This window comes from Diorhabda sublineata, chromosome 4 (genome assembly GCF_026230105.1).
Source record: "Diorhabda sublineata isolate icDioSubl1.1 chromosome 4, icDioSubl1.1, whole genome shotgun sequence".
Classification (NCBI taxonomy): domain Eukaryota; kingdom Metazoa; phylum Arthropoda; class Insecta; order Coleoptera; family Chrysomelidae; genus Diorhabda; species Diorhabda sublineata.
In genome coordinates this window covers 9,247,888-9,536,245 of record NC_079477.1, presented here as the reverse complement: position 1 = coordinate 9,536,245, position 288,358 = coordinate 9,247,888, and the positions used below count along the sequence as shown (strand labels likewise).

General features: G+C 31.8%; 4 protein-coding genes across 6 annotated transcripts; 2 read left to right on the top strand and 2 right to left on the bottom strand.

Annotated features, from left to right (window-relative positions):
• The first annotated feature begins 87,214 nt into the window (after positions 1 to 87,214).
• On the top strand, positions 87,215 to 234,567 carry LOC130443263 (sestrin homolog). 3 transcript variants are annotated; one of them, XM_056777807.1, is made up of 9 exons: positions 87,611 to 87,634; positions 153,811 to 153,857; positions 180,252 to 180,272; positions 221,248 to 221,418; positions 225,475 to 225,657; positions 226,390 to 226,615; positions 226,703 to 227,027; positions 230,568 to 230,862; positions 232,473 to 234,567. In XM_056777807.1, the coding sequence occupies exons 4-9, from the start codon at positions 221,311 to 221,313 to the stop codon at positions 232,560 to 232,562; spliced, it is 1,227 nt and encodes a 408-aa protein (XP_056633785.1). In that variant the 5' UTR covers positions 87,611 to 87,634; positions 153,811 to 153,857; positions 180,252 to 180,272; positions 221,248 to 221,310; the 3' UTR covers positions 232,563 to 234,567. The 3 variants fall into 3 exon arrangements, with proteins under 3 accessions (XP_056633784.1, XP_056633783.1, XP_056633785.1); XM_056777806.1 differs by lacking the exon at positions 153,811 to 153,857 and having other exon boundaries at positions 87,215 to 87,634; XM_056777805.1 differs by lacking the exons at positions 153,811 to 153,857; positions 180,252 to 180,272 and having other exon boundaries at positions 87,216 to 87,634.
• A 5,645-nt stretch (positions 234,568 to 240,212) lies between these two features.
• On the bottom strand, positions 240,213 to 251,699 carry LOC130442662 (zinc finger protein ZFP2-like). The gene is made up of 8 exons (XM_056776976.1): positions 251,373 to 251,699; positions 250,708 to 251,208; positions 248,518 to 248,973; positions 248,013 to 248,219; positions 247,699 to 247,852; positions 246,122 to 246,340; positions 245,706 to 246,012; positions 240,213 to 240,446 (listed from the first exon to the last, which is right to left on the bottom strand). The coding sequence occupies exons 1-8, from the start codon at positions 251,517 to 251,519 to the stop codon at positions 240,293 to 240,295; spliced, it is 2,145 nt and encodes a 714-aa protein (XP_056632954.1). The 5' UTR covers positions 251,520 to 251,699; the 3' UTR covers positions 240,213 to 240,292.
• A 38-nt stretch (positions 251,700 to 251,737) lies between these two features.
• LOC130442661 (hypoxia-inducible factor 1-alpha inhibitor-like) lies at positions 251,738 to 256,341 on the top strand. The gene is made up of 6 exons (XM_056776975.1): positions 251,738 to 252,230; positions 252,376 to 252,638; positions 252,694 to 252,988; positions 254,907 to 255,077; positions 255,136 to 255,323; positions 256,201 to 256,341. Exons 1-5 carry the CDS (start codon positions 252,111 to 252,113, stop codon positions 255,289 to 255,291), a joined length of 1,005 nt encoding a protein of 334 aa, XP_056632953.1. The 5' UTR covers positions 251,738 to 252,110; the 3' UTR covers positions 255,292 to 255,323; positions 256,201 to 256,341.
• A 1,649-nt stretch (positions 256,342 to 257,990) lies between these two features.
• Positions 257,991 to 287,978, bottom strand: LOC130442699 (intraflagellar transport protein 88 homolog). The gene is made up of 13 exons (XM_056777029.1): positions 287,758 to 287,978; positions 272,042 to 272,319; positions 270,765 to 270,957; positions 270,205 to 270,422; positions 267,704 to 267,935; positions 265,888 to 266,035; positions 265,586 to 265,779; positions 265,352 to 265,538; positions 264,865 to 265,124; positions 262,635 to 262,846; positions 259,313 to 259,461; positions 258,983 to 259,165; positions 257,991 to 258,192 (listed from the first exon to the last, which is right to left on the bottom strand). The coding sequence occupies exons 1-13, from the start codon at positions 287,899 to 287,901 to the stop codon at positions 258,071 to 258,073; spliced, it is 2,520 nt and encodes an 839-aa protein (XP_056633007.1). The 5' UTR covers positions 287,902 to 287,978; the 3' UTR covers positions 257,991 to 258,070.
• Positions 287,979 to 288,358: the final 380 nt, after the last annotated feature.

Below are 288,358 nucleotides of genomic sequence, written 5' to 3'. Positions count from 1 at the left end.
GACTTCAAATAAAATTTTACTGGAAGGATTATTGTAGTAGAAAGAAAATTCACTATATACAGAACAGTTCAAGGCATTTTTACAAATTAAATGTTATGTTCAACATTCAACACGTTGACAGACAACTAGCACTAGAGCCGTCAGTTCAATCGAACTTCACTAAATAGCATGCCTTTAATAGGTGTCCAAAATAAAACAATCGTTTTTCGACATTATGGTTAAACCAACAACAATGTGCATTTACCAAATGCAAGTAGAAGCCTAGTGTCCAGTTTTGAACACAATTTTTTAGACTTAAGTATACATGTGGTTGTGAACGGAGTAATTGGATCGTAAATTTATAGTTGTTATCTAATGATATTTAATGTTTATAGGTAATGGTAAGTATTTGTTATTATTGAATTCATACTTTAAATAGAAATAGAAAAAAATTAAATCTAGGATTTTCTTATATACTAGCTTATATTTATGACTCTATTTTTTATGATTTTACATTTAAAATATAATTAAATAATGATAATGTGAACAGTAACTATGATGAATAAATAAATATTTTAAGGAAATGAGTAGCAACCATGAAAATGAAATTGATACTGAAAATGCTAAAAATAACACTTTAGTTAGTGAAGATAACGAATCACCTAATTAAGATGATAATGAGAACCAGAAAATGAGACACATGGCATACCAATATAATAACTGCAAGAATTTTCTCTTGAAGAAGATGCCGCTGGAATAAAGACTCAAATGCTTCTCCAATTCAGGTTTTCGAAAAGATATGGGATGACCAAGTAATGAATATGATTATACAATTTGCCAAAAAAAATTTGGAATAAAACCTGGCCACAGACTATATGAAAAAGTTTTTAAATTTGTTTCCTTCAGTCCCAGCTAAAATTCTCCAGAATTAAAACCTGTTTTACATTATCACATTGCCACCTAGCATTTTCTTCACAAATACCTGGTTTGAGCACATATTGAGATGCTTTCTTAGGTAACAGAAAAAAATCCAAATGACTTGAGAAAAATGTTTTGCTTATACAAAAGTTTGCGAATGCATATGCACCAAATGAAGCATTATAATTATATAAATCTTTGTTGTTTTCTCGAAGAAAGCTTTATTTTCGAAGAAGGTAAAAAGGCAAAATGCAGAATTAGGTACGACTAATATTGTTCAGCACAAAGTTATGTTTTTTGAACATAGAAATATCCAAAGGCCATCGAGAAAACAATAAAAGCATGACAATTATTGATAGTCTTGTGATACGATTTATGCAGTCGTATTTAAACAAAGTCCATAATTTGTTCAAAAATAACTATAACAAAAGTCTACTATCATCTAACAATAACACGTCATAAGCTTAGAAGAAGAGAACATGTATGACGACACCTAAACGAGATATATGTGTCCAAATAAAAGATAAACGGGATAAGCTATGTCTAACAATGGCTGAGTACCCGTAATTATTTAACTTATGTACAAAATGTACTCAAATTTTGAATACACTTACAAGTTTTTAACCTTAGGCGAGTGTTTAGGACTCTCTAATACAGCTGTTACGCGTTATGCAGGAAAGTTTCCTCGAAGAAAGTTACCAAGTAAAAATAAATTTAGAGCCATTGAACGACGTTGTCGAGAAACTGGGAATGTGAGACCTAAAAAAATAAATTTTAAGAACAACAAGAACCATTAATAAAGAAAATATGATTTTAAATTTAGTTGATCAAGATATAGCAGTTAGCGTAGGGAATATGGAACGGCAAACAAATACGTCTTCTTGAAGTACTTGGAGGATACTTAAAGAGCAACACCTACATCATTTTTATTACAGACAAGTCCGAGAGCTCTTGCCAGACGATCTACCGGTTAGAGTGAATTTTTGTCAAACATTAAAAGATAGAACAGCCCTCAATCCAAATTTTTTAAAATGTATTATTTCTACGGACGAGGTCATTTTCACGCGGTATGTTCAATATGTATGCTCAATTCCCATAATGCACACTACTGGTGTGATGAGAATCCACATTACAAAAGGGTATCACATTACCAACACTCATTTAAAGTTAATATTTGAGCAGCAGCTTTAGTTGACAAATTAATAGCTTAGGTTAGGTTAGGTTCACATTGTACTTGGAAATTTAAATGGTGATATGTACCTAGATTTCTTAAGCAATCACTTATTCGAGATAATAGAAGATTTAACACTAAACGAGCGAAGATCTCTATTTTTTATAGACTTCCGCCGCGCTTTGATAGGTGTTGTAATTGGTTGAGTAATCATTTCCAAGATCGATGGATTGGTAGAAGTGCAGAAACTCCAATTCATTGGGCTCCTCGTTCATGCGATTGTAATCCCTTTATTCGTATCATTTTATGCCACAAAGGTAAATTCACCTCAAGACAGACACAGACACATTGAAATACAGAATTCAACGTCACTTTAATTACCTTATAGCTGACTCACAACCTTTTAGAAGATTAATAGATTCCTTAGAAAAAAGGACATTTTGAACACCTACTCTAATTGAATTCTAATTTATGTTAATAGTCTTTTTCAAATTTTCATTTTATGATTTTTTGTTTAATTAATATATTTATCATTACACCATACCAGCATCAGTTATTACTTCATAATTGTCAAAACAAAATACTTCGAAAATGGTACACAGTATTGAGTTTTACCAAGAGTACCTTTTTGGTGTTAAATTGAATGATGTTTAGGTTGCTCAATATATTTAATATTGAAAAAGTTATGTTCAATAGTACTTGGTAAGCGTAACTAGTGCCCTCTATGAGAGACAGACACAAACACATTCATTGGATGTATCAGCTTCCAAAACAACAATGTTGCCAGTAGTTTCGGTAAAATCGTAAAAAATGTGTATAATTTTTTTTCTTCAACGCCCTCTATCCTGAATACCGATGGTGTTAGGAAAATTTTTTACGGAGCAAATATTTTTTAGTTTTCTTTCTTTCTATCTATCCTAGAAACAGCATTACCTTTTTTGAAACACCCTGTATACTAAGTATAATATAACTTTATATAATTGTGTCTAATTATTAAGTTATTGATCTATAAAAAATTGAAAAAATTCAACCAAAAAAAAGTGAAAAATTTCACTATATTTTATACACACATCGTAGCTTACTCCTAATAAGATAGTCGATTTCCCTCTGAGGTATCTCTTTCCAGGCCATTTGTACCTGATGTCGACGTTATGCTACAGTCTGTAGGATGAAGTAAATTGAGTAATCTTCTTTCCGTAATGTCTCTGTCGTATTTTATGGGTGAAGGAGCGAGAAATCTAAGGAGCCAAGGCAACCAATCAACTTTATTGTCTTCAAAATAAGCGTAAGTCTGTAGTCACTCATTATCTTGTTGGAAAAGTGGGTTGGCGGCGTCTGAATATAAAACAGAATAGAAAAGTTTTTATGTTGAAATGTTTTTTTTATATATATAAAATGATTGATGTTTACAAAATAAATGTGAGACTTAAGTTGGATGGTTCATCGGCTTCGACAAATTGAAGAAATAATCATATTTGACGTTGCTAAGATTCCGCCATTTTAAATTGGGTTTCGATACATTTATGTCATTCATTTGCATTTTAAAAAGTGTTGCCATGGGATCGGTAGCTCACAAAAGTTAACCGCATTATTCAAAATGAACTTAATAGCGTTAAAAATGATTTTCAAGCCAAATCGGAATGCTAATGGCAACAAGTTGTATTTAATGTGGAATAATGCAACCACAAATAATATTTCAAGAGCAACACGTTATACAGTGATTAAAAGGATTGGTTTGAAAACTTGAAAGGCAAGCGATTTCTTCTTTTGTTAGTCTTTTAAATCAGTATTTTATAGTCAGAAGAGAAGAGCAACAATCAGAATAAAAATAAACTAGCATAAGCAAAAAATACCATTGGTGTCAGAAATAATGAACAGCCATTATTTGTATGCGTTGGTAATACGAGTTCTGGTTGTTAAAAAACGAGACTGGTTACAAAAAAGGGCTTTATTATAAACACACACCTTTCGATACGCTTTTTCTTTGGTAAGCGCCTGTATGAGCGCTGCCGTTTTTTGCTTTGTCAGTTCTATCGACTCAAATTGGGTGCCCTTCAAAGCAGATTTTATCAACAAAAAAAGTGCCAAATCTGGTGAGTACGGCGGGTGTTCGAGCACTGGAGTGCGCTTACTGGCCAAATATTGCTTCACAGATAGGGCGTTATTGGCAGGTCCGTTGTCCAGGTGCAAAATTGGGCCGTTTTTTACGAACTCAATCTCGCAGTGTTGCCGAAACTGACAAATAGTAAGTCTAGTTGACTGTCTAACCCTCTGGAACCCATTCAGTCACCACGATATCTTCAATGTCGAAAAAAACGATCAACATTGCCTTGAATATTGATTTGCTCTCTCGGCCCTCACTAAAGCGCTTACACCATTCAAAAACACGCGACTCTTGTAACAATTTATAGCAGTCAGTCGGAGTTTTTTTCAATTTAACGAGAAATGATTGATACTTGCTCCTATTTTTCGTCTTCACTTCACAAATACTATAATAGTGACGGAATCGTGTTTTAGGACGTGCATAAACAAGATATCTAGATACCCAACGCACTACTCGTTTTTTACACCAGCCGTCTGGGGCGCCCTCTAGGTTCGCAGTATCGTTATTTAATAGACAGACCTCGTAATAGGATCTGGCTGCTAAAAATTGAATTTCTATATTATATCTACTAGGTTGTCTATAAAAATTCATTGTGAATTTATTTTCCATTTCATTCTTTGTTTTTCGACAATAAATGAAGACTAATATAATACGGTTGCTATTGCGCACTTGGCTATACCTCTTTGCTACCAGGCATGAACAAGTAGGATTTTGACATATTTATACGTTCATAATGTAAATTTATTGTTTGCATATAGTTGAATTGGTTAGTGGACTGTATTTTATGTTTGTTGCTTTGATTGATATCACGATTGATTGAGTTTGTTATTTTACTTCTGTATATTTTGAACTTCTCTTTACAATTGGTTCCTTATTTTCCGGTATCACCAAAAAAATAATCTTATAAAAAGACAAAAAGGCAGGTATATAGCTGGTGTTGGGGGGTGTTTTAAAACGTTCGCATGCGAGTTATATCACTGCGTTAAGCGAAAAAAATCGATTAAAAATCACCAAACAATCACATGTCTGTAACGCATAGATTAATCGCAAATTAACAATAAGGTTTTGCCAATCAAAGCTTGTGAAACAGTTAAGTTTCTCCCTATCGAGCGGTCGAGAAAGCCATAAAAGTATTTAGCTGCTGCCGCATTTTTGAATTTACTTTTGTTTCTACAACGTACTCGAAGGTTTTCCGGCGCATATTATTACGATCGTTGATTGTTTTGGCATTTTAAGAGGGTAAAATACTTCTTATTTACTTTAATTACAATCGTTTTATTTATGTCAAAAATTATTGAAATAATGATAAAAATAACGATAAAGACGTCTTTTATCTGTGACAAAGAATACAATGTACTTGACTATAAAATGCATCATTCAAAAAGTGCCCGCTAATGTTATTGTTTCGCATGCGTAATTGCCTTGAAGCGTTGTGTAGCTACCAGTCACTATCCTCATCTGACTAGTGATTAGTGACGCGCTAACTTTCTTTCTTCTACCTTATACATTTACCATCTTTAACAACTTGAACCTTTAGAGATGGAAATAAGCAGATATCGTCATCCTAAGGACACCAGGAAAAGTCCTAATTTTCAGCAACTATAGACCGATAAGTTTGCTACCTCCCCTAAGTAAAATCGTGGAGAGAGTGATACTAGCGAACAAGCAAGAATTCTGAATAAAATACCAACATAACAGTTCAGCTTTAGGAGCAACTACAGCACCGAACAGCAAATATTAAGACTAGTAGAATATATTACTCAAAGTTTCAACTAGAAAGAATCCACAGGAGTAATCTTCCTAGACATTAGCAAAGCTTCCGATCGGGTGTGGCACGAGAGTTTGCTTTACAAGATGAAAGAGGTAGCATACACTAAACAGCTCATAAAACTAATGAGCGCGTACCTCAAAGACAGAAAGTTTCAGGTGAAGGTTGCGAACAAGAAATCAGAAGCCGAAGAGCGAAGAGCAGCAGGCGGGAGTACCGCAAGGAGCGGTACTATCACCATGACAGTTCCATATGCAGACGATACCGCAATACCAACTAGGTGCGTGAAGCTATAAAGACTTCCCAAAAAAGGTTAGAAGGGGTTTCGCTGAGGCAGCGAAAACACACACACGTCTAGACAACCAAGAAGACAATCCACCCATCCGTGGATTTATCTGGGGCTGGATGCTTAGTGGAATGTTCTTTTTGACGCGCGCGTGTGTGTGTGCCTGCAACCCTAATTTGCGGTCAGATTTAAATAATCATAATAAACAGAAAATCATAATGTTGTTACGATATCTATTTTTAAAAAACTTAAGTAACAATTACCAAGGTTGCTGATTACTGATTGCTTTTAAAGATGGGTTGTAAGTGAATTGACCATATTTAAGTGTTATTTATTCGAAAAACATTATAGTCTTTTCAAGTTTAATGTCAAACCAACAATGATTCATACAAATTTAGTTCTTCTTTATAAAAAAGATGGACTCTAGTATTGCTATGTTGCTTCATACATCTTCAACGACACACAAGCATATTTGCTGATTTTTGTATATCCATTTAATTCTCATACAAATCGATCAATCTAAATACTCTCCATTTTTGATAATAAACTGTTTGCGTTAAGTTGTTATGCTATAAAAACCGCTTAAAGCTGTATTTATACCTAATTATATTGAATTAAATTAACGAGAATCCAGGAATAAATTATACGGGAATGAGAAAAAATACTTTATATTTAACGGTATGTAAGTATGTTTACTAGTCTCGAGATTATGTGGCAAAAAATTACAAATTTCCAAACCAAACTTGTTAAGCTGCACGTAATATATTCACTATTTAAAAAAGAGGGCTTAGTGGAGTGGAAGATACAGGGTCCATACATAACAGATGTCTGTATCGTTAATTTATTTCAGCATTTTCTTAAAATTTAATCAATATTGCCATCGAGGTGAACTGCTTTCTGTGGCTCTTTCTGTGTCAAGTCGAGAAGTGGTTTTGAAATTCTCAAATTAGTTAACAACACAAACAAATATATTAATCAAACAGAAACATAATATTTCGAACACAAGTATGTACGTTATTGTACCATTCCTTCCGAATAGTTAAACATTAGTTACCAATAACAGAAGTATCTATCACTTCGAAATTCGGATGAATAGATTATTGAATTCAGTTTTTAAGTGTCTGTGATATCTCCAATACGATTCTTTACGTTCTTATTTACTCTTCTTGACAAGTGAGGTTATTCTAATGATATGTCGAAAGCTATTAGTCTCTTCTTGTTGTTTGATTAGAGTGACATTGTATCTATAGACATCCATATAAATTTAAGATCTGGTTGCGTTAGAATACATAACGATTTATATTTGCATACAGGTGTGTGGAGAAAAAAATAGTATTCTTATTTCTGATTCTGTTTCACTTCATTTGCATATTGTTGATACATGAATTGAAAATTTGAACTTGTTAAATTCTCTTTTATAAATATGAGTTAATTTACTTGTATGAACAAATATATTCATTTCCTGGGTTTGGTTTCTTTCCATTCCTAAATCTTCTTCAATATCATATCCACTTCTTGTGTAACATATTTTGTACAAGCATCTGTAATATTGGGTATTCCTAAAGATAAGATATATTTGCTAAACAAATACATATATTTGAATAGGATGAAGACGAGTGCCATCATATACTTTTTTAGCCATAAACGCCATAAAGAGCAATCAGGTCGATGGCATTTCGTGCCAACTTCATCGGATTGTCAAAATCCTTAGAGATGTGAAATGAAAGAAAATATGAAACAAGAAAAACTAAAATTAGACCGAAAACACAAGCTAATAGTAAAAAGTCGACTATTACTTAGAAAATAGCAAAACAAAGAAAAAAATCACAAAAGTGAAAACTGAATGTTAAAGTACTGTTGAAAAAAATTTTCCATTTTTCCTATTGTGTAGCAAAATCAGATTACGACGATTTAAATGTTGATTGCCGAGATTAAAAAGACAAAATAGTAGACGTTGTGGCATATTTGCATGTACATATTGCATATTAATTCATTTTACAAACACTTTATTGGCTAATGACTGTATCGATTGCCGTATGTAAAAATAATAAAACCATTGACTACTTTAACTACAATTTGATTCATTAAATGAAACGAAAATAAAAAGGAATTTTGAAACTGTTTGTATAATAGAAGATGGAATAAATATACAAAAATCTCTGCTGGAATTCCGAAAACGGGAACCCACCAATTGGCTTCAAATTTTTACCAGATATATACGCACTAGATGATTGTACCGAAAAGCGTTTCGCAAGGGAAGGGGGAAAATTTTTTTCAATATTTGTTTTATTTTTGAGCTCACAATATTTATAGGTAATAGAAAATGCAGTACAATAGATATTTTTTTATATATATTTATTGTCGCATCAATTTCAAAGGTTATTAGCAACATATCAGTTGTTCACAATTTATGATACAGTTGAGTGTCTTTTAGATATTTGATTACGTTTGTGGTATTACAATTATTGTTGAGGAGCGAAATGGTGGTGTTTGGAAAGTTGTTAGTTAGTCTTTCGTTATTGTACTTTTGTCTCCTAGCCTTGAACGATCGATTTTTATTTGGTCCGTACGATTTTTAAAACTGTTTTTCCATGGTTGGACGGATGGTTTTATAGATTTTAACATCGCCTGCGATCTGTTTCACTCACACTTAACTTTTGTTTATACTAGTTTGCCATTACTTCGCGTACAATTGTTGCTTAGTTGTTATCTGCTACTTCTTTGGCACATTTGTCTGCTTTTTCGTTTCCTGGGATGCCTGTGTGTGATGGGACACAAATAATTGATACGCTTGCCATGGATTGACAGATAATGTGTAATCGGGTTTCGATAGTTTAAATGTGTGAATTTCGTTCTCTAGTACATACTATTGCAGAAATATAATTTATTTACATTAGAAAATAAGCTCCAAATCTCAAAGTACTCTGCTTTAATGTAAAGAAATCGGATTTTTACTTGAAGAAAGATATTGCAAAAAGCAAAAATTTCGGAGTTTTTTGTGTCATAAAAAATGTAAATATAGGCACAAAATATAAGTAGGTTTTCTAGGTTAGATTAGATTAGGTTAGGAAATTTGTTTGTATCTGATTTCCTTGAAAGACGCTCAAAATCCTTTTAAGTAAAATCATCTAGTGTGTATACTGGTATACATTTGGAGGCGGTTCCTGTTTTCGAAACTCCGGCCAAAAAAACAAGACAAATGACGTAAAAAAGAAGTATAGTAGTGTTGTTTCTATAAGAAAACCTAAATATATATTAACAAGTTGTTTTTTGTGGCCAACAAAAAATTACAATATATTTTACTACCGATATTTTTAACATATCAACACGGAACGTTCGTAAATAACGCGTAATGAATGCTACTTGATAAATATGTAGTTGTGTTCGATATATAAATAATAATTCTGCCAACAAAATTCCAGGTTAAACTCGTCCTGAGTTTGCCCATTTGCCAAGTATTTATTTATAATTTATTAGTTTTAATCAGAGCCGTTTTGACCCGGTGTGTAGCGCGTGTTTTGCGTGATAGGATAAATCAAAATACAAAAATTATTTCCTGTTAATTAAAAACTAAATTTTATCATGATTGCTAAGTCCCTTATGGACAATAGAATAGATAATACAAACAAAAAATATTCGAATAAATAATACGAGGGTGATTGGACAAAAGAGTGACGTTTCAATGAAGAATTTTGTAAAAAGTAAATAATTTTTATATGGGTGAAATGAATGAAATGTCTTGTCTCATCACTTCCATACGTTGAAAACGAAAAATTTCTCACATACTTAAAAATATCAGCAATTATAGTGACGGATTATTTTTCAGTGTTATTATGATAACTCAAATCAATCATGAATGGTTACATGTCAAATTGATAAGGTGTTTTTTCATGTTGACGATTAGCGTGCTATACTCTCTTTAAGCAATGAAAACATTTGCCGGCTTTTCCGTAACAACATGACCAAAATACTGCACAATTATTGTTGCTGTCAAGTTTCAACCCGAAGTTTTATTGTTTTATTTAATAAACAATTTGGATTTGTTGATTATAATACCAAAATTTAGAGTTTGATAATGCACCTCCAAATATTGTTCAAGAAGCATTTCATGTTTGTAGCAATTTGTTATTCAGCCTATCAAGATAAAATGAAAATGCTTATTATTTGAAAAGAAGGATACAAAGTGAATTCTTTTTCTGAAAAAACTTTGGTTGTTTATTTTGAGGAGTTAATAAAAAAATTCAAACCATCAAGATTATGATTCCAGTTCTCTATGCTGATGTGTACCATAATTATTGAAAACTGTATTAATGTATCAAAATACGCAAAATTACGCACAAGAAACGAAAATTGGAAAAATATGTTTCAAATCAAAAAAAACTTCTACACAATCCCAGTATATATATATATATATATATATATATATATATATATATATATATATATATATATATATATATATATATATATATATAGATTCTTAGCAGCTAATTGACCATAAGTTCTTGATATGGTTTGGAAGTATCCCATATTTCTATGTGAATTGTAAAGAAGTCTCAATATTTCTATATATAAAAGTCAATTTGAATATTGAATTTTGATTTCCATGAGATTAAAAATTTTTACATAAAGACAGTAGAAATGTCCAATTTTCATCTGTCTGTGAAAAATTATAAAAAAAATCTAATTTCAAAACAGAAGAGACCTGAAATTAAGATGATTTAGGAACATAAACATGCATAAAAGGTCTAAGAAATATGAAATTGAAGAAAATTATATATAATTTATATATGTATTGTATTTTTCTATTTAAATTCATGCTGCTTTAACTATTGGCCTTAGAAGGACAAGCCGTTGTGATGAACTTAAAATTTATAACATAGAAGCTTTCAATTCAGAAATTGTTTTAAAATTATCTTATACCAAAACTTAAAGTTCCTAGAAACTTCTAAAAAATTTACAAAAAAACCATAAACATACATAAATCAGACACAATTGCAAAAGATATAGGGAAATTATTTCGATTTCTGAACTCGGAAAATTATAAAGGCCATTGTTTAATGCAGGAGCAGATCTTATAACTATAAAACGCCATGGGAAGATGGACATCCAGCTATGATGTTGAAATCTATATCAATAACATGTTTGCTACCAAAATGAAAAATTGATTCAGCTTCTTACAGTACTAGAACCAGAAAACCTACAGTAATGCTCCGGAACCTCAGTACGTACAGAAAATGTGTTGAAGCCAAACCTCCTACCAGGAATTAATTTCTAAAATTGTCCAAAAATAAATGGTAATTTAAATAAGAAGTAAAACCTAGAAATTAGTTAAAGTAACATAAATATCAAGCATTTGAGCCTCCTTTTGAACTTGTGAAAACCGATAGTAGATGAAAGTGCCAAATAATAAAGAACTATGAAAATTGAATACATTTGCACAAGAGATGATGAAGCTTTTTATTGTTTATCATAATTGAAAGTAGAACAATATGAAAAAAATACATAAAAATATGTGAACCTCAGCGAATTCTCTCTGAATACAGAATTTATCTCCATGTAAATATGTTTGATATTTAGATTTAATTTTGATAATTGCACCTATTTATGTTACCTACTTACAGCCCATTACGTTGCATTTGAACCATTTTTAGATCCAGCTTGGGTTAATCTTATTTTTAGGTCATACTGTACTTTCTCGACGATTTAACCGATAATTAAATACAATCCTGGCTATGTAGAATAAATAGTTAGTGAACAAAATTTCCTGGCACTTGTTTTTCTCCCCACTTCCGCATAATTCCAATCAATATTGTGTTGTTTAGAGTAGATTCCTTCAATTTGTAGACATTTTTGACGATGAATAATTGCTATCTACATTCTTTAAATAATGAAATAAGTGACATTATTTTTAATATGTTTATAAATAATTAAGGTTGCCAAATAATGTAAATGCTCATACATCTAAAACTACGAAAATCGTTTAAAAATAAATCCAGCTATTTTTTCTCAAACGGAAGCTTACCTCTAAACGACAAATTAAATTACGCAATTATATATTATCTGTTGTATGCACACTCAACTAAATAAAAAAAATAAATGATACTCTTGAAACATTTGCTTATGGATCATACCTTCTGGATGAAGTATCAAACCAGAAGATATTCTCACGAAAAAAGTGATGAAACCTATTGAGAAGACCTAGCAAATATGAAATTAATCTTAAATTATCTACAGATAAATCGAAAAGGAAGAGTCCATAAAAAACGGAGAAGCATGTGAATTAGGTTTCTATATTAATATAGAAGAAAGAAAATATTGGAATATATAGAGAGAAAACGTTGAATAGAAAACTATTTTGAGACAGATCAGCATAGATTTGAAACTGTTACCTAATTTCTAGATTGTTTAGAAAAAGATGTGAAGGAACGGATGAGGATATTTATATGCTAGTTTTTACCTACGTAGAGGATACAACAAAAAACGCTATACAGTGTGAGCGTTCCACGCATATAATAAATTTGGGAGCGATAGGATAACATTTGAAAGGTCCACACTTTATGGTACATTCTATGTTCATGTAGTCTATTTTTTTTTACACATTCAACCATTTCTTAGTAACTTTAACTTAACATACGTATGTATGTCAACTTTGTCGTCATCATCAAAATTAACATATATTAGTATGCATGACAACCTCAACTTTGTCATCATTATCAGCTTTGATTTGAATCATCCTTAAAAAACAATTCTACCAAGATTCCGTTAATAAATATTTTATCTACGACCATCATCTAAATTAAGCATTAAAAACTCATATAAATACGTGAAATTACTTATTATACATACGTATAAACCCATGCGAAAAGGAACAATGATGCTTTTTAAATGGAAGTTTCATTATAGGTAACACCCAAAAGAGTGCGAAAAAGTACAATGCTTTTCAAATGGCATAATCATTATAAGACTCTTTTCTATTTGTATATTTATCAAATTACCTTAGATAATTCCTAATAATTTTGTAAAACGCCATCGTCATTTTGCAAAATACTTTTCAAATTTTGATTGATAAACTACTGATTGTTAAACTAAATAAACAAGAAAGAAGAATTTGATTGCACTTCTCCTGAAAATGCAGAAATTGCATGCAATTGCATATTTCTCGGAAAAGTCAATCCAACGTCAGAGGAAATCATCAACGTTATGGTCCCCCTATTCAATATTGGAAACCACTCATGCGTGAAGTACTTTTGTGCACGAGTTACAAAAATGAAAGGCACGAGCGAGTATCACTTCACGCACTTGTTTCATAAATAACTATTTTATTATTTAGTGCGTTTAAATAGAGTGTGGTTTTTTAAAACAAAATCTCTTTAGCTTTCTAAATCAAAAATAGGATTCCATAGAACTGTAAGCCACGTTCACGAACCACGAAGCTGTTTCAGAATTAAAGCCTCATACGAAATTGGTAAAATGAATTCAAATCGATAATATTGAAGATTGGCAAAAATATTTTTTTAGAGTTGTGGAAATACTTTTCACGTACAATGTGTGAGACTCACGCCTACCCACTAAAACCCTACCTCCTCCTGCTTCCACCTTCCTAAACAGCGTAAGCATTAATTCAAAAATTCAGTTTGTCTAATTTATTATCTTTTTTTGTTAATGTTGAGTTCTTAGGTATGTATCTTTATTGAAAGTCAACTCTCTTTATTTCAAGACTCTCTACCCATCAATTTGGGTTTTTAAGTAACAAATGCACAAATGTGTATACTGTTTTCTCCCTCCTAAATAGTAAACTCTAGCCTAAATAACCATCACTCCACTGCAACAACTTTTTGTGATTTTTCTAAAGCTTTCGATTGTGTTGATCAACAAATTGCAAATTGCAGTACTACGGTACTAACAGAAGTCAGCTTGTAAGGGTTGAAACAACGATGTCTTGCAAGCCAATAAAATGTGAATTGCCCCAAGGCTCAGTGGGAGATACATATTGCCGCCTTATCTAAAAAAAGTTCCTCCTGTTGTGAGCTGAGATCAGTTTACAAAGAACTAAACTTATCCACCTCCTTAACAGTCTATTAATCCCTTATTGAGTCGCATCTTTGATATGCCCTTCCCTCCTGAGGTACGTGTGGTGCAAATCTTCAAACTACAAAAGAGAGCTGTTAGATATTTACTCGGACTATTCAGCAGGGCTCACTGCAAGGACTTCTTCAAAAGATTAAAAATTCTGACTCTTCCTTCCTTACTCAGCTTTGAATCCGTTTGCCTTATTCGTAAGCACGCTTCTCCAATTTCAGAAAGGACGTTGCACGGCTATCCACTTAAGAACACGTAGCACGACCTTTACCTACCTACTCCACGTTCAGAATTAGTTAAGGGCTCAATATTTTACAATGCAAAAAAATGTACAATCACTTGCCAATTGAAATCAAATCAATATTATCTTTTCCGCAATAATTTGATGGCATATTTAGTAGAAAGTGCTTTTTACTTTGTAAACGATTTCTATTCTAATAATAATATTTAATTCCGGCTGCACATTGGTTTAATTTTTTATATACTAATTATCACCTATTACTATCACCTATAATTTTGTTATAATTTGTGGTTTTCGTCTGTATATTGAAATATATTGTATTTCTGTTTTTATTCAGTTATTTTCATGTTTGTTTTTAAGTTTTTACAAGCTTTTGTCTACAAATTATAACAATTTTTTTGACAATAAAGCATTTCTATCTCTCTTTTTTTTATCGTGGGAAAAGTAGTCCAGTTTTTGTCAGTGAGCAAAGTCCGGTTTTCAACAGTAAGGATGGATTTAATTCTCTCTGGCATATATCGGAAACGATATAGCTAAGTTTAGAAGCATCCATCTCTATATACTGTGTCTAAGATAGAAATTCCTTTTTCCATGTGTCCTATTGACCTACTCAAGCTTTGAATGAGTGTTCCTAACCAGTTGTTTGTGATCTTAGCATGAAGGTAATTTTTTTTCGATTCCCAACTGTAAGTAACACATCTAGGGGCAGGCAGTTGGCGGTGCTCCTACTACGTCAGCGGAGTTCATGCGGTTTGCACTGCAGACTCTAATTGCTATATTTCTGCATATAGATTTCAGTTTTTTGTGGTTTTTTGCCTCCTACATGCTTTCTCTCCAGAGTGGAACTGAGTAACGAATGTTTAAGTCAGCTTAGCACAGTACTCTTTTTCTGCTTGTCTTTAGTTCTGCCACCTTTGCATCACTCTTGGTAATACACCAATAAGCTTTGGTATCTTCTTGATAGATTTCATTGCATGATATGGGAATTTTAAGTTTTGTGTGCAGCCATTGTTCGAGTATATGTACGGGTTTTGGGTTGATCAGCTGCCGCTGGTTGTGTATTTTCTATAAAGATTCAAAAATTCTTGGAACGGAATATAATACACAAAAAAGGGAATTTTTAGAAATGGTTCACATTCAAAGAACGAAAAAGCTATAAATGATAAAAAAGTTCTAAATAATTTAAGTAAAATTTGTAGCTCTATTTTGTAAATTCTAATAAATTTAATTGATTACCGCTATATATTTGAGATATGGGAAATTTTTTTTATTGGAACAAAGTTCTAAGTTAATTTTATCCTTATTTTGATTATTTTGAAAATGGACAAATCAAATGTGAAGAACAATTTTCACAGCAATTTATATTCATATCCGGTTGTGTCTAAACGGGTATAAGAGAATGCAATTCATACAATAGTTTTTTAATCAGTTAATTGTTAATTGTTTAGTAATGATTCATTCTTCAAAACCGTTGTTACTTACAATATTATACTTTTTGCTTCGATTTTAGTGAATAACCTGATATTTTTCTAATTGAATATGCACTTTTAACAATGGATCGAAAAATATTCAGACAACAATGTACAAAATAAGTACAAAGGACAAGTAGGTACAGAAATAATAAGTTAATATGAGAACAATATTTGGTAACGAGAAATCAAAGTAACTTTTGCTTGTATCAGAACGTAGTGATTTATTGTTTGCATTTGATCAGAGGTATCAAAATAAATAGTTCTTCTTCTCTATTTGGGACTGTTACAATAATTTAAATAATTTCTTTGGTGATATTTCCCAATATTGACTATTACCTTTTTGAACAATTATTAGGCAAGCGGCAACCTTGTCAAAATCGAATTTTAAAAAAAATTTCGATAAATATTCACCATCGTCATCAGTTTATGCGTTCAACTCGCGCCAAGTCAGCGGAAAATCAATATTTTTTTATGAAAATTTGATGCAATATAGTTGAACTACTTTGTAAAATATAAAAGCTGTCCGAAATGTCCAAAGCATTTTCCGGTCGAATGGGAAATTTTAGAAAATCTTCGCACATTGAAATAAAAAAGTTGAGTGACAAAGTTCTCAATTATTCTTCACTAGTTATAAAATCTGTAAGTATGTACATAGTTTAAGGAAGTTTTTCAGAAAATTTCAGCCCTTTTTCAAGTTCCATGCAGTACCAAGCGTGTGCGTTTTTCATCTAGTTTCGTTAAGTAAAAATTTCTTTCAATTATTATAAATAACTAGCTGACCTGGCAAACGTTGTTCTGCCATATAAATCATATCTACGAAATATTGTTCTAGTTCAATACAAATAACTAACTTAGTATAAGTGTATAGGGATTTACTTATAATCGAAAGCGTTCCATAGACAATGGAAGTATGCTTTATTTAGTTTAATAAATTATTCTTTAGTAAAGCAACGAATATATTTCAAGTTAAAATTCTTGATAGTTGACTAGACATCAAAAATAGCTATTCATATTTTTACTATCAATTGGGCGAGAATATGCCACATATAGTTATCCAATAACCACTTTGAAATGAGCCTAATATTCTATATTAGGCTGATACTGGAATGCTAGTCGAAGAAATAAATCTGATGTAAATGTTCGAAGAACTTAGCATTGTTGGTCAATTCCTCTAGTCTTGAGTCTGACTGGCATTGCTGAATGTACATATAACCTCTAAATAAATCAAGTTAAAATACTTATTTGTGAAACACAGTGACCTAATATTGTATTCGTTTGCTTATTATTTGACTTACCTTTCACAATAAACGAACACGTATATTTATTAAACACATACACGTTTCTGTTTTGATTTGCCACTATTTGCAAAAAATGTTAAGTACAATATCTACAGATACGTTAATGGCCATTGTTAGCGGGTGCTCACAAAACGTGTTTATTTACATAAGAATAAAAACTTTTCTTTTCAGTTATTAATAAATAATTATTGCATTGGAACATAATGATACATTTACGATGAGAGTAAAATGATACGTATAACATTCACTGCTAGGATCGATACAAAAATAAAATTCAAATTATAATTAAGAATTTATCGTACTATAATTATTATATTTCATTGCCATCTTGCAATCCTATTGCGGATTTGTGGATAAAATAAAACAATAAACAAATCGCACTGAAAAAATAGGGGTTGATCGTAGAGGGGTGAAATATTCAGAGTAATATAATATTTTTTATTCTAAGTCATGACAAAAAAAATTAAACTTACCAAACAAATTACAACCGTGACAAGAGAATTTTATATACTAGATTTAATTATTTAAATCGTTATAAAACTGTATCCCAGTTGACAACGGACAGAAATACCACGAATATGAACAAATTATTAAAAAATTAATAATAAGAAGCAATCTTTACATTTCTCGAAGTTCGAAATTTTTTTCTCATCGCCAAAATTTTTTAATTAATCGCTTCTATCTAGCCTGAAACTCAAAAGAGTATAAAAAACTTGCATACAAGTATGCTCGCAGTCGAAGGAGCCGTACTGCAGTTGTTTGCTTCGGAATTTCCATCTGCTTTGTGAAATATATTGACATTTTTATGAAAAATATTACGCTTGCTTCTTATTATTTATTATTTAATAATTTATTCATAGACGTGATACTTCTGTCCGCTGTTATCATGATTTAAAAAATTAAATTATTTATAATAATTGACAAGAAATTTTTATATAAAAAATATGTTCATAGTCGTAGTTAGCAAGTGCAAATACACAAAAAAAATTTAATTCAATTATCCCGCGAAGTTGAGTAAGCTTGTTTTCTTGTTTCTCTAACTAGATGTCTCGAAATTTTTTTTTCTAATTAAGAGATTAAAGGCTGAATTTCTGAAAAACTTCTTTAGACTATGTACTTACAGATTGTATATGTAGTGATGGATAATTAAAAACTTTGTCACACAAAGTTTATTTTTCAATGTGCGAGGTCATAATACCACGAAAAAAATTTTCCAAAGTTTCCCCCTCGGCCGGAAATTGCTTTGGAAATTTCGAACAGCTTTTGTTACTTCACAGAATAGTTGAAGAATATGCTATTAAATTTTCATAGAATATCAAGAAATATTGATTTTTCGCTGTTTTGTTGCGAATTGAAAGCAAAAAATGATGACTCAATGTTTGTCAAAAAATTTTCTTAAAATTCCATTTTGACAAGATTCCCCCAAATTAAATTCAAAACAAACTTCATATTTGGTTCGGATGGTTTTGTCGAAAGTACACGAAAAATTCGTAGAGCTAATAAAAATAAATTAAGTATATTTTCAGAAAATATTATTGAAGGAATAATTCTTCAGTTCAGATCTTTTCAGATAAATTTAGTACAGCCAAAGACAACAAAAGAGGAAAGGGAATAATAAGATTTATTTGGTGTTGTATTTAACAAACAACTTAACAATATTATCGGGAAAAAAAAGTTCTCAAATAATCTAATTTTTAGTCAAATTAATAATAATTAATTCCGCCAAAAGAAATTGTATATTATTTAAGAAAGCTTATGTACGTCATAAATTTGTGAATCATGTAGTGAATTTTGGCCATTACACAAGTTAAAATACTTTGCTTATCTATGACTAAAATTAACACCAAGATATAAATACAGAGAAAGAACTTTTTCTACAATTGTCCTTAAACTACCAAGAGAAGTAATTACACTTCTCACTCTCCCAATTGAATCAGATTTGATACAATAGTATTATTCAAACGTAATGGCCAGTCAAACTACGTAAATATTAAATCATACTACATTATTATAGTGTAAAGAATGGTGCGAGGCTACTATAGCGAAGATATTTGTTTTCGCAAACTTCGATTGTGCTATTTTGTGAATTTCTATCGTGATTTCTGTCTGTTTCTCATACAAAATGAATACCAAAACTAGTATAAGTGCTTGTGATGAAATCGAAATGCATGGCAGAACCTCTCCTAACATATCGAGTTGCCCGGAATTACCACAGAAATTCTGTTACCTACAAAATCAAAGAAGTATAGTGCCACGTACAAAAAGTCAATAAACCTAATACCAAAACGAATTCATCTGGATGGTTTACCGTGTCAAGTGAACTTTACGGAATTGGTTAAAAATAAATTCCACTGCAACAAACTCATGCATGCCAATTTCTCTCTTTTTAAATTACCAGAATGGTAATTTAAAAAAATGATATAACTGAGGTAATGTTCGTGAAACTGAAAGATACAAGTGTTATTAATTTCCTCGATCTTTGGCAAGAAATTGTGTGAGTGGGTGTGGTAATACAAAAGTTGTGGAAAAACTAGGTGAGTGGAAATTAACGGTAGTTGCCGGGAGCTACATCGACGACAAAATAAATAAAGAGTTAAATTGAGGAAGACAAATTGTGGAAGCAATTATCAAGAACTACAACAATAAAAACAAGAAAATCCACCTGTCACTTTTAATAAGTATAGCTATATTACTATACGAAGGTTGCTACTTAAGTTTTCAGATATGACAACACTTATGTGTATATTTCAAATCTGACATTGCCATCATAAAGTTCGGCTTTTTAATGTTGAACGTACTGTAACGTTTTCACTGCTCACAGCTTGCGTTACTTTTGTTGTTATAAACGTTATACGATATAAACCTACCAACTTCTTCTTGTAAATAATTTTCTTTATAAGATATTTTGTCATATTATATTTCATATCTCTTTTGTAGTTTTGTATGTACTTGTTGGTGACATACTGGGTTCCTGGAATTTAAGTTATTTAGCACAGTTTAGCATTTTGGTGAACTACTTTTATATAAACAAATTGAATGTTTGATTTATTTTCTTTTGAGGTTGAGTCTTTGTCAAAAGGAGGCAAGCATTATTCGAAATTTGCCAGACGTGGTATAACTGGCTTGCAGAATTGTGTTGCTTTTAAAAGCCAAGTTGCTTCCCCTTGAAAGGTTAGAGCCACATCTAGTTAACTGTTCACGAATTAAGTATTTTGTAAATTGTTTTGATATAGATTTTTGGTTGTTTAATCCGTTGAAAGGTTATTTTCAGGAGTGATTTGTTAGCTGGTGTTTTGAAATTGAGCTATTGTTGCACCTGGCTAGTTTGTCGTCATGACGTGTGACCCGATTTTGCTCAAGAAGTCTTCTGCTGCTAACTTCACTCATATTTTCCTTTTGACTGTCAACCGATGTGGAATTTTTCATTACGTATTTGATTATAAATTTTTAAATTTTATATTTACGAAAGTCGTGATATTTCCGACTAAGAATTTAACGATTTGAGATGTAGTTACCTTGTTCTTTTGGTTAGCGACCGTGGTAGCGTTAAGATCAATTTCTCCAGAGATTTTTGAAGAAAGGGGTTTAACCGGCCTAAAGGAGCCTTCCGCCGATTTCAAAAATTCTGGAATATTAAATTTTTAATTGACATCCAAGAAGAAGTAAAAGTAGAAGTTCCATTCGTTAAAAAGGAAGGGACCTAGTTTTGGACATAGAACTTTTATTGGGGTTTAAAACTTGAACGACCTTAATTTGGATTTAACGTCAAACTTTGACTTGTGGAACTACCTAGTCCGAGACGATTGACTGAATGAACTTCTTTGGTTCCTCATTAGTTTTTTTGTAAAATTTATTTCATTATTTACTGTAAACCAAAACTCATGAGTTCTGTGGGTAACTTTTTTTAACCTATTTATAATTTCCAATATAAATCATTTTATTTTATTTTCAACAAGTAGCATTATTCCTAAAGATACCTCAACCTATTTCTATACTTTTCTCAGTTTAGGTTAAAAAACTGAGTGGTGCCCCATTTGGAACATTTGGAAAGCATACCAAATTTCTGTACATATTAAACACAACAAAATCTTGCAACGAACCCTGACAACACACATTAACATGATGAGCTTAGTCGGAGCCCAAAATGTGACCTTTTAGGTTACAGTACTCAGAACGTGTTGTCATACGAGTGCTATTTGAGTGCGAGTGCAATGATTTTCTAAACTTTCAGTGTGCCGATCAACTCGATCCGGCTTTTGGTGACGAAACGTCAACTCGAAATACCGTGTTCAGCTTGTTTACCGTATGAATTTCGTGAAAGTCATCAAAAATCGGATGTTGTGTCAGAAAGCATCGATGCTGTGAGTGAACTGATATTGAAAGATCACCATGTGACATACCGTAAGATTAAAACATACTTCGGAAATGGTGCACTTGCTTACATATTGCATGAACATTCGGCTGTCAAAAAGATTTGTTCGTGTTGGAATTCCCATAATTCGACAATCGCTCAAAAAACGCTTGTATCGATTGGTGCAAAGAAATACTGAAAAAAATCGATCTCACGTCTTCAAAAGACTTATACGAGATCATGAATGTATCCATATTAACCCATAACTAAACAACAATCGATTGTATCCAACATACATTGTTCGAAGCAAATGATCGGCTGTTTCTTTGGAATAACTGGACATGTCGCTATCGTTTCATTAGAGTAACGTAGAACGGTCAATTGTGAATGGTACACCAGCATTTGTTTGCTAGAAGTGTTCGAAAAAATCAGGGAAACCAATCGCGAAACCAATTCGAATCATTCTCCAACACGACAATGCGAGCTCATACATATCAGTTCAAACAAAAACGATTTTTAACAGTCAAAACAACCAATTGATGGGTCATCCGCCGTACTGCTACCCAATGATTTCTTCTTATTCCTGCAGATCATCTCTTGAGTTTTCTAGCGAGCACAAAATACGAATTTTTTTTGAGAAGAATGAAGAAAAGAATAAATTATGTCGAGAGAATACGATTGTTACCTAAATATAGTATATTTGGTGAATTGGAATTACACACATGAGGTGCTAAGATCGCAAAGTAGAGAGATATGAAAATTAGGAATACAGGTAAAAGAGAAATATGTAATATTTGTATTATGACCTAATATTTCATTTTCGCGTAAATACTTGATTATAACAGACAGAAGCTCATCGATAGAAAAATTTCAGTTGTTTTCTATTAAAAACATACATTTCTACGAAGATATTTTGTAGGATTAAATATATGCGTTGGATGAAAAATAAATTTATTATGATTTTTTATTAGGAATAAACATTGCGTCTGCTACTTACGTTATTGGCAATTTGACAATATGATTTGATAAAAAATGAATAAACATATTGGAAATATTTTGTTTTTGCCAAAAATGTTGCAATTAGGCTAAAAATTGCGATTGAGAGAGAACAATTTCGAAAACCATAGATTATCTTCTCTAATATATAAAATTCTCGTGTAGTGGTGTAATTGAACTCCTCCGAAACGGTTTGACCGATTCTCATTTCATCCGAAATTGTGTGTGTATATTGGGTAGGTCTGAGAATCGAACAACATCTATTTTTCATCCCCTCAAATGTTACGGGTAGTCCACCCCAAATTTTTTTATTTTTTAGATAAAATTTTTATTTTCTTTTGATACAGCATTAAAAAATACATACAAACCTAAATTAAAAATAAAATCGCGATTTTTTTTGTTATTTTCAATAATTTCCTTTAATTATGATTTTTTTCTCAGAATTTGATCATACGCCTTAGCGGGTCGATAACCGATCAATTATCAATCGATCAATCCCCGCCAGATGTCTACCGTTGTCACTTCTCATCCAGAAAACATCTCGGAGTAGGAATGACATTTTTCGTCCATTTTTTTTTTGGTTTTATTTGTGAATAGATCATAGTAGTAACTGTTATACGTATTAATTTTTCTGTGCAATTCTCATGTTAATTTCACTCTCATCGTAAATTTCTCTCATATTTATTGGTTCGAATATAAATGACAATAAATTTTATAGGCTAGGTCGTTATAAGTGAAGTTAAAATTTATAGGTTAGGTTAAGTTAGTTGGTTGTTAATGGCCTTGAATTTTTACATGATTTATTTTTTCAAAATCTAAAAGATATGCATAAATTATACTAATGTTATTTAAATCAGTTTTTGGCAATATATGTTGTTTCTAACAATAGAAGTTTTTTATACTTTTTTTCAGTTTAGTAGATTCATAATTCATATTGAGTCCTTCATGATAGAATTATTTATTCACAATTTATTAATAACTAATCAAGACAATTTTAACTCTTAGTTAATTAAGAGACCTCATGTAACTAAACACGTGTTGTGAGCTCCCACATCCATCCGCCAAAGCTTTCTCTAAACAACTGTTAGATATTGGGGATGGGAACGTTGCGGTACATGAAAATACAAGATGCATAAAAAACAGACTGCACAATCATCGACTCGCAAAATACTCTCATCGACAACATAATTCCCGATGTACACACACAATATGAAAACCATAAGTGGCTGACAAAAAGAGTGATTTTGGCAGCAAAAAATGTGTACGTCAATGGGTTAAATTTAAAAATAGCAACAGTTGTTACCTGGGGACTTGGTGTCATACAAATATATCGATACAGTTTGCGATACCAACGAAAGTGTGAATTATCCAATTGAGTTTTTAAATGTATTGGATTTACCAGTCATGAGGCATGCCACCACACCATTTACAGTTGAAGGTTGTATCTTCGATCATTCTGCTTCGTAACTTGAACCCACCACGGGTGTGTAATGGTACACGATTAGACATTACACAATTAATGAAAAACGTTATTGAAGCCATAATTTTGAATGGAAAGTTTCAAGGCGAACAGATGCACTCAATTCCCAATTAGATTGGCATCCGCTATGACAATCAATAAGGCACAAGGCCAAACATTGTCTATATGTGGCTTAGATTTGGAAACACCATGCTTTTCCCACGGACACCTATATGTGGTATGTTCTCGCGTGGGAAAACCATCCAGTTTTTTAGTGTTGGCTAAAGACGGACTAACCAAGAATATTGTACATTTTATTGCGCTGAGAGATCAATCTTTATTCTTTAACTGACACAATTAATAGTAAAAATATGAATAATAATTTTTTTATGTTTAGATAGAGATTGAGAATTGTAATTTAAGATAAATTTGTTACTTTAATAAAGATTAATTCATTAACCTAAATAAAGCATACTTTCATTATCAAAACCATATTATAAATACATCCCTTCACACTTATAGTAAGTTAGTTATTTGTATTGAACTAGAAAATATTTCGTAGATATAACTTCGTATATGGGTCAGCTAGTATACTATAGTAATAAACGGATGTGAATTGGGAGAAATTATTTCTTAGAAAGAAAGTAAAAACATAACAGCTTTCATTAGCTCTCGATTAGATTCTCAATATCAGGAATAATGTCAAAACATTTCACTCTTAGCACATTTGTGTACTTATAGCAATCAAAAACGTGCGCATCAAAATTGGCGTTAGGCACGGTGTCAAGATAAGAGCCGTTCATATTATAATTCTATTTATGGATCGAACCTATCGAGTATACATGTCATAACATTGATCATTTCTAATTTAAAAAATTTTTCGTCCTGGCTTGTTCACAACTAACACAGTTAAGCAGGCCCCTCACGATACTGCGGTATCGTACGATTTGGTCGCATCCAACGGAATTCAACGCAATTTGGCGCATTCGTTTACAAAATTGTTTTAATTCATTATTTATTTTTAAAAAAAGTTCGGAAGGTGTTCCTGATTATAAAAGTGTGAGACGACATTTGATATCTTTTGTCGAAAAACTATATAAATCAGAAAAAATGCATTTTTTGCAAACAAATAATTTTTTTAATATTATTTACAATATTTACAAGTCCGTATCCCCAACTTAAAAAATCGAAATTCTGTAATTTAAAATTTATTATATTTTAACTATATTAAGCAAAATAACCTAAATAGATTTGAAAAAATTTTTTTTGATGGTTTATTCACATTATAACAATAAGCTTCCTTCGCACATACACTTTCGAGAGAAAAGTATTACTATCTCTCTCTCTCTCTCTCTCTCTCTCTCTCTCTCTCTCTCTCTCTCTCATCTCTCATCATAAGATAAGTATGAGAAAGGCCGATGACGCGCTTAAAAAATTATTTGCTGTTTTCCAGCAATAATACGTTAAAAAAAATTATTAATACTGTTTCTAATATCAATCTATTGAATTTTCCAGCTGACAATTTTATGTAATGAGAGTTTTTCATTTTTAAGACACTTTAGAAAACTTTTTCGGTAATTGAAGTTACAGAAATATTTTTTTCTAAATCATTATCAGGATCTATCTAAAAAATAAACTTTTCTGATTCATAATTTTCAATGAGATGAAAGAAGACAAATACGAGGATGTATAGATAGTCTAGACAAGTTCCATGCATAAACAAAATTTTGCGTTACCATAGCAACGAACAATAACTTATTAGAAGTGTCAGTGTAAAGTTCGACGTCAAAAAAGTAAACCAGAGTTACACAATAAATTCAAAGACAAAAGACAACGCCTCTGCAACCAAATCTCATGTTGCCATGCACAAAATTCGTGATTTAGGGTTTGAATTACTAGAACACCCCCCTTATTCACCAGATTTGGCTGCGTCCGACTACCATCTCTTTCCTCAACTAAAAAAAGTCGTAAATTCTCTTCCAATGAGGAGGTAATAAAAGGTGTGGAGGTCTGGTTTGCAGAGCAGGAAGAAACATTTTTTTAAAGGTCTAGAGACGTTGCAGGTTCCCTGTAATAAATATATCCAATCCAAGAGTAGAATATGTTGAGTGATAAGATATTTTGACAGTGAAATTTCATTTGGTTCTATAGTAGGCTAAGAATTTTTCAATATATCTTCGTATATACGATGAATACACCTTTTATTCTATAGCAGAGTACGTAACATTCATTAGTAGTAAATATTTTTAAATGCTTTGTAACTCTTTTTTATGATTATATTTATTTGTCAACTTTTTTACATAAAATAATAGTTTGCACATTTTATTAATTTCTCCATCGATTTTGGCAACATTCACTAGAGCATCCGCATAACGCCATACACGTCAAGTTTAGTTTTTGACACGAGCAAGTTTTCGTTGAATACTTTTTTCTACAATCCACGGTTTTGCTAAGTCTTGAGGTGATGGTGATTTTGTAACAAACAATGGTTTTATTTGGTTATCACAAGAAAAATACCAAAACAAGAGTAATCTAAGGGTTCATATTACAATTGATCTGAATTTCTCCAAATACAAATAATTTTTTAAGCGCGTCATCGGCCTTTCTCATACTCATCTTATACTTAGATATGAGAGTGAGATAGAAATATTTTCTCTCGATGTGAATAAACCATCCAAAAAAAAAATTTTCAAATCTATTTAGGTTATTTTGCTTAATATAGTTGAAATATCCTATAAAAAATTCAAAATTATGGCATTTCGATTTTTTAAGTATATTATTTAATTCAAGAAAATTAGGATTTTCGACGATTTTCAATTTTAAAAAATTAATGGGTAATGGGTAATTAAAGAGACTATATGGACTTCTTTTGTTCGAAATATTGTGAAGGATGTTAAAAAAAATCAAATACTTGCAAAAAATGGATTTTTCCTGGTTTATTTAATTTTTCGTTGTTCAAACAATAACGTTAAGAGATATCAAGTGTCATCCTAGATTTTTATAATCAGGAACACCTCCCAGACTTTTTTAAAAATAAATTACGAATTAAAACCATTTTGCAAACGAATGCCCCACCATGCCCTGCACTAGCAGGTCTGACCGCTGCAGTACATCATCAATTGCATCGATTTTTTATCCGCTAACCGGCTCATTCTTGTTGAAATAACAAATATTACTTTTGGTCATGTGTATAATTATTGTGGGAAATGGCATATACGGAAAATTTTTTGCGGAATTTTTTTCAATTGTACAAGGGTTATGTATATCATAACAGAAACGCCAGAGGAAGGGCTATTGATATTTTAGTTGAAAAACTTCAGGAAGTAAATAAAGAAGCCAATGTGGATTTTGTGACAAAGAAAATGAACAATTTTATCGAGCGTCGTATAAAAGGCAACTAAAATTCAATTAGATCTGGAAAAGGAACTGATGATATTTATAAACCAGTTATAGTATTTTGAATTGCTGTGATTCCTGAATGATCGAGATGTAGGCACAAAGCGAAAGACGCTAATAAATTAACATTTTGGTCTGACACCGGGTGACCACCTCTCATTTTTCTTCGTTTTTCGAATACTACGGCCCTGAAATCTATTCCTAAGCGTTCATTTTTATATATAGACATCACTATATAGACCCGTCATATTTACAGTAAATTTGGCAGTCTACGCTGAATTCAACGCAGCGCATCCGAATTCACGAAGAGAATGGAAGCTCGTTACAGTCCATGTGCTCGTTCATAGCTATTTTCATTTGTTCTGGCGCGAATAATTCAAATATCGATCATATAAGCGATATGTGGCACGGAAATTCATATCCCCTCTATCTAGTGGCAATGGGGCTTAACAGGTTTTGGAATATTATACGTTTTATAAGATTCGACGATGCCAATACTCGCCAACAACTATTGAAAGAGGATAAAGCAGCTCTAATTCTTGATCGCACAATGCTGAACTCAAATTTATCTCAGATGTACAAGCCAACTGAGAATGTAGCAATTGATGAACAACTGTATTCTTTCCATGGTCGCACAAAATTTACGCAGTACATTCCTTCTAAGCCGGCTAAATATGACATCAAGATTTGGTGGATCTGCGACGCTGAAAATGCTTACCCATTGCGTGGTGTCATTTACACTGGGAAATCTGATGAAAAATCAAGGATAACGTGTCGTAAATGAGCTTGCAGCTCCGTACTGAGGCAGTGGTAGAAATATCAGCATAGATATTTTTGTTACAACGTTGCCCCTCGTCAATCACATACTTTTATGGAATTTAACTGTCGTTGGCACTTTGAGACGAAATAAAATGTATATTCCAAGTTTCATGGATCCGCATAAGTCGAGATAAGTATACTCTACTTAGTTTGCTTTCAGTGAAAAGATCACGATGTGCTCATACGTGCCAAAGAAAAACAAAGAATAATTAATTATGTTGTCAACTATGCACTCCGACAGAGCTGTACGTGATGATACTAAAAAACCTCATATTATAACATACTACAATAAATATAAAGCTGACGTTGATACCATGGATCAAATGTGCACTCGATACACTACGCAACATCAGAGATAGCAGGTAGCTCTCTTCTTCAACATGCTGGATATTAGCTCACTCGCGTCCTATTTGATTTATTACGAAAATAACAAGATGTTTCCGAAGAGAACAAACCAACGATAACTATTTATGCGCCAATTGAGTGAGGAGCTCGCAAAACCATCAATTGAGAACCGGTCGCAAAAAGTTAAATAATGCGAAATTATAACACGAAAATCGCCATTGAAAGTGTGATCGGGCGGTCATTGAATCCCGTGGAAATCGCTCCAGGTCCTGCTAATGAACGAGATATGTCAGGGAGGATCTAAATCACTCGCTCCTGTGATATTTGCTACAAAGGAACGATCAAGAAGAGGAGAAAGTCATGCTGCGATTGTAACAAACCCTTCTGTGAAGAACATTCTACAACCATGAATGCAGGGCCCAATTCATTTTCCACATTTATTTTTATTATTTTTATGTATAATGTATAATCACAAAACATTTTCAACGTATAAAAATTGAGTAAAATTATCCCGAACCGATAAACCATTCAAAATGATTTTTTCCAATGTGGGTACCGGGGTCCCACTTTACTATACTATAGGTTTTTTGCCGGAATTTTTATAATTGACCCAGTTATATTCAAACATGTACCGTGGTGGGCACCCGTGCGAACACAAAGGTAAAAGCGCAAATTTTTCATCTCCACATTCAAAACGCACACAATTTTTCTCGACTTGAATAGTAGACACTATTTTGCTAAAACTTCAAAGAGATTGATCAATTTCTTTTTCGTTTGTGCAAATACAAATTACCAAGCAAGAATGATCGAGTTATACCTAAAAATATCGATTTGAGAAACATCAACAAACCAGTAAATACCGGAATCTTCTAGTCTAATTATAAAGTTTACGTAGTTATTCTATTATTTTCACAGTTTATCGAACTTGAATTTGTTTAGTTAATTGCACTAAGTTAAATACAAAGTTTGGTGCAATGTATAAAATATCTCCAAATTAGAACAGATAAGATAATGATGTTTTGTAGGTTGTTCAATTTTACGAACAAAAGATTTTGCTGTGATCACCAGACTAGTTTTAAAATATTGTTGAACCTGTAATATCATAAATTTTATTTGGAAAGTGATAAGACAAATCAATAGAAACACATAATATTTATCATTTACATGTCATATCGCTTCTTAAAATTTATAACAATTTATATAGTATTGTGACTTTATAAATATCTTTATATTTCACAATCCCGAGAAGAAACAAGAAAATCAGTTATTTGGTTGGAAAATATCGCTAAAAACACAATAACTAACATTTGAATACCAAGTTTCATAAATTTTTCGCAGCATATGTGGCAGTATTTCGCCAACATGTTGATATTCAGATATTTACTTGACACTGGTTTATTGACATTACATAACACTCAAGGAAATAATCTTATAGCGTTGAATCACACAACTAATTGGTCCATAAAGTCAAAATATATTTTCATCAAAAGTTTCTTCAATGAATCAATTATAACGCCCACTGTGTAGCACGTGGCTTCGTCCTAGTGGAACCAGATGTCATCAAAATTAAGGCCAGCTAATTAAGGTACGAAAAAATTTCTAATCATCATTATTTAGCGTTCATGATTTTCTTACTATCACTATTTTCGGAGATTTGGGATCCAATGGTTTTGCTAGCTCTCAAACCGCATCAAACAGTCATTTTCTGTGGATTAAATGATTTTTCTACAACAGCGACAATTCTGTTTATTATACACTCAAACAAAAATGAGTCTCGGCGAAAGACAAGATTTTGAGTGAAAATTCAATATCAATATCAATTTGTGCTTCAAGACATTCACTGATTTGGAATATCATGCTATGGTCGTTTAGCTGTAATTTCTGTAGTTGAATCTTGAAAACTTTTAAGTCAAAATCCTTTCGCGGTAAGCTTTTGTGGGCAGACTTATTTGCTTTGTGAAGGTATTTGTTGGTTTTTAGATCTCATTATTCTCAGTTTTATTGCAAAAGGCCTTTTTAAAGATTTGCTACCAGAATAAATGCGAAATTTCTTTCAAGAAACGTGGCTTTGTTGGTTTTTACTTTCGACTATGTAGTATTGTCCTTAATGTTTCAAATTTTCTGGATAATTAGACGCAAAGCGGTCATATTTGCTTAAAGCTCGTCTTTTTAATTTAACCTCCAATGTCTCGAAGACGCTAGACTTTGTCTTGTATCTCAGGTGAGCTGTCTCATATTATACTTTGGAAAATATTGTGAAAAACTTGATTAGAACTAAAAGAAGTTGAAAGACGCGTAATATATATTAATCTAAACAAACAAAATCAATAAATTGGATTTTAAAAACCTTATCTTAACTATAGACTATTGTTGATTCTAATACAAATAATGTTTGATTGATTACAACTAGTTCCTGATACTATAGACATATTTGCTGATGCTTCTATTATAATTACAATAGGTGAAGATCATCATGAGGCGCCAATAAAACTGTAATTCAGTTATTAAAATGAATAAACGGTCAAAGCTATGGAGAATCAAATAAAAGGGGACTAAATCAGTTTTCAGACTTTGTGTTAGACTAACGCCGCGTTAGTGGAAATGCACTAAAATATGCACTCAGAAATATGATTTTCCTAACAAACCCCACAAAAACAAATGCCCGAAAATGCTAATGAGTCACACGCTCAAGACATTCTTGAAAGTTATACACAATAGAATTCATCGAAAACTGGAGGAGGGATGAGTGACCCTCGGAAGTGACTCGGAATGCCCTTTTCAGTTTTAATGTATTAATCCTTGATGTTAATAGAGAAGTGTATACGAGCTTTATAGATTACGTAAAGAATTGATACAGATTTTGAAAGAAAAATAAATAGATTACAGAGACCTTAAAATAATAGAAACATTTTATCATAACCAGACAGCCAAGAAAATATAGAGGGAGAACTACATATAAAACATGGAGTAATGCAGGGTTACATATTATCACCAATACTTTTTAATATATATTCGAAAGTAATTATCCAGGAAGCACTAGCAGAAAAGGAAGGATAGATTCGACTAAATGAATTAATAACATAAGATATGCTGGCGACACTATTTTGATACCGGAAAATATAAGAGATCTTCAAAGAATTACAGAAAAGGTAAGAAGAGTCAGCGAGCAGTATGGGCTACACATAAATTTAAATAAAACTAAATACATGCACTTCTCGAAAATGCACTGTTACAAATTGGAAATAACCACCTTGAAAAGAAAAATAAACACAAATATCTAGGGATGTGGAAAAATTCGAAAAATGACTTGAATAACGAATTGAAAAAGAGAATGATAAAATGTTACATGTATATTTGATCCTTCTGTACGGAATGGAGGTAACTACTTTAAACAAAGCAATAACGAAAAAACTGGAAGCCTTTGAAATGTAGATATTGAGAAGAATATCATGGACAGACAGAATCGCAAATAAAGAAGTTTTACGCAAAATGGTTACACAAAAAGACTTTTATTGACAACCATAAAAGCCCGCAACTTAGAGTACTTTGGTCATGTAATGAGGGGATAAAGATACGAATTCCAGGGATTGAAAGATAGAGGGAAAGAGAAATATTAAGACAACGAAGAATATCATGGCTGCGAAACCTAAGGGGCTGTGAATAAAATACAAATAGGCATGATGGTCGCCAACCTTCGTCCGAAAATGGCACTTTAAGAAGAAAGAAGTGTAAAAGCAGAGTACAGTGTCAGTGTACACAATAACAGTAGTCAATTTATTGGAATTCAAGGACTGTATGTATGTCATTAGAGTATTATGACTCTATAGAATAATCTACAATTTAAATAGCGTTCTACTTGATCGTTATCGACCACCCAACCGAGGTGACCTTGGTTGGGTCGACCTTTGGTTGCTTCGTTCTACACGGTTGAATTGTTGACTCAACTCATCATTCATTCCTCTCCGGAATTCGTAGACGAACGAAGCTTGTCGGGAGGGATGCGTTCATGACCAAAGTTGTTCCTGGTCGTGTACCACCTAACCAAATATTGGTCCTTAAAACTAGTTTCTACTCTATTTATTTAAGTGGTGGATCCCGACCGTGTAGAACGCCTATAACTGTTAATCCCACTCTTTTCCGAAAGGATGTGTTATGGCCCAGCTGCCATTCACCTTCGTCTTCTATTTCATACCAGTTCCCAGTTTTAGTAGCCTGGAACTCTGTAGTCTCTGACAATTTGAAAGAATTGAAATAGAGGTTTCGTACCCTAGTAATTAAAGAGAAAAACTCATGAGTAAAGCTTAAGTTTAAGTTGTTTAGTAGTGAGTCAAATTAATATAACATATCTCACTGATCAAATTGATAAGATTATTATACTGGTTAAATACCTACAATAAAGCATTTAATTTATATTCCAATTTTTTAATCACATCTGTCGATTGTTAAGGTCATAAAAAATATAAGGGAACATTTAGAATCAGAAAACTTTCGCATCTCGAAAATTTTCGATGCATGGTATGCATATTTCCAGTTTGAATAAACAAGATGCGAGTAACATTTCCTGGAGTGTAAATCTTCCGCATTTTTTAATTATGCACTTAACGTAAACAATTTTGGATGTAACTTATTGAAACTGGCGTTCTTGAGATTTACTGAACGTTGTTTACATTTTAATATTATTTTACAATCGATGAAAACGTGTGTAGAATAACAAGTACGAAAATAAGTTTTTGAATTTATTTCATAGCGGTTATCAAAACACATGAAAATGAATATTCGAAGAGGAAATTGTGTATATAAATATAAACAGAAGTAGTGGACAATTTTGCATCGCCTTCAAATGTGATCTCGTCATCCTTATCTTCAAATTCGAACGTAAACAAAGACATTACAGGGAGAAAAAGTTACGTTCATAAATCCCATGGAATGTTATTGTTTTGAAATTGTTAAATAGTGGGATAGAGGCAGACCTCTTTGGACTTACTGACAACGTTGTCAACAGTGTTTATATGATCAACATAGGCGTAGATTTGGAAACTTGACTGTATTGGCCAAAGTTTTATAAGTGACAATAGATTTCTCAAAAAATGTAGCATGACCTATGTACTTAGAATTGAATGGAGATAACATAACTTACATTTTAAGTCAATCCAGTTAAAATAGAGTTGTATTCTATTATTGTATCACTCCATTACTATATGATAATGTTAGTTAGACGTTATCCAAGACAAGTTGATGAGAGTAACAGTGACAGTTCGAAATCAATAGAAATCAACTAAATCGTTCACTTGACATACTTTTACACATTATCTACTCTACCATAAATCATAAATAAATTCATAAAATACTATATTAGAAGTGTTGTATAGAGTATAGAGTATAGGTCTACTTCGAAAGTGAAATGAAATGATGGATGAAAACATGAAAAAGTTCAAATATATCTAACATATACACAGAGTACAAACTCTGAGCAAGCAGTCATCAGTTCTAACAAGAAATGTAGCTTATATTAATTCTTATTCTTTACTAACAATAAGTTAACTTATGATAACACCAACTTTTTGTTCCCTGAAACTTCCGTCTTAATTAAGGAAGACCAGAAATGTTTGAAAATATAATAAAAATCGAAAAAAACCTTTCGTTCTACACATCTAAAAACTGCTTCCATATATTGTTGATAAATACAGGAAGAGAATAGTTGATTATACCAACTAAATTCATAATATTAGGCCAATCATTATGGTATTTTTCTACCAAAATATAACATAAAAAGGGATGAAACTAAAATAAATGAAATAAAAATAGGAAACGCTTATGGAGAGGAATAAATAAGATAGTTAACGAAAACTAGGAATAGTTGTGGACAATATGTATGCCAAGCATGAAAATTTTTGAAAAATACAAAAACACTTCAAATCATTTTATTCCGCGTCTTTTGACATAAGTCTTACCCAAACATTGATTTTTGTGGGTGGGCTGGGTGTGTTTTGTCTCCAATGTTGTCGATTTACTGTACCACTTAAACAAAACATTATCCCGTCTGAAAATTCTTCACTATAAAGAAAATTTGGCTTTTCATTACAATGCCTCATGAAGATTTCACAGAATTTCAAACGTGCGTCCGGATCATCTTCTGAGAGTTGAACTTGGTAGCAAAATATCTAACCTCGTATCATCCTTCAGATTTTGGAGCATCTCTCGCGCTTCCCATTTCATTAAATTTTGCAACAATTTTGCTTACTGTGCTGCTATCCTTTCTGTTTCAGTTAGAAGAGCCATAATAATAAAATAAGTATCACGCTAGCTATAATACTGGCCGTTGTACGTTCTATGAATTTTATGCATTACTTTATCAAAACACTTTACGTATTTGGAAGGCTGCTATAAACTAAAACTCATAAAGAGTATACATAGATCGTAGTACGGCATTTGATACTATAGATAGATAGGAAATATGGAAATAACAGCTCTGGTAAAAGTGAAAAGAATAAAATGTGAAGCTACTTCAAGCCCATTACTATTTTGATCGTGAACAAGATATTAAGAAGACTAATAAAAAACAAATTGATGTGGGACAAATAAAAAAACGGAATGAGGCAAAAGCAGAAACCGATATAAAAGGGAAATGGCAGAGTAAACAATAATATTCAATAAAATTAAAAAAAAAACAGCTGGAAAGAGGTTTGACAAAATAAAGGAAAAACACTTAAAGAAATGGAGCTACTAGCTAGGAAAGTAGAAAAAATAAGTGGATAAGGGTACAGAGTTCAGATACGATGCCTTAAAAAGCTTAAGGATACGACAACAAAAAGAATGATTATTTTCCAAGTAATGTTATTATTATATTGTTGATCGATATTAAATTGCATCACTATGAACATTCTTCTTTAATCTACAGTCGCAGACTACATTTAAATGTAAACATTATAATTCACGTAATAAATAACATAATTATTTATTCAATTATCTAGCTCAACACTATCAACCTAGTTTAAACAACAAATTATTGTGGAGATTAGTATTTAAAAAAATGAAAAAGTTGACTCTAATGTTTTTAACAATTTAATGGTCCAAAACACTGTATAAAACGAAAGGTACAAACAGTTGTAACCTCATTTTTACTCTATATTACGTGTCACTACGCTTACCAAGCCGTATAAATTAAATAGTAAAAACATGTAATTTTCCAAAACATTTGCAAGATAAACTACGCATATAGTGAGATGTAAAAAGTTAAATGAAGCCGTTGCCTAGATATATTTCAGCCTGCTTCTTTCTCTCTTTTCGCTAATATATATTTTTGATTTGATGATACGAAATAAAATGATGATAATATTATAGCTATCGTATATAAAAATAATAAATGAGGGAATCATTATTGGATTTTAGAGGCACATAACGGATTTTGACCACCCATTTGTATATATTTGGACTTGAAACAATTTAAATCTTAAAACAAAGCGATACTAAATGATCACCTTATATAAATAGTTATTTGACTATGAGAAAGTCGACCATAATTTTAAAATATCAACCCAAGCTCTGATCCGAATAGTACTTTATATTGTAAAGCAGGGTTTGTAATCACACCCACCCACATACATTACCAATTTATTAGTTATATACAGGTGTTCCGGGACTTGTTGTCAAAAATTCTGGAGTGGGTAGATGACGGGAAAATGATGCTGTGACGAAAAACATTTTCTCATACGACCCCTCGTTTCTGAGTAATAAGCCTTTAAAGTTGCACACTACTATTAAAGCCAGAGGCCAGTGTTTTAATACATCCTGTAAGTATTATCAATAAATAATTACAATTTGTGATATTATTCTCCAGAATGTTTCTTTATGGCGAACGATTTCCTTGGCATATACAACGATCTGAAAATATACATATCACCTAAACCATAAACAAAAAGTACCTTTTTGTGAAAAAAATCGATAGGAAAATTTATTTTTGCTGTCTTTAGATTGTATAGGTTGTCTCTGTAAAAGTGGTCCTAGCCATCAGATAGTAGTGTTGAATTATTTATTCCGTAAAACACACAAGGCCTTACGTAATCATCCCTTAAAAATTCATAATGTTCCAATGTATAATTTAGAAGTTCTGATTTCGCAAATCCATGACTCAGAAGCGATGAGTCGTATGAGAAATTTTTTTATATCATAGCATTATTTTCACATCATCTACTCACTCACACAATTTTTTGTATCAAGTTCCGGAGCACCCTATATAGAAAACCAGTGATTTTAGTGAAAAAATTGAGTTTAAAAATAAAAAAATTACTTGAGAAAATATTGTGGAAAACTATTGATATTTATCAGAGTAGTGAATAGCTTTTACTAACTTTGAATTTTCTTTGATGCTATAATAAAGCTGATCACAACTTAAATTTACGTTATATTTCAGAAACAGCATACATTTAATTGTTTTCACTTAGCACTTAAGTGATTTGTTTGCAGACCAGAATTTGTCATATGAGCGAAAACTCTCTGGTACATTGAAGCCGGGCAGACAGGGCTACACCTCAGCTAAAACCTTAAGGCTAGCACTCGGTCCTAATTTTATTTCAAAATGTTTGAAACACTGAACCCAAATTTGTTCAATAGCGATCAAACTCTTGTAAAAAATAGCCCCATTATAATTTCCCAATTTTTATTCTTATTCCATAAACATTTTAAAATGATCTTAGCTATATGTAATAAATCATATCAAAATTTGAATCAAACTTATATGACTGGACATTTGACTGTTCCTGTGGGATTGTCCCATCGAAAGCGGGACCTATGGTCACCTTAACTGTGAGTCTGTGAGTCGTTAGTATAATGGGAGACATTAGGTATCCATGGATAAGACGAATATGCCCAATTCTACTATGATATATGATTGTTAAACCCATACAGCTGATACCAAGACTAAATTTGGGTACTATGTTCACTCCCAAGGTGTTGTCGTTTATTAAAAACTTAAAAATGTTTATTATCGTAATGTAATCATAACCTTGAATAAGTAATTTATATATTACACACCCGTTTTTGTAATTGGTGTTTATCGGAGTCAAGCCATGCGAGTTTATGCGGACACACCGATCCGCACAGGCTGATTTTTAGTGGATGTTGAGAGCAAATATCTGTGTGACGGCTTTCCTCATTTAGCAAAAGATAGATTTCAATTACCATTCTATATTCAGATAATATTATAGTTTTTACTTAAGAACAGCCTTCTACATAAAAAAGACGTTAACGGAAAATGAATTCGAAATAACTGCAGCTGAGAAACATGCTGCTTGTTGTTCATACTCGAAAACAAGTCTTTAGAAAATTTACTCTCTTAAATGTTCTGTGTAATTAAAGTACATATGAATCAAAACATTAATTAAAATTCACGATTTAGTTTTAATCACAAACCTCTAATATTCTGTTCACATCATATGCCGTCAATTTGTCGATCTTTGAAGGTATGGCAAGTTTGTGTATTGTCTAATTGTAAATATTTGCAAATATTTTCCAATCAACGTTTATTCACCAATTCATACTTAAACGCAATTTATATTCTGCTCTCTTCCTCATTCAAAACTACCATAACAAGTAGTACAAGGTGTTATTTTATGATAGACTTATGAAGTCCAAAGTAGCCCAGAAATTGAAGCTTAAGCACCAGGGTGGGCAACGCATTTACACTAGTGAACTTACTTTTGGGTTTTAGTGAGACCCAGTGGGTGGTATAACAGGCGAAGGGCCCACTTAAATAGCTCGTCAGGTTGTTTGCCTACATCAGTTCTAGTTTTATAAAAAATAGATTTTCATTCCAAAATATTAGATAACTTGTCAACCAATACCAAAGACCTTGTGCTTTATTTTATCGCCCCGCATGAAATAAAGTAGACCTGTTACATACCACTGCTCTAGCTAGGGTATCTATAATATCTAAAAAAAAACGAGGGCGCAGTTATAGAAGTTATTCACGTCACTGCTTGTACCAGATACTTTTTGGTAGAAGCAAGACATTCAGTACAAAACGCGATTCATTATTATGATTGAGTACTGGGGAAAATGTGGGAACAAATATTAAAGTCTTCTTGTATAACATGTTTTTTCAAATTTATATAATTAGATTGAATTAATTATTATCTTAAATGTCCTTATTGTTACATCAAATGTTTTTTTAAGAATTAATAGCAAACAATTTAATGTTGGCGTAAAATTTCACGTCACACCATAAAGTCTAGGTTCTACGAATCTGTACACATGTACAGTGAGTGAGCCAAAATATTCACGTATATGACCACTTACAGAATATTTTTAACGTGGTGACTATTGCAAATACTAATCCAAAAATAACTTGTTTGCTTTATATTCTTTGTTCTTAAGAGTAACAACTCAACAGGTGTAACAACTGCTCCAAATAATATTACTAAATTTAGATGGAAGTTATAGAGTCAGTTTCCTGACTAACTGGTATTATTAGCGATACAAGGAATGGCAGTGATACAATTCAACAAACAACAGTTGCCAACAGAATTTTGGCATCATTGAGAGAATAGTATGCATTCATATCTGGCCATCTGTGCAGGTGTACTATTAATTTATTTTTGAAGCTGAGTTCAGTATTCTCTAAATATTACATACACTCATACACATTATTTTGGTAAAATATATTATTATTAGTGGATTTATAATCAACAAAAACGTTAAAATTAAAAAAATACACGATACCATGATTTTTTAAAAGAGGTATCGCTCTACCTCCTTACAATTTTAAGGGGAAATGTGTAGTGAAGAGGCGTGATGTTAAATATAAAAGTATTATCAGAAGTCATATCATAACTATTATGTCTAATTACGGAGGGAATCACAATTTTAACTTTGTCATTCCACACACATTTCAGTCATATTTTTTACTTTTGCTCGATGATTGTTAGTAAGAATAAGTAACTAAAAAATTTATGCCCGAAAATTTTATTGATCAATGTAATTTGAATATTTTAACCGTAAGAAATATAAATTCTATTCAAATTCACCATTTATTATTATCTAACAAATTTAGCTCCTGGATGATCCCTTTTCAAGGTCCCACAGTAATTTAACATTCTTGCGTGCCTTTTGCACTAATAGTACTTTTCCATTTGTGAAATGGTCTGATAGAATCTCTCACCGGGCTAATCGTTCACAACTCTTAAATTCCTAGGAAAAAAATCCAAACGCGAGTCTGAAAAATAAATCTTGAATGGCATCTCTCTGATTTGAGAAGTGACGAAAATATCCAATTCCATCTTTTTGTATTTTATTATTTCAGGAAAATTTTCTTTTTTGTACAAAAATCTGCTCCAATTACGATACATCGCCTTAACAAAATGTTTCATTTGCAAACGTGGAAGATATTTGGACAGCTCCACAAGAGGTGAATATTTCACAGAAAACAGCAGAATTTAGTATAACCCAGCTCAAGTCCGAGTAATTGGGCAACAACTTGAAATCACAACTGATTTTAAAAGAATTTTCTCTGTATTTGATTTTGTCATATAATTTTCATTCTTTCATAGAGTCAGGATCATTAATCGTTATATTCAAACTATCTCAGCAATTACAACAATATTAAAGAAATAAATTGAATCTATTAAGAAAACTATTAATTTGACTACTGTTTATAAACACATGGTTGTTTACGTTAATCACCGTAGTACTGGTAGTACGAATCAAGACAATACAAGAATTTTTATACCAAGTGGTGGCATTTGCTTTTGTAATTTCGAATTTCTGTATTTTCATTATGTTCGATTTAAAAACAAAATGTAAAAAGCGCATACAAGAATCAGATAAAAAAAATAAAATAGGAATTGGAATGGCATAATATTAGAAAATGTCTATTGAAGTCTACTAAAAAAAGTATAAAAAAAGATAGTTATAGAATATTGTAATAAAATATGTCGACGATTGGTGAATGCAAAAGAAATGCTAGAATGAAATAAACAGGCAAAAATTACTCGGAATATAGAACAGAATACGAGGAAATAAAAAAATTCCAAAAAGTAATACGAACAGCTGAAAGACTGAAAGAAAGTGGATAAACATAGGCCATAATAGAAGACATAAATAAAAATACAAGAATAGTTTATGAAAAATAAATGAACAAAACAGAAGATACTAGAAAAAACCATATAAATAAATTTGGAAAGTATATTTAGGGAAGCTGCTGGTAAATAAAGTTGATTTGGAAAATGTAACAGAGAAAGGAGATAAAGAAGTGAACAAAGGAAATGTAATGAAGAAATCCAGATAAAACGAGTTAATAGCAATAATCAAAAGATCGGTCAATAGAAACATTTGGAAAGAAGCGATAATGCATGAAGAATAGAAAATTGGACAATATGGCGTAAAAAATAATATCAGCAATATTTAATTTCAAATGAATTAGCTGGGGAAGCTAAAAACATAATAGTTGTATTTACACAGTAAAAGTCAATAATTGATGCCATTTACACTACCAGGCAAATAGTGGAAACAACCTGTTATTAATACAAAATGAACATAAAAAAATTATTTATATACTTCCAACAATTATTTAATATAGTCACAAAAAGGAAAACTGATCACAGAACTGAAAGAGCAAGGGATAGAAACTATTTAAGAATAATTATTGCATTGGTTGTGAATCAGTGAAAGGTATCACAAGTAACGTGAACACAGAAGTCTTGCCACAAATTTTTAAAAATAGATGACGGAATCTCAAATTCTTTTTATTAGTCTTGTTACTTTAAACCTAGCTAACGTAACTGTACCAATGAAAAACTATTTATTAGCAAAAATTATCAAGGGTAACTAAGCTTAATATCTACAACACAATAAAACCTTGATAATATATTTATGTAGCAGAGGCAATTGAGAGGAACTAGAGAGAATTAAAAATAGTGGAAAGAAAAAGAGTAAGAACGAATTTAGAGCTAATAAAAATTTACCACGATTAATACAAGCAGTCTATAAACTAAAAGAGAAATGACATGCAGACTATTTAGGTCCATAGCCTTGTAAAAATTCTCTCCACTTCTTTCGGTCCTTTACTTTTTCTCTCCAGCTTTCTCTAAGGTCTTCTTCCACCGCTTTGGTCTACCTCTTTTTGTCTTCCATGCAACTCTTTTCATGAGCCTGTCTTCGTCCAAGTGACCTAGCCATTGTCTTTATAAACTCGCTGATTGGTGCCTCATTGGAAAGTGTTTAAATTTCATTATTTTATCTTCTCTCCCATCAAACTCTATCTGCTTGCCTTCGAAAATTCTTCTTAATATTTATATATATGCGCAGTGAGAACCAAGTGGTAGATATACCGAGATCTGGAGTGGCTGGAGGAATTAGGGGAAGTTTAGAATGATAGGAATTATTATATGGACAGAACAACTGACGACAGAGCTCTAATAAGAGCAAGATAAGAGAAACTATATATATGATAGATATCGGTCCACTAAAAAGAGGATTTCGAGAAGATTTATGCTGTGTAATCCCTCTGTACATATGTATATTATTTACAAAAAAACTGATTCCTTGAAAGTATTCTTTAATTCATATAAAATATAGTCCTAGTTTAGCTAGGAGAGTGGTACATGAGTTTGATATAATATAGAGGAAAGGGGCTGTAAATTTATATTATCTTTATCTGCGTACTAATTAGTTAAGAGCTCATTATTTTACAGTGCAAAAAAAATGCACAATCACTTGCCAATTGTAATCAAATCGATATAATCTTTTCCCGCATTTTCCAATAATTTGAGGGCATATTTACTGGAAAGTGCCTTCTGCTCTATAAACGACTTCTTATAATAATATTTAATGCCGGGCATGCTGCATACTGGTTTAATTTTAGACTTATATACTAATTATTACCTATTACTATTACCTATAATTTTATAACTCATTGATGGTTTATTCTGTACATTGAAATTTTATTGTATTTGTATCTTTATTTAGTTATTTTTACATTTGTTTCTTAGGTTTTTAGTTTTTACAAGCTTTTGTCTCTAGATTGTAACAATTTTGTGACAATAAAGCATTTCTATCACTCTCTTTGATTGAAAACCATGTAAAATTGAGCAAATGAACAGTATAAAATATATAAATAATATATCAAGATGAAACAAATATATAAGGTATATAGTTAGTCATAAGAATGACTACAAATTTCTATTTCAACAATTAAATTAATACAAATATTTTTGGAATAAAACACTTGATGTCAATGCGATTTGTTATTTCATACTTTTAATTATATGAGATCAAGTCCCAAAATACACTTAATTTTACCTACAAATATATTTTCTAATAACCGTTTGCCAAAAATTATTCAAGATCATAATTGTGAATTATTTCTACTACTGTTTACGAAAGGTTTTAAACAGGAGTACATTTGAAACAGATGCCTGAACATTCGACAACTATACTTGGGTCCATACAACAGTGTATTAATTTGGAACATATTTTCTAATTCGAGTAATAATTCTAATTAAGATTTAAGAACTTTAACCCAGATTCATGTCGATCAACAATCAGTTGATTCCGGATCTTAACCCAGAACCAGATCCACGTCCTGAATTTTCGATTTGATTTTCATTACTTTTTAGTGCTTTAAATTCATCTATAATTCTTATATAATATATAGATTCTATAGATTCTAGATGTTTAATAATTTTTTTTAATATAATATGAATATAATATAAATTTCCTTAATTTCTTATTTCTTAGACCTTTTGATATATTAATGCATCTAAATGTTTTAAAATTAGTTTTTTTATAGTTTTTGAAAGAAATAAAAATTTTGGCGTTTCGACTTTTTTTTAAGTCTTTATCAAAATATGATATTGACACTGACAATTTGCTTATTTATATCTATTTCATAAACATTTAAATGAATTTATATATATATATATATATATATATATATATATATATATATATATATATATATATATAAGCAATAAATAATTCAAATTAATCGTACGATTATGCTCGATTCTAAATTTCCCTGACTGCTTTTTATGCAGCTATATTTTCTTCGTTATCCTACAAATTCGCTGAAAACGCCCTATGTATATAAGAAAAAGTCAATATTAACTCGAACCTTGCAATACATTGCCCTATGTGTTTGCTTTTAATACTGTATGATAAAATAAACATTTAATGTTTGGTCTGCATATTATGGTAATAAATAAAAATAAAAGAGAAATCAATAAAAACATTTTAATATATTTTATGAAGGACCGGCTTAAGTTTTTACCCGATTTCTCTGTGAAGTCTGTGAAGTCCTTGTGGTGACCACTGCTGTTTAGTCCGAGTAAATATATAACAGCTCTCTGTAGTTTGACGATTCCCTCACCTTGAGTCGCACCCCAGAAAGAAAGGGCATATCGGAGATGCGACTCAATAAGGGCATAATAGACTGTTAAGTAGATGGATAAGTTCAGTTCTTTGAAAACTGATCGCAGCGCAAAACATGGGGAACTTAATCTCTTACATGATGCAGCAATATCTAACACCCATTTCAAGGAATTGTCCACAACAAGCCCTAAGAATTTTGGTGGTGTTATTGAGACAGAGAAGATTAGAATCGAACCGTTCCTCGTCCTTAACTATTAATTGAATTTCCTCTTCTAAATTAAAATGAAAAATAACTAATTGATATATCGTTTTAATATAGATAGATATTAAAAATGAAAGTACACACGCAGATTTCACCGTTTAGAAATTATTTCTTCACTTTAAACTATTTTTTTAATGTATCTCCATAAAAAATTGATGGAAATTAAATGGGCGACTTTAGTGGCAACGGGATGTCCCCAAAACTACTAATAAATTTGTGAGGAAAAGCTGCCCAAGCAAATTTATCAAAGCGCTAGCTTTGCATGGGGTCGCATCACCTGATGTTGAAACCATACATGGGATGAGAATGATGGATGAGTTCATAAGTTCGCTACACAGAACATCATAATCATACGACCTAGTTCTCACTATTGATAGTGGTCAAAAAAAAGTCCAATAATCCCAATCGGTATTCCAGTGGAGGGTTACTAATTGTTAAAGACCAGTAACGTCAGTTCTGCTTATTAACGTGGCCGTTTAAATGGAAATGAGCCTTATCGCTTAAAAAAATGGAATTAACAGCACGAAACGCTCCAGCACCGTTTCAACTCTTCGATGATTTGGATTTAATTTTTTTTTATTTTATGGATAATTGACCTTAGATTGAGCCTGCTTTTTTTCTTAATTAAAGTCATGCATTTTCACTGTTCCACCAGTTCTTACATATGGACTAGACTCTGACCGAGGAGTGTCCATAGCCGAACCAGTTGCCTCTGCACTTAGGAACGATTTAAAGTTACACTTGGTGCATCACTGAATCTTCTGATAACGAAGTGAGAGCAAAATTTTTGACGAGTAATCACGAAAGGATCGTCACACTTCAAAAACGCTGATGAAGCCACCTCACATTGTTTATTACTTTTGAAAATAATTGTACTTCAAAAACATAAATCTATCACCAAACCTTGTAAATCACTCAAAACACTTGTAAACAATCTACATTATCACCTTAATAGATTTTATTATTTCATGAGCACTTTTCATTACAAATAGTGCAAACATGATCTCACTAAAGCGGCTGTAATAGTATGAATTAAAACTTTCTGTCTCAATACATGAGTGTATGACACATACTAGTTGAGATAGGTGCAGCGTTAAGTAATTGCTGCTATAAAAATTTATTCACCTCGTATATGTAAATAGAAAAATCACCTGTAATATTAATTTATTGACTCATCATTTAAAAAGTTTGCATTTCACACAGAACGTCAATTAAACCGAACCTGTAGATTGAACGAAAAACAAGGGACATTAGAAACAAACAACTATGCGAAAAGTTTCATACCGTCTCAGCTTCGATATCTTCAACTCTTCTTTTCCATTGTAACTATTTTTTGCCTAATTTCGAAAGTCCCTCACTTTCGTTTCATGCTTTTCATACCATTTCTGCTACTATTATTAACTAATCATTTCTTCGTCTTCTTTTTGGTGACGGTGAATATTCTATTTTTTCCACTTTTTCTATTCTGTAACTAATTTTTTAAAAAGATACGGAGTCCAATTAACGGATTCCACCAGGAGAGCTGATGGGATATGTGGGACTCCCGTAGCCTATCCACTAAACCGCCATCTTATCTCTCTCCGTCCAACCAGGAACTATGGTGATATTACTTCTGCTTGGGGGATCTGTACGTGTATGTCTGTTCCATTGGTTCATTTTCTATTATATCATCATACCAGACAGCCGTCTATATTCTTTTGTTTAAGAATTCTTTCTGTGTGGATAGTAACCAATTGCCAACATTCTATCTTGTACAGAATCACCTGAACGATGCTATCAGTGTTGAGGCTAATAAAAGTCTTTTCTACTTCCTCTCTCGAACCCCTTCAGCGGTTACACATGAAGAACGTGTGTTCAACATCATTTGAGTCGTGTTCACAATACGTAATTTCTCCGTCCGTGTTGATGTTTTCCATTAAGCAGATCAAGGATGCTGTCCTCTCGCCCACCTCTGTAGCTATATATCCAATAAAATTCAAAGAAAGATTTTTTCCTTGTCTCTCTTTGTTTTTTTTTCGTTGATCACTAGGCCATATTCTCTTAACTTCTCTTTCAGTAACTTGATAATATTTTCAAGTTATTTCCTGGATCTTGCCAAGAATACTATATCGTTGGCATATACAAAACATTGATGTTTATTTCTAACAACAATACAACGATAAAATTATTATGTCGAATCGAATGTTCGATTTGTTATAGTTAATTTTTTACCATACCCACATAAAAGTAATCAAAACGCACCCAACAAGATGTATCTGGAAAGACGCATTCAAAATGTTTATTACTGTCCTATCTAAAAAGATAGTGTTAGAGGTGTATTTTTCCGAAAATAATAAGTTCGATATCCTTTTTATAATAAGAATCATCAAGCCCCTCAAAATAATCCTTAAATGCAAGATTACGTTTTCTTTTCTGGAAAATACTTGACCACCGAGTCATTTTTGCAAGTGTGGGAACAAAAAATTATCCATGGGATCCAAATCTGACGATTAAACATTAATTCATTAATTTTGGCCATTGCAATAATGGATGTGTGAGCTGGTACATTGTGTTGATGAAACAACACTTTCTTCTAAGCCAAATACGGCCGTTTTTGCTTGATTTCTTCGCTCAAACGTTACAATAAGTTAGCGTAATATTCGCCGTTGTAATCTTTCCTTTTTTCCAGATATACAATGAAAATTATCCCACGCGCGTCCCAAGAAAACCAACGCCTTGTCCTTGCTTGCAAATGGAACGGTTTTTGCCTCCTTTGATTGTTCTTTTGCTTCGGATGCGAAGTGATGGACCCACGTTTCATCCTTGGTTATGAAACGGCGGAAAACTTCGGCTTTATTTTGTGAAACATTGCCACACTCGATGGAAACAACTTCACGACGCTGTTTTTGTTCTATTGTGAACAAACACGACACCCATCTTGTGCACAGTTTTCCCATTTTCAAATAATATACAATGTACCACAATTTTTGAAATGCCTATGTCTGCTAGGTCGCGCATTTTGAGTCGACGACGACATTATCTTTACTTAATAGCGGATTTTTTAGCTAATTATTAGGAAATAATAGTTCCTATACAACCATTTTTCATTTACAATTCTTTACACGTAAGTTTACAATATACTCCTTCAACTTCATCATCATCTTTATTTGAAATTGGAAAAATATATGAATCAAAGTTAATTAAAAACTACATTCATTTAATTACAACGTAATAAAAAATGGGTGAGCATTATTAATTACAAAATAATAAGTGGAAATGAAAATAATTTTAATTAACACGACCTTTGATGCTGTAAAGATTTTGATATGAAAAATTCACTTTCGAGTAGAGCTGTTCACAAGGATGACTAAAGCCGTATTAATAGTGAATATACTTTGCATTACCAACCAAATTTGGAACTTTTCAAATCGGCAGAATTAATCAAAATTAATGCAAGGTCGGCGCAATTATCATTTCCCGTATTTGAAAGATGAAAAAATAGATTTAAGTTCCTTCAATCCTCTCGTCCACAACCCAGTGTTTCACGTATTAAATTTAAAAAGTTGTTGTATTATTTGTAATAATCACACTAGATCATGATTTTTCTAATATCAAATTATGAATAAATATTCTGGCAAAATCGTTTATATTAAAGAAGATGATACTAGTTACTTTGGTTGAAAATTACTGCTTTTAAAAAAGATCTCGCGAACCTGGGTAGACTCTTTTGTGAACCGAAGCTGGTCAATAGGCCATCTGATGACCATCGTTGATTTAAATCTTTATTAAAGACCAATTGTATCAAAAGTTACGCCAAAAAAATGACTTTCTTTTTTATTTTTAATGGAGTTTTGAAATTTTTCACCTAATTTGAATAGAAATGGGAAACTTGATTAAATTATTTCAATAAATCCGGCTCTGTCCTAATATACGATCGATATATTTCTAAAAGAATAGAATCGACATATTATATTTTAAGGATTGAATACGCATTTTCGGAATGAGTTGATGTATTCCTTTTTTCTATAAAGTCAATGAACTTTATCTGAAAATACTAAAGATAATAGATAATTCCAACCAGCTGCACACAAATATATATTCAACTAATTTGGATAAAAAACAAAATATTTCAAATTATAAAGATAATATCAGTGAATTTCTAAAAAGTTATTTTAATTATGAATTTGAAATTCAAATAATTAACAGTTAAAACTACATTAATATTAGTCATTGTTTTGTATGTTTAATTCCATATATTTTCAAGAGACATTCCTGCGTTGTAACTCGATATTATGATTAATATACAAAAGGTGTCTATCAATACCATGTCTGTTGAAAAATAAATTCAAGATTAAGAAAATAGATTTTTTTCACAAATCGATAACACTTTTGCAAAGAAAGTAGAATTAAAAGTTGTGTCTCATAAAATTGTCTATAAAAAGTGTTCGAATCGCTGTTTCAGACACAACATGATAAAAAAGTATATTCTATATATTGTATTAACGTCTATTACCTAAGTGTTCAAACATCGAAAAGATATGTTGTAAACACTCAGATTGAATATTTAGGGATGCATATTAGCAAAAAACGAACTTTTTTATGCTTTCCAACATTTTATTTTATATTTTCTAATAGAATTATAAACCCAAATACATCTAGATCACAAGAATTCTCCTGATTAATTTAGGTTCATTTCATGTAAACCTGATATAGTAACATTAATTCCTTTAGTCGGGATGTTGACGTGTAATTTAAAACGCCTACATTTAGATTTTCCGCTTGTTTATTTTTCTTAAACGCGTAAAAACACAATTTAGGACGATCAGCAGCACAAAGCAGATGTTAGTATAACAAATGTGATGAAGAAAATATCGGATGGCTTTGAAGAAAAATGATTAAGGAATACAATGCGTTCAAAAATAATCTCATTAATATATACAACGTTTCTATACAAGCTGGAATCATTTGGAAAACATTGGTTCTTAGATAAAATAAACAAATCAGAATCAAAAACGAATGTTATGGTGATTAAATCCTCTAAGCTGCTCAAACTTCTTAGTATTTCACATTATTTTCTAAATTTTTATGTGTCTTTTCAAAAATATCAGATTTATCCAATTAAGATACGAAGGTGATCCGATTAGTTCTAAGCAGAAAAGCGAAAATTTTGGAAAGAGGCGATTTTGTTTTCAATAGTTTTCGTTGAGTTCACCCGGGAAGGTATACTACTTTGTTTTGCCGCCATTTTGGTATACATTAGTGTTGACAGTTCATATTTGGCAGTCTTGAAGTAGAGACGTGGCAAATTTATTATGGAAAAATATTCGGTTACACAACGTGTTTTAATAGTTAAAACATTTTATCAAAATTAATCATCGATTACTATGACGATGAGAAAGTTACGTGATATTTTATTTATCGTATAGTGAATGATTTCGAAAAAAGAGGGACAGTAGCTGATAGGCCCAAGCATGGACCACAACGTACTGCAAGATCGGCTGAAAACATCAGTGTTGCTCAAGAAAGTGTTCAAAACAATCCATCAACCTCAATCCGACACCGTGCTCAGCAGCTTGGTCTTCAAAGAACAACTTTGACCACAATTTTGCATAAGGATTTGCATCTGTTTCCATTTAAGATTCAGTTAACACAAGAGCTTCTTCCAGAAGACCATTTACGTCGCCGTACATATACCAAAAGGATGTTACAGCTCCCCCTTGACAACCCTGAATAAACAGAATAGTCCGTTCTGGGCAATGGAAAACCCTCAAATTATTCATCAGTCATTTCTGCATCCATTAAAAGTGATTAAAAGTCTGGTGTGCAATTTGGTCAGGAGGAATCATTGGACCTTACTTCTTTGAAATTTAAACGGCGTAACGCTAACTGTTAATGAGGAGCGATATCGTGATATGATTGGAAAGTTTTTAACGCCACGAGTGCATGCTTTACTGCGAGACCTCTTTCCCCAATCAAGAAATGATGATGGTGATTGGACTCTACGGTTGCCTGATTTGGCTACTCCGGACTTCTTTTTGTGGGGATATCTGAAAAGTAAAGTTTATGCAAACAAAACAGAATGCTGGAGTAACTAAAGCAACATATTCGTGATGAAATTAATGAAATAACGCGTGAAATGTGTGAGAATGTAATGAAAAATGTGCTCAAAAGAATTCGCATTTGTGAGGCTAGCAGAGGCAGATATTTATCTGATATTAAATTCCATACATAACTGCCGAAATTAAATAAAACGTTTATCAATATAAGATCCTTTCCCTTTCATTTAATCAAAAATTATAAACAAACAAAGTAGTATACCTCCTCGGCGGACACCCTATACTTGTCTCTTACTTCTATACCTCATATAAACAGTAGCTTCTGTCGATGTTTGGGAAGTAGGACGCCGAGGCGGCGATGACCTCATCATTCAAATCAAATTTCTATACGCGAATGAATTTTTCAAGTTTGAAAACAAGAAGAAGTCACACGGACAAATCTGGAGAATACGGTGAATGAGGTGAATAAGAGTTCTTAGCCCAATTTTGCCGTGGCTTATGTTGGTAAAAGAGTACTTTTTTATTCACCAAATGGAGCCTTTTGATTAAATTAGGCCTCGAATCAAATAATTCGTCGTAGTACTTGCATTTCTCCAGGAGTCGATGTAGATCAGAACTTGTGAATTCCAAAAAACCGTAACTTAAACAAGCGTAAGATTCGACAGGTGACGTGCATTTTAACCAGACAAAATCATCTAAGACGTCATCTTCTTACTATAGGTATCACAGACGACTCTGAATGCAGCCAGTGCGTGGAGTAGAATGAAACTGCAGACCACGTCATCGATGAATGCCCAAGACTTACTCAAGACTCCGAATGAAGAAAATATTAAATATTGAGATAGGAGGGAACTTCATGAAGTTCTTTGATAATGTAGTTAGACTAACGAAGACTTTCCATAGAAAGAAGAATATATAAGTCCAAAACCATGATCAAAAATCGGGAATCATGACGGATATACTACATGAAATCACAATCAGTTTATGATATCATGTTTGTCGAACATTATATACATTATCAACAATGGGGAATCAAGAATTTGATTTGAAAAGTTTAAGCATCAATCATGACAAAAGTTAAAAAAGTTCAATAATGATGTTATCATGTAATGATTTATTGTTTTGAATACTAAAATTGAAATTTCAATTCATGCAATAACACACAATAGAAAACCAGATAATGTTAGCATTGATTCATCCGACCAAGTTGGAATCATGACGACTTTTTGTCTACTTAAAAAAATATCTATTAGTCATGCAGATAATACAGATAAGAAAACATTGTTTAGAAAACAAACTGTTTGAAATTATGTTGTTTCTATGTAGATATAGTGTTGAACGATTGCAGTTATTATAGGAAGTTTTATGTCTATTTATTGGTGAGTAGTTTTATATAATTTAATTTTCATCACAAAAATAATTTCGCATACTAATGACCAAAAATATATGAGGTTAATTATAAAGTAATCATTTTAATTAATCATTCTTCACACAACTACCACGAGTACGGTGGTACTAAAATATTATTCCTCTATTTCGGTGAACAATATGTTGATAAATACTGTTATATGGTGGTTTAGTTTGCTAATACTATATAAAACGGTTCGTATATCAATTCAGGCTCTTAGGAATCTTAACCATACGAGGAAATAAACTGTATGAGTGAGCAAATTAAAGTCAATTTTGTACTAAATTCTGCTGAGGACATTTGGTTATGTTATATGCTATTTCTTGAATCAGTGGAATCAATTTCATATATTTAATAAAAGTCTAAACATTTTAAACGAAGTTCGTAACTTCAAGGTTGGTATTGCGAATTATTCATATCAGATTCTGATGAAAGAAGTTGTAAGATTGCCTTAATTATCTTGAAATATTTCATCGACACTAAAGATGATGGCAATTGGTTTTAGCTGTACAGCTCTGGATTTGCAACATATTTTTGGATGAAATTTTGATTGTATTTCCGAAAAGATTTTTGCCTAAACCTGTCCTTAATTGGAGAAGATTCTAGCCGACATAGCTGGGTTCAAACTTCAGGACCCTTCAAAGTTATAACAATTTTAAACAATATCACCGAAAATATAGATTTTAGAGAAAAAAACACTAAAAAAAAGTTCGTAAACTTATTATTTCAGCTGTTACGATCCAAAATATCTTGGCAGGAGTCAAATTGACTATTTAACTCACTACCGCTTGCTTAAACACGTGGAGGAGGTTAGGATAGGTTAGGTTAGGTTGATCAATTTGACACCTACTGAGATATCTTGTGTCAAGACAGCCAAAAGAATAGCTCTCCATAAAAAACGAATATAACGTTTTAACAATGCATGTTTTTATTGTTTATTTTATCCATATAATCAACATTTTCGAAGATATTTAGTAAAATTCCTTTTAATTGGGACCAGGGACTAGGGAACAATGACGTTCTTTGGGTGAATATCCCTTCAGGAATTATCTTCTCTAATCAAAGATAAGTTTTGGAACCAATTTCAGCACAATCGAGGGGTACATATTTTGAGAACTTTTTTCTAAATTTCTACATCAACAAATAGTTGAATGGCTTAAGAATCGAAGACTTTAATACTTACAAAATATATAATCGATGTACGGGGTTTTCACTTACTTAGTTTTACATTTGATGTAACAGCAACAATGAGACATAAGCATACGCCCTCTATTTTCAAGAGGTGTTGGTTGCACTCATTTTAATTATAGTTTTTTCTTCAAAGATGGTGTAGATATTGAACAAAATCATGTCCAATATTTTTTTTGTACTCCTTTTAAATACCTTCCTAATGATTTGCTATAAATGATACATTCCTTATCTAAAAATAAGGGTTTCAAGAGAGAGGCTTTGATAAAAGACAGATGACTCTACCGTAAAACTGTGTCCTCCTTAGGCCTATAGCCAAATACATAGATATATTTTGTTATAACAATCCTCAAGAAACTTTCTTTGTCTTCGATAGTATTTTCCAAGTATTTCTATTTTTTAATATTTCTATAGTGAGAAACAATGCTCCATTCGTCCTCATTATAAAATTGAACATATTAATCATTTACTTTAGTCTTTGCAGCATCTGATTACCGAATTCTAAGAGTTTCTGCTTTTGGTATTTTGTAGGTGCTGGTAGTTTGTATGGTTCTGGTTCTTTTCCAATAACCTTCAAATATTACAACCAGTTATTTCAAGTTCACGTAATCTTTCTTTTAAATCATTATTTGGATTTTCTAAATCAATTTGTATCAAGTTGATTGGGTCTAGTCAAATGAAATAACTTACTATTCAATTATAATACCATCATCTTCAAAATAAATATTGTTGAATTTTATTCCATACACGACACGCTCCTTTGTCTTGAAATTTTTAGTGATCCTCACACGGTTGTGAACACTGTATTTTCATTTAGAGTTGGATATATTCTCTCCTTACTCTCCTCTTTGTTTTCATTATCCTCACATGAAGTGAAAATATTTCAAATCTTCTAATATAATAACATCGTTGGTAAATAATTTCATTCAAATGATAAACGAGTGTCTCATAATCACCAATGCAAAATGTTGATTTTTGACAATGTACCAGATGTGGACAACATTTTGGCTACGTGATTTATATTTGTAGTATTCACCACGGTTCGAATCTGTCGAAATTTCACAGAAATCTGATAGATAAATTAGTTTTAATATTCATACAAAATAAGTTTCGTTCTTAGGTAAATGAGGAAAAAATAATTTCAAGGGTTAATTAGACATTTAGACAATTAGATAATTAAATGTATTTGACATGATTAATTCTGAAGGGACCTGATTGAATACTTTTTTGGTATTGAACATGATGGAATTTTTTACCAGATCATAGGTGGGTATTATTAAGTGAATGTTTCTTCATGTAGGGTAACTATGAATGGGTCTCTCAGTTGAGTTGTGAAAGTTTTTGCGAACCAAACAAAATGATTCTAAAATTTTGTATTTTTAAAAATAGAAATCGCAATGCGTTCTACTACTTAAACCATAAATGTAACGAATAGCTCTTTTTGTAATTTGAGGATAGATTCGAAGAGGTGCAAACTACAATACCTCCAGAAAGAAAAACCATAGCTAAGATGAGATTCGAACAACGTGAGGTAAGTTAAGTAAGTAAGAACAAGCAGAGGATAATTTTTTAGCCAATGTATCTACATATATAAAGAGTGATTTTTTGCTGGTATCTTTTTGGCAACACAGTTTTTAACAGATCACGCGTGAATCGTGTCTTGAGTCATTGTCAAACTTGTTCAGTTTGGTCTATAATTTAATCATGAATCGACTTATGAACGAAAAAAACGCTTGCAAATTATTGAATTTTACTATCAAAGTTCGTGCTCGGTTGAGAGAGTGCATCGCGCACTTCTTCCAATTTATGGGCAGTTTGGTCGGCCTACTGAGGGCACTATTCGGAAGCTTGTAACTAAATTTCCAACCCAGTTTACACTATTGGACATTAAACCATTAACAGGTAGACGTACACTGAGGACCGGCTGTATCCGCCGGTGTTACTGATGACCGTGAAATGTCGATTCGCCGCCGTTCGCAGCAATTGGGCCTCTGTTACTCCACAAAGACGAAAATGTTGCGAAAGAATTTGGGTGAAAACCTTATATGATACGGCTGGTGCAACAATTGAAGCCACACGATCTTCTACAACGTCTAACATTTGATGAATAGGCGCTGGCAAAGTTGGAGGGAGATCCACTTTTTTATCGAAAAATTATTTTCAGCGACGAAGCTCATTTATCATTGAATGGATACGTCAACAAGCAAAACTGCTGTATCTGGAGTGAAGACCAGCCAGAAGCATCGCAAGAGCTACCAATACATCCCGAAAAAGTCACTGTTTGGTGTGGATTATGGGCCGGTAGCATTATCGGGCCGTACTTCTTCTAAAGCGACAATGGCCGCAACGTTACTGTGAATGGCGACCGCTACCGTGTGATGATTGACGATTTTTTTGTCCAAAATGGAAGAATTGGACACACCTGACATGTGGTTTCAACAAACGGAGCCACATGCCACACAGCACGCGAAACATTTCTTGTGGGGCCATGTTAATTCTAATGTCTACAGGGATAAACCAGCAACGATTAACGCACTAGAAGCTAATATTGAAGCATTTATTAGTGAAATACCTACCGATATGTTGGAGAGTCTGCCAAAATTGGACCTTGCGCATGGACTATCTAAAGCAGAGCCGCGGCCAACATTTGCATGAAATCATCTTCAAATATTAAATTATATTGATCGTTCTATAGATTTCATAAATTTTTCCAATTTTTTTTTTCAAAATCAAATCTTACACCTCTTAAAAATCACTTGTTATATACCATTGAAGAGCATCCTCAATATGTAGACCAAGAAACTTGATCGAATTTGAAGATCGTATTAAGTCATTATTGAGTTTTAGATGTAAAACTTCAGCGTTAGATCAGGACTGAACAGTGTAATGTTTTTCTTATTTATTTATACGATTTCTATCGGTGGGGTCACTTCATTTTTTGAACACTTACACTAGACTTGACAAACTGATACTATAATTAATTATACACTAATACTTAACTAACCTATATAATTTATTTAAATTCACCGGTTGGTTTTCCATTTCGTTCTGTTCACTATGACTTTTTATTATAATCTCACTAACTCCATTAAATAAACTCGTTTTTATATCCAAAAAGATTTTCTCAAAAACTCTAGATAGTAAAAAAACAAAACCAATAAATAAAAATACTTCGCAGAAATTAGTTTTGAAAAATGATATAAACAACTCGCTGTTTATAAAAGAAGGCATTTCAAAGACGCCGACAAATATCAAACGATTCGGCGTACTCGCTACATTTTAGAGTTCCATTATAACCGGACAGCATCGGGCTTCAACGGCCATGTCGTGGACGAGCCTGTAACAATAAAAATGAGATCTTTGCCCACGGCAGAATGTAAAACTTGTATATCTGGACCACTTTCCAGGTTTCACTGTTGGTTACAATAGTTTCATGACAAACGATTTCAGACAAATGAATAAGTGATAGCAGAGATGAATGTATATTCTGTGAACTTAGAAACATTGTTTTGTATTAGCTATATAATTACGGTGCAGAAGGGCGTTTAAATTGTAGTGAAAAAGCTGTATAAAGCAAGTGGAAATGTGCTATACGGAAATCTTTTTATCGAAATCATTAGTTTATATGACAACAAAAAACACTGCCTCTTTTTATGAACAAAACAATCACATGATAATTTCCACCAATTGTCACGTCAAATGAAACAACCGATGAAACAAAGAGTAATCAAACGATATTAAACTATCCATAACAAGTTTTATCAAAAACAAAGTACTGGTGACCTAGAAAATGTATAACTAGTTGCTATATTATCAGTAAACGAGTCATCACTCATGAGAATGTTCATTATTTTAATGCAATCGGAAGTAGATACGTGTTGAGTTTTGTTTTACTAAGCAATGTTCAGGTAATTCTCACGAATTTCAGTTGGAAATGAAAAGTAGTACAACAAATTACTTCAAGTTTAAACAATCGTTTATGGCTAAAGTACCTTACAATTAAACAACGACAATTAGTTTATCGAATATTAGTAGTAGGATTACCACAAATAAAAAGCTATTTCAATTTTAACTCGATTGTCTATGTACAAAATGGTCTTCATGGGGAAGCTTGTTTCTTGTAAAAATGCATAGTGTCTAATATGATTCATAGTTTTCACAAATTATCTGATAGAAAGTTGAAAATATTTTTTTGTTCTAAAATAGAACTCATTGATTTCAAACATCATTATTAGTTTCTTATCACATATCACACACAAGAAACATCTTGTTTTAGGATTAGCAGCACAGAACAGTGTTAATTGGAATGAATTTTTAAATATTCGTTTTGTCCAATCCGACAGTTAAACATATTAAATGGTTAAAAAATTTTTTGTCGATTCTTCATTATAAAAATTGACCGAATTTTCATTAATTTTCACTAATCCACTTTGATAATCAACTCGTTAATTAAACTTTAAACTGAATGTTATATAAACTTGTGATAACTATCTAAGCTGATTGTGAGTTTTTTCACTTTGTGTTTAAATGTATTTAATCAAAATTCTAGGAAAAAATCTGGAATGTTTTCATTGATTTGACTAATGGTATGATTGTTTGTAATGGAAAATTTTTCAGAAAATAATTCAATGAATGTTGTAAAAAGAAAGGTACATATTCATTCTAAAATTATTTCTAAACGTATGATATATTCATATATCAAATGTAAAAGGTTTAACATGGAGCCTCCCAAGTATGTATGTAATGAGACTTCTTAATAAAAAATTGCTGATTCACTCATAAACAAACAATGAACCAAAGTGAAGGAGAGAATGTAATAAAACTATTGACATTGAATGCAGAGAAGAGCCAGGCTGCTGTTTTTATAAAGAAGGCTGACAAAGCAGCTCAGGACTTGGTCTTGCCTCGACATAAAATGTCACCATCCACGCGAATTCGCCTGTTGAGTGTTGAGGTTAAGAGCATAGTTGGCATAGTCACGTGGTCAAATTACTTGGAGCAGTTGCTAATCCTCTACAACGCTATATTGTCCATATTTGGGGATATTGCTCGCACATTTGGAACTCGGCTCCTAAGCATACCATGCTCTACAGAAGAGGGCAATTCGACTTATAGAAGTTCAAAATCAATATCTCCTCACAGCCTGCACCACTCAAACCACTTGAGTGTAACATAGTTTAAGATCCCACCGCTTGATCTTGCAGGTATCGGTTTTTTTTGATGAAATTAATTTTAAAGGAATTTTGAGGATGTATGGAATGGATCACAGATAGGTTGCCTTGTAAAAATTAGCCGCAATTACATGTAATTAATTTTTGGACATAATAAAATGAAACTACAAAATGCATCTTCTATCTTGCGCTTCCACTTACTTGGAGCGATAGTCGTTCACAAAAATCATGGCAACCTCTGATTACGGCCATTGTGCAACTGGCAACCATGGATTTTCATGTTCAATGTCTATAAATTTTATTATTAATTTTGCATAAAATTTGTTATATAAACCGGTGAATACAGTTAATTAACAATAATACACCTGGCAACCCTAATGCTGCGGCCGACTGAGAGCTGGCAACCATTTTTATTTTGATTTGTGACATCTTTTTCTTTCAAATGCTATAAGATTGACTGAAAAAATATATAGCTGCAAGTCATATTAGTATATTAATGACATTAAAATCAATTACAGGTAATTGCGGCTAATTTTTACAAGGCAAACTATTCTTAATACATTCCGTACATCCTCAAGATTCCTTTAAAATTAATTTCATCAAAAAACAGATACTTGCAAGATCAAGCGGTGTGATCTTAGACTAATAGGACTTACCCTCTTGTACTTGCTTGTTACATAAAAAAATTATTCTGAAATACAATGCAATACAGAAGCTTGAAAAGCATTATCGAAAATTTTACGATGTAATATACGATTTAAATTCCACGAAAGCTTGGGTAATAACTCAAACTATTATAAAAAAGTTATTTCTTTCATAATCTAACAAATTTTAGATCCCATGGTGGCCAAAGAAGTTTCTTACTATAATGAACCCAATTTTCAATTCGTTCTCATCTCCTTTTACCTAATTCTGTTCTTCTACGGCTTCCATTAATTTTAGGACAAATAATAAGAATAAATATGATAGATACTAAGTATAAAAAATGTGTTCCAATTTGATTCAATTGAATTATAGGAAAAAGGAGCGGAAAGAAAAAAATTATATTATTATAACAATTGCGAAGAAATTAATCGACATATATGCAGCAATAATTCGTTTTGACAGGGCTAACCCGCTAAATTATAAATGTTCGGTAAGTAATCGTTGTTATTTGGAAACTGAACGAAGTATTCAGGTCATATTCATAGTCTAGTTCACAGTGGATCACCTGACGGGTTGTTTGGTTTATTTTTGTTTTCTTTACGGATCCTTAAAAGTTATTTATTCCCACTAGATAAATATTTTTGATTAATTCTTGAGTAGAGTTATTGACAGTTTACTGAGACTTGCTGTTGTTGTACTTTTTTGGATTCCCGGCACAAAAAACAGTTTATTTGTTATTAGTTTGAAATTTGTTATTATATACATGTGCGTTGGCAAATCCTAGTAACTGCTCAATTATAATATTAGCCTAACCGTTTTTTGTTACAAATATCAAACTATTATTTATATAATGTTAATACCTTGTACCAAATGATAGAAAAAAAAATAATTCATGAGCCCTAGGACATACCACTTTTCAAATATATATATATATATATATATATATATATATATATATATATATATATATATATATGTAAATTTTATAGAGTGGCTTATTTATTCTCTTATAAAGTTTACATTTGAGTTTTAGAGTCAATCCTTCTGTGTAGTTAAGAAAATTCCTTCAAAGAGAAAAATATTAAGTCATACGCACAACTATTGCAAAATTTATTCTGAAAAGTTTTGTTACATTTATGGAGAATAAACGAGCCATACCATTTTCTGAAAATGTGGAGAAGACATTTCATGTAGTTTGGTGTAACCTAAAGACAAGACAAACATTTAGCCCTCCAGCAGTAGCGGTTCATTTGTTCAGTGAATGAAAAAAAAGAAAGAAATATGTCTTTTGCATTCCAAAGATCGAATATCCGACATGCAATATACTTTACGACCTATTTTCAAAAATGTGAATTTTTGACGAGCTGCAGCTTTTATCTACCAATTTTCGTGTAAAGATAGATTCATTCTACTGTAGTATACAATTCAAATATTATGTTACAGCAAGATTTTTTTGTCTACCAATGTAATTATTGAAACACTTTAAATCTACTATGTAATTGAATTAACTTCTCTAAATAGAGAAAAGTTTTTGTTCCGAGTTAGGATATATAGGGATGCGCAATAGAACGTGCATTTATTAAGTATAGGCTAAAAAAATAAACACATAAGGTATTGTTAAAATAAAAGATATGATGATTAGGTAATTAGATGAGTTTTATTTTTTAAAAATAACATCATCTAAAAACATAGACGGGAGAAGATTTGTGGAAACTCTTGCCAATAAATCTGAGATGATAGCTGAAATTTCTTGGAGGATATTTTCCTTTAGCTGACTGATGTCCCTCGGATTGTTTATGTAGGCTTATGTTTGAGGAGTCCCCACAAAAAAAATCAAGAGGTGGCAAGTCAGGGCTGCGTAGGAGCCAAAGAATATCACCTCTTTTGGAAATTAGGAAACATCTGTCTCACAGTCATTTAATGTGCGACAGGTCGCTTCGTCTTGTTTGAAAACCAAGTTCTCGTTACTTTCGGACTATGCAGTGATTTTTGATGCTTCAATTTGGGATTTTTTCGGTCCAATATCGATAATTTTGTCGGTTTACGAACCCATTTGAATGAAAATGAACCTCATCTGAAAAAAGGATGTTGTCAAAAGTGGAAAATCGACTAATCATTTCTTCAGCAAATGCCAACCTTACTCCTAAGTCGGTATCTTTTAATTCCTGTGTTAACTGGAGCTTATAAGGATGCAATTTAAGATCCAAATTCAAAATTCGCAGTAAACTTCGTCGCGACAAGTTTAAAGCCGCCGATCGCTTCCGAGTAGACACATGCGGATTATCTCGTACTGACTCCTTCACCCTATCAATATTGTCTGTGGTCCTAGACGTTCTTGGATCTTTCGCTGGTGGATTAAACGTTGAACCGGACTTTTCAAAATACTTAACCCATATTTTAATTAAATTTGCACTTGGAACTGTGTCTTAATCCATATTCTGAACGATACAGTCGCCTCAAGACTTATGAACGACCGTTCTCGTAAAACTTGCGAACACAAAAAAAGCGACACTTTCCGTGTAAGTGACTCATGGCTACTAAAATTCCACGAGTGCAACTATCCAACCACGCTAGGCTCCCCCGCCCACGCACCGTTTACCTCGCGAAAAAGGAGGATGCAATATGCACGTTCTATTGCGTCACCCTGTATAATTTGTTATTTTTGAATAATTACACTGTAATTAAATGAATAACAGTGTGTTGAATAATTTTTTTTCATCATTTACCAATAGGGGCAGTTTTTGCGAAATAAAGCTAAAACAATAGTAAACTTGACAAAATTGATGTTAAACTGGGTACAATCATCTGACAACAAATTAGTTTTATTATTTGCACAATAAAATTTATTTCTATTTTAGCTTCGGTATCATGAATCCATCAATGGTACTAGCATTGATAGCACCGATAATATTAGAATTATTCATGGACGTACTTAGGGTTTTTGTAAGGGAGAAACAGAAATTTAGTTTGATTTTTTGTTTTATGTCCCTGTTACATAATGAAGTTGAATTTAAGTAAGGTTTTTGATGTGCGGGTGATGTGAGTACGTAGCGGAGCAATTCCGGAATTGTATAAGTGTTATTGATATGGTTTTTACATATTTCCTTGGTCACCCTCTAGCTTTCTTTACATTCTTAACCATGTTTACTCATATGTCTTCTGTTATTTTTCCTATATGCCCCAACCATCTCGCTATACTTGGGTACTTATACAATTCTAATACAGGGTGCGGCAGCATAACTTCCTTTTTTCAAAAGTTAATAAAACTTATTGTATGAATCAGAAAATTTTTATTCGTTTTTTATAATACAGGCACATACATAAAGTTTTGTTTTACTGAGTTTTGAAGATCAAATCAGTTAGGTGACGTCCCCCATTCTCCATACACTGAGTAAACCGATTTCTGGCGTTTGTCATGACTCTTGCCAGCATAGCAGGCGTTATGTTGGCAATTTCTTCCTGGATGTTCGTCTTCAAATCTTGTAGGGTCCTTGGACGGTTCACATACACACGGGATTTCAAAAAACCCCATAGGAAATAATCACAAGGGGTCAAATCGGGAGAGCGGGCTGGCCACTCCAAATCGCCCCTAATTGAGATAAGGCGCTCTGGGAAGTGTTCCCTCAAAACAGCCATCGATGTTCTTGAAGTGTGTGCCGTTGCTCCGTCTTGTTGGAACCAAGTGTCCCCTAAGTCCAACTCATCTAGCCGTGGGAAAAAAATTCCTGTAACATGTTTACATACCGGTGCGAATTCACTGTCACTGTGACTTCATTTTCCTCAAAGAACCAGGGACCAATAATTCCACGTGAGTAAATTGCACACCACACTGTGACTTTAGGTGAATGCAAAGGCCGTTGATGCAATTGTCGAGGATTGGTATCAGCCCAGTAGCGCATGTTTTGTTTGTTTACGGATCCACACAAATGAAAATGGGCTTCATCACTAAAAAAAACAATAGCGTCCTCAGGAACGACTTCCAGAAAAACCTCACACGCGTTCCTCCGAGAATTGAAGTCACGTTCAGAAAGTTCCTGCACAATTGCCATCTTGTATGGATGAAAATGAAGATCATCATGAAGTATTCTCCTCACAGAACGATCGGAAAGTCCAAGGGCAGACGCATGTTTGCGCGCAGAACGCCGTGGTGATCGCAACACTGAAGTTCTAACTAACTCAATGTTCTCCGGTGATCTAATGGGCCGAGGGACTCCAGTTCTTCGTCTTGTCACACTTGCAGTTTGTTGTAAATTAAAGCGATTCCGAAAGGCGCGCTGGGTTGCGATCACAGAACATCCGCTCGAAAAGTAAACCTCAACGGCAAACGCACGCTCCTCACTGTTCCAACGCATGATGGCGACTGAACTGTGCCGGGACAAAACTTTATAGTCCCCCCTCTCGAACGAGACCACTAGCACTCCGTTACGACATCTACCGACTAAATGGCGAACTTTTTAAAAAAGGAAGTTATGCTGCCGCACCCTGTAGTTCTGTGTTTGTTCTTCTTTAGTACACTCCACCTTTTTAAAGCCACTGTAAATATATCTGAGCCTTTTACGCTCCGATATTTTATTTATTCGCCTGCTCATTGTTCAAGGTTCACACGCATAAGTAATTGACAGCCTTGCCATTGTTCGGTACATTCATATTTTTGTTTATTTCCCATTCTTTATCTACTCTATTTGTAATATATTTTGTTATTACCGATTTATGCTACTTTTCTAAGTTTATTCAAATTACGATTTATAATAATATCGGTTACCATGTATCTTGTCATTTTATCTTTCTCGTTAATCACTAAACCGTATTACTTTGCTTTTCATTCCAACAGTTTAAATATGCTTTGAAGTACTCTCGTGAATCTTGCCATGAGTACTATGTTGTCCGTATATGCTAGACATTGATGGTTTTGTTAATAAATTAAGCTTGAGGTTAGATTAGGTTTAAAATATCTTTCTCTTCATATGATTTCGTGAACAAAATTGGAGAGGGCTGTGGATAATGGGTCTCATTGTCTCAGAAACTTTTCTTATCTTATATTCGTTAGAAGTACTACTCTCCAAGGTGACTTTGCTCTCGGTTGTTCGCATCGTCATTTCTATTAGTCTCCTCAATTAAGTTCATCAAATATCAAATTCTGTTTATTGATTTGAATGTTAATTCCACGGTTATGTTCTGCTTAGTAATGCAGTAAGCAATTATTTGAGGATGTATAATATAACAAGGATATTCGGCGTAAACTGATACTTTTTAATATCTATTGAAATAACAAAGAGGGGAGAATATTTACAAAAGCTTCTGAATATCAAATTTACTTACAATTTCAAAATGAGTAAACACGGTTTTCTCTTTTATAATTAAAGTAAATAATACAGTATTGATCCACAAAGCAATTAAACGTTTTAAGAATTTATGATGATAAAAAACAGTTCGAATTCGAAGTGTAATTCAAAATAATATATCTAAGATTGAGTATATCTTCAAGAGAAATGCTAAATATATTATATTAACAAAAATTATTCCGACATAGTTTGACCGTTGAAAAATTGATTGGAAAAATGTATAATATCTAAATATCTAAGCATTTTTAAAGATATGAGTAAATGAGCAGCACATAAAGATGACGGATGACAACAACACCTGATGTTACAAAAAGAAAGCTCGGGAGATTTGTCGGAAATCACTTCAGACGAGGGAAATAATTCGAAAAAATATTCAAGAAAGAAGTAACTCCTATCGTATTGGAAGCTAAAAACGATAACGTGTATCCCAATAGTTTTGGCACAATACATTTAATAAAATATTTTTGTAATAAGTATCCTTAATGAAACTTTATATATTTGCCATGATTAACGGCTTAGTACTGAACACACTGTATACACCAACACTCACAATTACACTGTATGACGCGCGTTTCGATAACCAAGTTATCGTCTTCAGAGACTGAAGTTTACCTCCTTAACGGCTTAGTAAAAAACAAAGTTCATAACTTAACTAAATGTAGGGGTTTGTGCTCCTCAACTAGGTGTACAAACATCTCTCAATAGATCGATAAAATTGCCAAAAATCTTCAATTGAACGGGCCTGTGGTAAATTAGAGGGGTTATCTTGATTTGGTACGAAAAGTATGCTTTAGATGTAGCCAATTTTGAGTTGCCCTTACATAATGGCAGGACGCCAAGTCCGGCCAAAACATTATATCATTTCCAACGTGATGTTGACGTACAAAATGAACAAATTTAGTAAGTTTGTGAATATAACTTCTATAATCTAGACCTATCCCCCTTACTCGACCTACATAAATTCATGAATCCCTTTTGTCGATATCGCACACCAGGCCTGAACTTTGTCAGGGAATTTCGCTATTTCTTTTTATTCTACATTGTTTGAGCACTCTCCTTTACTGTCTGTATAGAAACTATATTTTTTTCTATAATTCCGAATTGGCAAGTGTGCCATATTTTTCATGCTCCGAGTTTCTCATTCGAAAAATGTATACCCCATGCTTATTGGTTTGGGATATATTTAGAACAATAATTTTCTTACGAGAACCCCTGCTCTACCTTTTGCTCTTTCTAGGGTACAAATTCTTGGTTTTCCATTTTTTGGGAGGTTCAGTCATAGAATTACTTCTTCACATTCAGCTACTGTACGGTAAACGCTGCTGCGTTAAATTATTTTGGTATTAAAAAATGCCATATATGTCAAGAAAATGAGCAGTTTTCCGCTTAATCATTTTAATATTGTATTACAACAATCTATTTTCAATCTTCTAAATGTTGTCCAAAACTATTTGCGACATACTTCTTATAGAAGTAAATTCTGAAAAGAACATCCAATCAATATTTTCTTTTATCTCAGACAAAACTTTTTTGGGTGAGATTATTTCCTTGGAATATTTTTCCCAATCTTGTTCTTGATGTTCATTTAGTTTAAATGCTTGTACCAAACGATTTGCATAAATATCTACATTTTTTAAGTTATTTCTAATTCAATTCCTATTAGTTTGTTTAATCGGTCTTTTGAATTTTTTGGTAACTTTCCAAAGAAAATCCCTGATGACTTTCTTATTTCTCATACTTTTTATTTTGCTCAAAAATTCAAATATAAAAGCAGTAAATAAACATTTAATGACATATTCACTTTTAATCGTTTAATAAGTCATCTACATCTTTCAAACTGAAGATCTTTTATTATTTTGATAAGCGGATAAAAAATATGTATCTACAATGTTCCAGCTCTCCTGTAAAATTATTGATAAATACTGAAAACTTTGAAATCACTGTATATTTTCCATTTATGTTTTAAATCTTTTATTGATTTCATCATCGGATACATTGGTTCGAAGTTCTATTTACAATTTACTGCGTGTCTTAGTGGTATAGATATTTTTTTATTTCTATTGTGCAAAAAATAGCTTTCAGACTGTATTTCATAGAATCAACGATCTATTTTATTCTAGTTTAGATTCATTGAACTAAAACTTCCTGGAATCAGTACAATAATAATGGTTCCTGTTCTTTTCCGAATAAATCTTACTTCTAATTATGTAGAAGGTAATTTTATGGTATTTGGTGTTAACAAATTATAGGCAACGAGATCCAAAAGGTTCTGCTTTAATTTTTCATAATTGTAAATATCTAATAACACCATTCAATTCTGCTCAATTCTTCGGCATATTCAATACTCGCCGTATTTTTTGTATCGTATCCCACCATCTTCGTAACATAAAAGTTTTTGCAGCTTTTGCAAAACCCATGTGGTAAATTACACAACTTTGTTTACATTTTCTACTCGACATTTTATTTAAATTTGAAAAAAGGTATTGAAGAATATTCACCATGTAATGTAATGTAGATGGAAAAAACGATTTAGTTGGATCAAAAATGTGACGTGATAACACCTTTTAGGTTTAAGGAAAGTAGGCGACACATTTATAAACAGTATATGAAAAACGTCAGAATATATAAACTAGTATAAATTTGCCATAGCAACTCTAAGGCATGAACCAGTATCGTGCTAGCTTTACAAAAATAAGAAACATGTTCCATCTCTATTACCGACTTTACGATGTATATTTCAAAACAAAAGATGCATTGTGTAGGTCATGCTTTCACTAAACTCGTAAAGCAATAAACCTTGGGTTTCAATATGAACTGAAATTTAGTGGAATATTGAATTCAGTGCAACGGATAACACAAAACGTGATCACAAAAGTATTACATTATTTTTCAACATTATGTTGAACGTTTTATAATGAATATTGTTATTATTTTCCTGTTTTGATGATTTAGTATAATTACATATTATTAAATGCTAATTTTAAAATAAGTATTGGAAACTACTGTTGAGACTATTTATTTAGAACACGTATTAAATTGGTATAAAATAAGTGCAATATAGGCCAAGTTATGAACTTTAAGTATTTTTAGTCAAATTAGACTGAAAAATAATAGTCAAATAACAAAAATTTCCACAGAAATTAGGTTTACATTCAACAGTGGAGGGGATTAAAAAAAATTGTAGATCCTAAAATCATCTGCAAACATTGTTTATATACTTAGTTTCTAATATATCGTAATTTAAAATTGAAAAAAAATTCAATACGTTAGGAGCAAAATCCTCATTGATCCTATGTGTGCTACAAAAGTTCGGTGTCAAAGGTCAAAATTTGATGTTTTTTTAGATTTTCCTCGAAAACGATTAGTTCAATAGAAAAAATCCGAAAACCAAAGTTGTATATCTTAAAATTCTCTACAAAAATGGTCATGATTGTTTTTCTAAAAGTTACCATTCCTGAGATTTCCCGATTCTAAGAGTCACATTATACATGATATGGACATATTTCCATGCCACCTGTAAGGTAGTGTACTCGGCGCGTTTTTTACCGTGGTGTCCACTGTAGGCCTACTCCACTAACTCATGTCAATTTAAGGATAATTCGAGGAAACAATACCTTTTAAGTTCTAGACAGTAGCTTATTATTCATGTTGCAATTGATTATTGGGTTAACTATTGTTTGGATTTCTTTAGATATTTTAATCAGATTCCTACTCTACTTCAACAGTCATGTCTTTTTCGATTTCTTCTTCTTCATCTTGATGTATGTTCATAAATCATCACAGGAATCTTCCTCTATTGTACTACTCAACAGCCACATCTGGCACTACAACCTTTTTGGCAATTGCATAAAATAGTGTTGAGGTAGTTTTTCTGGAGCAGATGGGAGTAAAGTTTTAATCGGTTCTAGAATATTATCTATCAATTTCTAGCTGCAGGGCTCAGTTGATTGCCTAGCCATGTTTGAATCTGATAGTATATTTGTTATAAGTGTTGAATAGCAGATGCAGATGTTGGAGGAAGACATGATAGTGATACTTGTTTCTTGTTTCGCGAACCTTTAGCACCAAAAGAAACAGGTGAATGAACGAGACCTACGGATAATAGAGTAGCCGGATGTTTTCCAATGCCACGTGGGTAGATGGGATTCAGTTAGCGATTGTCTATCTTTTGAATAAATTTTTTCAAAATAGTAAAATATATGTAAAAGAGACACAAATGGGTATTTATTCTTGTCTTAAGTGCTTGATATGTATATACGTGGCTTATACGTGTATATCATGTATAAAGTGACTCTTAGAATCGCTATATCTCATGAATGGTAACTCTTAGAAAAAAAATCATAGACATTTTTGTAGAAAATTTTAAGATCTATAGCTTTGGGTCCTAGTTTTTTTGATAAAACTTACCGTTTTCGAGACAAGTCCAAAAAATCTCAAATTTCGACTTTGACCCCGAATAACTTTTGTAGCACACATAGGATCGATAGGGATTTTTAAAACTTCATTTGTAATGGTAAATCCCAGAACTCCACCAATATTTGGCTTTCCGAGAATTCTTGTTATTTGACCAATATTTTTATGTCTAAATTGACCGGACTATTGGAACAACCAAATGACCATTCGATAAAATTATACAGGGTGTGCCATATGATAATGGTAAATACCATCTTATATTAAATGTTGGAATCTTCAGAAAATTCTAGACATAATTCATGTACAATGTCCTATATCTATCCTCAACTGATTCGATATTAATTATTTTCAGATTTTTTACAAAAATTAATATTAAAAGAAAGAAGTATATTTTCTTTCACAAATCCGCAACATTACTCTGAATGCACAATTCCAATTTAGCTCTAGCTGAAACCAATCCATCGTTCCATTTCACTGATATGAATTAAAAAAAAAATTTCGTTTACAACTCGTAGCCTTAGCAGCTCTTCTACTTTTACAACAGTACTAAAAAGTGTTTGAATTTGAATCATAAAAATGGTTCACTTAACGGAAATAACTATTCTACAAATGATTGTATGGAGATAACGCACGAACACAAATTGAAATTGCTTGTTCATTTTAGGAAAATTTTCCCAATTCGTCGCCTATATCCCAATTTAAAATAAGCAAAATAGAAGAGCAGAAAATTGGATATTATGCTTAAGGGGCAACTGGAGTAATATTTTATTGGTTAGAAACCCCATGTTAAAAACAACTAGAAAAATGTTTGAAGACAGTTACCTGGTACACCCAAATTTTGAATAATATCTGTTATATTGTTAATAATGTCTGTTATATGGGAACACTCATATATCTCAAATTAAAATTTAAAACAGAAGGTCTAGATGGAGTTGTTACTTCAAGTCATGGTATGAATCAACTCAAGTGTTGAGAGAAATTAAGGGTTTACTCACTATCTGAAAATCGAAAGTCTCATTCCCTAGTGCTCCTCCAATATCAATTGCAGATTATAAAAACCCATGACGACAATTTTGTTTGATCTATCTACCATAGGCGTAGATACATGATTTTATAAGTTTTTATATTTTTATAAATAAGTGAAAGTGTTCGTTAAAAGACAATGGAATCATTATTAATTGGACGACATTATACGCCGTTATTTAGACAGATGTACTTAATTGTAGTTCTACTTGGAACATAGAAAAAAATCATTATTATACCTCGCTAGCTTGTTACAACTGATTATTAAATTATAGAACGCAAATAGACGAGTAAACTGTACCTACCTCTAAGGGAGTTTGGTTTAAACAAGGTACCAGGCGTGAACTGAGCCCTTTTTGTACCCTATCCATTCTTTTTTCTGGAAAATGGAATTTCAAAGCAAAAACCTTGAAGGAAAATAAATTATTTGCAAATGAAACAAAAGAAAAAAACATTTCAATTCCAAAGTATCTTTATAAGTCGTCTAAGCTAGAGTCATGATTTGATTGAATTATAATGGGGTGTAAAGAGGGTGATATCACATACTCATTTTCTTTTTCGATAACATGTTCAACACAATTTTTCCAAAGCTCTTGGCGGTCTACTACTAGAACTTTCTGATTACATTTTCATAATCCTGATTTTACGTTTGCCCATATTAACTCTATAGAGTTAAATATGCAATAGTAAGGAGGTAGTCTGAGAAAAGTATAACCCTGTTCTTTGCATAGCTTGTCAAAATAATAAATTGCCTTTAACTTTACTTTAGACCTGTAACAATAGTGAACAAACAAACAAAAGCTTTTAAATGTGACAAACTGATCAATTTTACTGCGCAAAAAGCTAGAAATATAGAAATATCCTTCATTTTCAGTTATGTAGTTGAATTACTGCTATTAAAAAAATTTAATTGAAAATATGAATCCAGAATTCAATTCTTATAATATAAAACAATATATTATCGAGATATTCCACTAAACTGAATTCTAAAACATCTAAAAACAAACTAATATTATATATCAAGCACCTTATAATGAGTGTGATGCTATTTAGAAAGGACCGACATCTTAGTATTTAGATACCTAAAATGTTTAAAAGGTGATCAATATGATGAAACAAAAAATAAAACTGCATTAACACATTATGAAATACTGAAAAAACATACATTCAATTATAAAAATTTAAAAATAAGAAAAGAAAGAAAAAGTTGGATTGAAGACTGCTACATATTTTTTTTAATTTAACAACTGAGAAAAAATTACCTTTTTGTGGTTAAAAAATTTTTATTTTGAGATTCATGTTGTAGGTGATCTGTTGGTCAATTATTATAACTATGTAAATTTTAATAAAGATATATTTAGACTTCAATCTACAAAATGAGAATTACTTGCCAGTTTTTACAATTCTACTTATTGCTCATTGAATTATTACTTTATATTACTAAAAACATTTTATAAACCAATTAAACTAATTTTTCTAGATGCCATTAAAATTTAATTGACAAATTATTCAACGCAATGCTGGTAGTCAATTGCAGACAAAGGGCCCCCCATAAAAGTCAAGGTTTGACGGGCTATTGACGATATTTGAAATTATTGCCAGGAGAATTAGACCTTCAATTAACTAATTTGTTTCCTATATACGCTTATTTTACGAAAATACATTGGGTTTCAATGGTGGTGGTGCGTGTCCCCATTTCTTGTTCGTTTGTATCCCGAGACTCCGCTTCCAAATAGGTATAAAGGGATCCATTGAACTGCCACCGAGATTTCCAGATTTGTTGTTCCTTTCATTAGAATAGGTACTTACTTAAGAGGCATCATTTGTAAGAACAAACGAACAAATAATCGCAAATAAAAAAGTCCTTGGTCATTTGAAATGTTCAAAACGAATTTCGATTTAAGAAATTGCTAAAGTTTTTAGGATTTTGTTATTTCTCATTATCTTGTATTTGCTGAGAAATGAAATTTGATATTTGTCATGTGCAACACTTTCTGAAAGTAGCCACCATGCATACATTCATTGTACATAAAAAAGTACGATTGTAAACACTAAGACACATTCCTATTGAATTTATCACAAATTACAGACTCTCTCTGTATATTATTCGATAACAGCTGCAGGTATTATTCAGATAATAAAGTGTGTAACTATCTAACAACACATGATGGTAATTATTGTACAATGCCGATTATATTTGTCGAACCAATTACTGTTTGCTCTGTCGCTCATTGAGAAGACATTGAAAAACAGTATAATAATTAATTCAATAGGAGAAAAAAAACAATCAGGTATAAATCGTACAGTTCTATAATTAATATAATGACTTCGATAATCAACTAGAAATCAGATTATGGCCCACCAAAATTCCAAATACATTATTCAGTATCAGAAAAACATTCATGTAGGGATTTTTAAAGAAATTTAATGAAAATATCAACGTTCCATCTACCAGTGTGAACTTCGCTAGAATGTGGATTTGTAACAAGCAAACTGTTCCAGGTATGACCATTGAATTAGATTTTATTCAGGAATAATTCAAGGCACTCAATAAGCTGGTGATGAAACGGTCGTGGAAGAGCTGCTCTGAAATAGCGTTTATCTAACCAAGCTTGGAACCACTCAAGCACGAATTCTCACTTGTGGGAGAGGGAAAAAATGGAAACGAAACAGCTCCACACTTATGGGTGTAAAGAAGCCAAAATAGACAAAGATATTCTGAAAGAGCCAATTTTAGATGGTCATTTCAAAAGTCAATAAACTTTCTACAATAAATCTGAATCTATATCCCTATTGAAAATGAAAACGCACTTCTGGCAGCCCTCTGCATCTGGGGTAGATTAGGTAATTATACAATTTCACGGTCACTTGGTTTTTTGGCTCTAGAAAATCGAAAAATGGATGGATTTTAATGATCTTGGTCTCAAAATGTTCCATTTTACGGCGGATTTATAAAAAAAATTAGTAGAAATAGCTGGAATGAAAATTTCTCATAGTTTTACTGTTTTAAATCGTAAAAAAAATGGTTTTGCAAAATGATCCTTTACAAAAAATTATCTCGTTATCAGATAAAGTTCTTATATTTTTTTGTATTCTACATAAATTAATAAACAATTAAAAAAAAATCAAAAAAGAATGATTTTTTCAGTTTTTATAGCTTAAAATGAAATCGATGAAAAACAATCAATTTTCGTGAATAGTTTCGTACTATATTCTATATTCTATATAATCCGCCGTAAAATGGAACATTTTGAGACCAATATCATTAAAATCCATCCATTTTTCGATTTTCTAGAGCCAACCTAACCTAACCTAACCAAAAAACCAGGTCGCGGTCACCTTGTTTTTTGGTTAGGTTAGGTTAGGTTAGGTTGGCTCTAGAAAATCGAATAATGTGTATAATTACCATAATTTTTTGTAAAGGATTATTTTGTAAAACTATGAGAAATTTTCATTCCAGCTATTTCTACTAATTTTTTTTATAAATACGCCGTAAAATGGAACATTTTGAGATCAAGATCATTAAAATCCATCCATTTTTCGATTTTCTAGAGCCAAAAAACCAGGTGACCGTGAAAGTGTATAATTACTGTAGATTACCCTAACATTTTAAGGAAGGTATAAAATTTTAGGAAATTCTTTTAACTTCAAGGAATTTTTGCCAGAACATTTACACCTCTCCTAGTTGCTAAAAGAACGTCATAAATATTTTTAAAGAAAAATTTATTTTTGTCATTTCACTAGTCTTCAAATGTTAACAGAATAAATAAAATAAAAGACAATTAATAATATACAATGCCAGAAAGAAATTCCATCACCAACAATCTATCAGAGCGAAAAAAGTCTCCGTGCGAGTGCAAGTAAGATAAAAATATGAAAACTTACGGTTTAGAGAGAGAACGCTTATAGGGCACTTTTGGATCTTATGAGATATAAATTCAAAATTATAAATAACATTGGAACATTACTTTAGAGAGATTTTTCTGTACCTTTGACATTAATATTCTCTAGGTCTTTGTCGAGAATACTATAGAAAATATTGATATGTTGAAAGGAGTACTCTTTTAGGTATTCTTTTCCTCTAGGAGAGACAATCTGTAGAAGGTCCATTCCTCTTACCTGTAACTAAGACGCAGTTTTCTCTATTCTTTTATTTACATTTTGCTGGTCCCAACGCAGGTATAAAGAAAAAGTAGGTATCTTCTAACGGTTTGGAGTGTAGCATACCATTCAACATCTCGTTCACAATAATTTTGGAGTGCAGTTCAGTTTTACTCCTGCGTCAATTTTGCTATCAGAATAAATTTCTTACACTAAAAATTGCATCGTAGTACTACGATTCTCATGTTCAAAAAAGGAGATAAGAAAATACCATCTAATTATAGAGGAATCAATTTGGTGGATAGCACTTTGAAACTTAAAACAAAAGTCATCATAAACAAAAACAGTCTCATCACGTTAACAGATGAGCAACAGTGATTTAGATGTGGAAGATGCGATCTTCCTCATCAGGCAGATCACAGAAAAATCGATTTAGTACAACAGACCAGCGTTTATGTGCTTTATAGATCTACAAAAAACCTTCGATCGAGTACAACTAAAAGACGTAGTACATCTGCTATACGATAATCAAATCCCCCATGACTTGATAAAAACCATTGAAAATATATATACGGACAACAAAATCCAAGCCAAAGTGATCGGAGTATTAACGGAGCAAATAGCAGTATATAAAGAGATTCGCCAGGAAAACTCCTTAAGCCCCTTGCTATTCAATATCATTATGGACGAAATAATCCAGAAAGTAAGAAAGCTAAGGGGCTACCAGATGGGGGCTCGAAATATTGCAATATTATGTTACGCTGATGATGCCGGATTTCAGGATTTGGAGACGTAGAGAACGAAGTAAGAGAGCAAACAACCAAAGCCTTAAGGATAGCAGCATGTTTGAACGAAACGATATGAAAGAAAACCAAAAGAATGATGAAAACAGCAGAGATGAAAGTGCTAGGCAGGATAGCCGGAAAAACCATACTGGACAGGGAAAGAAGTGAACCCATCAGAAGATTGTGCAAAATAGATGACATCAACGAATGGGTTCTATCAAGAAAGAAAGAATGGACCGAGCATATAAGTCGTATGGACAACAATAGACTGGTCATGATAACGCGCGATAAATCCCCATTGGGCCGAAGAAGTACCGGCCGACATAGGAAAAGGTGGAGCGACAACTTTAAAGCAGGATAGGAGGCAAGGATGTCGAAGATAAAACAGCCGACTATGCCTAATACACGGAAGAAGAAGAACAAGAAGATAAATTGCAGAAAATATTTTGTAAAATACTATCTACAAACTAGTGTATAGACAATTCAGAAGTTTCGTGGAGTGCATTGATACGTTTGTTGAGTCGCTTTTTCCTTTATTAATACTTCATATACGTATATTGTACGCTTTTTTATACTCAGTAATATGGAGATATTTGATAAAAATGATTTGTACAATTTGCTAAAAAACTAGTGATGAAATGTCACTGTTTGACACGTTATAAAAATTAAATAAATGTAGGAGAATGTTAGCCGTTAGTAGGAAACATCAAATACGGTTTTGTGATGTGGTTTTACAGGATGATACAGTGATATTTTACCTAACTTAAGTATTTTTTAATTAATATAATAAAATTAATCTTAAATTGTATATATTTTTCTATATAACTTCTATATTTCTTTTATTTTACTATCCATTAGCGCTATCTTTCTAACTCGCAGGTTTCTTTATTTCTATCTTACTTGCACTAGCGCGGAGTTTTCCGCTATGGTAGATTGTTGATGATGGAATTTTGTTCTGGCATTGTGAATTATTTATTTTTTATATACTTCATGTCATCTGTTGAAATGTCAAGACTGATAAACTGACAAAAATTAATTTTGTTGGTAATTTTATACTTTTGCGGTCCACTCGTTTTTGGCTCTAGAAAATCAAAAAATCATCAAATTTCAATGAATTTTTCATTTTTACGGCGAATTTATATCAAATAAAGTTACTATTTATTTTTTCATAATGCACACAAAAAAACCCAACAAATTGAAGTTAAAAAAATTAAAAATAATAACAATTTCTCTTAAAATTAGTTATATGAACAAAAACATTCTTAAAATCACTTAAAATCACAAGGTTGACTGTTTAAGAGAATTGGGAGTGGGGCGAGGGGTGGGGGGCTTTTTCGAAAAGCAGATCAAATGTGAACATTTGTTCTGAATTTCGTCAAAATGTCAAAAAACGAGGGGACCGCGAAAGTATAAAATTACCATTTTTTTATGAATATTTATTTGTTAACAATAAGGAAAAGTGTGAATGCTCTGGCAAAAATTCCATGAAGTCAAAATAATGTCATAAATAATTTCCTAGAATTTTAGGGCTGAGACTTCAACTAAAATAAGAAGTGCACATAGTGTCACATTTTTCCCGCACGTCTCCGAACCATCCTTCACCAGTCTCCGATAATGCTCCAATTGTGCAATCTATTCGTTGATTCGTAGGATGCGAGTACGCCGAGCATTTTCTTGTCGATGTGCAATTTAAAATTACTGGGAAAATGTTATCTTGCTTTCCAAGCAGAATAAACCCAAAATCTGCATTTTCTGGTATTATCCACTAAAGTTCTACGATTTTCTTCATCTTTTGCTTCCAAACTCAGTGCAATCATTGCTCCATCGCCGTTACTGTTATTTTGCAACATTTTCGCGCAAGACCGCCGAAGTATTGTTTCAAATAAGACTGGCGATAGTTTCAGCGAGTTTAACCGAAAAGCGGACATGAGCCAGAAGCTTGTATGATATGTATGCTTAATCATACTAATACCGCAATGATCCGCTTTCAGGGGGCATAATCGGATCGGGGTCGAGTCGGAAGGATACGATACTTATGTTTTAGCCTTAAGTTTGCTTACAGTGCACGAGGTTATCACGGATATAATATAATCAGGGCCTCTGAGGCAGACTTCAGCTTCTGCTTCCAAACAAAGTACAATCATTGCTCCATCGCCATTACTATTATTTTGCAAAATTTTCGCGCAAGACCGCCGAAGTATTGTTTCAAATAAGACTAGCGATAGTTTCGGCGAGTTTAATCAAAAAGCGGAGATGAGCCGGAAAGCTTGTATGATATGTGTGCTTATTCATCCTAATCCCGCACCGATCCGCTTTCAGAGGGCATAATCGGATCGAAGTCACTGATATAATACAATCGGGGCCTCTGGGGCTGACTATTGGTTTTGTAAAAAAACAGTAACTGTTCCAATTGATTCTCAATTCAATCTTTGTGTATTCTGCTTCTTAGAATCGACGTTGTTCAGTATTAAAACAATAGCAGGAGGTATAAATCGTATTTTCATATGATTATTTTCCAGCGACAATTTTTTATTGTCAAATTGTCTTGGGCATGTTGAAAAATTTTAATTTTATTTCTGTGTAAAAAACGTATGTGTTTCGGTCATAGTTGTAATTTTTGATATCGATTTGAAAAAACATATCTTATATCTAGATTAAAATTGGTGGCACATACAATGATTTTCTAGATTGTGGATATGTTCTTGACATTCACTTCCGCCTTTGATTAATTTGTAGAACCAAGCACTTACAACAATAACAACATTTTAAATCGCTTCCTTGACACACAAAAATAGAACAATAACCCACCTTTCACCCAAGTCTAATACAATAAATTTTTTTAGCCACGATTTAGCACAATTTGGTTTTAATGCCTTAATAACTGATTCTTTGCGATTAACATATACATATTACACTAAATAAGGAAGAATAAAGGTTTATATCGTTTGACCTATATTTACAGATTGGTTTTTTAATGATATTCCAAAAATACTCAAAACTCATTTCCATTGACAATACGCTTTGTTTTGCTTATTAAGGAGAGTGAACTCATGAATATTCAATATTACTAAATAAAGGAAATATGTCATCTATTCGGATTATTGTGGTCATTTTTATTTATTGAATATTTGCCAACAAATAACGAAATGAAAAAACCTCTTTTGAATTACAAAATAAGATATTTGGAAAAGAAATGTGAATGATTAATGTGATTGCGAAATTTAGTTTTATCAATAATGCGAATAATTGAATGTGGAATTTTACTTAAACATATTTAATTAATATTCGATGTCATATCCCAAAATGTTTTTCTTCATGATATTATTCCCAAAAGAGAGATTCCTTTAGTAACTGCCCTTCGAATAGGTCTTTCAATATCAATTCAAACTGGTAAACTTGTGATTCAAATAGTTTAGGTCAGTTCAGATTTAAAATAAATGAAAATTCTGAATTAGACGTGCAAGAAGTAAAAATAATAGATCAACAAGAGCAGACAAATAAGTTGGAATTTCTGGAACCGTTGGTAATACCCATACTAAACACACTGTTTATACTACCACTACACCAACACTTACCATTACACTGCCTGACGCGCATTTCGATAACCAAGTTATCGTCTTCAAAGACTGAAGATAAATAGGCATTAGACAGTGTAATTGTGAGTGTTGGTGTAGTGGTATAATAAACAGTGTGTTGAGTAGAGCTTACAAAACAATGAGAGAGGAATGAATACCAGAAAATAGTTTAAAATCAATCAATCAATCAATATACTTTTCCCTGGTCCTTGAAGTACCTGGTCTGACCTAGAGAAGGCGGTAATTGCTACAAAAACATCACTTTATTAGAAAGTACACAATCTATATAGCAAATGTTTCAATATTGAAGACTCTAGGTTGTTTAGTATTTGTTAGGCTGCCATCAATAGTGAACGTTTCAAGTGAATATGTAAACAAGGATAAAATTGGTCATCGTTATGTGATACAATATTTTTATATGAGCCTTAGCCCAACCAATATAATAGCTGAACTAGATTCTACTCTAGGTGAGACTGCTTCTACGTTAACAACAGTAAAATATTGGGTAGCAGAGTTTGAACAAGTTTGAACCAAATCAGGTGAAGACTCCAGAAATGTTGAAGAAAATCCACAAAGCCGTACTGAAATATAGTCGACTGAAAGCGCGCGAGTCAGCAGACATAGTAGGCATTTCAAAACGTGTGATACGTCGCATATTAACTAAAAATTTGGACAATAGAAAGCTGTGCGCATGATTAGTGCCGCGTTTGCTGACAATGAAACAAAAAGAGTGTCGTGAAGATGTTTTTATCAAGAGTTTGGCAATGAATCAAAGAAATAGAGCCGAATTTTTCGGCGATTTCATAAAAATTGATGAAACGTGTGTCTACCACTTTACACCCGAAACAAACGAACCAACAAAACAATGGAATGAAAAGGGAGAACTGGTCCAAGGAAAAGACCGTTCCATCTGTATGCAAGGTCATGGCGTCGATTTTTTGGGATGCACGTAGGATAATTTTTGTTGACTATCTTATAAAAGGAAAAACTATCAACGGCAAGTAATGTTGTCACATCAAGACAATGCATCAGCTCACACATCCGTTATTACAATGGACAAAATTAATAAACTAAAGTTTGAATTACTACCTCATGCACACTATTCGCCATATTTATTCTCCTCGGATTATTTTCTGTTTCGAGACTTATGTTCGGTGATCAAAGATGTTCCAATAATGAAGAGGTGATGTCAGCAGTTAAAGGCTGTTTTAAGGAGCTTGACGATTATAAAATATAAAATAAAAAAGGTATTGAATTCATTGAACATCGCTGAGAAAAGTCTATAGTGCTAAAAGGTGATTACATTGAAAAACCAATATATTTTCAAAATTTTTGTGTTTTCTTTGTTTGTATACTTCTGATACCTTCCTCGTAATAGATTGAAATCTATCATCTTTTGGAATGCTATCAAATAATTGAAAAATGTCTTGATTTATCTCATTTGAAGGCAACTGCAGATACATATAATGCTAATTAAGTTCTCAAGTATATTAACAATAAATTAGCCTTTATTGCTTTATAAATATCAGTATTATGTTTTATTTAAGGTATTAATGTAATCTATTATTTTTCCTCTGTATAATCGTAGTTTTAACGTGATGAATTTAATGAAATCCCATGACCTCCAACACAATAATATTAAAATTAAAAGAAACCTGTATACATTTTTATGCGTTGTTTCTTCAACCAGATATTTTTCTTAAAAAACAATATTATCTAATATGATCTCACAAAATTAAAACACAAAACGTGGTAACTAATTTCAATATAATATACCCGGGTGAAAATAACAAAACAAAAAAACTTACAAAGATGAATTTTGGTAAAAACTTTTACAATTAAAAAGAAGTCGTCGACGATCCCATTTCTGTTAAAAAAGTTACTTAAGGTCAAAGAGCAACATTTCTCTCGTAAATAGTAACTTGTGTGAAAAAAATACATTATAGAGTAAAGTTCAATAAAAAAGAGATAACAAAACGTATAAAAATGAGAATCTAAACCACTACAACTACCAATATCAATCCATGATTGCGAATCCTAGATACTAACCAAAAAATTAAAGCAGAAATACAAACATGTGAAATGAAACCGATCAACAACAGTTTCAATCGATTAAACACATAGTGAGTCTAAAGTAGGAAACACCAATTAAGATGTATAAGACCTTGAAACAAATAATAACAGAGAAGTGAAGAAAATTAAATATGGAAATAGCAAACAATCTTAGAAAAGAGGACAGACCTGGAGACGGGCTAAGCAGCAAGGAACGGATAGAACTAAATGAAGAAGAAATATTATCTTTTCAACTATGATAAAAGAAGTTAATAATGAAGAAGTAAACTTGATGCAAAAATAATTACATGTCATAGTTCAATTAATTAGCCATCAAGATCGTGTCATTTAATCCCATTTGATTATTCTATTTAGGTTTATATAAAGTTACTTGTTCACGTTGATAAACCAGAGCAAACCTAGACATTAACTTTGTTGCATTCGCAGCGAAAAGTTTATAAAAATTGATACGTCTTTGTACGCACAAGTCGTGGTGGTAAGTAACTAGGTCGAAATTCTATTTAACCATTAATATTTATATCCAATAAAGATCGCTTCATTGAAACTAAAAATATATTTCTTTGTTTTATTTCGATTAAAACTTGTATAACTGTAAACAGAACATCCCTTATATGATGATGAAAAGGATTAATATTAAAGAAATTCACGATAGAGATCCTTGTTCTTTCATCAGATTCATAAGAAGTTTGGAATTTTGCATGCGCAGCGCTAATAAAGCACGCTCGGGATTAAATATTATGTGTTTGTTGAAAAAAGATTTCTAATTTCGAAATTTTTGTAAATAACCTACGACCTTGACAAGGACTTTTTTATCCGACGCTTGCTCATTAATCCTTCTTGTCATTTTAGTGATGTTTACCATGAACTAACAGACACAGAGCATAATATTGTCATCTGCACATTCACAAATCGTTCGTGGATGAATGTGTGCAAAAAGAGTACAATTGCTTTATTTTCTTTCAATCATTATATCTTTGCTTAATGACGACGCAGTACATTTTAATAATAAATAGTATGGAGTGCGAAAAATATGAAATTCGTGTATTACAAGCAAAAGTTCAAAGCAGCCTTGCAGAAAGAAAAATATGTAAAGCATAGCACACCGTTAATGAACCAAAGGGCATAGCGTTGTCCACATCCGTGGGATATTAATGTTACGCAGTGTGAAACCAATTAAGTTCCAGTACTTGTGGATTTTCAGACTCCCTTGTCGAATAATGACACATGAGTTACCGAAATTCAAGCGAAACTTCGAGTAGAGGTGTGTAAACATCTCTTTACCCTACCGGAAAATGGTCCGTTCATTAGACGCAACCCAAAGATTGAAAATCAGTGATTAAACAAATACCAGAGCCCATTGCAAAGAGAGGTCTGCTCAGGCGGATAGTCTTATTGTATGTCTGGGGAATTATGAAGAAGTATATAATGGACTGCTGATGCGAATGTATGAGGTTTTATCGTTTACTTAACCGAAAGCGGGTTCTCTTACAACAAGACAATGCAAACTACATACTGCAAAACTTATGCCAAATAAGGTCAAAGAACTTGATGGTATTAAATTCCTACCACATCCAGCATTTAGTCCGGACCTTACACCGTCAGATTACTATTTTGTATCTAAGCCCATATATTGGTTTTACTTCAAAAATCATGTCTCGTCCTATTTCATCCCATTCTTCTTTGAGTTTTTTTAGTTATATACGTAGAACTGAATTGGTCATGCGCAGTTTGAAATTGTGTGTTCGTGGTGCAAATAAAACATGTTCAGGATTTAAAATCCTGTGTTCATGGAGCACATATTTCTAATTCTGAACGTGTTCTGAATACGTCCAATGTATCTTCGGACAAGGATTTTTGTTCGAGCGCATGTATATTCATCCTTTTTGCAATATTTTCCACGAAATAACCTCTAACCTATGTGGTTTTCTACGTAATTGGTATGCTCAGAGCATATTCTGAACATGCGCATTTGACACGTCCAAAAATATTCAAAATACATTCGGACTGTGTCCACATTATCTACCACGAACGAACCTCATATGAATTTTAGTATTCTGCATTACATTGAATATATGTGTAAAACTGGATGTAAACCTTACTTTTTGCAGACATATGCAAACCAAAATACCCTGCAATTGGAAAAAATCGTATTAAGGAGTTTTTCTGTAACTTCATTTAGATAACGATGAAATAATAAACGATAAGAAAAAAATCTTGTTCTTATTGTTATCTGTTATCTAGATTATGTAAATATTATTCAGTTAATCCAATGTAAACTGCCATGTATCATCGCAGTTTCCTAGAAGTTCAAATATTATCTCCAATGTATTAATTGCATATTCATCTCGAGGACGGCCAAGTTTAAGGAAGGTTTTTATAACAACAGTCCTCATATTAAGCCTCCGTACTATTTAAATCGTACTCACAATCAGAACGACCTCGCGTTTCTTTCGAAATGGATTCTAGTACTATCAGTGCTTTTTCTTTTCAACACCTCCATTTGTGCTCTTGTATGAGGTGTACTGGAGGGGCCTCTTGATCCCAATGTATAATTTTTGGTACTGCACGTTTCGTTGTTCGGATAAACAGCAACCGTCATTTCTCTCGATCTTAAGCCGATCAAAGTTTTAAATCCACAATTTAGAATAACAGCTTCCACCTTCAGTCAATAGTTAATTATAAATAAATTTAAAACCTGCACACGGTACAAAAAGATAAGACACAGCAATATCTATTGATTCCAATATACCATTATAATTTATCTGTATATTATTTATCCTGTTTGTAAAATAAATAAACAAAAGTGTAGCCATTCAAATGTGTAAAGCAAACATATTTTATTGAAGGTCATGTGGGTAGACTGAGGAAGGAATAAAGTTATAAGAAACATGGTTGAGGAATTAGTACGAGGTCTGATTATTAAATAACGAGACTGCGCGCCTAGAGGGCGCCCTAGAAGGGTGAGGTAAAAAACTAGTAGTGCGTTGGGTATCTAGATATCTTGTCTATGCACGTTCCAAAACACGTTTCCGTCATTATTAGGGGTAGGGGAGTATATTGAAGGGGAGCATTCGAATGTAGAATAATTTTTATAATAAAACCCTTTTTCGTAACCAGTCTCGTTATTTAATAGTCAGACCTCGTATAACTATTTTAACTTATAACAATTGTGCCATATGCATTCTTATTATAAATAGTTTCTTATTTTTTGAATCGTGATATATAATAAACCATGATTCTTAACGAAAAAAGTATGAAGACAGTTTTTGTAGATAATTTAAGGAACTAAATTTTTATGTGATTTATTAGTTTTAATAAAACTAACTGTTATAGAGAAAAACCAAAAAGCTCATAATTTTGATCTTGAATCCTAAGTAACTATTCCAACATATAAATCGATGGCGATTTTTGGGGATTTAATAGTAAACTGAAAATCTCCACAAAGATTTAGCTCTGTGATAATTTGTTTTTATTTGACTTACTTTTTATTCTTATTTGATCTACTTTTTATTCTTATTTGACCAAACTTATTTGTAGAGTTGTCAAGAAAAGTCATTGGTCAATAAAACTATTTTTTTACCCTGCAAAGAGAAATGCCATCAAATTGTAAACCCTGTGAAGAATTTTACATGAGTTTGGATGTACGAAGAAAGTGATCTACCTATTATCTAAATAAATTAGCACCGTTTAAAATAAATATTTTTTTTTATTCTACTTTGACATCGACTTCTTTTTTGGTTACATAAATATTTTATTTTGATCTAGTAAATGTTTTTAAAGCCATATTGAAATCAGGACATTACTTACGTCCGCTATACGGAGAAGCCATCCAACCGGTTCGTAAATTACTACAATCCAGCGTGTAAATATTGTAAAACTTTGTCAACAAACCAATATTCTTCTATTTTCATTTCCATTATCATTTTTTTAGTTAATTTTAAGAAATGTGTTAGTTATATTGTGACATCTTGTATGCTTTTCAGATAATGTTGAATATTCACTTTCCATAATCAATTTTTATTTATTTATTTTCCGACTTAGAAAAAGAAAACAAAGAAACAGACTGGTACAATGAGGAATGCAACCAAATGTATACGGAAAAGAACAAAACCAGTATAAAAATGTTGGAATCGGAAGCAGTAGAAAATAAAAAGCATTTTAAAAGGTTGAGGGCGCTAGCCAAAAGAACGTGTATACACAATAAAATAAAACAGATAGAAAAAAACTACAGAAATGAAGAAAATAGAAATAACCTAACCAAAAAATTGAAAACAGTAAGTGAAAAAGAAAAGGGATGACGGGAAATTGTAGTTCTGATGGGTAAAACAGAAACAGGACATCTACAAACTAATTTGATAAACTGCTGAATACTAAAGGCCGGTTTACATGATGCAATACAACGTGCAATGCAATGCAAAACGCAATATTTCTTGATCAAAAACATACGCAGATGAAGTTCATCTGATTGTTTCATGCAAGATCTTGACATTATCCATTTTAGTGCCATTTTTATTGCGTGCAAGCTGCTATCTAGTTACTTTTGGCTCAACAAATCAGCTGACTTTCGTAAAACTTAGCTCTGTTATTTTCATTGTTAAACTGGGTACAAAATATTAAATAAAATTTGAGGTTAGGAATTTGTTTATTTTTACTGTTTACAGAGACTTGCGTGCAACTCCTTGCACGTTGTATTGCATTATGTCAAGCGGTCTTAAGGTCGAAAAAGTTCAGATGCTCGAAAATGCCTTAGAATCTATGAAGCAGAAAATTCAAAAAGAAATTTATAAATATTACATAGTTAATACAAGAAATATGCTAACAAAAGACACTACCAAATAAATGAAAAAGTGCACTGCTGCATATCCCCTTCATTGATTACAAGCAAGTGTACGACACGGTTAGTAATGTATGAAGCATTGAAGTACCTTGGAATACCAATTAAGATAAGCAAACATGACTTTGAGGGTAACTACAAACAAGGTAACGATATATGGCTTAATATCAAGAGCTTTAAATGTGACTCACTCTCGTCGTAATTATTTGACATAATATTAGAAGCAATAATTAGCAAGAGTCATATAAATACTACAGGGACTACTTAGACATAGCATTTTCAACTAGATCAAAAATGAAAATTAAAAACGTTCGATCTACGTTAGAAGCAAGAACGAGAGCAAGAATTATATAAAAATGAAGAGAATACGAAATATATGGAAGGGATCTCACAAAAACCAATAAGCAATTTATTAATAAATGTGGACAATGGAAAGAAATACTGTTTGGAAGAGGTAACCCAATTTAAATTTGTGTGGATACTAATCACAACAAAAATACAGAAATTAAAGAAGCGAAAAAAGAAGAATTGAAAAGGAAAGCTAGACAGAAGGAGCCACAAAACAGTCGTAAGTTCCCAAATATTATCAATGAAAATTAGCGAAAATTTGAATTTCTAAATTTAGGCGAGAAAATTTGCTCGTATGAAATTAATATGGATTTTTCCTATAATAAAATTTCCTCAGCCCATCCCTGTCCAAGATGTCACCCTTAAAAGATGTTGACTGAAATTTTTTTTAATTTCTAAAATTTCTGTAAAGCTATATACATACACCATATTTTATAATTTTTTAAATAAATTGAGTGGAAAACAGTAAAGATGTAAAATGTAATAAGATTCATAATAAATGCTGGAAATAACCACATCTAGCCAAAATACATGAACGCAGCCTACGTGTCATGGATTGTCGTACACGTTCAAATATTTGAGTTGTATTTCTTATAGTGTCACACACTATTTGAATACGATTCTTCAAATCGTTGATATTAACTATGGGTGTCGTATGAACTAATGATTTAAGGTGACCCCATAAATATAAATCGCAAGGATTTAAATCTGGAGATCGAGGTGGTCAATGTTGGGGCCTTGCTCGACCCCGACGATTAGGGTATGTTACATCTAAATATTGCCTAGCAGTCCGACTGAAGTGTACAGGAGTACCATCATACAAGAACAACACGTTTTGTCTGATATGAAGTGCAATGTCTTCAAGTAGTTCAGGGAAATCATTTTCGAGAAAAATGGTGTAAGAAATTCTATTCAATGGACGAGGTCGTTATTTACAGCATTTATTATGAATTGTATTGCATTTTAGTCACCACTTTTTAAGGGTGATATCTCGAAAAGAAGTGAGCTGAGGAAATTCAATAACATACGAGCATTCATCTCCTGAATTTTGTCGCATGAATTTCTACAACCCTTTATAAAACAGTTATTCGTCCAAAAGTGCTATAGTACTTTGAACTTTAAATATTGTCGAGGCTACAAATAAACTGGATAAACGGGAGACATAAATACTAAAAAATAATTTTGTGTTTTTAAATCTTTTTTGAAATCAGGACGTTACGTTCGGTATACAAAGAAGCCATCCAACCGGTTCGTAAGTTCCAATCCCGCGTGTTAATGTTGTGAAACCAGCACTTTGTATGCCAACAATATTTTTCCATTTCCGTTTATAGTGTTTTTTAGTCTTGTTGGAAAAATGTCTTTCTTATTAAGACACCCACCCTGTAAATATGTACAGCACTACAACTTTTTTTACAAAAAGTAGAATATTTACTTTCCACGATGAGATTGTGAAATTTGTTTGCAATGTTTCTTTCAAATCTTTTCTATCACAGTTTTACCTCATTATATCTATTACTTTTCCCAAAGATATAAGGATATGAGTTTATTTTGAGAATTATTTTCCTATATTCCTAAGAAAATGATTATTGGATATGTAGTAATGTAGAAGTAAGAATTAATTCTTTTCCGATTTCGAAAGAATATACCATGTTGTCGTGATCACATCTTCCTGATATGATTCACATATATTATTGACTTTAATAATAAATGATATTTCTCTTATTTCATTACTTCGAATAATTCAATCAAAGTTATATAAGAAAAATGCATTGCATTGATAATTCTACAACGTATAAATATTGTTATAAAAAACGAATCAATAGAAACTCTTCCAAATGTGAATGCGTTATGTCAACGTCCTTTGTCCGCTCTCGCAACCGAATAACGCACTATCTGGCAACACCGACCTACTTCAGCTGTTCATCGCTGTTACTAGGGTACAGGATCAGCTGATATCATTCAATGTTTAACCGGGCATCCAATCAGCTGTGCATAGGCATCCCCACTACTCGTTAATATCTCCATGGCCTCCTACCGATAGCCGGTATTCAAGTTTTTGTTTTACTTCTACACCAACAAACAGTGGAGATATAGTTGCGCTACGGCGCCCAGGAAAAATTAGTTAATAGTTTATATATCTTAGTTTTAAGAAAAGCCATGGACAATTGTGGAATTTAATATACAAAGACTAACCATTTCGGTTTTCTAATTATACTTTACGTCGATACATATCTTTGTAAGTGGTAATTGAATACCGGCCGGTAAATTACAAGTGCTAGTTTTTCCTGCATAAGTGATTTTCCTGTTTTCCAAAATTCCAGTAGCAAACAGGGGCCTCGAAGTGGTCCGAGAAGGGACTACAATGGGGCAAATACCACAAAATGTAAGTAATTATTTATTACAAACAAATAATTTATGAACAAATTCAGTCTATTTTATTTGTTTGCATGATAAGAATGAAAATCGAATGGTTTTAAGTCACGAATTGATATTTACCGGTTTATCCACAACGGCCCTTTGTTCTTGGCCTTTGTGTACAGCTGAGGTGTGGTCATATGTCAAATAAATTTTTGTATTAAAATTTGAAATGTGTTTCCACAATTATCTATCAGAGGAAAGTAGAATTTCTTATTTCCAACATTTTTAGTAATAGGTATAAGAAATAAGAGACTTGTTATTGATTTATACAAACCACTGTTTCCGTCATTCAGCTTTCGCTTTCACTTCTAGGGATTCCCGATTCATTACCTGGAAAATGATTTTTTATTTATTGGAGACGATAAGAGTTAGATAAAATTCAAATAATACACTTAGTAAATTCTTATTACGAATTTAATATCCCATGTAAAATATTTTCGAATGGTATGAGAAATTGTAAACATAGTTTTTGATGATTGAAATTTTTTTGTAGAAATGATATTGAGAATGGGTTAATTTGAAATATATCTAGCTCGTTCTAGATTAAAAATTGAATTATGCAGCACCGGTACCTGATCTGCTTTTTAAATTGTTTACAATGCTCCAAATTGTCAGTTTATTTAATGCGTGTTGTGCTGTTTTTTTTTAGTAGATAAAATAACCTTATGAATTTTGCATTGCAAATGTTAGGATTTGGGAAAGTGCTAATTTATTCGAAACTACTATCTTTAAGAACGAAACACAATTTCCCACTTCCTCTGTTTCAATCTCTTCTAACGGTTTAACCTCGCAAAAACTGTACCACTACAATAATGATTTTTAGTCACCAATGATATAATAATTGTTAGATGACTGGTTTCAAGATCAGTACTGAAAGTTTCATGAATCCGCACTATAAAGTTGTATTATTATTAGGAACCAAAGAAGTCAATAACCACAACTGAGAAATGGTGTGAAATTGTGAAACGGCATTATTTTTATCTACAGTGAGATCTAACTAGGTCTTGGTAATAGTTGAAGAAGTAGTTTTTATTTTTTGTTATCTTTTATCAGCGTTTTATTACAATGGAGGTTTCATATAACTACTCAAAACAAAGTTTAATAATAATTCATCTTCTTCATACATACACACTCCGCATGTACCTCCAAATTTTTTATTTAAAAGTATTCTAAATCTCGATAGTTCAATGCAATGTTTTCAATAAATTGTAAAAGTATTCTAATGAGAGAAAAAAGAAAAAATAAATTTTATCAAAATCATTTGAGAAAAGTATAGTAACTTTAATACTGTAATGTTCTCCAATGTACTTGAATAATGAATTTACTTTACTTTAATTGGAATTAGAAAGTATTTGATGAAATGTCTCGATATCTTCTATGAGTTCATTCAAAATGTATTCTAACAGGAGCAGTTACGTTGTTGTCTCTTATTCATAATTCCTGTCTCTTGAAGCATTCGAATTATTCTAACAACAGATGGGGGTACATGGAGTCGATGATTTGACCAAAATTGTTGATGTTGACCTATCAAAACTATTTTGATATTTAAAACCACATAACAAATTTTGAGGGATTACAAAGTACGTAAAATCTTGATCATTTCTGTGGAAAGAGTGAACTTGCGTGTCTTCTACTTGAATACGTTAAGAAAATAAACTTCGAACAGGAGATGGAAACCTGATAAAATGATTATCTTGATTAGACTATTTCAAGGATACCGTTTTCATCGCTATGTATGGAACACTAAAATTGTTTTGCTGCTAACCGGATTACATATATTTAAATGGTACACTGATGTTAAATGCTGTTTAAATTCAAACATAAAAATTCCATAATATTATTTTAATCCCAATTTGTAATTAATGCTAACTATCAAAAATCAGGAACACTACGTCTATCTGAGTATCTTTGTATGGACTCGACTGATTGAATTAAATTCATAATCTAATGTTCGGGATGTAGTTTCAAAATCTGCCAATGTTGCAGAATTTAGAGAAACTATCATATTTGAGTTTTTAAATATAGAAAAAACAGATCAATTGCTGAATCTGCGACAAAACCATTAGGAGGAAACTCTATAGAAGGCAGTTAACCATGTCATTAGGTATAAAGTTCATTCAGTTTATTTCGGTCAGAAAATATCAACAATAGAAGGTTATATCCACACATATACTTTCCAATAGTAAAGAGAACAACATTATAGAAGATATTATATGAATTAAATTTTTAGAGATATAATAACAGCCAGATAGAGTCAAGTCCGGCGTATAGGGTGGAAGTTGAAATAATTCTTACTAAATCATTAATTCTTGCGGGGGTGTTTGGCTTGTGGAAAAAAGTACGTTATTTAGACAAGATTTTTTATTTAATTTGTAAATCAGGATTTTTGTCGAAATTTTGAACAGTAGCGGTTGGAAGTCCTCACCATTCTTAAGCTCGTTTTTTAGTCGAATTTTTTAAGGAAAAATTAGACTATTACGGTAGGCAAGACTAGAAGAAAATGGGGGGCACATCATTTTTCCCATGTTTTGGGACCTCCTGAACACGATTCTGATGGTTTTTCGAATGTCTGTAGTTTATATATATCTGTTTAAGTAACAATTCTTATTTTCGTCTCTCCTGAGCAATTGCTATGGGTCCGATTTGGTTCAAAATTAGCATACATGGCTTTTTTGGCGGCGGATTGATGTTATTAGAGTTTGGTTGAAAGTTTACATCACAGTAGATCAAATAGTCTATCTACGACATGTGTAATTTTCAACTACTTGGTATTTTTTCCTTCGCCAGATCTTTGTATTTTATTATTATCGAAACCTGAGTAATACCTAGCATCTTCTCATCAAACTTAATATCGTTAAATCTAACCATTCATGATTATCAGTTTATTTATGGGTCAATAAGACGTCACACTATGGCATAATCTACTATCAGAAACCATATATTATTCCAAAATTAAACTTTTTCAAGTGGAATTTATTAAAATCCTCGCGATGGTCATGTTTTGCATTCTGTTCTATATTCTATTTTTATCTACAATTTTTTAAAATATATCTTTCAAGAACCTAGACAGACATATTTAGTCACGAAGTAATCTTGATAAGATAAACCTAAAAAAATACTAAAATCCGTTAATACGTTGCCTGAGTGTCTGTCTTACGCCTCAAAACATTTTATCTTGAAGCAGACAAAGCGACTAGTAGGAAATATAAAAAGATACTTGTAAAAAAGATAAATATCGAATTTATGGAAACGAGGACATATTATCAGGTTGGTTTTCACATAAATCAGTCAGAATTCTGCGCAAATCCATTTCTTTGCATTTATATAAAAATATCTGATCATTTGAGAACATAATCTACTTTTATCTAACTTCATTCCGCTCTGTTCACAATACAAGTAAAATTATTTCGATTCTGAAATATCAGATATTATTGCTTCGGAATCTAATTTCAAGAACTTGTTTGAAACCCACATGCACATGGTCCAGAAACTGTCAGATACTGCAGATTCTAAGTAAGAAAAAATGTATCCTCTTGTGGTCTAGATACAAGTTTGAACTTATTTCGGTTTATCACTCCAGGTTTTTGAGTTAGATTATATTTAAAGTGTCTGTCGTGAAACATGTTTCAATTGTGATAATGTAGACTATTTAGACTTCTTTATGTCCGTATCCATTTTACTTGCAACATTTAGCACAATACAACATCTGGCTTTTTTTCTTTCATTTTTATTAAAACAACTCATCGTAGTTTCCCATTGAATCTCCTCAATATACAGCATTTCCTTAAATAAAACCGGATAATTAAATAAAAGTGAAATATTTTGAAAAATACGTTGATTTTTAATTTTCCTAAATTGAAACGAATATTCTTGTATTCTATTACACCTTTTTAGTATATCTATTAACGAAGCTGTAAAATATTTTGATTTTATTTAATTGATTTTTACTTATTACTACCTTCAGTATTCTACTGTATCTCTATATCGTTTAATTTGACTCGAATCCTACGTCCCATGCGAACATTTCGTTGTTAAGAGTCTTTTGAGTCGCTGTCGCTTTTACTATAACAGCTTCACCGAACTCAAAACTTGTTCCTTTTCATTTAGATTTAACTATTTCAACATCCGGTTAATAAGGCAGAATAATACTGGTAAGGTTAACTTTGCCAGGAACCTAAAACGCTCCATGCGAATCTTCTATTGTTTGAAACAGTGGTATCGCTTTCACTTCAACAGCTTCAACGAACTAAAATCTTGTTCCTTTCCATTTGAATTAAACTATCCGAAAATGCGGTAAATACGGCAGTTGCAAACAGGTATGCTTAACTTTTCTAGAAAACTTGTTTCCATTGTTTGAAACAGTGTTTTGTGTCAATGCCGTTTCTCTTTATCAAATTCATCGGACTCCAAGCTCTTGCACCTATAAATTGTTATGTTAAATTTACAGCAATTGCACTACTTAACCGGCGCTAAGATGAAATACCATTACCGTTTTTTGGATATTATCATCTGGTTTTGAAGTAGAAGGGCAACCGTACGGGAATGTCTCTCGGTCATATTAAGAATGCTTAAACCAATTAAAAACAAGTGCATGTAATAAACATTCCAACCATACACTTCTTTTAAATCTCACGGGGAATTTTACATTTTTAAAGTAAAAGCTACGGCTATACTGATTTGTTTATGCGTACTTTTTCTGTAGAACCAATGTAATGGTCTCGCTATTTAATATCTCGTATAAGTCTGTATATAATTTCTAGGTTTCTCTATAGGCAACTTAAGTAATAAAAATTATAGGAAAGGTTCTATCCAATATGAGTAAGATCCATTTTTATTGAAGACCTAGTATAAATGTTTTATGAAAGTTTATAAAAGTTTTATGGAAGGGATAGTTACGGTTTTTTTAACGCATCAATTTAAAGAGACATACTTTTCGAATCATTCCTAACACTTATTTCGAAATTTATGTTTTTAGAAATTGCCTTGAGTTTTATGGCTTACGGATTTTGCAATTTGCGCATGTTTAATAAGGCACTTGACACACATGTAGAGATATCGGTTGCAAGTATCGAATTTGAGATCATTTTAAAGTGAAATCTTCTACATTATAATAAATTACATAAATTGAGCTCCAAAATAGTCCAGTGGGATGTGGAGGATTCAATCAAATGCTAATAATAATGATTGGATAAACAAAGTCATAAATTTAATAAGAGGTGTGGTATACTTTAGAATGCAATTATATTATTAATTGCATCATCCCAAACAATGTTTTAATCAAGAATAATAATATGTGAAATTATTTAAAAGCATAGATACTAGTTTGTTAGCTGCAAAAAAATATATACCTTGAAAACGGTCATCATTACGTATATACGAAAAGAATTTAATAAGTGAGGAAAATGATGAGAAAATTCAGCAGGCAAATATGGATTAAATCAAAACTGAAGTAATAGCAAACAGACTAGACTGTTTCAAAAAAAGCCTTGATTCATATTATCATACATCGATATTATCATTCTAAATATTGTACCAATTTTTTATGTTCTTCAGATTCACTTTTTTGGTTGAAGAAAAAATAACCAAACACAATATAAACGTTACAGGACGTACGCCACTGTCCACCATAAAAATAAGGTTTGTTACTATCGAGACCTGATACAATGAAGGACCAATGGAATCCTTTTTAAACTTACCAGTCACCGTTTTGGTTTAACGCCAAATATTTTGTATTTTGATGTACGTTTACACAAACTATCGCTTACAATGATTGTATAGGGGTAAATATTTATATAAAAACAGCTTCTACAATTGATAATGGAATTACTATAAGAATATTATTTTCTATAACTAATGAGTTAATGTCAAATCATAAATGTTGGATACGATAAGTATCATCTTTATGATTATTTTGATACCATCCAAATAATGAGGTTAAATAATATTATTAATTATATTAATAGATACCGATAGGTGTATCAATATTTATCTTTACAGGCAGTATATCAAATTATGACTTTTATTGAAGTTTGAAATTATAGAGATCACTTAGTAACGATGCTTATTTAAGAACGAGCTATTACAGTTAACGTGCATTAATATGCAATGAAATTGTCAATAAAAATTATGAAAGATAATAATTATTATTCTACAGATATTAGTACATACTTTATAGACTTGTACATATTGATTCACTTTAAAAAGAAAATCCACAAAATTTTTAAAGTAATGAAAAAATTACAATGTCAAAATATTAAAACTCCAAAGATATTTTGATTGTTCTACTTAGAAGTGTTTCAAAAAAGTGTCTTTTGTAGAAAAGTTTCTACTTCTAATCTAGGTAATACGATCAATGTCTCATAACTTTATGTAGGTGATGTTATTTCCGTTGAATTTTAGGAGAGTAAATTGGTATAAAAGATCAGTGAACAAAAGCTTAAACTTTAAATGTTAATCACTTCAATAAATTTGTTACAAGGGTATCAAAATTGTATTGAAGAGTCAAAAGTACCTCAATAGGCCTCCTCTTAACAGTATCACAGCTTGGTATCAGTTGGGCATGCAGAAGTTGTCGATCTCTAGTTCGTTGGTAGTTGCTCAAAAATTAATATTGATCTGGTAGCTCTCGTCTCGTGTGTAAAGCTCCTTACTGAAGCAAAAGTCTTCCAAATAATGTTCGAGGGGATTGAGATCAAGTGATTGCGCAGGCTATAGTAAAACAATGATTTAGATATTCGTTTCTTAAGCGTGCTACCTGTGAAAGGGCATTATCATGCATGAGCTGGTAATTCGGTGTACTTACAATGTATTGCATTCTCACGATGATTATCACTCTTGATGTCCTCAGTTTAACTGTTCTTTTGCTCATGTAAACCTTATACCGCGATTACCACTAGTTAATGAGAGTATACCCAAAGTGGTTTACGGGAGTCAAGGTTGTACTGCAACTTGTAACTCACGGTATGCTCTCTTGTTAACTGACCTTCAGTGATTATCCGATCACGTAATGCTGGTATACGATCCGTTGCTCTTATTCGGGCAGTATGTCTATCTCTAACATCGCTAGTCCCATAGTATCCTCTCATTAACTGATTTATAACACTGCATGATAAATTTTTATATATCTATAGTTTCCACCCGCTTCAACTATATCTCCTGCTTTTAATTGTTTGTCGCGGTTTAAATGTCATCGATTCATCATTTCCCACTCACTTTACCCTAATTCGACAAACAAAAATAACCTTGTTCACACGATACCAACATGAAAACACTGCTACCATATGTTTGCCAATAATACAAAAACCCTTATCCACATTTTATGACTTGCTGATCACTCTTATACTTCATGTAATCAACAAATAAAGGCATTAACAAAAGTTTTAACAGATATAACTCGTGTTTTTTAAGTTTATTTTGATGTGTCCATGCCACAATTTCGATCAAATACCAATTTCAGTGTGCCTCTTATAGGGTGTCCCAAAAAGTATGTCTTTTTGTTCGATACTGCACCAAATGTGCAATTATTTGTAAACAGATGTCTTGAGTGATTTTGAGAGTTTGTCTTAACTGATTCAAATTTGTTTAAAGTAACTAACGGGCGTTGAAAAAGAGCCTTTTGCGGCCCCTCGTTCAGTAATCAGACTTTCTAAAAAACTGGTTCTGGACATTTCCCTGGAAAGGTTTGCTGTTTAAAGTAAGTATCAGTTAGGGCAGTTCTACTCATTTACAAAGCTGTGTAAGCGCGCTGAAAAAGAAAATTTCGATAGTAATTTATCCGCAAAATTAAAGCAAAGTTGATAATTCAACTATCAAGATCCGTACCAATTGAATTTAATAAAGTTGTGAATTCAAGGTTTCTCGGAATATATTGCTGCTCACTCGTGCGTCTTCATATCTAGGACACTAGATGTAGAAGTATTTCAAGTAAAGGCAAAGTAAATATTTAATTACACTTGCATATCTTTAGTTTCATTTGTAGTATTTGGTTGGAGTGCTCAGAGACTCAAATAGCATAATTTTGCCTTATGGTCTGCTTCTTCATTATTATGAATTCCAACGTGGGAGGATGTTCACATGATCTCAATTTATTCCTGTAGTCTATTGATACTTAATATATTTTTAGATATTTTTAAAAGTGTTTACTAATTTTCTACCACCAAGATAAATTAGATAATAAATTCTTTAAATGTATAGAGGGTGTCTGTTACTTGTATTCGAAGAGCCAGTGTTTTAAAATGATATTTAATTTATATTTTGTTAATAGATGTATAATTCTAACGTTAGAAAATGATACTGGTTACATATTTTAGTCTTTACGACTACTCTTACGTAGAAAGGTACCCTACTACATCTAACGGTGGAAGATGCAACCTCCACTTATTATACATTACAAAAATTTTCTACAGTGTGTCATAAATAATGTCGGTTTCCAATGTTCACTTTAATAAAAAATGATACAAAAAGAAAGCCTTAATATTCGAAGTATAGTCAATCGTATTCTATAGTTCTAACCCAACGTTCAGTAAGCTCTTTGAAATCTTGGTAAAACCATTCTTTGGGCTTAGATACAAAATACTGCAGCGCTGCATTTCCAACATATCCTTTAAATCCTACCTACCTCACCTAAGAATTTTTATCGTCCAATTTAGAATGTCTAAGGTTGATTTTCTACTGCTTTCCCTATAAACTCAATATCCTACCCGGTGGGCGACCTAAGTGTGAACGATCTTAATGTGAAATTTCCACTATTAAGCGATTAAACATTGTGCCGTTAGCTCATTAACTGTGTCTTTCCCTTCAGTTCCACGTATTTTCCTTTCTGCCACGCCTACTTTAAACTTTTGTTTCCAATAATGTCTTAACAATAAACGAATCTCATATTTATCGCACTGCATACTACAAAGAAAGATTCAAAGAAAATAAAGCAATTGTAATCTACTACGACATATTTAAATTAAGGATTACGAAAATTGACGTCTGTATTTAAATTCGAACTCAATTTAAAAATGCGAGATTGCCTTGTGGAACTAAAGATCTATTCATATTTTATTATAAGTTAACACTAACCAGTAATGTCTCTTTAAAAGATTCTGACGCTCTGAGCCATAGATGAACCACATCCTATACATAGCCAACTAGAGCTTTCGTTTCGGCGCCATCTCTTGGTTCATGAGCGGTACTAAATGTACATGTAACAATAATTTCATTTTTGCTTTTGGCGTTATACTACAAATTCAATCTTTCTTCAGTTATTTTTCGAAACAATTCAATAGAGTTGTACCAATCAAAACGATCACGATCCATAACTGGACGAAAGTTGGTCTTAAATATATGGGGGGACTGCGGCTTCATAAATGACAAAAAACAATGAGACAAACAACAGTTTTTTATTACATCCAAAAAAATACAAAGTAAACATGTTCGTATATATTAGACATTATATACACCGCGACTCAAAGGATCTGCTGTGTCCCTCTTTATTGTTGCGATACTGGGGATCCTCAGTGCTTACATCTAATCTATTAATTTTCCTTTTCTTGGAAAGTTCAGAAAAAGGGATAGCTCTAGCAGCCAGATATCTTTGTCGTCTATTTCATACGCTCCCAGGTGTACTCTGGAGTTAAGTAGTGTTTCATACTTCGAGAAAATGTGGCTGCATTATCTGCTAAGTCTTCTGGTCTCCTTTAAGGCGACAGTGCCCAAGGTATAGTTGTATTCTTTTTAGTGTTTGTATGCCATAATAATAAAAAAATCACCATCTTTTAATCTCTCATCTACATCTTTCCAAACTTTATTATTTTTTTCATTTCATAATTGAATAAAATTATATTTATTATAGTATTTAACAAGTTAGTTTGCTTTTCAAACTTATTATGGTTATTATAAAGAAGAAATTTATAGTTGTTACTTGTTTCACCTTTTGATAGTCCTACTTGAAGGTTTGGTATTTCATCAACAGCTTGAGAAATTGAGGACTAGGCTGTCTTCTCCATCCATATACTCTTAAAGGGCTTAATGAAGTACTCGCAAATGTGTTTATAAACATCATTAAAGATAGTTGTATAGACCCTTACTACTAATCTCTATTACATCTGCCTTCAATTTTTTCTGGTATTTGAACGTTTTGTTGAAGTGGTGCTTGTGGTGGCAACCAAAAGTTGTCGGTGAACTCTCCCAACAACTGCGTAGTCTATATATTTTGTTTATGTATTTTTGAACATTAACAAAAATAAATGAAAAATACCCCACTTGGAAAATGTAGGGATGGCACCACACCCTCTAGTAACCCCAAACCTTTGTTTTAAACATGACAAAGAGCTGACATTTTTTGGACATAATTTCAAATTTCACAGTTCTTAACTGGGTGTCAGAAAAGAGAGTAAACCCAAAACAAGTACAACTTTAGCATAATTAACCACCACTTTCCTTGTATATATAAAATATAGATTAGTAAATATCTATATCCGTACGTTTTGGTTGTCTGACCACAATTTAAGATTAAGCACTTTTACACTCCCATTTCAGGTATAGAAATAACTGTACTTGAATAAAACAGAAACTGAACACGTGCTACAATGAGATTGACAAGTGTCATTGGTAGATATCCGCCCAGATCAACTACGGATTCACTATATTATGTCAAATATCAATGCTTTTCTGTGATTGACTCGACCTATCGTCAAATCTATCAACGTATAAGTTGTGCTAATGAACCAAAAGAGGACGCTACGTTTCATTTTCTCCCGCACCAGTTTCCATACACTGTTCTGTGCTACTGCATTTCCGTTTCTGAGCATTTTATTAATATCTATATGGTAAAACATAATATCGGCTCGATTTCTGTTGAAATGTATATGCTTCTTAGAAAAGAGAAAATATTTCTGTTCATTTGCTTGCAACATCAAAATTGAGTTTGTGACGGGATACATAGAACTTTATAGCAGTTTTCGGGACAAATACATTGACAGTTACTAGTCAATGAGGTGACGTTGACTTACCGTAATCAGTCATACCGTTCATTTTTTCATACATAAGGAAAAATTATATAAATGTAAGTTATACAGCAAAGGAAATTGTATCATTTTGTTACCTGATAACTAAAAGTGGTTTTTCAGTCGGTTGCTCACAGAGCACTGATCCAATTTTTATACAATAAATTCTTATAAAAAACAACAAACCAATTTTCTCATTTCATATTCAAATGAATTTTAGTTTATTCCGAACGCATATTAATTATTTCCTAGCACATACACAAACACACAAAAATGTAATGCGGGTATTGAATAAGAACGATTTTATTGTTTTGTTTGTTGTTGCAAAAACTGGATTTAACGCATAAAACCAATGATAATGAGACATAAAGATATGCTTGATGATTTCGAATAACAACGTTTCAAATGATAATACTTATCATGGTTATCTAGAAAATTTCATTGTGTTTATTAGGAAACTACACTACATCCTTTTAAGGTACAAAATTGATTAAAACTGCCCCAATATCAATTACCCAAGTACTACTATTGTTTCTAATACGGAAATCAATTGTAAACAGCTGTAAAAAGGTAAAAGAAGGCCAGTAGCGTATCCCGAGGGGACTGAGATTGGCTTAAAACCGCCGCTCGCAATTTTTTTTTCATAGGCTAGTAGAAATTAATCGTATAATACCGATATTTAAACATCCTTCTCCTTCTGAAGAAAGACGTTACAAATTCAGTAAACATTTATATGATTTTGTGTGATGTGACGTTACGTAATCTGTTGAATTTATCTTGAACGGAACGAGGGCGCAAACGCGGGTATGAGCGAAAACATTTATAAATTGACCTTTAGTCAATGTGAAGTCGAACGTAACGTCAGCGCGGGTGCGAACGTAAAAGTTTATAAATCCACTTTTTTGTTGTACCACACTTTTTTTACTATTAATATTATATATGTAATGCTTCTATATTGACAGTATCTATAAGTGGAAGCGGTTTCGACTAAGGAAGACAGAATTGTAACGATTTCTCTATCCTCCGAGGTTCCAGCTCGGTTCTGCGCATTCTCAAACATGCGCAGTATACATAAAGTGTCTCGAATGAGGGAGAAATTGAATATTGTCGGCACCGTAACGTAGGTGTAACGTACGAACTATTTGTTTGGGTATTATTTCCACTTCTATGACCTGTACTCTAATTTTAGGAAGACTAACACCACTAGAATCGCTAATTTAGATTAATCTCGATCATCATATCCAGAGCTGTGAATTCTCCGCTATAAGAAAAATGTTGGGAATAGTGTCAAAAGCCAGTTATAGCGGAAATTATAAAAAGATAGAGATATGTGCCCTACAATATGGGTTGAACATGGCTCGGTCGGACTTAATCACATCCTGACTTAAATCTTGCTCCTTCACATATGAAATTGAGTAATTTACCAAATCGTCAAAATCACCTGATGCCCATTGAAAATGGCTGCCGTAAACAAATGCTTTTGCCGTAAATTTCTGTATAAATCGTGAAGTTATTTGTTGGATTTTGTTCATGTTACTGCATTTGATGCCATTAGAACGAGTCTTAAGCTCAAGTCAGCGACGCTAGGTCCTAAGAACGTGAGAATGAAGGAAAAGCACGATAACAAAGTGCGAAAGGGAAGGTTACGATCCTATAATTATAATCAATCATTTTATAATTGAAATAAAATTACGAAATTGAAGATATCTTTTGACGTTTTATAAGGTATCTTTACATTTCATTAAAACACAAATAGCTGCATAAATACAAGTTTTAAATTACTTGTGGTTTCTTAGAATTTGTAGTAAACACTAAACCGGAAACACAAGTCCAATACATTTTTTTAGTTTGCATTGTGATTGTAGTATGTACCACAGAAATATTCAGCGAGATTAGACTGAAATATAAATATTGCATAATCAGAATAAACTCAAGGACAAAAGTTTTTATCGATAATATAAAACATTGATATGTACAAATATACGTAATCTCACCTATTTTAAATTCAAATCTGCATATAAAAAAACAACTTTTGCAAAACCAAAACAATATTTACAATCTACTACACGTGCCGAATAATAATCGGAGAGTAACGTCATTTTTATATTCAGATAGAAGATTATAAAAAATAACCTTGGAATGAAACATCGGAAACCACTAAAAACGCTGAACGAACCACATGATTAAAACAAATAGGCCATTTATTAAAAGAACTTAAACATTCAATAAGACAGTTCTTAGGATAACTAAATGCTTTTGTAGGATGAAAAATATGCTAATAGAATGTGATATATATTTATGTTGTTTACTTTTATTGCAAATAAAGTAATCACACAAATAATGAATCCTATTTCATCAATCTTCTCCATTTTTTAAAATTCTTCTGCCCTTCTGTCTACTCTACAGCGCAGCGCCAATCACTCGCTCTATTAATTCAAATCGTTGTTCTGATAATAATTCTTTAAACTCATTCTATTATCCTCACCAAAATAGCATGTAATGGAATGTTCGGACTACCGATATAAAACAATTGGATAAATTCTAAATTTTGCACAATTCATCAATGATGATACAATATTTTCATAAATTCGTAAGATTGCCATGTCATTTAACGGTATCTATTATAACCTTAATTCTCCAGCAGGAAATTCTTCCTCAGGAAGTGGTATAAGGCTTCAGTTAAAGTATTTAAATAACTCAGATGGGGTGAACAATTGGAAATGGAAATCCGGGACGGTTGCAGTCCTCAACTGAATTCCCAGTTATTGGAGTTGAGTTGAATTTGTTTCTTTTTGGTGTACCCGTTGAGTCAGTCCTATGGGTGTGATTGAACTCCAATCTGGCAGCTCTAGAACTACGGGATAAATAAAATGAGGAAGGAAACGGGAACACAGATGAAAATTACTGAAAAATGAACGAGTAGAAAGAACAAATTTGAATAAATAGAGCTTATAGTGTAACATTAAAAAAAATGAATTTATATTTTTTGAAATATAACAGGAATCTACTCTAATCGTTCTGCTCCTCAAATAAATAGAAAATACGAATTTAAATGAAAACTGACCTAAAAATTTGCTTAAAACAAAAAAAATTTTAATGATAACAGGAATTTCCGGGGACACAATTAAAAATGCAAAGAAAAACTTACCAACGAATGAAATCACTATAAATTCATTAACATCTACTTTGGTTTGAAGTGTAGATAGGTAAGCGTATTGATTTCTCTCAAGCGTCATTTTGAATATTGAATTTTTAAGTTAAAATAAAATCCAGTGTACTTAAGATGTTACAAAATTCAACAGACCGCAATTCTTAAATAATTCCCAGACGATGAATATAATAAGTATCGGAATATATTAGAGTTATTAATACACTTTGGTGTTTAATTTTGCCACAATCCCACTACGTAAATCGAGTCGAAAATCTTCTTTTAATATTTATTTTACCAATATCATTGTGCAAGCGACAGAAATACGAGATGGCAAAGTTGACATTCAGAACGAGCACATAATCCATAAAATTACTAATTTTCAAAACTCGCCGAAAGTACCAAATGATTGTATTAATATTAGTAAATTAAGTTAATTTTAAATGAAAACTATCTATAAACTTTTTGGAAAGATATAGATATTTTAAAATAGTTATTTCATAAACCAATGTGTGTTCTTCAAAAGTAATTGGTTGGTAATATAGGTTAGTTTATATATTTTAGAATTAAATGATTTAACATCCAAAAACAAGCTATAAAATCGTCAATAAAATGTATCATCGTATCACAAATAAATTTCTATCTCTTCATACTATTAGCAATAAAAGATAACGACTAGATCAACAACATTTTTAAAGAAAATCGGTGTAAAAAAATAGAATATAGACATTTTGTTTATTATTTAGGAACACAGGAATCTCAAAACAGAAATTAGTTGGGTAATTCATTGTATACATCAGAGCAACACGAAATGAATGTTAGTTTGTGTGTTTTTGGCTGAAAGGAAAACTAATAACCTTGTGATCAGATTGTTTCTTTAAATAGAAAAATAGAAAAATAAACAACTAGACTCTTTATATTTTTATATTGGTAAAAGGAAAAAAAATGATTAAAGTATATATTATTATTATTGAAGAACAATCTCAGCGTTGTGTTGTATCATAAATTAATCATAAAAGCTCTGTACAATATTTTATATTCCAATCATCACTCGTAAGTCAAAATCTCTGCTATTTTTTTCTGTCTTAAAGTGTAAATAATTTTTATTTGAGAAAGACAGTTAGGTCACTTAATGTTATTCTTATCTCCATTACCGAATACCTCCATCTTTATTATCTACTTTTCCTTTGACAACGTTGTGGGCTGACCTTGTGTCTTCTAGATATTTCTATATTTGACAGTTTTCTTTAACAACAAATAAAAACAATACGATCGATTGTTATATTTATATTTCAAAGAACATGTATAGCATATATAACATATATATTGTTACATATATAAATTTTTGATTCATCGATGTAATCTTTTATTATTCCGGAGCATAATTTTGACATTCTCTGTAAAAATTTCGACAAATAATCGTCGTTTATTTGGTTCCATTCGTTTTTCAGGATATTCCAAAGTTATGAAGTGGGAGAATTTGTCCCACAACTCAATCGGGTTGAGGTCCGCCAAGTCTGTACTTTCAGTATATTCTTCTTTTCCAAATCTCCCAAATACTCTTTGCACAGCTTCGAGGAATGCTTGGGATCGTTTTCATGTTGGAAGATAGATTTTTTGTCGATCAGGCGTTAGCCAGCACGTACTACATTTTCCCTATTTTTGTATAGCCTTCTTTAACTTATCACTCCATAAAACTCTCTCTCACTATTCATGCGTCCAATTCTTATGTTCTTTAGCCTATTACAACCTCTTAATTTTATTTTGACGTTGCATAGCAGCGAGTACCGCTTCTCAGAAGCACCGTCGAAGCGAAAAGACATGACTTACCTATATTTAGTGTGTTGTTGTTCTTAGTATTAGTCGGTTGTATTTTGTATACCTAAACGAGATAAAATGGAAAGAGAAGTCTCCAAAATTGACACTGAGGATCTCATATTGGGTAATGAGGCGATATAGGATTGCAGATGCGACGCTTATAGCGATAAAATCGCAAAACGCGATGCTTGAGTTGTCCAAGATGTGATACAGACCTTTGTTTGCTCGAGAAAGGATATGGGTGTAACCCAAAATTTGTGCTTTAGTTTTATCGGAAATAACAGCAATATAATTATTTTTTCTATTCAATTCTAGATCGTTACAGGTTTCTTCGGCTTTTTCTTTAAACACTGTTGCTTGATTAAAATGTTCTTTTACTAATTTATCAATCAAAGTTCATTTTCGTCAAGTATCTGTTGTTTTAACAAATAACCGACAATAAGTATTAACTGTACAATTACACGTAAGAAAATTTTTTTTTCGTACATTTCATTATTATTCGAATGCTTAACGACAATTGTTATTCCGGTTAATTGAGTTTCCAGTATATTATGCACTATGTAACAAGGCATACGATCATAGCAAATAGTAATTAGGAAAATCCTCATTTTCAATACATGTGAATCACTTAATTACTTTTCTCAAGTATTCATTGTTGCAACAATAAATGTTGTTTTATCGTTCATGTATCTCTGATTGTTTTCCATTTTGTGGTTCTCTTGACCTATCTGTTATCAGTCAATGGAAAGAGTTTTCTTTGGAAACATATTTGTTCTAGTCAATCAGCGTACAAAAAACATACTTCCATGCATACAAAATGAAAATAATTGTACAATATTGTACGAAACCAGAAAAAAAGTGAGGCTTTTGAAATACTAATATACATAGAGACTTTTTTATTTTACGAGGGTGAACCGATAAGTACTTATCTCACTTTTGGAAAAGTAGGTAGCGCTTTTACACCATAGTATTTTCTTAGTTCGATACTCTTGAGATGCTCCAATTTCTCTCTATCCGTCTGAAAAATGCGTTTTGTGGTTTGCTTAAATACACCTCTGTAACAGCGATGATCATCTCATTAGAATTGAATTTGTACCCGGCAAGTGACGTTTTCAAGTTTGGAAACTTGAATATTATCGCACGTGGCCAAATATGGAAAATACGGTGGATAAGAAAGCCTAATCAGGCTGAGGCGAGAGTGCTACGTTATCATGGCGGAATACAGCTTTTTTCGTCGTCAAATGGAGCTGTTCGATTTTCGATTCGGTTTAATACAGTTGAATGAACCTTCTCCATATAGATCACACCTTTTGAATCCCTAAAAATGACAGTCATTACGTTCATGACGATAGGGCAGTCATTACCTGGTGAAGTCTACTATTCGACTGTTCTGCTACAGGTATACACAAAACGAAAAAAACCTTTTGAAATCAATGATCAAGATTCGTTGCGATCACACCAAATAGATAATTAGAGTTATAATATCAAGAGAATCTACTTGGTTCCACAATAAAGAATTTATTACAAAACTCGAGTACAAAAAATGTTAATTTTATTTGAAAAATTTTTTGAGGGGTGTAAACTTACTGGTCCACTATATTTCCATTCCTCTCTTTCAGTACTCCACTGGATCAGTATGTCAGAGGACAACAACGCAAACGAAAATTTGTAATTGTTTACGGACGAATCTACTTTTTGGTAAATTTATTCCCCGAGATCAATATCTAAGGGAATAAAAACTTGTGCTTCTTATAAACATTCAATATCACTACAAAATTAAGGTTTGGGTGAAAATTTTAAATAACCATATTACCTTAATGGATTAATGAAAATTTAAAGGGAACTAATAGAAGACTGTGGCTTTCCGGATCATTAGATTCATGTCCGACTGCTTTTACTTCTTTGAGACCTATATTTTGAGTTTGGATATAGTTTGGATAAAAAAGTGGATTACTAAGTTTTTATTACTCAAAAAACTAAAAACTTTCTGTGTATCTTTTTACCTAATACATATTTTTTAACTTGCGACCTCAACTTTTGTAGCTCTTTTTCAGAAGAAACTTTGTACACTTAGCAGCAACGGAAGTATTAGCCACTTTAACTCGGATAAATAATCGAGAGCCTACCATAGCAAACTTGGAAATTTGTCAGAAAAATTATTGCATTATATATGAGAAAACAAATTTGTTTGGATTTCATTAAATTTGTCTCGTTCCATGTTTAGCATTATAATTTGTGTAAACTTTGTATATATAATGTAAAAAACTTCATATCTAGTGAATAAAAGAAAATTATTCATTATCATACGGTTTCATTTAACTGACCCCGTCTTAAAATTTTTAGCCCAGCTTAGGAACATAATTTTTGATTTTACAGTTATTTTTGGTAAAGAATGTACTGAATGCACAGTTTACACCACAAGTGCACTAACACGATTACACTGTCTGACGCGCGTTTCGATAACCAAGTTATTAGATTTATAAGATAACTGGCTATAATTTCAATTCAAATATACCATCGAAAATCTTAAAAGCAAGACTTTTCGGAACTGATTATTATTGACGTTACGACTGTCGTGTTTTCGTGGTTATTTGCACTGGATTGGGAGATGTTTTTAGCAGACACAATCCATGTATTCGGTACCAAACTATCTTTACGGCCAGCATGAAAAATAATTACTTGTTTCCTCCTTGAGCAAGAAGTATTCAAAACACAATTTCAGAATCATCAATCCAACTCTGTTCAACTACATTAGTATCAAAATAGTTTGCGACACTAAATTGGCATACATTATCGGTCTAATAACATCTTTGGTTTCGGTTTTTTTGTTTTACTAATCTACAACATCCCCAATTTGTATAACGCAATAAATGGTAGGATATGAAATTATTTGTATGTAATATGGAAAATAAATGTCAATCCGTTTAATAATAACATTCGATATAGAGAAGCTAATCTTTTAAGTCCAAGCTCTGGTTGACTGCTAACACCTTTTTTATTACACAACATTGCGTTTTCAACTTTAAATTCAAACAAAACATTAAAATAGAATACAAAAATCGTATACAAAACCAAGATCCGACAAATAATTATAATAATTAGAAAACGCGTGAAATATAATAATAATGTGAGGAGTTTTATCAAAGTAAAAGGAGTTTGCCTTTGAGGCAGCACTTCCCGTTTTTCTCTTTTGCAAGTTTCCTGTTTCGGATTTCTTCTCTTTGTCGCTTCGTTTAATCGTTTGCAATTGATACGTTTCCTCTTTTCAACTACAGTAATTTTCAAAAACTTATCTGTAATGTCTTTAGGAGTTGTATGAACTTCCAGCATATATTCTAGTTCTAGAAAGTTATTAAATCGGCTGGATATTTACTCCAAAGATCACTACTGAGTTCCTTTAATTTTCTCTCCAATTAATTCCACTACCGATTTCAAATCTTTTATTTCCATTAACAAACAATTCGGGTGATGAATATTGAGATAATTATTTCACAATAAAAAACATTAATTACATATCAACTTTGACAAGCTATTAAGGTGAGTTGTCACTGCGCGAAAAAGTCTTCGGGCGACTGAACGAAACGTTTCAGGGTGAGTATGAAGGCGAGACTCGACTCGCGAAACAGTTTGTCGTAGTGTCAACCCGCTTTTAGGTCTTATGAGAATATTATGTTGCAATTTTCAAAAAATTTTAACATTTTCCCTTCTCTTTAAATTAAAAAAATAAATTTTCTTAAAATAAGAGACTATTGGTAGGGGCTAGGTATTCTAGACTCAAGCATTAATGCTAATAAGTAGTATATACAATTTTTGTAAATTTCTTAAAAATAGAAAGACTGAAACTTACTGAGTTGAACCTATCATCTGAGGAAAACTAACCTTCAGGTCTGTTTTTTACATGATATTTTTTTTAATAAAATATTCAATAATTTATATAGTAACATTGGAAAATATTTTTATTTACATTTTTACACGTTTTTAATATTATTTCAACAAATAACTAATTTTGATATTTGGTTTCATTCAATGAAAAACGTGTTTTTATATGCACAATGCTTCTGACATCATGATACAGTTTAAAATCAACAGATGCTGATTTCTATCAGGATAACACCTCTCTTTTCAGTTATCCTGTTACAAATATTGAATAATACGAACGCCTTTGCGTAAATCGTGCTCGATCACAATATCATAAATTATTGTAAGCAAGAAACGGCGGATAAAGAATAATATCCATTATTTTTTGTGGTCCGAACCGGTTGGCTTACAATGTTGGTTAGCAGTGTCGTGGAAATTTCTTGTTTGCTCTTCTCATCTCAACAAAATAAATCTACCATAAAACGTTCCTTTATTGTTAAGACAAATTACTTGTTTCCGCAAGCAACAGTTCGGTTAATTGTAGTGTAGCATGTAAGAAATAAAAATAACTGTACAAGAAGTACTATTTAGTTTTTGTCACTACTGTTATTTGCTTAGTTATTAGCGATATCATATTGGGAATATTTACATATTTCTCAGTAACAACTATCTTTTCAGAATGTTTTGTAGTCTAACAAACAAAAAAGGAAATTAGTCACCTACATCATCGCTACATAAAAATAATCAAAGTCAATCTACTATCTAGTCGGCATTTTTTGTAGTCTAACAACCAAAAAAGAAAATTAGTCACCTATATCATCGCTACATAAGAATAATCAAAATAAATCGTCTTTTGCGGAGAGATCTTACTTATTTGAAATATTGGTTATATTTTATATATCACTGCTATGTTTGTTGTTCGAAAGATGTGACATATTTATGGTAAAGTAATAAATCACGTTATTAAAACGATTTAGTCTGCTTCTGTTGACCTCGAAAGATCACATCCGGTCCCAACATGAATAAAGTCTAATTAAATAATCGAATTCATTAGCAAATATACTTCCCGCTTGTAGTTTTTTTCCTTTTTGATTGTGATTTATTGTAACAAATGTAACAACTAACTCTTTGTATGTATCTTAATAAATTATATTCGCCATGATACGTTAGCAGACATATTAATATGCATCCATTAGCCATTTTATCAACAAGATAGGTATAGACTTTTTCACGATATAAGTGACTAGCCTCCAGTGAGATGCCATAGAATATAGACTCTACCCTTATATTTATACCTGACCCTGACAGGGTCGAATTAGGTATGGTCCCAACGTTTTTGTCTATGCTAATTCATTTCATCCGAATTTCTCTTTAAACTCTAAGGTAGTATAATAAAATAGTAGGAGCCTTTACAATGCTTTCCCGATAAATAGCCATAAATTTAGGACTTTTGGGTCTTATCGAGTTTTATATAAGTTACGGTAGTAAAGGCATTTTCTTGGATTTTAAAAAATACTATAATTAGCTCAATGTACTTTGATAGTTGTTATTAGTGCAAAAAACTTTTAACACTGAACCATCTTTATAAGTTCCCTGACGAAACGACTGTGTGTATACTACAAGTTGTCGAGGTTTCGGGATGAAAGAATTTTACCGAAAACGGGCAAAATTTCTATGATTCACGAACAATTGTGGTTTAAGCTTTCTTTATATATAGGAATAATTTAAGTAGGAAAAAAACAAGGAACGTAATTTAAGTGATAACCTTTAAATCAACTAAAGAGTCTATTAAACCCAAACTATTTCTCACAGCAATTGTCCAAACTCTGTCTCGTTCACTATCTGACATAAGCCAATTCCAAACGTCTGTCAGAATCACTAGGTACCTGAGATTTCTGGAACATTGTATAGGTGCAATTTTTCTTTCTACAAAAACTTCACTACAAATGAATGACTAACAGTTTGTTGTAAGCCAATTTTTGTTAAAGTTTCGTAAGGGTTGCCTTCTAATTTCTAACTTTGCACCGTCACTTATTCTTGGTCTTCCAGATTTTGGAGCAGTCCCTAGCGATCCAATTCATTAAATTTCGCTTGCTATGCTTCGAGCAATCACAAGTCATTCAAAATGTACTTCGTTAAAAATAGCACATACTTCTTCATGACTTTGAAGTCCACCGTGCTAACATACCAAGTCAAAATACATATTGGCTTTTTCAAAAACTTGGTTTGCTTTCTGTTCTCTACTTTTTGCCAAATTACAGCAACAAGGATTTTTTCTGTAAACAAGTAGAAGATACTGATGCTGACATAATTAAGACCTTGATAGAAATTGCCAACGATACTAATAAAACTGTCATTTTTGTGGAACAAGATATTGATCTTTTGTTCCTTTTGAATCAATTAAATTCAAACAATTGTTGCATTGTCAAATTGAGCCAATATTTTTGATAAAAAAGATGCATGCGAAGAAGATATGGAAAAAATGGATGATAAAATGATAAAACTAACTCTGAATTACTAAAAATTTGAAAAATATTAATTGACAAAGATGAAATCTTTCAAATTGGAAAACCAACCATCCTCAGAAGGGGCAGCACAACAACACTGTTACAGCTTATGAGCTTCAAACTTGGCTGGGTAACGAGCAACAGATTGGGACTGGAAGCAATATCAATCTGGCATTATATCCGAATTTTTAGAAAAGAAATTAGTTCGGAAATACTACTCAATACCATTTGGCGCAGCTGTGAAACTGGATGTAATGGTTTAAAATGTGGCTGCCGAAAACATGGTTTAATATGTACAAATTTAAGCTCAAATTGTCATGATTGTGAAAAATGGTTGAATATAGATATTAAGTCAAAATAAGGTGAAAAAATAAATATTTCAAATCAAATAAATTACACAGAATTAGGACATGAAAAGGTAAAAAAGTTTTCACCAAATTTTGTAAAAAAAAAATTTGAGGTTATATGAAAAAGGTGTGAATACAAAAGTTGTAGATCTTTTTATTACCTACAATTTTGTCCTTCGACTTTTTTCAATAGGATTTGCAGGAAATCGACATAAACCGTTTTTACCCTTGAAAACTCACCTCCTTCCCAACCTCAGATCGCCCGTAAATTATTTTTCCTTTCATTTTTAAAATATTCTTCTTTTTCAATGAGTTTCATTCTACTATTATTTTTTCTTCACTTATTATATTTAAAGGTTTCTACCCCGGTCTATAATGGTATTCACTACATTTTTTAATGAAAATTTGCTTTGAAATTTCAATTTTAATAGTCGCCGTTTTTCTGATTGTCCTTTCCAGAACTATTTTAAAATAGATAATAATAACTTTCTCTTTGCACTTTTGTATAAGATTGAATTATTATTATGAGAAATATTATGAATAATGAGAAAAAAAACTGCTAAATTGCTCTCGTCTCATTTAGCATAACAATAAACTGTCTCGACATTATAAAACGAGCTTCTTTCTAAAATCCTCAAGTCGCCCGTAAATAAATATACTATTAATTAAAAAAACGGTATTCAAAATAGATTTTATTAAGCCGATGAAAAATTTCGAAATTTCGGTGTGAAATTATTACCTCTAGATGCCATAAGCCGCTCCCATATTTGCTTTATTAGCCAAGCTTTATGGTATTATTAAACTTTCGAACGCAGCTATTCCACCAAGAATTAGTACCTTATTATTTAATTTTATCACTATTGAAGCAAATGTTTAATTATTTCTAGAATGCTATGAGGCTTTTTTGGAATACTCTCCCATTATATGTTCCACTCTCTATGTCCCTTGAGCCGAGGGAACAGAAAGAAGGTGGGACAAAGCTAGGATATGAGGCTGGTCTGGTTTTTTGTGAGGAAAACCGAATGAGCGGGCGCATTGACATTATGAAGCTTCCAAAAATCCTTGATCCCCGGCGTAATATGGTTGATCCCTTCTTTTGATATCCATAGCATATCGATGTAAAATATATAACAGTAACAGTTTGTAAAGGTGCCAGAAATTTGAAATATCTTCGCCTTTTTCCCGACCATCTCAGAATATTATGTGCCACCTGTCCAACCAGGATTTAGGCTGACAATCATTCTCAAATGCCTCCTGAATCATTATGAAGGCGGCATTGACGCAGGCAGGCGTTTTATTGACTCTCACGTGAAACTTATTCTTGATCCTGACCTCGACTGCGACTACACTAATCCGAGGATCCTGTCGCTACAGAAGCTTCTAGCTCACTGCAGCCGTATCCTCTATATTTATTGTGAGACATCGTTTTGGATGGGACAGTTTTAATAGAGGAATATTTTCCTCCGCAAGACTTGGATTGGGATCATTTTTAGTAGCATGATATTCGCGTGCTTTTAAGCGTTTGTGCGCAGATGAAAAATACTGTTCGGTTTTGGTCCTGCTCAAATACTTCCAGTTTTAGAGATACAGGTTTGGTCTTGTTTTTGTGATTTGTTCATTCGCTATAGGTCCTTGTCTTGTGAAAAAACCAAATCAACTTTCAACAGTAATCACTAGTTTCTTGATCTTATTCATCATTATATCGTAACGGAATAAATGAAATTCCACCTGCGATTATTCGGGTAATCATTTGAAAGAATTTTTTGCATATAATCGTATTCTTCGCTTAGAAATATTCGTGTTTCACAACTTTAAATTAGTAAACCAATATATTATCTGTTTTACGAGGGTCATTCTATATACTTTGAAGTGCCACGTAATTAAAAGTAAGTAAAGTTAAAGTTGGCAACGCTTCATTTCTAAATATGAGACATATGATCGAAGAAAATACAAGCGATTGAGGCACCTGTTATTAAATGTGAAAATAATTGTTATTCATAGGGCCCCTCATACGGCTGAGCGAGTAGGATGAACCAATTCATCAATCTCAAGATAATTTCTTTATATTACTGACTCCAAGCATCTAAGTTTTGGAAGCTTCGGTTACAAAAGTGCATTGATATAGGTGGTCCTCACTTTGAACATAAATAAAATCGTTTTCCCAAAAAAAATTTATTTGTATCTCCAAATATATAGCATCGAGTATTTATACCTTTCCTTATCATATACGAAATTAATTTCCTAGAACGTTTTTGTGGTGGAAAAAATAGGATACGAATATAAAAGTAGTAACAACAGATAAATCAAATAAACGAATGTATTTCGGGAATATAACACAAACGTATGAAGAAATTTTCTTTTATATTAGAAACAGATTCGAGGAAATATAGTAGCAGTCGAAAGACGTCCGTTTATTATTAGAAACAACGTTTGAAAATCGATTTTTTACTTTATACATCGTCAAAACAGGTCTAAGGAACTAATAGTTAGAAATCAGCAAAATTGCCGAAGAGTTTGTTGCTTTTTAGCAACCGAACTATGAACCGAACAAGAATAAATTTCTTTAATTTCTTATTTCGTAGACCTTTTGATATGTTTATGTTTCTAAATATTCTTGATTTTAGGTCTCCTTAGATTTCAAAATTAGTTTTTTTGATAATTAACGTTTCTTTAAGTCTTAAAAAATTAAAATTTTGAAACAGAAGAGACCTAAAATCAATAATATTTAGAAACATAAACAATTGAAAATATATATCATAATTCCACATTTCCTGTTAAAAATAACGAAGAGTTGCAAACCAACAAAAGAAAATACATTCAAGATTCCTCCAGGGAAACCCTACATATATCTCCCACGAATGGTCAAAACAGCTCGTAGCTCCCGACTCTTCAGGAAAATATTACATAGGGTAGTTTCCTATTCCATGGCACATGCATAAAACACCACTTGTGGATCTCACAGATCCATAGCGACTAACCCAATGTTAAATATTGCTATTTGTTCCTTTACTTTATCCTGCGATCGATTTCGAAAAAAGCATTATCTACTGTTAATACTTTGAAGGCTAATATCTTGTATCTTCTGTTTTGTTTCTCTTCTTATACTTTTCACCGAAGTTTATAGAAACACCTTGTATGTTTTTAACTCAACTATTTCATGTATGAAGTTGTCATGTTTTACAGTAGTGTGAATTGTAAATGTAACTGTTTGAAAAATGAGACGAAATTAATGACAATACACACAAACAATATTAATATACGTCTATTTATCAGTTGTAATGAATAATAGTATTAATGTTAGTAAATTGCTATAGTAATTACAATAAATGATTTGATGAGTGAAGTTTACCGGTGAATCCTTTTAATACATCATCATTTTCTTCTGAAGTATAGTTAATCAATTATAAAACTGGCATTGCCGTTACAATTATTTCTCGAAATCATATTAAAACAATTAAAAAAAAATACCTGCTTATGACAGTTACAAAAATTCTTAATTTTTATGGAATATATCGTAAACTTACATTGAAATAATATTGAAATTGATTGACAGTTTGATAGACAATAATTGGTATCAGTTAATACAAGAACTCCACAAGTACGTATTTCTCAATGGCTTCAAAGTCGCTTTGGAGAAAGGTAAAATTTTCAATTGTTTCAAAATTTGAACGCATAATTACACCCCCTATCAAAATTTACAAGTATGGATTAGAGAGAAAAGGCGAAGAAGACCCCATGAAAGCCCAAATTTGATTTTCTGCTGGACAAGTATTGGCTAAGTTGTCTCTAAGATGTCTTACATGAGTCTCGAAGCATCAATGCAACCTATTACTACAGTCTCTTGCTTAAAATTAATCTTTTGTATCGAACCAAAAGACGAATATGTCTTATCATCTTCTCTACGATAACGCTATGCCCACGTAATAACTGGAATGCAGCAGAAATTAGTAGAAATGAACTGTGAATGAATGAATGAACTGATAGTTATGTCAGAACGAGTTACAAGCTGAGAAAAGTATGGTAAGTTGATACCAGGTTCAGAGTACTGCACATATCGGAAGAAACTAGAAGACCATACCTAAATGTGAAGTTTTCCAGCTGTTATTATATATGAATTTGATACTGATATCCAAATATAAATAAATAATCTGCTTGTCATATTTAGATGAGATTAACGATAATGATACTTTCGCACAAACCTAGAAATGATTAAGCCGTGATTGTATGCTGGAATACATTGTGTCGATGGAATATAATTATTTATTTTCATTGTAACAGTTTCATTGCCACTTTCTTTATCTATCGCTTCAGTTGTAGTATTTAACGATGGCTATTAATCGTTTTTTAGGAATGGGAAGTAAACATTTCATTTTATAACGATATATCCATTGTAGCATACTCATTTCTTCCTTGAAGAACGATTTTTAGTCTATCGACGCCCATACTTAGTCGGAGTTTTGCAGGTCTAAGATCAAAAATAGATCATTGAATGCCAAGTCTGGAAAATAAAGTAGTCATGGACAAAAAGAAATGTGACATGTATTGACATTGTATTTGTGAAATATTATATCTTTCCATTGGTGACTTCTCGTTCTAAAGATCTATTGGAGTCTTATAGGTAGCGCCTATCCATCTAAGCTTCGTAAATTCTAACTTGTGGTGATTTTTTCAATAGACCAATAATGTTTGTAAAAAAAACCCTGTCATATGTTGAAGTGTTTTATAATAAACTAGTCAATAATGTTTGATGGTTCTGATAAACGTTTGAACTTTTTAACCCAAAATTAAATTGTCATGCATGTAAATGAATTTTAAAAATTAGTACTTATCGTAAAAATGTAATTTTAGATACAAGACGTTTTCAACAACCACCATTATTTCTGACGATTTCTCAATATAGCTATTAAACTAGGTTGTAAGAATTATATCCAACGTTGAACATTGTAAACCCCTTTACGTGCATGATTTTGTTTGCTGTTGATTAATCAAATAAACATGGGAAATATCCTCCTTCGTATAAACTCCATCATTCGTCGTTATTGTCATTGTAAAGCCGTTGGATGTAATTTATCCAGCAAAACAAAACAAATACTTTGCAGTATGTTTTTCAGCAAACATCCTTGGCCTGAAATTAACGTAACGATGGATATATTAGAGTTCAACAACACTTATCATAGGCGTAACACTACGTGATTTTCGTAAAAAGCTTTATCTTTGATTAATCTGATAAAATTTAATAGGTGCGGAAAGGTGGAACAGCTTTGTGTAGTTTTTATATTTCGTTTTATAGAATTCTCTCGAATATCGATATCTGTTTCAGTATATTAAAACTCCCTCTAATTTTATGCCGAAAATTTGAATTTTGTAAATATGTAAATATGAAATTGAAAGAAACAATAGGAAGGTGAAAAAATGCATATTCATCAAGAAGTTCGTGAAAATTTTCCTATTGCGATAATTGCATTTACACTTGTAATTTAAATGCCTTGATTGGGCATAATATATTAATTACAGCCATTCAGGCTTTGAAGGTCCATAGGTATAAGTTTTACAAATGAATATTTACAAAATACATCTTTCCAAGTAAAGTATAGTAACCCTCTTTAACTTCAGTTTTGCTCTTCCTCATCTACTATGTCTACTATACATCTCCATCTGTTTCTCTTTCCTTAGTTATTTTCGTCTTTTTTTCATTTTTGATGTTAACTCTCCAATCAATTTCTTTCCCGATCTGTTTCTTCTCCGTATGATTTATACTCTCTTGGGAATTCTGTCCCAATCACTTTGGGATCTGATTACTTTCATCTCAGTCTCAACATTCGTTTTTCTTCAACAGGAATCTTTTTCTATTTCCACGCCCACCAGTATCCCACACATTCATTTATCCAACACTCTTCTGGGTTAATAAACTGGACTAACACGCTGAAATATTGTGATTTCTCCAAAAATTATGAATTTAAATGGTAGATAATTCTCAAAAAGTGTTTCTAACATTATTAACATTATCAAACTAATTATTTGAGTTTTAATCACTACAATTGATGAAAAAAATATTTTCTTTAATCTCTAAATTATGCAATGAAATGCTTGAACCATGAACTTTTTCCGTTTTGCAACAATAAAATTTCAAATCTGTTCAAAACAATTAAAAAATCTCTAAAATTAAAATTTTTATGTCGGAATATTTTTTTGAAATATCAGTTATATTGGAAAACGTAACATTTTTGCCTGAAAGTAGAAGATTACAACTTTAATTTAAAATTCATTCAATCAGATAATAGATAAGTTAAATAGACAAGTTAATCATAAAACAAGAAATCCCCGCTCGAATATCTGAAGTTTTAACATAACACATAACTCAGTAAGACGTGTGATTAACTAAGCAAAACATTTTTTTTGCCAAAAATCGATTTAATTCATCAATGTAATTTCCTTCAATAAAATCATTCCAACGCTTCTTTAACTTCTCGATGCCGTGATTGAAGAAGGATATGTCTTTTACTTCAAAACAGGATTCAGTTTCAGGAAATGCTTCATTTAAGCTGAATTTCTTACCGGCAAGCATTTTTTTGAGATCAGCGAATAGTCAGTAGCCACTGAGAGCCAGATATGGACTATTCAGTGGATGGTAAAGAAAGTGTAATTTGTTCAATTCAATCACCGTTGTCATCAGCTTGTGAATCGCAGCATTGTCGTGGTGAAACAGCGCAGCCCAAAATACTGAAACCATAACCTTCCAGACTGACTGTTGTGCCTTTGGACGTGGTTTACCTGCTCATGTTAGTTTTGATTCCGGAGTGAAGGGATGGATCCATGTTTCATCCATTGTCACATATCGACGCAAAAAATTTGATTTATTACGTCTAAACATGGCCAAACACTGCTCTAAATCAACACGTTGCTATCTTACGGAATTTCAATTAACTATTAGATATGACCAATTTGTGGACTTTATTGATGTTTTCTGGAGTAACCTCATCAGTTGGACAACCAGAACGTTCATCATCATCGGTGTCTGTATGACCACGTTTAAATTTAGCAAACTAATAACAAATGGCTCTTTTCGATTGAGCAGAGCCCGGATAACACTTTTGAAGTTATTGCTAAGCTTGTAAAGTATTTTTTCATCTAGAAGCAATGATAAATTAACACACAAAATTATTTTGAAACCATTGTTTTGAAAGTAACAAAAGTAGCGTGTCTAATCGAAATATCATAAAGTCTTTTGAAAGTTGATACCTACATCATAAATTTCATATGGATTTCACAATGACAGCGCCATATGTGTGTTAGTCATACGATCTATTGAGTGATGTAATATATTTTAATAATATTGTTGGTGACGATAAAATTTGCACAAGTTTTCGCAAAAAATAAAACATCAAAATAGGAAGTAGACGCATGTATCAAAAAGCGTGTTGTTTAATTTCTTTGATTTGTTCAAGGATAGGTTAAAAGTTTCATCTTCTAAATAACCATAACATGACACTGATGATAGTATAAATTAGAATTTATTTATCTTTTGTTTTGGACATATAATACACTTTTTATATCTGACAGGCCCGGGGCTAAATTTCGCTGAAGTCTTTTTAAGGAGAGGGAAATTGAAATACATTATTTATTTTTTTACAATATAACAAATAAGTAGGAATATGTTTTTTCTATATTACATATTAGAAACCTAGAACTACGGACATAGGTGAACTCATTTTAAAATTCGTCACAATTTTAGCGTAACATAATCATAATTTTTTTTCTTCCTAAATACAGCGCCCTGAGACCTCCAACTCTAGTACTGCGGCTGCATCTAACCAGTAGGTAATACGGCTATAAATTATACATATAAACTCCTTGAAACATAAAGTTATTGGGTTTTAAACTTTGAAAATTGGACTGCGATTCATTTTAGGGCGTCAAATAAATAAAAGTTATATTATAAAAAGTTTAATATCGAAATTTTGCGTATTTGATACTCCACCACGAGACCCCGTTGACAGATTAATTTGTTATATAACGAGAACTTTCCAAAGTAGGAATCATTCATATATCGATGACCAGCTTCTTCATGTAGCCAGGTATTAGACTTAAAACAAATTAGGTTGATTTCTATAATCAAAGAAGTGGAACAGAGCTAGATTTTTGCTTCATATCTTACTTGTCGAGCTGTAGCGTAGCTTAGATATATTCTTGTTGGAACGTTGACATTTGATTTTCTTATTGTTTATGACTCAAAATACGAAGAGTACTTATTTACCTTTCGAGCCTATTCTATTAAGCATTTTTAAAATGGGTTATCAGCTAAGTTCTTCTTGAAAGTGATGACAAACACTAGTAACTATCGTCCTATTGCAAGTATTACCAAACTTATCGAAAATAACTAAAAGACCATCTATTGCCTTTTCTTTTTAAATATAAAATATTGAAAGCTCAACAATTTCGTTTCCAAATAAATACACTAATTACGCTATGTTTTCTGGTCTGAATGAAATATATACCCCATTTAATAATAAATTTTTGTGATTTCGCTAAGGCCTTTGATTGAGTTGATCATGAAATTCTGATTAACAAACTAGAGTATCATGGCATCCGAAGTGTTCCTCTTAAAATGATTTGTATCTTACCTTGAATGTAAAAAAAAAGTGGTACGAGCTAATAGGAAAGTTTCGAGTAATTCGCCAGTTGGAAGGGTTCAGTTTTAGATCCAATTCTTTTTTTTTTTAGTATTTATTAATAATGTCAGAGACTTAAAAATTAATGGTAAATTCACTCTATTTGCCGATGACACCAGTGTATCCTGAAGTGGTCCAAATATACAAGCTTGAAATGACGCGTAGGTATATGTATACGTGTATATGCGCACAAGGATTGCCCTTTCAGTTTTTATAAAAAGTTGAAGAGTAACGTCCGGAACAAAGTATTGTATGTTTGTTGGGAACAAGTAAAAGTCATTAAACGATATCGGGTAAGTACGGGCAATCAAATATCAATTCGATGGTTTTCTCTTTCAAATGTTCATTTGTTTGAAGTACTTTATGGAATCTGGTATGTGAGTTCCATCTGAAACATATCTTTCTCACACCTAAATATTCATGCACAATCGATTGTAATGCATTCTACGATATCTTAAGAGACGCCTCCATCTGCTGTAACAGTATCGATGTTTCTTGGAATGAGAACCGATTTTGGCGGACACTCTCAACATTTATCACTGACAGACGCACAACCATGACAAATTTTCGTCAAATCAATTGAAAACAATCTGCTATGATGATGCTTCATTATCAAAAGTTACACAAAATGATTCCATGCATTTTTCTTGAGTGATGCTTTATTTAAAATTATTAAAAATAACCACGGGTGAGTTCCATTTTGGCAAAAACTTGTCTCATTTAAACGTTCACTATCAACAACTTACTCAGACAATTTCTAAATTGTCACTGGCTTCGTAATAACAAACGTTAATATCCACAATTACAGTGGTGCCACAACTCATTAACGCCACCTTTTGTTCGATAGTAAAAACTTGAAGGCAAGCCAAGTTTCAAAGTAAGCAGAAGCAATAGAATGTTACATTTTTTGAAACCAATTCTTTCAATCAATTGATTTTATTTCTACATAAATCGTTTGTCCTATAAAATAATTCGCTTTCAAATCTAAAAGGTTAATTAAAGCCGCAGCATTTTTAAAACAGCATCATTTACTATTGCAAAAGTCTTAACATAAATTCTAATAAAGATCAAGTTTACACAAATAATAACTTTTCCGCTTTCTCTCATTAGAATACGTTTCGTGACTAAGTATCGCTTCCTTCCACAGTTCAAACTGAACGTAATTATATTTCTTTTTCTCTCATTTTTTGCTTGGTATAATTACGGATCGGATTTTATTTATTATAAGCGCTCTTGTTGATAACTAGGTGTACAGTTACTATCTCAATAATTAGTAAAAAATAAGTTTCATAAGTATATCAATGACGTGTTTCATACATTGTACATCACGGCTATCATCAATTAATAATTAAATTACTCTTATGTGTAATTGAGTAGATTAGATAAATTATATGAAACTTTATTTCGTTACTAATGTATTAACATTATCATATAGGCATTTTCATGTTTATGCAGTTTCAATCAATTCTTTTGAATTTTATATCATTCAATTTCAAGACAAAAAATAATATGACCATAGGTTATGGAAAAAGCTAGAAATAGAAAATAGGTAACCTCACACTCAGCGATCTTATACATGTTACTGTTAAATTGTTGTTTAAGTTGAGGCCGCTTGACATGATGCAAGACAACGTGCAAGAAATTGCGTACAATTTTGTGCAAGAACAAAAATATTGCCGTCGTTTGACATTGTCCAAGTATCTTGGCATTGCATCATGGTTGCCAATAATAAAAGTGAACAAGAAAAAATCAATGCATCACTGGCAATAATTATATCTGCTGCCTTGCTTTTGGAGTCTGATGAAAAGTAAAGAGCATCCAGGCGAGGGTGGCCAGGCCTTGGCTAGATAGAATACGGGAAAAATGAGTTTAGCTATATAATTAGACGAGAAAATGATGAGAACATTTAAAAAATAGTAATTTTCTATAGGGAAACACATTATAATGCATGCATGAAACAAAAACGGTTGGGTACGTTGCGTTATCATCATTTGCGAAAAAATGTACTAATTACTATGAACATTCCATCAGAATACATCTTATCACTCTTGGAAGCTGCGTTAATTACCACCTACGACGAGGTCTGGCTACTAAATAACGAGACTGCGCGCCTAGAGAGCGCCCTAGACGGGTAGGGTCAAAAACAAGTATTGCGTTGGGTATCTAGATATCTCGTCTATATGTGTTCCAAAACACGTTTTCGCCACTATTATAGTATTTGTGCAGTAGAGGTTTGAAACGAACGTGTTTTTTTCTCGTGCCGAAAACCATGTGTAACGAAAAATAGGAGTAACGTATCAATCTGAAATTGTGCGTTCAGATCGTTGAATGAGCATGCGGATGATTTTCGAGGTTGTAAACGCTGATAAAGAAACGGTTAGAAAAATTTTACACGAGGAATTACACTCCTGACCAAAAACTCTTGCGTCAACGGGTCTGCTCAGATTTCTTTGAAAGGTTAGAAAAAGATCTGCTGTGAAAGGGACCCGATATGAGCCGATGGAAGCGGTAAAGCAGAAAACAGCTGAGCTCCTAAAGGCACTCACCAAAGAATACCTCCAACACTGCTTAGATCAATGAAAAAAACATATGGAAAGGTGTGTGGCGAGGGGAGGGGAGAATATTGAAGGGGAGTATTCGAATGTAGAATAATTTTTATAATAAAATCCTAACCAGTTTCGTTATTTAATAGCCAGACCTCGTATAGTTTATTTTAAATGATTGATAGCACAATTCTTAGAACCCAAGAGGTAAACACTAATATAACAACATAAATCAGTAACGGAAAATTTTTAAAATGAAATGTTCAGCTTTAGTTATAACAAAATGAAATTTGTTACGATAAACTGGTTACAATTGGTTGTCGGAAAGTTTAAAATTTACTAATACTAAAGGTTCCCATTTAATTGTCATTCATATTTAATAAGATTTTTAAGAGGCTTTTTAGAATTTGTTTCAAATATCGACTGTGTACAAACAAAGAAATCTGGGGCTCAAATGAAAACCAGCCAGATTTTCGTCAACTATCTTTATATTAAAACCTTGTTTGTTTGTTTGTAACTCTCCTCTGGTGCTTATTACTGTTAGTATAACCCTCTACTTTAATTGCGTTCGTTAGTCGAGAGGACTAAGACTGCAACTTCACTATTCGCCGGTCGTGGATTCAAACAATTTTTTTTAGAAATTATCGCAGCAATCGTTTTCTTTACATCGAAACAAATTTTACAACTGTCTGTCCTCTATTGAAGATTTACTAGGCTACCTGCATCTGGCATTAGAACTTAACACTTAAATTTTATTATGTTGTTCTAACTATGTAAGCTATCTAATTTTTGGTAACTTTTTCATCACATACGTAAAAGGCAAATCGAAGAAAAATATTTATTATAACTGACTGATTATCCACCTCAATTCAAAAAAAAGCAATTTCATTTGAAGACGTCTGAAATTGTAGAAAAAGTATCATCATAAAGCTAAGATAACAATTTTCAAAAGCGTTGGTAGATATGACAATTTTCTATAACTACAGTCAAGAAAAGAATACCTGAATCTGTTATTGCAACAATTTTTTAAGATATTAAACCGTTTAATTGATAGTTCGTCACGGTTGATCAAATGATTAACTATATGGGATTCCTTCGATTTAATATTTTATTGTATTAAGTGATTTATCATAACAGTGTGCGTATAACTAAGAATTTTTTATGATTAAGTTTAATTTATCTATATCCTTGATAATACAAAAAAATTAATTATCTCGCTTTATTTTTAAATACATATCTCGCTCATGGTCACTTTATTATTGATCTTGTTTTACACAGATGTTAGCCATAAACATTTCACATGGAACTTAAGTGCCATGTAAACGAGATAACAAATATACAGGGAATCATTTTTTAAATTAACTTTTCAGAAGACATCTAAATCTAAAATATCGCCATTTTGAAAGAACACTGAGGTTAATGCAATTTTACAGAAGGGTAAAAAAACACTGTAGGTGTATAAAACGTTGAGATTGGAATGGGTGCACAGAAAATACATAATTCACTTCCATTTACCAGTGTTTACAAATCACCATAATTGCAACCCCTAAGTGTGGATACGTCACTGTTTCTGTAAATACTGGTCTTTTTCCTAGAAGTTCATAATTGTTAGTTCTCCCACCTATTTCATAAAATTTTCACACCGAAATAAAAAAAGAGATAGAAAAGAACTTTGAGAGTTATTTTAAACAAATCATACATTTAGGAAAGGTGCATTGTTCAAACCAAGTGGAAATTAAGTCAGAAATTACAATTACGTTACTGTGGTACAGAATAAAACTATTCTCATGTCCCTTTCCAGTGCAACTGAGCCATGTGGTGTTGTTCCATTGAACGGAGCTGATATTTAGACCACGACGCAACTACCTTTCGGTGATCCTGATTGGAACTGAACATCCATGGCGAATAGAAGAGCAGCTGCTGACATTTAGAAGACGGTATATCTTCGAATAATGAGGTTTCAACGATGTTGGAAGGTTCTGGATTTGGATCAATTGCAGAAACTAAAGACGCAGACAATGAATCATTAGTCAGTTTTTGATGCAGTAAATGTAGCTATCACCGAAGCCATCTTCCTGTCCTTCCTTTTATCCGTTTTCCTGGCATTTTACATTCTCAGATTATCTTAACTGGCACTGTGTTATCCATTTGAAGTTGGCCCTACCATCCTAGTTGTCTCTTTTTTATGTATTTTTGAGTTCAACTTTTAAATCTTCTCTTATGTACGAGTTTCTGTGTCCATCATTTCTAGTGACTCCTTTCACTCTTCTGAGCTATTTCATCTCTGCTGCTCTAATTTTACTCTTGTCTCTCTATCACTTCTCAAAAACACAATTTCTAGATAATGTTGGTTACGAAGTTGTTCTATACGTTTCTCCTCAACCCTTTCTTTTACATTTGCCACTATCATAACTTTAGATTTCTTTTTGTTCATTCCAAATCCATTTTTTGTCATTATTTGGTTAAATTTTCTCCTAGATCTTTTTGATTTTTTGCTATTATCATTATGCGGTATCCAATAAGAAGTGCTTTATGTTTTTACCGCACTTTTAATTAATTCATCCATGAAAGTTATGAATAGTAACGTTGTGAACGTCTATGATTTCATGTTTCTACTTATTACCTTATTTCTCGTTTCTTTGTACAGACATTTAGTGACTCTAATTTGCATCTATATTTTCGTTCGTGAAAACTTATCAAAAGCTTTTCCATGTCTAAGACATGAGTATTACTAAAGAAAACAACAATTTTTATGTCAATAAATCTGACAACGGTGGATTTAAAATATTCAAAATTGAGTTGATTATCAATTTATAGTTACTAATAAAGTTGACGGTTTCCGAGTTAGTTCAATGTATAAATAAATAAATCAACTCAAACATTTTATTTGCAATGTATTTTTTCAAGGATTGCATCAGAAACTAACTAATACAATTTATGAGATAATAAACACGCATTGTTATTAAGAAAATTTTTGGGCGATTAACATTAACATGTGATTTCAATTTATTCCATTCGCCTAATATTTACAAAATATCGTAAATGCTTTTAAATTTTATAACTTATCACTATTTTGACGAATACTTTATGGAGGCTGAACAAATTAGAAATTAAGTTATAATAAATAGCAATTAACTGCGTTTCTGATTGTACTGATAAGCGATGTGTAGTGAGAGAGAAAGAGATTCGTTGGATAATTTTTAGGAAGGTAAGGGTAATTTTTTATATAATGGAAGTTTGTTGGAGTTGGTCTTGATACAGGAATTGCTCCTCTGTAGGGCTGGGGTTGTGGAGGTTGCATAGGTTCGTGCTTGCTGTCCTGGCTGGAATGGAGCGAATGACCATTGGCCAGAAGAAAACGAAAAGGGAACCCTGGTGTAAATAGAAACGGCTCTTCTAGGTTAAAGGATAGATGTTTTTTTTCTATTTGTTGTTTTTAAATTAAAATGGGGGGGCGGGAGGGTACAGCTGCGGCTGCATTATTCACTATCGTCGGCCATTTGGCATCATCAATAGACAAATTATAAACTAAATATAGTTCTTTTCATTTCAACAAATCGGTCTTTCGAATACAAGCAACACTATGTGAAGGGCCAGAAAATTTTATAATGGAATAAAATGCATTATCTTGAAAAATTTTGTCAGCATCGATTTTTTCAAACTATTTATTTATTTTAGAACTTAAGACGAGCTCGACACTTTTCCGAGATGAGACGAGATATTTGTTAAAATAGTTTTATTTTCAATATTCATAAAAAATATTGTCGAGGCAATAAGAAGAAAGTTTTGCCAACAAGTTCTATTCCTTCTTCTGAATTTTTCGCCTCTCTTTTATACTTTTATTTCTATTTTTCATCGAAGCACTGCAGATTAATATTCAGAGGGATACCTAGTACCTTCGCAAAACATTAGCCCAATATGTAAGACCGCCTGTCAAGTATAAAATATCATATTAGTAAAAAAATTATCAAGGGCGCGTCAGATCAATGTAGGGTGAAAAAAAAACCAAATATTTGATGGATTTTAGATCTCGGATGACTATGTCCACTTAAAAGCTACTATTTAGTCCAAAATGCGAATATTTCGAATTAGATAATAAGTACAACTCAAAGAAAAGGTTGTATATCATCCATAAAATACGAAAACATTAATATATGAAGATTTGGTTAGATCTTTTAATATTTTTTTCTCTGCTTAAAGCCTACAGAAATTGAAAAATTTGTAACCATTACAAGTATTACCAAAATTTAGCCATGGCATTTAACAACTTTGATAAGATGTCATTACTTGTATGATGAATTGATGTAGATAATATTTGTGAAGCAAATACTGACCAAAAGACATATTCTGCTAAGACAATAATTTCGTTCATCGAAAAAAGGTCTAATAAACTTAAGTATCGGAACATCAATAATTTGTAATTTGTGAAAGCAACCCAATGATGTAGAATGGATTTTTTATACAAGTATCAATGTAATGTAGTAATGTAATATGTAACGCACTCAGTTCTCTTGTATGGAGCAGAAACATGAACATTAAAAGGATATCATGAACAGACTCGAGGTTTTTGAAATGTGGATTTTCCGTAGCCTACTAAAAATATCAAGTACTCAACATATACCTAACGATGAAGACGTATGGGAAAGGAAAGAGAGCTACTTACAACAATAAAGAGAAGAAAGGCTGCTTATCTGAGCCACATATACCGTAACAACTAGTATGATAGACTGAAATTAATAATAGAAGGAAAAATCGAAGGAAAACGTGGACCTGGTGGAAGCTAACATTCATGGTTAAAAAACATACGCGATTGGACTGGTATGAACACTTCATCTTTAATTCGTACCACTCAGGACCGAAATTGTCGCCAACCTTCAATAAATGGAGATGGCACCTGAAGAAGGAGAAGAAGCAATGTAATAAAGCAAATCGTAGATGCTAAACTGAAGATTATGGATTTGTGATGCATTACGAATTTGCAATATACATATTTATGATACCAATAAATTTATCTCATAACATGCTTTATAAATACTCTATATTTGAAAAAACAAAAAAAATTCACGAAAGGAAACTTAAGGAAAAAAAATAAGAATAGGGGCTGAAGAGAGATAACAAAGTCAGATGTTATGCTTACAGAAGCCAGAGAAAGACTATATACAGTTATTAATGAAGGTGTTGAGAGGGACAGAAGAGCTAAGAAAAGTTGTTAATAAGAGAAAGTTTCCATTGATTGAGGCCTATTTAACAGATGAAAACTCAAAGAAGACAAAACAAAACTGAGGTTAAGTGATTCTTTTAATCATAAATATAATTTTTCTATAGTTGGTTGTAACGGTGCATTCTTACAAATTTGCAATACTAATATTCGTCTACACTACAGTCAAAGAGAATTACATTCAAGAATAGATTAAATGAAATACTGGAGTGTAATAAACTTGATTGATCATTAAAACATTCTGATTAGTTAGGGAAAAATGAACCACATCGGCAATCATTTTTAAAATGTTAAAACCTGTATGTTTAGCTTTTGACCCATTTCTATATAAGAAATGTTGTGCTTTCTTTCAACATGGATGTGATTGTATTTTTTCTACATTTAAATAGAGTGTTGTTTATTTAAAAACAAAAACTTAACTCATTGCTCACAAGATGTTAATGAAAATAAGGTAGTATAAGGGTGCAAACACTTTTTATTAAAAAAATGATTAAATTCCAAAATATATTTCGTGTTTTTGATGTAAAGTCTACACTCGGGCATTTTGGCTAAGGATTTTGTCCTTCAGGCCACTATTAGAGAAACTACTAAAGCAACTATTTTAAAGAATTTGTCATGCTAGGAACTATGTAGTACTAGAGATATTTGACAAGAAAGCAAGACGCGATCGAGACTTGTTTTATGTGAGGACGTCGATAAGCCTATCTCGTCGCAGGTAAAGCCTCAACTCTAGTAGAAAAGTTGGACCTGTACTATTTTGAGACACCCTTTGTAGTTATAGAACTTGTTATCGTATAAATCAAAAAAAAATGAAAATTTAGAACGTCAGATTAAACTAAGAAGAATTTTAATTATTTTGGTCAGTACACATCATTAGAAAAGGTGCGTCTTTTTAGGTATTAATAATGTTAATTCGACTTGAAAAGAAATGCACAGAAGCTGAGTTTAATGTTACTTTCTATTAACGGTAATTCAATGCAATGAAAAAAATATCTCCCACCGCTTTCGCGGCGCCAAGTCGAGCCGAGCCCACTTTTCTCTTCAGTTCAGTGACGGGACATCATTACGAGGATTCGTACTAGTGAACGCTCCTAGCGGTTTCAAATTATTACAAGTTTATTATTATCAACTGAAAACATGCAATAAATAATTAAAAATTAATTTGAATTTGATGGCTTATACCAGTTCTATAAATATATTTCTTAATTAATTTGGTGTTGCTGTTTCGTTTTTCCTATATAGCTAACAACATTATTCATGATTATAATATTGAGGCTATACATTTACTAATTATTATTTATATGAATTCATTTATGTTGAAGGTAAAACTCGAGTAGTAGGAATTTGTAGTATTTTATAGCACAATATATTTTTTTTCCACTTTTTGATTAACAAAATCTCTGTCAAACCATTCTTTTATATTTATTATCTATTGCATCCACTCGTTTAGTTTACTAGCTTTATTATTTTTCAATCAATTATATTATAATTTCAGTTTTGTTTTGGGTAAGACTTACTATAGACCGGAAATATTTGATTATAAAACAATAACTTGACTGTTAAGTTCTCTATATAAGCAGTATTTTTGGCAAGTATCTATGATACTCTTTTAGTTTCGCACCCTCGATTTTAATTTGAAGTGTTTTGCTATAAAACGTCCTACATTGTCTTAATATAACAGGGGTCGGAAACCTTTTGAGTCGGGAGAACCCAAATAGTACTTGCATAAATATAGTTTTTTGGTAAAAAAAACGAATCTTTTATCCATAAGAAAAATCATTATTTATTCATAAATTTATAGTATTGTATTTGAATAACATACATACATATTTACATTGAATTATTAGATAATTTCCTATCATTTAAGTAAAAAACATTTACTTACCACCCTAACTTGTACTTTAATAATATACATTTGAGCAAATAAGTTGTGTAATGAGAGCGTTGGTTTTGCATGGTTTTTGGAAAGTTTCATTTGTTAGTTGGCTTCTTACTTTACTTTTAATTATGTTTATGCAAGAGAACGTATGCTTGCACGACTAAGTCGATCCGAAGATAGTCTGCAGTTCAAATGTCAACTTCTTCATCTTACTGAAGCATTCTGGAAGACTTTTCCATGCGTCGAATATAAGAGCCTCAAATCGTGGCGTTTCTTTCAGAGCCGTCCACTTTAGTTTACATAGGTACATATATTTTGTATAAGTAATTTGTGTCAATACTTGCAATGATTTTATCGCGATATTGCTTTAAAAAATTAAAAATGAAGTAATTTAACGCTCTGAATACCTTCTGCTAAAAGAATTAATTTTTCCTCAAAACAAACCAATGCTTCCACCAAAACATTGGCTGGATTTCACTTTCCTTGCAGTTTCAGTTCATTTAATTTCTCTATGGTATTCACCATAAAGTAAACTTTTTGCAACCATTTGTCCCTTTTTAATTCAGAGTTATTAATCTCTTGATCATTACGGAATTTATTTATTTCATTCAAACAAAGCAAAACGTTTTAACACCTTACCTTTGAAAAGCCATCGTACTTTATTATAAAGGAAGAGGTCAGAATACTGAGTCTGCATTTCGTTTAATAATTATTTGAACTGGCGATAGTAGAGTGCTTTTGACAAGATTCTCTTATCAATTTTGATTATCAAATTCATAACCTCAACTATTTCGGCCTGAAATGCTTGGGCACAGAGTGCTTCGTGGTGTATTGTTTGGTGAAATGTCAGAATTTCATAGTTAATTTGGTCTGAAGAATCGTTGTTGCCTCCTTATCTTTTCCTGTCATATTTTTGGCTCCATCAGTTTTTTATTTAAATTCAAGCATTTTTGTAAGGCATTCGCTATATCTTTCCCTTTTGTTTATACCGAGAGCTTTGGTAATCCTATAAATTCTTCTTTTGCATTTATTTAACAAAAGAGCAACTTGTGCCCTTATGTTGCATGTCTCATCGGTAGCACGTGATAAGACAGAAGAAAGTTGAAAATCTTCTACCTTCAAATATGTTACATTATTAAACATTTTAGCTATTCTATCTTGTACTGTGTTTGCGGATAATAGATGTTTTCCAAGATTTCTGTTTTGTTTTTGAAGTTTGAGGTTTTTGAAGAAATCCTTGACGCTTGTCATGGGAGAGGAGGCGAAAAAAAGCGAGTACAAGTTTATGAAAGATAGAATCGATGGGTAATCTTTATTAATAGATTTAGAACGATTATCAAATAATTTTTGTTTCTAAAACCAATAATATTTGTTTATGGAACTAAAGAGGCGCAGCATCACATCCAATGAGCCGCATGTAGCTCGCAAGCTGTAGGTTGCCGATCTCTATCCTATCTTATTTATAAAAGACAAACTAAAACACTTTCCTCAATGCTCTTTCGAGAATAACTAAAAGAAGAGTTGCAAATAATGATAGTTAATGGTTGATAGCACGATAATAAAAAGAAAATAGAAACAAAAATAACATTTTATTCAACAAAATCACATGAGATAGATTCAATAAAATAAACGATGATAAAGACTATACAATTTACGATTACCGTTACATGCACTCTACACCAATGTTATACTTTTGCAGGGTCGGTTGAGGGATCATTGAATGATTTAAAATAGATTAGTAGGACAAAAGACAAGACACAAGAAAACGTTCTACTAATATCTACTGAGCTTTTTTTATCAATTCTTAGTTCAATGGAAATGTGAAGTATGTAATACATCAATATAAACTGAAGTTTTTGGTAATATACGAAGTGATTCTAATATATCTGAAATTATTTAGAATTTTAACAATTCGGAAATGTGGTTTGCCGTTCTTCAAAGGAGAAAACAACTACTTTTCTGGTTAACTCCTCGACCGTGGACCTTTTTGTCGATCTTAACATACCTAATGGGTAGCAATAAGAGGGAGAGGGTTATAACCGTCAAAATAATTTCAGTACCTATTTTGTTCCGCATATTTATGAGAGGACGAGTGAGAAGATGCTGAGCTAGGGCTGCTGCAGCGTGCATTACATGTAGGCAGGCTGCACCGATTATATCTTCAGGCCTTGAATTTTTCACGGCAGCTCCAAGGCTTTCGAAAAAAAGATCAATTTCATCTTCTTCAATGGACCCCATTATTTGGTCAGTGTATTTTCCATTATCACATATTTTGATACATTGATACACAATAAAATGTGTGTACTCTTAGAAATTAAATTTGTGAAAATGTGTAGAAAATATCTGTCATAATCACTAATATTGTAGGTTTGTAGATACGTGAGGTACGGAAGTAATAGGGGGAACTGTACATAATTTCTCAATTTTTATATTAACTTGACGAAAAATATCTATTTTCATATAAATTGTAAAAAAATCATCTAAAAGCATAAGTTTACTCCCTTAGGGCGAGCTGAAAATGAAATTTTAATTTTTAAATTTTTTCAAATAATTTTAATATGTAAAACTAAAAATATCTTTAATTTCTTATTTCTTAGACCTTTATATCTCTATAAATGTTCTTGATTTTAGATCTCTTCTATTTAAAAATTAGTTTTTTCTAATAATTTTTATCTATCTTTTAAAAATTATTTAAAAAAAACTAATTTTCAAACAGAATAGACACAAAATCAAGAACATTTAGAAACATCAACTAAAAATATCCTGATATTCCATCTCTTTTAAAGTGCCCATAAGTGCGGCAAAAAACGATCCCTTTTAAATTGCCCTTAATTGTAGCAGGCAACCATCCCTTTAAAATTTCCGACGATTGTAGTAAAATATTATCCCATTGAAACTCTTGATGAATATAGCAGCATAATAATGTGATGTCAACAAATCAAAGAATCGGTTTTTGATACTAATCCGAAGAAAGATGTTTTATTCAGTAATGAATGAAAGAATGAATTTATAATTAACAATGATTATTATCCTCGTATGTTTTCTGTGATTAGGCTGAACAAAAGATCCGTGTTTACATATTGGTTCGTTTAGGAGTTGAGGCGTCCATTAAAAAAATTCCAATTATTACTGCGCAAGCAATCCGCAAAAACTCTGTGTGGAAGACAAAGTTATCGAGTCAAATTTCTCTGACGATAACAGGAACCTTGTTTTTTTTTTGAGAATTATTGGTCACTTTTACTTCACACTTAAAGATTGTGATTTTTACACGATGGGTTCAAATTCAGAACAATGTAATGTGGATAGGAAGAGGATACTATGTATATTACTAGCTCGATTACGAAAATGAAAGGAAATATTAAATGTAGTTGAAAATAAACATTGAAAAAATCGTAGGTTTTATTTTCTAGGTAACTTGTAAACAGATGTTCGTGGATGATTTCTGCATTTTAAAAAATGTACAGCAGCTGTAGGATACTCTATAGATATCGAAATATTTTCCAGATAAAGGGACTGTAGTTATCTACACTTTTTATTGATAATTTTTTTGGATAATAGTTATAATGAAGGAGTTATCGGCCGTTGTAACTTATTCACACTGTATATAGTTTCTAGTTCGTAATAAATTTCCGGCTTATATTTTCCTAATAAATGTATCCATACGACTATTTTATACTCAGTGCCTTAAAACAGAATTTAATTAGTAAGTTAATGCATTTGATAGAAAATGCTTACAACAAACATTGAATAATACGTTTGTTTTATAATTTATTGGATAGGCAACTCACTTCTAATGTTACTGAAACATGGACATTTTTGTTAAACTTTATATTTATATATGTTTGGCTAAGGAAAAATATCATATTCTAACACAAACACGTTTGAAACTAAATACCTAATCATAAAAACGTAATAGTTTAATTTTTTAAACAGATTTATATGAACCGTAAGATTGAAATTTACAATAAAAATGATTTATTCATCTATTATCAGGTTGTTTGAGAAAGTGTTGTTAACAGGAAGTTACAAATATTCTTGTACAGGATACGTCAATGAAATAAATGATTAACAAGAGTTAGTTAACAAGTTGTGAAACTTTAATTGTTACCACAGTGGGTATTACGATTAAATCTGCTCTAATATATTTGTTTGTGTGATAAAACGCACTAAAATCAACAACTACTAGTTGAAATGGAAAATTATTTGATACTTCAACAATGTCTAGTCTATAGGCTAGTCTATATGCTACATGGAACTGGGATACTTAGCCCAATAGATTGAAGCGTTAGAAAACTGGAGCAATAAACAAACGCTAATCAAATCATTGGAAGCGCAATGGACTAACTGAGTTTGATTTACTTTGCTTCTCTGTACGTTCCCAAAATATAAGGCAAAACGTAAAAGAACCGCCATATCACGAGAAAGCTGTGGTTAATTTATAACCTGGCATTTTTGAAAAACATACAAAGAAAAAAATCATAATTGGTTAGGTTAGGTTCGTAACATTCGTGTAAGCTTTAACCAAGTAGATTTTCGAATATATTTTCTTGCCGTGCATAATCTATGATAATGATATGGGTTTGAATTTTAAATGGATGAAATTTAAGATCCCTTTTGCAATATTTCGTGCACCATAGTTTTTGGAAGCTCCAAGGTAGCCTCTCTCTTGCGAACGGACTGACGCGGATTAAAACTCCAAAACCTTTCATATAGAAATTGAGTTGATTAAAGCACACGATAATTTTATATTGAATCATGTATTGTCCTGAATAGCGTAAAAATTTGCAAAATATGTTGATTAGAATTGAGTGAAAATTTGAATAAAATACGCCATCTAAACAGTCAAATAAGAAGACCAACTAACAGATAAGATAAATACATGTTTGCCTATAAAAAGTGAGATAAGCTTATATTGATTGACTGGGGCGTTCTTTTAATGGTAGGATGACTGTTAAAAAGTTCAAATCCTGCATAATGAAGTCTGTGTTTGTAAGGAACAGTTAATGATTCGTTAAACGGACAAAATACTCGTGCCTATTCAAGTAGGCAGATGGCAATGAGTTGAGGATAAACTAATTAAATGAGAACATTACTGTAGCTATAAAAAAAATCGACAAGACTAATTATTTTCGATAATTAATTTTCAGTGCGTACAGTGACATTCCCTAAATGGCGACAGATGACTATTTCACCTGAAGTTCACCTTATATCGATAAAAATGATTTCGTTGGTAAACTAAGTAACCAAATTATCGATAATTATATTTAATAATTCACACTTTTGACATTAATAAAAAAAATTATCACTCTATAACTAATGAACGATTTATTTTCTATTATTAATACGTAATGAAAATATTTTTCCGTTCATAAATATTCGATACCTTCTAGAAAATTCACTATTCTAATTTCGTTAGCATACTTATTTGTAGTGTTATAAACAAATATGTTTTCCACAAATTTTGAATTGTAAACGTGTTCTGCAATCTTCTTATAAATGACAACAAACCTTTCTATTATATCGCATGCATTAACATATTCTGATAGGTTTACTTCAAAGACCTCACTCATCGGTGGCGTCAACTGGTGAACATGAAAACGGTCTTCATTTAACTGGAACGTTTCTTAATTTTGTAAAAGTTTTTGGATACTTTTACCACGTTTTAATATATATCTTATAATGTTTCATTTGTGTCTATTAAGAACTAAAAACAGAATTAACTCGTACATTTTCTGATTTTTGAACTAGTAAAAATGAGAAACAGAATCGAAAGTAGATTTCAACCTCATTGTGAAATGAACATACTGATAGATAACAGAATAAAATAAAACCGGGCCTATTCCAATGCGAGTTCAGTCTGAGAGGTCAAAGCCATAAACTAACGACCCATCCCAAGACGAGAAAAGATTAGAGGTGGAAGTAACTGTTTCCATTATATCACGAAAAGTAACTGTAGTTTCTTTGCACTTTTAATATTGGTAACACGATAAAAAGAAGTCCGCATGACTACAGTGATAAAATATTGCACAAACCACAGTAGGCCCCGACCAAATCCGTCTAGGTCAATAACCTTTCCTTGCACATCGCTGAAGAGAAAATATTGCCATATGAAACAAAACCAGCGTGATGACAATATTAATTTCACGTCTTGAAACGAATGAAATCCACATAGTTTATTTAGATTCATTATACGTCCCCCACGGAAACTCAGTTATAAAATATTGTCATTGCATTTACAGAATAGAAATATTCTTTTATAGTTCCAATAGATTCAAAGATGTTATGCCTTATGAGGATATTCAAGAACAATTTCATTTTATATTTGAGGCGGCTAAAAACAAAATTCGCCAAGTCCATCTCAAGAAATATTCGAAAAAGTGGAAAAAACCTTCACAAAGTAATCCTAATCCTATGAAATTATTAATTTTTTACCAAAAAATCGATAATTTTTACTATGTAATAGAGACAATGTTTGATCGAGAAATAGTTTCATAAATATTTAGAAAAATTTAAAATTAATATTTGGACTTTGATTTTGATATATTGGGATTTGGCGGGATTTGAAACCAAAATAAGCTAATCCTGCAAAGGAGTTGCTATAAAAACTATACTAATTGTTGTTTTTACTTTTTTTGCACTTTAATTACGTATAGGTTTAGTAAAAAATCTTGACTTTATTACAAAAACTGCGAAGTATCATAAAATAAGATTTAATGTTTGTAAAAAGTAAACAAAGTCTTTATTGTTATACCAGATCACAAAATATCAAATTCCTCATCAACAATAATATTTTCATCTTCTTCATTGTTAAGATCTTTGACTTCATTGTTGCGACCTTTGTTTTCCAAATCTCGATAAAATTTTAGCATCAAGTGGTTTCTCCACCCTTGTCCAAAGTGCTTTGTTAGCAGTTTCGCAACATACTCTATTTTTCAGCTTTAAGGCTAACCCCCTTGTTGATGGCTTTTGCGTTTATGTGAGACATATTGATTTTGCTTGACAAGTTTCTGTTCTATAAAAGACTTAACCCTGGACCAGAATGTTATTTTTCTTATTGTTTTTTTTTTTGCATATTCCTTTTTGATGGATTGAATTTGAAGTGCCACAAGTTCGTTTTTTTTGGCACTTTTTCAGGCACAGACTTCCAGTTTTTAACCGGGACAGTAACTCCCAACATGATGAACGGTTCCATGTTTCCCCAGAACTTCCTCATACTCTTCTGGCTTAAGATTAATGTCCTTCTTTTTCAAATCTTTCTCAATCAATCCCAACATCCTGTGGAAAATAAAGCATAAAGGGTAAACAACTCGCAGAGGATCATGGATACTCACATGACGAAACTAGGCGCTCCTATTGGCCGATTTGGATTTAGCGGATTTTGAATTTGAAAATGGCGTAACTGCCTTTGGACTTGGCCGATATTGCAACTAAACCTCAACAACTTCTACCTCAAAATACACTAGGATGTGTCAGGAATTGCTACATAAAAACAGTTGTACTGAATTTAGCATGGAAAAATCTATAAGAAACAGAATTTCATCCAGTAGTCAGTATTACTCAATTGAGGAGTAATATTGGTAAGGAGTAAGAACTGTCATTACTTGTCTATATTCTCTTACTATTCTATAGATTATGTGTAGTTTTAGGTAAAGAAACTTTTTATACATAAAGCATTCCACAAGTTTTTCAAACACCACATAAATCTTTTACTAATCAATTATCTTAATTAATTTTATATCATTACTGTAATTGGTAGGCTCTTTTAGTGCCATTAACGATCTTCACATTACTAAAAAATATGAGCTAGATTTATGTACTTAGTTAATTATTATTAATTTTCTGATTTCAAAGTGTTCTAATTTTTTTACTTTACATCAAGTGCCAATTAGAAGTCAACTACTTCAATTTCTATTCGTTTAAATTGATCTCGTTAAACTTTGCTTAAAAATCTTAATCGGTATCATTACTGAAATGATTTATTAAAGGTCATTTTCAAAGTTCATTATGACTCATTCAATATTGTTGAATCCTTAGACTTTAAGTGAAATTATCTGGCTTTCTTGTTGTCCTGATTTCACTGCGCATATACTATGACAGGGTGTAGTTACCAGGGGACCAATCCAACTATAATATATGAAAGTGAGGGCTAGAGGTTTTCCATTTTACATGATAATTAGCACAGCTTTCCTTATACAAGTGTGTCAATGTCCTCTGTAAATTCAGTAAGGCTCGATTCTATTGAAGCAATTCCAATTCGATTTCTCCTTTATATCTAACTTGTTTGAGAGCAGAAAAAACAGTTTCACACAAAAAAAAATAATACTTTCCGAGAGAATTTAAGGAGTTTAGGAAAATGTTCTTTAGAAATCGGTTTAAAGAAATTTTCAAGGATACGGGAATACTTTTTAATCTGGTAGATCGGGCCTCTCTAAAGATCACATATTACCATTTTCATCTAAAGGTCATAGAGCACTACACTCACTCCAATATCTATTGGTTTGTGCAAGTTTTTGTTTCCAAAGTCCATCACCTCTCCTCACTCCAGCGTTTATTTAAAATACATGGAAAGGTCCTTCTTTTGTCATTACTATTCCCCATCTTCATTTTCACCAATAGTTTGTAGTACTTTTAGTTGCTCCATAACTCTTATAATTATCTTCCTCTCATACTGTTTTGTTTGATTTTCGTTGCCGGAAGCCTTCTTGAAACTCCTCTATTTCTGGTTCCATTTTTTCATTTTTGTATATCATATATTATACAAGAATAGTTAAGAAGGTACAAAGGGTCTATCTCATAGTCACAATTTATAATTTATTATCATTGAACGTGAAGGTAAGGTAAGCTTATCTAAATCAACTACACGCTAACCAGACACTCTTATTTCGAACGTAGGTAGCCAGACAAAGTTAGTACGTTCTTTCATAAAAATATGTAGAAGTCGACTTTAAAATATAATGTAGACCTTGGCCAAAAATTGCCAATTATCTCGTTTGCTTACTTGCATCGGTTCGACTATAGCAATTGGATTATTACTCTTTCATTTAAAAACATCCCTAAAAGTAAAAGAAAATATTGCCGTTCCCTACCATTTCCTACCAGTCTTGGAGAGGTCGATAGGATATATGCTCTCAGTTATAATGACAAAAAGGCAGTCGATGAGAAATATACACAAGCTAAAGGAAAGAGCGGTTAGTGAATACTTAATTTTCTTTCATTGAGGATCTTGTTCTATCGCATGTTAGATTTGAACGTCTTCTCTTTCTACTTTCAACGGGTTTTCCCACATCTTTTCATTATTCTGGAATTTCTCATTTCATATCAACTCATCAACTCCTTCTATTCATAAACCTCGGAGTGGATTGTATTGCAAAATCTCATCTTATGCTCTGATTATTTGATGTATTAATTTTGATTAATACGAGGATGGTCCCAGAAGTACTTGGCATACCTAGAGATGGCGATAGTTGCCTCAAAAATACCACTGTATTAGAAAGTACACATTCTATACATCATATGTTTCAAGTTTGAAGACGCCACGTGGTTTAGTATTTGTCTGGCAGCCATCGATAATGAACGTTTTCAGTGAATTTGTAAACATGAAAAAAATTGGTTATCGTTATATGATACAATACTTTTGTTTGAAATAGTAAAATATTGGGTAACCGAGTTTAAAGGAGGCCGTACGACCTGCGAAGATCAGCATCCCATTGGTCGACCAAATGAAGTGACGACTCCAGAAAATCCACAAAGCGGTACTGGATGATCGTCGACTGAAAGTGCGCGAGCTAACAAATATAGTAGGACTTCCAAAAAGTGCGATACATCGCATATTTTAGCATGGAAAAGCTGTGCGCAAGATGGCTGCCGCATTTGCTCACAGACCCACGTGGGTCCATAACTTCACACCCAAAACAAAAGAACAATGGACTGAAAAGGGAAAACCGACTCCGTTTGAGAGAAGAAATCAAACAAAACGGCCACATTTGGCTGAGAAGAACGTGTTGTTTTATCAAGAAAATGCATCAGCTCTGAAGTGGCCAAAATAAATGAATTAAAGTTTGAATTGCTACATCATGCGCACTATTCGTCAGATTTAGCCCCCTCGGATTATTTTAGTTTCCCAGACTTGAAAAAATGTCTCACTGGTCAAAGATTTTCCAACAGTGAAGATGTGATGCCGGCATTTAATGGCTATTTTGGGGATCTTGACGATTTTTATTATAAAAAGGGTATCGAAATTATTGAACATCGCTGGGAGAAGTGTATGGAGTTAAAAGAAGACGTTGCAAAATAAATACATTTTTTCCAAAATTTTTATGTTTTCTTTGTTGGGCCAGGTACTTCTGGGACCATCCTTGTACTGCTTGCTCATTTGTGTGCTGTGTGTGAAATATTAATTTCCAATAACTGCCTCGGACCTTCCCAGTAACATTTTCCTTCAAATAAATGTCATCTAGCAAATACTTTTCGTCATCTCTGAAAACAGTTATGCATTATTTTAAATGGATCTCGTCCAAAAATGTTTTAAACCAACTAAATATAAAGTTTTCTGTTGACTGAAATAGAATTATAAAATTATCTCCTTCAATGCGTAGCTAAAAATATACATTATTATTTCTAAATTAATAACACTCTGTTAACATAAATATGCTCAATTATTTGTAACCACGCTACTAGATTATAAAAGGTGGATATTTTTAATGGCGCAATCCCTTGCTATAAGTCCATTAATATACACTCGTTCACCCGCGGACACAAACCAAATGGTTTTTTTATTGCCTCGTTTGATTTATTCTTTTTTCGTGCCTTCTGACCGTTATTTTTACTTTTTCTAACAAACAAAACTTAGTGTTTAAAGTAAAGTATTTATGGATGATTCCTATTTTTTTCAAAAGGTTTCTAAAACTGTATAAATAATGTTCCGCGATATCTCTTATGTACTGATGAGAAAGCCCTTTGGTGAAGTCCTGATAATAATGGTCGGGTTTTAACTTTCATTCAAACTAAAGTTGATAAAAATTAAGATGCAGCGCTGGGAACGCATTTATTGATAATAATCTCCATAACAGAAAATGTTTCAAGAAATCCAATTTTCTATCACACTAAGAAAAATTTAAATAAGATCTGAATCTCGTATTGTTAATGTTTAGCCAAGAAATTCACTCATTCACAATGTTTCCTGCAGAATTCAGACAAAATGTTTTAGTAAAAAATTATTCGGTCGTCTGGTCAATAATGTTTTGTCAGTAAGTTCTCACATAACGAAGTTGTAAGAGTTTTATCGCAGTATCTGTCATCAAGCCTGTTATACATAATATTCTTTGTACTCTTCACCACCGACTTTCTGGCTCCAAGATTTTTTTCTGTAGAAGACCACTCCTTGCACTAACGTTTTGTCCTTGTTCGCATCGCAGGACTTATTCAAAACGTGCTCAGTTTGTGTCTTCCATACTCGAAATTGTTCCGCTTTCAGCTGAAATGCTTTACATGATCTACGCGAGATTGGATACACTCACATAAGATACACTTACCGCTATCTAGATAGATAGATAGTAGATTTGTAGATAACCAAATTATTGTTGCAATAAATTCAAATGTGAACTGACTCTATTAGTGTTAAGTGCCTACATTTTGCAGTTTTGTCGTTTTATATAAGTAAATCATTTTACTGTTTATAATTCTGTCAAGTTGTATCTGTGATACTCATATGGTTTTGTAAAATAAATGTATAAATATGTACCGCAGTTGTGTATGGTGGGATTTGATTATCACTTATACAGTTAACAGTCATTGAAAAAACTTGATGGTAAATTGAATATTTTCAGCAGGCTTGAAAGAAAGAGTCAGCGTTAGAAGAAGTTAATATAAATACATTCAAAGAACAGAACATGAAGCTAAGCGTCTTAACTAGGCATCACGTCTTCCAAATTATATTTTATCAAAAACTGTAAAGTTACAAAAACAAGTGGACAAAGGCAGAAATTGAATTCCCACATTAGTATTTTACACTGATGGAAAATGGGAAAGTAGGTGTAGATATATATTGCCCGCGAAAAATCTAATTCCACCAACTGGATCCAAAATGTCCTTTCATCAAGCAAAAAGGAGCTAAGGATTGATACTGGTATGCTCGTGGACACTGTCCGGTTAAATGTCAACTAAAGTATATAGGAGAAACTTTCGACAGCTGTTGTAGTTTATACAAAGAACCAAAGAAAGCAGACGAGTACCTCCGTGAGTACGAAACTACCTGACTGGAGTACACAATAAATTAATAGGTCAAAGTATTAGCGAGTTCAATTAATGGATTTTACGTCTTAACGCGTATAATCTAATAAGATCTCTTGTCTAGACATGTGATAAGGGACAATCGTTTTCAAATATTGCATATGTTTATTGATTGCAAAATAGAAGGTCGAAGGTATGTAGGAAAAAACAAGCTTTCTGGCCTAAAAAGCATTCAAATTTTTTCATACGGCCACCATCGAAACCAATTGACACATACATACAGAAAAAAGCCTTTGTCGTTTGCCTGATGGTACCCGTCGATAAAGCTGCAAGAACAGCCATCCGACTTATATCCACCTATACATTTTCTACTAAATTCATGTATGCTTCTTACAAATAATAAATCATTCGCTTTTGTTTACGAAATTATGTATTATTTTTTTATTCCTCATCAAATTCAATAGATTTTTGATTGGATAAATATATCTTTAGTGTCTGAAACTCGCCCCAATATTCTTATTGACGTTCAAGTCCATAAATAGTGGACAACGACACTCCTGCCGTACTTTCACAACGACTTAAGTTTGTTAGGATTTAGTAACGCCTCGTATCGCTTGTATATGAAACATACGACAGTAACAAATTCTATTAATGTCGTACCCTCGTTCTGTTATAACGTAAATAATTTATTATTATAAGCGAAAGAAAGGCATCACCGATATTAAAAGTCACCCCAATACGACTTCTTTCGAAACATGTTATTACTTTTTTATCGTATAAGTTCCAAATGTCAACAACATTTATTTCTGCCATTTCTTCTTTTCCCCAATTATGCTTTTGAACGTGGAAAGCTTTGTTATATTATGGAGGACATTTCCGGGTGAATAACTTTAAATCAAGGAGATACTTCCAAAAGACTCAATATTTTTCACTAATATTCAATTTCAAAAGATATAAACAAAGTTGAGATACATAAATTGACGTATATAAAATTACATAAGATTCAATCAAATGAAGATTTTTTAAATCTCCATCATGAAGAAAAATCTGAATTTTTGAATGATATTGCACTTTGGCACAACTATCATATGTTTTATTTGGGGGTGAAAAATAATTGAAAATTACCTCGATGATTATTACCAATTTCCATTTGACCTAAACTGTATTTATAAACACTAATAATGGTTTCGAAAAGACGCATTATATGCCACATACTTTATGAGATATTGGATATTCTGGACGGGAAATTTGAGGCTATGGTCATTTCATATGGAAGTGAACTAGCCAACGACATCCTGCGATTTGACCCTGTTTAGTGTTAAGTCGCAATTTTATAAGAATAATCTACAAATCCCAGTTATCCTAGAAGCCTATAAAATCCATGCCATCTATCAAATTCACCCTATTTTATGGACAAAATTGAAGAAAACTTGAAAATTTTGGTTCGCACCCCTTAGATTTTCGATTGTATTTCGTACTTATTTCATCGATAAATCATTAAAAAGAATACAAAAATTCAATAATTAAGTGTTAAAATAAACATTCCACAGTAGTAATAAATAAGCCTGAAGAGAAACAATCAATTATTTTTAATTCATACAATTCAGATTTATTCAGAATGTTCAAAGTATTTATTTCATTATAAGCTTACGATATGGACTACCGTATAACCTTCATTTTTGATCGCTGAAAATAGAAAATATCCTAAATTGATGTTGACGGTAAAATTAAACATTACATGATTGATCCATACTGTATTGATTAACCAGACTCATGAAGATTCATTTCTCCACCGCATTTATAAATTATAGAAATTGCACAATCTATGTATCATGTTTTAGGTTAAGCGAAAACAGTTTCACAGAATTCGCCAAATTTTTGAACCGTTTCTTAATAATGGATGAATTGCAGACTATTAAGAGTCGTTTTTAAATGCACCTATACCGCGAAGATATTTTAAACAACACTTTACATCTCATTGTTCTGCTTTCAAAATGCGTAGACCCCTTCCAAAGAAAGCTATTTTTCTGGGGTTTTAGTGTACTACTTACTTAGCTCGTAAGAAGGCGAAGACCGTTTCATCTGTTGTCGTGGATTGGATATTTGGAAATGCACTTGATTATAGTTAAAATAGAAAGAACTGTATTAGGATAATAAGAAAATGTTCTTTCATCAACAAATTGCATCAACTGACTAATTCGTTATAACCGAAATTAATGAATAGAAGATTGCAATTGTTACCTCGTATTCCCCTGATTTAGACCCCTTAGATTATTTTTAGCGTCAAACATAAAACAATTACTCACTCGTCAAAGAGTCCAAAATTGAAGAGTAAGACTGTGAGGAGCACGCCTTCTAACGGTGTTTGTCATGACAACGTGATGGGATGCGCGTGGAATAATTTTCATCGTAAAAAGAAAAACTATCAACGGCGAATATTATGCAAACTTATTGCAATGTTTAAGCGAAGAAATCAAGCAAAACGGCCGAATTTGGTTATGAGGAAAGTGTTGTTTCATCAAAACAATGCACCAGCTCACACATCCGTTATTTCAATGACCAAAATTAAAGAATGATCAATAATAAAAAGATTATCTCGACAGTTATTGGCTATTTTGGGGAGTTTGACACTTGTTATTATAAAAAGGGTATCGAATTTACTAAACATCGCTGGGAAAAGTTACTGGAGCCAAAAGGAGATTACATTGAAAAGTCAATACATTTTTCTCCAAAACTTGTGTTTTCTTTGTGGGACCAGGTACCTCTGGAACCATCCTCGTAGAATCATCAAGGCGGTATGAAGTGGTACATAAAATGAAATGATAGTTGCTAAATTATTGGTAGTATTGTAATTTTAGTTTATTTCTTTCATAGTTTGGAATTGATTTCATTGTAAATTTTTTTTTATCAAGTGCAGGTAGTACCACACGGGTTGGTGTCACTATATGGGTTTAGCTTATTGTTATCCATTCACAAACACTGAAAATAGTGTGCCAAAGGCGTGCCGTTAGGATACTGATAAAAAGGAAAGCCGAATCTGAAATAGGGTTGGAATTAGGCAGAGGCACCAATAGAAGGTTAAACGGTACCTGTTAAACGCAAAACGTAACTTTATAATCTACTACCTAAGTAATCCCTACACACTATTTTGATATTGACACTAGCCAGAAAACATACTTTTCATAATTCTCTTAGGCAATTACTTGAAATTTTAATATTACAAACAATACTATTTCAAGACCTACACCTATGGCCGACACCGAAATTGAGCCGAACTGGACGTAATTCCCCATTTTATTACTCTCTTTCTGAAATAGAATATAGTGTCTGTAATAGAAATTTTTAATGTTTAATCACCTGGTACAATTTTATCAACGAACTTTTACTCGCGAAACGTTACAATACAAAAGAACATTATGATTATATTTTGTTGTATTTTTTTTATTGGCTCACAAACTTTTGGAACCTTCCTCGTAGTTAACGAGAAGTAGCAAAAATTTTGAATCGTTCTATTTAAACTCAACGATAATGTATATAGTAGGAAACTTCACAATGTGTCATTCATTGTTCATTTTATTGTAATATGTATTACGCAGAAATTTTAAAATACAAAAACAACAGTTACAACATAATCTCTGTGCTGTGTGAAAAATAGCATATTGATAATGTCAGTCAGGCTCGTTAATTTCAACAAAATTATATAACGTCAACACTAGATATCAAATGGTTGATAACATTAACTTTTTTAGGTCAAACCGAACCAAGAATTCGACGTTGTCGCGAGAAAGAGATGGAGAGATATTAAATTTCCTCATTGTGTGAATTTGAATTTTATGTTCCTTTAACTTATTGTGCCGCTTAGACATTTAAAAACAGAAAGCACATTGAACCCATTTGTACGATACAAACCCGCTGAAAAGTAAATACTAAAAATTTAATTATATTAAGCTGATAAACACTCTTATCTATCGTGAGTTACAGAATTGACTCAAATTTAGGAAACGATATCTTATAGGTACAAATATATCAAAGTAAGGTGAAAAAACACTTCTTATTTTGGTCTATGTATCCTAAAAAACATTGCATTTTATAACGGAAACAAGAATGACTAAAATATTATCAAGGAAAGTGTACTTACTTTATATTTGCATGATTAAATGTCTAAACATATCGAAATGAAATAGAAAACATAAGTATTGTGGATGCGTTGGTGGATATTATATTCGAAATAAAAAAAAATTAAAAAATGAGTTTATTGTACCACTTCGTAACAGACTTCAAGGTAACGAGGATATATTATAAATTTCTCGAATGAAATTGAATCATGGCCAATTTAAAAAAAAAACAAATTCATTCGTCACAGAGGTATAAAAATTCGTAATACTTGAAAATTCCCAAGGATGAGTCGTTTTATTATGAACCTGTAATTTTTCCTTGTAATTGACGTTCGTTATGGACAAGATCAAACGTCACAACAAGGAATAATTTGTATAAATTAATATAGGGTGCGGCATTAGTGCGAGGAAATCCAATTACTCATTTGCAATACGACAGAAAAAATTATAAAAATCAAATTTGTAGGATGTAGGATTTGTGATACAGCACACAAACTTAGTTGTTTTTATAAATGTAAGTCCCTTATATAAAAATATCGAAATTAGGTCGTCAAACGCCAAAAATATGGATATTGTCTATAAAAAATACTTTATTCATTAAAAGAGAACGGAAATAAAAATCATGTACTCACTATTCTATAATATAGCCTTTAATAATATTATACAGAGGAGGATAAAGGCTACACTATACAATATATTTCACAGAACCCTGTAGCATTGTATACATTTGATGTAAAAAAATATACTTACGCATAAAGAAAGTTCAATTAGGGTTATTATTCTATACAAAAAACAATCTAGACAACTAATAATTATATGAAAAAAATTTTACGCTAGGTACTATCAAATAAATATTAAGTTGAAGTGACATTAGCATAAAATAAATAAAATATGAGGAGTTTCGAAATTATCACCAAAACAACTAAAAATCATTATATAAATAATCTGTATACATCTCTGCTCGTAGAATCCCATAATAGGTATTTCCGGTTTCACCAAAAATTGAATTGATGAATTAACACGTTGACTACCAATTACGAAATAATTCATAATGTACCTATCCTGAAAAGCCAAAGACAACACGACCTCTGCATATAAGCCAAACTCCATCTATCGCAAAACACGCAAAAGTCTATTAGAGGTATTACTTTATTCATATACACAGTACAATGTATTTATCATTGCACTTGAAATACCCTGTATAAGAATTACAAAAAGTATCATGCTGTGCCACGTGTTTATATTCATTTATTCTGTTATCGTATTTGGGTCAATCATGTCAAATAGTAGTATGGCGGTTTAAACTGTTTATTTGAGATGGTAGAAGGCCATCAACCATCGGCGGACATTTTGCATATATAATATTATATTATACTGGCTGGAGTTTTACTGCTTGGCCTTTGTTTGCTTTTCAAATGATATGGAACGCTTAGTACATAATATTTTCGCCAATTTTATTAATGTATCCAGAGGCGTAGCGAGTGAGAATTTCGCTGGCTTTTTTCTCACAGATTTTTCGACTCTTTTCTATTCCTGGCTATGGTCTTTGCTTCGTCCCACTTTATGGTTCCTATTCATAATTTTTTTTTTGTTTAAGTAAGATATGTTTTCAATATTATGATTATTATTATATTATGAGGGGTTAAAATTAACAATGAATTAAATAAAGCCGCGTATCTTTATAACTCTACTTTTGATGAAGGTGTAGAGTCCACACTTTATCCTCATCACTTGCATCTTTTTTGTTATTAAATATTAATAAAATTGCACTTTGAAGACTATCAGTAGGTATCCAAGAGATTTACTATACAAAAAACACAAAGTTTTAGTATTAAGATAAATCTACTTTTTTACGAAACTAAATATCGACTGAATATTTCTAATCTAACTCTAAACCACAAGAAATGCAGGTCAATATTGTGAAGTCTGGCTATTAAATAATGAGACTGCGCGCCTAGAGGGTGCCCTAGACAGTTGGGGTAAAAAAACGAGTTTTGAGTTGGGTCTAGATATCTTGTCTATGCACATCTCAAAACACGTTTCCGTCATTATTATAGTATTTGTGCAGTAGCGGTTTGAAACGAACGTAATTTTTTCTCGTGCCGAAAACCATGTGTGACGAAAAACAGGAGGAACGTATCAATTTCAAATTTCTCGTTAAATTAAAAAAAAAACTCCCACTTTGTGCTATAAATATTTGCAAGCACCCAGGTCGCCCTGTGAATATTTCAGTGACCAAAATCAACCAAATTTCGCGTGCAGATCGTCGAATGAGCATCCGGATGATTGCCGAGGTTGTAAACGCCGATAGAGAAATGGCTAGAAACATTTTACACGAGGAATTACACATGACAAAAGGCTGTGCGAACTTGGTGCCAAAAAATCTGACTCCTGACCAAAAGCTCTTGCGTCAACGGTCTGATCAGATTTCCTTGAAAGGTTAGAAAAAGGTCTGCGTTGAAAGGTACCCGATTTGAGTCGATGGAAGCAGTAAAGGAAAAACGTTTGGAAAGTTGTGTGGCGAGGGGAGGATAGTTTATTGAAGAGGACCATTCAAATGTAGAATAATTTTTGTAATAAAACCCTTTTTCATATCTAGTCTTGTTATTTAATAACCAGACCTGGTATATTGAAGAAAAAATGCCAATAAAAAATCAAAGATGCCATGAATACTTGTTTCCAAAAGTATTCAATCATCTGCCCTTAAACCTAAAAAAATTTTTAATTGAAAATCAAATTTCATTGAGAGAATTCAAGAAAACAATGAAATCATTTAAATTTCCTCGTGAAGAAATAGCTTTGTAAACATTTAGAACTATTTCATTTTTATTGTATTATATATCAAATTAGTTTTTATTATTATTTAATTTATAACTTATCATAAGTTGTATTATGTATCGGGGTGTGTGTATTTCTATAGCTACGTTTTTGTCTTTGGGATATTTAGCTGGGCGCATGTCTGTTATGATATAAACAATTTTACTCTTAGGAATAAATGGAAATGGAAATTTTTTCATCTTTTTATGATCCTGCTCCTTGATTTTCATACCTCGGGTACCATTTATATCTTTTCAATGGTTATTCATTCATATGTTGTCATTACTTTAGATTTATTTTTATTGAATGTCATTTCGTATTCTTTTAATACATCGATCCATATTTCTAGATTCGATTGTTTTTCTATGCCGGTTGTAAGCAACCACATCAACGATATTTATATCTATATATGGTAAAACAAAAATAAAAATTTTCTCAACAGTTTAAAAGAAAAAAAATGGAAAGTAATAAAATGTTGAGACTGGTTTGAAGGTTGAAGATTCCACGAAAATTTATTCGATTTCGAAGTAAAGAGACTTGAATTTACAAAAAAAGAAACTTGTCCATCTTACAATATCTGTTTCAATAACCAATACAATACAATAAATTTCTTGATACAAAATTTCTTCGTTGAAAAGTTTTCTGTCCATTACTTTATGTTTTATCCCATTTCATTCAACCTCTGTTATGTCTGCCGCTATATTGAATTCCGGTTCGTGCCTCGTATATTTTTATAGCTTTTTAGAGTTCGTCGCAAAAAAATTAATTTTTAACTACCACCCTAATATATGTATGTATTATTTCTAATCCTGACCAATATCTTTTTTCTTTAGTAGTGTGTTTTTATGTTTTGTATTACGTATTTCGTATTTATAATTATTTCGACATTTGCAATTAATTCCAAATCACATAGGCTATTTTTGAGACTTTGACCTCTTCCATATTCTAACGTCCAAACTTGTAATGCGTTGCCTGATTTTTATTTATTTTGTACTTTTAACTATAGATTTTATTGACATCTATCGAACAAAGTTATCCTTGGTTCGATATCTATTAGCCTTCCTGAGATAATGGCCACTTCCAGATATTTGTTTCATTATAAAAATCTTCTTAGGTTCTCTCTATTCGATTTAAAACCCTATTGAATGTCTTCTAAAGTTTCTTCCATTACTTTTTTCAATCCTTTTTCCATTAAGCTTGTATACAGTTTACAAACTGTGCTTCTATAATATTTTATTCCTCTCGTCTCTCACTTCTTGTAGATTAGGACACATGTGACATTTTTATAATTCTTAGACAGTCTATTCGCAAACTATTTTTTGTCTGTCAACTATTATGATATTTTTTCTGTCGCTTTTCCTGTTATTTTTTACATTTACAAAAAACGGAATTTGTTCATCTTAAAATATCTGTTTCAGTTACTAATAACTAAGAACACATTTCGTAATTAGAAATTTCTTCATTTAAAACTTATTATAAATGACTTTTATTCTTTGTCGCCTCTCGCTTCTTTATATGGACTAGAAGGTCACAGACAAAGGCTATAAAGTATTATAATTGTATTAACAAATGAAATAATATTATTTATTATTTTTTTCAAAAATAAAATACTTGAAAACCTTCGAATTTCAATTTCTACTTTGGCACCGATGCTGCACCCACAATTTTTCTATTAAATCGATTGTGTGTATTAATTATAATAAGAAAACGTGGTTGCATAATTCCATTAATAATAAATGTCAAGAAATTTTTTAAACGACAGAAGGCGACGGCGATGGACGGGGTGAAAATAATCAAATTTTAGTAACAAAAAAATATTTTCATCGCGTTGTCAAAATCGCATGCCCTAATGTAGCTATTCTTTACCATCGATGCGATCCAATAGTTGATCAAATATTATTCCAAGACTCGCGTTGTCAGGATCGCATGACCAAAAGAAGCAATTCTTGACGAGAATGAGATGGATGGCGAAGTATACATTTGGTTACGCGATCCTTTCAACGCGTCAGTTACAATGCGCAAGTAACCAAACTGGAAAATATAATGAGAATAATTTTAATATATCTAATAACATGTCTTTAATATCTCAATTACTTCACACTTTCAAGAAAAGTCAAAAAATACATTTTATAATCAATTTACTAATAAAAAAACTACTGTTGTTGAAGAAACAGTTTGGAAGAAATTTAAATTTTTAGATTGTCTCTTCCTAAAAACATAAGTTCTGCAGAAAACAATCATGAACAATCTGCTTGTCACCAACAAAATCTATTTGAAATTCTAATAACCAGAGATGATAACAAGATGTTATCCACCACTTTATATTGTACGCATAATTAGTATAAATAGGGATATAAAAAACAAGGGCAACACAATTTCGTGGATGGTGTATTACAGCTGAAAAAGTCAAAAAGGATCTATAATATCACGGCAGAAATAGTGAATCTACAAATAAATCGTAGGTAAAATACGAAAATAAAACGAATAAAGTAAACAATGAAAAGAATCCAGATAGAACTAAAAGGACAAAAAGTGATAAATAAACGAGTAGAACAAGTTAAATCTATGTATATCTTGGTGCGTTTACCATGACGACGGCGACCAGATAGAGAGAAGTTAGAAGCATATTCCAAAAGAAGGAATATACAAAACAATAATAAAAACCAACAGAAACGTGGAAGGAAGTAGTGGAAGAGTAATTGAATGAACAAGATATAGAATCATAGAGATTAGGAATAACGCACTACGGAATTTATTTTGAGAAGCATGAATGAGCAACATTATAAAACTTATGGTAGGTCCTCAAATGCGATTTATGATTCTGAATTTTCAATATTGGTTATTTTGAAGTGGCCAAAATAGATCTGTCAAGAATTTATTGGAATCATTCTCTGAGTGGGTGTGACAAAATTGAATGAATGAATTTTGAGAGGTAAAATTTAGAAAAAAACTTCTCAGATCTTCTAATTTTAAATTTGGGGTAGCTAGAGTTGAAAGGACGATAACTATAGCTTTAAATTTCAAATTATGATTCTTTCAAATAAAATAAATTCTGTTTTCACTTTGCTTATTACAAAATTTGTTTGTACTGTTTTCTGGAAATACACTATAAAAATCTGTTGAGAAAAATGGTTCAAAGTGAATCTGTAAAACTTTACTTTGTTAAAAACCATTCAAAACAATTCTACAACTTTGTTTTTATTACCAACTAAAAGGGATTTCGCAACAAAAAGATAAACATCGAACGATACGGAACAAAGAAAAGGCATACACTAAAGAAAATGTATACAGTCCAAAGAAGGTAAGAATTCTGGGCTTTTAATCCTTTCAGCCCTGGATACTAGAAACCAAAATAAGTCTCCAGGACCTAGATACTTTTTTTTTGAAAAATCATAAATTTCATGACTTCATTCTATCACAGGGTTAATATCAGATGTTTTTTTTCACCAATATATATATATATATATATATATATATATATATATATATAGAGCGAGAGAGGAAATTAAATTTTCACTTGTAAGCTCACACTAATTAATTTCTCACAAAGTACAAATTTCAAGAAAATGCGTGATGTCAAGCACGTGCCAAAAATACTCTACAATTTTCAAGCCCCAAAAATTTATTACTGGGCATTTTTTTTACTTACAACGTGCGACTCAGGATATTTATGTACTTTTCAACGTTGGATCACGTAGTTATATTACTTTTTCAAAAAAACGATTTTTTCTATAATAAGTAGTGTTATCTTTTTATTTTGTTTGATTTTTATTTTATTTTTTTATATACATATATACAAGCGTAATAATATGGCTCTCCGCGTCAAAGCGTTAAACAAAAATTAAGAGTAAAAGAAGTTATGGACTTTGATGGCCTGCTCGTAATACTTTTTTTCCTCTTTTACACGCTTGCACCAAGTTCCTGACCACTCTGTATAGTTATGCGCTACTGAAAATTATACAGGTGGATACTTTTGGTTCGAACGCTTCATCGCATTAGAGTCAACAAAGCAAATTAAGCAATGCAGTGATAAGAAACGACGGCCATGTTGCTTTAATTTTCGAGTCAATTATAATTAACTTAATTAGTTTTTTTCCTCTTATTATGCAATATTCTCTAGAGTTTTTTAATTGTATTAAAAAATTGGTCTATACCTTTTTAAAGTTGAATGATAAAAATGCCTTACATACAATATTATCTCATGTTTATTTATTTCAAAAATTACAACCCCACTATCACATGTTAGTACGCCATCGAGTGTTTTAAAAGAAATTCGTTCCATTTTCTCCTCACTTTTTTATTTTAATCACGTGATTCATTGCCTGCTTTTCCTTTAATCGTGATATCACATGACGTCCTAGTAATTTACGCTTCCGTTATTGCGAGAAATAAACCTCTCCATTCCAGTTAAACCTACATTTTTTCTAACTTTTTTTGTAGTGCTGATAAATACCATACCCCATGCCAACCAGATCTCGCATCAAGTTCTTAAATGTTTCTGCCTTCTTATCTTGTTTACGACGTACTAAAACATTTTATGTAACTCGGTCAGTTAACTAAAACAATTAAATAGCGAGGCCCTTCCTGGATATGACAGTTTGTGAGCTAGTTCATTCTTTAGTGGTCCTTAGTTTTTGCAGCCCGTACACATTGTGCTTTGAAACAAAAACTACATTTCTACACTTCCACTACATAAACATGGATTAATATTTCAGTAAATAATTTAGTGGAGTTTTTAAGAAAATTGTAGAAATACAAAAATAAAAACTGTTCACAATTTTCCTATTTCTTTATGATAGTATTAGACAGTCAAAATCAAATTATGAAGATGCTAAATCCAGAGTACATTATTCAATAGCCCACACGATACATATACACCGGTATGCCTATGTGAAGTATAATTTATGCTGTATACCTGTTTTATTTTAATTCCCAAAGTAATATTTGATGCAAAGACATGTCTATATATGTATTATTTATATAGTTTTTGAATTTAACAGTTAAATTTAACGTTCTTTAGGCCGCGTGATGTTTTCAAGGAATATAATTTCCTGCCTATTCCGTGAAATAAGAGACTGTTCAAAATATGATTAGCAAAATTATGAACATATTTAATTTAATAATATTGTTTCTGGTATATTATGGGTATATTTTATTTCTTTGGGCGACTTATATATAGGTAAATAAATAATGTTTTAAATCTTGGTATTATATGGAACTACCCTCTTCGAAATAACTGAAACAAACACATAAATAAGAGGTATAGTATCTAAATATTTCCAACCACACTGAAACCGTTTTTGTTTATCCTCCAAATAAATCGACAACAATTTAAAATATAATTATTGGAAAAACTGGAATTGTATGTTATTTTGGGATTTATGACATTCATTTACCGTAGTATAAATAATTTTATCCACTCAACCACAGGATCCTATCCACTGCTTCGCCAAGTCTTTTTTTTTGGAAACCAAAGTATTCAATACCTGTTTCTTTGGTATTTCTATTAGTGTTTTTTTTAAAAGAAAATAACAGTTAGAAAAACTCTATAATAAACGCTAAACACAAAAAAAATATCAGAAACACACAAAAACCCAGTAAATACGTGCAACTCCAACCTAATCTTAATGGCCAAGAAAACATTATGATTCCAGTGTGACGTGATGCGCGAGGCGTGTCAAATTTGAGCCGACAATTTAGTACCGGTGTATGTGTATCGTAATAAGACATTTGTTTCTAATACTCAGTAAGAAATATTAAAGCACAACTTAGAAGCTAATGTTGAAAGCATTAAAATAAAATCAAAGTTTATTAGAACCGTTGGATGAAAAATTTCCCAAAATAAGTGATTGATTTTAAATATGAACGAGTAAGATTCCACTTGTGATTTACTTAAAATTTTTTGTCATTAACAGAAACTTTTTATAATTATAAGCAGAATATATTTAGCAAAGTAACTTTCTCTGTATATTTCTCATATTTATTTGCTTTTATTTGTTACAGGTGAGTTTTCTACCAACTTATTCAAGTAATACATAACCTAGAAATCAGTAAGTATAAAGTCGTTCTTTTCATAGAGATTTTATCGACATAATTTATTGGAACCATAAAAGAACTGTTTTCCACAAATACATTAAAATCATACTTCTCACTTTTATGAGATCAAAGACCAACCGCAAATCGGAGAAATTGATATTAGTAATTATGAAAAAAAAAACAGAAAATGTAATGACAGCTTTTTTTAACTAGAATAAAAAATACATATTTGTGTAATAGTGTATTATTTAAACAGTGCTAAACCCGATCGAGAAAAATCTAAAAAGGAATTCAAGTATGCAGATGGAATTTGGATTATAGGAAAACAAAACAGAATTTTTTAAAAAAAATTAAGATATTTATTCGAGAAGTCGCTACAAAGACTATGGAAATCAATAAACCAAAATAAACTGTAAAGTCCAGAAGTTCGGATTTTTGGGTTCAGTTTTATACGAAAATGGAAAACTACAGTAGGAAACACATGAAATAAGAATATCCTAGGAAATAGTGTTAAAAAAGTAAATTATAATCCTCAATATTAATCGTTATAATTTCTCATTAGTTTTATTTCGAAGTGCAGAGTTGGTTGAAAAAAGTGTCATATAAAGCGACCCACGTTTATAGAACAGCGACATTTCTTGTCTGGTGAGCCGCGCAAGTATAACAATACAAATTTATGGTATATTACATTTCGTAAATATGCTGCGAATACAAAAACCCTGAATATGGAATTATAGGTGCAAAATATAAAAAAAAAGTTTTTCACCATATTAATTCTTAGCTTAAGCTTAGGCAAGTTTGAAAAACTTTTCAGTTTTCTGTTCCTTATCAATTTTGGTTAGTTCATTCAATTCTAACTGATACTCAGTAATGTCATTAGTAATTAATTTGACTCAAAAAAATAAAACTTCGTTCCATAGAAGGATCAATTCACATGAAGAAATCACCAAGCTCATAACCATTCTTAAACCCTCACTAAGATTTTGGAAATTGAACGTACGGTTTTCTAATAAACCTGAATTTTGAATCAGCCAACCAGGCATAGCAAGTTGGTGTTGCTATGGAACCTTCCGACTGACTTCGAATATCGCATCATCCAATCGAAACAATATGTTAAAACTTCCTCGTGGCTGCACTCTTACGGGTTCACGTATCTATGGTTGCCCAACTTATCCGAAAAACCATTCCTTAAAAATTGATTGGCCCCTCCATTTCTTTATGGAGACCTGATTTCGGTTCTGAATAACTAAATGAGACGGTTCATTGCAGGCGAAATTCTTTAAAGCACTCCTATTTTAAAATAGACAACCTCAAAAAAGTGCAAGTAGTTAAAAAACGTGGTGCAACTTCTTCTAATAATTCCTCACGGCAATGCGAAAGCATTTTGGTTGAAAATTAATTACTTATAGGCCAAAGATTAATGTGATATGCTCTACAAAAAATTAGTGGAGTAGATATTTACAAATCTATGATACTCTCTATGAGGAATGCATACTCAAGATATGTGCAGTACAAAAAGTCACAAGTTTTGATGGAAACTAGAAAAACTGGAAATTAAAAAAAATTTTTGTTGTTTTATTATACTTTTTTTTATTTTCTAAAATAAAAATTCATCATCATAAAAGTGTAGTAAATCACGAAATATCAATCGGGAAAATGTGGAAATAAATCTAAGAAAACTGGGAGAAGGACTGGAATTTGATTTTCAATTTTTACTAGACTATGCTATGTCAAATTTCTCACAGCATTGCATAACATTCATTTCACGATCATATTACATATTATCCTGGATGAGTTTGAAGGTTCTTCTAATGTGATAGAGCTTGAAGATAGTGTTGGTAAAAATGCTAGTATTATATTTGGATGCATAATAATTATAAGTTAGCGATGATGTTCTGGTGCCTTGACCAAAACTAAAACTACTTAAGAGTCTAAATTGTTTTTAATTAAGTTGCATGTTCAGAAACAAAAAATTTCGGAACAAGTCATAAAAATATAGCTTGAAACCCACGCTTTCTTATTACCACTTCAAAACTCTGGCAGGTTCTTGTTTTGATTTTTTCAAGTATAACTCCAGAATAGATTAGAACGTAACAGCACTGTAACTCTAATCTTCTTTGGCTCAAATCAAGGGGCGTCCAGAACGCTCGTCGTCATTCGAACTCTCGTTTGAATTCAACTTGTATAAATTAATATCATTCACAGAAAAAATTATTCTGTGTCTTTATGAAAATATTGTATCTACACCATTGCATAGTTCAAACGATCGCCATTTCGCTGTTAATATGCATTGTTCAATGTTGGCCTCCAAAGTATTTTAATTTAAGAACGAGTGATTTAGTGTTTTGTTTATGCTTTCATAATATACAAAGATGAATAATTTGAATAATTAACTTTTAATTGCGATTGATATAATTAATAAGTTTTTTAAATGCAGTTATAAATTATTGGAGAGTTTATAGATCTCTCTAAAATGCTCGTGAATTCTAGATTTTATTAAATTAACTGTTTATTCGAAAAAATAAATTCCTACAATAACTATAGTAATAACAATGAAAGCCGATTCTAGCAATAAAATCTTGAACAGAAGCAGAAGAAAAAAGTACTCTATTTGAACGAAATTGAAGATACTGTTAAAACATATAGTTCACTTTCAAATAGCTGTCAAATTTTAGCTCTCTTCCTTCATTAATTTCTTTCCTAGAATCTATTCAAATGAACCTTTTCTAAGATGAACAATAGAAAAACAAGATTTTCGTGTCTATTATTTTAACAAAAAAATCCCGCTTTCGTGTACTACATAATTTTCTCAAAAAATTAAATTATAGTTAAACGTATTGAATAATTTATTGCATATCGATTATGATTCTTATTAATTATACCCAATCTATCGGAAAGTATCGACAACTGATCCAGAAAACAATATTTACTTTCGAAAAACTTGACGTTTATAACTATATATTACGTTAACGCAGCCTTTTATAAATTGGAATGATTCTTTCCGCTCTCAGAACCTGTGGAAATTTGCCATTTGTGGCATTTAAATATCGTATTTACATGTTTGTTTGGGAACTGTACCCATAACATCTTTCTACTCCAATTGCCACGTACCGGAAAATAGACAAGTTATTTGTGAGACTAAATGGCGTCTTACAAATCTCAGATCGATGATCATACATTGCATTTAATACAGGGCAATTATAAATGAAGACCCAATTTTGGAAATTCATAATTTTAAAATTAACAATCTTCAAAACCATAAAAAGAGATTTTTTTGTAATATTGGTATAAAGGCAAAAACATTTTTTCACTAATACTCTATTAATAAAATATTTATACATATTTATTTGTAGAATTGGCAATTCTGGAAGTTTCCGCTGATAGCTGAATCACCTACAGCTAAGGTTGACTCATGATTCATTGTATAGATAGTTTCTGTAAGAAAGAAAGAAATCCAGATGACACTCTTGCCTACATTCTTGAAACCTTATATTTGAACACCGAAAATCTTTTTTTAAAAAAGAACTTTTTGAATTTGTGACCTATTTTCTTGTTACCAATTATTTTCTACCGGCTTCTCTGGTAATAGAGAATTTTAGGTAGAAATATTTGACGAGCTTAATAGTAATAATGAAGCAATAGATCTTACTGATTCGCAGAAAGAAAATATTGAACTTAAAACAAGATAAGAAAAGTGGTCAGTACTTTGATTAATATATATTAGCCTTTTTATTGGTGCATATCAACAACACATTATAAATAAAACTTTATGAAGAGGGTTGGAAGGATGATAAATTTGAAAAATGTTTCCAAAGTTTCCAATTTGAAAATAGATTTAGCAAATAGACTAAGTCTTATCACAATTTGAAATTCAATAGTTAACAAATAAGCAAAAAGTAATTTTTAATTATAATCCAATGAGTTTACAAACTTATCTATTTCAGCTATTGATTTTTCGTGAAACAGACATTAAAAAGCAAAAAATTACTGTTACACCAGAATTGACGGGAAAAAAATATTTAGAAACTTGTTTTTTGAGGACTGATGCAATGCAATGGATTGCAGTAAATTTATGCAAATACCTAAAAGTTGATAATTGAGAACAAAAAACAAATATATCTCATATAGTATGACAACTAAGGCGTTCCCCAGTTTTAGAACGTTTTCCTATGATTTTTTATGCGTAGAATCGATTTTTCGGGGGTGCCGAACACAAATCTGGTCCAGAAATTTGTTATTAACAATTTAATTGTTTATAAAGCTATAACTCTTGAACAAAGAGAGATTTGAAAAAAATTTACAAACAAAGAAGATCTACGAAAAAGGTCACTGCAATTTTTTGCAAAAAATAAATATTTAAAAAGTCATCGTCAATATAATACGAAATTATTGCAAAATCGACTCACTTTATCGTTCATTACTTGTTTCCTACATGACGTAGAAAGATTTAAAGCAGCTCATTTTAAACGTTAAAGTTTAGGCTTCAAAATGAGATTTGACAGAACTTTCGGATATTATTGATATCATAGTGCTTCAGAGTAGTCATTCTCGTTCCAGCTTCAGCTAAAAGGGTTGCCGACGTTCGGCGTAAACAATGATCAGGGTAGGAAGTGTTATGTTAAGGAAGGTGTTTATGTACCAACAACTCTTATTCAATAAAAGCGAAAATACGTGTGTAACATAATCCTGTATATATTTTAATACTTCCATGTCTGGTTATAACTCGACTTTTCTACACGATATCATTGGCATAATCATCTTGGGCTAAATGTCAGTGAGACAAAATTGATAAGTCTGTAATAAACATCGGTATTTATCACATTATGATATTCCTAATTATCCCTTAAATATATAAACAATTAAGATTCTTGTAATTACTTACCAATTAACAATATTTTTCAAGTTCGTATACGTTCTGTTTATATTATTGTCAACACTCTATAATATATTTAACTCATGCATGATTACATAATAATGACATCGAGCACTGGTGATAAAAGACAAGGCCAAACTTACAGTTTATGTCTGAATTAAATTGTTGTGCATGCCGTATTTAGACAGCTTAATCAAGACTCGTTAAATGTAATTTTCGAATTGAAATGAAACCAGTATTGTTAATAAACACTCGTTGAGGAGACTAACTAAAACAGGGTCAGTTATTACAAAAAATTAACTAAATACGGGGGATAATGAGATAAAAGGTCGCAGATTACAGAATTAGAAAACTATATATCGTATGTGAGGAAAGTGAAGACTGGCTGAAACTTTGCTATTGACTAAAGTTTCTTAAACGAATCTGAAACTTTGTTTATGGCTATTTTTCCTAATGAAACGTGCAACTTTTCTCTGTACTGTTTGTTTGTAACTGACTTTTTGTCCTACTTCAAGCGATCAGATTCAATGTAAAATTTGCAGAGTTGTCAAAGACTGATGATAATTAGTTAGATTAGATTTGATTCGCATTCATAAATTTCTTTTTGAATGTTTTGCATGAGAATAACACAGATAAAGCTAGTGGACGAATTACGTTCCAGACCAAATGGAGATGCAACCATCAACTCATATTAAAATAGCAAGTTGAACGAAAAAGCAAAAAATAAATTATAGTTTAAAAAAAGTAAGAAACAGACTTTTAACAATAATCAATCTAAAAAGTAAAAAAAAAATTCTTGGCACCAGAATAAAATTACTCATGAGAAAATTAATGTCAGTAGTATAAAGGCGTAGTGCATTTTCTATGGAATTTTGAAACTAATTTTGAGATTTCGAAATGAAACTAATGAGAATTATAACAGGAGGCGTCGAGTCCTAAATCGAGTCATCAATTTGAGCGAGTTGGGTAAATGGAAAGATAGAAATTAAAGGAAAAATAAAACCCACTTAGTGAGTGATTTTCGGTAATTGAAAATTAAGACAACTCGGAATTGGAATCAAACACAGATTTATTAGTTAAGCACTAGAAGCTTTACCATTTAAGCTATCCTATCCGCATTTATATACCCCTAAGCAAAAAAATCTATTTAAGTCCTACATTCGCTGTCAAAAGTCTTTAGCTAAAAATCTGTAGCTCCCATCCTTTTTAACATCAAATAGCCATTAGTCTTAGTTTTACAATAAGTGGTCTATATTTTTATTATGTCTCCACTCGATCTCATTCGATGCTGTCCCATTCTTCAGTAAGCGCCGTTTTGAGATCCGATTTCGTGGCTGGTGCAGGATTTTTAATCCGAACTTTCCTCTAAGTTCATTCAATGAATGCTCGATTGGATTCACATTCGGGCTACACATATGTTCTATGTATAGGTGCAATAAAAACTAATCCGGATTCTGCTTCTATTGAAATACCCGCCCAAACTTTGCGCGAATCTTTCTCCAGGTATTCTGCAGACTAGTCCTCTTCTATCGCTTACATTTAGGCACACTCTGCTTTCCCCATTTTTCGTCGAAATAACGTATTCTCTGCTGGCTGCTCGTTGGCCTGTAGTTAAATTGGGGCCAATAGCTGGCCTTTTTAGCTCAAGGTTAGTTAGTAGTTAGGTTAGTTAGTTAGTTAAGTCTGTTCCGAAATCTCTCAGTCTCTTGGTAAGGACGGTAAACTATGGAAACAGCATACTGACTCTGGCCTTGTCTAAATAGTGTGACCGTTTAAGCATCTATATTACTTGTGTCCATTCTCAGATAGAACTCCTATGTGTTGTTAACGAAGATGTGTTCTCAGTTGACATTTAATGGCTAACTATAGTGGTGAGGCAGGTAGATAATCTCTTATAATAATCATTTAATTAGTACTATTGTAAACAAGTATAAAAAGGCTGATTACCTATCATAACATATTGTTGCAATGTGAGAGCAAAAAGCGTTACAATATGTTATATGATTTTGAAGCTTACGAGTATATCACCTCAAGGCGTTGTTTTGATTTTTTCAAAGTATCATTTACTTTATTTTTTGGATAACTCTCACCATTTCGGTCAGAAATCACACGTGCTTTTTTCATTCCATAACCTCAACGTACACGGATCTAAAAAACTGACATAATAAATAGAAATTTCTTAATTCAAGTTCTTTGTCTTAATTTTTATTAAAATAACATAGTGAACAGAAAAATAAGATCCAGAAAAAAACTCATACGCGTATGTAACACCACATCGTACGCTGTTTAGACTATATTTTTGAATTATCTGAGTGGTTTCTAGATAAATATCCAATCAGATATGGTGATTCGTTGCAAGTGCAGCAGTAGTGGATCCTTGAGGATTAGAAAAAAAGTATCGAATAGAAGCGCTTCAAGTGCCTAAAACGAGAACATGAAGATCAATAAGAAAATGGTATTATTAAACGTTTTGAACAATTAAATTCAATTCAATATTCTACCATAAAACGCCTTATATAGGTGGTGAAAGTAATAATGTGTAATTTATAATATTTATTGAACGCGTGGATTTAAAACAATGGAGGATAATATTTACTTGCTTTATTGAATGTATTGCGTCAAATAAAATATTAATTCAAAACTCTGAATCGCTCCATTTGTTTATCAACAGGGCAAGTTGTGTGGATAAAATGCTTTTCTTTAATTTGCTATCATTTTTGAAACGCTTCAATAACCTATATGAAATTCCAATATAAAAATTTAAATTATAACTTTATTGTGAATTATAATATAACTTAATATTTTATTTTATAAAAAAATTATAAAGAATAAAGAGTACATTTCGAGACTACTAGCTGACAACTTTTTTCAATAATTAGTTGAAGTTTCCCATTCTACGAATGTTATGTGTTTGATTTGTAATAAATTTAAGTTTTTGAGTATTTTTTTGCAAACGAGCAACTATTAAACTAGAAACTATTATATAAAATCCATATTTATCAACATACAGAACATATATACAAACATGTTTGCTTAATTTAACGATAACATTTACTTATATCTATTCAACCAATGTTATATATTTTATCAATTTTATCAATTTTTTTTAGGGCACTTCCTTGTTAGAAAATAAATATAAAGGTTTATCTAACTCTCAAGAACGCAGTTTCGTATCTTAATAAAATTATTTCGCATAATTCGTTCAATAACTTTTATATTGAAATAATATATTAATATTAAGTTTTAGTAAATAACTGTTTAAAAATGCGTTCATTAAACATAATGTTTTCCACCAATTTTGTATTTTTTCCATGAATTTACATTTATATATGTTAATGTGATCTTTTGGACCTGAAAATCGTTTCATTTTGCTATAATTCAAATGCCATTAGCCCATTGTTTGTGATCTGCACAATACCGATTCAGTCAAACTCTGAATTATATTTTTATATAGCAAAATATCTATCTACTGTTTGAAATAAATAATAAGTCTCGGTCAACTTGAACGAAATATTGCAGAAGTTCGTTCAACAACAGTGTAACATTTGAGCTTTATATCAGTAAACAAGTGACAGTTGTTTAAGCTCTCGCGTGAAAAGAGTCATATTTAGTATTGTGACAGTTTTTGTGTATAACTTTTCGTGAATTTCATAATATCTTCAAGTGAAATAGTGTTTCCATTAGAGTTATGACTTTTTTATTTCAAAATTCTTCACATGAAATTAATATTGTGTACAACAAAGCAGTTAAATTTTCAGTTGTGTCTGAGTAGACTTTGTGACAGCTGTGAAAAAATTACAGGAGAATATAAAGAAATAATTCAGTCTATAACCTGCAAGCAGTATTTCCTACCTTCGAGGAACTGTCTTCTGTTACAAATCAATAACAAATATTCTCAATTTTACTATGTCTGAGTTGGATACGGGATCAACAAAGTGCTACCTGTGGGATAAGGGACTTGATAATACGAGTAGAGGAACCGAAAGGATAGGTTCATCTCTACTTAATTTATAGAAATATTCATCGATGAATTGTCTATTTGATCGCCTGACATTAACAAACAATTCTCGAAACGAAAAGGATTCTTCATAATGAATAATTACCAAACTAAACTTCTTTCGAATTATCTAAAAAATCACTTTCAGATTGAATCCAATAGAAAACTTTCCAACACCTGAAATCTTGATATTAACGTATCCATGTCCTCGACGTCCTTGGAAAGGCATTGAATTCCATTTTTAGATAACAATGGTGGTGAACGATGCCTATTCCAACTGAATAACGCATCGATTCATGTCACTGAAGATGGCCTGGTCCGAAGCAAGAAAATTTTGAAAAATTGAAGTGGCTGTTTTCCCGACATGACATAAAATAATGCTTCGAGGATTTGACGTTAACATTTACCAGTTTCAGATATATTAGTTATTAAAACTAGGTATAGGTTAGAATTTCATATATTTGGGAATATTCCAAACGAAAAATTTCAGATAAGAAAATAACTTACCAAAAAGGGTAAAAAAATTATTTATTTCGAATGTAATTATGTGTAAAATATAATTATGTAAATAATATTGAAAGTTATTTACACATTTATTCAATTAAAAGCATATTTAAACTATAATTTTTCCACTAGAATACCACAAAGCATACTAATACACTTAGTTCTGGAACATTAACGCTGCGCTGTTAATGCACAAAGTAAGGTTTTTAATATATCTCGCATATATAAAATACAATTATCAATAATTACACCACTCATTAGTAGAAATTGCCTGATAGAAACCAACAATGACTATTCGAGTAGTTTCACTTCCAATATAACGGAAGTTATTAAAATACAGTTAAAGGATTATATATCAAATGAAGTTATATTAGGTACAATGAAAGTGAAAGCTGCTCATTTTCATTTAGTCATTGGAGATAAAGAAGATAGTACTACTCAGTATTCATGAAAACACCGAATAGATTTTCATAATCGGATATATTTAGCGAAAATGTTTACGATAAAATGAACATTGACGAATATAAGTTTATTCCAAGCTATCAAAAAACCGTCCTTGGGACGTTTCAAACAATACATATTCCTTAATACGAATAATTCCTTTTTGTGCTCCAATCGACTAGGTATCGTTTTGTGAACCGTTTCCGGGACGGTCTTTTCGATACTAGCACGAACTGTTACAAGAACCGGGCGTAGATGGAGACTGCGCAAAAAATATCATTTCAACGCTTCCAAATTAGCAGGTTGCAACAAACCTTATATAAACAACGTAGTCGAGAACAACACGTTTGATGCGCGGCAAAATAGCAATCCGAAGAGAATATTCGTTGAACGTTTCAGATACACTCAAACTCAAACATACGAACTAGGAAATCCTCTGTCGATCGAAAAAACCATATACATGACAATATCGAAAGAGCCAATAATATGTAAATCGTAACTAAATGTTCAAATAATACAACAGAATATTAATTCAAGTACCTTGGAATTGACATAACCAGTTATGAAGACGTAGAAGATGAGATAAGTGTACAAGTAGCTAGAGCAAATAAGGTCGCGGGATGTCTTCAGAACGTAATATGGCGAAACATTCACAACAGACAAGAAACAGAAGCTCGAATTTACAAAGTAACATTCAGCCCTCGGAGTAAAAAACAATGGAACCAACATATAAGTCTAATGGACAATAGATATATTTATATATCTGGGAATGAAGAAAAACACCAGCCTAATGTTAACAAAGTTGTCTACAATCCATAACATTTTGAGAAGACAAATAGGATGTATATGAAGAAATGGAAGAAACTTCTTGAATTTATAAGTCATTCGGCTTACATTAGAAAAAAACCAAAAACCAAAACTGTCTGATTTCATACCTCAAAAAATTCATGTGTGGGAAACGATTTCTATAGAACAGAGAGAAAATGGCATGTATCTAGACAGAAATCAGAAATGGAATCCAATTTGTATTTATGCAGATGCAGGGGGGAGCAGTTCCAGAAAAATGTAGTTGTATCCAAAATTGTTAATTAAATTGGCCAAAATTAGTTTCTGGTTGCTGAACAACTTAATTTATGGAACTTCATGGGATATTTCAAAACGAAATGGTTACTATTGCTTTAAACACTTAAGAATTCTAAGACTCAAAAAATTTGAGGAAACTACATGAGCATGAACTAACTTTACAGTATAAAGTTAGCCCTCCTATGTCGCGGATCAAAAAAACCGACTTTCCATAGCCAACTTGGAAGCAAAATACGAGTATTCATCGAATGACAAGCATACTACGACCATACGACGCGTCCAAATATACCAGCCGCTGGTAACAAGCGCCCAACGTTGGAAGCTGCTGAGACATTTGCTTGTATTTTCTCAAAACTCCCATGTTCTACATTTTGGCATCCATTTTATAGTCTGGATGAAATGATTTTAAATCTTCAACCAGAGCCAACGCAAAGTTGTTTTCTGGTACAGTTTCACCACTTTTTCTTTTTTATGTATTCATTCATCCTCTCGTCCATCCTTTGCATTAACTTTGTAATCATTCCAATCTCTTCCCATGCCTCTTTTTTCAAATTACGGTCACTAAATTCTCTGCTTTTTTAGTCCGATATTACCTAACGATTTTGAATTTCACTCTGTATCAATATTCGAATCTCCCAATTACGCCTTCATGATACGAGGGTGCACCTACGGCCTCTCACATTCATTTCTTGTTACGGATTGAAGTGAGCCGTCTACGCTGTTATTCGCAGTAATCTCGTTTGGCGTGCGCGGCGTGATCGTTGCGCGCCCGCTCCGTTTTGAAGACGCTCGCAACCCGCTACTATGATAAGGCCCTTAGAGTTTACATTCTCCTATATTATGTAAAATTTTTCCAATAGCGTATAACAATGATTCATTGCGTTAATATACCGATATCCTACAATATATTGGTATTACAGTTGTTTACCAATTTTATTTAAACGATAACAAATAATATATGACTTCCTTTTGGATTTTATTGCAATTTATGATTCTGTTCGAAAATTGTTGTAAACAATTAAATTTTATGCACTATCACTGATAGTGAATATAAAGCGTGATTAAAAACAATTTCAATTTCGGAGAAAAATAAATAAATCGATATTCGAAAACAACGTATAGCGGTAAACAAACGTTGTCAAATGTCGCCAGGAAGGGAAGATAATATATATTTTACACGTGGCGGAAAATACTATAATGATGCCAACTAATAAATTCTTAAAGAATTTCAATCTTGTTTATTTCTTAAGTAAAAAAATCTATTTATATTGTCTGGCGCATGTACATAAATATTTTTTAATATTTTTTAGAATAGCAAAGATATTTACAGTATGGTACAAAATGAAAATAATATAAATAATATCTACAAGATAGATTAAACTGCCGCATTCGTGGGAATAACTTGAACTCCTGATGACAAATCTTTTATAGTTATATAGTTCTAAAAACATCTTTAAATTGAAAAAAACTGACAAAATTCTATAAAAATCCGTTGTCTAGTGTGAAAAGAGGTATTTAGCGACGCTCAGCGGATAATTCAAACTAAAAAATTAAAATCAGGGAATCTGATAGGTCACCTAAAGTTTCTACACTAGATAAAGCTAAAATTCAGTGACAAACTAAATGATTATGACTAAATGATTAATACATACATATCATTCGAAGTGCTAATCAATGACTAGGAGTCAATAAAAATCTTCTGCAAGCTCGAAATGCATCTCTCTGGTATACAAATGGTTCAAACTAGCTCAAGGAACTAGATTGGATCTAAATACAAGGTCTCTATGCCACTAGAGAAAGCACATACAATTTTTTCAGTAGACTTGCTGGCAATAAACATGTGTGCTTAAGAGTGTTTAAATAAAAATCTCGCTAGAAATCTTCCGATTACCAAGCGAAAATGAAGGCTATTCAGTGCAGGTTCAAGGTAGTGTTTGAGTATAAACAATGAGGAAGCCGACTAAGCCTTGTTAAAAAGGAGCAATCATACTAATGTGGCCTCTTGAGATATCATATCAACAATGAACTGAATGGATGGCTAAAGAATCAGATGGACTCTTACTGGAAGAACATTAGAGCCCAAGATAGTCCATAACCATATCAGCTAAGAAGTTTGAGAAAATTGTTGACTTGTCCAGAAACATCAATAAACTGGTGGTCAATCTTTTGAAAGGTTGCTGTCTCGTCAATTACCACCTAAAGACGATAGACACATCGAGAACGACAACTGTAGATTCTGCAGGGCATTTAGTCTGCGAATGTCCTGTTCATCCGAGAAAAAGGCTAAGGTACCGTGTGAAGTGGAACAAAAAATCCACAAAAATATCTTTTAGGGTAGAAAGCCAACACGATTCCCCAAACAATGTCGTATTTGAACCAGGTTAAAAAATCTTTTTATGCGAATTAGTTAATCTCTTTGAAAAACTCTCTTATGATTATAAATGTGAATAGAATTAAATTAAATGTTTTGATGTTATTTCAAAGTTGAATGTTTCACAATTTGTATTTCGCATATATTTGAATTAAACCCCTGGTGAATTGATGGAAATATCTCAATTTTGTTCTTAAAAAAGAATTGATTTGTTTCAAAGCCAGACACTGACCTACATTAACTTTCAACGTAACGCTAATAAGCCATATTCAATTAAAGCGTTAAACATAGAGAAACATTCTGAAGAGAATACGGAAAGGGATTTATTGGCAAAAAATTTATAATCAGTGAAGCAATAACCAGCGCTGAGTGCACTACCTTGTTTAACGGATAAAATATAGGTACATTCTCTCGGATGCGATTAATATTTTCCTTTCCTGATTTTCAGAGAATAGAAGATGAAATACAAATCATTAAATATTTTCATAGAAAAATGGAATATATGATTTTCAATAAAAATTTAGCTAGATTTATGGTAGACTAGGCTTTGTTTTGGTTTCTCGTATTTTAAAGTTATACTAATTTGATCTAATGAATTTTGAGAGGTCCCTAAAATGTTTTTTCAATTTATTTCAAAAGGTTGTTGGAGTATACCTACGTCATAAATGAGATATCAGAGTAATTATTAATAGCCACATTTCCCGTCTGTCGAAGGGTAGCATCAGCATTGAATAAGTATATTGGACTTGAATTAGACACTACTTGAAGTATTTTAATGCACTTAATTACTTAGATATTACAAACAAACTGAATCATTTTTTGAAAACAACAATGATAATCTCTGCTTAATTACGTGTTAAGATGAACACATTTTGTCATTCATAATCTTAGTGAGTCCCGTTGGTGTGATAAAAGCTCTAAACTCCTAAGATATTTATTCCTATTGGGCATCAAGGTGACTTTTTATTTTTTGTAAACAAATTCTGTTTGGCTCCTCCAAGCTTTTGCTCGCTTAGAACGCTATTTTCATGTTTGCCTCTGCTGTCTTTTGTGACTTATTTCACCAAGTTAACGAATGTATTTAAGTTAATAAGTCTTTATTAAATTATTAAAAAATTATATACATAAACGTTCTTCCTGAATCACTTTATTTATTGGTGTTACCCGAGTAGAAATTCGATCAATAGATTTTATGTTTATTACAAACGGTAGATGAAGGGAGAAAGTTGTTTTCTAATATTTATTCCAAAAACTGTTATAAAATAATAAAACCAGTATTAGATGGTGAAGCACCCTATAATTTGGAATTGGCAACATTATCTGTTTTCAAATTTGGTGCCAATTACATTTTTTATTTTCAAAACAAACTTCTCATGTGTTGACCTGTAATAAACAAATTAACATTATACGTACAAAATATATAGTTTGCTTAAAATAAATTAGGTCACTCATATCCTTTTTAATATCAAAAAACGGGTCAATAATATTGTTCTAAATAAAAATATAGGAATCTGAAATAGTATTTATTGTATCACTTATCCATTACTAGTTTTTGCAGAAAAATGTGAATGTAAAAGCGTCTTAATAGGAAAAATATCTACCGATTATTATTTAATTAGCTATTAGTTTATTTAGATGTAATTTTTCTAGATAATTCTGACTTTTAATCGACTTAATAACTTCGCATACTTAATCGCTTTTGATGACAATACGAGTACATGATCAAATAAACAAATTGATGGAATTTTTCGAATATCGAGTGTAATATTTGATTTTTACATCCTTTAGTAGACAAAGACAAAAAAGATGAAAAAAGAAGACATCGTAAGATCGGGCAACAATAAGATTGCAAATCAAAAAGTGAAAAACCAAATCTTCAAACATTATTTTTAAGTTACAAAATTACCCATCACAAATATTCAACTATTCATTATTACGATCAATTAGTAAAGGTGAAATATGATTAAATCCAAAATTAAATTGGGCGCTTCTGATTTTCTAGATTCTCAGAGGTTTTCGGTTATTGAATAAGCCTAGGCATGGGTTTTCGAAACTTGTAACTCAAAAAAATGTTGAAACTCGAATAACTCGAAGACTAAGAGTAATTCGAAAAAAAATGCCCGAAAAAAAATGTAGAGCACAAAATTTTCTACAAACAAGGTCTCCCTCAACGCCGAAAGCCGTTGAATTCCTGCCAGTGCATCTGCTCGCGAATGCCTGCCAATACGAATTTAAGCCAATTTACCTTCCAGTCGCACATGGAAACTCTTGGAAAACTACTTCTTTACAAAAAATCAAAATACATCATGATGGTTGAGATCTCTATTTTCTAATCGGATAAGCTAGCATAATTTTCGACTTCAGAAATTTTCGAAAATATTGCCGAGATGAATAGGTATATTGGCCACATAAGCATTTGTTTCAATGGATCACTCTCCATATAAACAAGCAACTTTTAAACATTTTATTTCAATATTCACAGACTTCTCAATAATTTCTCTTTCACAAAAATGGTGTTGTACTCATTTTGTGCTCTACAGTTTTGGCTCCGGCACGAATTCTACGTAGTTTTCAAGTTATTCGCGAATCAAAATATTTTGGAGCGTCAAACCCATTTTATAATGGAAATTTTGAGGTTAGGAAAAAATTGAAACCTTTTTTGTACGGAATGTTGTGCTCCACATTTTTTGTCCCGGCAGTTTGTGTCGAAATCCTCATAGTTTTCGAGTTATCTGCAATTCGAAATATTTTTGAGTACATGAACCCATTTTACGGTGAAAATTTTGAAGTCGGGAAAAAATGCTTATTGACCAATCTGTAGAGAATTTCGTGCTATAAATTTATTGCTCCAACACTTTTTTTCGAATTCCTCGTTTTGAGTATCAAAATTTCGGAAGTCCGTGCTCGTAATTTTATTAAGAGTTGCTAAACCCATTTAGCATCCCGAATCTCACAGAATCTAGAAAATCAAAACCGTCCAAATTAATTTAAGGTTTTATGTCAAAATCACGTAATTTTCCTGTACTAAATAAGAAAAGTAAGCAACCTACCCCACCTATTAAAGACCAAGATGGGGAGTGGGTCAGAATTATAAAGAAAGAGCTGAGGTGCCAAATATTTAATGAATACATTGAAACCAACAAAGAGATTTAAAAAAACTATTCCAAAATAGATCAATCCTAAAAAACCACTAAATTATGATTTCGTAACAGATAGAATTCTTCAGAAGCTAATAAAAATAAATAGTGGTAATATAGGGCCTAACCCAACACAAAAACTATTCCTCATCATCAAATCAGCTTTTGCAAAAAGTATAACATAGTGGAACAAGTTCATAGAGTAGTAAAGTAGGTAAGCGATATCCTAGAGAAAAAAGTATTGCTATGGTACCATATCACTTTTATGAAATAGCTGTCCTACTTGCATAACTGATCTAGTAAAACATCACTTAGAATTGCAGTTTCCACCTCCACAAACGACATGACAATACTTGCGTCCGTACCCAGAAACAACAATCAGAAATCTACACGATAATTTAAACAATGTAGAAGCGGTGCTGAAGAAATGGAAAGTAGAAGCTAACGAAATAAAAGTCATACTGAATTACTAAATTCAATTAAAGCAACTGGGACTTGTATCAAAAAAAATTCTATTATTTTAAACTGTTGTAAGGCCCAATTGGAAATATGACATAAAGTTACGAGGATATGCTTCCCAATCTAATCTTTTTTTTGTTTATAAATATTGAACAGTTTGTTATGTCGTGGAGTCATTGAAAAACATTTGTATATGAAATAGAATGTTTTATTTTGCATTTTTGCCATTTTATAATACTGTTTCTAATTAAATTAACTGTTTTTAAAATTTATTAACAATTCTTAGTATGAGCTTTAAGCTAAACGTAGTTTCAAATATAAAACAACTTCGTGGTTCTTGAATGCGGCTTACAAACCTATGATAGATCGATTCTCATAAGTAATAATAAACATAAATAATAAAACTGAGTGTATTGCTGAAGTACTGCGGGTTTCATAAAAAATTCTCGCTGACCACCTACAACATATCTCTTTTGTCAAAATATTTTAAAATAATTACATTCTCTTTTGTTCAAAATGGTATGATGTGTATTGAGTGGAGAATTTTTTAATGTATTTGGAACCGATCGTATCGTACGAGTAAGTAGCGTTTTTCTTTGTTGTAAATATTCAGCAAGCCGAGTTCTACTGTACCAATTATCTGTATGGAAAGAATAACCCATGTTCAGTAAGTTTCTACCAAGATGAACTACTATTATTTCTGAAAGCGATTATCTAGCATTATCAACGTCGTCAGGAAAGAGAAACTGCTGCTGACCTTGTCCAGTATAAATTTCAAAGTTGTACATATATCAGAGGTGCATAGATTAAAAATTTTTACTCCTAATCTGGAACGCTTTGACTTTATATATTTTCGGAAATACAAGCGACTTTTGTATAACATCAACGATTCATCAACAACAACAATCTTATTTGGTTGATAGTTAAGCGTTTTACAAATGGTCTAATAAGGCATAATCTATTATTTGCTTGTATAGCATTTGGGTCAGCAAATTTTTATATTATAGCGCATACTCCAATATATTGAAATTTGTGGTTTTCTATTGCGGTCCATATTAAATAGATATCCAAAGAATATTTTAATTTCTTTTGTGGTAACATCGCGCCATTGTAGACCATGAACTTTAAAATCTAGATGTGGTTGATTTGCAAAATATAATTGAGCTTTCGTATTCGTACATGACACAATAAAATTAAACAATTCATCTGGCAAAAAGGCATCTACACACCTTGTAAAAGATACGTCTTTATCAGGAAATACATCAGGATTTGGACCTGCAATTCCAAAAAAATCTGGCACATTATCAGGTCAAGTATTTCTTCTTTCTATCGTCTATCATATTACATGTAGGTGGATCGTCATCAACAGATGAAGTGTTACTAAGGTCTGATAAAATTTCACCATCAGTACTAGTAAAATTTTTACTTTCACTGTCGGATGTAATATTGTCGAACAAAAAAATGGAGTCTGAATCACTGTCGCTCATGATTAGAGGAAAATTTATTGCCCACATTTTATCTTATTTAATTATTATTTATTTTGTGGTCTATCAGGCAATCTTTTCTCACTCGGTCTCCATTTTGTGATTTTCCTTGTATCCTGTCGTTTTTTCATTCTTTTAATGTGTCCGTACCATTTATTGCAGATATTTGCATAAATAATTTAACTAACACTGTACTGTACAAATCAAAATTTGGAACTAGAATACTTGCAAATTATAAACCATTGCCTCTGCCAGTTAGGCTGAAACCGGCTGCTTATCGGACTAATAAGACAGAGTATGAGGAGAAATATTATACTGGAACATATTCAAAGTATACAAATATTGATAGTTGTTGATAAATGTTTTTCAGTGTAAGTAAAAAATCCAAGTTAAAAGCGACGTACGGCGTACGCCCTGAAGTATAATAAGTAGACGTACGTCCACTTGTCCTTAAAAGGTTAATAATTTTAATTTCATTATGTTGTACTTTGGTATTACTAACAAGGAAATTCAACTTTACTCAGGAGCAGTTTATTAGCTAATTATTAGATAGTTATAGCTTAGAATATACTTTTTCATGATTATTATAATTATAATTATTAAAATAATTCTTCAACACCAAAAAGTATTTTTTCTTTTTTTTTATTTTTTATTCTTTAATTCATTCTATATAGGGTGCAAATTAAAAAAATTCATTTGTTTTTAATAATTAATTTGAAAAACTAAGAATGACAAAAATGTCATGGTTATAAAAATTATTTTTTATCTTCTATTATATAAGCGAACTTATCGGGTTTTAAATCTAGACGAGTGAACTGTCCTTGTTTAATTATTGCCAGCAAAAAATAACATGTAGTTAATTTAAACAATCATTTGGTTTTTTTATCAGTTTTTTTTCAACTCAAAAAATATGTTATTTTAAGTATCTGATTAGAAATAATCGATTTATGGCCTTAACCTGACCTTTTATTACTTTGAAACAGCATCCAAACAAATTAAAGGTCATAAATAGCATTGCCATTTTTTCAGTGGCGTGTAATATCAGTAATATCAATAATAGTACCATAGATATTAATTTTTTCTCAATAGGATACCTGTTATGTTGTCTGAAATTATATCTCCGTACGTGGAAGATGCTCATCATAACTAAGTTAATAGTATTTCCATTGTCTCTGTAATGCAAGGTTCTTACTATTCTATTATGATCGAAACCAACCAAAACTAACGCTTTTATATTTTGCTACTTACTTTTTCCACCGTAATAAAACAATAGAAATAAAAATCTACAAGGAACAAAAATAACCAACCAACAATACGGTTAGGTTTACTTCAGATAACGAAAATATGTTTTGTAAAGTAACGAAAATTTGGATAATTTTTGAAGCAACTAGGCTTCTTCCTAAAGATGCTGCTAGAATAAAATGTTAGTTTCGAGAATTTAAGTGGGAATTAGTTGCTATGGGTAGAAATACATAAGACTAAAATTACTTTGAAAATAATGGCTGCCAAATATTTTACAACTAACATCTTAGCTGAGAAATTCCAATACATCTAAAATTCTGTAAACTCGCATTATATCGTGAAGTATACAAGGTATTAAGTTGTTCAGTTATTAATTGTGCTTAAATGTGATGAAAACAATTCTCATGATGGTGATCGTAGAAGAATGTACGACGAAGCAGCTCACCCATATCACACAACCAAATTACTGAAACTATCTTATGAAACATTTTGAAGAAGTGGGTTCAACTAAAAATCTCACTAAATCTGACTGATGGAAAACCTTAACTATCAGTAAAAATTCTTAGATGTTGAGAAAAGCTTTGTGCATCTATTCAGAAAACTGTTATACATGTTAGTGTAACATGTATTTGTCTGTATCCGTCTATCCGTCTGTAACATAATTAATAAAATTATAAACGCGTATACAAAAATGAGCTGAAGATAATTATGACCGCAATATTGTGAAACTAATACTGAAAATACAGAAACGTGTTGTTTATGGATTGGAAAAAAGGTAAGATAAGTAGTTAGCCAGATCTTCTGATTTCCAGATGAAATTATTGAATATTATTAAATTATATTAGTATTAAAATTAAAAAAATGAGAGTTATTATTCAATGACCGAGTAATGATCGTTATTAAGATGATTTTTGCACCACGACCAAATCTGCTATCAGAGAAAAACACATTATGATTACTAGTGATATTAATTTAATTATTAAAAGTTGAATTTTACCCCGTCATAATATAAGTAGCCCTTCCTAAGTGTGTAATAGTTTTTTCATCATTGTGTAATTTTTGTTCATCATTTCTAAAATTTTCTTCGTCGTTCTAACTTGTTATTTATATTGTTGTTAACGCAACCTTTGAGAAATACGGTTGATTTTCATCTTCTTAATATTGCAAAACCAGTGAGTTTGGAGTATTGTCTACTTCTAGGGACATCTTCTCTCGGTCTCCATTCAATAATTTATTAGGTCCACCGATTGTCTGTTGTTCTGGCTACATGGCTCGCCCAGCCCATTATTCCGAGTACCGCATCCGTTGCACCTCAACATTATTTGCAACATTACCTGGATTTTGCTTATGATAACTTTCTTCAAACAAACATGGATTTCGAAGTCATGATTAAACTTACTAAAGGCGGCCTATTTTAAGCCTTCCCTTCTGCTTATTTCACAGGTCTGGTTATCTCTGCCAATGATGATTTCGTGTCCCAGGTAGGTAGGCTTACTCAACTTTTAACATTACTATTTAATAAAATTATACCTCTGGAATTGTTAATATTATTCATTAGATACTAGTAAGAACTGTCGTCATTACTCTCGATATTCTCTTAGCAATTCGTAGATTGTGTTAATTGTACATGAAAAATATTTTATTTACATTAAAAAGTTATTAAATACTAATATTATATCTATATTAATCGACTCATGCCTATGACTTGAATTATTTGAAAAGACTTGTTCAACTTTTTGAAAATTAACAAGATCATCTTTGAAGACTGTTCAAATATAACCAGCATATTAAGAGATAATAAATGTTCCATAGCGAATTCAAATATAAATTTTATTTCTATATTGATATGTGAAAAAAAAAATCATTGATAAATTTTCGATTTTACAATATATTTAATCATATGAGAATTAATTGCAAAACCAAAGAAATCTTACATATTTCTCTCACAACATACAATGTATTTGTTTCTATGATAATTTCGTTCTAGATTATGAGAATTTTTTTGGTACGCTTATGATAAATGAAGATGTGTACCCATAGCAACGGCATGGTTAATTGAAAATTATACCATCTAGAAATAGAACCACGGCTACTTAATTCAACAGTAATTGGACGAATTTATAAACATAAATTTAATTTTTTTTCATGTACACATATTACAGTTAGGTATTCTACAAGCATATATAATCTTGATTTTTATCTTTCGGGGGAGATATTTGTTTGATGCCAGTAACGTCCTCAGTCTTTATTAGCCTTCGTTGGAATGTCATACTTTTTCTTTATTAAATAAAAAAATTCTGACACTCTTATATTTATTCTACAACCATATCTTAATTTTATTTTTATTAATTATAAGTCCAAACTTCCTGTCCCAATTTTATATGACTTTTCTTGTTATTGCTTTCAAATAATTATTTTGTGAACGTTACATTTAGATGGTTATTACCGAATAAAATAGTTTTAGTTACTTTATTACTTCATCCTCTTCTCAAATGCTTTGTATAACTTTTTCATGCTACTTGTGTTCTTGTCATTTTCTGAGTTATTTCTAAACCTCTTAACTATTTTGGTATTTCTATGTTACTCTTAGCTTCGTACAATCTACTTTTCAACACTCACATGTACCTAGGTTATTGCTTTTCATCTGCGTCTAACCCATTTATAAATGAAAAAAATTATTAATCGTGCCGTCATATTGTAATCTATTATGTAAAAAACTAGTCAGAACTCTATATGGTATACATTCCGTAGAAATCTGAAGCTAACGCAGTCGCTTTCCATCAAGTTTTCTTGCAAGAAATCGATGAGTGATGAATCTATCAATAGAGGCCAAAATGCAGATGAGAAATGGAAATACCGATAAAATTCAAAAATGGAAAGCGTAATTTTAAGTTTACTTGACGCAGGATCTAGGTATTCTCTTGCATAGGGATAATGTACTCAGTCACAGGCCTGCGTTGGCAACAGTCGCAATAGCTCATACAGGATTCAAATTAGTTTAAACTAAAGAAATAAACCAGTAATACCCCACAACTGGAACATCAGAAAAATTCTATTTTTTTAGTAAATTTATGTTGTGTACATATATATATATATATATATATATATATATATATATATATATATATATATATATATATATTAAGGATACAATTATTATTTGCATTGAACTAACTAAAATAAATACTAAAATAACTCAAAAATTCAGCCAAAATTAAAAATAGAACTATTTTTCCTTAAACTTCTGTTAAAAATAAAAACAAAAGAGGTTTAATAACATCTATTGGCACCGTTATCTCTAATCAAAGTTTGTACAAGAGTTCTCATGCTTTGGAGTACGTTATTGGGGTACATTTCCCTTTTTTCCTCCGACTCCAATTCAAGATTTCATTACATTATAAGGTGCTGAATGTTTTGTCGAAACTTTCTTTCCAGGTAGTCCCAGACATGTTGTATCGAATTCATATTCTGCGATCGTGCTGGCCATTTATATGATGTCTTCCTCATTGAGGTAGTACTCTCACTATGAGCATAGCGTGTGGGCGAAAAACAAGACATAGGATTCTAAAATTTCTGTTATGTATCCATGCCCCGTTAGCATTATGGACGATCACTGTGTGCGTGCAAGCTCTCAAAGTTATGCCACCAGCATCTACCTATAAGCACTTTCGGTGAAATTTGCTTTGGGATAACGTTCCCCTCGATGTCTTCACATGCTTATTTGCCCAATCTTGGAGCTCCCGAATGAATGCTAATTCTGCTATATAATTACCTACCTCGAGAGGGCTGGCATATGAGAATCTCACCAACTTCTTTCAACGCCTTACAACTATCTTTCTACTTCGTGGACGTTATGGACTTCTTCTAAACGATTACAGGTCTTAACATCTGTTTGACGCCGATTTAATATTATTTGTGACCATATAACTGACTGAGTGATAGATATATTCTTCTTCGAACATTGTTACAGCCCTTACAGTCACAGAAGTTGCTGGTAAATCATTATGTATCAGAACAATACAATTTTCAAATGTAAATAGTAAAATCACTCACAGTTTTCTTTCACAGCATCCGTTAAACTTCTCATCAGAAGTCAAAACACTCAAAGTGAGAGTAGAGTGAACTCAAAACAATCTGTTATGAAGGCATTAACACTTTAACAAAAACCGATTATTAAGATACCCTATACAATATTCGAATACCCGTTTTTGCAATTCTCTAATTGTGTCGGCAAGTTTTCTTTTAAAGAGGAAGATATGTCATCAGCATAGAAGCAAAATATTCATTTAAATTTAATTAAATCATCATGTAAGTTCGTTACAAAAAATCGTTAAGAATAAAATTTATCGGTACAAATATTTCTGTTGATGTATTTAATAGTATGCTGAATATGAATATTCCCAACGGTTGTTTTTGTGGATTGTCCACATTAGTTTCAAATTGAAGATCATCATATGAAGAGTGTAAAGGTGATTAGAACTCTCTCTTATAAAGTTCCACTTTTAAATGAAAGTGAAAAATAGTATTTTAAAACTTTCCATCAAAGCGGTCGCAAGCAATTCGGGGACGTAATTTCTTTATAAACAAATATTCATTAATTACTATGCAATAGTACGAACACTTTTTAATTACAGAGAGAGTTCTCCTTACCTGTACCACTCTACATCATAGCCATACTTTGCACAAACTATTATGTGTGTCCCAATCTTTGTACACTAATTTTAGAAGTAAGATTGCAGACAAACTAGAGTCCACTATAACGAATTTTGATTTACTCTGTAACTCGTAAATTCATATTTAATTCAATTTTTAATCACTCCGTCGCTGAGAACTGGTCTATTGAGACTTTCATCTCAATTTACTTCTAACAAACGACGATTAACTGTAGTCATTAACGCTGAAACCGGTTTTTAGTTCAGTAATATTCTACTCTTCGTAAAGGGTTGGAATGTTATTTCATACTATTACGTTGGCTAGTTAAGGGATACAACCAACCCTTCATAATAATTTTGAATCACTTTAGAAGGATAATGCTATAAAATCAACTTAATGACATGGTGGAAGTTTGGTTGAAATTTCGACAGATTTTTAAATTGATAAAAGTTTTTCATTGTTTTTTCACTCAAACTTACTTTTGAACAATAACAGAAAATAGTAAGAAGCAGTACTAATTTCAAATATATTAAGAATAACGTGATCATTTCTTTTTTTCGGGTTAAAGCGGGAAATCTGCAGAATTTTGTATATAAATAAAAATATTTGCAACATATGTTTTAAGTTTGAAGACGCCACGTTGTTTAGTATTTGTTTGGCAGGCATCAAGAGTGAACGTTTTCAGTGAATGTGTAAAAATGGAAAAAAGTGGTCATCGTTATGTGATACAATACTTTTATTTAAAAGGCCTCATCCCAACCAATATAAAAGCTGAGCTAGATTCTACTATGGGTGAACCTACTCCTTCGTTATCAACAGTAAAATATTGGGTCCATCACCTCACACCCAAAACAAAAGAGCAATAAAAACAATGGACTAAAAAGGGAGAACCCGCTCCAAAGAAGGCAATGACCGTTCCATCTGCAGGCCATGTCTGGTCATCGGTTTTTTGGGATGCGCGGGGTATAATTTCTATTGATTATCTTAAAAAAGAAAAATCGGTGAATATTATCCCATCTTATTACAACGTCCGAGCGAAGGAATCAAACAAAAACGTCCACATTTGACTTAGAAGAAAAATCACACATCCGTTATTGCAATGGCCAAAATTAATGAATTAAAGTTTGAATTGCTACCTCATGAACCCTATTCGCCAGATTTAGCCTCCTCCAATTATTTTCTGTTCCCAGACTTGGAAAAATGCCTCGGTGGTCAAATATTTTGAAAGAGTATTAAATTTATTTAACATCGCTGGGAAAAGGAGCTAAAAGGAGATTACGTTGAAAAATAAATATATTTTTTCCAAAATTTTTGTGTTTTCTTTGATGGGCATATTGGAAAATCATCCTCCTAGAAGCTTTTGGCATAACCGTGTGTTCGAAAAGCCTGGAATCACATGCATATTCTTTCATTTACAAACGTCCCGTCGCGGTAGCGGCCTCCTAGCCGAACTTTCCACCACTAACAGCTTGTGTACAGCTCCGTAGGTTATTTCGAATTAACCTAACAGAGTTAAGTATGTCTTTCTAATATCTTGGGCTTGATCAATCTGGTACGAGTACCAGATCTAGTACACGTGTACACGTAGTTTGCCGACCACCGAGAAAGTGATAAAACATCTAAAAAAACTAACGTCAAAACGATCTTGCAAAATTCTATACTTTTGGCGTCTTGTAATAATTTGAAGAATCGAAAGCGTTTTCAATTTTAATTGTTTAAAAGTTGTGTTATATTTTTTTGAAGAATCCACATCAATTCTTAGTTCCAACAAAAAAATCAGAAATAAATGTTTGTATTGTCTTTTGATAACGGAAATTTTAAAAATGAATCGCAAATTCCTTCTGGTTGACGTTGATCCTAATAGATATGGATGGATGGTTAATAATAGAAGTAGCAGTAGTTTACTGTTCAAACACCTCCTTTTTCTTTTAACGTATCAAGTCCAACGCTCGGCGATATATTGGCACGGAATCGTTGCGGTTGTGTGCGTCCGAGCTTTAATTTTACTTCCTCATTCTCAATATATACCAGGACGAGAACATGCAGTTATATCGCATTATTCAGGAATGTTTTCATCACTTTATAATTTCAAAACCTGCACATTAGTGTCAGAAAAATTCATTAGTAGAATTAGTGAGAAAATTAACATATTGGTTTTTTATAGCAACCTGAAGATTGGTTCTAGGTGAGTAATGTCACGATATATATAGACACTTTTGTAGATAGACCATTATGGTGGAAGATTTCTCTACAAATTGTTAAATGTTAAAAATTTCAAAATCTACCTACTACGTCTTAATCGAAACAATAATTACTTTCACAATTTGTAATGAAATACTGTATCTCTATTTCTACTCACTTTTTCTTATTCTTTTAGTAGTTATTATGATTATAGTATGCATGACTATGAACTACAAAATTGCAACAGCATGTGTTAAATGTTTATTAGTTATTTTGCTCAAATTTACTAATTCAATAATTTCAAAAACATTAATCCTAATCGCGTCATTCCTGAAAATTTTATTGTTTTCGATTAGGTCATCTATTTATTCAAAAACGTTTTTGTCTGAAATGATGTATGAGACCTCGAATTTTTGTGGTGGAGAATGATTCGTCTTCTGCGATTAGTGCCCCTGATTTTTTCGAACACTCAAATGGTGGTTCAACATTCAGAATTGACCGTTCCGACCGTTCTATAATACATAAAAAACAGGCGACCATTTGATTCCAAGTGCTATGTGCGCGAACAAATTTTGTTGGATGTGGCTCCTCTTGAAAGACTCATAGAGTTGATTCTTATTTAGATTCGGGATCGCCAGTTGGGATTTTATATACGTCTTTTGGAGTACTGCTATTGATTTTGCTTAGTTTTTCTTTGCACCAATCGATATCATTGTTCATGCAATATTGATTGTGTGCGAGTGCATCTAAAATCAAATATACCTCAGTCTCATAGTATGTCGCATCACGATCTTGTAATATCAGTTTATGCATAGCAGCGTTGTTTATTGGCACAATTTTGGACGTTCTTCGAAACACGTTAGCTTAAGAGGGTACTTCATCACCAGAAGTCGAAGTGAGTTGATTGACACTCTGTTGTTGGTTTAATCCACGTCGAAAGTCATTGCATGTTATGCGCGATTTAATTCCATTTTTCAATCAAGATAAATCTTTTAAGTATCTGTAAACAACTCAAATAGCATTCTGAGTACTTTCACTATTAAAAATGTCAAACTGTAAATATTGCCATGTAATATCATCGTTTCCAATTTAACCTAAAGATTAGTTATTGGGAATTTTTCATTTACATACCTATATATTTTCTCTACACGTGAAATCAATTCAAATATTATTGTGAATTCTGTTTTTCTTTTCTCAATATTTAATCATTTAATTCGATACCAAGTCTAGTTGAGTACAAAATATATTACATTTTGACAATGTAATAAACTGCTGCAAGCACATGAAACAGATGTTTTCTATTTATTGAATCATACGTTAGCTTGAAATCCAAGAGTATCTTCAGGTTTAATCCTTGACCAAAGCTATTGATCTGGATTGCCAGTATAAAAATTTTATTCCTAACTAAGTAGTTGACACAATCACCTATTAAAAATGAATATGAACTGAATGTTGGTGGTACACCTTTTCAAAACTGTCCACCCGAGCAGTCTCTCAAAAAATAGGGATTAAATAATCACTCAAAAATAACACCTTGTTCATTATATATAGTAAAGGACAAGATTAGAACTTTTATCAATAATATTGTAAGAGATTATTAAGTAGATTTCTTATCAACTATAACCGTAAACAGGATATTTAACGTATAATATAATATTCATTTTGGTATAATTAGTTAAAGTTTTGTTTTTATAACAATATACAAATGGTTAAGTGAAAAACCGGACGTAAACTGATATTTTTTCTACTTATCACCACGAATTTGTTCAACACATTTTTACTATTCAGTTTAAACATCACCAAATTTAATTATTATTTCATTGAGAATGAACTTAATCAAGTATCTCACCACATAAATATACGTTTCTCAACTTTAAGTGTTCATGTTTATTAATGGCATGTTCGCGGGTTATTTTTTGATCAAATATAGAAAAAGAGTTACCTTATCACTGAAAAAATATGAAATAAGTATATATTGGGATATGCAATTTGAAATTGAAGGTCTAGACATTAGGCGATGAGAATAATACTATAAAAATTAATTCGCGACGACAAGATTTCCCTCAAAGTTATTCCCTTCGGCACTAATACACACACTCCAATTTTCCAGATGTTGTGGCAGATATTTGACTTGAATCTCCGACAGAACCCTCTTCACACGGCATTCATCGATTATAAATGCGTTAATTTCACAACGTTTTTTATTTTGATAAGAGTAAGAAGGCACAAGAGGATAAATCCAGAGAATAGGGTGACTATGGTAACACTAGAATCTTTATGGAACCTAAAAATTGTGTCACATTCCACGCGCTGTTCAGATAGAACGGCTTTAGTGAATACGTCGCGCATCTCAAAGAAGCAGATGAGCATCGTTTTTATTTTTGATTTACTTATTTGAAAGTTTTTGCTCTTAAATCATTTGGTAATAGCCTCTATATTGATTCTGGTATCTCGTTTCGTCGCTGTAAGGGGCAGCTCCAGCTTATTTTTAAATTTTCCAAACAGTATTTCACGAATGCCAAAATCTGTCTGACTTCTCGGTTAATATTTAGTTCGTCTGCTAACATTCGCAACATTAATTAACGATATTGATGAATTAGGACCCGTACAAACTGCGCGTTCCTGTCAGTATCCATCTTGGCCGGTCTTCTTCTTCGCGCTTCGTCTTTCATGCTTTCAAAACCATCCCCAAACCTTTTATACCAACGAATCAGTCGCGTAGAGTTTAAAGAATTATTATCAAATACTATTCTTTACCATCAGTTTCAGTCGCACAAAATGTCATCGTGACACCTTGCTCCTTTATTTTTTTGACGAACACCAGTAACACGTATGTTTGAAACACACGCAACGGTTGATTCACGGTTACCATAAATGCGGTAATAAGATAAACCTCATTACTCAATTATTAGAGCTTGTATATCTTGGGTTACAACTGATATTTTGAATGCTTCAAATGTCAATACCTTCTATATTTTCGAAATGTTATAATAAAAATGTTCCGTTTATATATTAACGGCTAGACTAAAATGGTGATGCTGATACCATATTATGCGCTCCAAGGTTTAATGATTTGGATGTCAGGTGAGTGAGAATTAATGTATTGTACATTAAGTTCTATTAAATTTTTCGTATAAAACCCAATACGTACAAATTTTTCCAAAAGCGTGGAGTGAGTTATAAAATAAATGTTATAAACTACGAGATTTGAATACTAAAAACTGTTCATATTATATAACTATAAACATGATAAATCTGTTTGATTATAGGTTTGCAATAGTTATTCATGTATCAAGGGTAATAAGTAGATAATTATGTCCCTAGGATGACAGTCTTGATAAGGTGAAAGTCTTTGACTTGATGGCTCGTGAAGAGCCAGAAAGTGTATCTAATGGTACCCGTAGTGTACTCAAACTTTTATGTCATACCAAATTGTTATGCATAATAAATATTTCTCTTGAATCTAGTTTGATTTAATAAAGTTTTATTTTTACCAGCGACATTATCTTGACGTTTTTATTACTATCAAAATCAAAAATGGAACTAGATTTCTAAACTCTTGATGAAATTGAAAAAGTCACGTAAAATCCGTTAGAGAAAATTCAGAAAAGACGACAAAGATATGTTTAATTTTTGTTGAAGATGTCAGAAATTCTTCTCGGTAACGAAACAAATATTGGTAATTATTACGAATTATGTCAATATTTAAAGCAAAGGTAAACCCTTCCTGCAGGAACCTACCTAATTCTAAGTAAATAGAACAGTATAATATATAAACGTAAATTAACATTTTCATTCTAATCACAGGCACAAAGTAATCAAATATGTTGATGATATCTTATGCCCGATCCAAAATCTCGCGAGGCACCTTCCAGAGGCTCTCGGCACGTGTTCTGGCGACCAGAGGTGGCAGGAATGCTAGTTATCCACACTCTCAATTTATCCAGTTGCTCACTACGTCTACTACGGTACTTTTAAATATCCGCCGTAGACCTCAGAAATGAGTAGAAGTATAAGGTGCCCACTCCGAACATTTATTATAGTTTTTTTTGTTTTTATTTGATAAGTTGTAGGCTTACCAACTGAATTTTAATTTCAATTTCAATTTTTTCCTTATGTAGATGATACGATATTCGACATTATGCAGTTTAATTAGAAATGTTTGATAATAGCAAACTCTTACAAAACTTTATTTCTAATGATTTTTAATATATAACATTAAACCCTTCTCCCGAGCTGTCCATCTTTATCCCACCTAGACCAGTATTTACAAGGCCTACTCGACAGGCAGCCCTGGCTTATTAAAACTAATTTCGCCTGCGGATGCCCAGAATCTCAATTTATCGGGACTTCTTTCTTTAACGAAATGCAAGCCTTTAGTACCAAGGCACATCTTTCCCGAACACCACAACTTACAGATGTTCAAGATCCATATTCAGAAGCATCTCCACACGACCATTTGAACTACTCGAATGTAATAGGGTTTACGCTCTTGTGCTTGCTTTTTACATACAAAAAAATAACATCAAATCCCATTATTATTAGTATCATATTTTTTATTCAAAATGATTTTTATAGTGGACATATTTCATAAACATAATTATTAAACATTTCCATTAATAAGAATTGAAAAAAATAATCAGAAGAGATATGATGAGATAAAATAAATAAGTAAACAAGCAACTACAGGTAAATATTGAAATTTAAAAAAATAAGTTATTACCTATTTACGTCACACTTACGTCAAGACACTCAACATTTGGTATCACCTGGTATTTTAATCCTTCGTCTCATTCTCAAATGGAAATATTTTTCTAATTAATTATTATATATTTATTTTTATCATTTCTTCATTGCTCGAATCTATAAAAATGCTGACCTAAATAATATGATGTCCGATTCATATATATCATATAGCTAATCTTTCATTTAACAGTTATTTTTAGAATAATCAAAGCGTTATTATATTGATATCCTTCGAATTGCATTAATCATTCGCGCGGATAAATGCTCCAATTTTTCTTTTGTTATTCACTCTAAATGAAAGTTATCTTTTACTCCTGTACGAGATACATGTGAAGTGTAAGAAAATATCATTGCCGTGATTAGCAGAAATTCAGTTTCTAACAGAAAAAGATTATCGCTTTATTATTCCAAGGAACCAAATTTATGGTGATTAGTAAGAGAAAAATACAAAATGTAGATCTGTATATAGAAACGGATCCCATTGAGAGAGTAAACTACTTCAAGTACTTGGAATATACAATAAATGATGAATGGAACACTGATTTAGAGATTAACAGGAAAGATCCACATTCATAAAAATGAGAAAGCTCTTGAGCAACCGCAACTTGTGCATTGGTATCCGATGGCGAGCCACGAAATATTACGTACTCTCCACGCTGTTTTACGGTGTGGACGGGTGGACGGGTGAACACTAACAGTAGCAACAATGCAAAAATTAGAAGCATTTTAAGAATACCTTGTACTGAGAAGAATGGCTAAAGATTTAGAATTGCTTGTAACTATTATGAAAAGAAACGCGTCCTACCTACGGTTAGCTACAGCTTATCGTGGAAAGCAAGATAGCAGGTAGGAGAGGTTTAGGTAGAAAAAAAAATACCAGAAGCTGCGAATATAATTCATGCGGCGCAAAACAGAGAAGTCTATCAAATGATGGTCGGCAACCTTCGGTAGAAGACGGCACTAAAAAGAAGAATTCCAAGGAACTGTTCTACATCTCTACCTTGTTAAAAATATGTCAAAAACAGAATATCTGTCGGTAGGAAGCAGAGAAGGTAACCCCGAACTGTAAATAAATAGGGTTAGACAATTCAAATGCCTAGGAAGCATAATTTCGGAAGATGGAACAACAAAAGACAGTATAAGAAATAGAGTGCAATAAAGGGAAAAAGCTACACAAATTCTGAACTCATTGCTGTGGTCAGAAAAAGTAGACAAAGAATATTTCGAGTTTACACGACTTCAGAGAGAATACACACTGAACAATTGATCTGATACGGACATATGATGAGAATGAGGCCGAAGAAAGCATTGATGTGTCAACGCAGGATAGAAGGAGACGAGAAAGACCCTCAAGGACTTGGAAGAAAGGAATTGAACAAAATACGCGTTTATAAGTTTGTAGGGCTAGTATTCCTTATCAAAAATATCTCGAAAAGGATAATTATAGAATTAACATCGGGACACCGTTTCTGATGCTATGTAGCTGTCGCAAGAGAAGTTTCCTTAAATTATGGTTGTGAAAATAACGGAGGTGAAGTTGTTAAAGGTAGTTAATGAACACAAGGAACTTTACAAAACTTTCTAACTATATGAAGAATCGAATTTGGGATGACGCAGCAAATAGTTTAAATTTTAAAAATTATACGTATTCGGTGATATACATTTCTTGTTTAAAAAGAAAAACAAAAAACAAAAAATTCAACCATAAGAATTTTTTTAATTTTGAATCAGATATTCATTCGATACACTTCGAAGGGAGATAATTTAAAAATTGAGCCTCAATATGCTCATTAGAAGGCAGGCGCATACGTGTCCTTTATCTCGTGTCACTTTACATAAACACGCGCTATACGCACACAATTTGCGCCTTGCATTAGATGCGTATGTCCAAATCATAGTTTAAATATAATTGTTTGGGCTCTAAATTTTTGAGGAATATATTGCCGGAATTTTCCACCACTACAAGTTTTGAATTGTTCTGTTCGATATATTGTGAGCATAAAAGAAACGGCAACTATGTATGAAATTATGTGGAGATTTATTCAATATTTGAAATAAAATCAATTCCTACCTACACTTTTATTACAATTTTGTGAAAACTTCTTTCTCTAACAGTCTCTGATTCAGATTCTAATTAATGATATTGTGATAGTTCAAAGATTGTTAATATTTCTTAGTCAATTTGTACTAATTATATAGCAACTCACTGTGGTAAAGTTGTCAAAACAACCTTTGAACAATTTCATTTCTATCATTCTAGGTTTGAAATACATTAAATAAATAAGATAAAAAATTTGTCTCCGTTCCAAACTATCACGATATACATTGACGCTATTTATAACCTCAAACACAAACATCATTACAACCAATTAATTCCAAATTTTTATGGCCTCCCATTATACTTAACCTATTCGTATAAAGATTGTGCTGTAAAGATGTCAATTTTCAATAAATCACATCAATAAATGCACATTTTCTAAAATTTTATCATTCAATTAATTTTTTGTTTTTGGATGAAACAGGCACCTGGAAGTGGTAGTTTTTGTTTGATTATATTGAAGAAATTTGATCGAAAATATTGAAATCACACAGATCATTGCACAGCTGTCCACTTAAAAACGTATCTACTCAAATTCAGAATTGGTTAAGAGCTCAATACTTTACAGTTCAAAAAATGCAAAATCATTTTCCAATTTATAACGTCTTTTGGATTTTTCGGTTTAATAAATTTATAACAGTAATATTTAATTTGGAGCATGCTACTCACTGGTTTAATGTTGTTACTGATTTTTAGTAAAAATTATTACCTATTTTGGGATTGCCGTATAGTTGGTTTTATTATCTGATTTAATTTTGACAATATATACATGTAATGTATATATACGTATAAAAATTTTCACATGTACATTTTAATTTTGTGTCTTTAGCTATTAGTATGTTTTTTTCTTAGTTTTTAACATGCTTCTGTCTACAAATTGTAACCAATTTTTTGACAATAAAGCATTTCTCTCTCTCAAAATGCTCGCGGAAACCGTAACCGAACGTCAAATTAACATTCGCGCATCCATCTACTACCGTGGTTATTTTATTGTTTCATACCATGAGACCTGAACTGGCGAAGTGAGAGAGAGAAAAACTTTTCAACAATTTTGGAAACAGATCATTCCCCTTATACTTAACAGAACAAATAGACGTGAAGATATTGTATCCAACAAATAATGTGGTTAATGAATAAATCTATATACAATTCATTTAATGTTTTAGTTATTTTCGATAACAGAACAAAAAATAGTTACTGATAAACTAGACTTGACACAAGATTTATTTTTTAAAAGTAAGAGTTATTATTATTATACTACGCATTTTGGAGTGACCTGCAATGCACATGTTTGTAGAATGAATGGTATCAATAGTTGCAGTTCAAAGTTCTATGATTTAGACGAGCGCTGGAAATTGATAAGAAGTCATTGCCTGCGTTAAACTAATTTCTACAATTTTTTATTTTCAAGTTAAATAAACTAGATAATATCAGTGTAAATTGACGTTTTATATATATTTCAGAAAATCATGCTTCTAACCGAACTATTTATTTTTTCTCACCGTGACGTATTTCAGTTATAACTGAAGCCAGAAAATAAACTAATGTACAAAATAATCAAGCTCCTAACGAACAGAAGAAACGTATCAATTTATTTCTGAACAATTAAGCGGTACTCTTCAAGTAATATCGATGGTTAATTAACCATTGACTTTATACACTGGGGGTTCAATTAGAGCCTCAATAATCCGTATTCTGTCTAACATGTAACTGTTGATATTATGTTTTGCCTTTAAACGCAAACACAAAACTTCAACCATAGGTGAAAAGTGTACCTTATTGGACAATTTGAATGAAAGAGTGTGTGGAACTTCTTTTTCCCTAAAGTATGATTTTTGAAAATCGACAATTACTGTTCAATCTCACAAATGTCCAGGTTTCAGAAAAACGCTAAAGTTATTAGAAAATCCAATACTAGAAGAAACAATTTTCTCTTGGTTTCTAGAGCAAAAGCAAAACACGTTGCTTAATCAAGATAAACCATAATGGGAAAAGCCAGATACTTCTGCCCTGAACAAATCTCTAATTCTGACGATTCAGGATTATGTAGGAAAGTTCTGCCAGATAAAACTTTAGTCTCCTTTACTGGAACTGGTGTTTCTGGATAAAAGGTATCTTAAAAAAGAATTACATTTATGCCTTGTGTAAATTCAACAAGAAACTATAAATGACAGTTAACAATCGTGGAAAAAGAAAATAAAGCTAAAATCTTTTGGATCCGTAAAATTATTAGTTAGATATTTTCCTAGAGTGGTTGAGAGAACATTTCATTCCAGAAGTCAAACGTCGTTGGAAAAGAAACTGCTATTTTAATTTTTTGCGTAGGGAAGATGATGAAAGTTTAAAACTACAAGATATAAACAAAAAAGCACAATCGAAGACGCGCTTTTTTCACTAGTGCAATGTTGAGAACAATCACCAAATAGTCGTCTTGGCTTTTATGGTTTGAACAATACAACAAAATATCTATCAGAAGAAATTGATGGTTTCAACTTATAAAAGGTTTTTCATTCTGTCTTCTATTTCTATTTCTATTTCTCTTCCTCATTCAGAAATACATCAGCTAAGTATACTTGTTTCTACTGTATAACTGTTGTATAACTTGGAGGACAAAATGGTCATTTACACCTAACGTATTTTGTGAATCAAATTTGTATATTATATTTGTCCAAAAGATGTTTACCTATCATTATCCGACCGCTCCGCGAGTCCAACAAAACTTGTTTTTGCATAATTTATATTATCTAGGCTCTACTAAGTCCAGTTTTATAAGATTTCGGATTCCATTTAATTATTTTTCTACTACATCTTCCATAGTTGATATCTCCTAGTTGATTGGTTGGTGACTCCTAGATCCATTCAATATTTTTCTATCCTTTTGGTAGCAAACTTGACCATCTGTCCTTCCTACATCTTCATTTATAACTGTACTTCAGAGAAATACCAAATATTATTCTTTCCATGATTCTATATGCGACTTTCATTTAATTCGCGATCTTCTTTGTTGACGTCATATATTAGTAAACGTGTAATAGACTTTGACCTTATGTTAAGACACATGCACATCAATCTTCTGTAAGCAACTCACTATTCTTGTGCCACTTTCGAAAGTTTGATTGTATGTTCTCAATTGGTTCACTTAGCCTAAGTATTTTTGGTATAGGTACAAATTACTTTTGTTTGAAATTTGGTAATTCTCGAATATTCGGCTTTCATTTTGAAGCTATTAAGAATAAAATATATGAGGAATAGGGTATTTAATCGATTATAGTCGAAGAAGTGATACGATTTCGCGGTCTCAATCTATCTACTTTACATCCCTTTCGAATGATTTAAAGGCTGAATCTGTATATTATTTGGAATTTTATCAACAAAGAGCAGTTGCAACTACTAACTGCTTCAAGACAACTAAGAATAAGTAATTTGTTGCGTGGATTTAGATCACTTTCTATAGTGATGAATGAATAACTATCCTTTACATGTTCGAATTCTGTTTAGTGTTATTCCTCTATATAATGATGCATCCTAAATTGTATAAATGGGAAATAGAGTTCATCAGTCAAGGCTTATTGTGATAAAAACTCTATCTAAACATTCTACAAAAAAAATATTTCCCGTGCAAAAAATGTTGTGCGAACTTATTGCAACGTTTGAGCGAAGAAATCAAGCATTTGGCTAAGAAGCAACTTTTGTTCCATCAATACACTGCACCAGCTCACACATCCGTTATTGCAATGGCCAAAATGAATGATTTAAGTTTGAACTGCTACCTCATGCGCCCTATTTACCAGATTTGGCCCTCTAAGTTCATTTTCTGTTGAAAAAATTGAAAAAATGGATCGGAGGTCAAAGATTTTATAACAATGATGAGGTGATGTCTGCAGTTAATGGCTATTTTGAGGAGCTTGACGATTCTTATTATGAAAAGGGTATTGAATTTATTGAAAATCGCTAGGAAAAGTGTATGGAACTGAAAAACTAAAAAAAGATTACGTTGAAAAATGAATATATTTTTTTCCCAAAATTTTTTTGTTTTCTTTATTGGGCCAGTTACTTCTGGGACCATCCTCGTATGCTTGTAATATTCTTCTAGCGTGAATAAGTATTTTAATGAGTTTCCAACGGTTATGTTCAGATTGATGGGAAACATCGAAAGCATTGCACTGAAAAGTTAAATTCAATTTGTTCCTACTGTGTCAATTAGTAAATCAGTCGAGGAAACAATTTTTTATAGAACTCAACTTTTTATTTAAATACCTGCATGTTAAATTTAATACTTGATTACATAACGAATATATTATTTTAACAATGAATATTTCAGGATCCGGTCCTGAAGCAAAGTTGTTTTTCAAATACATCGGATTTGTGTATTTGCTCTATTAGACAGTGGCTGATAACAGCACATCATGCCACTGATGTTAGACTTGATAACGACAGTAATAAAATTCAAGAAATGAATCAAGACTATAGTATATATTCCCATTTTTACCAAACTTAATCTGTCTGTTCGTTAGTACATCTGTTCTGATGGAATTTTCTTATCAAATTTCCACTCAATTTTAATCTTATTCATTGGAAATTTTGATTAATTTTATGAGAATATAAGTTTCAATAAAAACATCGATGAAACATTGTATAATATTGTGTGAATAGATTAATTCAATTTTTATATAAAACAGAATGTTCTATTTTGCATTTTTATCATTTTATAAATCATATATATGAGCCTTTCATCAAATGAACTTCCAAATGTAAAATAGTTTTGATAGCTCAATGGTTTGTGAACGAAGCTTACAATCAATACCGTGGTTGATAGATCGAATATCATCAAAGACATTAACAAAAAAATAAAACATAAAACATAAAATTTCACTCCAAAACTAATTTATGAAAAAAATTGAATAACAGAATTCTATCGAGTTTTTTTTTCCAAACAAATTCATCAAAACAAAAGAAATAAAGTAACGCTCCCAGATAATTTTCTCAAAAAAGATCAAGTATAATCCTATATATTCTTTAAATTCAAAGCAGAGAAAGATTACCTACATTACAGATCCAGATAACATAACAGGAGCAAGATTAAAAACATTATATGGAAATATTCCTCTTCGTCTAACACTAGCATTTGACACCGTCTCTTACAACATTCTAATTGACAAGCCAAGTAACAATGGCATAATAGGTGCAGTATTAAGGTCGATTCACACATATCCGTGACATACTGTACTGTGACCTTCAGTGGAAAAAAAAATATCGGAAGACGAAATTCTTAGTAAACTAAAGGAGAAAAATACGGTGTGTGTTCAAACATCAACGGCAACGTGACAACTTGGAGTCCTTCATATTCTAAAGAACTGGTCGTTCCCGAAATAACTCGATGAGAAGCTCGTCGCTCATATTACAAAAATGAGGTACACACAGAAAATATTGAAGAGTGAATCGAGCAAACTCTTTTTCGCGGTACGCAACGTCACGGCGCGCCACGGATATGTGTGGATCGACTTTTAGAGCTCTTAACAGATTATTTATCAAACAGAAAACCAACGCGCGAAAGTAGGTGATATGAAAATGTCAAACTCGTTAGTAAAAATAGATGATCCACAAGGAAGTATTGGGACTTATAATTAATATTCTTCTATGGTAGTATTACATACTAAGCGGACGATGCAAATATTATTTTTACTAGTAAAAATTGGAAAGAGGTTAACCAATCCGTAGAAACAGCTTTGCGAAAGATATCATTACGTTTTTACAAAAGAAGACTGACACTGCGGCTCAGTATTTGGACCTGTCTAGGAATAAAATATCACCATCACCGCCTGTTGGTTGTCGAGGTTAGGAGCAATATGTCTTAAGATAGTTAAGACCAAAAGGCTGTATACTCGGCAACAGCTCTCCTCTACAAGCCCGAGATTCATCCATCTTTGAACTTATGCTCGCACGTTTGGAGCTCGCCTCCCAAGCATACCCTGAGGATGAGAAACTTGACCATGTCAAATGCTCTTCTGAGTTGTCTAACATAATACCACCTATAGCAGAATTTGAAAGACCTAATCGACAGGCATACGTGGCGCATGAACACCGAGTTGACCAGCAGACACCCATAACGTCAATTTAGTGGGACTTTCTTTGGAGGTGCTCAAGCCTATGGAACCAGCTACCAAGGCACGTATCTCCCAAACACTACAACTTACAGAAGTTTAATATCAATATCCATAGGCTTCACACTGCAAGCACCTTTTGAACTACTCAAGTGCAATAGAATTTACCCTCTTGTGCTTGCTTTTTACATAAAAAAACTAAACAACCTTAAAACTTTGACATTAGACTGCATACCAAAGAATAGATTTCAATTGAGATTCTGGAAAGGAGCATAAAGAGGAGCATTTAATACTACCCTTCAAATTCTAGAAACAAACAAAACATCTTAAAAATAATACGCAAAAAAATGCATATAATAATTATATGATCAAATATATTTAATCTAAAACTACTTATTGCTTATTATTGTATAAAACGTACCTTGATAACTTGAACCTCGATAACGTAATAACTTCTATAAATTCATAAAATGTTGTGATCCCCTCCCCTTGGTGTCCAAAAACTCTAACTTAAACAAGTAATTTGGGCTTCGCACCTCAGTAACTCAAAGTTAACAACGACGACCTTTGCAACTTCAATTATCTATCAGTGAGTGATTCTGCATGAATGTGCAAACAAAAAAACTTCCTTGTTACCATTGTTATGTAAACAACAGACTAAGTAACATTCTAAAGTACAGTAACTTCGTATTGTATCAGTAACTTTTAGCATTTGTCCCGGGGACCGGAACCAAATCTCTGTAAGTAAAAATATAAACCAATAAAAACTCTTTAACTTAAACTCTTAGTAATTAAAAACCTCTATAACTCAAATTATTTAACGTTTCCCTTGGTATTTATCTTAGCGAGGTTCTACTGTATACACTTTCTCATTCAGAAATGTAAATTTGAATCTCATTCTTTAAAGGTTTTGGCAATATGTTCGATATTGAATTCGTTGAATTTTTTGTAACTGAGTAAATAATTTTCAAGATAGAATGAAAAGTTTTTTCTTCCAGCGACAAATTCTATAAACGTGTCAAATATAATATCCACATTCGATCGTCTTCAAGGCATTTTATAAATAATTTTAATTTCGCTTTGTAACTGTTATATGGCTTTACGGCTTTAAAAACCTGTTACACTAAAAACTTGTATAGAATTAATTCGACACGTTATTTTGAATCGACATTTTCAGATATTTCTTTCAATACTACTTTGGAATTTATTTTTCACAATTTATGGATGGTTCTGATGCTTTTCTCATTATTAAAATTGGTTTTGGTAAGAAAACGCCACGGTTACTTATTGAGACGACCGAAGTGACAGCTGAAAAAAAATTAACTGGTCTTTATTTTGCTTATTGTTTATAAGAAAAATATCATTTTGTTTATTACAAAACTACAAAAATGACTTGCTCTTAAAAAGAGGAAGAGAGATTCGTTGGGTATATTTTAGGTGGGATAAGGATTTTTTTTATATAGAGGAAGGTTTATTGGATTTAGTCCTGATATAGGAGTTGCTCCTCTGCAGGGCTGGGGTTGTGGTGATAGATTTGTCATTACGTTCCTTCAGGCTGGAAAACGGATAACCAAACGTGGCTCGAAGAAGAGGAATGAAAACTCTAACTTAAAAAACAGGTTTAGGGATGTATTTTTCAGTTTTTTTTGTGTTTTTTTGTTTGTTTCGTTTTATTATAAATATGTGCAGTTTTGATACTCATTTTTTATGAAATAAAAGTAATAATTTCTGTTTTTGTTCTTAATTTCAACATTTTCTCAATTAAATTGTGAATTTTCTCTAGTTTGTGAAAGACAGTTTGTAAATTAAACGCAATGGATATATACAACAACCAAAACGTTTGAACGTCAATGCATACAGCAAAGTTTTCATTGAGAATTCATGAATTGAGGTAAATAACCCCGGGAGTACAATTTCGGATTTCTAAATAAAACCCAGCTAACTAGATTCTAAACTAAAATAAACTAATAAATAGTTTCAACACTTTATTTGTAAACTTAATTAACTCTAGTGAGTTTAATATACAAGGGTCAAAGTAGAAATAGTTACACGTTGAAATAATTATGTTTTACTCCGGAAATTAGTAATTTGAAAAATTATTGAATCAAGTAAAGGATTATCAAATTTATCGGATTTATAAAATGCATTAGTTCAATCTAAAAGTGAAGTCTATTCCATAGTTTCCATATACACAGTATATTGTTATGTAATACCTTTTATTGCACGATTTCTTTTTAATAGATGCTTGCTCATGATTTTGTTGGTGTAGTTCCATTTATCCCCTCAAATGAAAGCTTCTTCTCTTGTACCATGTTTGTCATTGTCTTTCGACAGATATCACGACGACATTTTATTTTTCGATGTTGTCCACAACCGGGTCAACTTGGTTAGCAGATGAACACTATTCTATACCATGTATACTCAACAATTGCTGAAACACAATCGGCTGTTATTTGGTTAGAGACAAATCCGCATTGCATAACTGAAGCGCAGGATCTCTCTTTGCAGTTGCAAACTTTAAAAGACTATACAACCACAATATAATCTTACCAGATTATTATCACGGATATCAGTTAGAAGCAGATTGAGATAACCAAGATGACTACATAACATCACGTTCAAAGGTTAACCAACGCTATAGAATAACTGAATTGTAGAGCAGCTGATTATGGCAGGGTCGAATCTAGATTTACTCTTTCCACAAATAATAATCGTATAATAATGTATAAAAAACCTAGAGCCTTATCCCATCCGGTAGAGAAAGGATTATGGTTTGGGAAGGTAATAAATTTTCGTGGACGTATTGACCTACACACATTCCAATCCAATAGAACACAACTGAAATGTTCTTGGAAAGTAGGTAGCTTTGTGATAAAAGTGCATGATTAAAGTTAAAAAAAAATTAATTTAATAGGATTAGGTTCTTGCTTATGCATATTATAATAATATACGAAAATCCTAATGGCCATTTCCATCACTTGACTGGAATCATTAGAACAAAAAAAGTGATTCAAAATGAATAATGTAAAGGAGAGTAGAAAGTTATCCCCGAAAGAAGATATGCTGGATTTAAAATAAATGTTTATTTTTAATGAATTATTTGTTTTCAACTCATTTGAATTTTAATAGAGCTGCTTTTTATATTCACTTTCAAGGTTTATAACGTAAACAACGTAGTATATTAAATGAGTTGGAAAGTGCCAGTTCACAAACTATTTCAAATAGTTTGAAGCAAAAAATATTAGTTATATTAGGTATCTGGTTTGTCGTTAGTATGAAATATGCCACAACCTTAACATTATCTCATTATTTGTATCAAATTCAATTCAATCATAAAAATTCTATTATTAAAAGTGTCATTTGTATATTTGAATGAAACGTTTATAGAAGGTTTGTTCCAACCTGCTGATCTGGAAAGATTTTGAAAGCGTTCAAATGATATTTGCTATACATGGTTGTTGTAACCAGCTATGACCCACCGACCGTTTTCCTTCGACCTTCCCTTCTATTATCAGGCGGAGAATCTCATATCGCTCGCCTCTCATTATATGTCCTGCAACTTTCTCTTCTTGGCTGTCGTGAGAAGTACTTTATGTTTATCCATTTGCTGTAGGACTTCTATTTTTGTCTTATGTTCCGTCCAAGATATCCGCAGCATTCGAATATAGGCGTACATTTCGAACGCATCAATTTTTTTCTCTGTGGCCGCATCCATGGTCCAACTCTCGCATCCGTACAAAGAACAAAAAATATCTAACAGCGAAGCATTCTGGTCCGGAGCTCCAGGCTGAGGTTACTGTTTGCCAGAAGTGTCCTACTTAACGAAACTAAGACTGAAGACAGAGTGAGTTGTTAAAGTTTGGTTGGTTAATTTATAGAAAAAAAATATTGATGACTCGGTATCGAATGTTCTATTTAACATTTTTTCTATCTAAAGTTCTTTCACTTTGAAGAATTAACAAAATTAGTAATAATTTGTTTATTTAATAATATTTTTTTAGAATTTGTGGAGTCCCCATCCGATATAATTTGTTTATTCTAGTTTAAAGAGAAACTGATGTATTCTGTTTTGTCCATCTTAAAGAGGTTCATAACTAGTACGATTCTTTTTAAACGATAAAAAATGACATTGCTGTAGTACGAACATTAACACCTGTTTCTCTTTTGTACACTCTTGTATATGCTCTCCGACGAAGTAATATCTATTTTGAAATAAATATAAAAGAAAGGTAATGCTCTGAGAAGCATTGACATTAAAAATGATAAATTACAATGTAGCAATATGTATAATATCTATTGTGATTTATTAGCTTTCAATCAATATAATAAAAGACTCCATAATTAATTGTGCACCTGCAAATTGATAATTATAATGATTTTATTGACTCGATTGTTTAAATTGGTCGTGGTAACATGCATTACCGAGGAGCTCCAGCAAGTCAAAAACAATATTCGAATTGCAAATATGGTTTCAATGTATACTGGAATAATGCGGTGAATGTCTGAAATGTATTACATAACATATTTGTTCATTATAACGAGTTAAATAAACGGACGTTTACAATAAATCGTAAATTTTCACAACATCCTCGTTTTAATATTTCTCATAGGTAAATAATATTAGAAAGGCGCGAACGTTCGGTTTTTATATTTAATCGCTAGAGTTATTTATTATTATTGTAAACAATAACATTAATCTTATTCCCAGAAGACAAATCTATTCGATTGGAACAGTCTTCAAATCCAGTCTTGCATCTTTCTCAATTCTCTTCATAGTTTCTTGTGTGGGTGTTTGTAGTGTGGGTGTCAAATTAACTTTTATACTGCGCGTACTTTTTGACATTTATCATCGTTATAATCTGTCAAATCATCATAGATTGTCGCCAAAAGAACGTTTCTAAATTATTCATATTTTCGTAATTTTTATGACACAAACCACGCGTTGAACTGTAACTATATTTCGTACCACATACTTTCTAAAGTAAGTAATTACATCAACTGGAGGAATTGAGGCTCTGTTCGTCTACGGCGTAGAATATTTTTCCCAAGATCTCCACCACACCGTATAAGATCAATATGCCGGAATTTAAGTCAAGAGAACATTATATCTTTCATTCATTGAGCTATAAAGTAGTTGTGAGATTAACTGTTGTTTTCTGGCAAATGTTCAGCGATGAGGCTAATTTTTATCTTCTTTTATTAATAAACAAAATTGCCCAATTTGGGGGAAATCAATACATAACAAACTTGACAAATTCCACTACGACCATAAAAATGCACCATTTGGTAAAATGTACAAGTTACAAGTCCTCCGTATAACCGTGCTTAGACTTTATACCACATATTCTCTCAACTGTGTACCTCACACTGAAGAGAACATCGCCATTTTATACAAAAGTGTGGGAGAAGATACAAATTATCATTTCGTTGCCTGTAAAGAAGAATTCGAACACTACATTAACTCTAAAAAATGCACCGTTTGTTGTGGTTTACACTCTGGTGGTATCATTGGACTTTATTTCTTCAAAAATGAAGCCAGATTTTATATATGGTGATCGTTTTCACATATGATTATTAATTTTTTGTTAGGATATGAATGGCTGGTCTGAGCGAGGTGTAGTTTCAAAAGGTTGACGTGCCATACGACTTGGCGACCTCAACTATCGACATATTGAAATTGAGAAATGGATCTGTTCTAACCTATCAATTTATTTTCTATTTATCCACTTTTTCATAATAAACTCATTAACAAAAACATTTTTCCTGTCATCTGTGATATACGACCATAAAAACTCGGAGAAGTGGCTCAGAATTAGATGTCATGAATACCAATCGAACCGAAATCATTCTATAATGTTATGTTTTGATCTTTCGAACTAATTTTTTTTTGTTCAAATTTAACTTTATTATTTTTTAGAATTCAACTTCCATCGGGCTTAAGGATACACAAAATATTATGTTTCGTCTTATATCACTTTTGTCATAAAGGTTGAACATGTTTTTTTATAAACCGAACAATATAACATGTACTGAAATTATTGTTAACGACTCAAAAAACTTCTTTTTATGTATATGCTTGCAAAACAAAGACATTAACATTGCATTAACACTTAATAATAATATGGACACGATGTTATCTTCTTATTTACATCCATTTTATTATTACTTGTAATCAAAAGCTAGTAAAAAACAATAATTTCCTGTAAGTTTGCTAGTAAATGATAATACAATAATAAGATAGTATTTCAACGGAAGTAAGCAAAGCCGAGAGAATTTATTATTAACTTTTAAATGAATCACAATATATGTACTTCATAATCGTGGTAAATAGGGATATTTTAATTTTAACACAAGATCTTTCAAAGAATTAAAAAAATATATTAATACAAGCTTTATTCATTTTATTTTAATGCTGCGTAAAAGAAAGATACTGCATCTTTATCAATGTTTTAACAAAGTAATTAGGACAATTACATTCCTTTTTTAATACAGTTAGGTTTAGTGCTAAATGTTATGGCCCACACTGTAATACAATTTAGTATTTTTGTTTTTTTTTAAATAGATGTTTTTTCAACATTTGTTAATTGTTCGTTATCATTGTAATCCAAAAACTCATGCTTGCAGCTATAATAAAATACCAACAAATGTATACAAAAGTAGTAGTTTATTTTTTTTTCACCTTATATATTACAATATTAAAGCGTGAAATAAAACACGGATAGTGTCTTTATGAATCTCACAAAAAAGCTATAAAACTGTATTTTTAGAATTCGAATACCTTGTTTATGATCCTTAAATTTGGTACGTTATGTTAAGAAAGCTAAGATAGAAGACCTACAGTCGCGTTTGTTTTTAAAATATGTCTAAAACTTTCTCCTTTATCGCCCTAACGGTTGAAAGAAGAAAATTGTAAAAAATAATACTTCAGAATCTATATAGTCCACACATATAACTTTGAAAAATATATCTTTTGAATGTGGCGTATCTATTTTCCATTTTCGTAAACCTGGTTTCAATTGACAGAAATATTAAAATGTTACCCCATACGTTCATTAACTTTTATTTTAGTTATCTAGTAGTTTGATGAACATGTTTCTTCTCACTCTTCTTATAAACAAATAATTATCATTAGTATGAACTGGATGTCTAAAACCAAATCAAAAGTCTTTCTTTTTTCTTCATTATACACTCGTGAGCAAAATAATAGACTCAAGTTGCACGCTCGCGATCAAAAGTCTGATGTTAACATCTCAAAGCCATTAGTTCTATATTATGAGTGGTCAATGTTGATACTGAGTTATTTTTTAATAAATAAAAAATATCAAACGTAAAGGAAGGAAGTTTCTTTAATCGATCTTGTTAGATATCATCTTCAGTGTTTTGAGGTCAGATTTCGTGGCTGCAACAGGATTTTTAGCGAAATCTTTTCCTTTAAGTTTATCCCATAAATGCTCGGTAGGATTTGAGTCCAGACTACGCACTGGCCAATCCATAGCAGTAATTTCGATATTCTATAAATACTGCCGTACGGAAGCTGCAGTATCTGGACGGGCAATCTATTGCATAAGTATAGTATCGGTTCGCCTTTAATTCCCCCGCTCTACCGTTACTTTCAATAAAAACCAACTAGGTTTTTTCTTCTATTGAAATGCCCGCCCAAACCTGGAACCAGGAGGTCCAGGAACCTCCTCTAAATGCCATGTTGTCTTTTATGCAATACTGTGCGAATCTTTCTAGATGTCTTCTGTAGACTTGTCCTCTTCTATCGCTACCATGCAGACACACTCTGCTTTCGTTTGCGAAGAGAACGGAGCCCTATTGTTGTCAGTCCAATTAATATTTTCACTGCCGAATCTTAGACGGGCTGTAGCTGGTCTTTTTGGCTCAAGATTAGCTGCTTCAAGTCTTTTTGTTACTGTCCAGCTACTCACAGCCACTCCTTGTGTTTCTCTGAGCTCTTTCTAGATTCCAGTGAGTGCCCGATTTCTCAGCGAAGTGTTGACAATGAATCGGTAATCTCTTGAAAATCAGCTTGAAAAACTTTATCACTTGTATCTATATTCAGGTAGAATTCTTGTTTGTTGTGAACGAAGTTGTGTATCGGTTAATATTTGATGGTTGACTGGAAGGACATGTACCTAAACTTTTATAATGGTCACTCACCCATAATTAGCACTATTGTAAACAAACATAAAAAGGGTGCTGTTGGACTGTGAGAGCAAGAAACACTACAACATTTTATATCATTATGAAGCTAATACCATTAGCTTTAAGATTAAACTGAGAAAAATACTATTTCGGGTTCAGTTTTTTTTCCAGTGACTTGCGATTGCAGAGATGTCGATTTTTCTGCTCACGACTGTAATTCTCTTTCCTAATGTCCAAAATATCTGTTATTAACATAACAGCAAGAAAACCTTGAAGTAAATAGTTTAATTATAAATTCGATTTTCATTATGTATTTATTATATTTTCTTGCTTCAACTTTTTATCAGATCTTCATCAGTCAGGGTCGTATTTCATGGTCGTCTTAAACTCCCAAAATTTAGTAATAATTGTACACCATAATTTAACGAGACCTTCAAAAGATTATAAAAAAAAACAAAATCATGGTTAGTACAATTGTATTTTGATTATGTACTTCAAACCGTTTGTGTTCCTTTCTTATTGTTATACGTCCCAGTTTTCCTAAAATCCATAAAAAATGATACTAAATTAATAAAAAAATGCTTAAATCTAGATTGGGATAAAGGTAATTATTAAAGGTTTTGGCAAGAATAAGTAAAGCTGAGCAATCGATGTGGCCCTTAACCTGATAGGAGTGAGGACCTCATTCTATCAATTTCCTTCAAGCTGTACAGATATTCGTAGTTGGTTATTGTTGAGGACAATAGTAAAACAGTTTTGTCGTCGATTAAAGTAAGGAGTCGTTAATGAAAAATAAGAACAACTGCGTTATCCAGTAAACTACAAAGGTCATTCAAATATAAACGACCCTAATGTATACACAAAATTTTTATTACAAAAAATAACTCCATATCTTACAAATTATTTTTTTATATAATGTCGTCCTTATGTGTCGCATGGTACTGCTGCGAATGAGATAATCTCCCCTTTGTATAGCTACTTAGCTTAACGATTTGACGTCCGTGTAAGAAATCTATAGTCAGACATTCTTCCACTTCTAAAAACCGTTGCCAATACTTTCACCACAGACAATGGTGTTTCGAATTCACGGGATACTTATATGGTTTAATTAGAAGGTGCAATGATTCACAATTTCATGTAGAAAAGCATCCCTTTCTTCTTCAAATTGAGCTCAGAGCAATTAACAAATGCGAACTCGCGCGGCGTTGTGATCATCATTTAGTAGCCTTGGAATTCAACGTGCAGATATTTTTCAGAAGTCAAATCGGTTTGGAATGATTGTTGGACACGTCCATATCTGTCAACTAGTTTTTCCGAAATTTGAAAAATTCAAATGTCGATATTGTTCGATATGCTCACGATCACGTGCCCTTGATTCACATAGTTTTGCTTTAACTCTTGGTACAAACTTTCATTCTTGACCATGAAAGCGTAACCTCGAACTGAACAAGCAACCTGCGGTTTTACATTTTCACAGGTAAGGAACGTTATAGGAGATGAGCTTACTTCTCTTAATTATCATAAAGGCTATTAACTTGAGCTCTGCTGTTCTACTTTAAGTATACCCTTCTAACGGCTACAATTGCCCAATCAAACACAAGTAGTTTTCCCCACTGTGTGCCACTGAAGGCTCGTTTATATATGATTTACCTTCGTATATTAAATCCACTTTATGTTATTGAATTGAGTACCATTTTATAAATTTTGATTAGATACTGCTTCGATCATAATTGAAAAAAGTTTCCATGTAGAAGCATTTTATTACTATTCTGCAGTCAAGTATTCAGGGCCGATACTAGCATGTGTGCAGCGCGTCCAACGCGTGCACCGCACTCGGGTGACTATAACAATGAGTAGCCGCGGATCGCATCTAATTTAATCAACCGTACAAAATATGTATTTCTTAAAATGATGTTTGATGATCCATTATTATCTATACTTTATACTCATTCCTCGTTTGGTAGATTCGTGGCGGGGCAAGAATAGTTAAAGGCTTCTTTGCTTATCCGGGATACTGGCATCGGTTTATTCATGACGGCACACGGCTCCTTTATTGATTTATGTTATTTTGTTTGTGTTATGGCATCGGCATTTTTCCTATGACTTTTACAGTACATAAAACAAAAATTGAGAAAAATCGCTTTTAATTTAGTTTAATTCTGATTTATCATCTATTGAATCTTAATATCTGCTTTTCGAAACTTAGGAAAAGGCCTGGTTATTTTATTACGAGGGCAGTGATGAAGCAGTTTCAAATTCCTTCCAACAATTCAAGATTGATTTCTATTTTGAAGTTCTTGATCACATCATTTACCTTATTATCTGATTTCCGAAGAAATTGATTTTATTCAAATTTGAATAAATTTGCTTCCAAGAAAACCAGAAAAGTTAGTTTATAGTTAATTATTAAGTATAGGTAGTCTCTGTGAAAGGACTGATTTATATAATTTTCATTAAGTTGTTATTTTTTGAGAGAACACTGTTGTTTTTATTTCTTCAAATTAGTAAATGCGACTCTATTCGCTTGACTGTTTTTATACACTTCACTTTCCACGATCCACAATGTCTCGTATTAAAAAATTTTCATGAACAAACTTAAATTCCGTATCTTCATTCCATCGGGACATTTTCGTATTTTGTGTTGTAAACTAATGCGCTCGTATAAACTTGATTTAGTAATTGTTTTGCACGTGGTGAGAGATTCGATTCGACCCCAAATATACAATCTGATCTATCTACTTGACTACGCTACAATACTAAACCACTATACTAATTTTTACTCTCGCAACACACTAAATTACTGAATTATTCCCTACTCTTCTAAATTACTAGCCGAGTCTGAACTAGGCTTATGATTTCTACTTGTTCATACTATTTACGTGCATAGTATCAACTCTCCTGCATAAAGTTTATTCACCGCAGGTGTAATTAATTTTGCCAGTAATCATATGGTGCTTATTGACTAGCCTAAACAAGTCATTTCAAAGTAGATTCTCCGGTTAACAGAAAGTAATAAGAAACGTTCCATCATAAATCATGAATTTAATATTACAAGTGCCTGCAGACACAGATGTATCAAGAAAACACAACTCCATATCCTTTTGAAATAGTACCTTTTAAATTAACGCTTCCGAAAGCGAGGCAAATATAACGTGACTATTTATTATTTGACTCAAAACGGGCATATATATTTATTTAGGTCAAATAATAAGTAGTCAAAGATATAAAAAATATTTTTTTAGATAAAGCTATTTATTTATTTATTCAAAAAAAGTTAGTTCACGAAATATAGGTCCCTAAAACGTTTTTTATACTCAAATTAACTTTGTGAATTTGTAGCTGGGTTTTATCAGTTTTCTCCCACAATTTGTTTATAATAGAAAAACTTTCTACTGGAGCATTCGTAGCAAGCAAACTTAAAATATATTCCAATTAAAATAGAAAAATTGCTAGATTATTGAAACATTCGAATTATTTTATTCTGTCCCTTTTGCGACTTAATATAATTAATAATTGATGAAAATTCATCAAAAAGTTCAGTATATTTTTTATAGTCAGTATATTGCATCTCAATTAATACATCCAGAGATTTTTGAATGTATTCCCATGTGGGGAGCTTTTTTAAATCTGTCCAATAAGATATCTCCATTTGTATGATAAGAATGAAAGTCCACTGCTCCAGATATTTACGATTTGTTTTATAAAATTTTGTAGTCGTCCTTTTCACAAACTCGGGCCACAAATGGAAGAAACTAATTGATCTGTTTCTGAGTTAAATTTATCAATTTCATTTGCTGTTTCAATTTCAATCAAGACAGCTTGATGAAAAAACTCTTCAAAAAAGTTATTTTGTAACATTTTTCAATACTCAAAAAATAGCTTGTTAGCGGCTAATTCATTTTTAAAACTCTCTTCAAGGCAGGCATAATAGCAAGCCATCTGGTTTTGCTATAACCTAGCATTTGTTGATATTCCGTTTCAGTTTCGGCACAATACTCCTTCGCTTCAACTCGAATCGTGTAAATATAAAAAAACGAATGTATATCTTCACAATAACGTTTTAGTAATATACAGGTAGCCCGTCTGCAGCAGATTTTATTGACGTTGGAATTGTCCCCATAAAATGCCACGACAATGATGTCAGAAGTTTCACCAGACTGATCTTATAGATATAAAATTTTTACTTGTACACCTACGTAAAATTGAAAAAGCCTTCCAATAATTTATATTATCTGGTTACCGCAGTTACGGCATTTAGTATTGTAATATAACTGCACTTATCATCTTTTAATTCTTTTATCGCTGTAGGCGTCAAATACACTTACTTAATAGCTTCTGTTTCGAACACACGCATGTAAATTTGAGATCAAAATATGATTGCGTCAATTTCGATGCACAATCATTAGAACGAAAACTGTATCTGTTTTCTTGTATCGTGTGATCACACCTTCTGCCGCAGCGATATCCAAGTTTTCCGATGTTGGCGCGTCCGCGTCCCAACCATCCGATGAACAACTCGAACCGTCGCGGTGGCACGATCGGTATTTTTATGTTTTTGACACTTTAAGAGTTGTTTAATATCAGCGCCACCAATTTAGCAAACACTAAATTCTCTACGACACTTTTCATGCCTGCCATTCAAACTTTCGCGCGGTATTTGAAAACGGGACAATTTTGAGATTTCGTTTCGTGACACCGGTAATTATAAAAAGGAACAGTCCCATTTCTCGTTAATAGACCTTGCAGAAGAAAAACATTAATTCGCATCGAGGGATCGAACTTTCTTATTTTTTAACAAACAGTTAATTAGATAGTCAAATATTTCCAATGCCTCTATTTTATATTTTCTTTTTAATGATTTGTAGATCTTATTGATACCAAATAACATTTCTGAAACTCTTAAGATTTTATGGGGCTATCCTTATTGCGAAAGACCATATCGAATTGATTATATATTCATCCTTGAGTGTATTATATAAAAAAAATAACTTACTATTAACCTATGGATTGATTCAACAATATTGCAGCGTGCAACAACCTGAATACAGCGAAACAAAACATACGGCTAATGAATTATTAAAAATGAACAAATGATGCAACTAGTTGACAACTGGGAGTTGCGTTATACGGTGCATGCAAATCATACGAGTGACATAGCGGTATCAATACAAAAATTGTAGAAGGTACATTTCAAGTAAAAAAATTGAATAAAATGAATTATGATATGAATATTATATTAGAGTAAAAGAATCACACACATTGGGGTATAATTGCACTAAAACCCTACCCTTTTTATAATAAGAAACTCCTCAAAATAGTCATTAACTGCCGACACTACTTCCTCATTTTTGGAAACAAACTGTGTCTTAGCCAGATTCGGTCGTTTTTGCTTGATGTTTCGCTCAAATGTTGCAATAAGTTCGGATAATATTCATCATTGATAGTTTTTATTTTTCAAAATAGTCAATGAGAATAATCCCACGTGGATAAAACAGACGCCATGACCTTGCTTGCAGATGGAACGGCCTTCTCTGGAGTCGGTTCCTCCTTTTCAGTCCATTGTTTTGATTGTTCTTTTGTTTTGGATGTTAAGTGATGGACCTACATTTCATTCATGGTTATGAAACGGCACAACAATTCAGCTTTATCTCTGTGAAAGTGCCGAACACTCGATGGAAACATCTTCACGATGCTGTTTTTGTTCCATTGTGAGCAAACGTGGCACCCATCTTGCTCTATGTGGATTTTCTTCAACATTTTTGGAGCCATAACCTCATTTGATCGACCACTGCGATGCTGGTCTTCGCAGGTCGTACGGCTTCGTTTAAACTCTTCTACCCAATATTTTTCTGTTGATAACGAAGGAACAGTCTCATCCAGAGTAGGATTTAGTTCAGCTTTTATATTCGTTGGGCTGAAGCTAAGGCATTGTATCACATAACGATGACCAATTTTTTCCATGTTTACAAATTCACTGAAAACGTCAACTATTGATAGCTGCCAAACAAATACTTAACTAACGTCATCTCTAGTTCACGTTAGGTATTTCTGGGACTATACTCGAACAAATAAATATTAAACCCATATGTCCGCGATAAAGATCTATACCAGGAACTTGATATAAAAACAGTCATAATAAAAGAAAGATTACTGATGGTCGCGAAGAACGACTCCATAATTACATTAACAAAGAAATGTTAGAATTTCTGATTTCATAATAATTATTTGCGCTTAGATGTTAATTTTTTATGTTAACCATAATCATATTACGAGTTACTGTAAAATAATTTCAAAAAATTCTCAATACTATAGACGTTATTAAGAATGATCAGGTGTCCAATTATTTCCTTAGTGGATGTGGAAATTGCAGTTTATAAGGTAAATAAAGTACGAAAAAGATAAAAAGTTTGAAAAATATGGCGTCTTTTTGTACAAGATAAAATTAAAAGCAAATGAGTCGAAGAATAACAACCCACTATAAAAGGAATTCGAGATAAAGATTTTTTAAGGGAACTGCAATTGAGAAAGTCAGGTTAACGTTTACCAAGGGGACTTAGTACAAGAAGGACATAAAGATAAAATACAACTGAACTCTTGGAAAAAGTGAGATTCATTTTAAATTATATTGGTTGATTAGACAGAAAGAAAGTTAGACGAGTGTAAAGCATACAAATTATATATAATTTATAGAATGTAGTGGTTAGTATACAATCTTTCAACTCTTAAGAAAATTTCAAGACTGAGTAAAATCACTATAAAAAACTTTAACAAAAACATAATCAATAAGTTTTATTCTGTACGTTAAAATTTTTAACTAACTGTATCTACTCATACAATTGTAGCTATGAAAATATAATGATTGTAGCTGACTGGCACATTCGTTCACAGCGACTAGAGAATTTAAGTTCTGGACATAATGGCAAACACAATGATGAGTATTTTTCTATTGTAGGAAGAGGTGGAGGTAGCACAAAATAGAGTAGAAATTAGATCGTCGCTGCTGCTCATATAAGCAAACTATGAGTACTGCTTGAGCAGGTTTATTATAGCCGTTTGATCTGCGCTGTGCCAGTTGAGCCTTACGAATTGGTTTCGTTTAGTTAGATACGAAGCATTATGAGTCATAGTCACTCAGTTACAATCGTACTGACAATCGGGTAATTGGGCAACGTTATGCGTCAGTAGATCAATATCGTTCAAAATGGGAAATCCATGTTCAAAATCCGCACTAACTATCCATTTTTATCCTCTTAAGCTTCCGATACACTACTTATCAAAGTTAACCGAATAACATAATATGAACACAATAAGTTCCTCAAGTTACACGAAGGTGTATTGATCCTGGATTCTTCCTTTATTATTATTATTATTCATTCTTCTCCACTTATCGTTTGTGCTAAGGTTGATTTGGTCTTGTAACACCTAGTGCACACCGAGCACCTAGGGTGTTCGTGATTCGATTAATATTCTGTATTTTCAGTACTTTCCGTGTGTCGTACGCAGTATTACTGCTTTCTTGATAACCTTGTCGAAGCACCATAACGATTAGTGTAGCGAACCTATTAAATTCAGTATAAAAAGAATTACCCACCTACAAGGATGTGAGGTTATTTCTACGAGTTTTCAGAACAAAAATGAATGGTTTGCACACATCAACACAAAATATTGGTATCTACATTGAATGAAATTGTAAACATAACTGAAATGTTCTTTTTATATTTGAGAACAATATATCTAATCATGTTTGTACGTGTACATGTTTTGTGAAGATTCCGGCACTGTAGCCATGGATTTCCTAATCATGACTATCGAACCATGTTTCGTTAATTAAATAATGACTGTATTGATTGATTGATAAAATTTTTCAAATACGTTTAAAATAATTTTTTGGGGTTGTATATGTAAGTAATTTTAAATTATCACATTTCCATAGTTATTATTTTTTTTCACTTTGTTTTGTTATTTGTTTGTTTGTGGGTGCATCTGCAATCTTGCGATACAATTTTCATTTGAACTTTGAGATACTTAAACACCTCAAATGCTTTTCAATCATTAAATACTTGGTAAATAAAATGGAGATATTTCGTTGACTTATTTTCAAACTTTTGACTAATTTGACAGGAGGGATGGCCATACACCAATTATGTGAACTGATCTTTGACTAACCAATAATTATTGGTTATCACTTGTTTACAATGATTTCTACTAAAAAATATAATTATAAACTTAATAGCCAGACAGACAGAGAATATTTTGATCTAAAATAACAAGACGTTTTAGAATAGGTTTTATTTGTGTTCAATTCTATATTCTAATCCTAATTAATTAACGAAGAAAATTAGCCTAATGAAATAAAAATAATTATAATTGAAAGAATAAATATATAAAATAATAATATAAAACACTTTGAAAAATTGATCTTCTTTAAACGGTGAGGTGTCATAGTCCGCAGATATTATTTCCTTCAGTTGCTGTAAATGATCGTATTTACTATTTTTACTCGGCAAGGGATTTTAATAAGGAGGAACTATAGCATCTTCTCCTCTTAACTTTTCTTGACTTAGTCATTTTTATTTTATCAAAATTCAGTGGTATTTTAGTGCCGACAAGTTTTTGAAATATCTATGATTTGAATATTCAACTTGAGAGATTCACTGGCCTACGGATCCTTCGCTCAATTGCGGAATGCATTTTGGAGGAAGATGATCCACCATTAGTTTCATTTGACTTACAATAGATACTATTAATTCATTTCTTCTCATGTCCCCGTACATCTTGAGAACAAAAAAAATTACTATTAAAAAAAATCATATCGCAAATTAGACTGTAATCATATCGTTTGAATCAAAGCCACAAAAGTCTATTATACAGCAATATTTTGTCATAAAACAACGTAAATCAAAAACTCCTAATTCGTTTTCCAACAACCGAATCAAATCTAGCAACTTAAAATCTAATAGTCTACATTTAAAAGTTAATAATGGCTTCCTTACCATATGTTTCAATAGAAAACAGTCACTTTCTTAAATATGTACTTCACGCAGTATTTGGTTCAAAATCATAAGCAGATTTTCAAGAATGCCAAATGCAGACTTGAAAGCTTTTGACTTGCAACAACATAGAAGGTTTTGCGATTGTCCAATAGATGTCGCTATAAACAATTTATAAGCTAGGAGCATTCAAGGTTGATAAATAAGGATATTTCAAATCTATTTATACCAAATCCTTATAAATCGTCAAAATCAGACTGGAGGTTTTGAAAGTAAGCCGACGATTTGTTGTTTCCAATATTCTATTTGATTTAAAAAGTTGACTTCAACTAGAATAAGTCATATAAATAAACGCAATAATTTCCACATGAAAATGAATATTTTTGTACAAATACATATTTTTTTAACTTGATATTGAGTCTTTTATATTCCACATTTCACATATATGATATGTATTAATTTATTATTGCATACTTATTACTTGATGTTTCAGTTTGATAGGATATTAATTCTGTTTGCACTAGGATCCTTATTTAGTGGAATAATACAAAATCATCAATGAATTTACTGACAAAAAATGCAAATTTAATTCATTTAATTGACGTATTTGAGGAAAACAATGTTTAAATAACTCAGTTTTATATAACTTTATTAAGCTTAAAATTAATTAGTGAATTATAAGGCAAAAATAAATCACAATCAATGCCAGAAACATAGTCATAGTAAACTCTTTAATTTTGTAGTTGTATGTGTATATAATATATCAAATCATGGGACTCCTCTAGTCCTGAAATTATCTACGATCATGAACACGACAACAAGAAAAACAAGCACATTAATTTATTGTTATTCACTATCTGTATTACTGCAGAACGTCGTTGCCAGATGTTAAAAAATATTATAACAATGTATGGTTACATTGTAACAATGTTTATTCGGCAAAACAAGGAAATGTTCGTAGTAGTCCTGAATATATTGGTAAAACGTGTTATTAAACAAAAATTTAATTTCTACTTCATCATCTTCAAATTTAAAATGAGAGATTTTTGGTCAATTCGAATTAATTTTCATACATAACAGCTGCCAATGAATCATTATTCGGAAATATACTGCATTAATACAAATGAGTACTTGAACGAATAATACATGTGAGGACTTGAACGAATTGGGTAAAAACTCAATGTCGAAGGCTACCAAAAGATTAGAGAGATAAATCACGCAAAATCCTCCAATAATAATTCAAAATGGTAGTTTGGCTAGAAACAATCAACAAAACATTCAGCAAACACTTAGGCCGACGTTATATTTCCAAGCGGCAGGCGATAGGCAGCGGGCGGCTGGCGGCGTCACCTGCATCTGTTTATTGAACAGATTCAGGAGGCATCCCCCGCGATACCCACAACGTTGGCAGTATAATTTGCATGTCTTGGTAACATATAACCTCTCCTCAGAATCATGTTACATAAACACCGGTATGTCTATTTTCTACTTTTAAAAACAATGGCAACACGGTTGCAGATATTACGTTTCAGAATAATTTATAATATGACAGTCGTACACGTGTAACTGAACGGAGCGGCGAAGATTAGTATGCCTCTTTCAATGCCAAACATTTTATTGCGCTTATTAAAAATACTCTAAATTAGATCAACTAGCGCATGTATGTAAATTTTGTTTACTCTATGGTCAACAACATTGTAGGTATAGTAAAAGGTAATTTATGTACTCACGTACTCGACAACTAAATATGTAATCTTTTTCAGTTAAAATACATTATTAAAAAAATTTTCTCAAATAAATGGTTCGACCATATAATAACTAACTAGATTAATGATTGAATGATTATTGACCTTTTCTCTAGCTATGTGCCAAATTTCAAGTAAATCGGTTCTGTTTCAAAAAATTCAGAGGTGAAAAGCTTCACTAACTGCACTAATCGTATCTTTATTAATGCACCATCTCCCTGAAGAAGTAGTGAAGTGTCAATTGTTCCTCACAACAATGCAACATACTGATGCATTCTTGACATAAGGTCTACAACATACAATTAAGGTGAATGTCATAATTCTGCTTACATTTTTGGTATCCAAAGTTTTACCCAATGACTATAACCTGGATAATAACTTGTGTAATAAGTTTTCTTGTTTATTCCACTCTAATATTATGAATATTATTATGCGAAAGACTTATGTGCTACTCAGCTTAGACCCGGTATTATTTACCTATCCCGATAGAAAGTATCAAAAGGATTAGGCTCGGCTCACATAATGAACTTGTGCACTCTATTGTGGCAAGTATTCAATATTACAGCCTTATGGATGTCGGCGAAGGTGTTTTATGGTAATCCCAGTATGCTATCGTGCAGAGTCTTAGGAACGATGCCGGTTGCTGACATAATAACTGGAACTATTTCCACATATTCGCTGTGTCACATCTGTTTAATCTCAATTGCGAGATCCGCATATTTGGCCAGCTTCTCCTGGTGTTTGTTGGGAATGTTATGAGTGTTCTACATCTTACAGCTACATCGACAATAAGGACTGAATTGACTTTTCTATCAACCGCCACGATGTCTGGTCTGTTATTCGCAACTTGTCTGTCGGTTATAATGGAACTATCGTGGTAGAGTCTAAAATTGTCATTTTCGAGGACCTTCTGCGGGCGGTACTTGTAATACGGTGTATACGTAGTGAGAAGACCGAACTTGTTGGCCAGTTTCTGGTGGATGATATTGCACACTTGGTTATGCTTGTGTAGATATTCGCTAACACATATTGGATGGTCTCTGATGTATGTTGGCACTTTCTGCATTTGTCAGGTTGAGAGGTCGGATCCTTAATAATATTTTTCTTCTAGTTATTCCTGGACAGCATTCATGAAGCCTTCAGTCTCTGGAAAGAGATTGCCGCTAGTAAGCCATCTGTTTAAAACTTCTTTATTAACATGCGGTTGGTTGAGGTCGTGATGAAGTCTACCGTGTAGTGCCTTTCATGACCACTGTTCCAGCTTCTCGGTGTCCAATATTATATTTAAGTCAGATTCTAGCGATGCGAGGTTGAGGGGTGAATAATCCTTATCCGCCTTGGATATAATCCGGTGTAGAGTTAAGATTTCCGATTTAATATGAAATAATTAACGTAGTTTACCTTCGAGAGTGCAGGTTAAGAAGGTCAATCAAGCCTCTTCCACCCTCTTTTCGGGGTAATGTTGTAAGTGGGGTAATAATGGATGATTTCGGGTGGTGGTTGTTGTTCTTCATCATTATTATTATTATTATTATGATTCATGGTATAATATACCAGTATATTGACAGCTAGTTCCCAGGTTCGATTCATTGATTTCAAGCCTTACACTTACATCATATCTGGATGGTTACTCAAAGGTAGTTAGCGTAGAGTTAAAGAGGAGTATCTCATATGATAAAAAACAGTTCAAAAATCACCCATAAGGGCGCTGGTATAGACAAAGGGTATGATATAATGATAATGTAGCAGTTCTAGTTGAATTGACTTATGCAGATTTTTTCACAGAAACTCTTCTGCGCATGCGTCAATCATAATGACTTTTCACATATAGATAGGGTTCGTCGATTTAAATCTGATCATTCATCAGTTTTAGACTTATAAAAGCTGTAGGTTCAGACATTAAATTCACTTCAATTATATTTAAGTTTTGTATTACTTTTACAGATATAAAGTAATGAATTACTATAAGTTTGGAGACTTGTTGAAAAAATAAAAAAAATCTGATTCAAATAAAAAAAAATCACGAAGTCATGATATTTCTCACATTTCCCATTACGAGTTGGAGATTTGATAAATTAACCGGTAAATTTGATCAATATGAAATAATTTATCATATTTACCAAATTCAGTGGTGATTATGATTATGTATAATTAACGGTAATTTTATATAATCACCGATTTATCATTTTTACTGTAACATATAATATACATAATGAATGACAGATGACTCAGAACACAGATTACATTTAAAACAATATCACATAGAATATGTGGAAGATAGTAAAATAGAAAAAATTATGGATGACAAAGCTTATGACAGATAGTGATGTCACTTTCATCTGCGCACGCAGTATCACCACTGTGATTAGTACCTCCGCCCCAGAAGCTGCTTTGCAGATCTAATCATTACAGATATTCTGAAAACACTACTACTAATTAATCTTAAAACTTCCACTGCCTTGATGAGGCTGATGTTTGTTACGAATGATTTTAATGAGTATAGTTTCCATTGAAAAATTAGCTTGATGAAGATTTCGCAGTGACTGCATATTTATTTATTAAAATGTTGGAGAATGATATTCGAACTGGTCACATAATAATGATAATGATAACAATCCAACAATTATTTTTAATTTCAAGCTTGAAGTTTATAGTCCATTAAGTGTTAAAACTGTTAAGTAATTATAGCCTCTCACGTAGACTGAATTTACGTATTTATTTATTGCCATGCTAAACATGATTCTTGAAATTTGTTGATATAAATTAAATTGACTAAAAATAAATATTAATTAAAAATGGGGTAAACCTCAAACCAATTTTAACAAGTAATTAATGTCAAAAAGTGGACAGAAATGTATTCAAATAATTCGTGACAAAATATTCACATATATATGCACATAAAATGATGAAATATGATCATAAAAAGAACAACCATTTAAAAAATTTATATTGTATATATTTTTTATTTAAAATAATATAAAAAACATTTATTTAAAAAGCTTCAAATATCTACAAATATGGAATTTGTATATTATTCTATTAAAACTTATTTATCTGAAAATTTTGTCTTTTATTTGATAATATATTATTAGAAAACTTCATCTCAAGTCCTACGAGGTAATTTCAGAATATTTAATCTGACGTTTCCATTTAAAATTTCGTATTTTTCGAGGGTCTTGAAAGCGCTGTTATTTTTTAAAACGGTGAAACATTTTTATCTTCTGAAATACCAATTTTACCCGAAACATACATTTCATTTACATTCTTTAACAATTTTAACGGATTCTATTTTTTTATTTTAAATTGTTTATAGTTTTTACTATAAAACTGAAATGCATTTGGATAAAGGTAAGTTGATTTGCCAATAAAGCTTTTTTTACAATATTTAGTGTCTTTGCAATAGCATCACAGTCTCAGTATCAAACTCAAAAAACAATTCCGTAATTGCTATGAAATGTTGAGTATAAGAAATCCCCCACCTAGTCTACACTACACTACGTAATCGGGAGATAAAGGTACATTCGGCAATCTGTTACTGTAGAAATGAATCCATGAAGAACAAATACTTTTTAATTCAGATAAAAAAATTCAAATCTAATAAGTTCGGTTATTCTGTTACCCAACTTTAACCATGTAAAGAGCGGCATGATACGATAAGTAACAAGAAATAACAAAATTATTCATTAACAGATCTTAAAATAATTGAATGGTGAGTTTCCCCTGATGCTATTAAATAAGATTCACTAAGTTTGTCTTCCTGCATAGATTCTACTAATAAGTTTACTATATATCGCCCACAAGAATCAGAATAGTTTCCTCACCAGTAAAATAAATGTATTCATTTTCTACGATCTTCTTTAATATATCATTGTAAATGTGTAAATGTACTTTTATCGAGAATAATTTTTCATTGAAGAATTACCGTACTTTTATTATTCTTTTTATTATATTATTTTATTTCTTCTTTCTATTAATCTGATCAATATTTATAGAAAAATTTTTTTTTTAAATTCAAACATTTTATAGGTAGTTTAAACCTTTCAGTAAAGCCGTATTGCGTGACGACATAGGTATAAAATAATATAAAAAATATAAAAAAAGTAAATACTACAATTATTCTCTCCATTAATCTAAAATATTATTAAACTTTGATGAATATGAAAAATAGATATAAATCGTGTTTCGTAATAAGTAGATATCAGAAGATTGTTAACATGTGCTAAAAAATGCGTTTTTAAGGCAATAAAAACATAAAATTTGAAAAATACTTTTTCTTCTTAATAGTAATGTTCATTAAAAGAATTCGTGAACGAAGGTAGTCTATCATCTAAGAGAAATTAATTGAATTCAGCTCTTTTTTTACCTTTTGTAGTTTTGTGTCATCGAAAATTGGAGAACTGCGTACAAAGGAAAACCCAGAACAAACCGAAAGTGACAGATAAACTGAACATAGAAAGCCTTAGCGATGATACCACAAAATACCTCTACCAGCAAAGACTAAGGAAGGCAATAAATGAAAACAAGATCTTGAAAGATGATACCGTAGAACTAGCATGGAAAAGTACTAATATAAAGACAGCTGCAGAAGAGGCATTAGGCAAACGAAAGGTGAACCTAAACGGAAAGCCCAACACGAAACCATGGTTCACACACGAAATCAAATCACTTGCGAAAGAAAAAAGGAAAGCATATCTTCAATATAGAAGTCAAACAATTACATATGCTGATTACAAAGTCGTGAGGAATAGGACAAATATGGAAATACAAACGATTAAGAGACAATTCTGGGAGAAATACTCATCAGACATGGAAAATGACTTATATGGGGGACAAAAAAAGATCTGGAATATGATAAGGAACATCAAAAGACCAATCAATGAATACATCCACACGAAAACAATAACGTTAAAAGAATGGGAAAGATATTTCCATAAACTCTACGGTGACATAATAACAAGCCAATCCACAGAACAGAAACAAGAAAATATATCTGAGGAAGGAGAAGACATCCAACAACAATTAATATCAAAAGACAAAATTGAAGCAACAATGCGCAAGATGAAAAATAGGAAATCACCAGGGCTGGATAACATTAATAACGAGCTTCTTAAATATGGTGGCAATGAATTAATAGTCCAAATGCATGTCATGTTCAACAAGATATACGACCAGAGAAAAGTACCAGAGGAATGGAAAGTAAGCATAACGATCCCCGTCTTTAAAAAAGGGGAAAAGAAAGATCCAAATAATTATAGAGGGATCAGCCTCCTAAGCACGACTTCAAAATTACTAACAAAAATTATTGCAGAAGAAATCTCAAGTAGCGGCATGAGCGAAGAACAACAGGGATTTAGAAAAAATAGATCAACCATAGACGCCATATTCATCTTAAGACAGATTGCCGAAAAGGCCATAGAGTACAATAAAACCGCGTTTATGTGCTTCATAGATTTAACAAAAGCATTTGACAGAGTGAGATTACATGACGTCATTGAGCTACTAAAAAAACGAGGCGTAAACCAAAGGACAATAGACATCATTCGGGACATGAACAACGGAAATAGCACATATGTAAGAGTAAACAACAAACTCTCCAGTAAAATGCCAGTATCAACAGGGATCAGACAAGGAGATAGTCTCAGCCCAATACTCTTCAACATTATAATGGACGAAATCATAAAAGAAGTCAAAACGGCAGGCAGGGGATACAGAATGGGATATATAAAACTTGTGTCAGACCAGTAATGACATACGCCATAGAAACGAGGGCGGAGACTGCAACTATTAAACGGATTCTTAGAACAACCGAGATGAAGACATTACGCTCAATCACAGGGAAAACACTAAGAGACAGAATAAGGAGCAATGAAATCAGAAGAATGTGTGACGTTCCGGATATAGTGAGATGGGCCAGAACTAGAAGAAGAGCATGGAGAGATCATGTCAATAGAATGAACAACGATCGACTGGCGAAAATCGCAAAGGAAGAGAGACCCAATACAAGTAGACCGCCTGGAAGACCACCAAAGCGCTAGTATGAGAGCTGGTCCTCGCAGTCACAACTTAGGCTGCCTCTTTGAAAACACAAGACACAGTCTTAAAATAAGAAGAAGAAGAAGAAAATTGGAGAACCAACAAAATATTTACTAAAACCAGACTGGAATTGTTCTTCCACCTTTTCTATTTTTGAGAAGCAAAACTACTGATCGAAAAACTAAACGTTCACATTGATCGACTTATGATCACTGCTGATGTGGTGAAGTAATGAATTAATGATAAAACAAAATTACAAACATCAACCCCCGCCACACGTATTGAGAAAATCGTTGGAAATCCCTAATTTACCACCTAGGAATTCTACTTGGTTAATCCGGAGTAAACAACAATGAGTTGCCTCATGAGGACATTCACATTTTCTGAAGAATTAAGAAATGTAGATACAATTCAACACAAACCCCTTCAATTATGCACATATCTGCACGTTTTTTAGAAGTATGCAAAAAAATACCAAAATATGCATTTCATATGCATTTAGCGTAGAATCCGCTTTTCAGTAATAACAATTTAAAGTTCCTTCTTTTGTAACGACAAATACCTGAGACTTGGACCGATGTCTCCTGGCCGAGGTGAACAAAAAATTTCCTAGTATTGTATGTTGCCACTTGTTTCTTTCAGATTTTCCGTCAAAGATAAAGAGTTTTTGTTTAATTTATATAAGCGGTTATTCGATTTTCATTTTCAGGCTAGTTCAAGGTTCCTTGAGAAAATTATATTTGTATACAATGTAAGTGTAGAATCCATATTCAATACAAACATCACTACCGTGTATGTTTAAGTTACGTTAGAAAATAAATTAATGCTTCGAAAACATTGACACAATCAATATTAACTTGTTGATATAACGGATAATATGAGAAAACGATTAATGTAGATAAGTGGCTATTTCTATTTTTTTAACATTGTTATTAATACATCCGCGAGCAAAAAAATCGACTCGGGTGACACCACTGGAATCTCAAGATACCGACAAAAAAAACTGAACAAAAAATTCTATTTTTCGTAGTAAAATCTTAAAGCTAATAGCTTAAAAATTTTTCAAAACCTAATAATTTTTCTCGCCCTCATAGTTCAACCATATGTTATGATCGGTAACCACCTTTTTTGTTTGTTTACGATAGTGTTTTCTAGGGGTAACTGAAAGGTTATCAGGTAACCACTACCAGTTAGCCAACAAACAAGATTTCTACCTGAAAATGGATACAAGTGATAAAGCGGCTAAAACGTTCACCCTATTGCGATAAGGCCCGAATCAACGAAAAGTAGCCAGTGCGCTAAATATGAGTCAGTCTGCTGTTCCCAGAGTTTACTGTAAGTTGCTGTGAGTAAATGTAATAACTGCAATACAATGATAAGAACTGTGATGATATATAGAACAGAGAACTGAAAATAATGAGACAACGTATAAACGTAGTCTCATTATTAAAGAAAGAGTGATGATATATTGAAAATAGTAGAGTAACGAAGATTCGAGTGACTCGGGACCATGTGCTGAAGAGGAAACAGGACACACAAGAAGGTGAAAGAGAACTAAATGACTGAAAAAAGTAGAGGAGGATTTACGATAGAGAAAAATAGGCGAGAAAATACTGAAATGAAGATGAATTGATCCCATAAAAAGTGATATGTGCCCTCGAATGTTTTCAATATATAAAGTTTACTATAAATCAACATGTATTCAAGATACCTCATTTAATGAGAATTGCGTATACGATTAATTCGAAATCGTTCTCATCAGGTCATTGATCTACTTAAAGAAAAATTATTACTAAACAATTTAGCGTAAACGTATAACCTGATTATGACCTGTTACTTAATTAAAACTTAATAATGAACAATACCTATTTTGGAATAAATTTATATACCATTATTACATAGTTTATCAGGCGGAACGAATGTTGCCCATGGGAATTATACGCATACAATTCTAAAATAACGCATACAATTCTGAAATACAGATTTCTTGATAATATGTTAAATATTATTCGAATGGTTGCATAGAATAGAAAACCATAATTCATGTGAATGTTTGTAATAATTTGTAACATGTTTTTAGCAATCCAGTCTATAATTTGAATACCCGCATACCTAATTAGAATTTATTGTAACAGTTGTTTGAATTGTCACACTTAATCATCATTTTTGAAATTTGATTCATATCGTTCGTTATAAATGTGAAAAAAAATCAGATTAAAACCAACAGAAACAAAAAAATACAGCGGCCTAAAGTAAAAAATGAAAACATCCTCCATTCAATAAATCTTTGTAGTTAACCATAATGAAGAATGGAATATAAATCTAAAAAATATCATAAATTAACTGATATATTAGCCGGAGCCGATTTTACCGTTATCTTGAAGAAATTTATTAATATGAAAGTATACCAACTACTGTATATTATGTTTCAATGATTTAGGAGCTTTCATTACAAAAATTTCGTTTTGTAGAGTATATGATACGACCAATTAAAAAAATCGTTTATCATCTCATCACATTGTAATCTTCTATTTATAAAATTATCCTGGAAACTAAGTGCTACTTCAAGAAGACCCAAAAAAACTTATAAACTACCTGACAGACTGCAAACTAAGTAGTAAAATCTAGATTTTCGGTAGTTCGTATTATCGGTATTTTAATATTTTGATGTATATATACATAAAACGGACATAGATTTCGCCATTACCAAAAATATTCGTTTTCTGGTAACTTAATCATTGTCAGTTGACAATATTGTTCGAATAATTGATCGATTCGTGTTGGAAATGTTAATCTATATAAGTTCATTCAAGTGTATTCTACAAGCAATCTATTAGAACTTCATTTCCTTTGCCACCCGATACTTTAATTTTTAGCACAAATCTTCGTAATCAACTATGGTGTTTGTGTTTATTTTGTTTTATTTACCACTAAATGGATTTTATTTCCTCTCTACTCTACCTAACATGTTATTTGTTTACTAATTATTTCATAAAAAATAAATTGCTATTTATTTTCAATAAAATTACGATCCTTACTAATTCCTACTTTATCTTTGAATTGTAAGGAATATCTTTTTTACGAGTGTAATTTTAACATGATTTTTTATTTGTTACAGACACATGCGATATTCGTGGATGCCTTTCTACAAAACAACCGTTTGGACCACGTTAGTCAAGTCATGGGATACCACAAAACATATTTGGACCATTTTCTAAAGACTCAAAATTTCATCTTAAAAGGTGATGGACCACTACCCTTCGACTACAGACATTATATTGCAATTATGGTAAGTAATCCGTGGATAATTTGAATCAATATATAGCAACTCAGCTTCACAAATATTCTTTTATCCATTTAAACGTTTTGATTTTGTCAACTAGGAAGAGGTTCATACATGTAGATGTAGATAGAACAGACTAAAAATGTTATAGTCCGGGAGCCAGCAACAGAAATACACGATTAAGTTCCTTTTAAGAGAGTAGAATGCATAAAAAGTTGTATAATAAAGCCTAGTGAACATGAAAAATTAAACACTTTTTATTTTCAGTGAATTCCTTTCAAATAAAAATTTTATTGATGATAGCTTATATGTAGATGTGAATAAACATATAAGTCAGCTGACTATATATCGGTGGAAAAACCGTCAGCTGATACTTTGGAAGTTATTTTGTAGGAGTTAAGAGGAAGCATCTATTTCATCAGCTGACCAGGTGTACCAGGACTAACTGCTAACCGATTTTTTTATATATCACAACAGTATATTAACAATCAACTTACAAATTTTCAGCAGGGAGGTGATGCCGCTTATCCCACCCACCGAGCCGCAGTTGCCGTCCACTAGGCTTTATTACATAATTCTCTGATGCATATCACCAATTATCTCTCGAACGGAAATAATTATCCAAATTTTCACCTGGCTCCCGGACTATTATACGTGCGAACTATTTTCAAAGTTATAAGATTTCAACGAAAAATTGGGTATTATTAACATAAATCACACTGTCAAGTAAAACAAAGTGTTCATTACCATGGATCTTGTTATGCTGACTTATTTTAAGACCCGATGAATTTCGGGGCTCAAGCCCATTAAAATATTTATCTGAGGTACCAACGGACATTTCCAAAATATGGTCATATTAACGAAAACCACTTTACTAAATAAAGTAAAAAGAGTATTGTACCCTATTAGACTGACTTCGGCAGACCCAATCTTGAGACCCAGTAAGATATTTGTTCAGAACGTCAAAACGAGTAAAATATCTCTAAAGCTACCAAATAAACGGAAATCACTTTTCTCTTAAGCGTGTGCTGGCTCTTGACTTTTGACTTGATATAATACATGAAACTTTTTAACTGCTCCTCCTAACTAGGTAAATGATAGCAAATCCCGATAATTGGTTATATTGCTTATTAAGCTTTATTAATTTCAACTAATATAAATTCATTATCTTTATAATTATACAGGGTGTTTCAAAAAAGGTGTTCCCATCTCTAGGATAGATATTTTGGGTTTGCTCAGTAAAAAAATTATACAATTTTTTAATATACTGTGTACTGTTTTAGGAATATTTTGGTTTGAAAATTATGAAGTAATAACCGATGCTGGTATGAAGTAATGATAAATGTATTAATTAAACAAAAAATCACAAGATGAAAGTTTAAAAGTTTGGTCGTATCTTAAAGAAAAAGTTTATGCTACAGAGGTAAATTCACCTCAAGAACTTTAATGAACTCATTGCTGACATCCAACCGTTTAGAAGTTTAATGGATTCTTTTGAAAAAAGGACATTTTGAACACTTACTTTAATTGAATTCTATTTTTTGCTATAAGCCTTTTTTTAAATTTTCATCTTGTGATTTTGCGTGCTTCGAAAATTTTTTACTGAGCAAACCTCAAATATTTTTCAGTTTTCTATCGATACTAGAGAGGGGATCACCTTTTTGTAACACCCTGTTTATAAATATACTGAGAATAGTCCAATTCTAAGCTTTTGAAATATAAAGTGGTTAGAACTGGTTAAGAAAGAATCGTCATAATTTGCGAGGTTATGAATTATTACCGCACGTACTGTAACTTTGAAAAACATAAATTACTTCTCACTGTTTTCATGTACTAAGGTAAAATAGAACGAACATTCTTTGAAACCAATTAAAAATGGAGAAAACTACTCACTTCATCCATGCCTGTTTACTACCGGCAGCGCCACCATCAGAAAGTAAAATGTCGCTATGATTACAGTCCACACAAACTAAACTCTTTTACTCGTTCGAAAAACTTAACAGCTACACTGAGGTGTTTTAGGTTAAAGTTAAAGAATCCTCTCTTAGTCATTGTTTAAAACGTCATTGGATGAAAATGTCGGGGGAGGTAGAGCACTAGTACCCCTGCTTACTCCTTTGACCATCGTACAGTCAATTTAATTAATTTTTTTATGTTATCAAGACTTCTCATTCTTATTATCTAATCAGTACACGGCATTATTATTGTATCAGTAGTAAGTCTAATTTAACACATGAATTTGCAAAAATGGCATTTTAAATATTAGTTCAACTTCACTTCACTTCTCATGATATTGTTGTTTATAGAAATTAAATCTGCTGATCAGTTTACATGATATATACTGTTTAAATTATAATATATTTGTTATTAAAATGAATAATAAAATTACGAAATCCACTATATCGCTCAACACCCACGTGGCTGCTTCGCAAAATAGTTTAGTTATTACATTACTAATGATAATATAACTTGTTTTATTATAGTATTTACTCACATACTTGTCACCCTTATAATCATCTTTACACTAAATAATATGAAAAAGAAAATTTTATTTCCATTCCAATATTTGTAATGATTCAATCTTCTCGATGGCTCAGATGTTACCTTGGCAAAGATTAACTATAACCGAAAAAGATCTGTTGAATTTATCAACCAAAGTAAGAACAATCTAAGATTCTTTGGAGCATTGCTCTCTCAATGGATATCTGAAGACTCTAGGTTTAGCAGACAGTGCAACGTGCAGATTCTGCTGCGAAGAGGACGAGACCTTTATCTATATTTTTTTTAAATGTAGGAGACTATAGAACTTTAGAGAATTACACTTGGAAACGTGTGAAAATAAGATGAAGATCTTTGGCAGCTGGAGCCATTCCACATACTACACCGAACTTTATGAAAGGAGGATCCCCAATACCACATCAAGAGAAGGGGGCACAGTAGATCCTTTGTGTCTCAATCACAAGATACATACTTTTGGCTCTCTTTCTGTTTAGGTTTCGCATCATGATGCCCATGCTTAAATACGTACCTATCCAACATGTTAATTTGCCGCGAACCTAACTTTTAGACGTCTAACAAAAACCAGAAATCTACTATAACTGATTAGTAGTCAATAATTGACGTAACTGATCCTTAAACTGATTCGGAACAAAACTATTAAATAAGGTAATTCCCATAGAATTGCAGCCGCGCAGACCAGCATCGCGTGCGCTCGCTATTATCAACTTGGTTCCATATTCTTGTAAGGGAAAACTGCTGGTAGTGCATCCAATAAAATTGTTAGCTAGGGATATAAATTATGCAAATTCCCATTTCCGTCGTCTATGTTTAAATGTATTTTTTTTTATTAGACTAGAGAAAAAATGAGTTACTACACTCAGACTATCAATTTCCACTCTACTTAACGTGGTGATGCTCGGATTTAAAAATCAATCATACATCAGTTAATTAGCCTTGATCTTTTCAATTAGACTGTCAATCTTGGCTCTGAACATCATATCGAATGATATAAAGCCCGCATCAGTTAAGTTCAGTAATTTGATATTTACCCATAAAAACAATCAAAAAACATAATAATCTATGTTTGCCAAATGTATTATCTTATAAATAAATATATATTAAGACTTGAAAATATTTTAATTGTTGAATATTGAGCTCAAAATATTAAGATTTAACGTGAAATATGGTTTCTTATTGAGTTTTGGGATGTTTTATTTAAAGATTTGAAAAATATTTGTGTCCAATACGTTTAAATTACGTATAAATTTGTTGCGTTTGGTAGAAAATGTAAACGTTTATGGTTACAACTAGAGACATATGATAAGGGCAAATGATAAGGGTAAGTGATTAGATAGACAAATTATTACAACCAGATTTATTTTTAAATTATATGCCATGGTCTCTTGTGCAAATACCCATTTAAAATTGGTTTTAAAATATTGGAAATCAATAGTTTTTGAATTTGGAAATAGAACATCTTAAATCTGAATGTTTTTAGCTCAAAATTATAAATATTTTCGATTAGTAGTAAAATACATAAATAAGAAAATTCTTTGGTTTCAGGCTGCAGGAAGGCATCAGTGTAGCTATTTAATATCATTACAAAAGCAGGAATTTCTTCTTCAGGGAGGAGATCCCAATTGGTTGAAAGGACTTGCTCACATACCTGCTAAGTTACGAAACCTGAATGATATCAATAAAATTTTGGCGCATCGACCTTGGTTATTGAATAAGTCTCATATTGAGGTGAGTCACTCGATTTTTCTCATAGTTACCTACGCTTATGGTGTCTATGTTTTTTTAATTCGGTTTATGCGGTAACAGTGTTTATGACCTCAAAAACGTTATTAAATTATATTAAAAAAACATCCACTTAATCTACTAAAACGGTAATTTTTTAAATTACATTAAGAGAATTTCAATTGTTGAAATGAGTTTTTAATGTTATGAAATGGAACTTTTATCTTTATGACATAAAAAATAACATTTATCAGAAAAACAATTCGAAGGTTAGTCAAGGTTAAACAATTTTTTCTTTATAAATCGTAAAGTTACTGTTACAAGTGATTTAAAAATACAGGTAATATAAACTCTTCCTGATTCAAGACTAAACATCAAGAGTCACATGTGTCATTTTTTCCAACACAAAATTTGTAAATCTATTTCTAATCTCATTCTCCTAGTCTTTGTGACATAATTCCATTTTCTGAACATATTTATAACTTTTTTCTTTAATTCTCTGTATTGCTAAAGTTTCTGGTTTCTGACTGTATTTTTCTTTTTACTCTTATCGGTGTCTTCAACAAAAAAACACTTAGGATAAACTATAATTCTTTATTTATTTCCTTACTTCTTCTAATTATATTTTACTTTATCGGTATTCAGGCATTCTGTTTGTCACCCACTTCTAGTTGTGATTTTCGTATCAACTATTTTTTTTTTCTCCTCCTTTTAACTATTTTATTGCCTTTGTTTCAGAAATTAACTAAGGGTAAAAATAGTTGGTCACTAGCCGAAGTAGTTCATGCAATAGTGATTTTGGCCCATTTCCATTCACTATCGAGCTTCGTATTTTCGTGTGGACTCAACCAAGAAATAGATCAACTAACCTCGGGTTACCAATACAACAGTGATAGTACGTCTACAGCTAAAACGAATAATAAAACCAAACCCAAAGATATATCAATTGTGGATAAAACTGTAGGTAAGAAATATATCAAAAATGTATTCTTTTTAATTCCCATTCCTGCTCCATTTGTAATTAAATTTGACAAACTTTAAATTTGTTTAGAACCATCCACCACTCCGCCATCCCCTACAGAACCAGAAGTTGGAATAAATACTCTTATGCAACGTATGAAGACTTTATCTGAACAACAACAAGAGTGCAAACCCGAAGAATTAGCTAAAAGATTTGAGAATATTGAAACGCAATCAGCAGAAATAGGTGCCGTTGGGTCACAACCCCAATCTACACCGGCAGATATAAGTTGTTATGTAGAAGATGCCAGTTTTATGTACATAGATTTTGCTAAACGGCTAGACTCACAAGATATAACCACCTTTAGAGTACAAGATTACTCTTGGGATGACCATGGATATTCGCTTGTTAACCGGTAAAGATCTAAAATTATTTGTTCATTAGTTTTTAATGATCTACGAGTACATTCTACTCTTTATTCTAATTCAACTTAGTATAATCAAATAGTTTGATTAGGACAATTATTTTCGTTTTTATTAATTATGGACCTTACATGATAATATATAATGTATGTATACAGAGCTATGATAAAGTAATGCACAAAATTAATGAAACGTACCAATTTCATTGTTGAAAAAAATACAAAACTATTCCACGCAAGAGAAAACAAAATAAACTTTTGAATTTAACAAAAATATAATTTAATTAGACGTATTAGAACTAAAGTTACCTAGTAAGAGCAGCAGTTTTTATGAATGTTATCAATTTCTTTAATGAAAGAACTATTTGTCAGACTTATAATTAGCAACACATCCCAATTTTATTATTATGACTCTTTCAACCGAAAGACAAAGGATAGAAATTCTAATGATGGTAGGTTATGGGGATAGACTTCGAAGTCATGATAAAGCATGTGCTTTATTCTACAAAACACATTTTGAAAGACCTTCCATTACTAGAATCACAATAAGCAAAATCTAATAAAACGGAAATGCTCAAAAATCTGGAATATTTACCAGGAATAAGCGACAATGTAATATCATATATTTTGCTGTTATTATTAGAAGACAACTCTCATGCAACTACAACAGAAATTACCTCACAAAAAAATTTGTGTAGTTTCTAATAAAGTTTCTAAAAAAACTGCACCAATAGAAAATTCAGCTTATTCACGAACTGACAGGAAATTATCCGGACAGACATTTGGAATTTTGTGAATTGAGAGAGAGAATGAATGAGATTTGTGATGAAAGTCCATATTTTCTTAATAGTGTAATATTTTAAGACGAGGCAACGTTTTGTTTTTAAGTGAGATAATAATTGTCTCTACTGAGCTCGAGAAAATATCCTGGATTTTTGGGTACGAATCATCAGGAGAAGATTTATTGTACTTCGTATGGCAGTGTTTCTGGACCTAATTGCGGTATTTCCGGATCCGAATAATAGGGAAAACTTGGATCCCAATATTTGGTTCCAACAAGTTGGTACACTACCACATTACGGTCTTGATGTTCGAAGGTTTCTGAATAAACAGTTTGGCAGAAGATTGATTAGAAGACGTGGATTAATTAAGCGGCTACCTAGGTCATCTAATCTTACTCCCTTGATTTTTTTCTGTGGGGACATTCAAAAAGACGAGTCTACGTTAACTGTCTAGACAATTTAGAAAACTTAATGGACCGAAAACGAGAGAGAATAAAGTGACTCGTATAATTCCACAGATGATCGAAAACTCGGTAAATCAGGTCTACCATCGTCGTGGCCTATGCTGGATAATGAACAAGACCCAATTTAAACAATTCCTAGAAGGAATAGTTTTGGTTTAATAGACTGCTAAGTTATTACTGAAATTAAGTTCAATTGTATTTTTATTGTTTTAATCGTTTTTTTTTCTTATGAGGCCCCTTCTTAAATTATTTTATTATAATGCTGTAATATAAAGACAACATCTTATCTAAAAATGAATATGAGCTATATCTAATGGGTACCAATAACAGTATCATAAAATAATTGTACTGTATTATTGTTTGTCTAAGAGTTTTTCTAGATATAAAGGATTACCAAGTACAGGTATTGCGATGCGGTCAGTTGCAAACATACTGGAAGCGGCAAAAAATTTGAAAAGTGCCTTTGCAAGTAAAACAAAAAGATATCAAAGCTATAAAATATGTGTAGTTCCAAGTGCCGTTCTAGCTTACCCAGCAATAATAAATAGCCATATGGAAGATCTTCTTCACATATAATTTAATACTAAAATTGGAAGCTTACTTCACTTAAATGATGGTTACTTACAGAAAATTTTATAAGAAAATATGAGGAAATTATTTGTTATATGGACCTTAATTATAAATAAATAATTGATTTTTGAAGCTTAATATCTAGTAAGAAGCCCTATGAAGATATTATTTTACAATATTATTGTCTCAACAAGACCCTTAACAAAATTTCTGATTCTGAGTTTAACAATGTATTCATTTTATACATTTTCCAGTACGGAAATCGGAATTCAATAGAGTTCTTAGACAATCTATATACATTTCCCAGGATATGTGTATATAAAATAATCTTTTGAAAAAGATTTTATACATTTATACATTTGGCTTCCGAATTGTATACATTTGGCAGTTTGACATGGTGCAAGAACAATTGCATGCAATTTCTTGCAAGATTAAAATATCAAGAATTTCATCAATAAAATTTAACAAATTCATAACCTCCAATTTCATTCAATATTTTGTGACTGGCTTAAAACTATGGAGGGTTATGGGGGATTAGTTGAAAAAGTGTCTAGTAGTTATATATTTTATTTACAATTTTCGAATGAATATTTGTATATTAATAGTTTTTTTTTTAATAGTTATGACTTTCAAAAACGAATTTAATTTACTATCCTACTCTAATAGTTTGTGGCGCTCTTTTTAAAATTCTTCCGCTTGCTACTATAGCGCCACCTTAATTTGCTTCCTTTCAACAGACACTTTTTGATACACCGAGATGGTTCTCCTTACCTTTACCCTCCATATTTAAAAACGAAAATAACAAAGCTAAGTAAAGTGAACAACAGTGAGTGTCAGTGTCTTGCTTTTGGAGCAGGTTGGTTGCTAAGCCAAAAGTAACTAGATTTCTCCCTAGAATTGCAGTTAGCTGGCAATAAAAATGGCACCAAATCGATAAAATTGCCAGTGCGAGATATTGCATAAAACAATCAGCTAAACTTCATCTGCGCATGCTTTCCTTTTGCAAATGATCTGTTTTTTTCCAAATTAAGCTGATAATATCAGCACACCTGTTCTCACTTTGATTTGGTGGGTCAAATGGAATGACAAACTGAGACATTCATTCAGTTCATTGTATTCCAAAGCAAAATGCCCTTGTCGATAAAAAAGTAAAATAAAAATAAATTCGCAAATCTTAACCACGCAAACAAATAAATATTCCCTTAAACTTTTCAATCATATGTCAAATAACTAAACTGAGCTATTTCCGAACAACAAAAGTAGGTGCTTTATCTGTAAGAGGGGGAGGTAAATATCTCAATTCATCTGATTTGAGTAAAATTAAATGGGACGAAGAATTGAATGAGCTACACCATATATGTAATATTTCTATATGGACAATTAAAACGGGAAGGAATGTCCTACTATTAAGGTGCCGACTATATACTTTTTTCTCTCTCGTTCCAGATACCTCGTACAGGTTGCGCATGCTCGAGAATGCGCAGAACCGAGGTGGAATCTCGGAGGATAGAGAAACCGTTATAATTCTGTGTTTCTTAGTCAGAACAGCTTCCACTTATAGAAACTGTCCATACAGAAGCTACACTTGAATGAGCTCAAATTATCTGAGATTTCAAGCAAAAAGAATGCAACTTATATTAAATCATGTCAAGCGGCCTTTAGGTTGCATATATTTCGATCAACATTTATATATATTGAACAAATATTTTTTTTTTCAGACTGTACAACGATGTTGGAAATCTTCTAGATGACAAATTTAGGACTGCATATAACCTAACATATTACACTATGGGAACCCGTACCGACGTAGATACGACAAGATTTCGTAGGGCTATTTGGTATTATATTCAATGCCTTTTTGGAATACGTCACGATGATTATGATTATGGAGAAATAAATGCTTTATTGGAAAGAGCTTTAAAAGCATTTATAAAAAGTGCTACTTGTTATCCAGACAGAGTTACAAAGAAAGAATATGATAGGGTTCTTAGAGAGTTTCACTACAGTGAAAAGGTTGGTAAAAGTATTGTGTTTCTTAACAAAATTATATTATATTTTGACGTGTTTTTCTTTTAATTTTTCCAATTAGATGTAATATGTAACAATTATGTAAAAAAAATTAATGGTAGACACAATAGATCATTTGGATAGCAGTATATATAACAACCTGAATTACATAGGATTGTAATACATTGAGGATTCAACTATTCTTTAACGACAAATCAAGAATTAGATAGAAATTATAGTTTATAAATTTTTAACTTTCTCGTTTCATTTTTTGTGTGCTACTTTCTAAATTCATCTGAGAGAAAATATTCTCATAACTTATTCAGAATATTACAGAATATTCTATAACTGTAGCTAATGCCAGGTAATAACCTAAATAATGTATCATTCTTTGAAGTACCTGAACATCGATGAGCATTCCCATGCTCCATATTGAAAATAATTTTCCAACTTTCCCTTTATTAAGGCATAATTTTGTACCATAGTTAACCAATTATGTAGTTTAAATACCATAGACAGATAATTTAATTAATTGTATAATTAAGGTTTGTTGTGCTCCCTATCAAAGCTGTTATTGACATATGTAATTCGCATTCAATCTCTAAACTTGGTTTTAAGAAGGTTAAATTCTTACTCTGTTATATGCTGAAGTTATTGGTAAGTTCAATGTAGGCACTTTGGGCTTCAAATAGAATTCCCTAATTCGTCTTCTCATCATATAATTGCTTACTTCTTATAGATAGCATCATATAATAGCTGCTTTCCATTTACATTCAAGTGAACTGAGACACTCAATTATGTGAGTATCTTATACTCAGATAATGACGTCATTTCAGTGAATGTAAAGAACATGTAATGTGAGTTAATATTCTCAATAACCACGCAAAATTCACCATTATCATTGCTGATCCAACCGTCTGTTACTCGCAATGGAAGAAACTACATAACTAAAATAATATTATTTATAGATTATTTACATCAATGACTTTTTGGAATCATTTAGTTTGTTGTACTTACTTGCTTATTTTGATGACAAGATCTGACAACGTGATGTCCTCAAGCCCCCAATCTGAGTTCACAAAACTCACTAAAGTACACGGCCTCAAGCTTGTAGAAATTGTTGGTTAAAACTCAGTTAGGTCTCACTTGTGATACTGAAAAGGAACGTGCATTGAACTGAGTTATGGTGTCTCAAGTGAGAATAATCTGAGCTTTGATGTAAATGGAAAGCAGCTATTATATTGTCGTATAGAATTAATTAGGTTTAAGAAATTCTAGTTTAAGCACTTGAAGTGGCAAATGTCTCTTGGAATCTATTTAATACTTGACGATGCTACATTGAATATTTGTGCTATTTTTACTTGTGAAAAGCCTTCTCTAATCAACGCAGTAACCGTAAAACAATATTTGTTAGAAAATGATGGATTTTGGCAAATATACTGCTTAATTTTGAAGATTTATTTACAGAGCTAAGTTGAATACTTAGACAAAATTACTTTAGCAATTTTTTTTTATTTTGCCCAGTAAAAGAGACTTTCATTTGAAGTTTTATCTGAAGATTTTATTAAAAGTGAAAGTTTTTAAATTTCAAATTAAATGTTTTGTCTTCATTCCAGGTTCATGTAAATCTAATGGTTCTTGAATCAAGAATGCAGGCTGAATTATTATATGCTCTAAGAACAGTGAATCGATACATGACAAACTAAAAAAGGTACTGATCAGCGCACTATATGGGATATAGGGAACCTGAAGATATGTCGGGTTTCATTTGGTATTTATTCCATCAAAGTACCTACCTAATATAGGTATATAGAGCCTTTTTATTAAAAGAAGAGAAGAATAATGGTTATTGCACAATGCTACAAAATACCTTGTTTTTTTTAATTATTTGTTGTAAGCTATACTATTGAGTGTTATATTTGTACAAGACATTTACGTTCATCTAGTATATTGTATTTCAGTGTATCTAAAAACGTTTTAATATTTTTTATAATCATTGAATTCTACTAAAGATTTTTGTCTGCATTAAAGAGGGAAGCAGAACAGGATTTTAAATGAAACAAACCTGTAGATTCTTGTGGGAAACCAATTTTTGAAAATGTGTATTTAGCTCGGAATCAATTTTGATACTATAGCAAATATGAAAAAATACAGAAAGTTATATGTTTACCAATTCACTGATGTAATTAACCACCAAATAGTAACTTTTGTTGCTAACATGTCATCAGTGTTTTTAGAATCTATATTAAAAACAATAAACTGGGTGATGTATTATAAGTAGTCTGTTATGAAAAATATACACATGTCACTTACTTGGTCATATTAATATTACCATTAGTAGTTTATTTTGTGCTAGAGTCATGTTTAACAGTTATTCCCACTGATGACTCAGATTGGTCTATGTTAGTGTGCATATTAAATATGTTACTGCATTTGTAAATAGATTGGAAAAAAATATATTTGTCTCATTAATAGTAGGGGAGCTCAAAAAGCTGAATAGGGATTCACACAAATGGGAACCTGTTGTATTGAAGCTGAAGATTACTTTCATAACAACTTTGTCGAGTAGGTGATGTCACTTTTGGATTGAATTGAATCTGATCATTAAACATCATCTTTATCTTTTAAGAAATTCTAAACAAAGAAGAATAGTTTATTGAACCTATACTGTATAAACCAGCAAACTTTAGTTGCTCCAATATATCTAATAACCAAAGTAAATTTAGGCAGACGACTCAGAACTAAGACTGCTCAGATTGATGTTCCAGCTCATCTCTTAAAATACTTTAAAAAGAAAAGCAGGAGTATTTCTAATGATAGATTATTTTTTCACGGTTCTGACAGACTGCTTATAGACCAACAATCCTTTATGACGGAACATATACATGGTGGAAGTGCTCAATAAAATGCAAAGTAGTTTCTGGGCCATCAATGAAGTCGACTTCATGATTATAACACTTTAAAAACCTCTTTAAGGGCCTTCCTGTTAACCAGTTTACCATGAATATTCATACTATGCATTAAGAAAGCGGCGCGTTTGCTTTTGGGAACTACCTGAACATGTCAATTTTGAGCCTTATTGGTTTGTGATTATAACTTGTTGGAAAAGGGTACCACATGTTTTATTACTACTTTTTAAAATCATTTATATATATCTCCGACAAGAAAAATAATAAAAAGTATGTCTCTTTAGTGGTGTTTTTTTCAGTATATTTTTATACGTAATTTTTTTAAGCACTCTTCAGAATAACGTAAAAAGTAGAAATTGAGGAATCTACAATATATTATATTTGACAATTAAAGTATCTTTCTAATGTATTGAATGATAAAAAATTTTTATACTTACTCTTTATAAAGGAAATTTTATTTTTCACAATAAATTCCTTTTAGCAGGAAGAATGATAACCTATCGGCGGTTATGGGGTTATTTTACGTTGCTGTATTTTTGACCATTTTACTATCTCGTTCTTAAATAAGTCTTGCATGATTTAAAAATTTCTGGTGTAAATACTTTAATTTTCTCTCTTTTCTGACGAAAATGATTATTTTCGCACAAAAAAACTCCTTAATAATTATTTATAATCCACTTTTAAATTAAAAAAAAAACAGTTAATTAAAATATTTTTCAAATATGATTCGAAATAAAATACCACATGAAATAAATTGAATCGAAAGTATACAATACAGTCTTTTTCCTTCTTATTTTTTTATCTATGTTATATATATATATATATATATATATATATATATATATATATATATATATATATATATATATACATTTCCATCATCGCGAAAATTTAAATTTACACGAAAAATAAATTGAAAGAAATTATTGTTACAAAAAATATTGTTTTTTTAATTTTGCGTCAGTTTTTTTTTGTCGATCAACATTACTGCAATATTTTACATGAAATTATTTCGATTTATATTCACGAACCCATAAGGCTCAAATGGACGTGTTTCGGTCGTTGGACTGGGTGAACGCGTCACTTATTTTGTCAGACAAGTTTACCTCGGTTTTTCTCACACAATTTTTGAACACTGTGGAAAACATGGAAAGTGTAATAATCACAAACCCATAAGGTTCAAAATTGACATGTTTCGGGTGTTGGACTGGGCGAACGCGTCCCTTTTTTCTCGGACAATATCGTCTGTATGGTGGTTATGCTACATAATCTTCTCATTGTTATTAATGTGTTATTATCACAAAACCTTAAGGCTGCATAATTAATGTTCAGGTAGTTCCCAAAAGCAAACGCTCCGCTTTCGTAATGTGCGGTACGAATATTCGTGGTAGATCCTTAAAGGCCCTTAAATAAGGTTTAAAAGTTTTATAATCATAAAGTCGACTTCATTAATGACCCAGGAACTAAAGGACATATATTATCTGAAATGCTCGAAAGAATCCCAAAATCTCAACTGGAGTTCCCCTACTATAGGTTTTTGTATAATATGTAAATAAATAAGTCACCATGGAAGTCTGCGCTCTCTCAAAAATATTTTTTATACAAACCACCAGAATTTAAGCATATGACTTCCATTTGTCGTTATTGACGGATCTATGATTTGTTTAAATATGATTTGTAAGTGAAAATGAGAAAATAGTTAGGTTTAGTCACATTAATGTGGTGTTTATTATTTTTTTTTTTCGGTATTCTAATTATATATCTACCCATGATATTCTCTTTTATTTGCAGAAAATTTCTTTATTCCTAATTATAAAGTGGTATTTCATCAATAAACCATAGCAAAAAAGTAGAAAATATAAATTTTTTTGTTTATAAATTTTAACATAAAAAGTAAAATTCAAAATAATAGTTATGTATGTTATTTTATTATAAAAAAAGAAATGATTTTACTACATTGTGAGGCTAAATCTTAGGAATTGTAATAACAAAATCCTTCCATTGTCGACACTCAATCCAATGATAAATCTATTCTTCGTTCTGAAAATATGAGTAATTTATTAACAGACAGGCCTCTTCAAACAACATTCTTGTTAAAATTGGTAACACTTTAGAAAACATTGAAAATAATAGAAGAATGCATATATATGTTAATGGTCAAACCTGATTTCAGGACAAACTAGTTTGGCCTAGGCTGAACTAGTTCTTCCTATATGCAATAGGATTAACTAGCATAGCTTAGTCCAAACTAATTTATCCTAAGCCCGATAGAATAAACCAGTTTAACCTAAGTCAAACTAGTTGATCCTGATATAAATTAGAAATATAATTATTTCTATTAAAACAATAACAATCATACTATAACAAATAATAAGTGTTATTTAATAAAAGCAATAATTGTATCTCAATTTTAAAAATTGTTATTAATTTTTACATGGTGTGCTTTGGGGGGACTTGCTTATTTATATCAGGACTAACTATTTTGACCTAGGCTAAACTGGTTTATCCTATCGGGCTTAGGACAAATTAGTTTGGACTAGACTATATTAGTTAATTCCATCGCGTATAGAAAGAACTAGTTTAGCCTAGGCTAAACTAGTTTGTCCTGAAATAGAGTTTGGCCAATAACATATATAACAATTCTTGTACAAAAATTTCAGTAGAAATATTTAATACTGATAACAATGTCATTGATATCTGTAAGAAAATGTCAATTGGGATTATATATATTATCCATATTTAAAGTGTTGATACGTCGCATTTTTAAATACCCGGGTTCCATAAAAAACAAACTTATAACACAGTCGAACTCCTAAAGGTGATCAATTTGATGGCAGCTTTAAGTTGAAACACCTTATGTTATTGAAAAGTCATGATTCAAAATAGATATTTTGAACTCAAGTTAATTTTTTCACTTATTACTAATGTATAAGAAATAACTTTGATAATGTTTCGTTAACTCATCTTACAACTCGTAATTAAATGTAATATGAATCTCTATGTTGTATACCTACCAAAATTTTGATTGGAACCCAGGAACTGATTTTCTAAGTCACACCAATTGTGATGTATTCTTTTCACCTGCTAAAAATTGTAATGATGATGAATAATGGGTTATTTAGCGTATTGAGCAGGTATAAATAACATTTTTTCAATTTCACTTTGATAAAACGACTGATTTAAGAATCTGTAATATATATAGAAATATCGAAATAATAAAAAACCAATGGATTTTATCTATACAACAGAGAACTATTCAATTAATAACTGATTACATCAAGTATTGATAAGAATATGGATTTTAAAAAAATGAAAACATTTTTATCTAACCCCCAAATTATGTCTTGATCTCAGTATTAATATAATTTTTTTAGTTTAATTTCACTGCCATATAGTTTAGCTTAAAATTTACGCGATTATAAAATATTGCTTCTCAATATATAAAGAAAAAACCTGAAGCTTCAAAGATTTTTAAGAAGGGCCAATAATTATTCAATCGACCATCACTGCTATAGCCTTGTTAAATATCATGTAATGCTAATGTGTAAAAAGAAAGTAAAAACTGTTAAAAAAATTCACATTTGATCACCAAAGTTATTATGACAAATCGACAATAATGTTATTGGAATTTTTTGACTCATTCTTCTTTATTATATTCTTTCGTGATACTTCTATTTTAATATTTCATATGCCAATTTTCCCATATGATTTTTTTCTATTTATTGCACATAAACCTCAATAAATACTAATTTCTTTCACATCTATTAATAACTGCCATTAAATATTTCAGTTATATTATTTTCTCTTCTGTCTAAAAACATTTTGGTGAGTACAGGGTGTCAAGAAATTTTCCATCCAAATGCAAACAACAGATACTAGATGTGCAACTAATCTAATTTATCTTTACCCAAAAAGCTCCTCACAAGGAAGCTAGCGCTCTTTCAAAAAGATGCTGTTGATCACTTCTTTATACATAACTCATAAAATCCGTTACTTACAATCATTAAACTTGGTATAAGCCGTAAATGATAAATTGTTGTAGTATCCGTAGTTTATGTTTTCAATGTTTTCTGGCCAACCTGTATATTGTTGATTAAGATACCCACTCAAATCTTATTCAGTTTTCTTTGTTATTATGAGAAAGTTGTCTAACCGATTCTTAGATGATGTAAATAGTATTTGATTTATTCTTTTTTTAACTGGGCAATAAAGCAAACTTTGTGTTCGGTGTGAGTTTTTATATTGTTTATCAAAATTTGTTTGATTCCACAATTTCTTTTTTTACTTCCATTAATATCTATTAGTGAAAACACCACTTGAACTATGCAAGGAAATTACTTTTTAATTGTAATCGAACAATTGTGTTGTTTTTTTTATTATATTGCTGAGACATAGTAGGGTTGAAAACGTAAGCTTTTGGTTCAAAAAGGCAAAGGAGAATAAATATTTAAGGATGATTAAATGCTCGGTAAAAAATTGAAACTAGTACTACCAAAATTACATGATGTTTATTGGACACAGCTTTGAGCAAAAATATAGTTCTCGACCACAATCCTTGTCTTCAGATAAGCTGCAAATCGCCTTCAGATTGTTTTTGTTTTGTACCTTATGTAAAGGGTGTGAGTTAAAATATATTTTTTATAAATTTTGCTAAGAGACCTTATTATTTTTATTAAATATAAGTAAAAAAAATTAAAATGGATATTATTGAAGATTCTATGAATTGATACATTCTAATTATGTATAAATTGATTAATTTTTAATAGGGGTTAGTTTTTCTATACTAGTTGAATGTATCAACTTGTAGATGGAAGAACTACGAGTTTTAACGTCCACCCCATATAAAATATTTGTTTATAATTTTTATGTAACGCTGTGATTCAAATTTTGTGTATTTGTTTGAAACAATGTGTATGTTTTTTATGACAAAATGTTTTCCCAAAATTATTTTATATTGTTCAATTAACTAACAATACAATCATATTTGATGCAAAAAGTACAAATTGTCATGATTATCGTGATAGAATTTTATAACTAAAAAATATAGTACAAGTCATCTACATATTGCTTCTGTATACAAGACCAACAAATCCACAAATACCAAGTATATTCGTAAGGTAATGTCTGTTTTGACGAAAATCTACCACATTTTAAGACATATTTTTGTGTAACCTGTTTATAGAATGTGTACTGAACCGTGGGATGATATGTTCTGTCAGCTCCTAATTGCTGTTGTACATCTGATTGCCAATGTTTCTCTGCAAACCCCACGGATTTGACACTTGATTTAACGTTTCTCACAGAAAATGAATCATCAATCGAATTTTACAAGATTTCCAATCAACATAGCCAGTTTAAACCAAAAATAAGATGGGCATGATTGAACTGCTTCAATCAAAGTGTGTGTTCAGGTACTTGAACTATAATCGCAACGCTTTCTTGGAGAATAAAGGAAACAAAACGCTTCAAGAATATACTTCGTATTTATGCATAAACGGATTTCCTCAACATTACCACCCCTCGAATTCATTATTAATAATGAAGCCTTTCAATTTGTGTCCCGGTATGTGACCATGAAAAATCTTCACTGTCCGTTAATCAATTAGATGAGCGACTTTGTTCACATATTCTTCTTCTTATTCTTAATCAAAAATAAACAATTTTATATGAATCGATGTTTCTAATCACCTTGTATACAGAAACAAGTAGTTATGAAATTCTCATTTGGAGCCAAGTAACGTAGTGGGGTATGTTCTCCATTTGTGATATTTATCTGAATGTGATTACTGTGTAATAGATTTTTAGATTGTTTCAATTAAATACTTATGATAAGTTTTGTTGATGTTTAACCATAGACTTTTAGTGAGATGTTTTAATTCATTAATCCACTTCATATAAATATAGTAATTTCATGAATTATTCGTTTTATTTGTAACCTTTCAAAGAGTGAAGAGAAAAAATATAAATAATAATCATGTAATACACTGGGGCTTTAATTATTTATTCCTGAAATGGAGATTTATAACTATTTGCTCAAAAATTTTTCTAAATTTCTAAAATTTAAATGATTGCCCTTCCTAACAGGTAGACTCTCATTACTTTGAACATTTTTCAGGTTTCAATAACAGTTATCCTCTTCACATACTCTGAAGATGATAACGTGGTGATTGAAACTCTCAGTTATAATATGTAAAGGATATAAGTAGAAGAAGATAGAAATTAGTGGCTAGTCTGGATGATTTTGGGAATAAAATATTCAAAGAAAAATCAAATATATAGATAATATTTATTTTTATATTTTTAAATAGTCTTGGTCCTAGGTTTCTTCTGTTATAAAATTAGTTTGTTTTTAATAATAATTTTATAATAGAAGAGATCTAAAATCAAGACGATTTAGAAACATAATCATATATAAAAGATCTAAGAAATAAGAAATTAAAGATAATATTTATTATACATCAGGAAATTTATTAGAACGAATCAATATAAATAAAAAAAGCAGTCTTTGTATATACCATTTCCATTTATCACACATGTTTTTTGGCATGAGACATCATCGTAGACCTCGATACGAAAGCTTTCCCACAAGTTTCACATGAATATGGTCGTTCTCCAGTATGCAATCGTTTGTGAATAGCCATCGGTGTAAATTGAGTAAAAGTCTGTCCACATAAATCACAACTGAAAATAATATAAAGTTAGTCAATATTTCTGAATACAAACGTTGCTAAGCATTTTTTTACGATTGTTACTAACATGGATGTGTATCCTGGATGCAAAGAAAAGCAGAAAAACAAAATATAAGCAGTAGAAACGAAATTACCTCAAAATTTAATTTGGTTAGTAGCAAGTTAAAAATTATAACTATCAAAATAATATTTAGGGGTATAATATATATAATATATATATATATATATATATATATATATATATATATATATAAGTACAAAAGGGAGAACCACGACAAACGTGACATTATGAAAAAATCAATTAGACAGAGTCAAAACAAAATAGTGTGCGTGTGAACATGTACATTTAACATTAATTATTTTTTTTATAAACAAATGCCCTGCCTAAAAGCCTCTTAATAAACTGAATGCAAAACAAACTTTATGGTAAGGCATATTTGTTTGGAAAATAGGAAACTTATCAACAAATTTGAATGTTTATAATAGAAATGATGATGAGTTCATCTTATGTGCATCTTTCATATTACATTATCTAATGTTTCCGAGCATGTTCAAGATGTATAGAGCTGAACCTTCCATCAAATATTTTTTTCTCTCAGAAATTAAATTTTTTGTTCAGTTCCTCATTCATCTATTATTGATTTTATTATTTTTGTAACAATAGCATCATCACTCAGGCATATTTCATAAGATACCTGATACCACTTTCCTTTGTAAATGCAACACTAAACTTGGAGCTATTTTAGTATGTTTCAAATATATTCTGTTTTGACATAATAATTTCCTATATAAAATTCGGCAACATTGCACGAAAGTAACCCAGACAAAGATACAACCTCTTGAGTTGAGAACCATTAGGATCTGTTAATCATCTAGTTAAATGATACAAAGTATCCCTTATTTTACCCTCCATTAACGTATCGTTTCGGATTACTTAATTTTTGTCTTATATTATAGTGACTATGAAGAATCACAAATTTACCTAACCTCAAATTATTATTATATTCGTCAAGATTTATTGTATACTGACTGCTCCTAATGGGAACTAATGTCATAGTTAGCGATTCCAAGTGTCCCTTAGACCCTTAAAGTTATTTACTTTTATTTTATATTGACGTAACTCTAACGACCATAAATATAATTAATCATAGCTTCTGTGTACAATAGGATTCTGGTATTTACAACGGAGTGTAAGCAGATACGAGGTTCTTAATAGTTTTGGAATCCGTCGAGTACGGTAGTCGGATTATTGAAACCAAGTTAATAAATTAAAAAAGCATGTACTCATGTTGTACGAGGTATAGCGCGCGCCATAAAGGGAGTCCGACACTTGAAACCTGCGTTTTTAACAACCAATGCATCACTGCTTACCAACAGGCTGATTCTTTTTACTTCATAATGACATATGAAATCATCCAAGTTCATTGGCCGACAAAAATCACGGGGCAATTGCTTTTTTGTCCAATATAATGGACAAACTTTTTCTGCAGAGGCGTGATTTCATCTCTCAATGTCTTGTCACACCTGATAGATTTGATAAGAGCATAAAGGAAAATTGAGTTATCAATTTTGCTTCGCGCAATAAAGTTGCTGTAAAAAGGTAAAGGAAATGCAGATCCAAAGAGACATCTTTGGAAGATTATTATATGCGTCGATAAAACAGAAAATTGATATCGAAAAAACACTCTGCTTTCCTCTGAAACCTATCCCCTTCTCTTTTTGCCACAATGATGGAAGTATATGCAAAACAGCGAAATCAATATTATTGAAAGAATTCGAGTTGTGATTCATCTGCTGACATACACATTTTTGACGGCTTTTATCTTCTTCATTCTCTTCGAAATGTTCCTGATTCCTAGAGTAAAATTTCAAGACATATTTTTAAGTTAATCACAGCTTATGGAAAAGAAAGTCATATTATTTTTGATAAAGACCAAGCATAAAAGATTATAAGCATAGACTAAGACAAGAAAATAATGTTCAGTACGACATAAGAAGACATAATAAACGTCCCGAAGATTTTTCTAAGCAGCTATTGAGCCGTAATTTCAAAGAAGAATTTGTACAATTTTCAATTGATGATTGATCAAGGGAGGAATTTACATTGTTATGTACTGTTAAAATAGTAAAAGAAAATTATGATAATTGTTAAAAGTACGAAGTTGTAGTCTAGAAATTGAAGCAAACGACTGATTACAACATGTCATGCTATCATGAAGAGGCAGATACAAAATTTGTGTATCATATATGCCAGCTGGTTAAAAATTGCAGCGTTATTATTCATTGTTCAGATTCAGATATTCCAATAATCATATTGGCCAATATGAAATTTTTAAAAGTAGATATAAAAATCAAAATTCTAAAAAATAGTGTTGCAGTCCAAAAGGCTTTTGTCAAATTGATAAATCTTTTTGCAAACCAATTATTAAAAGATGATGGCACATTTAGTGTTGATTTGAAAACAATCGAAGAATTTATTTGTCGAATGTATTCTTTGAAAACTCTTAGGATGTAAACAAAGGGAAATTCGAATTGTTCGATAAGTCGTACAAAACTTATTCACATAATGAAAAAATTATTAAAAGCAAACTAGTTGGGTTTAACGCATCTACCTTGCCACCATGCAGAGCAGAACTTCTGCAACTTCAGTGACTGAAATTACGCTCACAGATGATACTCATGAAGGTAATAATCACAGTAATTGTTACAATTACTTTTTAAAAATTATATTACCTCAACATTTTTCCCTATTATTACAGATTCAGAGACAGAAGGAACAGAAAATGGAGGAACCAGCAATGAAGAAGATTCTAGCTCAAGCGAAGCATCTGATGATGAATAACAGCACTCTTGTTAGACCTTTCATTTCAACTCCTTTTTTATATTGATTTTGTATGTCAAATTTTTCCTTAAAGTTAACTGTCTCTATTGTATAAGAAAATTGATATTTTTTTTATATATTCTATTTCATTATATTTTTACAAGTAAAGAAATGAAAATACTTTTTGCTTATTTGGAATAATTTGATTGAAATGCATATACCCGTTAACTTCATCTCCTTAATTACTGCCTAAATCCACTTATGTTGAATGCTAAAACTTTATTTTTTCATTAACAAATAGTAGTTTTCCTGCCTCGGGGCGTAAATTTTACTCCCTGATATGAGGGAGTAAAGTGAGACTTTATTCCCGCGACAATATTATTGCCGAGGGAGAAAAATGAAAATTTCGCATCAGCAGGTTTCGTTCCTAGGGAGTAAACTTCAACTTTACTCCCCCTATATCAGGAAGTAAAACTGTACTTTCGGCCCTCAGCACAAAAAGTTAAATTCGCTCTACGGGAGCAAGTTCAATGTTACACCCTCGGAGATTCTAGATCTCCCTAGGGAGTGAAGTTGAACTTTACTCCCTAGGGACGAAATAGTAGTGGGAAATTGCGAAATAAATAGATGCAATCGAGAGTTGAGAAAATTTTACCCTTTTTTTCATGTACCTTTCAGCTTCTTTAAAGTATATAGAACAGGAAAAAATTACCAAAAAAAGGAAAAATCAAGAAAAAAATGAATTTATATGTTCTTTGTGTCGGACTACGTTTATGGCGCAATATTTCTGTCGGTCAAAGTGATATTCAGTCAGAAAATATGTTTTTCTTAAAAACCCTCCCGTTGTCCGACAGTTGGTAATCAGTGATGCATTGGTTGCTAAAAACGCAGGTAATAATAATGAATAATCTCCCGTTTGAAATAAATGTCAACCAGTTGGTAATTAATTATTGGTAACTCGCCCAAATTACATGTTTACCGCCCTCTACAGGGCGAATGGCGCAAAATCGAGGTTTTTCGCAAAGGAAAAAGTTGTCGGTCTTGACCTAAACTAGCGATTTACAAATTTCCAGCTTGTTGGTCATCATCAAAATAATGGGTCAAGGGCCCGTGGACCATATCTTCTAAATATACACCCCACAAAAATTATCGCATTACTCATTATTTTTTAAATATTTTAAATTTGTTGTTTGTTTTTCGAATTTTATTATTATATACGGCTTTTGCAACATTTATTATATATTAGTTTAATCTACAGAGGACAAAAAGTTTGATTTACCAAAACAGAAAATATCGAAAAAATTGTACAAAATTGTGTGTTGCCGCCCCTCGCTCTAATTACAGCTTCCATTCGTCTTTGCAGGCTTCTAAACAGGTTCTGGACGTATAAGAACATTTTGAAGATCATCTTGTGTTCTTATTGGTGCCGGATGTTGCTGAATTTGCCATCTTAGATGGTCCCAGACATGCTCTATTGGTTTGAGGTGCGGGCTACATGCAGGCCAATTCAGGGTGGGTATCTCGACCTCTTCTAAGTACTGCCGAACCACTCTAGCAGCGAGTGGACGAGCATTATCGCGCATTAGCACAGAGTTGTGAGTTGTCACCGATATGAGGCATATAGGGCGCTACATGAGGTTGTAGGATATTGGTTATGTACCTATCAGCATTTAGTCTTCCATCATTCACTGGTACTAACTCCGTGCGACCCTGGAAAAAAATTCCTCCCCAAACTATGATAGAGCCACCACCAAAGCTTTCAGTTTGACAAAAATTAACCTTCACCAAATCGCCTAAATTCCAATCTTGCTACTCGATGTTCTCTGGTAAGACGTGGACCTTTAACTGGCACTCTGGCTCGTTTAACTGCTTTTATCAGCCTATTTCGAACTGTTTGTAGGCTTATTCGGACATTACGAGCAGCCAACAGATCTGTTTGCAGCCTTCGAGCGGTGGTATGCCTAATTCTTAACGCAGTTAACCTCGAATAACGACCATCTACTAGCGAAGTTACCCTTCCGCAGCCTTGTCCGGGTTTTCTGGTTAGCTGCCCTGTTTCTTGGTAGCGAATAACAACTCTGGATATGGTGATTGTTGAACTCCTCATGTCTTGTTAAACGTTGAGGCACACATTTACTGAGCATTTTTGCTTCAAAAAAAATTTGTAAGAAATTGTGATATTTTTTGCCCATGATAAGAAACCAGAAATATCTATTAAGTTGATACATATACAGATTATCCATAAAAACTAAAATTAAGTATTAAAAATATGCTAAAATACCAGTGATGCGATAATTTTTGTGGGGTGTATATATTCCCCATTCTCTATAACACAATACTGGACTGATTATCTATTAAATTAAACATGATACCTTAATAAACTAAATATTGAGAAAATTGGGGGATATAGTAAAATGACATTCCACTTACCTATAGGGCCGTTCTCCTGTATGTGATCTTCGATGACATCTCAAAGCATCTCTTCTAGCAAATGCTTTCCCACACATCTCGCACACAAAAGATTTTTCTCCAGTATGCATTGTTAAATGAATTTTCAAATCGACACGTGTCAAAAAACCTTTTCCACATACTTCACACATGAAGGGTTTCTCGCCAGTATGGATACGTTGATGTGTTTGCAAATAGCTTTTTGATACAAACATTTTATCGCATACATCACAAGAATATTTTCGATTATCTTGACCAGAGTGAATCTTTTTATGTGCTCTGCAAAGACCTGAAAACAAAAGTAAAAAGCCCCTTTAAGAAAATAAAATTTTAATTGTATAGATACGAGTCATATGTACAAAAGTTATGATTAAATTACACAAAATATAAAAAATAACCTGGTGTGATGAATCCTTTTCCACATATATCACAGATATGAGGTTTAACTCCTAAATGCCTGTTTGTGTGATCTAAAAGTGACTGTTTTGTTTTAAAATTTTGTCCACATGTTGTACAAGGAAATGGCTTGATATTAGAATGAACTCTCTGGTGCACCATCAAATAACTTTTACATTGGAACCCCTTGCCACATGTTGGACAAGACAACTCATAGTGACCTAAAAATATTTTGAAAAATTTATTGCTAATCACTATTAATCGTGATCATTAATAACTAGACTAAATCTTTAAAAATGAAAAATACAATATAAAAGATTTTTTTGAATTCTAAAAAGCAAAATGTATACCAGGTGAGGTTTATATCTTTTTTTTATTTTTAAATAAATCTCAATGTCCATACAGACTTTTTATAACCACCCTTATTACCCAGGCATTCGACAAGGTCTGGAACAATAGACTACGATAAAAAATTAGGCAAAACCTCCAGCACATCCTTTTCCTAATCCTAAAATCCTACCTGCAAGACAGACACCTTCAAGTCAAAATCCAAGACCACATTACAACTTTACACCCAATTATGTCAGGAGTTCCGCAAGGAAGTGCACTTGGCCCGAAACTCTAACTTATATACACAGCTGATATCCCCACACAACTTAACTACCGCAACAGTGCAGATAACACTGTTGCATTAGCATCTCATCAGGACCTAGCTATTGTCTCTGACATATTGCAAATTTGGACGTTATTTACTTGTGGCTGAAAGCTTGGAGAATAAAAGTGAATGAAAATAAATCTGTTCATGTTACCTGCACCCAACGAAAAAGAACCTGTCCAATTGTGATGTTAAACGGGCATCTTCTGCAGTAAAAAGAGAGTGCAAAATACCTTGGAATTCATCTGGACCGACGACTAACTTAGAGCACACACCTACTAACAAGACAGATTTTAGTGTCATAGTGATGTGTTGTGTAGTTATCCCTCAATCAAACCATATTTTTACAAGTTAAAGGAAATTGCCACTACAAGGTAACTTATATATCACTATTAACCATTTGCTTATTGCCAATTTTACAGATTGCAAATAAAAAAGGGGTCGTTAAAAAATCTGACCACCCTGTCATAAAATGTTTGAACTGGTAGTGATTGAAGTTTTAAAGTGAGAAATAGAGGATGGTGCTTGAAATAACAAGAATTTCTCCTCCTCACATCTTGGAGAACTTGGTTTATTGTGAAAGAAATTGGACCATTTGAAGAGCTTAACATTTATTGGATCAAGTTACTTTGCCATAATAATTAAAATAGAGAATTACTAAATGGTCAATTAGTTCAGAAACAATTAAAAATGCTGACAATATTAGAGAATATTCTTCATAAAACAGTGAGAGTGAAGAAAAAATCACTCTGAGCATTCAATGAGTCTGTTAAGGACATTTTTTATCAATGATTAAGATTTCCTTTCAAATAGTTTTGTTTAAATTCAGCATTATATTTACAGTTTCATACCCGGTCCACACCTTTTTCAATTTTTATATATTTTACTTATTATTGACACTATATTATCTTAAATAATATTCACCAGTATGTTTAGCTTCATGTTGAGCTAATCCAATTCTTGATCTAAACGCTTTATCACATGATCCACATTTAAAAGGTTTTTCTCCAGTATGCTTTCTCATATGTTCACCTAATTTATAGTTAGTTGAATACATTTTGCCACAAACTTTACAAAGCTGCAAAAGATCAAAAATAACATATATATATATATATATATATATATATATATATATATATATATATATATATATATATATATGTGTGTGTGTGTGTGTGTGTGTGTGTGTGTGTGTGTGTGTGTGTGTGTTTAATTTATATATAAACATGAAAACTGACCTTGTCGCCACTTTTTTGACGTCTTTTTTCAGTACTTCGTGTTGCAGCGTTATCATTATTATTACTTGATTGATTAATATTTTTAGTTTCTTCAAACTTGTTTTCCTCTTTTATCATATTTATTCCTCCTTCATTTTCACTATCTTCACTTGTCCAATCATTAACAGATTTCACTTTACTACTTGATTTAACCACGGAATTAAGGAACTAAAAAATTTATGATAAAATTTATAAAATAAGCAATTGTTCTGAAAAAATAAATCAATGGAACTATAATTGGGAATTGTGGAAGCTTACTGTATTTATGATAACAACTAATGTATTTGAGGTATGCATGATGCATTTTCTTTTTGTTTTTAAAAATGTGGAAAATGGATTGTGATCTTCTTCAATACAGAATAAGCCAAAATATATTGTAAATATTGAACACGTGTTTTGTAAAGAAAAGGAAATTGTTATTGGATGGAAAAAATGGAGCACTAAATGATTTTTAAAACATGCTTACTTTTTCTTGTACACAGCAAATTTTCTTATGGCTATTAAGAACTTCCAAACTAGTGAAAACAGTCTTACACCCTCCACATCTGTGAAAATGTTCCAAATAATGCAAATCAAAATCATCTCTTTGATCGAAATTTTTACTACAAATGTTACAGAAAAAATTATCTATGTCGTTAGCCATGACTAGAAGAGAGTCACTACTGGTGGTGTTCAAGTCAAAAATTTGTTTATCACTTAACGAATTTGCTTGATCAATTCCGTTTGGTTGCTTTTCTATGTGTAAGGAATTTATACTGTTACTGGAACTATCATCTTGCCTATATGCTTCGCTATCTGTTTTGATGGAGATTTGATTCACTAACACTTTGCTTTGTTCAAATTGCAATCTGATGTTATGTTCTTCCAATTTAACTTGCAAATCAAATCTGTGTGGGGTTGGATGATTTGAAGCTTCTTTAAACTAAAAAGATCAAATCAATTATGTGTAGATCTGAATTGGTTTAAAAAATTTGATCATAGAATTATTTGGTCTCATTACTTTTTGCACTCAGTAGTAACAAGGGCTTTGTTGTAATGGCAACTGGGAGGATAAAGGCATAGAAAACTTATATTGAAATGCTTAGCAGCAGTAGAAAATGACTTAAGTTTGAAGATGGAAGGAGAAATCAAGAGACTGAAAGTAGTGTTTGTAAATGAACACTACAAATGATGAGCTCACAAGGGAGAGTTATGCACCCTGTTATATTGATTTAGAAAGCAAAAGTTAAAGATGTTAAACATGGTATATATCTATTAATTGTACAAGAAAGAGAGAACAGGTTAACAAATGCAAAATATTTAGTTGTTTGATCGAATTTTACAAGTGAAGTTTAAACCTCAAACGTCGAATTAACCTACAGATACCGTTTTTTTTCACGTTTTATAAATGGAGTTTACTGACAAACTTCGGGGTAAACATTACTGTCGGTCCAGGGGTAGTTTTAACTTCAGTTTAACATGAAATGGTGGACTGAACCTAACTTTTTCAAATTGTTTACATTTTAACAATATTATAAAGGGTTTTGATCAAATGATTGCAGATTTGCACTTTATATTTAATGAACTTGACGATCGTGAAGAAATAATCAACATTGTCGACACGCTGAAAAAACAAAAAGTTATTTGTTCTATAGCGAATTTTTAAATTGTTCCACATTTTTTAAATTTGTTGTGGTTCTGTAGAAAACATGACCATTTAAGTTATTTTCATCATTATTGCACGATTTTTTATTCTTTGCTCATTTTTGTTTATACAATTTTCTCAAACAATTCAACTTTCGGAAAAAATTTAGTTAATTTGTGACAATTAGCAGAAAAATGTCTGTTTATTTGTGAGCTGTAAAATAGAGCAATCTTGTTTATTCTTGGTTTAAACTAGAGTTCAAACCATAATTTAAATTTTAGTTTAATCTCCAGTTTTACCTTAGGTTGTAAAATTGGCTATAAATTGACTAACTGTTTGCAGATCATACCTGTTACTAGAATAATAATTTTCAATTAAGAGCCGGATCACTCCAAAAAGGTCTTTCAGGACTTGTTAAAAATACTTGAACTAGAAACCTGTAGAAGTGAAGTTCTCTTAAAAGCCAATATAAATTCTGGAGGTTATGAGAGCTCTGGAACTGGAAGAACAGCTGTATTTCTGATACAGAGGCACTACTCATTCATTTATTATGTAACCTTCTCTGGCTAATGATTCTTTCTCAAGAAGTGGTCTCACTTAAATTATATAAATAACTGGTACTTAGATGGGGTGAACAATTAATATTGGACGCCATCAGCTTTTTAAGGAACAATATGAAAAGTGAAGAAAAAAAGGTGAAAAAGCTGGAAACACTGAATTATTAATAACTACATAAATCATTTCCTGATACGATTCTCCAAATTGATATTTGGCACGAGGTCATTAATAAATTAATTTCTTCAAAAACATGAATGTCAGAAAAAACAAAATAGAAGTGACTACTGTTCCACAATGAGTGAACCAAGGAATATTAAAATATTTTAAGAAAAATGTAACAGGCCTAATGACATGTGACAATTAAATAAAAAAGTACCTTTTCTACTAATTTATTGTGTTAGATATAATTGGCTTGAAACTTAATTGCATTGCATAATCAGAAATAATTTAGAAATGTACTGAACGAATACTTACATCATTGAGTAAGGGAATAGAGGCATTTTCAAGTTGTAAGTCTTGCTGCAATCTAAACTGATCAGTCAATAATTGATGATCTTGCATTAATGTCAGATTATCTTCAAATTTAGTATCTGAATTTGAATCTGCAATGGCAGTTTCCTGTGCACTAAATGTTTGATTGGAAAAATCAGTGTTACTTAAACTACTACTCACGATACTCTCTAAAGAATGCGAATTTACATCAGGTGTCATAATTATTTCTTGGTTATGTGGTAATGAAGGTAGTTCCATATCAGAGATGCTCTGTAGATGTTGCTGTACCATTATCAGTTCATTACTAGTAATTGGAACTAAACATGGTTGTTGACCATTTTCTATACAGTTTGATAATTCTTTATATAATTCTAGTAATAGTTTTTCAGTACGAACTGAACGTTCTCGAAAATCAGTAAATAATTCCAACTTGTACAGACATGCATCACAGATCATCTTAGGCAATTCATCCGTCTCCAGAACCTAAAATTTTAATAGTTACTAACATACAAATATGAATTTGAAATATATAAAGCTTATGCTTAAAATGTTTTCCATTTGGTTATTGAATATCAACAACATATATAAAAGAAAAATCAATTCAAATATAAGAGATAAAATAAATCAACCAAAACTGGAAAAACTACCTGTACTGGAAGACAGGAATCTATCTTTTTACTCAATTGTCGAATTGTACCCTCATGCTCAAATATGTTTATGCCTAAGTAAACCTCAGTTTTAGTTGCACAGAGCCTACATAATTCTTCATATTTTGGATTTTCCACAGAAGTCATGGTCTTATTTTATATGCAAATGAAAATATAAAAGATTTAAAAGCTACTACAACAATATTTACAGTTTACTCATCATATAAAATAGAAGTTAGATGTTATTAACATTTATAAACTCAGATAAATGTCTTTTTTGGAAATACCCTTTTCATCTTCTTTTTCTCATATGACAATTTTGACATTGACAACCGAATACTATGTCTATGGTTAAGCTTGTAACTAAGAGCTATATCTATATAGGTGGAAATAAGTGTATGTTAAATGAATTCTCTGAGAACGTTGTGCTATGTCATATTTATTTATTTTTTTATTTATGTGCTCCTCGTTGTGAATTAAGTAAAGGTGTAAAATAGTCGCAATTTTCTCAGGCATAGAAAAAGCGAATCTTGATTAATTGAAATCGTTGTAATTTTTAAATTTTGCATTATTGACAATATAAAAAAGTTTCAACTTATAAAATCATAATCTCTATTCTAATAAATAAAGAATGTTTGTAAATATTTCCTCCTCACAAATATTTACAATAATGTTTGTTTAACTTAATACAAAACACTTTTTGATTAAAGACTGTACTTTCACTGTTACTTTATTAGTATGTCTGAGGAACAAAAATCATGGGATTCTAGTCAGTTGAGGAACTATGATATTGAGTTGGAGCAGATACCACGATATCATTTTCAAGATCCAAAAGTTGATGAAAGAATAAGTAAAAATGTAATTGTATCGATATTATATTTGCAACCACTCCTAAATTATTTTTACAACTTGTACAATTTATTACATTATAGATTTTTCCTCTACTCTACTGGTTTTCTCTTTAGCATATTCTACTTACAACTCACTGTAAATTTATTTGTAGCAACCGGTTCTTATAACTGGTTCAAAACTGGTTAAATCTGCTGAAGAAAAATGGAACTTAGATTATTTGGGGAAACATTTGGGCAAATCAACCTATACTGTATTCTTATCAAAAAATCATAATTTTAAATATTTCGACGAAAAGAAAATTTACAGTAAAAGCAACCCAAAAGGAATAGAATTCAAACCTCCCACCCAAAGATTGGAAATGAACATTCACGAATTCATGAAAAAATTGAAAGATTGGAAAAAAGGGGATGACAGGTAATATTACTCCATAATTGTTATAGGATATTTTTTTCATAATATTGTGTTTTAGACTATATCTTCAGCAAACTTTAAATTCTACAGTTGGTCCGAGTATAGTTGAAGACTATTTAAAATTTGATTGGCATTTTGTAGCAGATAAAAAGAATAAACATATGTGGGGTGAATTGACATCAAATGTTTTATTTATTTCTATGGAAGGGAATGTTACACCTTGCCATTATGATGAACAACAAAATCTGTTTGCTCAAATTTTAGGATATAAAAGATGTATATTATTCCCCCCTGACCAGTTTGAATGTTTGTATCCTCATCCTGTTTACCATCCTCACGACCGACAAAGTATGGTAAGTTTGATCTAAGTATTCAAATTTTCTGTTATTTTGAGTCAGAATATTAATTTAGAAAAAAATCATTAGAACAACAAGATTACATGTCTCTAGTAGAGTTTCTTGCAGTTGCCCTGAGGTGTATCTGAGTACTTTCAAACATGTCTATCTATCATGAAATATTATAAAACAAAGTTCCCTACTATGTCTATCTTAATTATTATTAAAATTCAAAAATTATTACTAAATGAATTTTTGTGGGGCTTTCATCATTAGATAGAATGATTCATAAAGAAGGTTTAGCTACAAGGTTTATGAACATTTTGTGAGAATTGTTTGGAATTGTCTGGAAAACTCAAGTGACTTGGGTGTTTTCAACTGAAAAGTTCCTTTTTTCTTTTCTACTCTATTCATTTTTTATATCTACAAAAAGTCTAAATATCATAAACCTATGGAGGATAACTTTTTGAATCCATCTTCTAAAAAATGGTCACATATAATTTTGATTGGAAAGCTGCTAAGGCATTTATAGATGTTTTTTCACACATAACCAGGCAGAAGTTTTATTGTTGTATATAAAGAATTACCTTAATTCATATGTTTATAACATAAACATAATTTTTTTTATATTTTGGTTTACAATGTTCTCAAACATCATCTGATTTCTAACTGCCATCCAGAGTTGATATGAATATTAAGAAAAAATACTCCCAGTAACTTTATAAATTATTTTTTCCCTAGTAATAAGTAGCAAATACTTTTAAAAAGTATTTGGAGTAATAAGTAATTTTACTTGAAACTTAAAATTAAAATACCCAGTACAAAGTAACTATTTGTTTAAGTACTCCAAGTATTTTAGAATAAATAAATGTTATCTAAATACTGTAACATTACTTCCTGTACATAAATTACTTGAAGTAAATGAATGGACTCGAAGTACTACCTACTACATTACCTAAAGTGAAATTAATGGAAGTACACACGTGGAAGAAATTTGGGATTTTAAAGAAAAGCTAAAAAAGAATTTTTGGCTACTGATCCGACTTCAAAACAAAAAATATGATAAATTCCACGTGATTTACTGCATGGTATAATACAGTGACGTGTCTTTTTAAATAAATTTGTATTGTACTGATTACATACTCAAAGTATTGGTATATGAAATTACTTACTACTTATTGAAAGTACTGAAAGTAGATCCAATTACATTGAGTAAAAAATCACTTATAGCATATTTTAAGTACTTTTTATGTACTTCATGTACTTTTAGTTCAAATAAGTAAAAATATCCAGTAAATTTTGGGTGGATACAGTACTGGGAGTAAGTATTCAGTACCTACAACTTGAAAGTTCTGGAAGTGGACTACTTAAAGTAAAAAGGGAATAGGTTACTTGCAGTACATTTTTACTACAATTAGATCATTTCTGCCTGCTCTAGCCTGCCATAGGTCTTTTATTAGTTCTGTATTTTCATATCTATGCTCTATCTTCAGCTTCTTCATGATCTTTCTAGTCTCTTTTTTTCTTGTTTTTATTTTAGGACCTGTTTAAGTATTATGTTGTCTGATAATCTTTGTATATGATCTTATTCGATTAGTCATTTTGTTTTGATGCCATTTCTTATCTTGTCCCTCCTGGATTTGCCTTACCATTCTCTACATAATAAAATATATTGAAACTAATCCATATATATCAAGCTGATAAGTCCCTAAGGCAGACAAAATATGTAGGCAGATGATGCAAAGTTGGGAGGTAGCAGCTGAAATTAATTTCAGAACAATTTTGTTTTAGGTTTATAATAGTATGGACTAATGGAGTGCATTTGTAACTAAAACTTATGATTCTAACTAAAGTTATTCAACTATTACCTTACATTTGAATATATTTTGTAGTAAAATATTGAATGGTATTCTCTAAATATCTATATTATTTATAGGTAAATTTTGATAATCCAAATTTCACCAAACATCCAAAATTCAAAAACATTAAAGGCTGTGAAACAGTAGTCGGACCTGGAGATGTTCTTTATATCCCCATATATTGGTGGCATCATATTGAATCTTTACTTCATGGAGGGCCTACTATAACAGTGAATTTTTGGTATAAAGTATGATTTGTAGTTCATATAATTTTTAAACAAATTCAAAATTTATGTTTTCTTATAGGGTGGGCCTACTAATTTGCAATATCCTTTACAAGATCATCAAAAAGTATCAATTATGAGAAATGTTGAAAAAATGTTATTGGAAGTATTACAGGATCCACAGGAAATAGGGCCACTATTGAGGGCTATGGTGTTAGGAAGATATACAGATCCTTAAGTAACCTCAAAGGATTTTGCTAATGACATAAGGTATCTATATCACTCTACATTTCTTGACATTACTTGAGAATGTTCTGAGAGCCAAAATAGTTTAGGGCTATTGATATTGTTAAATACATAAGTTTCAGTGGATTAATACCACAAACTACCCATATTAAGACCATTCGCCTATACTGTGATTCAAAGGACTATCTATGATTTTAGTAGTTGTACTGTGTTTGCATGATTTGTGTCTTTTCTATAATAATTCTACGATATTTTTTGGTGAAGTTTAAATAAATATTGTGCTTTATAATGATATTCCATTAATGTAATGCATCTAATTCCATATGTATGTATATGTATAGTAATTGCATTTAGTTCACAAAGTTCACAAAGTTCACAATTCTTTATCTGAAATATGCAATTTTGAAGTTTATTAAGCTTCTTATTCTTTTTACCTATTGTATATTTCTTTATATATTTATATATTTCTAAAGCTTCTCCACTTTTAGCTCCCAATTCCATTTACTTGTTCAATTTGGTGCCGAATATATTATAGTTGTTATATATATTTTCTACATCCATATATATATATATATATATATATATATATATATATATATATATATATATATATATATCTAAACATCTTTCTATTATATTTCCAAATTTCTGCCCCATATAACAGAACATATTTTACTGTCTTAGTTGTGTTGTTCTTGAGATACTTGTTGTGGACCATATTTTATACAGTGACTTAACATTTTGTAACAAGCCAATAGGTGAAAAAGTTGTATGAAAGCAAAATTTTCAATCACAGTTATTATTGATGAATTATGTGAATAGAAGTAACCCAATTTCTCATATATAATTTATTTCGAGATAGTTTCATATATCAAAAGTTAACTTATTTCATATTTTTTAGGAATATGTCATCTACAACATCAACATGTCATTTTTTATCTGAAACAAACTAGAATAATTATTGTATTTTTGTACATATAAACAAATAATTGTAGTGTGTAATTTAAGCCGTAACTATTATTAAACTATTTTTAATATGAAATACTTTAGACAACTAAATCTCAAACCTTGCGATTTTTTCATTACATGTTACCATAGACCATACATTTACTACTACTTTTGCCAAAAGGATTACAGTCAAAATCATCTTGCACAACTACGCACGATTCTATATTCCGTTGGTTGCTTTTAATGACTCCAAAAGAATAGTAAGACGTTTTCAATGTTTATACTGTTTGTTAATTGTTTTACTGGACTTTATATCAGATGCACAATCTAATTAGATGACAAGGCATATCTTAGGCAGGTAAGCTTCGGAGTGAAAGGCACGCCACGTTCGCTCGACCGCGAAGTGGGATATCTAGCGTCTAATGCTCATTTTTACAGTGGTGTTACCCCTTAACACTATTCCTATCAGGACCGGTCAAATGACCGTTTTTAGATTTGCAATTTGAATTTCCTACATTCAACATAAGTGATTCGCCTTTAAACTTTACGACATTTTCTCATGTATATGTATGATACATTTTTTAATATGCACTTATTTTTAATAGTTTATTTTGTGAGAAAAATTTGTATTCTATCTTACCTACAAAAACCAGTCATCTGACCGGTGTACGATTTATACATTGTTTTGTTAGTTTGTTTGATAAGCGCTTTCTGTAAATTTAGAGTGTTGGGATGTGAATGGGAACTATCTACTGCAAAGTTATAAGCATTTTTTTCAATACTGTATGCACGCGGCGCATATCAGGCTTTTTTCTCAAATACTACAAACTGATAAATTCGCTGTGATCTCCGACTATTGACAAACAATTGTTTCCAACGAAAGCAAGGTGTAGATTCACTCAATACATACTCAATAAACTGGACAAATTTGGTATAAAATTTTAGTTAACATCCGATGTACGTAGCAAATAATAAACGGCATTCCATATTAGGGAAAAGATGAAAGTAGGGAACCCTCAGATCCTCTTGGATAGTTTGTCACTATGAAATTAGTAGAACCGTATGTAGGATGTAGAACAAATATAACCACGGATAACTTCTTTATAAGTCTACCTTTAGCCAAAAATACTATGATTAGAGCAAATAGAAAAGAGCTATCAGACTGGCAGAGTTAAAAAACCAAATAGTACTTTTCTCAGCTAAACTTTATCGCTCAAATAATTGTATGTTGACTGTTTATAAAGCCGAACGAATAAAGTTATAATTCTCAGTTAGTAATAAACTTAGTAAGCTTATTTTAATATATTGGATAAATGCATGAGTGTTATATAAAGAAACTACGGGAGGAGAAACTAAAAGACGGGAATTTTTATTCCAATTGGCTGAAAACTTGCCATCGAATACCAACAAAAGCTCGGCAAAGAAAATCAACCAATACCCATCGCAAGTACAAGTACAGGTTTCCGTGAACGGAAAACATGTCAGATAAGGTGTTATAAAAGATAATAAGTCGAACAAAATCTGTCAAGAATGTACAGTTAAGAAGCCCATTTATTAAAGATGTAACGAAAAATAATAAGATATACATTATGTACATTTTTATTCTGGTGAGTTTCCTATTGGTTTGCATTCAATATTGAAAGCTATGAGTTGTGAAAGACCGGCCGCGGTAGGAATAGGTATACGTGATGTGTATAAGAATAGTGTTAAATTTTGTTTTTCAACAGGTATATAAATATCCAATTTACATAACATTTAGGTTTATTGCAACCATAAATAAAAAGTATACTAAATACAACGATTAAAAATTCAAACATTATCATTCATTCTGGTAGTAAATCATCTCCTAGCTCTTCATTTCCAAAATCGTCAAAATCCAAAGGTTTTCCAGCTCCAGTCCGAGGTCTCATAGGTCGCGGACCTAGGGGATCAACGTAACTCGCATCTGTAAATAAAAGGTAATGAGACATAATAATTTTGGGCGTCCAAGTTGGGCTCAATAAAACAGTTTCCGGATCTTCACTGATGTAATTAAAGGGTTTGATGTGACAAGCTTGACATGATTAATGAGAAGTTTTGATTCGTGTCACAAAATGGTTGTTGATTGCAAGTATCGTAGAATTGAATGTTTCAATAAAAAAATATAACCAAATGATACTTTTGAGTACAATCTATTGTATAACCGTTGTACAACTGTTTTGAAACCCTAGCAGAAACGTTTGGTGATAGTTAACTACAAACTTAACACGTTCTAGAGCGGACGCTATGTTTTGGAATGCTTTTAATTTGTGCTAAGTACCGGTAGTGGAGCTAAAACGTGAACAAAAACTGGGAGAACAAGATAGAAGTTTGTTAAATCAACTGTATTCTGTGATCAAACGTTAATTTGTACCATTCTTAGAAGAAAAATGATTGAATTCGGTCAAGAGGATGAGAAAAATTAATTAAAGCTTCATGATTTATTCGCATGATTTAGTTTTGAACTATAATGTCCATTTGTATATAAAAGTGAGTGAATCCTAGATAGATAGATTCTTAAAAAAATAGACAAAGTACCACAAAATAATGAACACGTTAAGTTTAATAAAAATAATTTCATTTGAATACTTTGAACAAAAATCAACCAGAATGTAAAAAATAGACTTGTCAAAAACTAACAATTTACATAAATCAAAAACGGTTTGCCAGCGCTACGTCTGCTGAATGCGACCATAGTTTTGTAGTAAACAACTTACCAATTGCAGATTGTCCAAATCCAGAGTCAGTACTTCCTACACTAATATGTGATTGCATTAATCTGGATGATCTTAAATTTTTATTACCAGAATGTGGTGGAGATTTTAGAACCCCGTTTTCAGGTACTGGACTAAAACCTGAACCAGCACTTGAAGATAAACCGCTATTTGTTCGTCTCGAACCTAAAAATGTTAGAAATAATGTTTCAATGGTCGAGTTGTGTCAATTATGGTCTATAAACATATGTAAAAATGATCAGAGAAGTTGAGTATATGAGCAAATGGAGTTATAAATAATTTAAAAAACACTTTATTGAGGGAAAAACATACCTGGTCTACTACTATTAACCCTTTCTCTAACTTCTTTGGATTTTTCCAATTTTTTCAATTCCATCAAATATTCTTGTGCCTCTCGCATGCCAAGATCGCCACATAATCGTACCAAAAATCTCAAGCATTCCAAATTTTCTGGAAATTGCCTGAAAATACGTTATCATGAAGAGAAACTTATGTTTTAAACTATTAAGCAGAGCAATGTTACTTAACCCTCAACTGGTATCGTGGTTTTATGGTCATGTAATTGGTATCCTCGAGTGCTTCATCACCCTATTTTAATACAATAGTTATAAACAAACGATTAGAGAATTGTTATATTATTTTTATTCTCCTTTATTTAAACAGTATTAAAAATAGCATCATGGCAATTTGACTTAAAAAATGTAGTAATTATTAATGATCTAAAAACAAAATAACAGAATATCCAAGATGAACTCTAGTTTGATACCGTAAAATTATGTTTTCGTTACTGAATCCCGTAACAAAACTTATTAATAAATAAATATAAATTTTGACAAGACATTTTCAAGTATATTTACATACTCATCATCGCAATCCTGACACACACGTTCGTTAATTGAATGGTCTTTACAAACTGCTGCTTAGCATTTTTTACTTCTATCTCTTGTACTTGGACGGAAGTTAGATCTTCTCTGTTTTGGTGCAGGTCCGGACATATCTGTATTTCTTTGGACTCTACTCTCATTAGCATTTTCGCCGAGTACTTAGAAATTGTTGCTTTCAGTTCTATAGAAAATTCTTTTATATCCCTCCCTAACACCGCAAGAGGCCGTCTTCCAGTTCTAAGCTGACAATAATGAGTAGTGCATTCTTTGATCAAGTCAGTCCACTCCTGATTTAGTTGAAATACATAGTTCGATTATCTCTGGTTTGCCGCTTTCAGCAATAGTCCTGCTATGATGCATGGAGGAGACTAAAATCATAATTCTATTTTTTTTTTGGTATGAATGAAACTAACGTTAGATTTCTTCTAAATCCAAATTCTGATGACCTTTCTATTCTGTTCCTATTTGGCAAAAACTGGTGGGGTATTTCATCCTTATTTTTTCGTTTAGTGCCGACCTAAATCAAACCATTTTCGATCAGTTTGTTTAGCAGCTTGATAGATGAGAACCAGTTGTCACCAGTATAGGTTGTATCAGTTTTAGAACGCTAAGGGTAAGTACAGATACTTTGTTAGGGTTTTGATGTTGTGATTCTTTACCTACATCTACAAAAGCATTAAATAAATAATGATTTTTGGAGTCCCAGAGGCACATAATTTTTATACCATATTTACGAGGTTTACTATTGATATACTGCCTAAAAGAACTTCTGCCATAAAAACCTACTAGCATCTTATCTTATCTACTGCAAGTGTAATTCGCTTTCCAATTATTTATAAACATGTTGAAGATCTCTGATGATGCATCATGTATACTCAATTGCTAATAATAAAAAGATATACCTTCTTAGACTCATAGTAGCACGAAAGATAACCCTATCCGCATCTACATGATCGGACTTATATACTGTGCTGCACAAAAGTGGTGGTATTAACATAATTTGGACTCAAGTCAGTGATCTTAGCATTGGTGTGCTCTAATATTATTTTAAGAATTTTATCAGTAAATAGTAAAGACCATGCTTCGAAGGTTCCTCTTCGTTTTATTCGTTACTGCATCATCTTTTAGCACTGGTAGATGTGTTACTATATTATGCATACATGATCGAGCAGGTTTGTGCCCATTTGAATCTTTTTTGCCATAAAAAAGTTACCTGTTGGCAGATTGATCATAACATCTACTTTTTCCTCACCATCCAAAGCTTGAATTTCAGATTCAGTGAGGTGAGCACTGTGCGTACTTACATCACTCGAATCAGCGTCTTCTACATTCACACTCTGTTTAACTTCTTTATCACTACTTAGTTCACTTCAATTTTCCACATAGTACTCCAGTTCCCTTTGCGTCAATAGATGCCGCGCCATTTTAATTCCCGCAGTCTGATTTAAAGTCACCTAAGGGGTATTGTGGGGTGATACGACACCCCGATCTGCACAAAATGGTTTTATCAAAAAAAAAATATTGTCTTCTATTTATTATAAATTAATGCGTGATAGATTACCTGAAATAAGAAGAAAAAAGAACCAATTTTTTATCGCAGCCGTCGAGTATATTTACTGTGGGGTGTCACACTACCCCACGATACCAGTTGAGGGTTAAAGATATTGTTAAAAGTCACAAAATGAAATGAAAAAAAAAATTAACACGCAGAAGTGAAAAACTTTGTTTTTTTCAAAGAAAATAGCAAAACGAAGATTTATAACTTTCTACTTAAAACGTCGTTTTAATAAAATTCTAATTACCAACTTCCCCAAATATAGTCAAAACAGTTCAGAATACTCTTAAATATTCGATAACTGCATCATATAGTCAAAGACCAAGTTATAAATTAAAAATAAACTTTTATAGCCACGCTAGCGTTCAAATAGTATTTGTCCTTATGGTCACAAAAATTCTACATTAATAAGTCACCTCTAAATCGATTTAAAGTAGCAACTTCGTCCAATACATCTTACATAGTGATATTAGATATTTTGCATCCAGTTCTTATCAATCTGGAAGCTGTTTTCCTAATTCCACAGCTACTTTGGCCTCCATCTCACTATTCCAGGTCTCTGATATCAACAATTCATTGATTTCTTTCAGGGCATCCTTGGTTCATCTTGAAAATAACCCCGCACATGACACATTAATAGAAACAAGGTTTATATCTTTTTGCTTGAACTTTTGACGCTTTTATAAAATATAATCTTGGAGGTTCTTCTCAAATATAGGTTGTAACATTCCAGGATATTAGTCATATAGGCAAATGTTAAGTTACAGGGGAAAGAATAATCAAGTGCCATCACCTCTAGTTACAAATCATTATGGAAGCTAGAGAGAAGAGGGAGTATCTTTTATGGGAGAAAAGTTGAAAAAGTGTCCAGCTGTATTCGATAAATGACACCTTCCAGAATGGCGCTAGGTAGATAAAGGTATATATATACATATCAATTGTAGATTTACTGAAGTATGCCGAGTTAATAAATTTAATATAATTTTTGACTCGAGCAGGTAACTATTGAAATTTTCAACAACTTGCGTTTTACAAAAAAAATGTAGTAAATCTAACCTAAAAGAAATTTGGCCTGATAATGTGGCGCCACCTTTAGTTAACGCAGACACTTTTCATATAATGATTGTTCTCATTTCTCTACCCTCCCAAATAACATGTAGAAGAAAGATATTAAAGAAGATAATGTATTATGTACCTATGTATTTCTTGATAAAGTTTCAATGCCTTGTGCATGTTTCCGCTTCTTCTATGGCAACCGGCTACCATCATGTTCCATTTTGGTTCTTGAGGTTGCATTATTGCAGCTTTTTCGAAGTAAACAAGTGCTTTCTCCACAACTTGTAATTCTATGTAATAGGAACCAAGCCAGTCAATTACTGACAAGTTAGCTGGATAATATCTGTAGGACTGAAAAAAGACCAATAATCTTAGATATTAAAATATAAATACTGTGAATAAACCATGGAATTGGCAGTTATGAAGGGCAAGAAATCAATAAAATTTAAATAGAATACAAAAATTATGTAGATATAAGATGTTTACAAATATCCTGAAGCTAATAATTACACCATAATATTTTGAACGACATATTCGAAATATCCTTCGTGGAATTCTATACAAGATTGAGTGAATTCAATGTTATGATGTGAAAAATATTTATTGCGTCAACAAGCCTGCGTTGAAATTCATAGGATTGCCTTATTTTACAAGTTGTTTCAATAACGGTTCCCTCATCTCTAGGATAACTGAAACACTGAAAAATAATTGTTTCCTTAGTAAAAAAAATCATAACACAATCCTTATTCAAGATAAAGGACGTTGATGATTTTGCCGAAACTACTCACATTATATATATATTTTTTTGGACTCCTAGTGGAGAATGCAATCTACCAAAGTTCGTTTGTTATGACTGAAATATAGGACTGTTAGAGTATCACTCCCGTGAGTGATCTCCTATAAGTTATAATTGAATGGCACTAGGCCTTTCAGTAGACGCACTTCATTGTCACTACGCACATTTATTTGTTTGTCTATTACATTAGGGTGCAATTTCATTCCCTAACTGTATTTTGCACCAAAGGATGTATGGTTTCCTTGACTGATTCTAGGAGGATGCTATAGTCGATAACTAGTTGTGAAGATAGTAAAGGGCATCGACGATGGCGCCGTAGTTTTGGAACCTTTTTCGATCTGTGGCTAGTAAGACAATACAAATGCCTTAATTTTAGCCCCATTTGGTAAATATATGCTTCTTCCAAGTAATGACGCGGTCTAAATGCTTGCCATATTATGTTACATGCTGGGATTTAGTTACATTAACTGTTATGCGCCATATTTCTAGCCAGCGCCTTATATGAGAGTCAGGTATAAAAACAAATTCATGAGATGTGTCAGCTACCAAAACATACTCTTATAAAATTCATTACAATGTTGCTAGTAGTTTCGGCAAAATTATGGAAACTATGTACAAGTATTAATAACTTTTCTTCACCACCCTTTATCTTGAATAGGAATGTTTATTTTCCAGTTTTATTACCATCTCAGACACGGTATCGCTTTTTTGAAACACTCTGTATAGCTACTATAAGAAATAAAGTTAATTAACTTTGTAAAAATTGATCAATACTTGCTATCAGATACATTGTCACTAATTTTATTTAATACTGTTAATATATAAATTCATCTTATAAATGAGAAAAGATAGTAACTGCAGAACTAAGAAGTCTAAATTATTTCATGTGTTGATGACATAATAAATCATTGGATATAGTCCCCAACTCTAAAAAGATTTATTCACTACAAAAAAAATTATTTAAGATCTGGTACATGGTAGATCAATATATTTCACACAATTTGTGGTCTCTTCCATCATTTTTGGTAGTGGCAAACAATACCTTTCACATATCTGCGGAGACATGAGAGTTAAGAAATTGAGGTTATAATCACAAACACAACTAATTCTACGTTCAGGTAAAATGCCCTTCCAGAAACATTTCTTTGTAAGAGATGAATATTTTGCATATTGTAGGACTAGAGTGGTCTATAGTCTTGTTTCGTTCTACTCTCACTTCGTGGTTGACCATAAATCTTTTTTCATATTTGTAAGTGTAATACTTTTGATGAAATCAATTTTGAAAATGATGGATTATTTACTATGAAATTGTATCCTAAACTAACCGATGAGAGTTCATTAATTTTTTATGGATAAAAATTTGGTAAAACTCTTGTCGACTACAGGTGCATTTGGAGAAATTTTATTTCAATGTCTTGTTTGAATAATTTGATAGAGACAAAAATATGAATTCATAACTATGACAGAAGATTCCTGGAAAACACCTCAATGACCAATTATTAATGCAACAGAAATATCAAATAAATTGGTATTTGTAGTAGAAAATATTCTATTTAACAGAGAGTATACTAACATCAGTGTGATAATGATGGGCTTGCTGTTTATCGCCCTCATGATCGTAGAGTTCACCCAATTTTTGTAGAGCTTTGGCATCAGTTGGCACTAAACCAAGTAGTTGTTGATAAGTATCTGATGCCGCTTCGTTGTCTCCGATTAATTCTAACAGGTTTGCTACTTGATAAACAACAGCAGGTAATAAAGCTAGAGATCCAGAAAATCTTTGAAAACAGGATAATGCTTCTATGTAGTGTCCTTGTTGCTTCAAACACAAACCTTGAAAAAATAATTTTTTATATGAATGTAGGGTATATCAAAACAAATTTAGTTTAACATAAGTTTTAAAGCAAGAGCTGCTGGCCTACCTGAGTAAGTTGAAAAATATGCTTGAAAATACTACTATACATTTTGAATTTTTTAAAAATGTACTTAAAAGTATAAGAGAACATGTGATTACAGTTTATATGCTTCAGAAAGAACATATTTTATATTTTTTCAATTACCCAAATTAAATATGGCTTCGAAAAAAGTTGGAACATAATTTAAAGATTTTTGAAAACAATCAATTGCTCCAGCTAGATCTCCTTTTGCCATTAAGCAAGCTCCATAATTGACATAACCTTCGGGACTTTGGGCATTATGTTTTTCTACTACCTCTGCATATCTCAAAGCATTATCATAATCTCCTTGCTAAAAATTACCAAATAATTCGTAGCTGTTATGAATATTTAACTCACCAAATAGTAAATAAAACTTAGATTAACTGCTGCGTTGATAGCAATGACAGATTCTTTTTCAAAACTTTTTAGTGTTTCAATTGCTTCAGGCAACTGTTTTTGTTTCAAAAACATAACTGCTTTATTAATTTCCAAATCTGACGCCAATCTGCCATATTCGGAATTCTTGATAGCAGACACACACCAATCATAGCCTGAAATATTTTATTTATAATTAATCAGTAACTATAATCCTGTATTAAAATATGTATGCAAAAAATCGGAATAACTGCACACAATAATAACAAAAATATGTATCGTACCTTTTCCAAAAGAATCTTCAATAAAGGGTGCTATTAATTTAGCTGCGGTAAGTATACAATATTCTGCCTCTTTACGTTTTTTCATTTCATATCTATGAAGGTCATCATCTTGAATAGCTAAAGCTATTAAAGCATCTTCTGGGGAGTCCTTAATGAAACAATGAAAATCTATAGTAGATTTATTAAAACCTAGATTTTTCAAAAGCAGGTTTCTTATTGCAAAATTAGGGTAAACTGCATAGATATTGTACGCATCTTTTTCAGAAATTTATAATAAGCAAAGACTGGTTTTGTCAGTGTTTGTTACTAGAGGTAATTACTGAGATTTTTCTGCGATCTGTTAAATCACACCAGAAGGATAGCTGATTACAAAAAAAATTGGTTAAGTTTTGCTGCAGTTTTGATAGATAGACAATTCAATAACTATTTAAAGGGATCAATGACTGTATTATTTTGAATTTTAAATTTATAAAATCCCGTATTTAATTAGGATCTACATACATGCGATATTTATGGTTGAAAATATTTTTTTGTACATCTGTCAATAAAAGTGAAATTTTTAAAGACAGCCAATAATTTTAAAAGTGAACGTTTGCGTAACAGCTTGTTAAAAATATTTTTAACACAGTATTGTGATTATAGAATATAAAAATGCATTTTGAAGTTTCATCACTTTTAACACTCACATCATAAATATTTTTCCACATGATTAGATGAACACATACTCCCTAAGTGTCTAATAACTATACAGTTAACTCTATTATTTGATTAATTTTTTCAGTGATTTTCGGATCATTTTTCTAGCATTAGTAAAATATATCAAAAAAATATATTTTATCTTCTCACTTGATAATACTAAAAAAGTGAACTTAAGAACTCAAATGGAAGTATTTTGCTCTATAGTATTATATAAGTAGATTTTAAAAAATATTCTAACCCTTAATTTTACCAAAATAGTTGAAGAACTTGGAAATTTTTTGAGCTTTTTGCTTCTCATGTGGAACTATTTCAAGCTTTTCATATTTGAATATTTTGTTCCTTATATGAAGCTTGGCAACTATTTCAAGTTTTGTGTAGACTCAGCCCCCACCCTGTTATACCTTTATCTTTATCTATTTCTGTCGATCCATTTTGGCGAAAGTCCTGTTTGTATTTGAATATTCTGGTGCTCATGTGGGGATTGGCATCTATTTCAAACTTTGTATACACTCAGTCCCCACCTTCTTATACCTTCTGGTTGATTACAAGCCCTTTCCGTTTCTGCCTGTCTCTAGAGATTATTTTACCAATTCTCCGCTGTCATTTTTTCCTCCTTCCAAATCTATCTCTACCTTATCCCACCATCTCGACCTCGGTCTTGCTTTCCCACTTTTTTTCCCTTTCAGACTGATATATTTGAGAGTGTTCTCCTTACATCTACCGTCCATAATTAAAACAGTCGATAGGGGCTGATCGTGTCTGTGCTTACCAAAAGCTTAACGTTTCTCATCACTATGATAAATAAGACAAAAAGGAATAATATTTAAGATGACATGGTCAACAGAAACGTGATGAAATAATTTTTTGTATGCCACATAGATCATATAACCTGCGTATTGTCCCTGAGATAGACAATTGACAAAGAACGTGAACGATAAAGACAACTTCCAAATCAGGACAGGATCAAGAGACAAATAAGTTTTTAATAATATGTGTATATTATTGGGCTTGACGCAGATTCAGAGTTTTGGAAAATACTTCTATTAAAACATCTGACAACGACACGACAATATATTTTCGTTTTTCACAAGTAAAAATCTCATATTAAATTACTTACCTGCTCTAAATTATATTTATCTTCATCGTAAAGATTGAGTGGAACGGAAAGCAGAATGGAGAAAGAGCTACGCATTTTTTCTTTGTCATCTAAAGCTCTTGAACAAACTACCAAATGTAAACCAGCACTATGGCTTGCTTGCTCATTCATAATATATTCTAAACTACCAATTGCTTCTTCCCATTGACCCATCTTTATAAACACCATTGCTATATTATGCATGATTCTAATCCTATAAAAAATTTTTTGCTTTGATAGAGATGAATGAGTTAGATAAAATTATACAGCTTATTGTTAATTGAATTTATTATATCCGACTGACAAACTTCGGTTTAAACATAACCGGTGGTCTAGGGGTAGTTTAAAATTCAGTTAAATTGTTTATATATATTTTTTGGTCTTTCTTATTCTGTTGTACCTCCTTGTTCTATGTCCATCAATTTTTTTCTGCTGCTTTAAAATCTGGCATTCTCTGTATGTGACTCAGTCACTCTATTCTCCCGATTCTTATTACTTTGCTTAGTTCTGCTTCTCCCTCCTTTTTACCTCCTAGTATCCTTCTGATTATTTTTCTTTCCCATTTATCTAACATCTCTTTCTGTGCTTTATTAAGAATCCATGCTTCGCCTCCGTAGCTCACTGTTGGTCTTATTATTGTTTTGTATAGATGTAGCTGGAGATTATTTTGGAACTTATTATCGCATTCAGCGCTTCCATCTGTTTACTTCCCTTCGTCAACCTCGCTTCCAGATTTCCTCCCTAGTCACCGTCGTCCTTTATAACTACTCAGATATACATAACTTTGAACCTGTCCTAAGTTTTTTTCTGCGTTCAGTTGTATTCTCTAACTTCTCATTGTCCTTTCCTTTGTGGTGTTGTCATTATAATGAACTTCGGTTTATCTTCGTTGACTCGTAGATTCACTATCTGCCGATTCTATGAAGGCAGATTTCCTCAAGTTCGTTTTTTCGATGTTGAATGGATTAGTACATCGTCTGTGTATTCCAGTAGTTGCGTTGTACTTGTTTTTAGTGTCCCTGTTCTGTTCATACCGATTTTACGTACTATCCATTCTAATACTATATTGAAATGGGTAGTGGATAACGGATCTCCCTGTTTTAGTCCTGTGTTAGTCTGGGAACAATTTTATATTTTTTGGTTTACCTTTATCTTAGTTTTTGTATGATGGAGTGTCATGTTGGTAAGACTTAATAGCTTTTTTGGAATACTAGGATCGTTCATAATGCTGTTCAAATAGTTTCTGTTCAAAGTATCGTAAGCTTTTTGGAACTCGATGATGTTGATGAAAAAATTATCAACATTGTCGACGCGCCGAAAAGGTTATTTGTTTTTCCCCCTTGTTTATTTTTGTTTATAAAACTTTATAAGCAATTCAACTTTAAAATAAATATCAGAAAAATTTGGTTATATTTGTGATAATTTTAAACTAGAGTCTAAGGCAAAGTTTAAACTTTAGTTTAATATCCAGTTTTGCCTTAGGATGTAAAATTGGCCCTTACTCCTATTATATTTAATCAAAGGAATAAAGCACGATAGAGATTAAAATACAGAAGAATAAACAGATAAGAATTAGTGTAACAGTGTTGTCAATACAAATACATTGTAACAATTCCAGCTACTGTAAATATTATTTTAACGTATTTTAATGTTATTAAATGAAAACGGATGGTAATTTAAGCTAAAAGTGGGACGAGAATCATACCCGGAGAATGTGAAAGCTATTCCTTAAGGAGTTGATTTCTTCGTAAAATTAATTCAAATTCGACCTTGTTCACCAAATTCGCTTTCTCAACGACTCAGAGAATGCACAAAATGCTTTGTTATTAGCAAAATAAATGAAAAATATGCAGCAGGTTTATTAGAATACTGAGAAGTCGTAATGGAAATTACAATAACTCGTGTCTTAGTTTGTTTAAACTAAGTAGAATAGAATGAACCATCGAAATAGCTCTAGTATACTTAGAGTTTTATTTTTGTATTGAGATGAATTTGTCCGCTCATAATAAGCTCATTCTATGACGTTTTCAACCATTTAAATAAGATATACCCTGTTCAGAGGGGAAATAGTGTTGCGACTAAGGTATAAATGTAGAAGCAGAAGACAGACAGTACTAACCGAGATTGTTTCTTTCTCTATTCATTCATTTCCTCGGGGACAGGGTGACCTCTACCGCAAGGCAATACCATGTACTATCCCATAAAACCATAGAAGAATAAAAGTTCTTCCCAAATGGTTTCAACTTTTATGTAGTTGTTTTTCATATTTTTTATCTCAGCTGTTTATCTTCTTGTTGAATTAGTTTGCAAATTTTTGATTTTGGGTTATAATAAAAAGAGCAATATAGGAACGAAGTTTTACATAAAACAAAACCTAGGCCAATATATGAAAACAAAAATGAAAGTTGAGCAAAAGATGCAATGATAAAAAACTTTCATTTGACTAATTTGGAAAAATAATCAAAATAGATAGTTTATTCTACCTTAGGTTTTTTTGAGTTGATGGTACTTGATCCAAAGCCATACGAAACATTTTGACGGCCATTTGATATTGTCCTTGTTTGAAATATATATTTCCCATATTTACTTTTAGTCTGTAAGCATTAGCAAACATGCGATTCTTTGTTATCATCTGATATGAGTTAATAGCATCAGCATATAATTCGTTAGCAGCATATTGATTTGCCAATGTAAACAGAACCTAGAATAACAACAAAACTACTTTCGTGTGACCTTTATTTTAATTATTTGCATCTTAAGTGATTAGTAGAATTTAAACTACCAACATAAGTCGTGAAACTTTTCGCAAATGGTTACACAAATTTTAATTTATCTACATTTGTTAAACATTACTTTGCCAAGAAAATTTTGAAATTGTTAAATATCAAACACAAGAGTAAACAGATAATATCTTGAATTATAATTAGTGTTTTATATTTTAATAATTCCGGTGCCTGCGCCACTGACACTTGAATTCGAATATATCTATGTATCACTAATGAAGCAGACTAATTTAATTTTTAGTTTGTTAGATTGTACTTACCGCGTACGTCAAATCAATATTATATTCTCCTACTCCAGATTGTTCTTGTAACCGTATTAAATTCCTTTCTTTATTAGAAGCCTCTTTTGCTTTTGTAAGAGCTTTTCTAACATCGCCTTCACTTTGAGCTATACAAGCTTCTTCTATTAGTTGCATTATTTTATATTCTTGTTGTTTGGTTCTTTCTTCCGGCCTAAGGAATTTCATGCAATGAAAGGAAGATCACTAGTTGGATTTAAAAGCAAATAATAGAGTAGACAAGACATTATGATGATGTTTTACAACAAAAGTTTTACATATGAATTATTACATAATATGTAATTCCATCATTTACTTATTCAATTGTATGTTTTGGATATTGTAATAAACAAAAACGATTACTTCAAATCATTATAATTATTTTATGTGATGTCTAGAGTAATAGATAAACTGAATATGGTATTCGGTTGCAATCCCTATAAGTAATAAAAGTTATAGCTTAGATACTAATTGAAGTAATCACAGTCTAAAAGCGTTTTCTGGAACAAAGCTCTTCATTTTAATGTTCCTCGTACTTCCAATTTTCTATTCGTTTACTATTTTAAATACCTATAAGTGATGTAGATATTGTTTCTGTAGAAAAAAATTTTGAGAAATTTTGTTTATTTTTCTGTTTTTTTTTTTAAATAAAATACAGCAACTCCATCATCCAAAAGTGCTAACATAACGATCGTATACGCCGAATCGTTATATGTAAAGCCGGTATTACACGATGCGTCCAACGTTTGCGCCAACATTCACCTTCCAACCTTGACTGTACATTCGACGAAGGCTGAAACCTTACCTAAATTTACACAAACAGCATACAACAGATATAAATTCTTCTAAAATAAACTGGATCTTATCGGCGAGTTTAGTTTTTCATACAAAACACATAGCATTCACGCGCAAGAGGACAAGAAGTGTGCGTTGTTGTACAGCAAGGGTTGGTTCCAGCTTCGTTCCAATGTTGGGTACTTCTTTGACGCGGGTCAACAAAACCGACTTTCCATGGCCAACGCTGGAAGCAAAACATTCGTCGAATGACATGCGCACTACTACCACACGATGCGACCAATCATAACAGCGTCCAACGTTGGAAGCATTGGATGCATAGTGTGGTACCGGTTTAAGAAATAATACGTGTCTCAGTATATTTCGTAAAATATATTAAATAAAAAGCATATTCAAAAGAGATCTATTTTGTACTTATTTTCTATTATCGTTAACAAATTTTGATTAAAAATTATTAAACTTACGAATCATCTTTTTGTAATTCCAAAGGAGGTGTAGGAACGGACGCAGCCTGGTTCAAGGGATCAAATGGTTTTCCATGAGAAGTGTAGCCAGCCCCACGAACTGCTGTCATAGGTCTACTAACAGCATCGACACCAGTTCCTGGTCGAAAACCTGACGTACCAGGTTTAAAACTGGTTCCTGGTTTACCAAAAGTATTTGGTTTGAATCCGGTTCCTGATCTGTAACCGGTTCCCGGTTTAAGTGGAGTTTTAGGCACAGCGCTTGGCTGACGATGAAACTATAAAATAGTATTATGCACTAGTTTAATAGAATAAAAATTAGTGATGTATGCTGTTAGAAAAAGTAGTCGGCAGCCCTAAATTTATTAACAAGAGATGGAATTAATCGCATTCATTTCAAAAATTAGACCCAATCTTTTTCCACTGACTCTCTTCTCAACTCCAAAACTACTCTCCCAGATATTTTTGATTGGTATATACTATTTCGTTTCGCTTAAAAAGTACGTATAAAAATCTCTCTTCGATCTTTGCCATCAATGAATAGATAATATCTGTTAATATTAGATCAAAAAAAGCACAATTTTTTACGCTAGTTCATGTGACGAATGATTATTTCAGAGGATATTTCATATCAGTGTGATAAGATGTTAAACTACGAGCTGACGAATCGTATAAAATGTATTAATTTCTGCACTAGTTGAACAATATACTATTTCAATGTATTGATACTTCTAGTTCTTTATTAAATTCTCATCATTTTTGTTAATAATACAGAAAATAGCGTTATTATACACCTTCATACATACACAATAAAATGCTTTATAAAACCATTGTATAAAGAATAGGATAGTAGAACAGTGACAATGTTAAAACCATTTGAGGCAAGTTTGCACGCCATCTAGTTACTTTTACGCTCGTTCTTCATAAAAATGACCCGTAGGTTAGTGCCATCTGAAATAAACTGTACTATTTTCAACAACTAAATTTTTTTGGAAAGATCCCAACTAAATGTAAAGTTTTCTTTATCTTCGAAATTCGAACCGACAGTACATTGTTGCCGATTTTACTTTTTATTACGAAAGTGACACAAATTACCTATTCGATAGGAATCTTTACAATAGAAATATGTTTCTAATAATGTTATAGCATGTAATCATCTCGAACCGAAAATAAACTTAATGTCAGTACTAATTATTTGTCACCAATTTCAATGTATAAAAAAAGATTTTTGTAATGAGTTCGTGTAGAACTAGCAAATGAAATAAATAATTTTTCATTAATCTCTTAATCACTTAAATTTGAGATAGAAAGAAGGATCCTTGCACAAAGGTATATAAAATATATATACTTTCCTTTGGTGACTGAAATAATATGAATTTGCGATTTCAGAACCTCGGTCATGAATGTATTTTTGAAACATTCATATTTTGATGATATTTTGAAGAGGAGAAAAAATAAGTCCTGGCTATTTTGTATGTTTTTTTTAACTTTCAGTTGATTTATGTGATTTATCCATTTTCCCCTTTCTTTCTAGGAAAAATATTTTTGATTTTGTTCTTTCGTACTGTATTAATATATTTGATAAAATCAAACACAATAACTTGTAAAAAGTTCTAACTATACTAATATTTTAAACGTACTCGTATAATATGCAATGCGACCATAATACAAATAAACTCATTATCAGAAAAAACTATTGGACGAATTATATTTTATTTGACGATAATTAAATACCTACTTATGTTTAGTATTGAACATTTGTAAACAGTCATTTATTCACATTCACTATTTTTATTCCTTTATGAAAAATAATTGTCTTAAGAATAACTCACTCGAGTGTATGATCCATTTTTGACATCTGGTAGGATCATTCACAGGAAATCGGTACATTTTAATTGTAGGATCTGATCTCTTACTTAGTCCACACTTGAAATAAATACACTTATTTCCAACCATTTCTAAAAAATTGAAAAGAAGAAGTGATTATTTGTTATATAAATACATTTTAGTAAGTAGTTCGCTAAATATACAGTTTTTTTTTCGAAATTGTAAGCTGTAGCATTTATACATCTAGCGCCTCTTATAATTTGAATATATTAACTAAGAGAGTAGTGATGTATATTAATTGTAATAATATCCACTTACCTTAAAAATTAAATATATATCCAAATTCAAAGATTCTCAAATAAAATCCAAATGCACAACCAACGAAACTTAACAATAACACAACGAACACAATAAAATAATGAACTCAAATTGATATGCTATAGGCACCCAAAATAAGAAACTTTACAACACAGCTTAAGGGTTGAATATAATATTTTAAATAATTTTGGCACCATCTATTATTGGGGTAATTCGGCAACCAAAGCTAATAGTCGGAGAGCTGGTTGCTACTTCGACTAAGGTACTTTCACAAGGCTGAAACTTTTTCTATATGTTATTTAATATAGTTACAGTAGAAAAATCTGGCAGGGATAACGCGGTTGCAAGTATCTGTAAAATGGACCGAAAGTTGCTAAGACGGGTAGTACAGTATTTTCATCACAATCGTCTACCGACCCTGTCGACCCTTCAGCTAAAGAATTTTTACCTGAATATAAGGTTGACATACAGGTAATACATTCTTAGGTAGAGGAGTAGAACATTTTAAGACAAATTTCCGTTAAGTTTGTCAGTTGCAACGCTGCTTATTTTGGAGCAAGTTAACTTACATAGTTTCGTCTAATTTACTAGCGAAATACACAAAGAATTGCATTTTTATACTATTTTTGGATACTTGATTGTTCAATATCCATTTCTTTCCATATTTGAGTGTTTTTAGAGTCAGTTTTCGACTCAACTGTATATTTCTTTCATATCTCCGCTACATTATTGTGATCAGTTGTGCGTAATAATTTTTTATAAGTGAAAAAAGAGAAAAGACTACTTGTTTTCATTATGGAAGCGCAAGAAATGATCTGTGTGTTTTGTAAGGAAAAAAATGATAATAAATTGATTAAATTTAAACCTCAGATTTTATCAAAAAGCCATGAGGTATTGAACATTAGAAAATCTCTGAGACATAAATATAGTGATATTGTTTTACCTGATGAAATAAACGATACAGCAGGATATCATAGTGAATGTTACAAAAATTTTTCTGCAATAATGACAAAATATTCGTCGGTCTCATGTGAATCTGCAGGTGAATATTATTTCTTTAATATTATATTACATATACATTTTTTTAATTTAATTTTTATTTTAATTTCATTATTTCTTGTACATTTATGTGTAATATCACGTATTTATAACAATTTCTTTTCCAGAGAGCGAAGAAAATGTAGAGGACGACGATGTAATTTCGAGAGACGAGATTATTCCTGACGAAGAGGGAGATGAATAATTAGTTATTGGAAAAAAAAATTTTCTTAAGTATTGTAATTAAAGTATTAAGCTTTTGTAATTAAAGAAAAATATATATGAAATTACTTGTATCATGATATTTTATTATAAATACCTAACTTCACAAAATAGTTTACAAGATATTTTCTTTAGGAATTAGATTTGGAAGATCGTACCAGCCGTCTTAGCAACTTTCGGTCCATTTTACAGACACTTGCAACCGATTTTTTTTTATATTCAAAATTGTTTTGGTGAAGATACATTTTTTTAAATAAAAAATTTGCAATATGCAAAAAACAGTGGATATCGTTGCAACCACGCTAACCCTGCCAGAAGTTGATTTTTCTACTTTAACTATATTAAATAACATATAGAAAAAGTTTCAGCCTTGTGAAAGTACCTTAGTCGAAGTGGCGACCAGCTCTTAGACTATAAGAAAACACGTAATTCAAGCTACGACGTACAGTAAGAAAAAACGTGCTGTGGACGCCAACTCTCCACTGCCATCTATTGATGGCGTCCACCTCGTCAAATGATATCGTCATAAGGTTAACCTACTATCCTATTCTTTATACAATGATAAAACTAAGCATAGTAATAATCAAAAATAATCTTGACAACGCTGCCGAGTGTTAAATGGAGAAATGTCAGATGATTAAATCATGCACTTTTAGATTAAATACTAGCTTTTACCCGCGGCTTCGTTCGCATCGAATCCATTAAATAAGTATCAGAAATCATTATAATAGAAAAGAACGAACTCTGTAGCTATATAAGAACCTGAGATATAGATCTTTGAATGTAGAAAAATTGCCAAAAACCTACAAAAATCCATAACTCCGCATTGAATGTCCCCGCCTAGCTCCTCTCCAACTCAACCGATTTAAGTGTTCAAAAACTAAAAAGGAAGAAGGTGTTTCAGCGAGTGTTTTTAAACCAAAACGAAGTCTCTATCTTAAATAGAACCTGAGATATTGAGGATAGAACGTGTGTATGTGAAAAACTCCCATAAGTAATGTACAGGGGGAAATCGCATTTGAGTATAACTTGAGAATGGTGACAATTAGATGAAATCCGATGGTTGAAGGCTGATCTGTGCGTCAATACCTTTCATTAAAAAAAACTAAGCAAATCGGTTGGGCAGAACGCCTGAACGGACTCGGAATGGAAATCATCAATTTTTTTAATATATAAGATAATAAGTTTTTGTCAAATTTTTTGTATTTATGCACTCAAGGTAAGTTTAAAATCATGATTCATAATACTTAAGCCAAAAAAAAAACGAATTAAAAAAAATTATTCTAGTTACATACGCCGTTTATCAAGGAAACTTAAAAGCGCAGCAGAAACACTATACTTTCTGAGAAATTGTTATTTAACAACATATGCAGATAAATCTTACTTTCTTGTAATATCATTTAATAATATTCATTCTCTGTAAACTTGTAATTGCTAGAATAAATATATTTTTTAAAAACGAATTTTTCGTAAAGAAAACCAAAATTGGCGCAGTCAGTAGGATCGCGCAAGTCGTCGAAATCAAAAATCACTAAAATGTTTACGGGCATACAGTGCGTAACAAAATTTCGGATCGTGCGAAATAATTTAGTGACTTCACGGCTTTAACGTTTCAACGTTTTAAGTGCGAATCCAACGAACAATATTACACTAGCAATTATCGTGCAATTGCCCTTTAGTGGTGAACATTGGAGGCAACAGGGAATCATCGAGGGAGAAGATTTTAAAAGCCTGTTCTTCAGAAACGTAAGTGCCTTATTGTCCTCTTCTTGCCTTTCCTACCTTTTTTGGATTTCGGAAAGATAGTATTGATTATTAAGTTTTAAAGTTTCAAAAACGAATATAATAAAAAAAAAGGAAATTATCAATTTATGAGTGAATTAAACTCTAGTAATCTCGATAACATAGTTCAATTGTTCAATAATGTTTCTTTAGTCGAAAATAACATAGAACAAACTGGTACTAACAAATTGGCTCCTCCTGCAATGAATTGGGATCTTTTCAAATCCAAATTATCAAATATTAAACCTTTTAACGGTGACAGTGAATATTTGAATAAATTCATTACAAGATGTGAGCATTTAATAGAGTCATATAGAATTTATAATGATGCAGAATTAAATTTACACATTATAGGATGTATTCAAGAAAAATTAGAAGGTAGAGCAGCCTTCATGGTCGGTAACAGAGTTGAATTAAATACTTGGCAAAAATTAAAAACGGCCTTATTATAATGTTTTGCTGATAGAAGGGATTTAAATTGTCTTGTGCAAGAGTTGATCAGAGCTAAACCATTAAAAAACGAGCATCTTATTGATTTTGGAAGTAGACTTCAATTAATTCGTAGTAATCCAAAGAATTAGCAATGACCCTAATATAACTGCCGAAGAAAGAAATTGTCAAATAAATCAATACGATAAAACCGCTTTAAATACGTTTATTGCAGGGTGCGACGGTACTCTGAAAAATAATATGCATTTACGAAAACCACATTCTTTAGAAGACGCGATGGCCTATGTGGCCGAATTCGAAAATTTTGAAAGACTGTACGGTTCTTTAAACGATAAAAATAATCGACAAAATACACCTAATAATGTTAATAGACAGCATGCGCATAGCCAAAATTCTGAAAGAGCCAATTCAAATTTTTATAAAAATCTTAATACGTATCAAAATTTTGTACCAAGTAACAGACCTGTTAACAATTACCCGAATTCTTATAGCAATCGACAATACCACCAACCAAATTTCGTACAAAATAGAGAAAGTTGGCCAAATCAGCCGATACCTATTCAATCCATACCACAAAATAAAAGATATTTTACTAATCGACAAGTATTCGGCCCTCCCAAAAATATATTCAAACCTAACCAAATTCCACAAAACCAATTACCAACACCTGAACCTATGTCCACGACATCACGTAATTTTACTGAACGTATTCGAAAACCTATCAATAATAATAATAATAATAGATTTTTTCGATCAAATCCAAACGCTAAACCAAACTTCGTTTCCGAAGAGTTATACTTAAATCAATATGCTAATTCAGACTATAATCACGATAATCAATATGATGAATATGACGAAATAGAATTTGACGAAAACGACGAAACCAATCGCGATGAAAATTTTCAAGCAGCTCGTCCATCAGACGGGAAAACATAGAAATAAATATACTTTCAGTTAATCCGCTACCATATATAGAAATTGCAAATCCAAAAATTAAATTGCTAATCGATACTGGTAGCTCTAAATCAATAATAAGACCTTCTATTGCCGAAAAATACTTTCCAGATACAATTTATCATTCTGATACTACTATATCTACTAGTCTTGGAAGTAAAAACGTTAGGTATCGAGCGCTTATTCCTGCATTTCCTGAACTAAAAAATAAAAACTATCAAATCGATTAAAGATTTAATAGGTATGAATATAAATATTGATTTAACTACTCGAGAACTATTAGGACCTCACCCTAAGATTGCCTTTTAAGTACAGAAAAGTAAACGATATTGAGTTTTCTTTTTCAATAGACCCCGGAGAAAAAACGATAAAGAAATTACCCGTAAATATAGATAATGGGGATATTATTGTAGACACTCGAAAAATAGAAAATATAATAATTCCACAAATTTTATCTACAGCGAGAAACGGTTTCGCACCAATAGAAATTCAAAATCACACAAATAATTCGATAACGATAACACTACGAGAACCAATTCAAGTTACTCCATTTAAATATTCACAATATGAACTCTTTAAATTTGAAAGCTTTGCTAATGATTTTGATGAAAATAATTTCATAAAACCTAGTGACAATATTACCGAATTAATTCGTACAAATCACATGAATAAAGAAGAAAAACAAAAAATTATTTCATTGTGTAAAGAATATTCTGATTTATTTTTAAAACCAGGGGACAAATTGACTTTCACTTCAAATGTTAAACATATTATAAGAACCAAAGACGAGGTACCGGTTCACACTAAATCTTACATATATCCCTACGTCCACAGAGAGGAAATTAGGAGACAAATTCAAGAGATGTTAGATAAAAACATAATTAGACCGTCCTGTTCCCCTTGGAGCTCCCCGATATGGATTGTTAAAAAGAAAATGGACGCATCAAATACCCAAAAATGGAGACTGGTAATTGATTACCGGAAAATTAATGAAAAGACAATTGATGACAGGTACCCGCTTCCCAATATATCCGATATATTGGATAAATTAGGTCGAGCCCAGTATTTTACTACCCTCGACTTGGCAAGCGGCTTCCATCAAATACAAATGAGCGAATGTTCTATAGAAAAAACGGCTTTCAACGTAGATGGAGGACATTACGAGTACCTTAGAATGCCTTTCGGTCTTAAAAATGCCCCTTCTACATTTCAAAGAGCTGTAAATGAAGTCCTTAAAGACATCCAAAACAAAATATGCATGGTATACATGGATGACATTATCATATTCAGTACTAGCCTTCAGGAGCACATACAAAATCTGAAATTAGTATTTTCAAAACTACGCCACGCAGAGCTTAAGATACAACTAGACAAGTGCGAGTTTCTTCGCAAGGAAGTAGAGTATCTAGGTCACGTTGTAACTCCTCATGGGATAAAACCTAATCCGAATAAAATCAAAGCAATTCAAAATTTCCCTATCCCAAAAACCGCTAAAGATATTAAATCCTTTTTAGGACTAGTAGGTTACTATAGAAAGTCTATAAAAAACTTTGCTCAAATTACGAAACCGATGACGATATGTCTAAAGAAAGATCACATAATTAAACATACCGAAGAATTTATTAATTGCTTCAATACTTGTAAAAACATTTTAATTTCAGAACCAGTCCTTGCGTATCCCGATTTCAGTAAACCTTTCGAATTAACTACTGACGCTTCTAAATATGCCATAGGTGCTATTCTATCTCAAAATAATCATCCTATTTGTTATGCTAGTAGAACACTTAATTCCGCAGAAATAAATTATTCTACAATCGAGAAAGAGTTACTTTCGATAGTCTGGTCGTGTAAATATTTTCAACCGTATTTATTTGGTCAAAAATTCACAATTTTTTCAGATCATAAACCATTGCAATGGCTCATGTCATTAAAAGAGCCCAATTCACGTCTTGTACGCTGGCGCCTTAAACTTGAGGAATTTGAGTACGATATAAAATATTTGAAAGGTAAAAGTAACAAAGCAGCTGATGCATTATCTCGATATCCCGATATAAATGCATTAGAAACTGCATCAATGGATGTCAATTTAAGTGACATCGATGAAATAATGAATGAAGAATTTGAAAGAATTAATTCCAGTACTCTCCCGAATTTAGATAATTTAGATCTTACAAATATATTAGATTTAAATAAATTTAACCAAAACGATTCAAACATAGAAAATCTCGCAAACAATAATTTACCAATATTACCTATAACGGAAGAACCAAATCCTAATAATAACGAAGACATTGAAACAGTACATACATCTGTTGAAAATCCTATTCTATCAATTCCAATTACCGAAAAACCATTAAATATGTATAAAAATCAAATATATCTTACTAATGGTCAAATAAATACCTTTAAGGTTAGAAGAGAGAAAGTATTCGAAAATATTCGTCTATACGTTACATTACCAGAAATTGACATCGAAATTAATATAATAAACTTCATTAAAGAATATATTGACCCCAGGCAAAATTATGCACTTTATTTCCAGAACGAACCCTTATCGAGAATATTTATTGTAACTGCACAGAATATGTTTAAGAATTCTGCATTTAAATTTACAATGTGTACCAAATCAGTAACAGATATTGAAACAAAAGAAGAGCAATTAGAAAAAATTAAATATCATCATATATATAAATCAGGTCATAGGGGCATAAACGAAGTTAAAACATCTCTTAGTTGTAGATACTACTGGCCGAAAATGATCGAAGATGTAGAAAACTTTATCAATAATTGCGATACATGCTTGAAAAATAAATATGATAGGAATCCCTCTGTAGTCAAATTTAGCCTAACACCCACAGCGTCTAAGCCTTTTGAGCATGTACATATGGATGTTTTTAAAATTGCAAATAAAATTTATTTAACAGTAATTGATTCTTTTTCGCGTTACGGACAAGCTTACCCCATAGTAAGTGTTACAGGATTTTCCACAGTAGACTCTTTACTAAATTTCATAACTCACCATGGACTACCTCAAAAGATAACAACAGATAGTGGTTCTGAATTTAAGAATTTCGATTTAGAAATTTGCAAACTTCACCATATAGAATTGCACCATACCACAGCGAAAAATAGCAATTCCAACTCGCCAGTTGAACGATTTCATTCAAGTATTTTAGAACATTATCGATGTATACAGGAAGATAATAAAAATTTGACACCGGATCAAATAATGTAACACGCGATTCTTAGTTATAACAATTCAGTTCATACAGTAACAAAATTCACGCCTTTCGAAATTATAGTAGGACATATAAACAATCCTGACCCGTTTGACCTGAATGATCATTTAGTTATATCTCAATACGTTCAAAATCACAAAGAAACCAGTAAACGCTTATATGAAAAAATTAAACAACAAAACGAACAAACTAAACAAAAGGTTATAGAGAAATTAAATAGAAAAAGGTCCGAACCTTTAGACTATTCAAATCAAAAAACCGCCTATGTAAAAACTAAATTAAGAAATAAGAAACTCCCTAAATTTAAACAAACTAAAATAATCAGAGATAAAGGTATTCTGCTTAAAACCGATAAAGGTACGTATCATAAAAGTATTGTCCGAAAACCAAGAAGTAATGTTCGGAAATTGTTACAGGATGTCGACGAGCACGCGAATCCTGATGCTTTACCTGATTCTTCGCGTATTTCAAGCGACCTGTAGTGTAGAAGACATACAGGTTACGAAAATTCAAAACTTCCTTCTTCCTATCCAATTAGGAAACGCTAGATTAGTTTATAGTAAACATACGTTTTTACATTATTTAGATTTAAGCCAACTTATTAAGCAAATAGATAGTCTAGTTACGCATTTCAATTACATAAAAAATAGTATTACAACTGTAACCACTACAAACACTATATCCTATCACGCTTTAGCACAGAACATGTTAATAAGAACCGAATATTTGATCAACACTGTACAGAAAAAATTCGAAAATTTGAATCCTCATATCAGAAATCGAAGAGGTTTGCTAAATGCGTTGGTAAAATAAACAAATGGCTATTTGGAAACCTCGATTCAGATGACGAGATAAAATACGATAACGCAATTACTTTATTACAACAAAATCAAAAGAACATTATCCATGAAACTAACCTTCAAATTTCTCTCTATAAGAAACTCATTGATCATTACAATAAGTCAATTACTACTTTAAATAAAAATCAAGCAAACTTTAATAATGGGTTACAACTATTTTCAGCCTCTGTATATAACAAAATTGAAACACTAGAAAGTTATCTAACGTTTCAAGGTATGTTGTATCAGATTAATTTAGACTGTCAGTCAACAATAACGTTTATAGATAATATTGAGAACGCAGTTGTATTTTCGAAACTTAATTCTGTACATACGTCTATAATTTCTAGTTACGAGATACTGGACATCATTCAACATTTAGGAAAACTATATTCAGAAAAACAGATTCCTGAATTTTCTAACATTTTAACATACTACCAATTTCTTGGAACTCAAGTATCAATCATTGATTCGAAATTAGTCTTTGCTATCCACGTACCTATACTCATCTCCGAAACATTTGAATTTTACCACCTTTTTCCCATAATCCAAAATAATAAAATGTACACTCCTAAATTCCCTTACCTGGCACGAACGCAAAATGAAACCCAATCAGAAAAAGAAGAATGTCCACCACTCGAAGGTACCTACTATTGCCGTCAAAATTTTGTCCAAAGGGATAATTGCACCCTTAGTCTACTTGAAGGGAACACTCTCGATGATTGCCAAATTCTAGAAGTAAATATCGAAGAAACAATCATTCAACAAGTTACAACGAAAGAAGTCCTGATAATGACGATTCAACAAGAAAAAATACTTTCAAAATGTCAATCCGATCGATACCTCGAAATAGAAGAACCATCACTTGTCAAAATCCCAAAAAACTGTGAACTATGGATCAATAATCAACGATACATCAATGACGACGAAATCAGTTACGGTAAACCATTTGTCCTGCCTAAATTAGAAACAAACAAATTATCAACTTCAAAACACTACGAAAAATATAACATAACAAATCTCAATCTCGATGATCTTTTCCAAATCAACGAATTGTCAAGAAAATTGAAGCCGATCCAAGAAATTTCCAATACACAGAGTCATGTAACAATAATCGAAAGCCTTTTAGCGATAATATTCATTATTTTAATAGCAGGTGTTTTGTTTAAATTCAAATCAAAAATTTTAGTATGCCGAAAACACACAAAAGAAAAAAGTCAAGAAAACCTGGAAAGGACCCAAAAATCGAAAAGTCAATCCATACTTTTCGATACTTAAGGAGGGAGGAGTTACATACGCCGCTTATCAAGGAAACTTAAAAGCGCAGCAGAAACACTATACTTTCTGAGAAATTGTTATTTAACAACATATGCAGATAAATCTTACTTTCTTGTAATATCATTTAATAATATTCATTCTCTGTTCAGATCTCTAACAATAACCTTGTAATTGTAATTGCTAGAATAAATATATTTTTTAAAAACGAATTTTTCGTAAAGAAAACCAAAATTTTCTATAGATAAAGTGAAACTCTCTCGGGAGAGCCTGTAACTCCTAGAGAGCGCGTCCCCGGGTGGCGGATAGGGGAATGCTTCCCAGATATGGGTGGTAGGGCGGAAATCAAATACGCCCCGTGGACCAACAGGAAAAATCTGCAGCGTCTGACCCAGAGTGGACGGCTGCAAACAGCGACGGCTCCCCAGGTTAGGGGCGGCTGAACCTACACTCACCAAGACGTCTGGCCAACGTGGTGTTTTATGGCTAAACCCCTCTCATATGAAGACATACCAAAAACAATGGCCCCCAGTGCCCAGCGGCTCGAACGACCCTGGCCAAGGTAGCGGTCAGACCAGTCGTAGAGCAGGGGGTGCTAAGAATCCCTGGGTAAAACAAGGCTGCCAACTTCACATTGCAACTTATAACGCTAGGTCAATTGGAAATGAGGAAAGGTTAACGGAACTACAGTACGAACTGGACAGAATAAACTGGGATATTCTGGGAATATCAGAAACAAGGAGAAGAGGTGAAGAATCCATTAGACTAAGATCAGGACATATCCTATTCTACAAAGGAAGAGAAGATAATAGTTTGGGTGGTGTGGGTTTTCTTATCAACAAACGAATCTCCCCAAATCTTCAAATACTTAAAACCATATCAGATAGAGTTATATACATAACACTTAAGATTAACTCCAATATAACAATTAAAGTCGTTCAAATCTATGCCCCAACAAGTAGTCATGAGGACGAAGAGATCGAGGTGCTGTATGATGAAATCACACAGAGCCTAACAGAAAATAAGACAAGATACACGCTGATAATAGGAGACTTCAACGCAAGAATAGGAGAGCAGTGTAATAGCTCACAGTATGTTGGACAATTTGGACTGGGGAAACGAAATGAAAGAGGGACGATGCTTGCAAATTTCCTGGAAAAAGAACAACTATACATAATGAATACGTTTTTCAAAAAAAGACCTCACAAAAAATGGACCTGGGCCAGCCCGGATGGAATTACAAAAAACGAAATAGACTACGTGCTGACACCAAATAAACATATCGTCCAAGAAGTTGACGTTCTTAATTCCTTTAATACGGGCAGCGACCACAGATTAGTCCGGTGCAGGATCGTATTAAACACAAAATTGGAAAGAGCAAAAAAATTCAATAGCACGCAATACCGTATAGATCCTGATACAATAAGAGACAACAAGTCAATATATAGCAAAAGATTGACAGAACGACTAACAAAGGAAACAACATCATCACACGAGAGCTTGGACGAAACAAACAATAGACTGGTAAAAGAACTGAAAGAAACAACTACAAGTTTAGTATCATCAAAAACTAAAAGAATAGAAAAGTTTACAACACAAACCAAACAGCTACTGGAAAGAAGGAGAGAGCTCATTAAAGACAACAAAAGGAATACAGTAGAGTATGCCGAACTAAACAAAACAGCAAGGAAAATGGCCAAGCAGGACATACGAAAGTATCAAGAAAATCGAATAGAGGAGTTGATACAGCAAAACAGAGGTCTGAACATCTTTAAAAAAGAAAACGCACATAAAAAAGAAATGATCAAATTGAGAGACGGACAAGGTAACATAACAGAAGATCGAAGAGAGATACTCAAGGTAACAGAGAAGTTCTACACAGGTCTGTACGAGTCCAAAATAGACAATGAGTATGTTAGAAAAGCAAACAGTGACCATAAAAACAGGATATGTAACGTTGGCTCCGAGGATCTACCTGAGATTGAAGAGGAAGAAATTGTAAAAGCTTTAAATCAACTAAAAAACGGAAAGGCGGCAGGTGACGATAACATCATACCGGAAATGTTGAAGGAAGGTGGAAGCCTACTGATAAGAGAACTTAAATCATTATTTAATACATGCCTAACCGAGGGAAGAATACCACAGGATTGGAACACCGCGATAGTCATACTGATATATAAGAAAGGTGATCCAAGCAACCTAGAAAACTATAGACCAATCAGCCTGCTATCACAGATCTACAAGCTTTTTATGAGAATAATAGCAAACCGCCTTGAATCCAAACTCGACGCATACCAACCCTATGAGCAGGCGGGCTTCAGAAAAGGCATGAGTACAATAGAACATCTCCACACCGTAAGGACACTGAACGAAAAAGTAACGGAATATAACATCCCATTATGGATTGCCTTCATAGATTTTAGAAAGGCCTTCGACACAGTTGAATTTTGGGCAATTATCAGGTCAATGAAAAATGCAAGAATAGACCAACGATATATTGACATTATACAGACACTAAACGACAACTCAAAAATGAAAGTAAGGCTATATGAAGACACTGAGGAAATCATAATTAAAAGAGGCGTTAGACAAGGAGACATTGTGTCACCCAAATTGTTTACACTGGTGCTAGAAGACGTTTTTAAGAGCCTACATTGGGAAGACAGAGGAATTGATATATCGGGAGAAAAACTAAGTAACCTAAGATTTGCCGATGACATTGCCATTTTTGCCCCAAACAGTGAAGAATTAGAATACAGGCTTATAGAACTACAACAAGAAGCAAGAAAAGTAGGCCTAGAAATGAACATTTCTAAAACCAAATTCATGACAAACCAACGGACAAACAAAGAGAGTATAAATGTGCGAGGACAACAGATAAAGAAAGTGAACTCTTATATCTACCTAGGTCAAGAATTAACATTGGGTAAAACCAATCAAGAACTTGAAATTAACCACAGAATACATCTAGGATGGGCGGCCTACGGGAAGATGCGACACGTCTTCAACTCCAACCTACCCCTCAAACTAAAAACCAAGGTTTACATGGAATGCATTCTCCCAGTAACAACCTTCGGATGTGAAACATGGGTCCTAACAAAGAAAATCTTGAATAAATTAAAGGTACATCAAAGATCAATAGAACGGAAAATGATAGGAATAACGCTTAAAGACCATAAAACCAATGAGTGGATAAGAAATAGAACCAAAATCGAGGACATAGTGAGGCGAATAGGTAGTCTTAAATGGAACTGGGCCGGACATGTTGCTCGAAATAACACCAACTGGAGCGGAAAAATAACAAGATGGAGACCTTGGGGGGAGAAAAGAAGCACCGGCAGACCACAACAAAGATGGTATGATGATATCAAGAGAACAGCCGGACTTAACTGGTACCAAGTGGCACAGAACAGGGAAAACTGGAAAAATATGAGAGAGGCCTATATCCAAAGGATAGAAAACGGCTAGAAGAGGGAGGAAAGTGAAACTATAGAATAATCTTTACCCTACTTGTATCTGCACGTTAGACTAGTGTTACTAGACTTAGATTCACGAAAATATGTTCATATTTCCTTCAATCAATTGCGCAAGTGCAGTCTACCAAGTAATATATATAAATAATAGATTCAAATTATAAAAAAAATGTGATACGATTCTTCAACTATTACATGGATTACAATATCTTAAACTATAACTTAAAAAGTTTCAAACGTTTTGTATTCTGTTTACTAACATTGATTTTTACATTAACAAAAGAAACTGAAATACATACCTCTGTAGATGATCCTAAATGCATTATTGGTTTTGGTGTTGATAATCGGGACATGTTTGTTTTAGTTGTAGCCTCTTCTTTGAAAGTAGATGCTTGTGAGGTTTCCGGCCTGAAATCAGGTTGTTGCACTAAAGCGGCAGCCATTTTAGTTTCTCAATATCAAGCAGATGAAAGTGGTAAAATATGTTAAACTATCTGTGATTACGGATTTTCTAGAAAACACCTTTGCGGAGATAAAGGTTTTGTTTGTAAACTACCTATGTTACCATAGAAACTGTCAGTCCTTCTGTTAGTTGATCAGTGATTCACTAGAGGTCATTAAAGATTTTTGATGTGACGCTTTCTGCATATATCTATAAACATAAACATTTTGGTGAAAAAGTGTATACACGCTCAACATATGGGGGGAAGTTTCCAATAAATGTTTTTTTGGATGCAGACTTTGTCATACTAGACACTTGTAATTTGACACAGAAGCTCTTTTCTTTAAAAATGAGTAGTTATTTTGGGAAACTATGGTTTCTACAATTTTATTAGAATGTTTATAATCAATCATATGACGCTTTTGGCCAAAGATCTGCACGAGTACTTTTTCTCACAA

Bases quoted from the DNA above. Each gene is read 5' to 3' on its own strand.
- LOC130443263 (XM_056777805.1), top strand. From the start codon at position 87,614: ATGGGGCAAATACCACAAAAT. The intron at 226,616-226,702 runs GTAAGAAATATA...AAATTTGTTTAG, and splicing joins AATTGTGGATAAAACTGTAG to AACCATCCACCACTCCGCCA. The intron at 230,863-232,472 runs GTTGGTAAAAGT...TCTTCATTCCAG, and splicing joins AGTTTCACTACAGTGAAAAG to GTTCATGTAAATCTAATGGT.
- LOC130442662 (XM_056776976.1), bottom strand. From the start codon at position 251,519: ATGACTTCTGTGGAAAATCCAAAATATGAAGAATTATGTAGGCTCTGT. The intron at 248,974-250,707 runs GTAAGTATTCGT...TGATCTTTTTAG, and splicing joins CTATTCCCTTACTCAATGAT to TTTAAAGAAGCTTCAAATCA. The intron at 247,853-248,012 runs GTCAGTTTTCAT...GATCTTTTGCAG, and splicing joins GTCAAAAAAGTGGCGACAAG to CTTTGTAAAGTTTGTGGCAA.
- LOC130442661 (XM_056776975.1), top strand. From the start codon at position 252,111: ATGTCTGAGGAACAAAAATCATGGGATTCTAGTCAGTTGAGGAACTAT. The intron at 252,639-252,693 runs GTAATATTACTC...ATTGTGTTTTAG, and splicing joins TGGAAAAAAGGGGATGACAG to ACTATATCTTCAGCAAACTT. The intron at 252,989-254,906 runs GTAAGTTTGATC...TATTATTTATAG, and splicing joins CTCACGACCGACAAAGTATG to GTAAATTTTGATAATCCAAA.
- LOC130442699 (XM_056777029.1), bottom strand. From the start codon at position 287,901: ATGGCTGCCGCTTTAGTGCAACAACCTGATTTCAGGCCGGAAACCTCA. The intron at 266,036-267,703 runs GTAAGTAATTTA...TGTTTCATTAAG, and splicing joins ATAAATATAATTTAGAGCAG to GACTCCCCAGAAGATGCTTT. The intron at 258,193-258,982 runs GTAAGTTGTTTA...TTTTATTTACAG, and splicing joins ATTTGGACAATCTGCAATTG to ATGCGAGTTACGTTGATCCC.